Source organism: Mobula birostris, chromosome 11, assembly GCF_030028105.1.
Source record: "Mobula birostris isolate sMobBir1 chromosome 11, sMobBir1.hap1, whole genome shotgun sequence".
NCBI classification, from domain to species: Eukaryota; Metazoa; Chordata; class Chondrichthyes; order Myliobatiformes; family Myliobatidae; genus Mobula; species Mobula birostris.
This window is the reverse complement of record NC_092380.1, coordinates 6639623-6922967: the sequence shown is the minus strand read 5'-3', so window position 1 is coordinate 6922967 and position 283345 is coordinate 6639623. Positions and strand designations below refer to the sequence as shown.

General features: G+C 41.5%; 5 protein-coding genes across 17 annotated transcripts; 1 reads left to right on the top strand and 4 right to left on the bottom strand.

Moving 5' to 3' along the window:
* Positions 1-36094: 36094 nt before the first annotated feature.
* On the bottom strand, positions 36095-43025 carry mief1 (mitochondrial elongation factor 1). The gene is made up of 4 exons (XM_072271558.1): positions 42882-43025; positions 41526-41700; positions 39405-39658; positions 36095-37284 (listed from the first exon to the last, which is right to left on the bottom strand). Exons 1-4 carry the CDS (start codon positions 43023-43025, stop codon positions 36478-36480), a joined length of 1380 nt encoding a protein of 459 aa, XP_072127659.1. The 3' UTR covers positions 36095-36477.
* A 2433-nt stretch (positions 43026-45458) lies between these two features.
* On the bottom strand, positions 45459-50057 carry LOC140204777 (mitochondrial ribosome and complex I assembly factor AltMIEF1-like). Of its 2 annotated transcripts, none has more exons than XM_072271560.1 (2): positions 49957-50057; positions 45459-45740 (listed from the first exon to the last, which is right to left on the bottom strand). In XM_072271560.1, exon 2 carries the CDS (start codon positions 45669-45671, stop codon positions 45459-45461), a length of 213 nt encoding a protein of 70 aa, XP_072127661.1. In that variant the 5' UTR covers positions 45672-45740; positions 49957-50057. The 2 variants fall into 2 exon arrangements, with proteins under 2 accessions (XP_072127661.1, XP_072127660.1); XM_072271559.1 differs by having other exon boundaries at positions 49952-50052.
* Positions 50058-54996: 4939 nt separating this feature from the next.
* Positions 54997-79591, bottom strand: eif3s6ip (eukaryotic translation initiation factor 3, subunit 6 interacting protein). Its single transcript, XM_072271557.1, has 15 exons — positions 79444-79591; positions 75098-75140; positions 71780-71990; positions 71242-71321; positions 70715-70776; positions 68949-69018; positions 67979-68052; positions 66589-66760; positions 64211-64365; positions 63207-63377; positions 61015-61148; positions 59576-59749; positions 56999-57188; positions 56703-56783; positions 54997-55863 (listed from the first exon to the last, which is right to left on the bottom strand). Exons 1-15 carry the CDS (start codon positions 79474-79476, stop codon positions 55828-55830), a joined length of 1686 nt encoding a protein of 561 aa, XP_072127658.1. The 5' UTR covers positions 79477-79591; the 3' UTR covers positions 54997-55827.
* A 3050-nt stretch (positions 79592-82641) lies between these two features.
* On the top strand, positions 82642-106196 carry LOC140204774 (ankyrin repeat domain-containing protein 54-like). Its single transcript, XM_072271556.1, has 8 exons — positions 82642-82999; positions 91356-91403; positions 92498-92596; positions 95177-95248; positions 97822-97869; positions 99775-99899; positions 102477-102584; positions 105453-106196. The coding sequence occupies exons 1-8, from the start codon at positions 82759-82761 to the stop codon at positions 105525-105527; spliced, it is 816 nt and encodes a 271-aa protein (XP_072127657.1). The 5' UTR covers positions 82642-82758; the 3' UTR covers positions 105528-106196.
* A 10861-nt stretch (positions 106197-117057) lies between these two features.
* Positions 117058-262903, bottom strand: LOC140204772 (activating transcription factor 7-interacting protein 1-like). Of its 12 annotated transcripts, none has more exons than XM_072271549.1 (17): positions 262851-262903; positions 223828-223876; positions 184717-185825; positions 181541-181594; positions 179400-179545; positions 177023-177160; positions 174278-174358; positions 162245-162360; positions 158779-158867; positions 156978-157598; positions 152295-152386; positions 130496-130777; positions 126615-126693; positions 125273-125500; positions 121167-121385; positions 120079-120188; positions 117058-119009 (listed from the first exon to the last, which is right to left on the bottom strand). In XM_072271549.1, the coding sequence occupies exons 3-17, from the start codon at positions 185813-185815 to the stop codon at positions 118590-118592; spliced, it is 3774 nt and encodes a 1257-aa protein (XP_072127650.1). In that variant the 5' UTR covers positions 185816-185825; positions 223828-223876; positions 262851-262903; the 3' UTR covers positions 117058-118589. The 12 variants fall into 12 exon arrangements, with proteins under 12 accessions (XP_072127650.1, XP_072127648.1, XP_072127649.1 ...); XM_072271547.1 differs by lacking the exon at positions 262851-262903 and adding an exon at positions 261796-262050; XM_072271548.1 differs by lacking the exon at positions 262851-262903 and adding an exon at positions 261478-261782.
* Positions 262904-283345: the final 20442 nt, after the last annotated feature.

The window sequence follows — 283345 nt, the reverse complement described above, 5'->3', positions numbered from 1 at the left end:
CAGTTTCGATTTAAAACGGAGTTTTACATTCTGTTGTAAGGTACAAAAGTGCTGGACCGGCAGTTTAACCAATTTCTGCCAGGTTTGTTGGTGGATCTTGTCAGTAGTATTGGAGAGTGAAGATGGGAACCTGAAGGAGTCGTTCGACGATTGAAAGTATCGACCATTATTGAATTCGTTCAAGAAAGAGTGATCTGCATGAGATAGCCTCTGCTAAAAGTGGCAGAAAAGGCTGTGCAGGACCTAGTATCTAGAGGAAAAAGATCAGTGCCTTTAAACCGTTTCACTTCCGTCGTTGTGAGTCCTGTGGACAAGGCAGGATCTGGCTGGGACTGGCGTGACATCGTGTCTTCGAGGAATTCTTTACTAAAGGAAAGCCTCTCCTGATTGACTGTATAAATCTCTTGGACTTTCGAATTTACCATTCTAAGAACTGTGTTTGAATTTACTGCTTTAAGAACTGTTTTTGCATTTATTGCTTTAAGAACTAGTACTGAGTGGTGGTTAGTTAAATCGCCATGTAGCAGGTTACTTCCAGTTAAGATTTCGTTTGTTTATTTTTTTTATATTGAGCAGAGTTGAATAAATGTTTGATTGTTCTTATAAAACCTGACTCAATTCAATTCTATATTCATTGTTGCCCGTCACACGACATTTCGAATTCAGTTTGCCTGCTCTTCTGCTAGACCATGTTGAGTGCTTGACGTTGCATTTCCTATCTTTCGGGTTGAGCCATGGAATTAATTTCGCAACTGCTGATAATTTCCTGTGCAAAAGGGACAGAGAACCAGGAAGGTTTCATTGTCAACAATCAGCATGCTGGCAAAAGTGAGACAGAGGCTACGGTAGCGTGCTGGTTAGTACAACAATATCACAACTCAGGCCGTTGGATTTCGCAGTTCAATCCCGCCGTCCCCTGTAAGGAAGTTTATATGTTCTTCCTGTGTGTTTCCTCTGGGTGCTCTGGTTTCCTCCCACAGTCCAAAGACGTACAAGTTCGTAGGTCATTGTGAATTGTCCTGTGATTAGGCTACAGTTAAACAGGTGGGTTCCTGGATGGCACGGTTCAAGGACCTGATTCACATTGTATCTCTAGATAAAATAGAAAATAAAATCAATGATGTCAGGCAGCATCTGTAGAGGGGAATGAATAGTCAGCCTTTTGGGTCATGTCCCTTCATCAGGCAATTATTCTTATGCCCACCTGAGTTCGGCTAATATACAAAATGGTTTTATGTAACTATCTTAACCATTGAACAACTACATGAAATTGAAGACTTTTAAGACAAACATGCATTTCTCACCAGCAGGTAGTAAAATACTTTCAACTTCAGTTGTTTGCCTTCTTTTTTTGGCTTGGAGATGAAATTATCTGCGTTTTGTCAACTTGTGAACGAGGGAAAGTAAAATGTTATAAAACATTCACCAATCTCTGTGGGACTCAGCCTATGGCCTTGTATCGTCGTTGATCAACTGGACTCTAAAAACTCACACTCTTTCCTCAACCACACTTTATTTTGCTTGTGCACAAGAAGAACAGCGTGGCCCTTTCACCCCACTGTTCTGAAGTCTGAATGGAGAAATGTTATTTTTATACAGGATTGACAAGCAGTTACAGATGTTGACTGTTTGGTAAACTGTAAAGCAACATGCACAAAATGCTGGAGGAACTCAGCAGGTCAGGCAGCATCTATAGAAATGAATAAACAGTCAACATTTTGGGCTGAGTCCCTTCTTCAGGACTGAAATGGAAGGGGGAAGATGCCAGAATAAAAGGTAGTGGGGAGGGGAAGGAGGCCAGCTAGAAGGTGATAGAACTATGTATGTTTGAATTCCTTACTTGCAAGATCAATTGTTATTCACAATAGAGGCCTCCTCTACTGAAAAGATGAAGCCACGCTCAGGTTGGAGGAACAACACCTTATATTCCGTCTGGGTAGCCTCCAACCTGATGCCATGAATATTGACTTCCCAAACTTCCGCTAATGCCCCACCTCCCCCTCGTACACCATCCATTATTTATTTATATACACACATTCTTTTTCTCTCTCTCCTTTTTCTCCCTCTGTCCCTCTCACTATACCCCTTGCCCATCCTCTGGGCTTCACCCCTCCCCCTTGTCTTTCTCCCTGGGCCTCCTGTCCCATGATCCTCTCATATCCCTTTTGCCAATCACCTGTCCAGCTCTTGGCTCCATCCCTCCCCCTCCTGTCTTCTCCTATCATTTTGGATCTCCCCCTCCCCCTCACACTTTCAAATCCCTTACTCACTCTTCCTTCAGTTAGTCCTGATGAAGGGTCTCAGCCTGAAACGTCGACTGTACCTCTTCCTAGAGATGCTGCCTGGCCTGCGGCATTCACCGGCAACTTTGATGTGTGTTACTAGAAGCTACAAGCTAACAGCTTCAAGGAGCGGTCCTTCAGGTGGCATCCAGCAGTGAGGACCCCCGTCACTCAGGACCTGCCCTCTTCTCATTGCTACCATCAACAAGGAGGTACAGAAGCCTGAAGGCACACACTCAGCGATTCAGGAACAGCTTCTTCCCCTCTGCCATCTGATTTCAAAATGGACATTGAACCCATGAACACAGCCTCACTTTTTCATTACAGTATTTCTGTTTTTGGACTACTATTTTTAAATTAACCAGTTAATATACATATATATATTTACTGTAATCCATTTTTCCCTATATTTATCATGTATTGCATTGTACTGCTGCCACAAAGTTAACAAATTTCACCACTCATGCCAGTGATATTAAACCTGTTTCTGATATATTGAAGTTAGTAATTGTCCCCTTGTAAGAACATGTGTTTCATATCATTCAGTTACTGTGCTCAGTTCTGGTCGCCTCACTACAGGAAGGACGTGGAAACCATAGAAAGGGTGCAGAGGAGATTTACAAGGATGTTGCCTGGATTGGGGAGCATGCCTTATGAGAATAGGTTGAGTGAACTCGGCCTTTTCTCCTTGGAGCGACGGAGGATGAGCGGTGACTTGATAGAGATGTACAAGATGATGAGAGGCTTTTCCCCAGGGCTGAAATGGCTAGCGCGAGAGGATGTAGTTTTAAGGTGCTTGGAAGTAGGTACAGAGGAGATGTCAGGGGTAAGTTTTTTATGCAAAGAGTGGTGGGTGCATGGAATGGGCTGCCGGCGACGGTGGTGGAGTTGGAAACAATAGGGTCTTTGAAGAGACTCCTGGATGGCTACATGGAGCTTAGAAAAATAGAGGGCTGTGGGTAAAGCCTAGGTAGTTCTAAGGTAGGGACATGTTCAGCACAGTTTTGTGGGCTGAAGGGCCTGTATTGTGCTATAGGTTTTCTATGTTTCTAGTTACAATCTTATCTTGTCTCCATTACATTAATGCCTCATCTCTGTAAGTGAAATGGTTCTGAGAATCTGCTATAGAAAGGAACACTATGCTTCCCTTCCTGGGCTGTCTGCAAACCATCCTTGCCTGGACATTATGTTAACCCTTGCCTTACCACAACTCTCACACTTACAAGGAAATGGACGTGGTATCCTGAAAGATGGGGGGCGGGCAGTCTAACAGAATGAAAGACCTAATCATGTCAACAAAATCTGTCCTGTGATCTTTACAAGATTCACTCTTTGCTCACAGCTAACTTCTACATTTAGAAGGTACTTGGTATATCAAATGTACTGGGAGTAATTTAAACTCAGCCCAGAGTGAGAGGAACAGGTGAAGGGGAAGTGCAGCGTTACTGGGTTGGGAGTGATTGACCAATCCATTCTCAGGAACAGATCAAAGTTCAAAGTAGAATACGTCACCCTGAGATTCATTTTCCTGCAGGCATTCACAGTAGAACAAAGAAATACAATAGAATCAGTGGAAAACTGTACACAATGGCTGACAAAATGTGCAAAAGAGGACAAACTGTGCAAATATTTAAAAAAACAAATAATAATATTATTTGTTTTATTTAGAGACACAGAGCAGAACAGGCCCCTCTAGCCCAACATGCCACGCTGCCCAACAACTCACCCATACTGAGAACACAAGTTGTAGAGTCATTGAAAGTGAGTCCATAGGTTGTGGAATCAGTTCAGAGTTGAGGCGAGTGAAGTTATCCACGCTGGTTCAGGAGTCTAATGGTTGAAGGCTAATAACTCTTCCTGAACCTGGTGGTGTGGGATCTAAGGCTCCTGTACCTCCTTCTCGATGACAGCAGTGAGAAGAGAGCACGGTCTGGATGGTAGGGGTCCCTAATGATGAATGTTGCTTTCTTGTAACAGTGCTACTTGTAGGTGTGCCTAATGGTGGGGAGGGGGCTTCTCCTGTGATGGACTGGGCTGTGTCCACCACTCTCTGTAGGCTTTCCGTTCTTGGTCTTTGGTGTTTTCAAACCAGGCCGTGATACAACCAATCACTTGATAAGGAGGTGGGTTACCTCTATCTTATCTTCTGCATGTTTCAGATTTTTAGAATGAAGAAGATCAGGGAAGACAACACAAACTGTCACTAAAGGAGGAAGCCTGCTTAGCAGAAGACAAATTGAAGTGAATTTCACTCAACCAAACCATTGGATGGATTGTTGATGCAAATGGCCCATTTTGCTGTGTGTTTTGATGTGCGTGTGATTTCAGTTTCAGATTTCTCTGCCACGTGTACATGGAAACATTCTGTGAAATGTGTCATTCACATTAACAACCAACACAGCACAGGATGTGCTGGGGGCAGCCCCCACCACACATTCCAGTGTGACAAATACAACTAATCTTCATTAATCTCAGATGGTGACGGGAGGGCGTACAGGAGCAAGATCTACCAGCTGGTGGAGTGGTGTCATAGCAACAACCTTGCACTCAACCTCAGTAAGACCAAAGAGCTGATTGAGGACTTCAGGAAGGGTAGAATAAAAGAACACACAGCAATCCTCATAGAGGGATCAGAAGTGGAGAGAGTGAGCAATTTCAAATTCCTGGGTGTCAGGATCTCTGAGGACCTGACCTGCTCACAACATATTGATGCAGCTATAAAGAAGGCAAGACAGCAGCTATATTTCATTAGGAGTTTGAAGAGATTTGGTTTGTCACCTAAAACACTCAAAAACTTCTACAGATGTACTGTGGAGAGTAGTCAACTGACTGCATCACATCCTGGTATGGGGAGGGGTTGGCCACTGTAGAGGATCGAATTAAGTTGCAGAAAGTTGTAAAATTAGTTCCATCATGGGTACTACCCCTCCCTAGCATCCAAGACATCCTCAAGGAGTGGTGTCCATCATTGAGGACCTCCACCACCCAGGACGTGTGCTCTTCTCATTGTTACCATCAGGAAGGAGATACAGAAGCCTGAAGGCACACACTCAGTGATTCAGGAACAGTTTCTTCCCTTTGCCATCCGATTTCCGAATGGACGTTAAACCCATGAACACTAACTCACCACTTCTAAGAAATTTTTTTTTCTGTTTTTGCATTATTTATTTGAACTTAACCATTTAATATACATGTATGTACTTACTATAAATCAGGTTTTTTCCTACATTTACCATGTATTTCACTGTACTGCTGCCGCAAAGTTAACACATTTCGCGACATATGCCGGTGATATTAAACCTGATTCTGATTCGGCCCAGTGAGTTGGAACTGACTATCAGCCTCTAGTTTATTTTAATTTGACAATAATCCTACTTCTTACTCTCCCCAAACTCTCTTTAACTCCCTCCGGAGATTGTATCATGTATGCTCCGGGGCGATTTACAGTTACCAAATCATCTGAGCACAAGTCTTCAGGATGTAGGAGGAGGAAGAACATGTTAGCTCTTCGTGTTCAGCTCAAGAGGCCGGGCTGGAAGTCGGGTCATTGGAACTACGAGACAATAACTCTCTACCAGTTGTGACGAGGTGGCTGTGCGCCGCCGGTCTGAATCTGCCTGATAAACCCCAGCTGTGGTTCCCTCAGTAACAAGTAAGTCCTTTCCCTTAGGTTAAAAAAAGAATCTCATCCAAAAGACCCGGTGCTGCACAGAAACATCAGCCTAAGATGTTAATGTCCCAGAAAGAGGGATTATATGCAGGTGTTCTTGCTCAGAACGAAAAATGCTACAGCCACAGCCCTGAGCCGCAGCTGACTGAAGGAAAAGTAAAATGAAGAAGTACCAGAAAAGTAGATTCGGGAATCATGAATAAATATAGTAAATTTGCAGTGAATCTAAAATTTCTTCGGCGCTCTTCCACTTCCTGTTCCGTGGTTGACTGAGTCAACATGTCGGGAAAGCATAAGAATGTTCTGTTCTAGGGACTTCCCAGAATATTCTAAGAAATAAAACACTCTAGGGTATACAAGGATATAATGCTGAGACTTTATAAGGCGTTGGTCAGACCGCACTTGGAGTATTGCAAGCAGTTTTGGGTGCCATTTCTAAGAAAGGATGTGCTGGCATTGGAGAGGGTCCGGAGGAGGTTCATAACAATAATCTGGTAATGAAAGGGTTAATGTACGAGGACGTTTGATGGCTCCGTGCCTGTACTTGCTGGAATTTAGAAAAATGAGGGGGGAATCTCATTGAAACCTATCGAATACTGAAAGGGCTAGACAGAGTTGATGTGGAGAGGATGTTTTCTATTGTGGGGAGTCTAGGACCAGAGGGCACAGACTCAGAATAAAACAGGGATGAGGAGGGATTTCTTTAGCCAGAGGGAGGTGAATCTGTGGAATTCACTGCCACAGGTGGCTGTAGAGGATATTTAAATTGGAGTTGATAGTGTTGGGCACGTAGTTAAGGCGTTCGTCTAGTGATCTGAAGGTCACGTGTTTGTGTCCTTGAGCAAGGCACTTAACCACACATTGCTCTAGTGTCTGTGCGAGGAGTGGTGCCCCACACAGACTTCCAATCTGCGCCTTGTAAGGCATGAAAATGCCCAACGCAGGCCTCTCATGGTCTGAGTCGTTGTTCCCCTCCCTGATAGGGTCTCAATTAGTGTGCACATCGAAGACTATGGGGAGAAGGCAGGAGAATGGGATTGTGGGGAAATGAATCAGCCCTGATGGAACGATGCAGCAGATCTGATTCGCCGATTGGTCTAATTCTGCTGATGGTCTTTCTGAAATGCAGTCAGAGGCAACTGCGCTTCCACGTAAACCCGGCTCTCCACATTGTTGCGTTAAATTCTGACAAGTTGTGGCTGCTGTTATGCGATGGGTAGGTCACATCACGCGGATGCTCACGAAACAGATGCTGTCCTCCCAGTCAAAGGATGGTCAATGACCCATTGGTGAGCAAAGGAAACGCTTGAAAGATAATATCAAAATTAACCTGTAGAAATTCAACGTGACATCCTATGTGGCTTCGTATGTGGCTGCATCAGGTTGTGTGTAGAGCCCAGGTATGTGGGCACCAAGTACCACTATGTGCCCAGGTTCTACCTGTCGCCCTGGCTACGAAGGATGGGTCTGGCCCCGCTCCCGCGCAACGCCCCAGTCAGCTGGTCATTGCCGGCATACCTGTCCTACGTAGCAAAGTTCTTCCAGGAGAACGCCTTTGACCACAGGGCCAGCAGGCAGTGGTCGGCACGTAGTGTCCTGCAGGCACTGCAGGAGAAGGACGTGATGGACACAGTGGGATGGTTCCCTGAGCAGACTGTCCAGTTCATCTGGCAAAATGCCTCATCGCCAGATCTCACCAACAGGCACCAAGACCTCGCCTGGCTGGCGGTGAGAGGGGCCCTCCCAGTCAGAGCCCTCCTGTACACCCGGAATGTCGTCTCCGCACCCCACTGCCCACGGGAGGACTGCAGTGAGGAGGAGTCTGTGACCCACCTCTTCGCACACTGCCAGTTCGCAAAGAGGGTGTGGAGGAGGATGGACGGGCTGGTGTCACGTTTCATCCCCAGCAGCTGCGTAACAGAGGACTCTCTGATCTACGGGCTGTTCCCGGGGACGCACACGGAGACCAACATCCGGTGCTGCTGGCAGATCATCAACTCGGTGAAAGACGCTCTTTGGTCAGCCCGAAACTTGATGATCTACCAGCACATGGAGATGTCCGTGGGAGAATGCTGCCGACTGGCACATTCTCGGCTGCAGGAGTACGTGCTGAGGGACGCACTGAAACTCGGTGCAGCCACCGCAAGGGCCCGGTGGGGAAGGACCACAGTATAGGTTTCTCCACCCGTGGGAGTGGGAGGGGTTGGTGGGCGGGGAGTATACCCCCCAACAATGATATGCTAAGCTGAACTACTGGAGTGCCATGTGGGTGGCTATAGATACGGATATGTACTGAGTATAATGGAAACGTATGTAAAGGATGAAAAGTTATTGAATGGTTTATTGTATATATTTATTTTTGAATAAGGTATATTTTGAAATTTAAAAAAAAAAAAAATCTATGAACTGGGAGGACCATAGATACCACTGGAGGAAATCTGTTCAAGAGGGAGCTGTGGTACATGTGGGCAACCTCTCACGAGTGAGATTGAACACCCAAAAGAGCCACCCACAAACCACAGCCACCACCTACTCTTGCCCACACTGCACGAGAACACGAGGATCCCCAGATCGGCCTCTGCAGCCACACAAAGACCCGCCAATAGGCAACTCCTTAGGACATCACACTCGACTCAAGTGATAGCACTACCCTATCTATATAGCTTATCGGTTAATAAAGTTTTAAACCATTAAATCTTCCTGTGCCAGTGTGAACCTGTTCACCTCTTTCAGTGGAGTAGCATGCAGCTTGATACCTGTTACCTCCCCGGGATGATTTAAGTCATTGGAGACATTATATAAAATAGATATTATTATCCTCCAAAAACATAGATGCTCTCTGTTAGTGTTCTCTGAACGATAATATGTTTGGAGCAACAGGAAATTATTTTAATATCGGCTTTGTAAACATCATGTGCAGTAACTTCTCAAAGTCCAACCCTACACCCCCGTTACGAGAGGTGGAAATGGGTATGGCCGGCCAACAGGGCTCTGGTGAAGCTGTGTAGGGAAATCCCCTGTGCGGTGGAGGCAATGGATTGCAAAAACATTGATGAACTCCAACCATAACATCAACTTTGGAGGACAATGGAGATGGGAGGTCATGGATGGCTTATGCTCCACTGGCAGCTAGGGGCCCACTTATACTAAGATAGACGGCGTTGTGGATAATGAAGTAGGTTTTCAAAGCTTGCAGAGGGATTTAGGCCAGTTAGAAGAGTGGGCTGAAAGATGGCAGATGGAGTTTAATGCTGATAAATGTGAGGTGCTACATTTTGGTAGGACTAATCAAAATAGGACATACATGGTAAATGGTAGGGCATTGAAGAATGCAGTAGAACAGAGGGATCTAGAAATAACGGTGCATAGTTCCCTGAAGGTGGAATCTCATGTGGATAGGGTGGTGAAGAAAGCTTTTGGTATGCTGGCCTTTATAAATCAGAGCATTGAGTATAGGAGTTGGGATGTAATGTTGAAATTGTATAAGGCATTGGTAAGGCCAAATTTGGAGTATTGTGTACAGTTCTGGTCACCAAATTATAGGAAAGATGTCAACAAAATTGAGAGAGTACAGAGAAGATTTACTAGACTGTTACCTGGGTTTCATCTCCTAAGTTACAGAGAAAGGTTGAACAAGTTGGGTCTTTATTCTTTGGAGCGTAGAAGGTTGAGGGGGGACTTGATAGAGGTATTTAAAATTATGAGGGAGATAGATAGAGTTGACGTGGATAGGCTTTTTCCATTGAGAGTGGGGGAGATTCAAACAAGAGGACATGAGTTGAGAGTTAAAGGGCAAAAGTTTAGGGGTAACATGAGGGGGAACTTCTTTACTCAGAGAGTGGTAGCTGTGTGGAACAAGCTTCCAGCAGAAGTGATTGCAGCAGGTTCGATGTTGTCATTTAAAGTTAAATTGGATAGATATATGGACAGGAAAGGAATGGAGAGTTATGGGCTGAGTGCAGGTCGGTGGGACTAGGTGAGAGTAAGAGTTCGGCACGTACTAGAAGGGCCGAGATGGCCTGTTTCCATGCTGTAATTGTTATATGGTTATTAAAAATTTGTAAATGTCATGTTCACTGTGCTGGCTGCACAGTCTGGCACTGAACCAACACCAGGAAACTTGGCTCCACCTTGATCACAACTTTAGTCAAGATAGCCTATCTACATTTACAGTCTGCCCTACCTCACCTTGCACTGCAGCAATAGGGAAATATTTACCCAGGCTTTCTTATTTATTATTTCTTACACGCAGGTTACTTCTCTGAGGATCACCACCTTGTCACGACGGAGGGGCTTGTGGGTTCTTGAGATCGCAAGAGCGATGCCACCTGGTGTTAAATAACCATAAGGCACAATTAAGCCATTCATCCCATCGAGTCTGCTCTGCCATTTCATCATGGCTGATCCATATCCCTCTCAACCCCTTGCTCTCGCCTTCTCCCCGTTTTATGTCCTGACTAATCAAGAATCTATCAAGCTCCTCCTTAAATACATCCAATGACCTACCCCGCCCCCCCCCCCCCCCACAGCCACCTGTGGTAACGAATTCCACAGCTTCACCTCCCTCTGGCTTATCTCCATTCTGAATCATAGCTCCCTACAGGACCTCCTGGCTCTTCCTACCCATGTCAATATGTACCGAGACTTCCGGCTGATCACCCTCCCCCTTTAGAATGTCGTGGACCCAGTCCAAGGCGTGCCTGACCCTGGCACCTGGGAGGCCACATACCATCTGGGTGTTTCTACTGCATCCACCGAATCTCTTATCTACTCTTCTAACTACGGAATTCCCTATCGCTACTGTAGTCCTCTTCTCCCCCTCCACCCCCCCCCCACTTTCCTTCTGGCCCACAGCGCCAGAGACCCAGTCGATGAGACTTCCCTGGTAGCTTCCTTCCCCACCCCCCCAACGGTATCCAGAGTGGTACACTTATTATTGCAGGGAACAGCCACAGGGGTGCGGTACACTGGCTGCCCACCCGTTCTCTTCTCTCTCCTGACAGTCACACTTTTACTTGCCTCCTGCAACTTAGAGGTGACTGCCTCCCTGTAGCTCCCGTCTATCACCTCCTCAGTTTCTCGTATGAGCCAGAAGCCATCGAGCTGCAACTCCAGTTCCTTGACACGTTCTCCGAGGAGCTGCGGCTCAAAGCACCTGGTGCAGACGTTGTTATCCGTGAGACTGGGCGCCTCCCAGAATCGCCACCTCTTACACAAAGAACACAACATGGCTCCTGGAGCCGTATTGATGGCCAGTGTTCCCTTTAAGGTGTGCGCGTACACATCTTTTGCGACTAGCACACAAAGGAATTTAACTGCACACAAAAGGTCATCACCCTCTGTCTTAGTGGCATGTTAAGTATATTTCACGATCACACACAATCACATTTCCTTTTCCGGTTTCTGATGCAGACGGTATTGACCACGTGGAGTTTGCAATGATTTGTCTGCAGATTTTAGAACTGGCTTATTTGTACTGTTTTTATTGAAGAAATTATCGATACACTATGTCGAATTCCAAAGAAATGAAGGGCGTGAAGTGCAAGAGAATTGCTAGTTCATTTAAAGCGGACTGGCTTAATGAAACAGTAGAAACTGCTACACCGAAAGCTCATGAGGTCAGGAATGTGCAGCTACGAGAAATATTTATCTACAATACAGAAACTGGTGTTACCTATGTGTATCGTCGTGATGGAAAAGTTGCTGGAGAATTTGCAAGTGGGAAGAAATGGAGTGATATTTGGAAACTTGACATTTTTTTCAATTTAGCAAGCAAATTACATACGAGTGGAGTGCAAAAGCTCTGGTGAGAAAATCGTTCATTACCCGCTACAGGCCTGCTACGTATGCTTTGTGAGAGTGCAGATGAACGAGAGCGAAAGCAATCAAACCCAGAGGAGATCAAAGTTCTTATTGACAGTGTTTTGCTAGCTGTTAAAATGAATACCTCTCTATATAAAATTCAGTTCACACATGCTGTCACTGGGCAAAAAAATTGCGCAGCACAATTTTGCACGCACTGGTCATTACAAATTAGAGGGATCATTGTTCATGGTCTTCCACTGCTGTAGTCTGTCCACTTCAAAGTTCACCATATTGTGCGTTCAGAGATTCTCTTCTGTTTGTGGACTACAGGAGGAATGGAGACAGGCTAATCAATGTGTCTGGGGTTGAGGGTGAACAGCTTTAAATTCCTCGGCATACACATCACCGAGGGATCTCACGTGGTCTGTACACACCGGCTGTTTGGTGAAAAAAGCACAACTGCACCTCTTTCACCTCAGATGGTTGAGGAAGTTTGGCGTGGGCCCCCAAATCCGAAGAACTTTCTATAGGGGCACAATTGACAGCATCCTGACTGGCTGCATCACTGCCTGGTAGGGGAACTGTACTTCCCTCAATCGCAGGACTCTGCAGAGAGTGGTGCGGACAGCCCCGCGCATCTGTAGATGTGAACTTCCCACTATTCAGGACATTTACAAAGACAGGTGTGCAAAAAGGGCCCGAAGGATCACTGGGGACCCGAGTCACCCCAACCACCAACTGTTCCAGCTGCTACCACCCGGGAAACGGTACCACAGCATAAAAGCCAGGACCAACAGGCTCCGGGACAGCTTCTTCCACCAGGCCATCAGACTGATTAATTCATGCTGATACAATTGTATTTATATGTTATATTGACTGTCCTGTTGTACATACTATTTATTACAGATTACTATAAATTGCACACTGCACATTTAGACGGAGATGTAACGTAAAGATTTCTTACTCATGTATATGAAGGGTGTAAGTAACAAAGTCCATTCAATTCGAAAGTGATTTAGTTCATTCTGAAACCAGAGTCTTAACTCTGAAAAAAGCAATCTGAGGCATAAGTTGAACTATAATGGATTGGAACAGTAATTAAAGGATGAGAGGATAATAACAATGTTCTTTAAGAATTAATAACTAGTTTTAAATAACACATTTCCATTTAAGGCAAAAACAAGGAGAGGCAGTTCAGCTGTGTAAATCAAGGGAAGATATTAGAACAAAGGAGGTGGTGAATAATTTTGGCAGAAAAGCTGTGAGACAGAGATTTGGGAAAATTTCCAAGTTCAGGCCTAAGGATTTAATTGCTGTGAAGGAATTCTTACTCTTGTGGGATAAAGTCTTCCCTGACCCTTGGGTGGGAGATCACTCTGCTTGGCAGGTGAGACTTGTGGCCGTGAATCTCGGGTTCTGGGGCCTCCCCTGTGGTGGTTGCAGAAGTTGACTCCGGGACTGCTGGAAGCGGTTCTGATGGCTCTGGATGCCTTTCTTTTCTAACAATTAACCCTACTGTTCTCCACTGATCAATTTGTCATCTCCAGATGACATTAGATGCAATCTCCACTGTGTAGGAGAGTGGTCCAGTTCTGTCCTTAATCTCATTAAACCCATCATGGAACCGACAATGCTCAGACAATTTCTTCAATTCATCCATGTAAGTTGAAATGGACTCCCCTTCCTTTTCATTCCACTATTCACACCTAAAGCAATTCAGCAATCAGCAATGGTTTCATTTCTAAATGTTCCTGCATAATGTTCATGATATCAGCAAAGCTAATTTCAGCTGGTTTGGTTGGTTGGAGCAGTTAAACTTCTAAGCCAACTGCATTCTTTTCCACCTATTGTACTCAGTAACACTGGCACTCTCTTTTCATTGGCCATTTCATTTGCTTCAAAATACTGCTCAATTCATTCATAGAAACATAGAAAAACAGAGAAAATAGGTGCAGGAGTAGGCCATTTGGCCCTTCGAGCCTGCACCACCATTTATTATGATCATGGCTGATCATCCAACTCAGAACCCCGCCCCAGCCTTCCCTCCATACCCCCTGATCCCTGTAGCCACAAAGGCCATATCTAACTCCCTCTTAAATATAGCCAATGAACTGGCCTCAACTGTTTCCTGTGGCAGAGAATTCCACAGATTCACCACTCTCTGTGTGAAGAAGTTTTTCCTAATCTCGGTCTTAAAAGGCTTCCCCTTTATCCTCAAACTGTGACCCCTCGTTCTGGACTTCCCCAACATCGGAAACAATCTTCCTGCATCTAGCCTGTCCAATCCCTTTAGGATTTTATACGTTTCAATCAGATCCCCCCTCAATCTTCTAAATTCCAACGAGTACAAGCCCAGTTCATCCAATCTTTCTTCATATGAAAGTCCTGCCATCCCAGGAATCAATCTGGTGAACCTTCTTTGTACTCCCTCTATGGCAAGGATGTCTTTCCTCAGATTAGGGGACCAAAACTGCACACAATACTCCAGGTGTGGTCCCACCAAGGCCTTGTACAACTGCAGTAGTACCTCCCTGCTCCTGTACTCGAATCCTCTCGCTATAAATGCCAGCATACCATTCGCCTTTTTCACCACCTGCTGTACCTGCATGCCCACTTTCAATGACTGGTGTATAATGACACCTAGGTCTCGTTGCACCTCCCCTTTTCCTAATCGGCCACCATTCAGATAATAATCTGTTTTCCTATTTTTGCCACCAAAGTGGATAACTTCACATTTATCCACATTAAATTGCATCTGCCATGAATTTGCCCACTCACCCAACCTATCCAAGTCACTCTACATCCTCTTAGCATCCTCCTCACAGCTAACACTGCCACCCAGCTTCGTGTCATCCGCAAACTTGGAGATGCTGCATTTAATTCCCTCATCCAAGTCATTAATATATATTGTAAACAACTGGGGTCCCAGCACTGAGCCTTGCGGTACCCCACTAGTCACCGCCTGCCATTCTGAAAAGGTCCCGTTTATTCCCACTCTTTGCTTCCTGTCTGCTAACCAATTCTCCATCCACATCAATACCTTACCCCCAATACCGTGTGCTTTAAGTTTGCACACTAATCTCCTGTGTGGGACCTTGTCAAAAGCCTTTTGAAAATCCAAATATACAACATCCACTGGTTCTCCCCTATCCACTCTACTAGTTACATCCTCAAAAAATTCTATGAGATTCGCCAGACATGATTTTCCTTTCACAAATCCATGCTGACTTTGTCTGATGATTTCACCGCTTTCCAAATGTACTGTTATCACATCTTTGATAACTGACTCCAGCAGTTTCCCCACCACCGACGTTAGGCTAACCGGTCTATAATTCCCCGGTTTCTCTCTCCCTCCTTTTTTAAAAAGTGGGGTTACATTAGCCACCCTCCAATCCTCAGGAACTAGTCCAGAATCTAACGAGTTTTGAAAAATTATCACTAATGCATCCACTATTTCTTGGGCTACTTCCTTAAGCACTCTAGGATGCAGACCATCTGGCCCTGGGGATTTATCTGCCTTCCATCCCTTCAATTTACCTAACACCACTTCCCTACTAAAATGTATTTCGCTCAGTTCCTCCATCTCACTGGACCCTCTGTCCCCTACTATTTCTGGAAGATTATTTATGTCCTCCTTAGTGAAGACAGAACCAAAGTAATTATTCAATTGGTCCGCCATGTCCTTACTCCCCATAATCAATTCACCTGTTTCTGTCTGTAGGGGACCTACATTTGTCTTTACCAGTCTTTTCCTTTTTACATATCTATAAAAGCTTTTACAGTCAGTTTTTATGTTCCATGCCAGTTTTCTCTCATAATCTTTTTTCCCCTTCCTAATTAAGCCCTTTGTCCTCCTCTGCTGAACTCTGAATTTCTCCCAGTCCTCAGGTGAGCCACTTTCTCTGGCTAATTTGTATGCTTCTTCTTTGGAATTGATACTATCCCTAATTTCCCTTGTCAGCCACGGGTGCACTACCTTCCTTGATTTATTCTTTTGCCAAACTGGGATGAACAATTGTTGTAGTTCATCCATGCAACTTTTAAATGCTTGCCATTGCATATGCACCGTCAATCCTTTAAGTGTCATTTGCCAGTCTATCTTAGCTAATTCACATCTCATACCTTCAAATTTACCCCTCTTTAAGTTCAGAACCTTTGTTTCTGAATTAACTATGTCACTCTCCATCTTAATGAAGAATTTCACCATATTATGGTCACTCTTACCCAAGGGGCCTCTTACGACAAGATTGCTAATTAACCCTTCCTCATTGCTCAAAACCCAGTCCAGAATAGCCTGCTCTCTAGTTGGTTCCTAGACATGTTGGTTCAAAAAACCATCCCTCCTACATTCCAAGAAATCCTCTTCCTCAGCACCTTTACCAATTTGGTTCACCCAATCTACATGTAGATTGAAGTGACCCATTATAACTGCTGTATACATCATCCAGTTATCTGTTATGCAATCAAACACATCTATCTTTCCAATGTAGACAGCCATTTCAGCTGTTTTTTAAAATTTACTTTCATTATCACCTGGCACTCGCTGTTTATAAACGCTGCACTTGCCACCTGCCAGTTTCGTCCGTTTTCTGTCTTTTCTTTAATTCGAACGTCTCTCTCCTCTTCCAAAGAACGGAAGTCCGGGAAATGGAGGAGAAGCAGGTGAGGGCGGCATCAATGGTAAAGGAAGGGATACCCCATTCCGTGAAGAACGAGGACATCCCTGCTGTGGCAGAGCTCCTTGTAGACGTGCTCTACAGTGGGGAAGGCTTTGCCTGTGATGGGCCGGGGTTGGATCCACTACTTTTAGTAGGCTTTTCCATTCTTGGGCGTTGGTGTTTCCATACCAGGCCATGATGCCACCAGTCGGGATTCGCTCCACTGTGCGCCTATAGAAGGCAGTAATATATAATCTATATTAGGAAAAAAAACAAAGTGTTGGCTTCATTTGCAGGAGGATTTGAGTTCAAAGACTAGTACATCTTGCTCCAAATATACTGTAAGTGTGGTATAGCTGCATCTGGAATATCATGGAGACTTCTTGTCTTCCTACAGAAAGTAAATTAGATTAGATTAGATTATGAGGACACGCAGTCCTCTTTTATTGTCATTTAGTAATGCATGCATTAAGAAATGATACAATGTTTTTCCGGAATGATATCACGGAAACACATGACAAACCGACTGAAAAACTAACAAAAACCACATAATTATAACATATAGTTACAACAGTGCAAAGCAATATCGTAATTTGATAAGAACAGACCATGGGCACAGTAAAAGTCTCAAAGTCTCTCAAAAGTCCCATCATCTCACGCAGACGGTAAACCTCCAGCACCACCAACTTGCCGATGCAGCATCCTGGAAGCATCCGACCACAGTCCGACTCCGAGTCCGTCCGAAAACTCCGAGCCTCCGACCACCTCTCCGACACCGAGCACCATCTCTGCCGAGCACCTCGACCCCGGCCCCAGCAACAGGCAATAGGCAAAGCTGAGGATTTGGGGCCTTCCCCTCCGGAGATTCTCGATCGCACAGTAGCAGCGGCAGCGAAGCGGGCATTTCAGAAGTTTCTCCAGATGTTCCTCTGTGCTTCTCACGGCTGTCTCCATCAAATCCGGATTGTGCACGGCCCCTATTTAACACATACTATATTCATTCGGAACGGCCGCGCGTGCTGCGTCGTGCCGCCATCTTCTCCTCCCTCCCTGATGCATTTACGACCGAGGGAGTGAAGTTCACCATGTTGATTGGATTATAGATAGCAGTTTTGAGCCACTTATCTGAGAAAGGTTGAGCTAGCATTGGAGAGAATCCAGAGAAGGCTCACGAGAATGACCCCGGGAATAAGAGAGTTAACGTATGAGGAGCGTTTATTGGCTCTGGGCCTGTACTCGCTGGAATTTAGAAGAATGTGGGGGTGGGGGGGTCTCTCATCGAAACCTGTTGAATATTGAAAGGCCGGAACAGAGTGGATGTGGAGAGGGCGTTTCCTATAGTTGTGGTGTCTAGGACCAGAGGGCACAATCTCAGAATACAAGTACATCCCTTTAGAACAGAGATGAGGAAGAATTTTTTTAGCTAAAGGGAAGTGAATCTGTGGAATTCATTGCCACAAACGGCTGTAGAGACAGTTCGTTAGGTATATTTAAAGAGGAGGTTGATAGATCCTTGATTAGTAAGGACGCCAAAGGTTACGGGGAGAAGGCAGGAGAATGGGATCGAGAAGGAAAACATATCAGCATGATGGAATGGAGAGGCAGATTTAATGGGCTGAACAGCCTAATTCAACTCCAGTGTCTGATGATCACTGTAGTAGTGGGTTTGTCACATGAGGAGCAATTTGACATTCTGTGCCTATATTCTCATGTGGTTGGAAGAGTAAGAAGTGAAGTCCGTGAAATATGTGATGATATTCCCCCTTTTGGGTGGGGATCAGTGGGGCGAATCCAGAATGGAATGAGTCAGCCATTCAGAATAGCGACGAGAGAAAAGAAATTCTTCACCCAAGATCTTTGGCATTTGCTACCCACTAGGGCCCAGTCAAAGCTCAAAGCTCAAAGTACATTTATCATCAAAGTATCTATTCTGCATACAACCTTGAGATCCGTCTTCTTGCCAGCAGGATAGTCCGTAGTGGTAATCGGAACCCTCTTCTCCTTATACAAACTTTTAATCCAATTTTGAATCCTCTTTTCCACTGTCTTACAGGGGAACCACACTTGTGACTAGGGACTGCCGTCCGAGATTCATTGACTTTGAGAAGCGATAGATTTTTTTAGTCACTTTAAAACGGTGTTGCTTACTGTATTGGCCATGGCTGGCTGCAGCCGTCTAAAGCAGGAATATTCGATCATTTCCATCAGGGCTGCTTGCATGAGTCGCCTTCTTAATGGTGCCCCAGAAGGTTAGGAGCTTCAGGGAGAGCTGCCTCAAAAAGGCATCATTAAAAACCCCCATCACTCAGGATAGGCCCTCTTTTCATTGCTACCATCAGGAAGGAGGTACGGCAGCCTAAAGGTGCACACTCAATGATTCAGGAACAGCTTCTTCCCCTCTACCATCAGATTTCTGAATAAACATTGAACCCATGTAGTACCTCACTACTTTTTTTCTCTTTTTACACTATTTATCTAATTTAACTTTATATACTATATATATATATGTACTTCTTACCAGAATTTACAGTTTTTATTATTATATATTGCAATGTACTGCTGATGCACAATAGCAAAGTTCACGACATATGTCAGTGATATTAATTCTAATTTTTGCAGGCAGACACAAGACAAAGAAACACCATAGATACCATTTAAAGAAAAAACCCCACACAACAAAGACCTTCAAACGCATGAGAAAAAGAGCAAATCGCGCAAACAACCAAAGGCGAACAAGTAACACACAGAAGATTAAACCTCAAGCCACAGAGTCCCTGAAAGTGAGTCCACAGCCACAGGCCGCCGAGGTGAGGGAGGCCAGTCCAGGAGCCGTCGGCCGCTGCCACGACCACCGAGTCAGTCAGTTCAGCTGCGTGTCGAGGGCCGCGGATCCAGTTCCGCGCCAAAGCGCCCTCCGATCAAATCACGCAAATAGCAGAGCGCATTCGGCGCCGAGGAGATTGAACATCAAAGCTGGTGTGGCGATCAAACCTTGCAGCATGGGACCCAAGCATCTTCCTCTACCAGTCACTCAATATATTAAAGAATAGAGACAAATTAATGGATGTGTGGTGGTCAGTTCAGGAAAGTGGAACTGAAGTAAAAGAAAAATCATATTGAATGGCGAGGCAAAACTGAACGGCTGATAGCCTATTCCTGCTTCTGCATGTTACCTCATTGTGACCCTATTCCATTCTGTAAGGTGATGTCCTTGTTCCACATTCCCCCATCTTGTCCTCCTAGAAACTGTAATTGTCACCTACGGATGGCACAACGGCATTAATGGTAGGCGCAATGCTTTACAGTACCAGCAATCGGCAATTAGAGCTCAATTCACACCGCTGTCTGTGAAGACTTTCTGTTACCCTTGTAATTGTGTGGGTTTCCTCTGGGTGCTCCAGTTTCTGAGGGCGTACGGGTTAGGGTTAGTGAGCTGTAGGCATGCTATGTTGGCCCTGGAAACATGGCGACGTGGGGAGGATGTTTCCTATAGTGGGAGAGTCTAGGACCAGAGGGCACAGCTTCAAGACACAAGGAGGTCCCTTTAGAACAGAGGTGAGGAGGGATTTCTTTAGCCAGAGGGTAATGAATCTGCAGAATTCATTGCAACAGACGGCTGTGAAGGCCGGTCATTGGGTATATTTAAAGTCAATGTTGATAGATTCTTGTGTAGTAAGGCCATCAAAGTTTACGGGGAGAAGGCAGGAGAATGGGGTTGAGAGGGATAATAAGTCAGCCATGATGGAACGGCAGAGCAGACTCGATGGGCTGAATGACCTAATTCTGCTCCTATGTCTTATGGTTTTATGGACACTTGCAGGCTGCCCCCAATTTTTTACAATCTCAAGACCCTACTGGACATTAAGAGATAAGTATACCCTATCAGTGAGTTGCTCATTGGTGGAGAAACTGAAGGAGCTGGATTTGGTACGGACTGTGATGTTGCCTGTGACACAAAGGCGTCAGTGCTTGAAGAAGGTGTGCAATATAACAATGAGTGATTGTCCTAGTTGCTTTTCTGGTGATCACAAGACCCTGTTGGACATTGTTAATGTGGAAAGCTGCAAGTCTGATTCGCTGTTTTATTGGTGAACGGTAGGGCCGGAGAGCGAGGTTACTGCATGGCCTCAGTTGTAGTGAGGACTGGGCCTCAAGCTGCAGTATCACCTATTTGCAGCTGCCCAGGGGGAGGCGTCGGTGTTCTGAGCGCCGGATGCGGTGTAGCGTGGTGTCCATGCTGTTCTCCAGCTCGGCAGAAGACAAGCCGTATTGTGTTCGACTGTGGACTGCTGCAACATTCATGGACTCAAGGTTTTGGACTATTTATTTTTGTGTGACTGTATTTTACTGATATCTTATATGTGCTTTCTGTCTTCTATGTGTTATATGTGGTGTGAGCAGAATTATCTGCAGCTTAATGTGAAAAAGTCTAAGGAGCTGGTGGTAGACCTGAGGAGAGCTAAGGTACCGGTGACCCCTGTTTCCATCCAGGGGGTCAGTGTGGACATGGTGGAGGATTACAAATACCTGGGGATACGAATTGACAATAAACTGGACTGGTCAAAGAACACTGAGGCTGTCTACAAGAAGGGTCAGAGCCGTCTCTATTTCCTGAGGAGACTGAGGTCCTTTAACATCTGCCGGGCGATGCTGAGGATGTTCTACGAGTCTGTGGTGGCCAGTGCTATCATGTTTGCTGTTGTGTGCTGGGGCAGCAGGCTGAGGGTAGCAGACACTAACAGAATCAACAAACTCATTCGTAAGGCCAGTGATGTTGTGGGGATGGAACTGGACTCTCTGACGGTGGTGTCTGAAAAGAGGATGCTGTCCAAGTCGCATGCCATCTTGGACAATGTCTCTCATCCACTACATAATGTACTGGGTGGGCACAGGAGTACATTCAGCCAGAGACTCATTCCACCGAGATGCAACACAGAGCGTCATAGGAAGTCATTCCTGTCTGTGGCCATCAAACTTTACAACTCCTCCCTTGGAGGGTCAGACACCTTAAGCCAATAGGCTGGTCCTAGACTTATTTCCTGGCATAATTTACATATTACTATTTAATTATTTATGGTTTTATTACTATTTAATTATTTATGGCGCAACTGTGACGAAAACCAATTTCCCCCGGGATCAATAAAGTATGACTATGACTATATCGTGTATGACTGTTTGAATCATGTTTTTGCACTTTGGCCCAGGACTAACACTATTTAGTTTGCCTGTATTCATGGATATTCCGGTATGGTTGAATGACAGTTGAACTGGAACTTAATATAACCCAAGTCCCTGTGTGGGATGTCTAGATTGTTGGTAAGTTGTCCTGGTCTAGCTTGCTCTTCCACCCAGTGAACACCAGAGGGCAGCACCATCTCATTGTCTCCTCCCTTGATCAACTGCTGCTAATCTTTAGGAATGTTGTACACATGAACTAATGTTATTTCTACCATCCTGGCTTTGTGGTTTTTACAGTGGAATTCACCCAAAGCTTCCTGTTCATGCTCAGCTGGATGTCCATCTGTAGGACTACTCCACCGCCACACTTGTTACAAGCCAGTCATCAATGGCGCCAGTGGCTGCAACTAAAGCAATCCTGTAGAGAATTCTTTAGAGATGGTCTTCAGGTTTTGAGCACGGTCCCACGTCAGTGAAAGCTGATTAGTGTTGAGGAAGGAAAGGTCAGAAAGGATCTGTGATAGGATGGAAGTAGCCAGTGTCAGTGATCGCCAATCCAGGCTCGATTCCCGTAAGGAGTTTGTACCTTCTCCCCGTGACTGCGTGCGAGGCTCCGGATTCCCTCCACATTCCAAACGCATACGGATTAGGGTTCAGATTACTGAGTTGTGGGCATGCTATGTTGGTGTGGTAACAGTTGCCTGCTCCCAGCACACCCTTAGACTGTGTTGGCCACTGATGCAAATCACTGTATGTTTTGCTGTACATGTGACAAATACAGCTAATCTTTATCTTAAACCTTCAATGAATCACCCACGTCAGACAACTCTATTCTTTGCCAAGACCTTAAAAGGAATCAAACAAGAAAAAGAACAATGAAGCAAGACAAAGTGGGGGGCATGGGGGGCAATGGTTTGAGAAAGAGAAAGCATGTAGTCTCCCTCTTTGTGAACCTGCATTTCTCTAACTCTCCGTTTCCTACACAGAGACCTCGGGTGAAAAGTGTACCTGCGGTTACCAGTCAAGGGCAGCTAAAGGTCCTAATGTCTGGCCTGGCCTGCCTGTTACGCCACTGGTGTTTCGGGCAGCAATGAAGGTCCTCCATCTCTGGTGGTGTTCAGGGCTTCCTTCATCGTGTCAGTAGCCTCCTCTCAGATTTCACTACTGTCAGTCATGCAACTCCTGGGTGGAGACTCAGGAATACCGTCACACTCAGATGTAGAATGATTCTTCATTGCTGTTTTTGCTTTACCATTCAGGATTGTGAGCCCTGAGCTATGTGGCTAAGTACCACTCCAACACCATATACAAGTTTGCTGATGACACCACTGTTGTGGGCTGTATCAAAGGTGATGATGAATCCGCACACAGAAGGGAGACTGAAAATTTGGCTGAGTGGTGTCATAACAACAACCTCTCACTCAATGTCAATACGACCAAGGAACCAATTGTAGGCTTCAGGAAAGGGAAACCAGAGGTCCATGAGCCAGCAATCATAAGAGGTGGAGAGGGTCAATAACTTTAAGTTCCTGGATGTCACTATCTCAGAGGACCTGTCCTGGACCATCATATAAACGTAGATGCACAAAAAGCACCACAGCACCTCTGCTTCCTCAGGAGACTGCGGAGACTTGGCATGTCATCACAAACTTTGGCAAACCTCTATAGATTTGTGGTGGAAAGTGTGCTGACTGTCTGCATTACGGCCTGGTATGAGAACACCAAAGCCTTTGAACAGAAAATCTTACAAAAGGTAGTGGATTCAGCCTAGAGTGTCATGGGTAAAACCCTCCCAACCATTGAGCACATCTACATGGAACGCTGGTGGTGAAAGACAGCATCTTGCTGTTCTGGTTAACAACAGATGGTGCAATCCTGATCATATTACGATCGAGGAACGTGTTTGTAGACCGGATGTTGAACCTTTTGCTGTTGGACTCCGGCCATATTCCACCGAGGTACAACACTGGGTGTCACAGGAGGTTGTTCCTGCCTGTGGCCATCGAACTTTGCAGCTCCTCCTGTGGAGGGTCAGACACTCTGAGCTAATAGGCTGGTCCTGGACTTATTTCCATCTGGCACAGTTTGCATATTGTTGTTTGATCGTTTGTGGTTTTGTATTGCTATATTTATGCTCTATTCTTGGCAGCTGTAACGAAACCCAGCTTCCCTCGGGATCAATAAAGTATATCTATCTATCCATCATCAGGGTCCCCCACCACCCAAGCCATGCTCTCTTCTCACTGCTTCCATCAGGCGGTGGGTATAAGAGCAGGACTCGCACCACCAGGTTCAAGAACAGTTACTACCCCTCAACCATCAGGCACTTGAACCACTCATTCTACTTCTGGTGTCCCCACAACTGATGGTCTCACTTTAAGGACTCTTTATCTTGTTATTTCACGCTCTTGTTATTTATTGCTATTTATTTATATTTGCATTTGCACAGTTAGTTGTTCATCGATCCTGTTTACAGTTTCAGTTCTGTAGATTTGCTAAGTATACCCGCAGGAAAAAAGAATCACGGGGTTGTATGTGGTGGCATGTGTGTGTGTTGCCTTTTGAAGGTGACCTACTTTTCTAAGCAGTTTCTAAGGCAGAATCGAACAGCGTTTGAGAAGTGGCCAATCATAAATTGGCAGCGAGAGAAGAGACGGCTCATACAGGTTGGCGAATGTGCATTAAAAAGCAGTGCTTCACAGGAGTTTCAGTCTTTGAACAGTGGTCTATCAGAGATCAGGATTCATTAGCAAGGGCAAGTAAAAATATGGCAAGCGGAGCGGCCATTGTTGGAGTGAAAAGAGTTAGAGTGGGGATTTGAGGTTTTAGCTCTTCAAGGTTTTAGTTGAGCCATTTGAACTGCCTAGTCCCATCAACCTGCACCCAAACCATAGCCCTCCATACCCCTGCCATCCATGTACCTATAAAGTGTTTGCATGCACCACATGAGGAAATTAGTTATGTTGCCTACTCCAGGACTGCTTCATTGTATTTGCACTGAAATGCCTCTAAATTAAAAAAAGCAGGTCAACTGAGGCCCTCTCTAGCCTTCCGTCCGTGGCCAAGTGTTGTTGCTAGTAAAGGATTAGGGACCCTGAGGGAGTTTCACAGGCGGGGCTGTTTCTGTAACTGCTTGTAGGGCTATGGATACTGTGTGCTAATTTGCAATACATAATCCACATTATCTCTCTGTTTCTATCTCTGGAAACACCAAACCCACTGACTCTCACAGCTACCTGGACTATACCACTTCCCACCCTGTTACTTGTAAAAATGCCATCGCCTTCTCTCCATTCCTCTGCCTCTGCTGCATCTGCTCTCAGGATGAGGCATTTCATTCCAGAACAAAGGAGATGTCCTTCTTCAAAGAAAGGAGCTTCCCTTTCTCAGACATCAACGCTGCCCTCAATTACATCTCTTCTGTTTCACGCATGTCTGCCCTCACCCTAACCACACGCCATCCCAACAGGGATAGGGTTCCTCTTGTCCCTACCTACCACCCCACCAGCCTCTGTGTCCAGCACATAATTCTCTGTAACTTCTGCCATCTCCAATGGGATCCCACCACCAAGCACGTTTCCCTCCGCCCCACTTTCTGCTTTCCATAGGGATCCCTCCCCACTGATACTTATTCTTGCAAGTGGAAGAAGTGCCACAATTGCCCCTACATCTCCTCCCTCACTACCATTCAGGGCCCTAAACAATCCTTCACCTGTGAGTCTGTCGGGGTCATCTATTGTATCCGATGCTCCCGGTGTTGCCTCTTGTATATTGGTGAGACCTGGCATAGATTGGGAGACTGCTTCACTGAGCACCTATCTGCCAGAAAAAGCAGCATCTGCCAGTGGCCACTCATTTTAATTCCATTTCCCATTCCGACATATCCATCCATGGCCTGCTCTACTGTCGCGATGAGACCACACTCAGGTTGGAGAAGCAACACCTTATATTCTGTCTGGGTAGCCTCCAACCTGATGGCGTGAACATCAATTTCTCGACTTCCAGTAACGACAAACCCCCCCACCTCTTCCCTCTCTCACCTTATCTCCTTACCTGCCTATCGCCTCCCTCTGGTACACCTCCCCCTTTTTCTTTTTTCCATGGCCTTCTGTCCTGTATCAGATTCTCCCTTCTCCAGCCCTGTATCTCTTTCACCAATCAACTTCCCAACTCTTTACTTCACCCCTCCCTCTCCCAGTTTCACCTATCACTTTGCGTTTCTCCGTCCTCTCCTCCACCCCCTTACTCCTCTGACTCCTCATCTGTTTTCTCCAGTCCTGCCGAGGGGTCTTGGCCCGAAGTGTCGACTGTGCTCTTTTCCACAGATACTGCCTGGCCTGCTGAGTTCCTCCGGCATTTTGTGTGTGTTACTTGGATTTCCAGCATCTGCAGATTTTCCCTTGGTAATCCACATGCTATTGTATTTTGCGTGTTAAGCACCCAAGGATCCACTGGAGGTTAACTTATATAAACTTGTTCTTTTCCCACAAAATATCACTCACAATTCCTCTGTGGAAGTAATGGCAGTCCTGTAATTTAACACACGTCTTTAACTTTCAACTCACTTACGCTGATGGCGTTTAGGGCAGGAATGAAGGTCTGTTCAGAGATTCCTTCATCGTGTCGGTAGCTTCGTCTCGGTTTTCACTACTCTCAGTCATGCAAGTCCCGGGTGGAGGCTCAGGAATACCCAGAAGTATTCTCCATTGCTGTTTCTGTAACAGTTTTGTTTGACCGGTCAGGGTTTTGTTTTTGTTTGACTAGCCCTGAGCTGAACCCCTGGACCTGGAGGACTGGTGGACTACTGTAGGGTGACACTGTAGTGTAGACAAGGTAGAGCTCTGGCCTCTACCCTTTGACCTGTTTGGCATGGGGGACCCTATCAAGAGCCAGCCAACATCGTTCTCCAATGACTGAGGCACGCAAGGTTGTGGTCCTCTTGGAGGTTTGAAGTTCGAGTTTAATTATCATTCAACCATACATGCATAAAGCCAAACGAAACAGCGTTCCTTCAGGGCCAAGCTGCAAAACACATTACCAACAGCACATAGCATAAATAGCACATATGGTAATGACTTCAGAAAAACAGAGTCACAAAGGAGGCAAAAAATAACATAATCCAAGTTCCTGAGTGGCATGATTGTAGATTTATGGGATATTATCCTGCTCCTGCTTGTTCTTCCACTGAGTGAGCACTAGAGGGGAGCACAGAGCAAACACTGGAGTGAAGGTTTAGGTCAGTGATTCCCAGTGGGGCCAGTTATGTGTCCTAAGAGGGCATTAGGGGAAGTAGAAGTTGTCAGGGGGGGGAGGGGTGTTCAGGATTCTTGGTGGGGGGGCAGTAAGCGGTACCCTAACATGAGGCACAAGACCTGACCGACCATGTCAAGTCGCTGCTGTCGTCAATATCCGATATGCATTCCCAGTTTGTGTTCATTTTTTAATTTTAATTTAGCTCCATTAATGATGGATAAATAGGTACGGCGAGATCTCTGGGTCTGAAGGCTGCGAAGCCTTGAATTCTAACTCTGCTACGAAACAGAAACTACAGAAAGTGTTTCAGTGTTACACACCCGGAGTATGTTTTTATTCCATTCCTGTCAGATCCGCGATGCACCATGTGTCTTATTTGTAAGACTCTACCATTAAATGAAGCCATGAAACCATCAAAATTGCAGGAATACTTCCATAAAAAATACTACTTACAGTGCCTACAAGAAGTATTCACCTACCACCCCGGCCCCCTGGGCAGTTATCATGTTTCACACACAAAAAATGCTGGTGGAACACAGCAGGTCAGGCAGCATCTATAGGAAGAGGTACAGTCAACATTTCGGGCCCGGACCCTTCGTCTCTTCTTTCAGTTAGTCCTGAAGAAGGGTCCCAGCTGTGTGTGTTGCCTGAATTTCCAGCATCTGCACATTTCCTCGTGTTTGAGTTTTCATGTTAATTTGGCTTTTTTGACACTGATCAACAGAAAAACACTCTTTCGTATCAAAGCGAAAACAGATCTCTACCAAATTAACTAAATTAATCACAAATATAAAACACAAAATAATTGATTGCATAAGTATTCAGCCACTTTTAATATGACACAGCAAATCAGCATTGGTGCAGCCAACAGGATTTAGAAGTCACATAATTAACTGAGGTGTTTCAATTGATTGTAGTAAAACTACACCTGTATCTGGAAGGTCCAACTGCTGGTGAGTCAGTATCCTGGCAAAAACTACACCATGAAGACAAAAGAACACTCCAAGCAACTCCGCAAAAAGGTTATTGAAAAGCACAAGTCATTGACAGGCACAAGTCAGGAGATGAATACAAGAAAATCTCCAAGTCACTGAATATCCCTGGAAGTCGATCATCAAAAACTGGAAAGAATATGGCACAGCTGTAAATCTGCCCAGAGCAGGCTGCCCTCAAAAACTGAGTGACCGTGCAAGAAGGGACTAGTGAGAGAGGCCACCAAGAGACCTGTGACAACTCTGGAGGAGTTACAAGCTTCAGTGACTGAGATGGGAGAGACTGCGCATACAACTGTTGCCCGGGTGCTTCACCAGTCTCAGCTTTATGGGAGAGCGGCAAAGCAAAAGCGACTGTTGGAAAAAAAACATACATGAAATCTCGGCATGTGCAAGACAGACTCAGAAGTCAGGTGGTAGAAGGTTCTATGGCCTGATGAAACCAAAATTGAGCTTTTTGAACATCAGACTAAACGCTATGTTTGGTGTTAAGCCAAACACCGCACATCATCAAAAACACACCACCCCTACCGTGTAGCCTGGTGGTGTCTGCATCATGCTGTGGGGATGCTTCACTGCAGCAGGCCCTGGGAGGCTCGTGAAGTCAGAGGGTAAAATGAATGCAGCAAAATCCTGGAGGAAAACCTGATGAAATTTGCAACTCTCAAGGCTGTAATTGCTGCCAAAGGCACACCTACTAAATACTGACTTGAAGGGAGTGAGTAATTTATGCAATCAATTATTTTGTGTTTAATAATTAATAAATTTAGACCAATTTGTAGGAATTTGTTTTCACTTTGACATGAAAGAGCCTTTTTTCTGTTGATCAATGTCAAAAGAGCAAAATTAAATCCACTGTGATTCTATGTTGTCAAACAATAAAACATGAAATTTTCTGGGGGCGGGGGAAGAGTGAATACTTTTACAGACACTGTATGGTATTACCAAGTTTTGGAAGATGAAAGAAACATTTGAAAAGTGTTGCACATTTGGTGATATAAGAACACAAGAAGTAGGAGTAAGAGTAGGCCATCTGGCCCATCGAGCCTGTTCCACCATTCAATAAGATCATGTACTGTAGAGAGCAATCTAACTGGCTGCATCACTGTCTGGTATGGGGGGGGGGGGTGGTGGCTACTGCACAGGATCAAAATACTGTAAGCTGCAGAGAGATGTAACCTTAATCAGCTCCATCATGGGCCAGCCTCTGCAGTATCCAGGACATCCTCAAAGACCAGTGCCTCAAAAAGATGGCATCCATCATTAAGGACCCCAATCACCCAGGTCATGCCCTGTTCTCATTGCTATCATCAGGAAGGAGATACAGGAGCCTGAAGTCACACACTCAGTGATTCAGGAACAGCTTCTTCCCCTCTGTCACTCGATTTCTAAATAGACACTAAACCCATGAACACTACCTCACTACTTTTTTATTTCTATCTTTGCATACTTATTTAACTATTTTATTTATGTACTTACTGTAATTGTTTATTTTCATTATGCATTGCATTGTACTGCTGCTTCAAAGATTACAAGTTTCACGACATATGCCGGTGATATCAAACCTAATCCTGATTCAAGCCACACTACCCAGCAACTCCCAATTTCACCCTAGCTTAATTACAGGATAACTTACAATGACCAATTAACCTGTTACTCGGTAGATCTTTGGACTGTGGGAGGAAACTGAAGCACCCGAAGGAAACCCACACTTTCCATACAGAGGATTTCATATCGTGTCGTGCTAACTGCTACGCTCCATGGTGCGCAAACAAAACTGTAAACTTCACCAGTCAGCTCAATGGTTCAATTGCCGAAAGACAATTTTTCAATCAGAAGTTGGAACTTCATTATGTTAGGATGCAAACAAAATACATAAACCATGTACTTTTGTGTCATTTGTATGTTGGCAATCCATTGAATAAGTATCATTAATGTGCAGGAAGTATTTTCCCACATCTTTCCTCCCTTTGACTTTGATAGGAAAGAGAGCCCACAGAACCATGTTTATTGAATGTTGCTGCAACAAAGGTCTTCATTGGATGTGTGCATAAATGTACTTGCATATATGACAATAAACTCAACTTCAACTTTAATTACAATGGAGGTGGAATAGGAACCTTAGGTCCCACACCACCAGGTTCAGAAACAGATATTGCCCTACAACCATCAGGTTCCTGAACCAGCATGGATAATTTCACCAACTCAACTCTGAACTGATTCCATAACCAATGGAAACAACAGGAATTCTGCAGATGCTGGAAATTCAAGCAACACACATAAAAGTTGCTGGTGAACGCAGCAGGCCAGGCAGCATCTCTAGGAAGAGGTGCTGCCTTGCCTGCTGCGCTCACCAGCAACTTTTATGTGTGTTGCCATAACCTATGGACTCATTTTCAAGGACTCTACAACTCAAGTTCTCAATATTATCTATTACTTTTTTTTGTATTTACAGTTGATCTTTTGCACATTGCTTGTTTTCCTAGCTTTTCATTGATCTGTGTTTATTTGTACCTACTGTGAATGCTTGCAAGAAAATGAATCTCAGGGTAATATATGGTGACATATATTTGATAATAAACTTACTTTGAACGTTTTACAGTTTGTGGAGGGACAAGATCTAGTTTTAGAGCATCCATTTGGAAATTGTGTGTGGCAGGGGCTTAGTCAAGAGAGGATGGGCACCAAGTTCAACTTCAACAAACTTCAGAATACTGTATTTCCACTGAGATACCTCAGCTAACTGTAAGTTAAAAATGACAGGTATACTGAAGCCCACTCTAGGCTTCCATTCTACTTCCTCACATTGTCAATGTACACTCAGTGGTTATTTTATTAGGTACACCCGCTCATTAAGGCAACTGTCTAATCAGCCAATCATGTGACAGCAACTCATTTCCATAAAAGCATGCAAACATGGTCAAGAGGTTAAGTTGTTGTACAGACCAAACATCAGAATGGGGGAAAACATGATCTAAATGACTTTGACCACGGAAAGATTGTCGGTGCCAGATGGGGTGTTTTGAGCATCTCAGAAGCCGCTGATCTCCTGGGATTTTCATGCACAAGCCTCTATAGAGTTTGCAGAGAATGGTGCAAAAAAAAACATCCAGTGAGTGGTGGTTCTGTGGGCATAAATGCCTTGTTAATGAGAAAGTTCAGAGGACAATGGCCAGACTGAGTGGCAGTTACTCAAATAATTCAAAGGTACCTAATAAAGTGGCCACTGATTGCTCATGCAAACTTGAGGTTCATCTCTGGAACATCTCACTGATGAGAACTCAAGCTATTCTACCCTACTCCAAACAGATCAGCCTTTTTTTCCTGGCATTCTCACCCTAAATGCTCCTAGAAAGAGCAACACGTTTTAAAAAAAATAACTAAAGCATACGCTGATCAAAAAGCGAAGAACTGTAGGTACTGGAGGTCTAAAAAGACTGAGGTGGCCAGTCTCAGGTCAGGCAGCATCTGTAAAGTGATGTTTTCTCTTCAAAGATTGCCTGATCAAAAATTAATTACAGGCTCCATTGGCATAGCTGCAGAAGGCATGACAGATAGCGTAGCAGCTAGAGTAACGCTTTACAACACGCCAGCTGTAAGACCAGGGTTTAATTTCTGTAAGGAGTTTGTATGTTCTCCCTGTGACCACTTGGGTTTCCTCCGGGTGCTCCAGTTTCTTCCCACATTCCAAAGAATTTACAGAACATTGTGGGCATGACATATCGGCTTCCCCCAGCACATCGCTGCCGCATTTCAATGTACGTTTCGATGTATATATGACAAATAGAGCTAATCTTCCAAACAGCGATAAAAGTAGTATCATGTGCGCCGGAAATAGGACCAGGCAAAAAATTCCAGAAATAACAGTCATAAATTATGTTATGGTAGCCTAGCAGTTAAAAGTGGCGCTGCAACAGTTTGGGGTGTCAGAGTTTGGAGTTCAATTCTGGCCTTCTCTGTAAGGAGCCTCTGTATATTCTCCCTGTGGAATATACGAGTTTTCTCCCACAGTCCAAAGTTGTACCAGTTAGTAGGTTCATTGGTTATTGGTAAGTCACCCCACGTTTAGGTTAGGCTTAAATCAGGGTGTTGGGAGTTGCTGGGTGTCATAGCTGAAGGGCTAAAGGGGCCTATTTCGCACTGTATTTCTAAATTTAAAAAAAATGAAACAAGCCATCAAGTGTTGGTTTCTCCTGATCCTATTTTTCAGCGCTTGGCACCATGCCAAAATATTTAAATGTTACCTGAATACTTGAATATCATGACAGTACCTGCCTTCAGCTCTCATTCAGGCAAAGTTTCAGGTTCAAACACATTCTGAGTTTAAAAAAAATCTTCCCCAACACCTCTGTCTTCTACCGTCTTTCCCTCTAGTTATCAACACCTCTGTCTATCACTATCTACCCTATCCTATCTATACCCTCAGTTTTATATACCTCAATCAGCACCCCCTCCCCCAAGCATCAACTGCCCTGAGGCAAACAAACCCAGCCGATTCAGGCAACACACATCAAAGTTGCTGGTGAACACAGTGGGCCAGGCAGCATCTCTAGGAAGAGGTACCATCGATGTTTCGGGCCGAGACCCTTCGTCAGGACTAACTGAAGGAAGAGCTAGTAAGAGATATGAAAGTGGAAGGGGGAGGGGGAGATCCAAAATGATAGGAGAAGACAGGAGGGGGAGGGATAGAGCCAAGAGCTGGACAGATGATAGGCAAAAGGGATATGAGAAGATCATGGGACGGGAGGCCCAGGGAGAAGGAAAAGGGGGAGGGGGGGGAAAAGCCCAGAGGATGGGCAAGGGGTATAGTCAGAGGGACAGAGGGAGAAAAAGGAGAGAGAGAGAAAGAATGTGTGTATATAAATAAATAACGGATGGGGTACCAGGGGGAGGCGGGCATTAGCAGAAATTAGAGAAGTCAATGTTCATGCCATCAGGTTAGAGGCTACCCAGACAGAATATAAGGTGTTGTTCCTCTAACCTGAGTGTGGCTTCATCTTTACAGTAGAGGAGGCCGTGGATAGACATATTGGAATGGGATGTGGAATTAAAATGTGTGGCCACTGGGAGATCCTGCTTTCTCTGGCGAACAGAGCGTAGGTGTTCAGCAAAGCGGTCTCCCAGTCTGCGTCGGGTCTCGCCAATATATAAAAGGCCACATCGGGAGCACCGGACGCAGTATATCACCCCAGCCGACTCACAGGTGAAGTGTTGCCTCCCCTGGAAGGACTGTTTGGGGCCCTGAATGGTGGTAAGGGAGGAAGTGCAAGGGCAGATGTAGCACTTGTTCCGCTTACCAGAATAAGTGCCATGAGAGAAGATCAGTGGGGAGGGACGAATGGATAAGGGAGTCGTGTAGGGAGCGATCCCTGCGGAAAGCGGGGGGGAGGGGGATCCCGTTGGAGGTGGCGGAAGTTACGGAGAATAATATGTTGGAGCCGGAGGCTGGTGGTGTGGTAGGTGAGGACCAGGGGAACCCTATTCCTAGTGGGGTGGCGGGAGGATGGCGTGAGAGATGTGCATGAAATGGGGGAGATGCGTTTGAGAGTAGAGTTGACGGTGGAGGAAGGGAAGCCCCTTTCTTTAAAAAAGGAGGACATCTCCCTTGTCCTGGAATGAAAAGCCTCATCCTGAGAGCAGATGCTTACTAGCTCTTCTTTCAGTTAGTCTTGATGAAGGGTCTCGGCCCGAAACATCAACTGTACCTCTTCCTATAGATGCTGCCTGGCCTGCTGCATTCACCAGCAACTTTTATGTGTGTTGCTTGAAATTCCAGCATCTGCAGATTTCCTCGTGTTTACCTCTTCAGGGAAAACATTTTGACTGTGCTGCAAATACCAAGGGAAACCTTCTGATCCACAGCATCTGCATACTTGGACAAAGTGAAATTTATGTCACGTTTTCCCTGCTGTTTGAGGGAGGAACTTGAATACCGAAATGATTGCTTCTTGGTTAAGTTACTGAACTAGACAATGGAGATCTGCACTGTTGATGTAGTAACAACAGCTTGAATCTCTTCATGGTACAGGGAACTTAAATTCAAGAAATTTAATTTTAAATTTAAGTACAAGTTCTTAAGAGCCTGAAGACACACACTCAACATTTTAAGTTTCTGCCATCAGATCTTGGAATGGTCCATGAACACCATATTCCCCTCTTTTTGCACGACTTATTTATTTTTTTTATATTTCTTATTGTAACAGTAATTTTTCTATTTATTGCATGCACTGAGGCCACACAGCAGCATTTTAACAACACATCAGTGATAACAAACTTGATTCTGATTAGCCTGCAATTTAATAACAGTAACTGTGATACTGGACTCTTATGAAAACCCAGTCTGGATCACGAATATTCACCGTGCCAATATTACACAAGCTGGCCTGCATGCAAATCCTGTTGTCACTTCTGGTTCACATTGCCCACTGGGAATTGAAGTTCTTTATTATGTACACATGCAATACACATCTTCCCCCTTTAAGGAAATCTAAACACAATACTTTGTCCTCATAAGCCTGCAAGAAACAATAATGCTTTCCAACAAAGATATTTACATCAGGTTCAATTGTAATGGCCAAATACAGTCTCTTATTCACTCATCAACTCTCAATCAGTCTCTGACCCAAAATATAGGCCAGTACTGTCACATTCAATTAATGGTTAAAGTGCGGACCCATACCAGAACCACAGATACTGTACGGAAAATGCAATGCGTCAGACAGGTAGGCTCCACCATGGGTATTTAAAACTGCCCAGCGCATCACTGGCACCAGCTGACCCACCATCAAGGATATACATATAGAAAGGTGCTGGAAAAAGGCCAGTAATATCATGGAAGATTCCACACACTCTGCTCATGGACTGTTTGTCCCACTCCCATCATGGAGGAGGCTACATAACATCCACGCAGGACCTACAGACTCAAAAAGACACTTCCACAAGCAGCAAGGTTGATCAACACCTCCACTACTACTTTACTATTTCCCATCAGCCATCCTATGTACAGCCTAGTGTCACTTTATGGACATACTGCACAAACAATGAATAAGATACAAGGTATCTTATGTACTTATTTTCCTTTTTAAAATACAGCTATAGATATAACTGAAGCATTAACTGCGCTTCCCTTTCCTCTGGTGACATTTCCAACATTTATTTCAAATTTCCAGCATCCATGATATTCAAAACAAGCAGTTTACTGATGTAGACCATTGGATCGACAGGTCATTATTGGAAGGCATTTAACCCAGATATTTTCTCTTTAACCTGCTGGCTACAAACTTTACCACAACAGCTTAGGTCTCCTTTAAATTTTAAATAATTTAACTTGTATTCTGACAGGCTGTATCACCAGCTGGTATGGGGGTGACGGCAACTGCAAAAGATTGAAGTAAATTGCAGAAGCTTGTAAAATTAGTTTGCTCCACCATGGGTACTAGCCTCCATAGTCTCCAAGACATCTTCAAGGAGTGGTGCCTTAGGAAGGCGGAGTCTATCATTAAGGACCCCCACCACCCAGGACATGCTCTCCTCTCATTGTTACCATGAGAAAGGAGGTACAGAAGCCTGAAGGCACACACAGAGCAATTCGGGAACAGCTTCTTCCAGCCATCTGATTTCTAAATGGACATTGAAACACACACACACACACACAAATTGTTTTTTCTCTCTACCGTAAAGTTAACAATTTTCATGACATATGCTGGTGTCATTAAAACCTGATTCTGAGTTCTGTGACTTCACATTTTCCTTGGAATTTACTACAATGTAACAGGGTTCTGGCTCCACGGATTTTTTATATTTCACAGGGAATATAAAAATACATGCAGATGCTGGAATTCTGAAATAAAATCAGAAAATGTGCTGGGAACATTCAACAGATCAGGCAACGTCTGTATAAAGAGAAACTGTTCTAGACCGAACATAAAATATCAACGATATTTCTCTGTCAACAGATTCTGCTCGTCCCACTGAATGTTTCCAGCATTTTCTACTTATATTCATTTCAGAGTCAGAAACCCAAGAGGAATGTGTGCAAAACAAGAAGTTACAGCTTAAAATCCCACGCACATTTGTGAGGGTCCTGTTGAAGTGGAAAGGCATCTCACACAATCTTGAAGTCAAGTGGAAGGAAATTTTCACTGAACTGCTGCTTGATTTTACTTTTTAATCTTTAGTGTGTACATTCCTTTTAAGATGCAGCCCCACTGTGATAATCCTGGAAATTCATTGTTAAAAAAAAATCAGCAGAAAGTGTAACTGGACCAATCAAATTGGCTTTATTAACTGTTGCAATTTTGAAAACTTCCTTCCAAACATTTCAAACTCATTTTTATTTTACATCTTTATATTTTGTGCATTAGTGGGGAAATATAGATTTCATATTTGGCTTACTAAAGGACAATTTAGCTCTCAGCCCAAGCTTAATTCCTTCTGATACCCCAGATCCGTAAATAACATTGAAACTTTTTCCTCAGCATCATTTCCATGCAACTTCCAATAATTACAGATTTAGGAAATGCAGAACACAGTCATCGAGTCAACGGGGTTATTAAATGTTTAACAGCTGTCTAACTGTTGTCTGGAGAAGCCTGATAACTATCAAGTACGAATCTATGTGAGCTGACCTCAAACCTAATTCAAGTATTTAACAGAGTTTCTGGCTCAGATAAGGAGGAGTACAACATGTATCCCAACTCATCAATCTCCTCTTCCGTAAATTCCAAAAACAGGTTCACTTTGGTATCTAAACTGCATGGCAAAAAGCCTTGCTCCAAGTAGCTTATTAATTCTTTAAGTACCAGCAGGAATTTATCAGCCAGCATCTCTGAAGCCCAGTCCAATTCCTTTCCGCAACCATGCAGGATCACGTTGGTCAGCTGACTAGCCGTCAACTTGTTGAGGATGGCATTGGACTTGCAGATGGCCTTCAGTATCTTGAGGCAGCAGCAGCGACAGCCTCCGTCCCTCTCATCCAGGGCACGAAGCTTGGCGGTTTCGGCAGTTCTGAAGCTTTGCCGCCACATGTTGTCATACCGTCCATTGCGGTGTGGTTTGGCAATCAGCATGGTGTCCTCCATCACGATCAGTGGCAGGAAGTCAATAAATAATTTTTTACTCGTGTCGTACTGAACTTCCAAAGTCAATGTTTCTGACGGAACCACTGGCCGAATGATGAGGTCCAGGACGCTCCCTATAGCTGGCCAGTTGATGGTCCCTGACAAGACTTTATCAAAATTTTCAGTCACTACTTTAGGTGACAGGTAACCACCCACAATGCAGCGGTCCCAGTAGCTGCTGTTGCGGGGAAAGTATTCCAGGTTTTCCCTGCGGACCAGCCAGAATCCAGGGATGTTCATAATGGTCTCCTCACCTGGAACTGTAGCCCAGAGGTTCCTTTCTAGGACCAAGGGTACCATCAGCTGAACGTGATCGGCAGTGATGACCTAAAGTGTCAGATACAATTAAATTCTTCTGTTATCAATGTAAGAGCACGCTGTATCAAGACAAGCATGTACAGTAACAAAACAAGTTACAACAGAACAACACTAGTTATCTAAAAATGTAAATCCTCCAAACCAAAGTCTTTGAACGTTCTTCCCCCCTCAAGAGAATGGACATGCAGAGGAGGTTTCCGATAGTGGGAGATTCTAGGACCAGAGAGCACAACCACAGAATAGAAGGACGTCCCTTTTGAATAGAGATGAAGAGGAGCTTCTTTTGCCAGAAGGTGGAGAATCTGTAGAATTTATTGTCACAGACGGCTGTGGAGGCCAAGCCACTGGGTACATTTAAAATGGAGGTTGATAGGTTGTTGATTAGTAAGGGTGTCAAAGGTTACGAGGAGAAGGCAGGAGATTGGGGTTGAGAGAGATAATAAATCAGCCCTGATTGAATGGCGGAGCAGTCTTGATAGGCCAAATGGCCAATTTTTCTCCAAAGACTTAAGGTTTTATGCTTTATGTTTTTTTTGTGATCAGATTTGTGACAAAACCATTGAGTAAATCTGCATCTCTTTATCATCAGCAGAATGGAGTGAGAATCTGAGACCTGGGAGTTCCTAATTCACAGAATAAACAAACCTAAGGTGAGTAAGTCCATGGTAGCATAACAGTTAGCACCATGCTATTACAGCTCGGGGGGGGGGGGGGGGGGTGCAGAGTTCGGAGAGGTCAATCCTGGCGTACTCTACAAGGAGTCCCTGTGAAATGTGTGGGTTTTCCCCGGGTTCTCTGGTTTCCTCCTACATTCCAAAGACCTACCAGGTAGGTTAACTGGAAATTGTAAACCGTCCCGTGATTAGGTTAGGGTTAAATTGGGGTCGTTGGGGGATGCTGGGGCACTGTGGCTCGAAGGGCCGGAAGGGGCAATTCCACACTGTATCTCTAAATAAAATAATTTAAAAAATAGAACACCAGCACCTTTTGGACTTATGCCTGTAATATTCACATCCAATAAGTATGCACCCTTCCTCTACAGTATCCAATAATGCTCTAACGTTTCTTGGGGCTCTTTCCAGTAACATTGAATTTATCTTCAGGTGTATTATTGACACCATCTTCAAGCCCATGTTTATGAAGGAGCACAGATTCCCAGCCTCTCAGCTAGCATCACATTATTAGATTACCTTGTTATTTATCAGGTTACTGACCATAGGAGCCTGTGTATCCAATCGTTTGCCAAGACTCCATAGCACAATTCAATCTGACTGTGAAGTGTTTTTCAGCGTGCTGGTTCTGTGCAAGCAACCAGAAAACCCAGGCCAACTACTTTGGGCCCCATCTCTAAGAAAGGATGAGCTGGTGTTGGAGAGTCCAGAGGTAGTTGATGAGCATGATCAAAATCAGGTTTAATATCACAGGCATATGTCATGAAATTTGTTGAATGCTAGGAATGAAACAGTTAACATATGAGGAGCATTTGATGCCTCTGTGCTTGTACTGGCTGGAGTTTAGAAGAAAAAAGGGAGGAATCTCATTGAAACCAACTGAACATTGAAAGGTTTAAGTGGGAGTAGATGTGGACTAGATGTTTCCAATAGTGGAGGAGTCTAGGACCAGATGACACAGCTTCAGAATAGAGGATGTCTCTTCATAACAGAGATGAGGAATTTCTTTAACCACAGGATGGTGAACCAGGGAATTCATTTCCACAGATGAGCACGGGGGCCAGGTGATCAGGTATACTTGAAGCAGAGGTTGATAGGTACTTAACTATAAGGACATCAAAGGGAATGGGAGGAAGACAGGAGAATGGGGTTGAGAAGGAAAATAAATCAACCACGATTGAATGCTGGAACAAACTCAATGGGCCGAATGGCCTAATTCTGCTTTATCATCTGTTGGATCAAGCAATTACCAGTGTGATTTGATCTAAACTTGCACTGAGTGACAGGAAATTAGTAAAACCATAGATCTGTCCCTTTCCTATCCCCGTTGTAGTTTCTTTTTATTATTACACTAGATTTGTCTCTAAACAACAGAGCACTCAGCGGCAGAGAAACTGGACAAGTGGTCTATGGTCTGATCTGATGAAACGATTTAATGGAATTAAATTGAACCCAAACCTGTAGGTCATCATACAGACTGCCACTGAGGTACATATCCCGGAGAGGCATGTCAGGAAGCTTGGCATGGATGAAGTTCCTCAGCTCTGCACAGATATCCAATGCAGCCTGTTTGGCTCGGCTCACTTCTGCAACCGGGATAACGACGTGCTTACGGTAATATGCAAAGAGCTTGTCCTGCATGGACAAACGGAGCCTGGCTTTCTTCAGATCCATTTGGGTCTTCCTACTAGGACTAGCACCCTTGGAAGCATCTGTATCAAGATACAATTGGAACAAGTTCAACATATGCATGCTTGGACAAATGACAGCAATATCAAATCAATGTCCAATATGTACAGACTGCCTCAATATTTATGATTTATAGCAAATGAGAGGTATATATGAATGAAATACTCTCCTGGCCGTACCTAGGCATTATAAACAACAGCAAGGCTTGGGTCTACGTACAGCTGGACAGCAGGTCAATCAGAAAACCCAAGCCAACTACAGGGAAGGTTTATGAGTACAATCCCGGAATGAAAGGGTTCACAAATGAGCAGCACTTGAGGGCTCTGGGCCTGTACTTATTGGACTTCAGGAGAATGAAGGGAGATCTCATTGAAACCTACTGAATATATGAAATAATTACTCTATTAACACAAGAGATTCTGCAGATGCCGGAAATCCAAAGCCATACACACAAAATGCTGGAGGAGCTCAGCACGTCAGGCAGCATTTATAGAGGAGAATAAACAGTTAATATTTTGGCTCAAGACCCTTTTTCAGGACTGGAGAGGAAGGAGGAAGAAACCACAATAAGGTGGTGGGGGAGGTGATGGGTGAGGGGGGAATGTGGGGGCTGAGGTAAGAAGCTAGGCGGGGTATGTGGAAGAGATAATGGGGTGAAGGAGGAGAAATCTGACAGGACAGTGGACCATGGAAGAAAGGGAAGGAGGAGGGAACTAGAGGGAAGTAATGGGCAGGTGAGGAGAAGAGAATGGGTGAGAAGGTAAACAGAATAGAGAATACAAAAAGAGAGAATGAGGGAGAGGGGAAAGATTACCGAAAGTTGGAGAAATAAATGTTTATGCCCTGTAAGTGGAACGAACTCAGATATAACAGCTCAAAAATGCACATTCAAGAAGCATTGGGGATCAGCCACAGAAGTGTAGATCAACACTCTCTGTATAAAATAGGTGATTCAGCACGGCAACTTTAAAAGGATCCAGTGCTGAATCACCTGCATGTCATGACAGCAGAGAATAAAGCTCTTTATATATTTGCATGTCAGAGAAGTGCAAATATTAAATATTTAGTTTGTGCCTTTTGCTCCTTCAAGGTACCGTAAAGCACTTATGAAGTCTAGTTCCTGCAGCAGTGTGGAAAATACAGCAGCTAATTTGCACGTGGCAAACTCCCAAAACAATTATAAACTTGTTCCAGTGCTCTGCAGGCTCCAAGACGATTCCAGGAGACAGAGGCAACAGCAGCACGTGCAAACCTCGCCGATTAAAGCGCCAAGGGAGATTGAAGCATCGAAGTGAGTGCAGAGGGTGAGCACTGGCTGCCTGTCTTTTGATCCGATGCTCTGTACCAAAGGCAGAGCCTGCTGCTGTGCGCGGAGAGTGTTGCCCAGGTTTTTTCTGCATTTGGATGTGGACTTGGACTATAAAGTCTTTTTTTTCCAGTCTTTTAGTTTTTTTATTCCGTATTTTTTCACCCAATGTCCTCAGTAATTTTTTTGTGTGTGGAGGGAAATTTGGGGGTCGATGTGCCTGTTAAGTTTGATTTGTTTTTTTTATTCAGGAGGAGAGATTTGGAGGTTGAAGTGCCTAATCCCTGTGTGTTCGTTTGTTTTTGCAGGGAGGTGGGATTTGGGGGGGGGGCAGTTGATGATTATGCTGCCTTTCTTGGTTTCTTGGCTGCCTGGAGAATTGAAGAATTTCAGAGTTGTATTCTTTGATAATAACATGAACCTTCCGTTGGGTGCAGTCATTCAGTTACTCTATTGTGTTTCTTGGTATTTACCGTGAATGCCCGCAAGAAAATGAATCTCAGGGTTGTACATGGTGGTATATATGTACTCTGACCATAACTTTACTTTGAACTTTGAGTACACCACTACCCCTATGAACTTACCTGCTTCACAACTGGTGGGCAGTGTCTGTAGAGACCTGCTGATGTTGCCTTTCATGTCCCTGCTCAATAAACGGGGAGATGACCCAATCCAGCTGGGCTCCTCCCAGCTTTGCTTTGCTGATCTCAAGTCCATTTTGCTGGGGCTATTGGGGGCACTGATCGCTCGGTCATACATCTGTAAGATAAAGGCAAAGGCTCACAAGAACCTCCAAGTAACAGGTAATGTTTTCCAGTAGTCAAAGGAAGAGAGCAACACGAAGTAAAAATCCTATTCAAGCAAATTTTAGTTATATCGTTACTACATTTCTCAAGCCTGCTGAGATAACAACTAGCTACATTCAGTGGCCACATTATTAGGTACTGTACAGCTGCTTGTTAAGGCAAATATTTAATCAGCCAACCACGCAGCAGCAACTCGATGCACAGAAGCATGGAGACATGGTCAAGAGGGGGAATAAATATATCTAAGTGATTTTGACCGTGGAATGATTGTTGGCATCAGATAGGGAGGCTTTAAGTATCTCAGAAACTGCAGATCTACTGGGATGTTTGTGCAGGACAGTCTCTAGACTTCAGAGAGAATGGTGCACGAAACAAAAAAAACATTCAGTAAGCAGCAGTTCCGTGGGCAAAAAAGTTTTATTAATGCGAGAGGATGGTCAGAATGGTGCAAGCTGACCGGAAAATGGCAGAATCTCAAATAACCACACGTTTCAACAGCAGTGTGCAGAAAAGCATCTCTAAAGACGCAACAGGTTGGACTTTGAAGTGGATGGCCTACAGCAGCAGAAGACCACACCAGGTACTACTCCTGTACCTAATAAAGTGATCACCGAATGCACTTTGATAAAAATAGGACTTCAAAGTTGTTCATGAGGAAGTTACCAAATGAAACCCAAGTGTGGAAATAAGGACAAATGACTAAAGCTTGTGAAATTATTGGTTTTAACAAATAGGAAATAGAGGCAAGTTTACAATGAAATATGAAAACTTAAGAGCCTGGACAGCTGAAGACTCATGTGCCAAAGATAGAGGGTTTAAAACAGGATGCTCTAGAGGCAGAATTGGAAGGTCACAAATATATTGTAGACAGGAATGATAACAGAAATAGAGAAGGGCGGCGTCCAGAGCAATTTGAAAAATCTGAAGCATCGTCAGGGAAACAGTAAGCATGCACAGCCTCAAAGATGGATCTTTTCATGAATTACAATACATATTTGAGACCTCTGTTGCATACATTCATACATGGTGCAAAGTGAAAACCAATTTCTCTATTACAGTCTAAAAATAACTATTTGAAAATTGAAAGCTGGAGAAAATGGTGCAGATATGTTGAAAACTGAAGAGCATTCTTACCCTCTTTACAGCCAATGTTGCAATGCCCAACATCGCAGCACCACCAACACCTAACACCAGCCGGGCATTTGAGAGGACAAAGTCAATGGCATTCCCAACTCCATTGTCTCCTTTCTTGTTTTTCCCTTCTCCCATACCAGCCATTATGAACAAAGAACACCTAGTGAAAAAATAATAGTGTCAATATTATTCTTTACTTAAAATGTGTCAAAATGCATTCTCCTTTAGTTAAACATCGATTGGGTGGTAGCTGATGAGGAAGGAAGGTGGTCATGGAACCAAAAAATACTACCTACTAACCTTAAGCACAAAGAGATTCTGCAGATGCTGAAAATGCAGAGGAACACACACAAAATGCTGGAAGAACTCAACATGTCAGGCAACGTCTATGGAGAGTTGACATGTCAAGTCAAGTCAGGTCGCTTTTTATTGTCATTTTGACCGTAAACTGCTGGTACAGTCCACAGTAAAACCAAAACAACGTTCCTCCAGGACCATGGTGCTACATGAAACAACACAAAACTACACTAGACTAAGTGAGTCAACACAAAAACTACACTAGACTGCAGACCTACACAGGACTACATAAAGTGCACAAAACAGTACAGGGCAGTACAACAAATAATAAACAAGACAATAGGCACAGTAGAGGACAAATTACAATATAATAATAAATGATGTAGTTGTCAATCTAGACTCTGGGTATTAAGGAGTCCTATGGCTTGGGGGAAGAACCTGTTGCACAGTCTAAAAATGGTTGAGAACCCTTGATCTATGGAGGGGAGTGAGTAGCTGATGTTTCAGGCCAAGACCCTTCATCAAGACAGTTCACATAGGGTCCTGATGAAGCGTCTTGGCCTGAAACATGAGCTACTCACTCCCCTCCATAGATCACGGGCTCTCAACCATTTTTATGCCATGAACCCCTACCAATAACTGAGGAGGGTCCATGGACCCCTGCCATAGATGCTGCCTGTCCTGCTGAGTTCCTCCAGCATTTGGTGCTTGTACCTACTGATCTTAAACAGCTTCATGCACAGATGCAGCCTAATGCATTAAACGACAAGACCTGAGAATCATCCTGATATATCAGATGACCCTGGGTCAAATCCCAATGTGGGTCTCAGATGCAGTACAAGCTCAGAAGCAACACTAATAAATCATGCATTACTTCCAATACATATTATTGTCTATATGGTTGTCATAGCCAGGGGTGGTAGTGGGGATAAGTTCCAACTACCTGTTAAATGCTCCCAATGACGTGCATCTCAAATAGCCTCTGACAACCAAGTTCAGCTCCTGGTCTTAGCTACTAAGCCCAACGGAACCATTTCCCCGTACAGGAGAGGCAAAGGTGGGTTAATGATGCCTTAAAATCAGTTGGTCATCAGCCGTGGTTGGCAACTCATCTAGGAAAAGGAAAACTCTGACTTCAAACTTCTGCCGCCTTGCAGCTATACCCATTCATGGAGTAAACCCCGAGAAAAGTTCCAGAGCTGGAGTCCCTGAGGCAGCCTTACGCTGACTGGCAACCCCCGCGACCCCGCTGGTTCCAAACTGTATTGGTCTTTGCCGTTCATCAGCCGCATGGAGAGGGGGAGCCTGATATATAGACAACAGCTTACTCTCTATATCCTACTGGCCTGACTTTCACAGCGGCTTGCATATCACGCAATTTCCATAGTCGACCCTGACCGACAAAGGACCTTAAAGAAAAGGAAACACAATTTCTATAAGACCCAGAAGCAGAATTAGGCCATTCGGCCCATTAAATCTGCTCCCACCATTCAATCAGGGCTGATTTTTTCACTTTCATCCTCTTTCTCTTCATAACATTTGAATTGTGCACCCCTTTGCTTAACACATTGTGTTCCTATTTATGAAACCCAACACACTATCAAAATCAAGGTAAATCAATGGACTTCGGAGATGTCCATGATACAATCGGACAGTTAAGCATGCTTAAGATACTAAATGGAATCCTCCAGTATGAATCAGAGGAAAACTCTGGCTAAATTTCCAAACTTATTAACTGGCCGATGATTTCACTGAAATTAATAATGGAATGGTTTTGTACTGGAATGGAAATAAGCCAAAAGCTTCCTTATTGGTTAAGAACATAAGAAACAGAAACAGGAGATCCTTTGACCCTGTTCTACGACTGACAGATTATGACTGACTTTCTTCCTCAGGGACATTTTTCTAGCATTATTCCCTTATCTCTTGGTTCCTTTAATACCCTGGATGGATTGCAATTGTGAGTGGATATTGGTGCAGAAGCAGTTGGTCACTCCCAAAGACTTTCAAGCCTCTTGCTTGAATCACTGTGTTCCTCCAATCAAGGGGCTGCCATAATGGTGTCAAGGCACTCCAGGAACTAGTGGCAATGAAGAAATAGTGATATACAGTAGACTCCAGGTAATTGGGACCCATTGGGACCAATACATTTTGGCCCTATTAACGATTTGCCAACAGTGGGCTTACAAAACTCCAAATGTGAAAGGCTTAAAAGAGATGGATTATCATATTTAAATTGGAACTTAAAAACTTACCAAGATACTTCAAATCAGATGCAAATTAAACCAGGCCTCCAAGTTTGTTCTCAAGAAAATAGCGACCTTTTTCCAGTTGCTTCACTTTCTCTTCGTCCCCGGTGAGATGCTGGTTTTTCCTGAATTCCCGTTTGATGAACGAATAGTAGAACTCTCGGTCAGTGTAACGCAGACTGCGGCCCTCGCGCAGGAGAGCTCGGTAAAGGTTCAACACAGCCACACGAGACCAGGTCGCCATGACAAGTGACTCAACTGGGAAAATTGGGACCGTTCTCCAATCAGAACGAGATGATCATCTCTGCCATACCTGAGAAACAGAAAGGGAGAAAGAAAACTGACTCTCTTCAATGGAAGCAGTTACTGAAGAACTTGTAGAGAAAAAATAAGCAGCCAGCATTGTCAAACCGGAATCTTTTGCATCATTCATCATCTTGAAAGACTGCCTGCCCTTTCAGTTTAGTCACAGTTATATCGGATGAAACTCTCCAATCCACTAACCCTGGAACCTGACTGGAGCCAGATTATAGAAACTCCAGACCACAGAAATTGAAACCACAGCTTCTATTACAACCCCACTCTTCTGCCTTCTCCCGGTAACCTTTGATGTCCTGACTAATCAAGAGCCTATCAACCTCCACTTTAAATATACTCAATGACTCCACAGCTGTCTGTGGCAATGAATTCCAAAGATTCACCACCCTCCTGCTACAGAAATTCCCTCTCAACTCCATTCTAAAGCAATGCCCTTATATTCTGAGGCTGTGGCCTCTGGTCTTAGGCTCTCCCAATATAGGAAACGTCCTTTCCAAGTCCATTCTATCTATCCTGATCGGGGGGGGGAACCAAGGGTGACCTACAGGCTAGCTGAGGGAAGGAACACCTTACACCTCCTTTGGTAGAAACATATCTCCACCTGAAACCCATCAAAGTTGCTGGTGAATGCAGCAGGCCAGGCAGCATCTCTAGGAAGAGGTACAGTCGACGATTCGGGCCGAGACCCTTCCTAGAGATGCTGCCTGGCCTGCTGCGTTCACCAGCAACTTTGATGTGTGTTGCTTGAATTTCTAGCATCTGCAGAATTCCTCGTGTCCACCTGAAACCCACTACCATTAAGAATCTTAAAATGACCTCTTATATTACAGGTGAACCCTTGATCTCAATCTATCTTGTTGTGGCCTTTGCACTTTATTTGGATCATAAATTCACCTCATTATTAGTTAAATTATTTGTGGTAATGTCACTCCATGTGTTGTGTGTGAGTTATACGTACTGTGTTGTGCACTACAGTGTCCATAGGAACACTGTTTCATTTGGTGGTATACATCTATGGTTGAATGACAATAAACTGAACTTGAACTTGTTCATAAACCTGTATCCCTAATTGTCTGTAACACCACATTTTGCATTCTGTTCTGATTTATTTTGTACTAGCTCAATGTACTTGTACCTGGAACGATCTGCCCGACTGCATGCAAACAGAAGCAATTCACTATATTTCATGACATGTAACAGTAATTAACTATTTACTAGAGCAAAGAGTAGACACCCTGATGTGTGTTATGTACAGGCCTCTGAACAGTAGCCAGGGTGTGCAGTACAAATATGATTATTATTAAGGAGAAGGTGCTTGGGAAGTTGAAAGGTCACCCGAACCAGATGGACTGACTATACCCCCGGGTTCTGAAAGAGGTAGTTGAAGAGATTGCGGAGAGACACTAGTAGTGATCTTTTAAGAATTACTAGCTTCTGAAATGATTCCAGAGGACTAGAAGATCACAAGTGTCATTCCACTCTTTAAGAAGGGAGGGAGGCAAAAGACAGAAAATTATAGGCCATTTATAGTGGTTGGCAAGATGTTAAGCGTTCAATATTAAGGATGAGGTTTCAGGGTACTTGGAAGCACATGATAAAATAGTCAGAAGTCAGCATGAATTCCCTGGGGGGAGATCATGCCTAACAAATCTGCTGGAATTCCTTGAGGAAATAACAAGCAGGATAGACAAAGGGAAGTTGCTAGATGTTGTTTACTTGGATTTTCAGAAGGCCTTTGACAAGGTGCCACACATGAGGCTGCTTAATAAGAGCCCATGGTATTACAGGAAAGATACTAGCATGGATAGAAGATTGGCTGACTGGCAGAGTAGGAATAAGGGAGCCTCTTTCGATTGGCTGCAGTGGTGTTCTGCAGGGATTAGTGTTGGTTCAGTAACTTGTCACGCTAATGATCTGTATGAGGCTTTGTGGCTAAGTTTGCAGGCAATACAAAGATAGGTGGAGGGACAGGTAGTGTGGAGGAAACAGGGAGCCAGAAGGACCCGGAGAGATTAGAGAATGGGCAAAGAAGTGGCAAATGGAATGCAGTACAGGGAAGTGTATGGTAATGCACTTTGGTAGAAGCAATAAAGGCACTGACTATTTGCTAAACAGGGGGCAGATTCAGAAATTGGAGGTGCAAAGGGACTTGGGAGTCTTCGTGCTGGATTCCCTAAAGTTTACTTGCAAGTTGAGTAGATGGTATGGAAGGCAAATACAATGTTACCATTCATTTCAAGAGAACTAGAATATAAAAACAAGGATGTAATGCTGAGTCTTTACAAGACATTTGATGACATTTAGAGTATTGTGAGCAGTTTTGGGCCTCATATCTGAGAATGGATATGCTCCAAAAAAGGACAAGGAGAGAGTCCAATTTATCTGGGGAATGAAAGAGTTAAAGTAGGAGGAGAGTTTGATGGTTCTGGGCCTGTACTCACAGGAGTTTAGAAGAATGAAGTGGGTGGGGGGGGGGGAGAGAGATTTCAGAGAAGTCTCATCAACATCATCAGGTGCCATGCCCAGTTTGAGCTTTGACTGCTATGGCCCACACATTCCTGTGTCCAGTCAAGTGGATCAATTCATTGGTATTCATTTTCAGCTCTCTGGCTGCTGTCTCCATCATCATTTGTCTTTGCCTTCCTCTTGTTTTCTTCCCTTCAATCTTTCCCGTAATTACCGTGCATTCTAACTCCTCTTTCCTAGTCACATGCCCAATGAAGTCACGTTGCCTTTTCATGATCTCATACATTATTTCTCTTTTTGTGCTTGCTGTTCCTCATTAGACATTCATTTCGTCCATATTCTTTGCATCCTCAAAAACCGCATCTCTGCTGCTTTATTCGTTTCCTCATGTTACTAGATATTATCCAACATTCTGAGCCATACTGGATAAACATAACATTTCAGTGCTCTGAAGCGGGCTGTCATACCTAGTTTAGTATTGGTCAGTATACTCTTCCTTCTCTAAAGGTGTCTTTTGCCATCCCTATTCTTCTTTTGATGTCCATGTCGCACCAGCCATCTGATGTCACCCAGCTTCCTAAGTAGCAAAAGTTCTGTACTTGTTTTATGTCTTCCCTGTTTATTCTCAGCCTGCAGATAGGATTCTCCCTCTTTTTGGATATCATCATACATTGCCTTTTTGCAATTGATTGATAGACCCATTTTTGCACTTTCTTCAATGACTATATCAATTAAGTTTTGTAGTTCTTCCTCCGTACTTGCAATGAACACAGTGTCATCCACAAATCTAAAATTATTGATGTTTTCACCGCCAACTTTGATTCCCAAGATGTCTCTTATTTTTTGTAATATTCTTTCACTGTACACATTAAACCAATCAGGGAAGAAGTCTACCAAATATTTAAAGGCCTAGACAGAGTGAACATGAAGAGTACTCTTCCGATAGTGGGAGAATCCAGGATCAATGGCACAGACTCAGAATAGTAGAACGTCCCTTTAGAACAGAAAATGAGAAGGCATTTCTTTTGCCAGAGGTTGGTGATTATGTGGAATTTATTGCCACAGATGGCTGTGGAAGACAAGTCATTGGGTATATTTAGAGCGGAAATTGCTAGGCTCTTTATTAGTATGTTAAAGGGAGAAGACAGGAGAATGAAAATGTGCTTGAAAATATACCAGGTATGATCGAAAGGCGGAGCAGACTGACTGGCAGAATGGTCTGATTCTGCTCCTATGATTTAAGAAATGACAGGACTGCACCATTACATGTGACAAGCAGTTCACTGAAGTGAGGCCTGGATAAGGCGAAAAAGCAAAGGAAAAGGGAGTTTATATGTAGAGCCTCCCTCGCTTTTTCCACTGTCACATCCCAAACCCGACTGTCCCATAAACAAAACGTGAAGGGAAGCCATTTCCTTTGTGACCGAGTGAACGCGGGCCGTTAACCACTTCCTCGCCACAACGCTGGTTGTTGGTTTAACAGGTCCCACAGCCTCCCCAAAGTTCAGCAGCCCAGGGTCGACAGCCCCGCCCACGCCTCTCCCATTGGACCATTCTTCCCAGTTCGGTCACCTTATTGGTCGGGTCCCTTGTCAATCTTTCCTACCGGGGCCGTAGTCACTCGATTAAAAAATGATGATGGCAGCTCACTTCACGTTAAGTAACCGGAAGAACAGTATTAAATTACCACCTCTGAATCCTCCGCGTCAAGTATAAAGCCGCTTCATTAATATTATTTACCTTACCCTTCTGTCCGAGCTCAGCGACAGCTCCACTACCCGCTCCACAGGAGGACGAAGAACATGGCGCCCAAGAGACGCACGCAACTGAATCCGGGTCATATTCTACGTCATTACATCAAAGGATACGTGACGTCACAGGAACGGCTTGCCTCTGGTTCTCCTGCACGAGCTCAAAGTTCAAAGTAAACTTATCATCAAAGTACAGTAATAACTGTATACAACCGTAAGATTCGTTTAATTGCGGGCATACCCAGTAGATCCAATAACTATAATAGAATCAATGAAAGACTGCATCCAACAGGGCAAACAACCAGTGTTCAAAAGACAACAGACTGTGCAAATACAATAAAAGAGAAATAATAATATTAAACAAATAAGCAAAAGATATCGAGAAATTGAGATGGGGAGTCCTTGAAAGTGAGTCCATAGGTTATGGGTATAGTTCAGCGATGGGGGCGAGTGAAGTTGAGTGGTTATCCCCTCTGGTTCAAGGGCCTGATAGTTATGGGGTAATAACTTCCTGGACCTGGTGATATAACCATATAACAATTACAGAACGGAAACAGGCCATCTCGGCCCTTCTAGTCCGTGCCGAACTCTTACTTTCACCTAGTCCCACCGACCTGCACTCAGCCCATAACCCATAACTTGCATTGTAATTCTCAGCCGAGTTGGATAACGAAGAGAAGGCTTGAAGTTTTTGCTATAAAGTTCCGCCATAACTTTTTAAAACTTAGACCACTCTTCCACAACTTCTGATGAGAAATCTCCAATAATACGAATCTTCTGACCCTTGTAATCAATCATACCTTTCTGACGGGATTCACAAATCAAAAGGTCCTCTGTTTGAAATTCATGAAAGCATATAATGACCGATCTTGTCTTGATTCTGAAGCCGATCTATAAATAGGCGATCTGTGAACATGATCAATCAAAGGTAAAGACCGTATAATATCAGGGAATAATTCCATCAGAAGGTTTGCAAAGAATTCCTTAGGATTATCTCCTAAGGAATAATGTGAGTCTTGAGGTTCCTGTACCTTCTCCCTGATGGTAGCAGCAAGAAGAGAGCATGACTTTGGTGCAGGGGTCCCTGATGATGGTTAATGCTTTCCTGCGACAGCGCACCTCTGGATGTGCTCAGTGGTGGGGAGGGCTTCACCTGTGATGGACTGGGCCATATCTATTACTTTCTGTAGGATTACATTTTGACTACTTTTTCTAATCAGAATCAGAATTAATATCACTGTAATATGTTGTGAAATTTGTTGGTTTTTTTGTGCCAGCAGAAAATTACAATACCATAAGACCATAACCATAGAGGTGCAGAATTAGGCCATTTGGCCCATCGAGTCTTTTCTGCCATTTCATCATGGCTGATCCACTTACCTCTCGGCCTCCTATAATACATAATAATGAAAACTATAATTTACAATAAGTATACATAAAAAGCAAACAAAATGCAAGAAGAGAAAGAAAACAAAACAAGGTCGTGTATACGGGTTAATTGTCCATTCAGAAATCTGATAACAAGAGGCAATAATCTAAATACAATCCAGGCAAACCAATTTATTACTGACAGTACAGAAGCAATGGACAGGAGCACAAGAGACTCGGTCCCAGATGATCTGACCTGAAGAAGGGTTTTGGGCTGAAACGTTGACTGTTGATTCCCCTGCATGGATTCTGCCTGACCTGACAACAAATAAGAAACAGATTCTAGGTAAGATTATTGTCCCTGCAGGCAACAGGCTAGTTTAGAGCTGGCTTTGAAATGAGAAGGGGTTAATTACGACAAAAGAAAAAGCTGAGAGGTAGTGTTGATGGGTTCGATGTCCATTTAGAAATTGGATGGCAGAGGGGAAGAAGCTGTTCCTGAATCACTGAGTGTGTGTCTTCAGGCTCCTGTGCCTCCTCCCTGATGGTAGCAATGAGAAGGGTGCACAACCTGGGTGATAGGGATCCTTAATGATGGATGCTGCCTTTTATACTTGTCCCTCAGTGCTGGGGAGGCTAGTGCCCATGATGGAGTTGGCTGAGTTTATAACTTTCTGCAGCTTTTTCCGATTCTGTGCAGCAACCCCTCCATAGCAGACGATGATTGAACCAGTTACAGTACATCTGTAAAAATTCACAAGTGTCTTTGATGACATACCAACTCACCTCAAACTCCTAATGAAATATATACAGCTCCTGTCGTGCCTTCTTATGGTATTGTACCTGCATTGATATGTTGGGCCCAGGATAGATTGTGAGAAATGGAGGGAGGGAGAGAGGGGGAGAGGGGGGAGAGTGAGTGAGATATCTAAATGGACATTGAACCCAAGAACACTGCCTCACTTTTTCTTTTTTTCTCTCTCTTAATGCACTACTTTTTATAAAAGAATTGAAAATACACGTGGACTAAGATGTTAACTGTCCTGTGCTATCACCAGTGGGATCATCAGTTGATCTGCCACCTGTCTTCAGGAGTTTCGGCCCACTTATGATCAAGACTCCCTCGAGGTGGTGGGCCAGCAGTGCTAAAGCACCACCTCCCACCTGTGAGCTTAATAACTTGGCATCTGCCTCTATCAGAGTTGTTGGTCACTTCCATCCAACAGATAGTCTGCTCTTCAGGTGTCTATGCAACTACTGAAGGGTTTGCAAGGTATGTGTACACTGTCTGACTATCTGTCCCTCTGGACATACTTTGTCCACACCCATGCTGATCCTTTCTCTGCTGCCTCAGCTGCAGCCCTGCTGGTTGACTTGATCTCTCTTCTAGTGAAGCCAAGGTCACACAGCCACTTCTGGAGAGTGAACTCAATAAACCCATGGCAGCCTACTCGAACGGGTAGCATTATACTTATTTATAGTTTATTGTTTTATAGCATTTACAGTTTTAGTTTATTTATAGCTTTTATTATGTATTGCTTTGTACTGCTGCCACGAAACAAAAAATTTCATGATGTATGCCAGTGTTATTAAACCTGATTCTGATCTGGTAATCCCTTTCATGACAGAACTTGGAATCTGGAATGCAGATGACATGCACATAAAGAAATGACAGGAAAAATGCTCCAACCATGGATTAGGGGATACATTAACGATAGTCTAAGGAAGAGACTTGCAAAGTTACCGAAGGACTGAAGTGCTTTAGAATTCAGCAAAGGATGAAGAAACTGGAAAATAGAATATGAAACTAGTGAGAATCCTAGATAGCGACTCTAAGGGAAAGACTAGGGCAAATGTGGATCCCTGAAAGAGGGAAACAGGGAACAGAATTAAACGTAAGATCCTCTCCCATGCACCATGGTAGTGTAGCAGTTAGCATGATGATCAGAGTGTCAGAGTTCAGAGTTTAATCGCCATCTGTTACAAGATTGCATATCCTCTCTGCAACCGTGTGGGTTTCCTCCAGGTACTCCAGTTTCCTCCCATATTTCAAAGTCGTACTGGTTGGTAGGTTAATTGGTCACTCCAAATTGTCCTGTGATTGGGCTAGAGTTAAATAGGTGGGTTGCTGGACGACACGGCTTGGTGGGCTGGAAGGGCTAGTTCCTCACTGTATCACTAAATAAATAACATTTACTTTTTATTCAGAGATACAACACGATAACAAGCCCCTCTGGCCCAATGAGCCCACACTGCCCAATTACACCCATGGGACCAATTAATCTACTGATGCTGGAAATTCAAGCAACACACACAAAATGCTGGTGGAACACAGCAGGCCAGACAGCATCCATAGGAAGAAGCACAGTCAATGTTTGAGGCCGAGACCCTTCGTCAGGAATCTACTAACATGTATGTATTTAGTACAAGAGAGGACACTGGAGGATCGAGAGGAAACCCGTGTGGTTGTGGGGAGAACATAAAACTCTTTACAGACAATGCAAACATGATAGTGGGGTCCAGACCCAGAGTGTATCGATGTGACAGGGTCCAGGTCTTACAGTGACGGACAGCCCAATGTCTGGACGATTTAAATGGATTGAAATGGCAGGGTGTTGGGACCAGAGGTGAGGGTCAGGCCAATTCTGCTCACTGCTCCACGACAATTACTCTGCTCTTTGCTGCACTGAGGCAGAGGTCTGCTCTGGCTCTGTGACATTCACTCTGCTATGTGCTGAACTGAGGCAGAGGCTGTGGCCTGCTCCGGGATTCGTGTCCAAGGACCCACTTTCATTCTAAATGCTTACTTTTATTGTTTGCACAATTTGCTTCTCCCCCTCCTCCCTCTTTGCATTGGGTGTTTGACATACCTTTGGGCTTCTTTAAGGAGACGAATCTCAAGGTTGTATAATGTATACACACTTTGATAATAAACGTACTTTTAAAATCAAACCTGGGTCGCAGGCTGGAGGTGTAGAAAATTGCGAGGGCCCATAGTGGAGGTATATAAAGATTTTTATGTGTCAGACGCTGGTTGTGACGCTTCTAGTGTGGTAGGGTAGTGGGTAGTGGTTGTCACTCTCGTTTCAAGCTTCCATCCACTGGCTAGCGGTCTTGCGAAAAGGAGAGCTTAATGTGTGAGCTTCATGTAGTGCCTCCTCGCTAGTGACACACGGAAACTGAACTCTTTTCGGACTTGGGCTGAACTACAGAGGATGGAGAGTAGGTCTGGCCCCTGCACACGTAGCATGCGGGCCCACCAGCATGTGGACATGTCCTGGTGCTCGTGAACCAGATCGCCAGCTTTGGGTAAATATCCCCACTGCCTTGTGGGCAGCCTTGGGAGAGACGAAGACTCTGGGAGTAAACCCAGACAGAAAATCCAGAGTGGAGCCCCCAAGGCGGCTGGATGTCAATGAACATCCTCCTGGCAGCTCCTGCAGCCAGGCTGGTGTCTAAGGTATTGCCTTGTTTTCCTTTGGACTACACTGGTGAAGCCGAGAGGGACTGGGTGTCCCAGGATCTCCATACTTTCTGCCCAGACTTGTGGCCTGTGGAGGTCACATAATTCCATTGTCCCTCAAGACAGGCGGATGCCATCAAAATCTTCATAAAGATTTTGATGACGAGCACAAGTTGACTTAAAAAAATAAAAGACACCAAATATCCACGACAACAAGTTCATTTATTGAATGATGGGTTAACTTAAACAAATAAATCGAGATTGTCAATGTAAATAAAACCAATTGCAGATAGATCTCCATGGCAGATGTTTTATAGATGGTTAGATGGAGCCATGAACAAGTTTTTTGTCCTTATTAACCCGACAGTTATATTTCAGTGGAGTTTTCCCAAGCATCTCTTGAAAATTAGTGAAGAGATAGGCCTCAAACACAAGAAGATCTGCAGATGCAGGAAATCCAAAGCAATACACACATACAAAATGCTGGAGGAACTCGGCAGGCCAGGCAGCATCTATGGAAGAGTAAACAAAAGAGCTCTGATGAAGGGTCTCAGCCTGAAACGTCGACTGTACTCTTTTCCATGGATGCTGCTCGGCCTGCTGAGCTCCTCCAACATTTTGTGTGTGTTGCTGAAGAGAGCGATCTTCAGTGTTTGTGTATATATCATCTGCTTTTGCAAAAAGCACCAAGGCTTGGCAATACAGATATAGTGTGATGTGTTGTTTTAATCAGAACTATAGTGACAGTTAGTTATTAGAAATAGATAGTTGAATTTTATTTATGTTAACTCAATAGAGCAATCTTATGCTTCGGACAAAATTGGCCTTGGGTCTTGTTGAGTACTAATGAGCTGTATACAAACATATCAGAAGGCTTAGTTGTAACCAGGAGTCATGAGTTAATTTATCTCTGGCTGAATATATCCAAGTGACACATCCAGGTCTTCAGATATATAGGAGCAACGACTGCAGGGACTCGCTCAGAAACCATCAGTTGCTGGGAAGCAGCGCGCTTCACGTCTTCTTCACATCTATTATCGTGGGTTGATTTTCTTCAGGCTTCGATTGAGCTAGAGTGTGAAACACAAACACATGAATATCTGGGCTCATTACTGGTATTGGTTTATTACTGTCACATGTACCAGGCTCCATTGCCTGTTACGCCACTGGCGTTTAGGGCAGCAGTGAAGATGCTCCATCTCCTTCTGTCCATATCAGATATTCTTCATTGCTATTTCCTAACAATCTTTTTTTTTTGGATCAGTCAGGGTTATTAGCCCCGAGATGAATCCCTGAACCTGGAGGACCAGTGTACCACTCTTAGTCTGTCCTCTACCCTTTGACCTGTTTGACATGGATGACCCTACTAAGAGCCAAAACACAAGGCACTGACTCCCAGCCAACATCGCCCTCTGGGTCACTGAGGCATGCAAACATCCAAACCACGACAAGGCTGTGATCCTCTTGGAGGCACGTGTACCAAGATAGAGTGAAAAGCTTGTTCATACAGATCAAATCATTACATGGTGCATTGAGGTAGAACAACAACAATGCAGAATAAAGTGTAATAGCTCCAGAGAAAGTGTAGTGCAGGTAAACGACAAGGTGCAAGATCACAAGGCAGTAGACTGAGAGGTCAAGATTGCATCTTATCATACAAGAGACCCTTTCAAGAGTCTGATAACAGCAATGTAGAAGCCATCCTTGAGCCTGGTAGTACGTGCTTTCAGGCTTTTGCATCTCCCTCCCAATGGGAGTGGGGAGAAAAGAGAATGTCCAGGATGGGTATGCTGCCTGCTTTACTGAGGCAAAGAGAAGGGCTGGAAGATTTCAGGAGCACTGAGGAGGATGATCCAGGTTGCATCCCTGATGACAACAGTAAGGCAAGAGATCAAAATGTTCGGCTCACCTCCTCAAACTTGTGAATCTGCCTGATGAAGAAGTCTCCGTATCGCCTGGCCACTTTGGTATCTGCAATGTGGATCATGTCCTGAAAGAATGGAGAAAGGCAACGGTTAAACAGAAATGCAAATCCATTTGTGACCAAGAAGCAGCCCAGTCCTCCACCAAAATCCCTTACTTTGCCAGAATCTTTAAAGTTAAATCAGTCAGCAACAAGTGGATATGGTACCTTCCAGATTTCTGAGATTATGGGGATTTCAGATCTACTGGAATAATAGAGAGTCCTCACAGGTAAAAACACACCTTGTCAATATAGAAGTCCACCTCAGAAGCAGACTGAAATTCACCATCGAGGGCCGAAATCCCACTTGTCCATACCAGGTTCTTCATCTTGTGCTTGAAGACCAGGAGGTTGATGCGAAATTCCTGCTCCGTCATGTCCAGGAATCCAGCCAGCTTGATGACGGGCATTGTGGTGTATAACTTTAGGAAGCTGCAGAGGGGAAGAGAGAGCAACATTTCAACCAAACTGAAGTGCTCAAACGATGACATTAAATGGAGCACAATTCCAGGTGGTTTTCAAGTAGACTCCACCCACTGACTCTTCAGTTAAATTGATTTGCAAACATCATGTCCCATGCAGTGCTCAATAAGTCTCTCGAAGTTGCCCTAAGGAGGATTTCTGGCTCAACCCAGGAAACTTAAAGCGCAAAGTAAATTTATTATCAAAGTACATATATGTCACCACATTCAACCCTGAGATTCACAGTAAATATTAGAAACATAATAGAATCAATGAAAGGCCCCACACACAAAATGGCGGAAGAACTCAGCAGTTAGGCAATGTCCATGGAAATGAACAGTCGACGTTTCGGGCGGAGACTCTTCTTCAGGACTGGAAAGGAAGGGGGTAGATGCCAGAATAAAAAAAGGTGGGAGGAGGGGAAGGAGGTATAACTAGGTGATAGGTAAAGTCAGGTGTGTAGGAAAAGTAAAGGGCTGGAGAGAAAGGAATCTGACAAGAGAGGAGATTGGACCATAGGGGAAAGGGAAGGGGGAGGTAATTGGTAGGTGAGAAGTGGTAAAGGCCAGTGTGGGGAACAGAAGGGGGAGGGAAAGGATTTTTTCCCCCCTTTTTTAAACTGGAAGGAGAAATCGATATTCATCCTATTCAGGTCGGAGGCTACTCAGATGGAATACAAGGTGCCTAAACCAAGTGACCTGAAAATGGAGCTGGAGGTCATGTGGAACAAGACGGCGGCGAAGACAAGTTCCCACGAGGGTTAGTGAGTCTGGGCGAGTACACAGTTGGAGAGTTGGAGGGCAGCAGTGATCACAGAGGGGAAGAATGAAGTCTGCACACCACCAAGTTCAAGAACAGTTCAACCAACTGGAACCCAGCATCAGCTTTATTATCACTGACATGTGTTGTGAAATTTCTGTCTTCTGTCCCTTACTTTCCAGTCCTGATGAAGGGTCTCGGCCCAAAAAAACATTGACTATTCATTCCCCTCCATAGATGCTGCCTGACTTGCTGAGTTCCTCCAGCATACGCGTTGTTCTGGATTTCCAGCATCTGCAGAATCTTGTTGTTTATTTTGTGAAGTTTGTTATTTTACGGCATGGGTAGAGTGCAAGACATACAAATTAATGTAAGTTCCAAAAGTATACAAATAGAGAAAAACCGGAATAGTGAGATAGTGTTCATGGTCCGTTCAGAAATCTGATGGCAGAACCAACACAACCCTAATCACACATTTTAATTTTAATTCCACATCCCATTCCCATTCTGACATGTCTATCCACGGCCTCCTCTACTGTAAAGATGAAGCCACACTCAGGTTGGAGGAACAACACCTTATATTCCGTCTGGGTAGCCTCCAACCTGATGGCATGAACATCGACTTCTCTAACATCCACTAATGCCCCACCTCCCCCTCGTACCCCATCCGTTATTTATTTTTGTACACACATTCTCTCTCACTCTCCTTTTTCTCCCTCTGACTATACCCCTTGCCCATCCTCTGGGTGTCCCCCCGCTTGTCTTTCTCCCCGGACCTCCTGTCCCATGATCCTCTCATATCCCTTTTGCCAATCACCTGTCCAGCTCTTGGCTCCGTCCCTTCCCCTCCTGTCTTCTCCTATCATTTTGGATCTCCTACTTTCAAATCTCTTACTAACTCTTCCTTCAGTTAGTCCTGACGAAGGGTCTCGGCCTGAAACGTCGACTGTACCTCTTCCTAGAGATGCTGCCTGGCCTGCTGTGTTCACTAGCCACTTTGATGTGTGTTGCTTGAATTTCCAGCATCTGCAGAATTCCCGTTGTTTACAACCCTAATCACTGCAGTTTAGCACCTTTGTCACCACTTTGATCACTTTGTATTAAAATGGATTTTTTTTGGCTCTTTATCGTGTTCTTTCTTGTAAAAATAGTCTAATTAGTGTGCCACGATAGCCTAGCACTATTATATCTTGGGGCGCGGAGTTGGGAGTTCAATCCCGCTGTCCTCTGTACACCCCTCCATGTGGAATGCTTGGGTTTACTCTGGTTTCCTGCCACAGTCCAAAGACGTTTCGTATAGGTTATCTGGTCATTGCAAACTGTCCCGTGATTAGGCTAGGATCAAGTTGGGGTGGCGCGGCTCGAAGAGCTGGAAGAGCCTATTCTATGTTGTATCTCTGAATAAAATGTCTGTTTAATTTGTTTTTCCTGTGAATACCGCTTATCTGATGCCATGTGCCTATGATGCTGACTGCTGTACTTGTGTACACATGTACTTGAGCATATGACAATAAACTTGACTTTGAGACAAGACAGCAATAGTTTAAATACACGAAGGGGATCGTTCATGGTAATTTCTGCACGTTGTGCTCACGTACCTCCGGATGGTGGAAAGTACTGCCTGCTGCTGTACCTCATCCATAAACACTTTCAGTTGCTGCAGGAACGGCTCCTTGTGATAGTTGGCATGGACTGAGTCATAATTTGGTACCACTGGCGACAAGAACTTGGGACAGGCAAAACTGAATAGCTCCTCAAATATCTGCATCTCTCTGTAAGAAGATAATATTAGATTTTATTACCTGTTGGTGCTGCCCTCCAGTGTTCGCTCGGTGGAAGAATAACTTCCCATCAATCTATAGTCATGCCACTCAGGGACATGGGCTATATTATCTTATTCCTCTTTGTGTGACTTTATATTTTTCTGCTATCTTAACTATATGTGTTATTTGTGCAGTGTGCTGTTGGTAATGTGCTTTGTATCTTGGCCTCAGAGGAACACTGTTTCAGTTGGCCATACTTGTATATGGTTGAATGATAATGGGGAGAAATTAGAAGATTAATATTAAAACAAAACTTTCCAAAAGCAGAGCAGTTCAGTCAGAGCTGAGGGGAAAAATAGCAATTCCAGATCATCTGCAATAGAGGGAAGAGATGTATTATTTACACAGGGTTGTTTTGGAAAGCATATGGAAAGACAAAGTATTTGTAAGAAGCAGGAGGACACAATTTGACCTCTTTAGCTTGCTCTGCCATTTAACAAGATCTTGGGCTAATTCTTCATCCACATTATCCTCAAATACCTTTCGTAACATATTGACCTGAATATTGAGAGGCAGCAGTCCTTCCAAACCCTTCAGGGTAGAGAATGCCCAAGGGGTTACTTCCCTCTGCTCTGTAAGCCGCTCCTTAAAAACTACCTGTTCATTGGCTCCGAATCCCCTTACATGGTTTGTTATCAAATTATGAAACACTGAACATTCTGCTGTATTTACAAGTGACACGTTCAGACTCATGTACAGTACTGTGCAGAAGTCTTAGGCACATAGTGTGTATATACAGCTAGGGTGCCTGAGACGTTTGCACAGGACTGTATCCGTCGTGGACTGGAGACCGAGTTTGTAAATCTGGCAGGAGCAAAGGATGTTTGGAATGGTGAAGGAGGGGTGGGGAACAAGTGGTGGTGAAGCAGTGCCAGGGGCAGGAGGTGGTGTGGGTGCAGACACACCCAGCCCCAAGACACCAGGCAAGGTCATTTGATTCCAAACAATTGATTTATTGATCATTACAAAATGTCTCTCTGGTGCTTTCCGCTCCCTCCCCCTTTTCCCAACCATGCCCCCTTCTCACTTTGTCCATACTAGAGACCCATATCAGAATCAGTGTCATCATTACTCACGTCATGAAATTTGTATTTTTGTGACAGCAGTACAGTGCAATACATAAAATCACTACAGTATTGTGCAAAATTCTTAGGCACTCTAACTATACTAGGACAACCAAGCTATTGCTACACAAAGAAAAAACAAAGACTCACCCTTTCTGCATACGCAGCATCTTGTCCCCATACTTCTCTCGCAGCTGGGTGTGGATGCTCTCGTCAATTCTCATTGGGTATAGGGTCAAAGCGATCGCCAACAGACTGTGCATCTGTTCATTCTGCTTGTTTATCTGTAAAGACATGGCAAAAGAGAGCAACTAGAGTTAATAATAGAATATGTTTGTAATATCTGTAATGTACTGTGTTGCTACTGCAAACAAGCTAATCTTCACAGCATTTTGTAATTTGGGTAGGTACAGTATAAAATGAACTTGAGTTTTTAATTTTAAAGATTAGACTCATCATCTGTACACAGAAGCATAAAGAGAAATACATTGTTTGCATCAAGTCAAATCAGTGAGGATTATGCTGGGCAGCCCACAAGCATCGCCATGCTTTCAGCGCCAACGTAGCCTGCCCATAACTTACTAACTCTAACCATGCATCTTTGGAATGTGGGAGGAAACTGGAGCACCCAGTGGAAACCCACATGGAGAATGTACAAACTCCTTACAGACAGCACTGATCTTACAGCTGGCACTCTTCAAGAAGGCAGGGAGGCAAAAGAAAGGAAATTATAGGCCAGTTAGTCTGACCTCAAAGGTTGAGAAGATGTTGGAGTCGATCGTTAAGGATGTGGTTTCCGGGTACTTGGAGGCACATGATAAAATAGGCTGAAGTCAGCATGGTTTCCTTAAGGGAAAAATCTTGCCTGACAAATCTGTTTAACAAGCAGGCTAGACAAAGGAGAATTGGTGGATGTTGTGTATTTGAATTTTTAAAAGGCCTTTGACAAGGTGTCACACATGAAGCTGCTCAACAAGTTAAGAGCCCATGGTATTACAGGAAAGACACTAGCACGGATAGAGCAACACACATCAAAGTTGCTGGTGAACACAGCAGGCCAGGCAGCATCTCTAGGAAGGGGTACAGTCGACGTTTCAGGCCGAGATCCTTTGTCAGGACTAACTGAAGGAAGAGCTAGTAAGAGATTTGAAAGTGGGAGGGGGAGGGGGAGATCCAAAATGATAGGAGAAGACAGGAGGGGGAGGGATGGAGCCAAGAGCTGGACAGGTGATTGGCAAAGGGGATATGAGAGGATCATGGGACAGGAGGCCCAGGGAGAAGGAAAAGGGGAGGGGGGGAACCCAGAGGACGGGCAAGGGGTATAGTTAGAGGGACAGAGGGAGAAAAAGGAGAGAGAGAGAGAGAGAGAGAGAAAGAATGTGTGTATATAAATAAGTAACGGATGGGGTACGAGGGGGAGGTGAGGCATTAGCAGAAGTTAGAGAAGTCAATGTTCATGCCATCAGGTTGGAGGCTACCCAGACGGAATATAAGGTGTTGTTCCTCCAACCTGAGTGTGGCTTCATCTTTACAGTAGAGGAGGCCGTGGATGGACATATCAGAATGGGAATGGGACGTGGAATTAAAATGTGTGGCCACTGGGAGATCCTGCTTTCTCTGGCGGACAGAGCGTAGGTGTTCAGCAAAACGATCTCCCAGTCTGCGTCGGGTCTCACCAATATATAGAAGGCCACATCGGGAGCACCGGACACAGTATGTCACCCCAGCTGACTCACAGGTGAAGTGGATAGAGCATTGGCTGATTGACAGGAGGCAAAGAGTGGGGATAAAAGGAGCCTTTTCTGGTTGGCTGCTACCGGATCAGTGCTTTTCTCTTTGGAGTGAAGGGGGATGAGGGGTGACTTGATGAGAGGAGTACAGATGATGAGGCATAGATAGAGCAGACAGCTAGAGAATTTTTTCCCCCAAGAGTGGTGGGTGCATGGAACACTCTACCGGGGTGGTGATAGAGACAAATACATTAGTGGTATTTAAGAAACTCTTAGATAGGCAAACGGATGATAGGAAACTGGAAGGTTATGTAGGAGGGAAGGGTTAAATTGATCTTAAAGTAGTTTATAAGTTTGGCACACTATTGTGGGCTGAAGGGTCTGTACTGAGCTGTAATTTCTATGTGTTAAATCTGGAAGCAATTACTTTAAGTTTTTAAAGAAATTTCTAAAAAAATTTCAAGCATTTGGATTAAACATCTTTATGATCTTCAAATCATAATGACACAGTATTACACTATAAGATTGAGATGTAGAGTCATTGTTTCAGGTATGACGTTGTCCGAACTGTTGAATAATTCTAATTTTATCACACACATTTCTACGATTTACCATTTCGTATTTGTAGGTTGAGCGCTGAAACATGTTCTTGGTTCTCTGGATGTACAACAAGATATTGGCAAACACACGGATCGAATCCTGGTAACGGCGCATCATCAAATAGGCAAAGCCCACGTAGTAATAGGTCGTGACTTGACATTCTGGCACCCGTGAGTACATACTCTGCAATGGAAGCAAACACCAGACTTCAAATATCTTTATAACAATGCTTTCACAATTTTCTAAACCACGTATTTGTTGGCAAGAATCCATTTAAGTTCTTTGAGCAATCTAGTTCACTACAAATCTGCAAGTCATTGTGAATTACCGATTTGTGACATTGTCCCTTGATCAGGGTGCTGAGAGGACAACAACTGATTAATGATTGTTCTATTTCTTATCTGCTGTGATCACTACAAGCAGGAATAGTTATTACCCATCAACCATCAGGCTCTTGAACCAGAGAGGATAGCCTCACTCACCTCATCACTGAACTGTTTCCACTGATCTGGACTCACTTTCAAGGACTCTTCATCTCATGTTCTTGATATTCATTGCTTATTATTATTTTTTTCCTTTTAAACATTGGTTGTTGTCTGTCCTGTTGGATGTGATCTTTCATTGGTTCTATTGTGTTTCTTGTATTTACTGTGATTGCCCTCAAGGATGATCCTCGTCACCCAGGATATGCCCTCTTCTCGTTGTTACCATCAGGGAGGAGGTACGGGAGCCTGAAGGCACACACTCACCGTTTCGGAAATAGCTTCTTCCCCTCTGCCATCAGATTTCTGAATGGACAATGAACCCATGTACACTACTTCAAAATTTTTCTCCTTGCATTATATATACATTTCTCACTGTAATGTATAGTTTTTTTTATGTATTACACTGCACTGCTGCTGCAAAACAACAAATTTAATGACAAATGCCAGTGATATTAAACCTGATTCTGACATTTACAAGTGTAATTTCAATCAGTAGGATATCCAATATCAATGAAATGAAACATACAATACCTTTTTATTGAGTTCGATGTTCTCAAGCACTTTAATGGCCTGATAGTAATCCCCAAGAAGTGAATGGAGACGCAGCAGGCCCACTAAACTAAAATAACCCAGCATTTTATACAGGGAGTGACGACCATACTCCCCAGCAACACTCTCAGGGTCTCCTGTAAACAAACAATGGGAGACATTAACTCCAGAGTGAATGCAAATACTCAGACCATTTAGTTTTAACTAGCACAATCCTGTTATAATTACTTTGTGGGAGAATGTTGTTTGTAAAGAGGATTTCAAAAGCAGCTAATTATTAGCTAATCAAAACAGATTCTGAGAATGCTGGAAATCCAGAGCAACACAAATGCTGGAGAAACAGGTCAGGCAGCATCTATGGAAAGGAATAAACAATTGATGTTTTGGGCTGAGACCCTTCATGAGGATTTTGATGAGCTAATTAGTTAATTTGCTGGCCAGTGGTATCAGCAGCAGACTTTGAGGCGAGTGGTCCTGGGTTCGAATCCGCTTTCCATCCAAGCGTCGAGCTAGCAACTCGGCCTCGTAAAAAAGAGACAAAAATGCTAAAGAAATGGCAAAGTTGCTGCCTGATGCGCCACAAGGTGCGGAGAGGAACAACAACAAACATCAATTGGTTAATTATTAGCTAAGCTTTCTGATGTGCCCAATATCATGAAAGACGCTGCAGGAAAGTGAAAATCAAGGTCTGGGATGGCACTGCATTTGAAGTGTGACAAGTATAATTAGTGGATGAATACAAGAAAACGTTCGAACTATGAATTAGGTAGACGCACAAAGTTAACCACAAGTTTGAAAAATACAACATAAAACTCAGATTGGAGAATCCATCATTCTGCATGTTAACAAAAGCTTGGTTTACTGCCCAGAGGGAAACACCGTATCTCTTGCACTGTAATGCCGCTGCAAAGCAACAAGCTTCACAACATCGTATGTCAATGACACTAAACCTGACTCCTTTGAACTCTCCCCCTCTTATCGTACAGCAAAGCTTGACGTGTATAAAGATCCACTTTATTTGTGATATGCACATCGAAACGGAGTGAAACGTGTCATCTGCATCAATGACCAACACAGTTTGAGGACGTGCTGGGGGCAGCCTGCAGGTGTCACCATGTTTCCGGTGCCCACAACCTACTAATCTTAACCTGTACATCTTCAGACTGTGGGAGGAAACCAGAGCACCAGGGGGAAAGTCCACACGGTCACAGGGAGAATGTACAAACTCCTCACATGCAGTGGTGGTAATTGAACCCTATCGCTGGTGCTGTAAAGTGTGGGGCTAACTGCTATGCTACGGTACTTCTGCAGGGATAAGGATGAAAGACATTGCCACTTTGGGATAAAGTTTCTTAGTATCTACCATATCTATGCTTTTTTATGATTTCATATACTTCTGTTAAGTCACTCTTTACCCTCCAAGGGTCCAGAGAAAACACAAGTGTTTCCAACATCTTTTTCTACCTAATATTTAGATATACTTAAAGCTGAGGTTGATAGGCTCTTGATTAGTCAGAGCATTAAATGTTACTGGGAGAAGGCAACAGCATGGAGTTGAGGGATAATCAATCAGCTATGATAGAATGGTGGAGCAGACTTGATGGGCTGAATGGCCTAATTCTGCTTCTAGCTCTTATGGTCTCTCATCTGGATGATATCCTGGTGAAAACTACTTCTACAGTGTCTCCATGGCCTCCACATCCTTCCTGAAACGCAGGAACAGGAATTGTAGACAAAACTTCAAATGTGGCCCAACCTAAATATGCAGCTACAATGTGACCTCACAACCTCACCGATGAAGGCAAGTATACTTAAATTAGGTGAGTGCTGCTTATATGATGCTATGTGCTGGCGATGCTGTTGCACGTAAGATTTTCATTGCACCTGTGCATACAATAACTTTGAGTTGGACATATAGGTTTATAGTTTGTTATATACCCATCAAAACACTAATATGGATAACTGTTTCAGTGCAGAAAACGAAGATGATTTAAATATTTCCAAAAAGTGCATAGACCAAGCAGCAATAGAGGACAGCGGTTATCGCGACACCATTATCGCTTGGGGTGTCAGAGTTCAGAGTTCAATCCCAGCGTCGTCTGTTCAGAGTTTGTACATCCAGCCTGTGGAATGCGTGGGCGTTTCCTCCCACAGTCTAAACACATGTGGGTTAGTAGGTTAATTGGTCATTGTAAATTGCCCTGTGACTAGGTTAGGGTTAAATCGGGGGTTGCTGAATAGCTTGGCTCAAAGGGCCAGAAGGGCCGATTCCGAACTTTTTCTCTAAATGACTAAAAAGCGAATGAATTAAAGGGAAGACAAGCACCATCTTCACAGAACAAAGAACCATCAATACTTGCCTCCACTAGTGTAGACTTCTAGTTGACGGTTAATGTTAGACTTATCCACCAGGGAATGCAAGACGTTGAGGACACTGTGAACATTCCAGATTTTTGGATTCGACCGCAGGAATTCAATCTCCTCCTCTGTCTTCTTGGCTGTTTTACAGCGGTACTGACTGAAAGATTGGAACTGTGCAGAGAAACAGATAACAAGTTGGAAATGAAAGCATTCCAACCTTGGGTCAGATCAAATAGACACAGCAATAAATTTCCACAGGAAATGGCAAGAGGGACACATCAAAAGTTAGACATTTCTATCTGTAATCCAACCAAATGATTTAGTTTTGCTCTGTAAACAAACTTCCACTTGGCTCTGTTCAAAAGCAGATTTAGACCCTTGAGTTGGCAGTCAGACCAGATCAGTGTTGCAGAGGTTAGAAGCAAATACTGTTCATTAATGTAAATACTAAGAAAAATATTGGAATACTTGAAATATTGTGTTCAGTTCTGGTCAACTCATTTTAGGAAGGATGTGAAAGCTTTAGAGAGGAGATTTACCAGGATGTTGCCTGGATTAGAGAGCGTATCTTATGAGAATAGGCTGAATGAGCTACGGCTTTTCTCTTTGGAGTGAAGGAGGATGACAGATGACTTGATGGAGGTGTACAAGATGATAAGAGGCACAGATGAAATAGATAGAAACAACGTGGAATTGGCTAATCCAAGGGGCCATAATTTTAAGGTAATTAAAGGAAAGTATAGTGGGGGGGATATCAGAGTAAGTTTTTTTTTACAAACAGATTGGTCGGTGCGTGGAACATTAGAGATACATTAGAGGCCAGAAAGTCTTAGATAGACATGTGGATGATAGAAAAATAGAGGGCTATATAGAAGGAAAGAGTTAGATTAATTTTAAGAGTAGGTTACAAGAATGGCACATTTTGGGCCGGAGGCCTGTACTGTGCTGTAATGTTCTATGTTCTAAATGAAAGGCTTAACTAGCTGTCATTATGTCCACTGCTTTATAATGCAGTGTTTCATACAAATTCCTTTTTTTTTTCAAAGAAGGAAAATCCACAAGATGTACTTTGGATTAAAGCCAAAACTATTCTAGATTTTAAGCCTTTTTTAAAAAATCGGCAGTCAGATTGTGGTTCTAGAGGCACAGAACTCAGATAGCACTTTACAAAAAATAAGCCTCGTGTTCACGGCCAGCCGTGAGTTCCAGTGACAGCCAAAACAAGATGCCAGGTACGGACAGCAAACACTGCAGAACCACACGTACAGGAGCAGCCGAAAGTGAATCAACACCCAGCCTGCTCTGCAAACACGCAAGTCCTACTTGAAACAGAAAGGAGATGTGCTTATGGTCCAAGCAAGTTAACATGAAGAAAAGGTGGAAAGTCACCTGGTAAATGAACTCATCAATGATGTCCCATAGCCACTGATTGGGGAGTTCTAGGGGAACAGGACCATCGGCATCTAAAGGGATGACAAAAATATTTTAAAAATGAGTTAAAAAAATGTAGCTCTGGTTGTAAGCTATTATATGAAGTAGCAGACTCCAATGAGAAGATTGTACATGAAGGAATTATTGACTCCAAATACTCTTTGATAGCAACAAACACACAAAATGCTGTGAGCAGTTTTGGGTCCCTTATCTAAGAAAGGATGTGCTGGCATTGGAGCGAGTTCAAAGGAGGTTCATGAAAATGATCACGGGATTGAAAGGCTTGTCATATGAGGAGTGTTTGATTGCTCTGGGCCTCTTCCCACTAGAATTCAGAAGAATGAGAGGTGACCCAAATCTTGCTAACATTGCATTTGCCTTCCTTACCACTGATTAAACCGGCAAGTTAACTTTTAGGAAATCCTGCACGAGGACTCCTGAATCCCTTTGTGCTACAACTGTAAGATATACTCTTAGAATTTAAGGCATATTTCCTGTTACTCAACCCTGCTCCCAGCATGCCATATCATCCAGACTGGCAATCCCTTCGACTGTAACACAACTAGATATGACAATGTAATTATTAAATCTTTGCCAAATTCCTCCCTTTCTTTGGGAGCGGGATGGCCAGCCAGTGGTGTAGTGGCATCAGCACCAGACTTAGAGACAAGTAGTCCCGGGTTCGAATCTGGCTGGCTCCTTACACGCTTTCCATCCGTGCTGGGTTGAGCATCAAGCTACAAACTCGGTGTCATAAAAAACAGACAAAATGCTAAAGAAATGGCAAAGCTCCCACTCAATGTGCCACAAGGAGCAGAGAGGAATAACAAAAAATTTAGGAGTAGGAGGGGAAAGTGAGAGAAAGGGGTCAGATATGGGTCCTCTAGAATGAAGAGAAACTGAATAGCTATTTCACTAAAATACTTACTGAGAATGTAGTTGAACAGATTGCAGTAGTTGTAGTAAGATTCAAACCTCTGTTCCAATGTAGGTCCACCCTAGGGAGTACAAGAAATATTTAATGATAGAGAAACATCACAGATGCACTAAGTTATGCATTAAAAATATAATTTAATGAACTGTCAATGTATCTGTCTCACAGGTCCAGGGACCCATGTACATCTGATCTCAGATGCCATCTGTGCAGTTTGAACATTCCCTGCGGCCCCCAATCAGCTTCTCACGGGTGCTGCAGTTTCCTTGCACATCCCAAAAATATGTTAGTAGGTTAACTCGCTACCATAAATTATCCCTTCAGCTTAAATTTAATGGCAAAAAGGATCCAAGGGGTGTTGAAGGACATGCAGTATAGAATGAGTTGGAGGATTAGAGAAACAAGAATGGTGCCAAGATGAGGCCACTCTCAGGGTGGAGGAGCAACACCTTATATTCTGTCCCTTCAACCAAATGGCATGAATATTGATTTCTCCTTCCAGTAAACAAAATCCTTCCCCCCCCACCCCCTTCCTCTATTCCCCATCCTGACTTTTTACTGCTTCTCACGTGCCTATGCTTACCGCTGGGTCCCCTCCTCCTCCCCTTTCTCCTAAGGTCCACTCTCCTCCCCCATCAGATTCATTCCTCTCTAGCCCTTAACGTTTCCCAACCACCTGGCTTTCCCCCCAACTCCCTTCCGCTCCCCCCACCTCTTCCCCCCTTCCTTCTCAGTCCGGAAGAAGGGTCTCGGCCTGAAAGGTTGACTGTATATTCATTTTCATAGATGCTGCCTGACCTGCTAAGCTCCTGCGGCATTTTGTGTGTTATGCTTTGGATTTTCAGCATCTGCAGACTTTCTTGTGTTTACGGGGCCAATAGGATTGCTCCCATGAGCCAGATTCATTCATAGCCCCTCTCAGTACAAGAACAAGATAACATTGTCCAAAACATAAAATCTATCAATACTCAACCAAAAATGTCAAATCTTCCACAATCTAATACTAAATCATGGCCTGGTATGGAAACATCAATGCCCTTAAATAGAAAAGCCTACAAAAAGTAGTGGATACAGCCCAGTCCATCACAGTAAAAGCCCTCCCCACCATTGAGCACATCTACAAGGAGCGCTGTCGCAGGAAACCAACATCAAGGATCCCCACCATCCAGGCCATGCTCTTTTCCTGCTGCTGCCACCGGGAAGGAGGTATAGGAGCCTCAGGCCTCCTCACACCACCATGTTCAGGAATAGTTACTAACCTGCAACCATCAGGCACTTGAACTAAATAGGATAACTCAACTTCATTTGCCCCATCACTTAAATGTTACCACAACCTATGGACTTACTTTCAAGAACTCTTCATCTCATGTTCTTAATATTCACTGCTTATTTATTTTTCTTTCTTATTATATTTGCACGATTTGTTGTCTTTTGCACACCGGTTGAATGCCTGAGTTGGTACAGTCTTTCATTGGCTCTGTTATGGTTATTATTCTATACATTGACTATGTCCTCAAGATACTGAGTCTCAGGGTTGTATATGGTGACATATATGTACTTTGATAGTAAATTTACTTTGAACGTACAGTTTCATGTCTCTAAAGTAAAATGTGACTTTGTTTGTCATAACTTACAGGAACAAAAGTCGGTGCTGTTTTATTGAGCACAAATAAAAATATAAAGAAAATCCGTGTATCTACCTGAGTAATTAAAAGCTGCTTGCAATTTTGTATGTTTAAGAAACTGAAGTAACAACTTACGCTAACTTTAGCATAAATATGCCTGTAGTAGAGCTCCTTGTACAGAATAAGAAAAACGGCATCTGGAACAGAGAATTAAGCATGTGAATAAAGTTACAGGCAATTGCTGGGTTACAAATGCTTGACTTATGAACACCCCATACATAGAAATGAGCTACCACAATATTATTAAATTGAAAAGCTCAACGTATTCCCAAGAATGGCAGGTCCAGTTACCTCCTACTTCCACAGATGTACCACTCTGACTGGCTGCATTTGTCTTTTTTTTAATTTAAAAAATAGTGGCTACAGTTCAAAAACACAAATTAGCTCAAACTAAGGAAAGAATCTGGTTTAATTTGGGGGCAAATTTTTGAGATTCCCTGAAGAAATCCCACAATGGCAAACATTTGACAGATTAAAAACAAAGAAAATGTGCATACCAAGTAGTTTTTAACAATATCAGCTAGGACAAACTATGCAAGGTTAGACTACATTTTACAGGAGTATTTCATCAAGTAATATCAATTTCAAAACTGAAATCCTACCATTTCGACATATGGAGGCAATAGCTTCTGCTTCTGGCCAGGGAGAGTTTTTGAAGAATCTCTCGGTCAGTTTATTCCAGCTGAGGAAGCGTAATAGGGGAATTAATAAACATATTGAACTATTCTTCTTTAACAAAATTAATCTAAAACATTAACTGCTTCTTCTACATTACTAACATAAAGGCATCTGTTAGTCTTGCGAGACCATGGATCTGCGCCTGGAAAGTCTTCACTCTCCAGGGTGCAGGCCTCGGCAAGGTTATATGGAAGACCAGCAGTTGCCCATGCTGCAAGTCTCCCCTCTCCACAACACCAATGTTGTCCAAGGGAAGGGCATTAGGACCCATACAGCTTGGCACCAGTGTCGTCGCAGAGCACTGTGTGATTAAGTGCATTGCTCAAGGACACAACAGGAACCCTCGGCTGGGGCTCGAACTCACAACCCGCAGGTTGCTAGTCCAATGCCTTAACCACTTGGCCACGTGCCCTCACATTACTGACATACAAGCATATAAAAGCGTGCTATTAATATTTGTACCTGTTTTCATAGATATCCTGAATCTCATAAAGCTTCTGTTCGATCACATCACTGGACACGCGGTTGGACTGTAGTTCGTAGACTTTCTGGTCAATCAGGTCCGTGACAGTTTTGTGGAAATATTGGATGAAATTTTTTATTACTTCAGGGATCACGTGGTACGTTTGCTGTTCATACTGTCGCTCGTAAGCAAGGTCCTGCTTGGGATCTCCTGAGAACACATGTAGAATACTTTAAAAATACTTGAAAATGAACTATAAGACCATAAGATATAAAAGCATAATTAGGCCATTTGGCCCACTGAGTCTGCTCTCCCATTTCATCATGGCTGATCCATTTTCCCTCTCAGTCCCTATCTCCTGCTGTCTTCCTGTATCCCTTCATGTCCTGACCAATCAAGAATCTATTAACCTCAGCCTTAAATGTACAGAAAGACTTGGCCTGCACAGCTGCCTGTGGCAATGAATTCCACAGATTCATGACTCTCTGGCTAGTTGAAGATTGTTCAAATTCAACTGTGATTCGACCTTACACATGTATACAGTTAAATGAAACATCATACCTCTAGGACCAAGTTGCAAAACACAGTATATATAGTCACACACAGCAGATATCCACTACACACAGTCACAAAATAATATTAAGACTAATCCCTAAGTGGGACAGCCCGAAGATTGACAGTTTGACATAAAGTGTAGGGTGCATGTAGGGCAGTATGTTACTGGCACAATAATAAAACCGGCAGTTGTATAAAATGTGAAACAGCAGCAATACCAGAGTGTGTTGTCGTACCCCTCTTCCTCTTTAACAACCCTCTACTTGTCCAGTCCAGATGAAAGGTCTCAATCCAAAATGTTGACACTCAAATGCTGCCTGACCCCACACGCAGAACAGCACAATACAGTCACAAAATAATATCGGCACAAATCCCTGAGTAACAAGGCTGAAGATTGATGGTGCATGGGGAGTTATCCTGGAGCCATGTTTCCGTAAGAACAAGCACACAGCAGTTCCCCATCTCGCACTGGGTCAACTGCATTTGTTACCCATAGTTGTAGTAAAGAGTGTAACTGAAATCTCTTTCTTCCAACCCCTCCAGTGCTAAAACTAACTAATTAATGCAAAATACCAAATACTAAACTTTGGAAATTCACACTGGATGATATGGTTCAGTACTGAGGCAGAGGTAACCTCCAAATGGACACTGAAGATCAGTATGCCACACAAGTTACAACCTACTCAACAAAGATCTCATTTCAAGCATTTTTCAGTTCTCAAATCACAATAAATTTACTTTCCTCAAACTGAGCTCTCAGCTTTTATGTAATCTAGGATTTTTTTTTTTAATTCCCACAGGTGAGAATATCAAGATTGAAAGCTCTACTAACCAACTTCATTGTCATTTTGGTAATAAGATCATAAGGCCATAAGATAGAGGAGCAAAATTAGGTCATTCGGTCATTTGAGTCTAATTGACCATTCCATCATGGCTGATTTATTATCCCTCTCAATCCCATTCTCCTGCCGCTCCCTCTAACATTTGACACCCTCACTAACTAAGAATATATCAATTTCCGATTTAAATACTGGCCTCCACAGATTCACCTTCCGCAGGCTAAAGTAGTTCCTCCTCATATCTCTCTAAAGCGGCATCTTTCTATTCTGAGGCCGTACCCTCTGATTCTAGACGCTCCTACTATTGAAAACATCCTCTCCGCATCCGCTTTATCTAGCCCTTTCAATATTCGATAAGTTTTAATGAGACACCCCCCCCCCTCCAAACTGTTCTTCTGAACTCCAGCAAGCACAGGCCCAAAGCCATTAAACCTATTATTAACCCTTTCATTTCCAGGATCATTCTCGGGAACCTCCTCCGGACCCTCTCTGACACCAGCACATCCTTTCTATGAGTAAGGGACCCAAAATAATATTCTAGAACAGCCAGGACAAGCAACAGAAATTTGAAGAGGCTTGGAGGCCATTTATTCAACACTTTCATATGATGTAACTTGACCTTTTCCGAATCCTTTTTATTAACCTTAAATATATGGACAGAGGAGCAGAATTAATGACATTAATGATTGTATCCAATGTAATATAATAGCCCAGCTTTGTTTAGTTTTGTTTAGTTCAGTTTAGTTTTTGTTTTTTTTTCTAATTTGGGGTTTCTTTTCTTACATTTTTTCATTTTTCTTTTTATCATGTTTAATTACATTAAGAGTTTGGGGGGCTTAGTATACGTGTTATCTGTAGTTTATATTCACATATGCTAATTACCAATAATGTAATCCCAATCTCTTATGTTTATGAATTTGAAAATTAATAAAAACATTGAAAAAGAAAGGACAAGCAACAGCTTTTCTTTCAATCAGAATGCATGCACTGTTATTCATATGGGAGGTGGGGTTAGTGTTCTCTTCTCTCACCACAATCAAATGTTCAAAAATGCCTACAATCTACTTTAAATTCCATGGTGGGGTGATCACATCAGCAGTGTATGACAGATTTACCACTTTAAAAAAAATCACAGGGACAGCAGATTATGCTGATCCTGAGTAAGAGGAGCAGAGAGACCCAATGAAGACACAGATTTTTTTAAAGAGCCGTCCCAGGCCGCAAATGGCTCTTGTACCCCTTGGTCCTGGGCTCTCTGCTCCATTCCCCTAATGAGGCTTCAGTGACTGCCTCTGCCACAGGTCTCCTGCTGTCAAACTACACAGGCTACTTAGTGCGAACAGTCGGGCCAGTGGTTTCACTAATAGGCCAAGACAGAATGGACGCAGTGAGGATGTTTCCAAGAGAGGGCCAGAGGGCACAGCCTCAGAATTGAAGGATGCCCCTTTAGAACAGAGATGAGAAGGAATTTCTTTAGCCAGAAGGAGGTGAATGAATCTGTGAGATTCACTGCCACAGACGGCTTTGGAGGCAGTCACTGGGTATATTTAAAGTGGAGGTTGATAGGTTCTTGATTAGCAAGGGTATCAAAGGTTACGGAGAGGATGCAGGAGAATGAGATTGAGAGGGAAAATAATTCAGCCATGATGGAATGGGTGAGAAACTCAGTGGGCTGAATGGCCTAACATTGCTCCTCTGTCTTATGGCCTTATTGATCAGGCTCAGGCAGGCTTCCCTAAACATTCAAGGAAGGCCTGGGTTTCTGTTCTCAGATGGGCAAGCTGTCGTAGCCACGCTCTTTGGAGAACAAACTGCTGCACTCGCAGTCAAACTCAGCCACCTCACAAAGGGCTCAGTTCTGCTCAACTCTCTTCCTCAGCTTGACGGCACTTAACAGTAAAAAAAAATTCAATAAGGATTTACCAGTATGAAGGTCGTAGTCAACATTGTAGGCATACGGATCGTACTGCGAACAGAAGTGAAAACAATATAAGTGCTGTGAACTCAGAAACACGTTGAGCTTGTAGGGTACAATACAAATTCGTCCATGAACCATTCAGATTTCAGTCATTCACACAACAAAAAAACTGTACAAACAACTCATCCTACAAACAATTCCATACCTACAAAATATTAAGTGACAAATTATAGTATGCTCAGCACCAAAATATGATTAAGACAGAATTGTGCAGAGAAGCATTCTTGGGAATAAATATCATTATGCAGTGACTGGTAGTAACAGACTAGTTTGGCTAATGTTGCTTAACATTCATTATACTGAACAATTGTCAGGCTTTGGATTATAAGTAATATTTGTGTTATGTACATGTTTATCAATGATGCTTCATGACGTTCAGTGATATCACTGTCACTGAATAACCACTACCACTCATATAAAATCCAAAGGCGCTGACATGAATCACAAATGGAAAATTCCACAAGCTGCTGGGAAGGTTCCCAGTCGATGCACAGCTCTCAGTACATGACAGACAGGTCTGAGAAATAACCTCACATATGTAATGAACGGGAGTGAATGAAAAATAGAAAAACACTGCATAAAGTAAAAACTGCAGATCTTGATTGTGTACTGAAAGAACGGAATTCGTCAGTGTTGGAGTGAACCTATGCCACTTAACAGTAAGCTGATCATGAAACAAGAGAAGATACATATGACAAACTGAAAATTGAAGGTAATTGTGAAAATTCAACAGGCTAGTTTCAGAAATTTAAAAGACGGCATTAAATTTTGAAAGACTTGTGGTGATAAAGCATCTGCAGCACGAAGCAGCAGATAAATTTCCCTCGGGATCAATAAACTATGTCTATGACTAATACATTGATGAGTTTGCCAACATCATCGCTGATGTAAATTTAACACGCTGAATGGCTGCATCAGTACATATGTGTGATGAATACTGCTTACTAGTAGAACATAAATTCAGAGTCAGAGATGATGGTGAAACCAAGCTATCTCTGTCATGATTCCTGCAGGCCTGTGCACCTGTAGGTTAATTGTTTTCTTATTTATTGTTAAGCCCAAATCTCTTACTATCTCTTCTTTCAGTTAGTCCTGATGAAGGGTCTCGGCCCGAAACGTTGACTGTAGCTCTTCCTAGAGATGCTGCCTGGCCTGCTGCGTTCACCAGCAACTTTAATGTGTGTTGCTTGAAATTCCAGCATCTGCAGATTTCCTCGTGTTATTGTTAAGCCCTTGTGCTTTCTGTTTAATCTTGTCAAGTTTACTTTGACTGGCACAGTTTTCGGCGTACTATGCTTAGTTAAAGTGGTCTCCTGATTAGTGCTCTTCTTGCTGTTGCCATCAGAAAGAAGCCTCAGGACCCACACCACCAGGGTTAGGAACAGTTATTGCTCCTCAACCATCAGGCTCTTGCACCAGAGGGGATAACTTCACTCACCCCATCACTGAACTGTTCCTACAACCCATGGACTCACATTCAAGGGCTCTTCATCTCATGTTCGCAATAATTATTGCTTATTTTTATTTCTTTGTATTGGCACACTGTTGTCTTTTGCATATTGGTTGTTTGTCCATTCTGTTGGGTGCAGTCTTTTATTGATTCTACTGTGTTTCTTGGATTTACTGTGAATGGCCACAAGAAAATTAATCTCAGGGTTGTACATGGTGACATACACGTACTTTAATAATGTATTTCCTTTGCAGCTGTGTACAGTTTGTTTCAGAATTCAAAGTTCAGTGCTCTACTGAGCATGAACACAGGAAGTATAGATCGTGGTTTAGTGGTTATGTTACTGGAGTACTAATCTAGTTCAAACTATTACCTAGTAACATAATTCCAGTTCCATAACACCTACTGGCAAATACAAGCTTGGTTAATAAAGCAAACCTAGACTTGTGGTTAAAGAGCACAGAGCGGCTTTGTTTAAAAGGGGAGTAAATTTGTCACCTTCTTTGGTCTGTAGAAGACGCCAGACATAGTAATGTGACTGCCAATTATGATACAGTCCAACAAATTACCCAAAACCATAAGCCATAGGAGCAGAATTAGGCTGTTTGGCCCATCGAGTCTGGGGATGGGCAACAATTGCTGGACTTGCCAGAAATTTCTGGGGCACCACAGTTCAGGGGATTGGAGTTTGGAGTTCAATCCCGGTGCCCTCTGCAAGCAGTCTGTGTGTGTGTGTGTGTATCTATCTCAAATGATGCATCTTGCAACATGGTGTGCTCATATCATCTTGGAGCTTAGATGTTATCAACTGAGTGGAAATACGGATTGACTTCCGACAACCCCCTACCTGCCCCCTGCCCCTGGAAATTAAGGCTGTGTATGTGGTTGAGTTATTCAAATTCCTGGGGACTACCATTACCAATACATTGAAATCGCAGCTGAGGTTGTTCTTCCTACACCAGTCCAGGACATAGCCTGATGAATTTAATCCTGCCCGATGAGTGTTGTGACCATCTTTATCACCGTTTGGTTTCCACCCTCCTCCCTCTCCTAGTCTAGGTTGCAGCGTGTGGCCCACTCAGCAGAGAGGATTTTTGACTGTCAGCGACCGACAGTAAAAGACCTATTCATCATCACAGCGAAGGAAAGAGCCGGAGAAATTACCGCTGGCTCCACTCACCCTAGCAATCACCTATTCACCAAATTGCCATCAGGGAGTCACTACAAGTCTACCATCACCATGATTACATGCCATCTTTTAAGCTTCTTTCCTGTCCCTATCTTGCTTCTGAACAAAACTCACTCAGATGTAATACCCTAACTGTCCCTGCTCAACATCCGTTAAATGGTCTTTCCTGATCTCCTTGTTCTGTAGATAATTATTGGGTCCAATCAAATGCTCACACTTAAGTTTGATTGTTGACATTTGCATGTGACCATTCTGCTAATTGTTGATTAACAAATTTCACGACATATGCCAGTGATATTAAACCTGATTCTGATTGGTCATGGCTGTTTACACTAATGCCCTGTAAATTGTTGGTTACTATTGTGTTATCTGGCATAATAGGCGATAGCTGTTTAATTGGGCCAAAATGTACTGCTCCTAATGTGTCTCAATTACACTGGACATCAAAGATTTTGCTTCCTGAATACTCCTGGGTGTACCTCATGGATTTTGGGCCTCAGATCATGAAAATCATCATGAAATTTCCCTTCCACGCACCATTTTATTTGAAATTGCCTATATTTGTTATTTTAATTCATAATTCAAGTCAGAATAATTGATGCCAAGATTAAGGAAGGCCACAAATCGAATAGGTTATCAATGACAGGCAATTGGAAGAACTTCCAGTGCATCTGGAGAAAATCACATAGGAGGCATTCAAGGATGTTGAAAATTTTCTTGGCAACTATGGAGCACCAAACTATGTGCAGCTGGTTGACGACGTGCTTCAAGCATACAAATCCATGAAGTAAAACATTTCACTAAAGATTCATTTACTGCATTCCCATTTAGACTTCTTCCCTGAAAATCTTGGCACTGTCAGTGACGAGCATGGTGAAAAGTTTCACCAGGACTTTCTGGTCATGGAGAAATGGTACTAGGGCAACTGGAATCCATCAATGCTGGCTGATTATTGTCCGGCAAGAAGCCTCAGACACTGAATACAAACAAAAAATTATCCACAAGACATTTTTAGCTTGGTTGAGTTATTGCAAAGTGTCAGCACCCATTATGCAATTAAACACACTATATTCAATAAAAGTTAATTTCTTGTTTCTCCAAATTCCTACATGATACAAGTATTATATTTGTGTTCAGATACAAGCAGTCTATCATAAACAAAAAAAAATTCTGAGGAAGCAAAACTTTCGAAAAAAATGTTGTCCAGTATTATCTAAAATCCGCTATTTTGAATTGCGATGCAACATTTATTAAGCGCATATGTTCACTGTCTCAGAAGAGCGAACAATAGCTGAGTTGGACTATAAACCGGGTGAGGAAAGAAGACGCACAGTGGATGTTATTATCCCAATGGTAAAGGATTGGTACTAATGTATTTAAAATATTTGGTTGGAGGTTTTAATATTGTACTTTTCATCATTTCAGCTTCACCTGTTGAAGAACCTACACGTCTCAGGGCTTCCCTATAAATCTTCTTACAAGGAAGGATATAAATAAAGTAACATGTCAAACATAAAAGCGAAGAATTTGGTAGATTAACCGCCCCCCCCCCCCCCCCCGCCGCCTAGGCCGCAGACCTCGTGCTCTCTCTGGAGAAACACTAAATCAGAGCCGGAACTTCAGAAACAAGCCGGCATTCTCTACATACTCACATCTGCCGCGTACTCATCCACAAACCCCGACATCTATGCGCTTGTAGGTTTCCTCCGCTATTTCTTTACAGCTAAACTTTCAGTAGAAACACACGATGAATAACTGGCGAGTTGGTACTTCACGAACTGCGTCCCCCCGCGCCACTCCGACACCAACAACAGTTCCGCCGCTAAAAGGGACAACCGAAGTCCTCAATAGAGCCGACAGTCTTACTGAATAGAATTTCAGAAAAAAATATAATCTTTGCTACAATTCTACTTCTATTATACCGTCAATTGTAAAAAGTTCCAAAGACAATATTGCACTGAACTCTAAGGTTCACCTCTGTTTCTTGTTTAATGTTGATCCTTCCACCAAAATCAATATACAAAGGGCCAAGCAGCATCTCTAGGAAGAGGTACAGTCGACGTTTCGGGCCGAGACCAGGACAAAGGGTCTCAGCCTGAAACGTCGACTGTACCTCTTCCTAGAGATGCTGCCTGGCCTGCTGCGTTCACCAGCAACTTTGATGTGTGTTGCTTGAATTTCCAGCATCTGCAGAATTCCTCCTGTTTGCGTCAATACACAAAGGTCCAAATTATCCCTCAGTATTGCATTGTACATAATTTATAAATTATGACGCTGAATGTATATATTATAAATAATTATATATGTATAAATGTATTTACAAAGTATATACATAGATTTATTATATATTATAAATAGAATCAGGTTTAATATCACTGGTATACATTGTGAAATTTGTTGTTTTGTGGCAGCAGTATAGTGCAATACCTTACAAAAAATATAAATTACAGTAAGTACATAAAAAGAACCTATTCCTGAAATATTGAGCGTGTGTCTTTGGACTCCTGTAATTCCTCCAATGGCAACGAGAATAGTCATAGTCATACTTTATTGATCCTGAGGGAAATTGGTTTTCATTACAGTTGCACCATAAGGACAAGAGGACATGTACTGGGTGAAGTGGGGGGTGTTCTCAATGATGGACGCAGCCTTTTTGAGACATCACTTTTTAAAGATATCCTTGGTGCTGGAGAGGCTAGTGCCCATGATGGAGCTGGCTGAGTTCACAACTTTCTGCGACTTTTTCCGATCCTGCGTGGTGGCCCCTCCATACCAGATGGTGATGCAACCAGTTAGAATGCTCTCCGTGGTAAATCTGTAGAAATTTGTGAGAGTCCTTGGTGACATACCAGATCTCCTCAAACCCCTAATGAAATACAGACACTGCCATGCCTTTTTTAGTATGTTGGGCCCTTCAGAGGTGTCGACACCCAGGAACTTGAAACTGCTCACCATTTTCACTGCCGATTCCTCGATGATGACTCGTGAGTGTTCCCTCATCTTCCCCTTTCTGAAGTCCACAGTCAGTTCCTCGGTCTTACAGGTGTTTAGTGTAAGGCTGTTTTCTGCAACTCCACTCAATCAGCTGATCTATCTCACTCCTGAACGCCTCCTCAACACCATCAAAACAGTGTAAATCACAGTCAAACCCAGAACAGAAGTCATAATTTAAAATTGATTTTCAAAAAGTAAACCAGCTTTAAACATACACTAACACCTACAATAATCAAAAAGCCAAATAAAAACCAATACTGTAGAAGGCATTAAGGTGAAATAAAAAGAGAAAAGGCCAGCATCCAGGAAGAGAGAAATATAGTTAACTTTTCAAATCATTGACTTATCATAATACAGTGGATTCTGGTTAATTGGGACACATCGGGAGCAATACATTTTGGCCCAATACAGCAGCTGCCCTAATTAGCTTAAGTTTCATGGAAATAGTTAAAAAGATATAAAAAAGACAAACTGTTGTAAACTGAGTAACAAATTCTGTATTTAAATGAAATACAGAACACCATGAATACGACGACAGTACTATAAAACTGTGTATTAGTTCCTGATCGTTATGACAGAGGTATTCATAGTGTACTGGCATGTTCTTTTAATTGACTGCAAATGAACAAAGCCAGTGCAGACACCTACTGCAGATAACTGACTGCCTTTATGCAAAGCTATTGATGTCTGCATCCTCCAAATCTTCATTTTCAATGTAACATTCAAGATGATTGTTAATAGCTTCAGATTCTTTGTAGTTCCTAACTTGCTGAAGTAGTGAAATCAGTTCATTTTCAGTCCCGGCTGTTTCTGGCATCTCCAAGCCCGAATGCTGTGAAACCGTAGTAAACAAAAGGGTTCTAAATTGCCCTACTTCCTATTTCTTGCCAACTATCAATGACAAAAATTACTGCTTTTTGAACACAAGTTTGCATAACTGATGCTATTGAAAAACCAAAATGAGAAAATCTGCAGATGCTGGAAATCCAAGCAACACACAAAAAATGCTTGCCAGGCAGCATCTATAGAAAAGATAATAGTTGACATTTCTGGTCTGAGACCCTTCATCTGTCCTTTATAGATTCTGCCTGGCCTGCTGAGTTCCTCTAGCATTTTGTGTGTGCTAGTATTTAAAAACTCTAAGGAAGTTGTAGCATCTAACAACTACACAAGTGCACGCAACTAACACTAGTTAGGACTTGTTCAGCAAGTCTCCAGCCCCAATTAAACAGCATAGTATCCCAAATAAATGAAGGGAAATCTGGCTCTTTTCTTGATTAGTTTTTGTTCTTTCAGAGTTGTCCCAGATAAGCAGCTGTCCTGATTAACTGATGGCGCAATTAGCCGGAATCCACGTTGCTGGAAATCAAGGGAAGTTTTAAGTTAGAGACATAGGTAGGGCAGAGAGCAGAGGGGCTGTTCGTTATTGAGCTGAGACCAAATAAACTTATTGACCTTGGAATGAGTCATGCTGAGAGTGCTCAGTTCAGTTGCTTGGAAACACATAAATTATGTAAAATAATGCAAATGACAAGAAGGATCTTTGAGCTGTAGAACATAGCAACTGCTGTAAACGCAAATAAAGAGAATGTTAGGTATACCCAGCAAGTCAAGCAGCATCTGTGGAGATAGAAACTGAAAAGCTGGTTATCTGAAATTGTTGAGGCTGTAATGTGCCTAATTTAATGGACTTCCAATCTAACTGACAGTAATGGGAACCAGAAAAATATTTTCCTCGTACAAAATCTGAATCAACAGCAAATTATATCTGTCATCAGGCACTGTGTCTGAACTTCTAATCCGTCGCAGGACCAGGTTCGTTCCCGCCCACCGAACAGCAACCCACGCCGCAATTGGATAGAAATGACAAAGCCGACCCGAGGGTCGATTGTGATTGGCCAGCCATTAGGTCAGTCATCTTGACGGCGCCCTCTGCGCCGGGAGAAGCGGCGGCGGCGGCGGCCGACGCGATCATGTCGGAGCAGCCGAGCTCGGAGGCCGAGTGCGCGGTGTCGGAGCAGAGGCTGCAGATGGCGGCCGCCGCCCTGCTGCAGCACAGCGCCCAGGCGCAGGCCCGCCTGCACTTGATGTGGCAGCGGCAGGAGGATCACCATCAGCAGCAGGAGCAACTGGGCGGCAAGATGGGCGTCAGCCGCCTTAGGCGGCAGTTCAAGGCGCACCGCCGGAGCAGCCCCCTCGGCAAGGAGGCTCACGGTCAGTGCGGGCGCCGACTGCAGCGCGCGCTCTCGTGAGGGAGGGAGGCCGGGGCTCGGGGGCGAGGAATGGAGCGGGGACGCGCGGTGCCTCCGCTTGTTGAGTTGTCACTGTGCCCCTCCCCCGCTCACCAGAACTCACACTCTTACATTCACACTTACCCATACACAAAGTCACACACACACCCATACACTCACTCTTACACACACACACACCCATACACTCACTCTTACACACACACACACACACACCCAACCATACACTCACACACACACCCATACACTCACTCTTACACACACACACACACACACACCCATACACTCACACACACACACACACCCATACACTCACACACACACACACCCATACACTCACACACACACACACCCATACACTCACTCTTATACACACTCACACACACACACACACACACTTACCCATACACAAAGTCACACACACACCCATACACTCACACACACACACACACCCATACACTCACACACACACACACACCCATACACTCACACACACACACACCCATACACTCACTCTTACACACACACACCCATACACTCACACACACACCCATACACTCACTCTTACACACACTCACACACACACCCATACACTCACACACACACCCACCCATACACTCACACACACACCCATACACTCACTCTTACACACACTCACACACACACCCATACACTCACTCTTACACACACTCACACCCCCATACACTCTCTCTTACACACACACACACACACACACACACCCCCATACACTCACACTCACATACACTCACACACATGCATACACTCACTACACTTACACACATACACTCACACATACGCACACACACTCTCATACATACACACACACACACACTCACAGACAGTCAATGCTGGAGGAACTCAGCAGGCCAGGCAGCATCTATTATATTGATTATATCATTATATTGAACCTCCTCCAATGAGACACCACGCCAGGGAAATTGCAAGGTCTGATCTTGCCACCAAAGTCTCCCACTGGATCAACTCCTGAAAGCTGCTCACGGTCACCGAGCATTTTGATGTTCTTGCGTCCAGCTCGGATCATCGTACAGTCATCCTGTTGTCGTTAACACAAGATACTCCGCAGATGCTGGGGTCAAAGCAACACTCACAACACGCTGGAGGAACTCAGCAGGTCGGGCAGCATCTGTGGAAACGAACAGTCAACGTTTTGGGCCGGAACCCTTCGACAGGGCTGAAGAGGGAAGGGGCAGAGGCCCTATAAAGAAGGTGGGGGGAGGGTGGGAAGGAGAAGGCTGGAAGGTTCTGGGTGGAAAAACCAGTAAGGGGAAAGATAAAGGGGTGGGGGAGGGGAAGCAGGGAGGGGATAGGCAGGAAAGGTGAAGAAGGAAAAGGGGAAAACACAATGCGTAGTAGAAGGAGGCAGAACCATGGGGGAGGGGGCAGAGCTAGGATCATTGTACTGTCATCCTGTTGTGTGTTGTTCCGCTGAATGTGGTTGGCATGCTTTGTTGGTGCCGGAATGTGGAGTGACACGGGCTGCCCCCAGCGCATCCTTAGCTTGTCGTCTTCTCCTTGGGCCCTTGGCTCCCAGTGGAGTGTAGGCCATCGAACACCTTCCATCTCCATCATCCTTGGTTGTGAACCAGGTATTGTCGGCTGTGCAGGATCCTGGCGACTTTCCCTGTGCTGCATCGTGTGCTCAGCCAATGATAAGCCTCTTCTCACAAAGTCGATGGAGTTCATCAATATTTTTGTAATCTGTTGTATTCACTGTACAGCTTCACCAGAGCCTGGTTGGCCAGCCTTACCCATTCCATCTCTCACAACGGGGACGTAGGGTTGGATGTTCAGAGGTGTCTTTACGTTGTACTGGTTGTTAATGAAAATGTTGCGTTTCACAGTACGTTTCGATGTATACGTGATAATTAAGTGAATCTGAATCCGTGGCGGGGAATAGACAGTCGATGTTTTGGGTCTGAAATATCTGCTGTTTATAGATGCTGCCTGATTTGAGTTCCTCCAGCACTTGGTGTGTGTTGCTCAAGATTTCCAGCATTTGCAGAATCTTTTTGTATCTGTGCCCAGTGGCAGCAAATCCAAATTGAGGGAGGTGGTTAGTGGGTCTGATTCCTGCAGGAAAATTCCCCACATCCTTTCGCATCCAGGAATTGTTGTGAATGAACGGATCAATAGAACCTCCACTGCATTCCCAGTCAAGAAATCTCATTATGGACCTAAATAGCCTATCCCCGGCAAAAAAAAATACTCCACACAACAGCAAATGGGGCTTCTGTGCACTGTGGGCTTTTTACGTTGGAAATGAACATAAAGATAATGTGTGGTAGAACAGCTGTGACAGGAGAGCAAGCAGGCAAGGGAAGAGCGCTGCCAACCGGCGTCACTGCCTCAGTGACTCTACTCAGTGCTCGCAGTTCTGCTTGGATCGATGGTCGCGGCTTGGAGATGGTGGGGAGAGAACGTATGTGGAAATGCCCCATTTCCTACCTGGCAGAAGTAGCCTGAAATTCCACAGCAGCCAGCAAATCTACCAAATTCAACCTGCTGGACCCCCAAACGCTCGCTCGTATGTATGGGATGCTCATAAAATCAGGCGTTTGTAACCCAGGGAGGCCCTGTACTGAGATGCTGATGGCTTTTGGATTGAATATTTAATCTTATGAGCTGATAGGATGTGCAAAAAAAGTCTTGTGTTTTAAAGATTATCTTTTTTAAAAAAAATTGTCACATGAACTTTGAAAGATGCACAATAGACATTAGGTGCAGGAGTAGGCCATTTGGCCCTTCGAGCCAGCACCGCCATTCCCTGTGATCAGGCTGATCATCCACAATCAGTATCCAGTTCCTGCCTTATCCCTGTAACCTTTGATTCCGCTATCTTTAAGAGCTCTATCCATCTCTTTCTTGAAAGCATCCAGAGACTTGGCCTCCACAGCCTTCTGGGGCAGAGCATTCCATATATCCACCACTCTCTGGGTGAATAAGTTTTTCCTCAACTCCGTTCTAAATGGCCTACCCCTTATTCTTAAACTGTAGCCTCTGGTTCTGGACTCACCCATCAGCGTGAACATGCTTCCTGCCTCCAGCGTGTCCAATCCCTTAATAATCTTATATGTTTCAATAAGATCCCCTCTCAGCCTTCTAAATTCCAGAGTATACAAACCCAGTCGCTCCAATCTTTCGACATATGACAGTCCCGCCATCCCGGGAATTAACCTTGTGAACCTACGCTGCACTCCCTCAATAGCAAGAATGTCCTTCCTCAAATTTGGAGACCAAAACTGCACACAGTACTCCAGGTGTGGTCTCACCAGGGCCCTGTACAGCTGCAGAAGGACCTCTTTGCTCTTATACTCAATTGCCCTTGTTATGAAGGCCAGCATGCCATTAGCTTTCTTCACTGCCTGCTGTACTTGCATGCTTGCTTTCAGTGACTGATGTACAAGAACACCTAGATCTCGTTGTGCTTCCCCTTTTCCTAACTTGACTCCATTTAGATAATAATCTACCTTCCCGATCTTACCACCAAAGTGGATAACCTCACATTTATCCACATTAAACTGCATCTGCCATGCACCTGCCCACTCACCCAGCCTGTCCAAGTCACCCTGCATTCTCATAACATCCTCCTCACATTTCACACTGCCACCCAGCTTTGTGTCATCGGCAAATTTGCTAATGTTACTTTTAGTTCCCTCATCTAAATCATTAATATATATTGTAAACAGCTGCGGTCCCAACACTGAACCCTGCGGTACCCCACTGGTCACCGCCTGCCATTCCGAAAGGGACCCGTTAATCGCTACTCTTTGTTTTCTGTCAGCCAGCCAATTTTCAATCCATGTCAGTACTCTGCCCCCAATACCATATGCCCTAATTTTGCCCACTAATCTCCTACGTGGGACTTTATCAAAGGCTTCCTGAAAGTCCAGGTGCACTACATCCACTGGTTCTCCCTTGTCCATTTTCATCGTTACATCCTCAAAATATTCCAGAAGATTAGTCAAGCACGATTTCCCCTTCGTAAATCCATGCTGACTCGGACCGATCCTGTTACTGCTATCTAGTTGTGTCGCAATTTCATCTTTTATTATTGACTCCAGCATCTTTCCCACCACCGACGTCAGGCTAACCGGTCTATAATTCCCTGTTTCCTCTCTTCCTCCCTTGAAGAGAGGGACAACATTAGCCACCCTCCAATCCACAGGAACTGATCCCGAATCTGTAGAACATTGGAAAATGATTACCAATACGTCCACGATTTCTAAAGCCACCTCCTTAAGTACCCTGCACAGAAATGTGTCATCATGCAGCAACAACCAATACAGTTGGACGATTATGTTGGGGCAGCCTGGAAGTGTCGCCATGCTTCCAGTGCTGACATAGCATGTCCACTATTTTACTAACTCTAACCTGTACGTTTCTGGAATGTTCAAAGTACATTTATTATCAAAGTATGTATGCAGCATACAACGCTGAAATGATTGGAGAAAACAATATAAAACACAGAAGAGCACATTTCAGTTCAGTTCAGCTCGTGTTCATTATCTGCAGGCTGCTCCGATTCAAAAAATTGTCCAAAAGTAGCAACGAAAAGAAAGGAACCAGAACTAGAAATAGAACACATCATAAAAACTGCATAGAGTCCTAATCTACAGTCCTTGTTGATTAAACCTTGCTCCTGCCCCATCTGCTGACAGCATCGAGAGAGAGAGAGATATCATTTAAATGCAGGGAGCTTCCCTCGGGAGGAGAGAGAGAGAGAGAGAGAGACTGCCAAACGCAGACACCTCTGGCAGCAGCAAGTGAGAGGCTAGTATTCGGCGCTGAACACTCGTTCGCCTTCCGCACTTACCTTGATGATTTTAATCTTCCACGGTGCTTTAATCAGCGAGATTGATGAGAGGTGGAGTTGATCATGGGCCCGTGCCACATCTGCAGGCTTTCTGATCTTCATGCTGCACAGTTTGGTCACTCCCTCGGAGACTGCAAAGCGCCGGATCGGCCCGAAATCACACTGTCAGAATGTAGATAACAGGCTCTAACAGTAGCAGAACCATATGTGAATCAAAAAGTAATGAAAGGAATTGCTTGGTGACCCATCTTGAAGACATCACCTTTGGTAGTGTTGTTCGCTGGCGCCCTCTTCTGAGAGGAAACAGAGCATCCAGAGGAAACCCATGGGGACATGGGGAGAACGGTCTCTTTACAGACAGCGGCGGGAAGTGATTGCCTGTGCTGTACTGTGCCAGCCATTTAAAAAAAAGAAATTGCAAGATTGACTGTAAAAATAAATAAATAAATAAATAAATACATGGGACTTTTGTTCTGCATTTCTTGACAAGGGCAGCTGAGCTCTGGTTAAACTTGTGAATGGGGATGCCACAAGGAAAAAGACTTGTCAGAAGGCATAATGATTCACTGTCGACCTGAAACATTATCCTTGTTCCTCTCTTCAGCCTGAGCTGCAGATCATTTCCAGTATTTTCTGTTTTTATATCAGCCTTCCTGGCTGACAATACTAGAAGCGTCTTAAAAGAAAGTATTTCACAGTGTTAAAGCAAAAGTGTTGTCAATCACAAAACACTTGTTATTTGTTGCATGTACCTAATGCAGTGGATTCCAGTTAATTGGGACACACTGGGATCAGTATATTTTGGCCTAATAAAGTGGATGCCCCAATTAACAGAAGTTTCATAGAGGTAGTTAAAAAGGAACAAAAAAAAGACAAACCACTTTTTAACTGAGTAACAAATTATGTATTTAAATGAAATACAGAACAAGTTAAAACACTAGAGTACTGTAAAACTGCATTAGTTCTTAATAATTATCAGCAGAGGAATTCATCCAATGTCATGTTCTTTTCATTGATCATGTAAATGACCAAAATCAGCGCAGATACCTATTACAGATAATGGACTGCCTTCATATCTTCACTGCTATTGTAACATTCAAGATGATTGTTGATACCTTCAAATTCTAACTTATTGAAGTAGTGAAGTCGTTTCATTTTCACTCCCGGTCGTTTCTAGCAACTCCAAGCCTGATTGCTTGAAACCGCAGAGAGCAAAAGACTTCTGAATTGTCTTACTGCTTATTTCTCGCCGACTATCAGTGACAAAAATCACTGCTTTTTGAACACAAACACATGCGACTGTTTGCTCTAAGCATGGTGTGTCTTAACAGCCCTACAAATGCACGTAACTGATGATAGTTAGAAACTGTTTGACAACAGTCTCCGGTCCCAATTAAGTGGCACAGGGTCCCGAATGAAGAGACACTTGTCTATTTTTTCATTAGGTTTTGTTCTTTAATGGTTGTCCCAAATTTGTGCCTGCCCTGATTAGCTAATGGCCCCAATTAACCGGAATCCACTATATATGTAAATGTCCAGTACTGTGCAAAAGAGACGGGCGATTGATAAATTCGTGGCCTAAGGTAGAAGGAGATGAGTTATACAGCTCTCGTTACATGCACATGCAGGTCAACTCTTTGATTGATTATGCAGGAAGTTTGAAGTTAATAACTCATCGGGGTGATTGATAAGTTCGTGGCCTAAGGTAGAAGGGGATGAGTTATTAAGTTCAATTTTGCACAGTACTGTAAATGTATAAGGCCAATAAAGTTGATCCTTGACTTATCAAGTACTTCCAGAAGTGTAGTTTAGACCAACACAGTGACGTCTCAGGTGGTAATGTGATCATTGCGCAGATACATCACTGAAATTCAACTGGCCGGTTTTGGTTTGTCGCTAGTGATACCCAATGTTAAAGTTTAAAGTAAATGTTATTATCAGAGTACATGTATGCACTTCATACAATCCTGAGCTTCAATTTCCTGCAGGCATACTTAACAAACCTACAGAATAGTAACTATAACAGGATCAATGACAGATCAACCAGAGTGCAGAAGACAACAAACTCTGCAAATACAAATATGAATAAATAATGAGAACATGAGAAAAGATAACGAGTTCGTAAGGTGAGATGATTGGTTGTGGGAACATCTCAATGGATGGGCAAGTGAGTGTAGTTATCCCCTTTGATCAAGAGCCTGACGGTTGAGGGGTAGTACATGGTTGTATGATTCCAGATGGTTTTGTACCTTCTATCTGATTGGAACAGCAAGGAGAGACCATGGCCTGGGTGGTGGGGATTTCTGACGATGGATGCTGCTTACCTACAACAATGTTTCATGTAGATGTGCTCAATGGTCAGGATGGCTTTACCCATGATATACTGGGGTGAATCCTACCTTTTGTAGGGTTTTCCGTTCAAAGGCATTGGTGTTTCCATACCAGGCTGTGATGCAGCCAGTCAATATGCTCTCCACTACACATCTATCGAAGTTTGCCAAAGTTTTAGATGTCATGGCGAATCTCCACAAACACTTAAGGAAGTAGAGGCGGTATCGTGCTTTCTTCGCTTTGCAATTGCACTTGTGTGATCTCTATATTCACGTAGTGTCATACAGCAAATGTCAGTAGGTTAGCTACTATTTTACCAAAAGTGTTTTTCTAATGATATGATTTATTAGTTAGTGCAGGCCGGTTATTTCCCGAACAGGTAGAACATTCACTTACGATGTCTGCCATAACTATTAGAATGTGCTGTGCTATAAATCTCGTCGTTGTCCTTGACTTCTCATACTGACAGTAGTTTTATAATATAGATGAAATGATGGTAATTTCTTTGAGACACTTAGATTCACCTCAAAAAAGCAATTCCTTTCTCCGATCTATGAATATTTGTGACTTTGGATAGTGTATGTCCAGAAAGCAAAAGTCAAAATCAATGGTTTTAAAGATGAATTTCACACACAGACTTGTGTTGTCAACCTGCAGTGTATGGTTCAAAATAAATTTATTATAAAGTACATGTTTCCTTGAGATTCATTCTGTTGCAGGCTTTTTCAGGAAAAAGGAAATACAATAGAATCTTATGGAAAAATGGTACATAAACAGACAAAGCCTGAAAAAGTATTGATCTGCAAAAGCAAACAAACTATGCATATAGAAATATTACCGAGAGCATGAGTTGTAAAGAGCTGTATAGGTCATAGAATCAGTCGGGGGTAGTGGTGAATGAAAGTATCCACTCCAGTGGAAGTGACTGAAATGTTTAATAAGTTTACCAAAAGCAGATAGATGTAAGCGCTCATTGCATTTAAAACAACTAGATCGAATTTTAAATGTCATTAACAAAAAATTAAACGGGAGCAATCTGATTATTTGAGTATTCTAATACTGATGTGAACTGTTGCCTATTTGATCTATTCATCTTGATCTGTGAGTTTTACAAATGACTCTGTTTATTTTGCAGCACAGAAACGATTACGAGAAGCCGCAAATGCAAACGAGGTTGAGACTGGTACGTTTGAATTACCTTTGCATTTGTACAGTTGTTCTTTTCCACGCCTTGAGGCGCATCGGGCAGCAACCTTGCCTTTTCTTTCGCGTTTGTCTGACTTTTATGAGGCTCGACATTCAACCCAGCACAGATGGAAAACGTGCAAGGAGGTGGCCAGATTTGAACCCGGGACCACTACCCTCGAAGTCCGGTGCAGTTGTCACTACACACCTGGCCAGCTTTTGTACAGTAAATTGCCTCTAAGTTGTGATGCCGTGACTGAAATGACTATAGTCATCAAGAAACCAGCTCCTTGCTGACTTCTGGTATCTGAATTTCTGTAGTTTTCTCCTCCCACTTGTAGCCTCTGCTCCTTTCTTTATCCGTTGAACTTCTCTCTGAAATTCCTTCTTTGTTTTACTTACAAAACCAAAGCTCAAAATTCAAAGTACATTTATTATCGAAGTATGTATACATTATACAACTTTGAGATTCGTCTCCTTACAGGCAGTCACAAAACAAACCTCAAAAGAACCCCTTTTAAAAAAAGATGACTGTCAGTCAATGCTCAAAGAGAGAATAAACAAATTGTGCAGACAATAGAAGTAAGCATACACTGTAGCTTCAGAATTGAAGTTTTGAAAGAGACAAGGCCAGGCACCACTGCAGTTAGAACAGGCCACAGCTTCAGTTCAGTGCGGGGCAGCGAGCAGAACCGGTCCTCACCTCTCCTCTGGTCCCAACACCTGCACCTTTTCAATCTGGCTCGGTGCTTAAACCGTCCAAACTTCCGGTTGTTCCGTGCTCTCAAACCACTCTGGGACCTGATCCTTCCGCCACGATTCGACCGGTACCTGAACTTTCCAGTTTGGCCCGGCGTTTAAATCAATCAGGCATCGGTACTTTCCTCACTCTCATGGAGGCCGCGACTCTGCCTTGTCTCTGCTTCAACACTGACTCCCTGTTTTCTCTACACAAAATAATACTTGATTCGAGTGCTCAGTGACCTGTTTTAACCTGAATTGATTGAGATGGTGAAAATTGAGTCAGAAATGACTGCTGAATGCTTATCTCTTGAATTATTTTTTAATCATTACCTTTTCTGTTCTGTTTAGTGAGCCAGTTACTCGAAGGTGGCGCTGATCCATGTGTAGCTGATGACAAAGGCAGGACTGCCCTTCATTTTGCCTCTTGTAATGGAAATAGCTCAATTGGTGAGTGTAGCTGAAGCAAACTTTGGGGTTGAGAGTGTTACGTACCCCGTAACTGGGTTGCCAAACCAGCAGAAATGGACCACTTAGTTGGAGTCTGGATTACTGGAACGAAGAAAGTTTTATTAAAGAAATAAGTAACATAGTACTCTAATCGCAAGGATAAAAATGCAACAGGTTAGCAAGGATAAAACACACATGTACACAGAACTAGGGTAATAGGAATCAATCAAGCTCTATCGCAGTCTAGGGGTAAAATGATCAGTCTCAAGTGACTCAGAGTTCAGTTCAGCTGAGTACAGTTCGCAGCAATCGCTGTTGTGCTGTTGGAGAGAGAGAGAGGGAGGGAATATGCAAATCTGGTACAAACAGACCTTTGATGTTCCTTGCAGTTAGCTTTCGGGCGAGCCCTTTTAATGTCTTCTGAGGTCACCGACTGTGACCCCTCCGTTCCGGATACCATCGTCCTTCCGCGGTGAACCCGGCACCCAGGCAAGGGCGGACACACACACCAGATTCCCGCCGATCGTACCTTTTCACCCTGTGTGTCTATGGTCGGTTCCGCGACCAGACCTCCAAACTCCCACCAACTTGTGGGGGCACACCGCACTTCCAGGGTCTCGTGATCTCGTGGTGTCTGTCTTGCTTTAGCGAACCTGTTCTTTTTATCCCCCTGCTGGGGTATCGCCTGTCCATCAAACTTCAAACAGTTTAGGTTCAAAGCAATCGGTCTGTCAATACTCGGACTGGTGTCTCTTTCCGTTATCTCTTTCTCCTCTCTCATTAACATTTTTGAATGCTGCTCCATTGTCTCACTTATCTCCCTCATTAGCATCAATCTTCTGATAATTTGGTTTTTCGTCACAAGAGGAATAATAAATCAGCCATAATGGAATGTGGAGCAGACTTGATGGGCTGAATGGCCTAGTTCTGCTCCTGTATCTTATGGAGTATTGTATTCAGTTCTGTTCAGCATGCAGTAGGAGGGATGTAATTGCACTGAAGAAAATTCAAGAATATTCACCAGGATGCTACATAGATTGGGGGGTTTTAGTTGTGGGGAGAAGTCGGGTAGGTATGGGCGGCTGCGGGGGGTGTAACTGGATTGAGATGTAAAGATTGTGAAAGGTAGGATATCATGATGAAGAGGATATAGATTTAAAGTAACAGGAAGGAGTTTTAAAGAAGATTGGAAGGAAATTTTGATTTTACCTGGAGATTGGCTGATATCTTGACAGAGGAAATGGTGGAATCGGATACAATTCTGGTGGCGTGGTAGTGTGGTGGTTTGCGCAGTGCTTTACATTACCGGTTTGATTTCTACCACTGTCTGTAAGGAGTCTGTACATTCTCCCCGCGACAGCATGGGTTTCCTCCAGGTGCTCGGGTTTCCTCCTGCATTCCAAAGATGTACAGTTAGGGTTAGTGAGTCGGTGAGTCGTGGGCTGCTGTGTTGGTGCTGGAAGTGTGGCGACACTTGGGCTGCCCCTGCACAACGCTTGCTGATTTGATTTGACGCAAACGATGCCTTTCACTGTATATTTTGACGCACATGTGACAAATAAAGTTAATCTTTATAATCAGTCACTGCACTTAAGAAATATTTAGACAGGCCCGTGAGTAGGCAAGGCAGAGAAAGATTTCTGTATCGTGTGTGGAAAATGGGTTTGGTGTCAATGGGCAGAAGCTATAGAATGGATGAGATGGGCTGAAGGGTTCATTTTCTGTTCTGTATAACTTTATGACTATAAAGGGTAATCAAAGTTCTTTTGCCACTCTGTGGCTGCCATTACTATTAATATGTAAAACATAAAGGCACAATTGTCAGGAAAAACTACTGGATAACTTCTGTTTTCTTACTTACTTACCTACTGTCTGTTACACTGCTGGTGTTGAGGGCAGCAATGAATGTCCTCCATCTCTGGTGGTGTTCAGGGCTTCCTTCATTGTATCAGTAGCTTCCTCTCAGTTTTCACCACTGTCAGTCATGTGAGTTCTGGGTGGAGACTCAGGAAAACCGTCACACTCAGATGTCGAAGGATTCTTCATTGCTGATTCCATAACGATTTTCCCATCAACCTGCGCCCAGACAATTCCCCTGCCATCCACGTACCTCTTAAATGTTGAAGTTAAACCTGTATCCACCACTTCCCCATCAGCTTGTTCCACACTCTCACCATCCGCTGAGTGAAGATGTTCCTCCTCATGTTCCCTTTAAACCGTTCACCCTAAACCCATACCTTTACCTTAAACCTTTACCCTCAAGCTTTAGACTCCCTTCCTCTGGGGGAAAATACTGCAACCATTTATACCCCCTCATGAATTTATATACCTGGATAAGGTCACCCCTCAGTCTGGTACACTCCAGGAAGAAAGATTTCAGCCCATGCAGCCTCTCCTTATAACTTAAGCCCTACGGTCCTGTGACATCCCAGTGAATTGAAAGTGCTTTGACAAGTAGCAGAAAAGTCACACCACATAATACCACATAAATCAATCCCTCCTCCTGACTTTGCTGATTCTTTCTGGATCAAACACAGTACATCAGCTGTTCTCTAACTTTGTTTCCTCTTTGTGCTTTAGTACAGTTGTTATTGGATCACGGAGCAGACCCCAACCAGAAGGATGGATTGGGAAACACACCGTTACATCTCGGTATGAGAGAAATGAGAAATCCTGCTGCTAGTTGCTAATGAACTCAGGTCGTCAGGGAACTAAAACTGCAGAACAAGGATTTGAATATTGAAAATTATTTCTGGATTTAAAGCCATGTTTTACTATTTTTACATTGATTTTCTTTGTTGTTTTACTTATTTATTGAGATATAGTGCAGAATAGTCCCTTCCGACCCTTCGAACCACACTGCCCAACAACCCCCGATTTAACCTTAGCCTAATCAGAAAACAATTTACAATAACTAATTAACCTATCAACCAGTACATCTCTGGACAGAACATAGGAGGAAACACACACTGTCACAGCGAGAACATACAACCTCCTTACAGGCAGCAGAGGGGATTGAACCCAAGCCTCTGACACTGTAAAGCATTGTGCTAACCATTACACTAATGTTTGCAAATGTACTTGAAAGGAACTGGGTACTGATTGTGGATGATCAGCCATGATCACAGTGAATGGTGGTGCTGGCTCAAAGGGCCGAATGGCCTACTCCTGCACCTATTGTCTATTGTCTATAAATGACATTGACCCCAAGGATATCTTATAACCTGCACAAAAGATCAAATTTTACAAAAGAACTTTTTTATCCCGAGCAACGCCTACCCAGAGCAGCAAAAAAACAGACGGGTGCCAGCCAGTTCTGTCAGCGGCACATTCAGCTTTCTCATGGGTAAAACAATATAGTTTGGTTTTGAGCCACAAACCCAACAGAATCAGGTTGAATATCACTGGCATATGTCGTGAAATTTGTTGTCTTTGAGGCAGCAGTACAATGCAATACATGATAAGAGGAAAAAAACTGAATTACAATGTAAAGATATATTAAATTGTTAAATAAATAGTGTTACAATATAAATAAAGTAGTGAGGTAGTATTCAAGGGTTCATTGGGTGGCATGGTAGTGTAATGGTCAGCATGACGCTTTATAGCACCAGCGACCCAGATTCAATTCCCACCACTGTCTGTAAGGAGCTTGTATGCTCTCCCCGTGACTGTGTGGGTTTCCTCCGGGTGCTCCAGTTTCCTCCCACAGTCCAAAGGCATACTGGTATACAGGAATGAGAGGGTTACCATATGAGGAACGTCTGGCAGCTCTTGGGCTGTGTTCCCTGGAGTTCAGGAGAATGAGGGGGGATCTCATAGAAACATTCCGAATGTTAAAAGGCCTGAACAGATTAGATATGGCAAAGTTATTTCCCATGGTAGTGGAGTCTAGGGCAAGAGGGAATGACTTCAGGATTGGAGGACATTCATTTAGAACTGAGATGCGGAGAGGTTACTTTAGTCAGAGGGTGGTAAATCTGTGGAATTTGTTGCCGTGAGCGGCTGTGGAGGCCGAGTCATTGGGTGTACTTAAGGCAGAGATAGATAGATTCTTGATTAGCCAGGGCATCAAAGGGTATGAGGAGAAGATAGAGTGGGGATGACTGGGAGGATTGGATCAGCCATGATTGAATGGCGAAGCAGACTCGATGGGTCAAATGGCCCACTTCTGTTCCTATATCTTATGGCTGGTAGGTTAATTGATCATTATAAGTTGTCCTGTTACTAGGTTAGGGTTAAAAAATTTGGGGATTGCTGGGCGGCGTGGCTTACAGGGCCAAAAAAGCCTATTCCACACTGTATCGCAATAAGTAAATGTTTAAAATGCCCATTCAGAAATCGGATGGTGGAGGGGAAAATGCTGTTCCTGAATTGTTGAGTGTGTGCCATCAGGCTTCTGTACCTCCTACCTTATGGTAACAATGAGAACAGGGGTTGACTTGGGTGATGGGGCTCCTTAATGACGGACACTGCTTTTTTTGTGGTATCACTCCTTGAAAATGTCTTGGATACATTGTCTAGGCGAGTTAACTAAAGCAATAAAAGCGCAAACAAAAAAATTGCAGTTGCCCCATGCTGGAAACATTCAGCATCTGTGAAATGAGGAACCTACTTAATTCAAAGGCATTAGGCCATACGGTCTGATCCTGTGTGATACAATTGTATAATTGTATCTCACAGGATGGAGTGGGATGTGGATAGAACTATCTCTGATAGGTAACTCAATGCTAATTATCGTTATTGTAGCTTAAGAAGTTTCTTTTACTTGTCCTCCTTTACTGCCATGATGAGGCCAAACACATGTTGGAGGATTAGCATCTGATTGCCCTCTCACCCTTTCAATTCTCATCTGCCCATCATCTTCCTCTGGATCCCCTGCTCCTTCCCTGGTCCACTGTCCTCTCCTATCAGATTCCGTCTTCTTCAGCCCTTTACCAATTCCAGCTATCACCTCCCAGCTTTACTCCTCCTCCCCTTCCCCAGCCACTCATCTTCTCCCTTGCCTATCACCTGCCAGCTTGTACTCTTTCCCCTCCCCCCTCCATCTTCTTCTTCTGGCTTTTGCCCCACTCCTTTTCAGTACTCTTGAAGGGCCTTGGCCTGAAACGTTGACTGTTTCTTCCCTTCCATAGATTCTGCCTGACCTGCTGAGTTCCTCCACTGTTTTCTGTGTGTTGCCTTTATGATGTAAAATATTATCTAACATTTGATTCTGTTCTTCATAGCTGCCTGTACAAACCACGTACCAGTGATCACTACACTATTAAGAGGAGGTATGTAAGTGCTACTAATTTTAAATGTATACATAGTTTCTAATAGTTTGCATTTACAAGGGACTTTTTATAATAATGTGGTTTTATTTTTCATACATCCTTACAAATTGCAATCTACCCTTGTATAAGTGTATATAATCTGCCTACTATCAGTCCTAGGGCAAAGTGGACTAGCCTAGACTACGAGTGTGATGACTTCTGTGCTTTGATTTTCTGATTGATAAAGGTCAAAACTGGGTTAATAAAGTTGTTTGTTCTTTGTGGTGAGAACAATTGAAATGGAAATATGAGTTCTCGGATTGGGGGATAGTAGATTAACTTGTTTGGCTTGAAACAAGTTTTTGCTTTGCAATGTAAAATTATTATTTTTATTCTCCATGGGTGAAACACATCATCAATCACTTCCGAATCTTATTTGGAGAAAAATTCAATCAGCTGCATCCTATCATTAATTGCTCTTAGAATCCCAACGTGAAATGAAATAGTTTCTTCTGTAAAACTATCTCTGCAGAGGAACTGGGACCACGTTGTCCTTAAGATAAATACAAAAGATTCTGTAGATGCTGGAAATCCTGAGCAACAGAAACAAAATGCTGGAGGAACTCAGCAGGTCAGGCAGCATCTATGGAAATGAATAAACAGTAGAGAGACCCTTTGTCAGGACTGGGTAGCATTCTGTGTGTTGTCCTTAAGGTGCCTGTGGTGGGCAGTCATGGGACAATACTGTCTCACTACCTCAGCGCTGGATGGGGAAGCCTGAAACGCTGAGAAATTTTCTTGTATTAACTGGGTTTAATAATTTCCATCATCCCCTCAAAACTAATCAATAAGCTCCAAGACCTTGGTCTCAATACCTCCTTGTACAATTGGATCCTTGATTTCCTCACTTGCAGTCCCCAGTCAGTTCAGATTGGCAGCAACACCTCCTCCACGATCTCCCTCAGCACTACCACAAGGCAGTGTGCTTCGTCCCCTGCTCTGCTAGCCTTACACTTATGACTGTGTGGCTAAGCGCAGCTCCAGTGCCATATTCAAGTTTGCCAATGAAACCACTGTCACGGGGCAAATCATAGGTGGTGAGGGAGACAGAAAAACTGGCCGAGTGGTGCCTTAACAACAACCTCTTATTGAATGTCAGCAAGACCAAGGAGCTGATTATTGACTTCAGGAGGAGGAAACTGGAGGTCCATAGCTAGTCTTCATCAGAGATCAGAGGTGGAGAGAATCAGCAACTTTAAATTCCTTGGTGTTAGCAGATGGAGTTTAACCTGGTCAAATGTGAAGTGTTGCACTTTGGGAGATCAAATATAAAGGGTCAGCACCCTGTTAATGGCAAGACTCTGAAATGTTAATGTGCAGAGGGATTTTGGGGGCCAAGTCCGTAGCTCCCTGAAAGGTGACAGTTCCGGTGCTGCCACAAGCAAGCGAAGATCTGCAGATGCTGGAAATCCATGCAGCACATACAAAATGTTGGAGGAACTCAGCACCTGTGGAAAAGTGCACAGGTGATGTTTTAGGCTGAGACCCTTCAGCCGGACACTTTCTGTGCTGTACTGTACTAAGTTCTTTAACCACAAACAATTTTGTCACCTGAAATGCATTTGAGACCTTTGACTACATGATCCTCTCCCCCTGTATATTTGGTTCCGTTTAAGTTATTGGTGACCAACGATGGAGTAACCTCCCCTTTCATGTCATAGTCATAGTCATACTTTATTGATCCCGGGGGAAATTGGTTAATTTCCTCATTCTCATTCAGTTCACTGGCTTTGAGTGGTGCTGCAGCAGGTAGAGGTGATTCAGTTTCACACCAAAGCAGCAGTTCAGACTGGGCCAGCTGGAAATTCCTGGCCTCTCGTGACTGGCAGTAAGAGGCTGACGGGGAACCCCCTTTGTTGCCCTCAGGTGCTCGAGTGGATGCCCTCGACCGAGCAGGAAGGACGCCGCTCCACCTTGCTCGGTCTAAGCTGAACATCTTGCAGGATGGACATTCACACAGTTTAGAGGCGCTTCGGGCTGAGGTGAAGCAGGTAAGAGAAAGACTTTTTTCCAGCAACTAACCTGGCTCTCTGCTTAAAACTCTTGATTTCATTTTGAAACTAGTTTAACTCCCATGGTGATGCAGATGAAGTCAGCAATGGGAAACCGAGCAGCGAAATGAGCCTCCTGCAGAGTGTAATCCTAATCCCTGTTATTATCTCGTATTGCAATGCTTGGTCTCTTCCCAAGCTCCTGTTATCTTTACATCCTGTACAGAACCTCTGGATCTAAATCCCTTACCTTGTACTAATTACAATTTACTGTATCTTTCTGTCTCAAGTAATCGCTAGCTAATCTCTTTAAGAACAGTATCTCATTCGGCTTTTACAGACTGCAGTCCAATGGCATGAATGTTGAATTTTTCAGTTTGAATGTTTAAATCCAAGGTTCTTTTCAAAGTCAAAACGAGGCACAAAATGTGTTGCTCCACTATTGTTTTATTAAGAGTTGTTTTAACAGACAATGACAAAGAAAGCTAAAATTCAGAATAAGAATATGGCTCCTAGCATAAAACGTCTATTTTATATCCATAGAGAGAAGGAAAATTCCATTCTAATCTGTAGATTGAATTTAGAACATAGATTACAGCACAGGAACAGGCCATTCGGCCCACAATGTTGTGCTGAACCAGCTAAAAAGCAAATCAAAAACACCCAAACACTAATCCCTCCTACCATATCCCTCCATCTTCCTTGTATCACGTGTCTAACCTTTAAAGCCTCTTTGCCCCTAATACCATACCAGTTTTATAAAGTTGCAAAATAACTTCCTGATTTTTGAACTCATTGTCGTGACCAATAAAAGCAAGCATTCCGTAAGGGATCTTAACCACCTTATCGACTTCCGTAGCCACTTTGAAGGAGTGATGAACTTGGATCCCAAGATCTCTCTGCTCAGTGACACTCTGGAGGATCTTGCCCTTCAGAATACCGTCTCCTTGCATTTGGCTTACCGAATTGCAATATGTCACGTTTATCTGGGTTAAGCTCCATCTGCCGTTCCTGATATATATTGCACTGTATTTTTTGCCAGTCTTCCACACTATCCCCAACTCCACCAATCTCGGTATCATCTGCAAGTTTACCCATCTACATCTTTCATCCGGGTCATTTATATAAACAGCAGGGGTCACAGGACGGATCCCTGCAGAACCACTAATTACAGATCTGCAGTTCAAATCAGTCCCTTCAGTCACTACCCTCCTGGTCTTTGTGCAGGCCAGTTCTGAATCCAGACAGCTAAAAGGAAAGCACTTGGTGATACGCAATAAAAAGTTAAGCAATGGGAACAGCACATTCATTTTACGCAGAACTTTCCAGAATTATAGTCTGTATAACCACTTGAGACACATTAAACTGTTATGTGTATAAAGACTACTTAAAATACAAGCAGATAAATACTGTCAAGTTGCAAAGGAAGTGACAATAAACAGTTGGATCCAACAGTAACCCACTCCCCTCCCCCTGTGTTGCTTTCCCACTCTCAGCAATCTACCCAGGGTCACCCTTCAACTATTTATCTTGTCCATCCAACCCAACCTCTCCCTTCTCACCTGGACTCATTGCCCTCCCACAGCTGGTTCTATCATCCTTGTACCTTGGTGTCTTCTCTTCTGCTTTACCTTTCTTGTCCTCCTCCCCACCTTGTTCTGTCTGCTTTTTTTTAATATACCCTTCTATATCTTTGTCTCTCTAACTTTAATCCTGTGCCTCTGAAATGCAGAATCTGATTAATTTATTTATCACTCGAACACTGAAATAGGTCACTTGAGTTAACAGCCAACAGAACCTAAGGAAGTGCCGGGGGTAGTCCGCGTGTGTCACCACACGTAGCATGCCCACAGTGTTCAGCAGAACCAATGCAACAAGGCAACAACAGCAAAGCAAGCCCCTTTCCTCCTTCCCGTCCACATAGACAGTCATCCAATCCTAGGAGGTTCTGTGTCCGCACCTCCTGGACTCACGGACTTGCAGACTACCAACTTCCTCGGCAGGCTCACACATTCAGGGCTTTGGCAGTTGGATTTTGACTTCCTGACTTCCATTCGACCCCAGGACTTGTCAATGACATGACCCTGAAATACTCTCATTCTTCCCGTACATGTTTTTTTTTTCTTTCTTCTTCCAATAGGAAAAAAGGGAAGGGTGGGGGAAGAAATTACTGGAAGTTAGAGAATTTGATGTTCATGCCATTAGGTTGGAGGCTACCCAGGCAGAATGAGGTGTGGCTCCTCCCCTCTGAGCTCAGCCTCATCATGGTCAGGAATTTGACATTCTCTCTTTCTTGCAGACTCGTTTTCATTATTGCCTGACTTATTTAAAAAATAGAAGCGGGTCATCTGCTCTGCTGTCCAGTAAGATGATGGCTGCTCCCTAATCCATTTTCCCAGATGGACTCTAATGTTGATGGTGTGAAACTGTGCACAACTTGTGTTTGGCATTAGGTGGGATCATTTCAATAACAACAGAAGTTTAACGTCTTGGGGATGTTTACTGTCACTCAAGTACTGCATTTACTGCATTAGGAGTCTTAAGTGTGTGTCAGGTTATGCTGTTTCCCTTCTTCAGATCATTCAGATGCTGCGTGAATACTTGGAACGACTGGGTAACCGTCAAGAAACTGAGCAGTTGGATGATCTTTGTACAAAACTTCAGATGACCAACACCAAGGAAGAGGTGGGTACAAATAGGAGAAAGGGTTCCAATTAAGGATAGTCGGTTTAGTAGGGGAAAGATCTCAAACCCTAGTGAGTGAAGTGTTGGCTGCTGATTTTAATAGCCCTGATTCTAAGGATGAGAGTGAAAGCTAATGAGTGGAGGCTGAAGGTGTTAGGTGACCACCTCTTGGCTCCTGGTGTTATGGGAGAGAAAGCCTTTGATCACTCCTGCTGGTATCAGCTGCTGTTTATACTCTCCCCAACCCCCCACCCCAGCCAGCCCCAAACACTCAGTCTGTTGACTTCCTCAAAGACTGTAGCACCGTCCAGCACTGTTTCCTCTGGAGAAAATTCTACCCAATGCTTCTAATCAGACTGAGCAATTCTCCCAAGATTTTTATTTATATTCTGGTGTTGGCCATTTTAGACCATAAGACATAGGAGCATAATTAGACCATTCATGTTAGCTACAGCATTCCATCATAGCTGATTTATTATCCCTTTCAACCCCATTCTCCTGCTTCTCCCTGTAACCTTTAGCACCCTTACTAATCAAGAATCTAAAATCTTTGCTTTAAATACTGTGGATTCCAGTTAATTGGGCCATTTGTTAATCGGGATAGCTGCTTATTTGAGACAACTCTAAAAGAACAAAAACGTATTCAGAAAATTGCTGGGACTCCTTTCATTTATTTGGGACACTATGCTGCTTAATTGGGACAGGAGACTTGACGACTAGGTTGTAACTAGCATCAATCGCATGGACTTGTGTGGCTGTTAGACGCTCCACTTGCTTAGAGCGAAGTTTTTAAATAGCGTCAGTTGCATGTTGTTGGTGTTCGAAAAGCAGTGATTTTTGTCACATAGTTGGTGAGAAATAAGCAGTGAGACAATTCAGAATTGTTTTGGTCATTGTGGTTTCAAACATTCAGGTGTGGGGATGCCAGAAATGGCCAAGGGTGAAAATGAAACATTTTCACTACATCAACAAGTTAGGGACTATGAAGAATTTGAAGGTATTGACAATCATATTGAATATTACAATGAAAATGAAGATTGTAGCAACTGCAGTCCCCTGTGTCTCAGCTGATTCAATAGACAATAGGCACAGGAGTAGGCCATTCGGCCCTTCGAGCCAGCACCGCCATTCACTGTGATCAGGCTGATCATCCACAATCAGTATCTAGTTCCTGCCTTCTCCCCATAACCTTTGATTCCGCTATCTTTAAGAGCTCTATCCATCTCTTTTTTGAAAGCATCCAGAGACTTGGCCTCCACAGCCTTCTGGGGCAGAGCATTCCATATATCCACCACTCTCTGGGTGAAAAAGTTTTTCAGCATTAATTCAGCATTAAGTTCTGATTGAAGCAGTGAATTACTTTGTCCATGCAGACAGCACTTCTGCTCAGTGAACCAAATGAAGATCTCGGAACTGATCATTTCAATCCCTATACCAAAGCAAGGGTTAGAGGCAGTGACTTCAGGTCTTAGGTGGTGTTGATGAGCCTTATAAAACTATACACTCAGTGGCTATTTTATTAGTTACCTCTTATACCTAATAAAGTAGCCACTGAGTGTCTTCTGCTGCTGTAGCCCATCCACTTCAAGGTTCTACGTGTTGTGCATTCAGAGGTGCTCTTCTGCACACCACTGTTGTAACGTGTGGTTATTTTGAGTCATTATCACCCTCCTGTCAGCTTGAAACAGTGTGGCCATTCTCCTCTGAACCCTCTTATTAGCAAGGTGGTTTTGCCCACAGAAATGCTGCTCACTGGATTTTTTTGCACCATTCTCTGTACGGTTGTACGTGAAAATCCCAGGAGATCAGACCACCCCATCTGGCACCAATAGTCATTCCACAGTCAAAGTCACTTAGATTACATTTTTTTCCCGTTCTGATGTTTGGTCTGAACAACAGAACCTCTTGACCATGTCTGCATGCTTTTATGCATTGAGTTGCTGCCACGTGATTGGCTGATTAGATATTTGCATTAATGGGCAGGTGTACAGGTGGACCTAATAAAATGGCCCCCGAGTGTAGAATGGTGTAACTCAGTTACAGGCGCTTCGATTCACAATGTTGGGCTGACTTTTTAATCTTTTCCATCAACCACTTCACATCCCAGCTCTGCATACTGTCAATGTCCTGTTGTAAAGTACAGCAACTTTCTAACTATCCACAACACCACCAACCTTCATGTCATTTGCAGACTCGCTATCCCACCCTTCCACTTCCTCATCCAAGTCATTTATAGGTTTGGTTTATTATTGTCACGTGTACAGTCAGAAGGTTTCGGTTGTGTGCCTTACTGATAAATCTATTCAATGCACAAATATATTGGCGTAGTTAAAACAATAAGAATAGAGTGCAGCAATTACAGGATAAGTGCAATGCAGGTAGACAAATAATATCTGCAGATGCTGGAGAACCAGGGTAACACACACAAAATACTGGAGGAACTCAGCATGTCAGGCAGCATCTATGGAGAGGAACCAACAGTCTACATTTCAGGCCAAGACCCTTCGTCAGGACCCTAATGTGTCACAGCGTGAAACATCCACCGATCAACTTCCAGCTTCTCTCTTCACCCCTCTCCTTCACCCACCTACCCTTTCCCGTCTTCTTATCCTGGCTTTTTCCCCTTTAGTCACGCTTGACACGTCTCGGCCCAAAACATCGACTCTTTATCCCTCTCCATAGATGCTACCTGATCTGCTGAGTTCCTCCAGCGTTTTGAGTGTGTATTGTTGTTCAGGCAGGCAAATAAAGCTCATGGTAGATTGAGCACTTAAGCTCAATTATCCATCCAAGTCTGTAAACAGCTTTTGGGAGTTTTGCCAGAAGACCTTGTTTGTAACTTGCTGTTGCCTTCCTGTTGCTCCACAGGTTGATGAAGTGGCTGATCTCCTTTCGAGCTTCACAACCCTCAGCCTACAGATACACAACTTAGACAAAAGGTAACTGACTCCGTTCCCAGCACTGCCATTGTTAAAGTACGGCAGGAACCAAAGGAAGAACAAAGATTCACGTGAGACCTGTGGAAGTGATGATGTGACTTGTCTTCATCTCCGTCTTGATCTTAGGAACTTTGCAGGATTCTCATTTTCAATGCAATAAAAATGTTGATGACATTTTGGAACGAAGCTTTGAGTTTCACAGTCCACGTGTTAATTGTGCTGGATTTTGAAAATAATGTGGACAAGTGCGCCCAAAGCTGGCAGCCTTCATATTTCCAACACGACATCTGCAACACCATGCAGTAATTCATGATGAAGTACAAGGAACATTTTCCAAGTATTTTTATTTAATTATACATGTTGATAGTTTAAGTAAGAGCTAACAATCCCTTCAGGAGTTCCCAACCTGGGGCCCGTGGACCCCTTGCTTAATGGTAATGGTCCATGGCATAAACAAATTTGGAAACTCCTGAATCCCTTGAATTTATTCTTAATGGGCCTATTACTGATTTGTGTCATGAGAAGCTATCATTTTTATCTGAGATAAAAGAATGTAAAATTGTAATGATAAATGGGTTTTCAATGCAGAGTTTTAGCATGTAAAATAAAATTCAAGAAACTTTCACAAGCATGTGTCCTGATGAAGGGTCCTGATCCAAAATGTTGACTGTTTACTCTTTTCCTTAGATGCTGCCTGACCTGCTGAGTTCCTCCAGCATTTTGTGTGTGTTGCTTCAAGATACTTTGTTAATTTTTGGTGAAACTGTGATTTGATCTTCAGAATTCATTTTGCAATTTTTCTTTAAACAGTAGAGCTAAAGCTCTACACAGCATGGAGTATAGTGTGAACAGATTGAGAGTTGAGTGGTGGTGTGGTATTGAGTATCATATCTGTGCCTAATTCAGCTCCTATATCTTATGGACTTAATCAAATCGTGGGCACCAAGTGAAATTACTGTTCCCTTTGGTACTGAATGGGAAGAACAAGGTTACAGATTTGTTCATTTACACTTCCCTCGTCAAGTCTGAGGTCTTTCCCAGGTGCTGAACTGGCCTTGATGACGAACACTGCATGTATTCTCAGTACAGGCGCTCACACAATGGTCTGAACCCGCTTCCTCCCCTCTCACCGTTTAGAAAGGCATTCATCTGTTGAGTCTACTCTGATGCACAGCCACGGCATCTGTAGTAGCATTCGTTATCTGTGGTGCAGTCACTAAATAGCAAATGGGTGAATGCTAACTCCTACTCTAGCTTATGTGTCTCAATCCCATTCCGGAGATGTAACATTCTGGTGAATTTGGGGATTTCTCAATTGTTGGGGGACGTTGAACACCAGAACTAAGTATATACGATTTTGATTCTGTGCTGAAGAGCAGTTCTCCATGATCTCACTGATGTTTGTAGTACAAACTACAGAACTGAAAATGGATTGTAATCAAGTGTTAAAGGTAATTTTATTATCAAAGTAGATACAATTGGCGTTCATAGTAGGTGCAAAGATACACAAATAGAATCAATGAAAAATTACACAAAAGAACAGGCAAGCAATGTGCAAAAGAAGGCTAACTCTGCACACAGAAAAATAAATAAACAAACAAACAAATAAATAAATAATACTGAGAACATGAGTTGTTGAGTCCAGAGTTTGTGCTGTGACTAATGGCTAATATGAGCGGAGCATAAATGTTCATCCCTGTTTGGCAAAAGAATAAATCAAGGAAGGTAGTGCACCCGTGGCTGACGAGAAATTAGGGATAGTATCAATTCCAAAGAAGCAGCATACAAATTAGCCAGAGAAAGTGGCTCACCTGAGGACTGGGAGAAATTCAGAGTTCAGCAGAGGAGGACAAAGGGCTTAATTAGGAAGGGGAAAAAAGATTATGAGAGAAAACTGGCAGGCAACATAAAAACAGACTATAAAAGCTTTTATAGATATGTAAAAAGGAAAAGACTGGTAAAGACAAATGTAGGTCCCCTGCAGGCAGAAACAGGTGAGTTGATTATGGGGAGCAAGGACATGGTAGATCAATTGAATAATTACTTTGGTTCTGTCTTCACTAAGGAGGACATAAATAATCTTCCAGAAATAGTAGGGGACAGAGGGTCCAGTGAGATGGAGGAACTGAGGGAAATACATGTTAGTAGGGAAGTGGTGTTAGGTAAATTGAAGGGATTGAAGGCAGATAAATCCCCAGGGCCAGAGGGTCTGCATCCCAGGGTGCTTAAGGAAGTAGCCCAAGAAATAGTGGATGCATTAGTGATAATTTTTCAAAACTCGTTAGATTCTGGACTAGTTCCTGAGGATTGGAGGGTGGCTAATGTAACTCCACTTTTTAAAAAAGGAGGGAGAGAGAAACCGGGGAATTATAGACCGGTTAACCTAACGTCGGTGGTGGGGAAACTGCTGGAGTCAGTTATCAAGGATGTGATAACAGCACATTTGGAAAGTGGTGAAATGATCGGACAAAGTCAGCATGGATTTGTGAAAGGAAAATCATGTCTGACGAATCTCATAGAATTTTTTGAGGATGTAACTAGTAGAGTGGATAGGGGAGAACCAGTGGATGTGGTATATTTGGATTTTCAGAAGGCTTTTGACAAGGTCCCACACAGGAGATTAGTGTGCAAACTTAAAGCACACGGTATTGGGGGTAAGGTATTGGTGTGGGTGGAGAGTTGGTTAGCAGACAGGAAGCAAAGAGTGGGAATAAACGGGACCTTTTCAGAATGGCAGGCAGTGACTAGTGGGGTACCGCAAGGCTCAGTGCTGGGACCCCAGTTGTTTACAATATATATTAATGACTTGGATGAGGGAATTAAATGCAGCATCTCCAAGTTTGCGGATGACACGAAGCTGGGTGGCAGTGTTAGCTGTGAGGAGGATGCTAAGAGGATGCAGGGTGACTTGGATAGGTTGGGTGAGTGGGCAAGTTCATGGCAGATGCAATTTAATGTGGATAAATGTGAAGTTATCCACTTTGCTGGCAAAAATAGGAAAACAGATTATTATCTGAATGGTGGCTGATTAGGAAAAGGGGAGGTGCAACGTGACCTGGGTGTCATTATACACCAGTCATTGAAAGTGGGCATGCAGGTACAGCAGGCGGTGAAAAAGGCGAATGGTATGCTGGCATTTATAGCGAGAGGATTTGAGTACAGGAGCAGGGAGGTACTACTGCAGTTGTACAAGGCCTTGGTGAGACCGCACCTGGAGTATTGTGTGCAGTTTTGGTCCCCTAATCTGAGGAAAGACATCCTTGCCATAGAGGGAGTACAGAGAAGGTTCACCAGATTGATTCCTGGGATGGCAGGACTTTCATATGAAGAAAGAATGGATGAACTGGGCTTGTACTCGTTGGAATTTAGAAGATTGAGGGGGGATCTGATTGAAACGTATAAGATCCTAAAGGGATTGGACAGGCTAGATGCAGGAAGATTGTTCCCGATGTTGGGGAAGTCCAGAACGAGGGGTCACGGTTTGAGGATAGAGGGGAAGCCTTTTAGGACTGAGATTAGGAAAAACTTCTTCACACAGAGAGTGGTGAATCTGTGGAATTCTCTGCCACAGGAAACAGTTGAGGCCAGTTTATTGGCTATATTTAAGAGGGAGTTAGATATGGCCCTTGTGGCTACGGGGGTCAGGGGGTATGGAGGGAAGGCTGGGGCGGTGTTCTGAGTTGGATAATCGGCCATGATCATAATAAATGGCGGTGCAGGCTCGAAGGGCCGAATGGCCTACTCCTGCACCTATTTTCTATGTTCCTATAACTTGAAGATAATTGGAGGAAAGTATAGGGCGGATGTCAGAGGTAAGTTCTTTACACAGAGTAGTGGGTGTGTGGAATGCACTGCCTGGGGTGATGGTGGAGGCAGATACATTAGAGGACATTTAAGAGACCCTTAGATAGGCATGTGGATGATGGAAAAATGGGGGGCTGTGTGGGAGGGAGGGATAAAACGTAAAGCCAAGCAATAGGTGAACATCTGGACAGCTGCTACGTGACTTGAGTGAGGGGGTAGCTGAACTAATTGAAAACAAATTGCAGAGCATGGTTCAACATGCTATGTTAACTTTACTATATAGTGAAACTCCCTTGCCTTGCTGAACCCTGCTGTGGCAGAGTTATGGTGGCAACCTGTGGGGGAAGAAGAACTTGGTTGCACAAAGGGTGAGGTATCACTCCCCCGCTCTCTAGAAGAAGTATAGTTGGGAGCAAACACAACCACTCCACACTTATGGAGGAGCTGCACCAACAGACTGTTGCGGCAATATTGGAGACAGAAGAAGAGACGAAGGCGCTTGGCAGTAGGTAAGTATTATATTGCTTAGATTCCCTTGAGTACAGAATAAATTGATTAGTGCTTTAAAATTAATTGTGCTTCCTCTGAGTTCTCTTACCACCAGATCTGAATTGAGTGTAACAAGGGGTTGGATTGATCTTGGAGTGGGTTGAAGGGTCAATGGGAAGGTCTCGTAATTAGAATGTAAAATTAGACAGAGGTACTTTCAGGCTCACAGAATAAGAGATTAATGATTTGTACTGTTGTAGCGTGAACAAAGTCACCAGAGAGATGTAACTGGAAGATATGAAGTAGTCTTTTATTCGACAAAAGGAGACACAGCAGGCATCATATTGAAAACTTTTCGGAGAAAGAGGCCTGCTCGACCCAACACTACATGACATTTTATATGCTAAAGATGAAAGGGCAATTCTATATTTACAATGTATCTACAATGTTTTCTTTAAACCACATGTAACTCTTACCCCCTGCCCCCTTCGCCTTCACACTCTAGACAATGTTAATTAACGTCTGGCCTTTCAATCATCTGCTGTTTCCAAAGCTCTAGGATCCCATTGTCCAGAGCTGCATTTAAAATTTAATCTATGTCCATATCCAGATCTGAAGTTAGTTGCTATATGTCCTAACACCAAAACTACCGTAACAGTACAAAGGTTGACTCTGGGCAGAGAGGCTGATTAGAGATACAGAACATAGAATGGCACAGCACAGTACAGGCCCTTTGGGCCTCACCCAAATGAGGCAAATTTCCAATGTTGATTATAAAGTTGATTAAGAAAAGACCACTTAATGTATGATATTCTGAATTAACAAAACAGCTTCGCCCCTTTAATATATTCTGTCCTTGCCACATCAGCACTTGGGAGCATGTTCCATGTTGGGAATTGAGAGGTGTACTTGAGAGGTGACATGTACATACTACAGCTTTGAAAGGTGTAGCATTAAGGGGAAGCCATGGTTCAGCCACATTGGTAATGAGTGAAGGCACATAGTCTTTGAAATTCCCTCTTCGGTGAGCTCACCACTACTGCTAATGTCAGTGACATCAGGAGAGGCAGTTGCAGATTCATAGAAATTAAAACTATTTCTACAATTCATTCTTGCAGGGTGGTGAATGAAGTCTAGGTCATGATCCACTTCCATTGTTTGACTTGTGAAGATAGCAGCTTTGTTCCTCTGGCTCAGAAGTATGTTCTGTCCAGAAACATTTTGCAATTGCTGCAGCTGTTGGGTTTGGAACTTGCAAAAGTCTTAGGCATGCTCAATTTTTTAATATACATTTTGTTTCAGATGTTTAATTTGTGCCTTCTGCATTAATGTGTCAATAGAAAAGAATTTTAGATTTCTCATTCATTTTCCAAAAAATTAAATGTAAGAGAAATGTTTGTATTTAATTGAAGAAAGTAACATATTAAGTAATATGCCACTCTTCAAATAAAATCTTGATGCCTCTGTAGGTATATTGCACACTACATGATTAAACAAAGATAGAAAACAGGTGCTAATGATCAATGATGCAATGAGCTGAATGAACTAACCAATTCTTACGTCATGGCAAATGTGAGCAGAGCAACAAGACAAGGTGGTCATCCTGCATCAGCAGTCTCTCTCCCAAGCAGAAATTTCATGGGAAACAGGAATTCCAAGATGTGTTGGCCAAGTTCTTCCGAAGAAGCACAAATAAAAAGGTGAGGTTGAGGACCAGAAACACAGTGGCTGCCATGGAAACAGAGTGCAGCAGATGAAAAATACTGTACGTCAAACTGATGTCCCTTCTAAACCTGAAGTCGTCCAGCACTTATCAGTTCTAAGCTCACAGAAACTACTGGAACCCAAGTACACCCCTCTACAGTCTGGAGAAGTCTTGTCAGAAGTGGTCTTCATGGAAGAGTTGCTGCCAAAAAGCCATTCCTGCAAGTGGAAACAAAGCCAAGAGACTCACCTACACACAAAAACATCAGCTCTAGGGGGTTGAACAGTGGCAACAGGTGCTCTGGACTGACGAGTCAAAATTTTGAAATTTCTGACTTAAACAGGAGGCAACTTGTCATTGGAGGGGCTGGACAGCGTGACACGGATGAGTGTCTACAGCCAACAGTGAAGCACAGCGGAGGTTCCCTGCAGGTTTGGGTCTTAACTTTTACGAATGGGAGTTGGTGAACTGTTCAGAAATAATGGAATCCTTAATGCTGAGAGGTACAAGCAGATTCTCATCCACCATGCAATACCATCAGCGAGGCGTCTTGATCGGTCTCAATTTCATTCTGCAATAGGACAATGACACCAAATGCATGGCGAAGGTCATAAAGAACTATCTTTTTCTGAAAAGAACAAGGAGTTCTGCAACAGATGGTATGGCCACCACAGAGCCCTGATCTTACATCAGAGGCTGTCTGGGGTTACCTGGAGAGAGAGTCAAAGTCTGCAAAAAGAAGAGGCAAGTTCTCCAAGATGCTTGGAACAACCTACCAGCTGATTTTGTTATAAAACTGCACGACAGTGTACCAAAGAGAATTCATCCAGTTTTAAAGTCAAAAGGTGGTCACACCACATATTGATTTGATTTAGGTTTTTGCTGTTTACTGCTCTTAATAGTATTTTTTTGATATTTAGAAACTTTTCATTATTTTTGAAAGCATCTTCATTTTAGATCTTTTCCATGATACTAAAACTTTTGCACTGTACTGTAATAGGGAGAAGCAACAATTTGTTAATACATTCAATATTACAGACCACTAACGTTCAAAATGAATTATTACACGTCAGTAGGGTGTGGAAAACACCTAGTTGCAGATCTGCAAGATGCATCTTCCTTGACAGCATAAGAATCAATTCAGCCAGTAACAGAAGCACATTGAATATGCTGGTACTATTCCCTATCATAATTCTATTATTAGGGACAGATTACATGTTAATTTCAGCAATTCTGAAGTCAAATGAACCTTAGAGTATATAAACCCTAGAATGTAATTTTCAATTAAAACAATGAAATGTATTGAAACAAGGGGTTGGACGAACTTGGCGCAGTCTTTCATTGATTCTATTATGGTTATTTTTCTATAATGGATTTATTGAGTATGCCCACAAGGAAAAGAATCCCATGATTGTACATGATGATATTTATGCACTTTGATAATAAATTTACTTTGAACTTTGAGATCCAATAGAGGTTTATAATATTACAAGAGGCATACATAGAGTAGACGGACAATATATTTTTCTGAGGATTAAATTATCTAATACCGGAGGGCAGTATTTAAAGTGTGTGTGTGTGTGTGTGTGTGGGGGGGCATTTCAGAGGAGATATGAGGGGCAAGACTTTTTTTAAACAGAGTGATGGATCCCTAGAATTCAGGGCCTGGGGTGGTGATAGACAGATTCATGAGACTTTAAAAAAAATAGGCACATGAATGTGAGGAAACAGAAGGATATGGACATTGTTAGGCAGAAGGCATTGGTTGTCCATTTGATTATTAATTTAATTGGCTTGACACAACATTGTGGGCCGAAGGGCCTGTTCCTGTGCTGTACTGCTCTATGTTCTCTGTGTGTGTGGTGTGTGTGTGTGTGTATATATATATATATATATATATATAATCCCAGTGGATTATCGGCACCCAATTGCCCACCATTGAGAACATCTACCATAAACGCTGCCTGGGCCTTTATCAAGGATGTATTTCACCCTAACCATGGACCTTTTACTCTCCTCCCATCCGGTAGGCGCTACAGGAACACACACAGTGTCATGGCAAAAGCTTAGGCACCCCGGTCAAAGTTTCTGTTACTGTGAATAGTTAAGTGAGTAGATGAATTGATCTCCAAAGGTCATAAAGTTAAAGATGAAACATTCTTTTCAACATTTTAAGCAAGATTAGCGTATTATTTTTGTTTTGTACAATTTTAGAGTGGAAAAAAAGGAAAGCAGCATCATGCAAAAGTTTGGGCACCTCAAGAGATTTGAGCTCTCAGATAACTTTTAATTAGCTTGTTAGGGCTCTGGCTTGTTCACAGTCATCGTTAGGAAAGGCCAGGTGATGCAAACTTCAAAGCTTTATAAATACCCTGACTCCTCAAACCCTGTCGCAACAATCAGCAGCCATGGGCACCTCTAAGCAGCTGCCTGGCACTCTGAAAATTAAAATAAATGTGCCCACAAAGCAGGAGAAGGCTATAAGAAGACAGCAAAGCGTTTTCAGGTAGCCGTTTCCTCAGTTCGTAATGTAATTAAGAAATGGCAGTTAACAAGAATGGTGGAGGTCAAGTTGAGGTCTGGAAGACCAAGAAAACTGCTTGTTGGTTTGCTAGAAAGGTACATCAAAACCCCCGTTTGACTGCAAAAGACCTTCAGGAAGATTTAGCAGACTCTGGAGTGGTGGTGCACTGTTCCACTGTGCAGCGACACCTGCACAAATTTGACTTTCATGGAAGAGTCTTCAGAAGAAAACCTTTCCTGCATCCTCACCACAAAATCCAGCGTCAGAAGTTTGCAAAGGAACATCTAAACAACCCTGATGCATTTTGGAAACAAGTCCTGTGGACTGATGAAGTTAAAATAGAACATTTTGGCCGCAATGAGCAAAGGTATGTTTGGAGAAAAAAGGGTGCAGAATTTCATGAAAAGAATACCTCTCCAACTGTTAAGCATGGGGGTGGATCGATCATGCTTTGGGCTTGTGTTGCAGCCAGTGGCACGGGGAACATTTCACTGGTAGAAGGAAGAATGAATTCAATTCAATACCAGCAAATTCTGTAAGCAAACATCACAGTGTCTGTAATAAAGCTGAAGATGAAAACAGGATGGTTTCTACAACAGGATAATGAACCTTAACACACCTCAATATCCACAATGGATTACCTTGAGGTGCAAGCTGAAGGTTTTGCCATGGCCCTCACAGTCCCCTGACCTAAACATAATCGAAAATCTGTGTTAGACCTCAAAAGAGCAGTGCATGCAAGACAGCCCAAGAATCTCAAAGAACTAGAAGCCTTTTTGCAAGGAAGAATGGGTGAAAATCCCCCAAAGAAGAATTGGAAGACTCTTAGCTGGCTACAAAAGGCATTTACAAGCTGTGATACTTGCCAAAGGGGGTGTTACCAAGTACTGACCATGCAGGGTGCCCAAACTTTTGCTTCGGGCCCTTTTCCTTTTTTGTTATTTTGAAACTATAAAAGATGGAAATAAAAAAGTAATCTTGCTTAAAATATTGAGATTATAATGTACAATTTATATTTCAAGTATGCTAATACCCATTCCATATTTAATAGGCAAGGTGTAACATATTGGACTTGAAACTTGCTTGGGAAGTTCTAGTTTCAGCAGCTTAATTGGGGAAATGCTGCATCTTGTATTCATAATGTTCAAATTAGGCAACAAGTATCCAGTTAGGCAGAGACAAACACAAATAAACAGAAGAATTTAACTCTAGAAAAGATGACACATTTTACTCCAGTCCTGGGCCACCCATGTTGGAATAGCTGTGGATGAAATGCCAGATGAAGTTTGATGCAACTTCGGCTCCCAAACAGGCAGCCTCGTGTCTGCCCCTCCCGGGCTATGCCATTTGAAATTACAAACAACAATCCTTTCCAAATGTGTGGAAGATTCAAGATCCATTGTGATACTCTGAAATCGTCAGGAAGAAATCGTGCCCATGTAACGTACCAATACACACATGGACATGCGTGCACGCATGAGTGAGTGTGCACACGCACACACAAAAACCTGAGAGGATTAATGGGATATCTTCTCCACCCTGATACCTCACTAGGAATACAAAGACCAATCTCAGCACCTTTGTAACTGCTTTATTGAGATCCAGTGGAGAAGGACAATGCAAGACTCCCGTGTTTGTCAATCAATGCTGCCAAGTGAACCAGGAGGCAGATTTTCACACAACCAGCATGTGTAACTTGGGCTCCACATATGTGTATTCATTATGAAACCTCATAGTTTTTCATAAATTCTATTGTATTTCATTTTCCTGTAAATGTCTGCAAGAAAGAATCTCAAGGCAGTATATGTTGATATGTATGTACTTCGATAATAAATTTACTTTGAACTTTTGAGGGCAGTAATTAGAGATATATGAGGAACTGGGCTGGACTGTGGAAGACTAAATTGGAAGTTTCATTTTAGTTATACGCAAGAGAGAAGACCACATTGCTAGTACCTTTATTTTCACACTATAAACTTCAGATTTTTGTGAACAAAATTTCACTTAAAAGTCGCATCCAGGGCAACACAGCATGATGCCACATTTCTGAAATACAATTATCATGATCTTGCAATTGACCGTATACTAAGTGTAAACTAAAGAATAATAATATAAAAAAACCAAAAAGCAATACAATTACATTCAACCTGTTCCAGCATTTCAGTGTTTAATCCCTCCCTGGGAAAGAGATATCTCTCACTATTTATTACAAATATACTTTTCATGTTTTTATTGTTGTACCCTTTGGCTAGAAGGCTGCATAAATGAGTAAACAATGTAATAAGTTATAATTTTCTCCAAGTAAAATGATACAGTGAGGCACACTTTACTGGTGTTCAAATTGTTTAATCTATTCCCGAGACCCGCAGAGGAATATTCATTGAGTGACATCAGTTGCCCAAGCTCCACTGATAATTCTCTCTCCCCAACTGACTTCACCCGCAGACAAACAGGCGTCCATTCCCCTTGCACCAAGCAGTGCTCTTTCCCAGTAGATGCTTTACACTGCAATAGGTTGTAAATCCCTTGCCATTCCCCTTAACTGCTGGAAGACTTTTCTCCACTGACCACCTACCAATCATTGCTGGCCATCACATGGCCAACCATTATTTGCTCCGGATCTCTCTCTATTGTTACTCAATATGGCCTTGGGTCCCTCAACAGGTACTGAAGCACGCTGGAGCGTGGATGAGGGGCCTCAATCTCAATAGTACAGCCCGCAAAACAAGTAACAATTCGTGCATAATATCATTTTTAATCCTGTATGAGGTCAGTGTCATAACAGCTAATCGACTATGGCCATTTTGAAGAAGTTTAGTTGAACTATGGTGTTTTAAGGTTCTGCTCAAATTAGATTGTTTCTAAATACACAAACAGCAGCAATGATCTGGCGAGGCTGTTGGCTGGCCACTGCCGCCCTAGGGATGGGGATAGGGATAGGGGAGGGACTGTATGTGATGCAGGTTAAATTAACAGCCATAACCCAATTCAAAGGACCATTCTTTGATTAAATTAATGTAAAATTTTAAACTTTATTAATGCTTTACAACAATAACCAACTTTCAGTGCAGGAGCACAACTTTGTCAGGTGTGGTATTGAGAACTACTTGGTTCATCCTTGTGTGTACCAGATTTTGAGTCGGTATGTTTGCACCACACCAATGTCACTGTATAACATACAGATCAGACTTTCACTAACAGAATTGTGCCGACAGGTCTTAAGCAGTTCTGATTTCCATATCATAGAGCTTCAAATAGAAGGAGTTTATAATACGGTAGTAGTGGGCATCTGGTAATTTAAAACAAAACAGGTATGAACTCAACCAAAGGCAAGGGACTCGCCGAAACCGCTGCAGCGAGAAAACCGGAAGGCCATCCGGGAAGAATTTGAAAACCGCTCAGCACAAGCACCGTTTACTCACTCCTGCTAACTAATCTGCCCCTTCAAAGAGCATGGAAACACTCACCCCCAGGATGGCAGGATTTGTGCTTGCTGACTTGAGATCAAGTTCGAAACGAAAGATTTGATGCTCGCAAGGAAGAATATATACAACATAGTGGCTTTAATGGGAGAGCAGGATTGAGATTTACATATACATATATATATATATTTATATATCTTCTTAAAAAATTCATTATACCAGAAAAGTGGTACTGATGAAAAAAGGTTCTCTCAAAGACTCACTATCCAGTGAACACATAAGGTACTTCTTTCACACTGATTAAAAATATATTTGAGAATCTTATTTGTATCTTCTGAACCAACAGGTTGCTCTGATAACACTTCTAACGCAGGCATTTGGCAAAAACCATAGAATCTGTTTTTATCCGCCACCGTATTACCCAAAATCCCTTCCCATCAAAACACAGTAAAGCAACTCAGTTTGAAATCTTACATGGTTTCAATAATCTGACTGGAAAAATAAAAGAAAGGGGGTGGGAGGGGTCAGACATCTTTGCTGAGGCTCAATCAGTCACAATGCCTCTCTGAATCAAGTATGCAGTCTATTGCAAGTTGCATTCATTTCAGGAGTATTTCAGGCAATTATCCTAGTCACTGCTGATCAACTTTCACTGCTTCTCAAAGTGATAGAGGCCGCAGTGAAAACAATTGTAAAAAAAAAATTTTAAAAAACACAAAAAGTTATACATGTACGAATCACTTTAACAGTCTGCATCATTTGTCACATTTAGGAATGTTTCTCTTTAAATGTCGACCCATTGAGAACCATAGAACGAGCTGAATAATTCCACTGTAGGTGACGCCTCATTAAAGACCCTACGAGTCACACACCTCCGGTCAAATAGAGTCTGCAGCGGAAAGAAATGCAACTCAGAGGAGGAGTAAGCAGCACATCTTGGTGCAATATCCTGTATTTATTGTGCTGCCTAATTTATACCATGAACCTCTTTGTATATATACAGTGTAGTGTACACAGGTACTAATCGAGTCAGAGACATCTATAGAAAAACTACAACACGTCATGCATGATGTAAGAAAAGAAATGAAAAAATATCGTGATTCTTTTTGTTGATTTTTGATATTAATTACCCTGTGTCGACATCACATCAGTCGACTGCGGGTCACAGAAAGGTCCATATCGGCCGTAAACGTCCTTTGCTCGGACTGCAAAGTAGTACTTGCTTCCAGAGACAAACTGGGTAAGAGTGCAGGCCATGGGAAGGGGTAGTGCCTTCACTTCTCCTATCTTCTTCCACTGAGATGGTGTGGTGGTAGCTGGATCTTCGTGGTAGGCGTAGAGATGATAACTGTCCACAGAGGCACAAGAACGGTCCACCTCCAGAACACTCCAGGACAGGACAATTCCGTTTTGGCTCTGGACACGGGCCAGCTTCAGGTGGGGCTTCTGGGGCGCTGAGGTGTTGGCTGCCTCTGGTGGTAGCCTCTGTGGTGCTTGGGCTTCAGGGAGCGGTGCTGGGTGGATAGGTCGTGGAGGATCCTGCTGCAACGTGAAGGAGACAGGTCATTTCCAGAGCCCGAGAAACCCCACCCATTACTTAAGTCTGATTCTTAAATCAAATCATACGATGCAAGACTTCAGAAAACATGTAAAACTACAACACCAGAACAAGTATGATAGAATGGGTGCATTGGAATCTTTGTATTGAGGGTCACGTGAAAATTGGGAAACAAAAAGTGTAAGTGCTGGGATCTGGAAACAAAAAGTGTAAGTGTTGGGATCTGAAAACAAGAAGAAACATTCAAGAACTCAGCCACTCAAGCAGCAGCTATGGAAATAGAAACCAATTAGTGTTTTGAATCAGGCAGCTTTCAAAGTCCAAAGTTCAAAGTAAATTTATTATTAAAGAACATATGTTAAGTCACCATTCATTTTCTTGCAGGCATTCACTGTGGAACAGAGAAATACAATAGAATCAATGGAAAACTATGCAAAAAGAAAGACTGAAGAACTCCTTTCACAGATGTGACTAGTGGTGTTCTACAGGGATCAGTGCTAGGCCTGTTGTTGTCATCTATATTAATGACTTGGATGATAATGTGGGAAACGGGTTCACAAATTTGCAGATGCTACTAAGGAAGGCTGTTAGGATTTGGACCACTTGCAAAAACGAGCTGAAAAATGTCAGATGGAATTTAATGCAGACAAGTTTGAGGTGTTCCAGTTTGGGAGGACATACCAGGGAAGGACATAGGGCATAGGGCGTGGTAGAAGAGGGATCGGGGAATATAGGTTCATAATTCCTTGAAAGTGGCATTACAGGTATATAAGGTCATAGAGAGAGCTTTTGATACATTGGCCTTCATAAATCAAAGTGAGTAGAGGAATTGGGATGTAATGTTGAAATTGTGTAAGACATTGGCGAGGCAAAATTTGGAGTATTGTGTGCGGTTCTGGCCACCTACAGGAAAGATGTAAGTAAGTACAGAGAAAATTTACAAGGCAGAAAAGTAATATTTAATACGCTGTATTGGTTAATACATGACCCAATCCCTCCACCTGACTCTGATGTTTTTTTTGATTATTACAGTGCTGCCCTCCTGTGCCTTACCTGTGAAGGCCGGTGATGTACCGTGAACTGAGGCATATTCGGCATCATTGGGATAGAGATCACATTGTTGACGATATACGAGGTTTGTGGTGGCCGGACTGACATCCCTGCTGACAGAATACAAGACTTTACTTTGAGTGTACTGAAAAGAAAAAGAACAAATTGTTTACTTTTTAAAAAAATGTTTGCACAATTTGTTCCTTTTTTGTCCATTGGATGTTCATCAGTCTTGGTTATGAATCCCCCCCCCCCCCCATTGTGTTTCTTTGTTTCGTGGCTGCCTGTAAGAAGTTGAATTTCAAGGTTGTATATGGTATACATACTTCAATAATAAATGTATTTTGAACTTTAGAGCTTTGAATGATGACTGGCAGGATGACGGTGAGCTGTTGGGGTCGATGTACAATTTTTCAGATTCTGGCCACCTGACTCTGAAGTGAAGGTTTTTGAATTCTCACTCTCAAAGCATTCAACAGCCTATTTCCAAAGGAACTTTAACTATTATCTGTGAGGAAAAGGTTTAAAGATTAGCTTTTACTTGCCACATGTATACTGAAACATGCAGTGAAGTACACCGCATGTGTTGAGGATGCACTGGAGCCAGCTTCGTAGTGTCGCCGTGCTTTTGGCACCATGTCCACGACTTACACAAAGTGCTGGAGAAACCCAGCAGCCCAGGAAGCCGATGTTCCAGGCCGAGACCGTTCATCAGGACTGATGAAGGGCCTCTACCTGAACCGTGAGCTCTTTATTTCTCTCCATAGATGCTGCCTGACCCACTGAGTTCCTCTAGCATTTTGTATGCGCTACTCTGGATTCTCAGCATCTGCAGAATCTCTTGCATTTATGCCACAATTTACAATCCTAACCCATATGTCTTTGGACTGCAGGAGGAAACAGGGGCACCTGGAGGAAACCCACATGGTCACAGGGAGAACATACAAACTCCTTACAGACAACGGATGGAATGTCATAAGCTTGTTTACCTAAAAACAGAATATTTCCAAGGCAGGAGGAAAATGGAGTTAAACACTGTAGATTTTCCTTCATTTTTCTACGAGGTTAAAATGAACTAAGATGATCCTTACCACTGACAGGAGGCTGAGGACTGGGCTGGCGGACTGCCTGGCTCTGTGTCGTTACAGCACGCACTGCACTGTGACTTTGGTATGCTGGGGACGATGTGTAAACTGCAGGGTTGGTGCTTCCTCTTTGGAGAATGGCAGGGGGAGGTCTGATGGGTGCTTGTGACGTGGGCGGGGGCATTTGAGGACGCTGATGCGGCAGAATACTCGGATTTGATTGCCCTGTGAACAGAACACATTGAATATTATGCCATATCTGATCCACGTATGCCAGCATTCTTAAGAAACACTCACACATTTATTGATTTTTGTGAACCCTCCCTCTTCTCCACATTCCCCATTCTGGCATCCCTCCTCCTTCCCCTTCTTCCATGGCCCTCTGTCCTCTATGATCAGATTCCTTCTTCTTTAGCCCTTTACCTCTTCCACCTATCACCTACCAGTTCATACTCCTTCCCTTACCTCTTATTCAGGCTTCTTCTCCCCTTCATCAGGACAGGAAAGGAAGGGCTTCAGCCTGAAATGTTCTCTGTTTATTCCTCTCCATAAATGCTGCCTGACCTGCCAAATTCGTCCAGCATTTTGTGTGTGTGTGTTGCTGGAAGTGGTCTATTATTGTCACATGTATGGAGATACAGTGAAAAGCTAGTCTTACATATTGTTCATACAGATCAGATTGCAGCTAGAGCAAAGTAAAACAAAAACATTGAAGAATTAAGTGTAAAAGCTACTGAAAAGGTGCCATGCAGGCAAACAACAAAGTGCAAGATCATAAGGAGGTAGATTGTGAGGCTCAGAGCCCACCTCATCAAACAAGAGGCCTGTTCTGATTACAGTGGGATAGAAACTGTCAAGCCTAGTGGTCGCTGACTACGTGTAAACCAATGCTTCAACTGGTTCACATTTGCCCACAACAACCTTCCTTAGCTTCAGACAGTAATAACTGGTGTGATGAAACTAATCTTTACAGAAAGATCTGAACCTAAAGTCACCTCGTCCCACCCATTTAATCTGACTTTCATTAGATCACGGCTGATCTGATCTGCAAGTTCCTGCCTGTGTCCCATCATCTCAGCTCCCTCATAGATTTAAAAAAAATCTGTACATCTTTTCCTGAACATTAGGAAGAAACTTCTCTTCATCTCTTCCTTAAATGCACAATGCCTTATTCTGATTCTATGCCCCATAGTTCTGGATTCCACACCCCCCACACCAATAAAAGGCACCTTCCCAACACCCACCCTACCTAGCCCCCTCTTCAGAATGAACTACTCTCATTCAACTGTACCCCAGCAGGTGGAGGTCATCATTCCTGAGAACACACTCCCCTTACCCAACAGGAATCAAGCTCGTAAACCGTCTCAAATGCAAGTGGTAACGCAAGCTCCTTAAGTAAAGGCCAAATCTGTAAATTGTAGATTATGGGTGCAATCTCACCAGTATTCGGTGCAATCTACATTTTCCCAGTTTATTCTTTGCCTTCTGCCTTCTCCATTTTCTGTCTGAACACCAATTCTAATTCTTTTCCTTTCAACTGGACACTCTTAACCTTTCCAGTTAACTACAGATAGATTTTTTTCCACATTCTGTATCTCAATGCAATATATGTTTGCTCAGAACGATGAACCATTTCCTTCAATGTTAGCACTTGTTATCTGTCCACCTTAGCTTCAATTTCCCAAACTCTGATAGCCAACTTTGCCTTCATATCGTTCTAATTCCCTCTAGGTTTAAGATACAGGTCACTCTAAAACTGAGCATGAAATTTTAAGTTATGATCACTCTGCCCCCAGGAATTCCTCAACTATTAATAATCCCACCTCATTTCACATAACCAGATTTAAATAACTCGCTCCCTGGTTTGTTGCACAGAAATCCTGAATGGACTCCGTTCTACCTTTGCAAATTTGATTAGATTTCCTTTTGCAAAAATTAAATGTACCATTATTGCCATATTCTTTAAAAAAAATCTTGACTTATATTCTTCCTACAGTACACCTACTGCTTAGGGCTGGAAGTTTACCTATAACAGACTTTTCTTCTTCCTGCTTTTTTCTTATCTGCAACCTGGATACATTTCACCCCTTTTTAACAGGACTAAAGAAAGGAGAGGGCAAACACTTAGGGAGTCTTTCACAACACAGAAATCATTCGAGCTCGAATGAAAATGCCACAAACAGCAGCGTGACTGTAGTGTTACTCCCATGCCGGTCAATTAGCCACTCCCACATGGAAGGAGTTCACATACTGAACAAGCAGTGTGTTCAATAAAGTTCAGCTGAATATCCTGCATATTGGTGTCCTGGTTTGCTCTGCACTCTCCCTCACCGTTGAACACAATAATGACAATGGCCAAAGAACCTCTTTCAGGAATTTCTGTTTAAGGAGCAAGGATTCTCCTGCTTTTTTTTCTTCACGTTGGGATTATTTGTAGCCACACATTGGGATCGATTACCTGGAAATTCAGCTGAACACATATTTTATTATTTTAAAGATCAACATTATTTGTCACATGTACATAGAAATATACAGTGAAATGTGTTGTTTAAGTCAAATTAAATCAGCAACGATTGTACTGGGCAGCCCGTAAGTGTCACCATGCTTCCAGCAGCAACATAGCAAGCCCACAACTCATTTTCCCTAACCATATATCTTTGGAATGTGGGAGGAAACCACAGCACCTGGAGGAAACCCATGCGGCCGCGGGGACGTACAGACTCCTTACAGATGGTGGCAGGAATTGAGCCTGAATCTGACATCTGGTGCTGTAAAGTGACTGCACTAACCACTATGCTACCGTGCCGCCCTGTGGCTTTGAAAAAATGAGGCAATCAAATATTTGGAATGAAACATAATTACAAACATTTCTGCATTGCTTTGGAAAATTATCAGGATACTTCTGTGATGAGTTCACCCTTGTGCACTATAAGGTTTCTGTGTCAATAGTGCAGAGGATGGACGTCATTCCTTATGAAACACTCATATTGCAACAAGACTTGATCAACGGGGAGGCAAACTGTGAAACCAGCTGTGTTGTCAATACCTTGCATTCTTCAGGTCTTCACTTTCCTAAACCTGCATAACCAGAATCCACTCCCATTACCTCTCATCTGCACCAGACAGAACACCAGCACTCCGAGAGAACCTGATCTGTTGCACCTCACGCCTCCTGCTTCTGACTACCCACCACAACCAGAGGGTGCTAGCATCTTGACCTTTCTCTTCATCATTTGCCTGGTACTCCTCTCACTTTAACCTTCAAGAGGTTCTGACCTTGAAACTGTGGGACTGAAGTGTGTAGGGGAGTAGGGCAAGGGGAACAGGGCTATGTAAAGAAGCTATTGACACCTCACTCCTAATCCCAGTAGGATGCACTGGAGTTTTATCGTAAACTCGCACACAAAACCAGATACGTTTTTTTTAACCAGGGTAGAAATGGCTAAAATGAGGAGGCATAATTTTAAGGTAATTGGAAGCAAGTATAGGAGGATGTCAAAGGCAGGTTTTTTTTTTAAAAACACAAAATGTTTTTTCACAAGAGTGCATGGTGGTAGAGGCAGATACGTTAGGAGCATTTAAGAGACACTTAGATAGGCACGTGGATGATAGCAAAATAGAGGGCTATGTAGGAGGGAGGGGTTAGATTGGTCTTAGGGTAGGTTAAAAGATCGATAAAACAGCTATGGGTTGAAGGGCCTGTACTGCCCGTAGTGTTAGAGAGTCTGTTTCTATGTTAAAACAATGAAACAATATGGGAGCATCTCAATAACATCTTTGTAAATTTTGGAAGTGTAACTATGACCCAAGATTAAAAATTGCTTAATGCCATTTCCTGTACAGAAGTGTAAGGAGAATGAAATAATTGTTACTCCGGATCAGATGCAGCACAAAAATCCCACAAAAGATAAAGAGCACAATAATAATATTAAAAAGACACAATAAATATAAATACATAAGATAGCTTATATACATACACTGATTGTTATGTTCATAAAGTGACACTAGGACAAGTGCCAGCACTACTAAGCAGCCTCCAAACCAGCCAATTTTCTGTCCTACAAATGCCAAGACGAGATCAGAAACTGGTATTTAACATTAGGATTCAATACCTGCTAATACTCTACCTGCAGACACACTGTGCACACTGGCAGTCTGTACTGTTAACCCGATTGTGCCCGTGCTGTTCTGACTTGCTGGTAAGTGGGACTGTGTGGAGGGCTGCTGTGCAGAAATCCCCTGGGAAGCAGTAGGAGGTCGAACCTGGTTTTGGACAATGGGCAGGGATAGCGGAAGCTGGTTCGTTCCTTGGTTAATAGGCTGATTGTGTTTCCTGGCACCTAGTCAAGATAAAAAGTATGCCAACTTAATACAAGCCTATGACATATCACCACATCCACCCACAGAGAGAAGCTTAGAACACTTTGAATGGACATATTTTTTCAATAATAGCATCCAGGTGCAAGCTCATTTTCATTTCAGAGATACAGCACTGTAACAGTCCCTCTGGCCCAATCACACTCATGTGACCAATTACCCTGCTAACCGTGAGTCTTTGGAATGTGGGAGGAAACTGGAGCACCTGGAGGAAACCCACACGGTCACGGGGAGAATGGACAAACTTCTTAGGCAGTGGCAGGAATTGAATCCCAGTTGCTAATACAGTAACAGTGTTATGCTAACCACTACGGTACCATTTCACATGCAATTTCAGCCAGATTGATATCACATTTTGCGTGCTCAAGGAGTAATTTTAAGATGTGCAGGACAAGTTTCTGTTTAGACAGAGTGCTAGGTGCCTGGAATGCTCTGCCCCCGGGTGGTGGCGGCAGGAGAAGTAATAGAGGCACTTAGATAGAAACATAAACATGAAGGGAATGGAAGGATATGGATCACAAGCAGACAGACATGATTAATTTGATTTGGGATCGTGGTTGGCAAAGACATCCTGGACCAAAGACCTATTCTTATGTTGTAATCTTCTAAGTTCTGCCTACACAGCTCCTATGTACCGCTCAACGGATTAGTTTTATTTTGTTTGAGATGACTATTTAAGAAATCCTCGATGAATACTGTAAATATTTAACTTGCTTTCAATGATAGGAAATGATTTTCTACATAGTGTGTCTGCTGGGACTTATTGGACTAAGTGGCCAAAATACCTACAGTGCTAATTGATAAAAAAAAACTGCCAATTTTTATTACTGCAATACTCTTCTAATTTATATGATAAACTACTTTACCGGGACCAGGCCTAAAAAATACACTTAGCTAAAATAAACCCACCGAAGGGATGGGTATTCTTTCTGAGGGAAATTCTGTATCAGAATCAGGCATGCACCATGAGTTTGTCACAACTGCAACTGATGTTTATAGATTTCAGGGGAGAGTCATGCATCACTAAATACAGGGAGCTGCAAGAGGAAGATGGTGGAAGATTGCAAGGGTCCATACCTTGTGTCGACATTTCTTCTTCATCGTCACCCGTCAGGTCAATAACAGCTCCCACGTCACTTCCTCCTGTCTTTCCACTCTGAAAGAAAAAACTGCTGTTTTGCGATGGGATTCCTCGAGCGGCAATGGACTACACATCAACATCTGCTCACGTCACTATGCAGAGACCTCTGAGAGATGTGAACCGTGACAGGTGAACTGTCCTCTGTGGTTTCACATTTTAAGTTCTGATAAGTGACCATTTTATTCCATGAACTTACAAGTATTGTGTTGTAGATTGGAACAAACATCTAGAATGATCTACTGACAGATTTGAGTGCTGAAAATTGTATGGCTTACCTGGTTAATGTCATTAAATAAATTTGCAGAAATGTTTGGGCATGTTTGTGGCTGAAAGAAGGGAACATTTTTTTATAGAAGAGATTACAGCATGGTAACAGACCCTTTTGACCCAATGTGCCCGTGCTGCTTAATTACACCTCATATGACAAATTAACTTTCTAACCAGCACGTTCTCGGAACGTGGGAGGAAACCCACATGGTCACAGGGAGAATGTACAAGCACCTCACAGACAGCAGAACTGAACCTGGGTCACAGGCGTTGTAATAATCCAGTTTCTGCCTTATCCCCATAATCTTTGATTCTGCTATCTTTAAGAGCTCTATCCATCTCTTTCTTGAAAGCATCCAGAGACTTGGCCTCCACAGCCTTCTGGGGCAGAGCATTCCATATATCCACCACTCTCTGGGTGAAGAAGTTCTTCCTCAACTCTGTTCTAAATGGCCTACGCCTTATTCTTAAACCGTGGCCTCTGGTTCTGGACTCACCCATCAGCGGGAACATGCTTCCTGCCTCCAGTGTATCCAATCCCTTAATAATCTTATATGTTTCAATAAGATCCCCTCTCAGCCTTCTAAATTCCAGAGTATACAAGCCCAGTCGCTCCAATCTTTTGACATATGACAGTCCCGCCATCCCGGGAATTAACCTTGTGAACCTACGCTGCACTCCCTCAATAGCAAGAATGTCCTTCCTCAAATTTGGAGACCAAAACCGCACACAGTACTCCAGGTGTGGTCTCACCAGGGCCCTGTACAGCTGCAGAAGGACCTCTTTGCTCTTATACTCAATTGCCCTTGTTATGAAGGCCAGCATGCCATTAGCTTTCTTCACTGCCTGCTATACTTGCATGCTTGCTTTTAGTGACTGATATACAAGAACAGCTAGATCTCGTTGTGCTTCCCCTTTTCCTAACTTGATTCCATTTAGATAATAATCTGCCTTCTTGTTCTTACCACCAAAGTGGATAACCTCACATTTATCGACATTAAAGTGCATCTGCCCACTCACCCAGCCTGTCCAAGTCACCCTGCATTCTCGTAATATCCTCCTCACATTTCACACTGCCACCCAGCTTTGTGTCATTGGCAAATTTGCTTTAAGTGAGAGAAATCTCACCATCAAAGTCCCATGAGGTCACAGTCTTTATCTTGCCCACATCCAGGGAGAGACACCCAACCTCACTCATCAGGATCCTGCCAATACCCTAGTAGCCTTTGCCTTTCGTATACAATGCGGTGTGAAGGGAGAAACACAACTGTTAACTACCACGGCCACTGAGTGACCTCAATCTTTCCTGTGAATGGAAATTTTAGGGTTAAGTTTGCTCTTGTTTAGAATGCAGATGGAAACTTAACTGCAAATTTGCAGGCAGTACAAGTGGAAGTGGAAGACAGGCTGCGGAGAGTAGAAATAAATTACAGAGGGATATTCATAGGTTAAATGTAGAAAACAGATTGTTATTTATATGAAGAAAGGCCACAGAAAGATGCAGCACAGGCTTGTGGGTTACTGCACAGGAAACATAGAAAACTGGCATGCAAATGCAGCGGGCAAGACGGAAAGCTAATGGAATGCTGTCTTTTACTTTCAGGGAGTTAAAGACAGTAAGTTTTTCTACTACTGTATAAGACACTATTGAGAGTACATCTAGAGATCTAAAACTACTTTTTTAACATCACCATTCATATTCCTTCCCTCTATACCTGTGACTTTCAAAGACTTGCTCATACTGTCTACAACTAAACAAACATTGTATTCATACTACCAATGTCTCCTTTATAACTCCTTTATCAACTGTGCTGATACAGCTGTAATCTGGCACCCTATCAGAAGCTGCTGCAAGTCTATGCACATCACATTAACTTTATAACCATCATCACATTAAAACCGGCTGAACAAGGTTTGCCCTCACAATTCTGTGCTGGCTTGCCGTATTTCATCCATTCCCCTCAATTAATCCCGTTGTGGATCAATATTTTTTGAACCAAGTGACTTTTTTAGGTCCTAGACTCAAAGGAGAACCTAGGACTAGAGACAGCAAAGACCCTGAATAAGGGGTTGTCCAACTTAGACGGAGATGGGGTAGAAAGACTTCTCTCAAAGGGTTGAGTGTCTTTGGAATTCCTTACCTGAGAAAGTAAAGCAGGCTGGATACTTGAATCCATGATACTGCTATCTACCTCAGCTTTAAATAAGTAATGAAATTGAGGATTATAGGGACAGGCTAGAAAACTAGATGAGGGAAATTGCATCAGTCATGACCTTACTGAATATCAGAATAGGCTTGAGGAGGAAAAAGGCCTCCTCTTGTCCCTATTTATATTACATTAAACTGATAGATCTTCAAGTCTGCAGGCACATATCTCTTAAAACTCAGTGGTGTTAAACATATGTGCTCTATTTTGGGGCGTCATATTGAAAATGTTTTTTTTTGTAGGAAGAATGGAAAATCAGAATATTGATTCACTGTAGGTATTTGGAGGGATCTGGGTGTACTCAAGTACAAAACCAGAACATGGCCACAGAAAGACAGAAGTTCAGGTATCTATTGTATAGCAGAGGAGTACAAACATGGGTAAATCTTACTGCAATTCTACAGGGCACCTGCAAGAGAACTGCATATATTTTTTTGTCTTTATATCCAGGACAACACAAATTCATCTTGAAGCTGATGTAGCACATGTTCTCCAAAATGTTATCTAAAGGATTGTTTCATGAACTGTTTTTTTCCATGGAGTCAGCAAGATGGAAACAGAATAATAGATGCTGAGAGGAGTCCTCCTCTAGCCAAAGAACCTAGAACCAAGAAGCTTTTGGTAATGACTATCTGGACTCTCTTCACTTAGATGGCTTATAATCTGCAATTCTCCACTTTTCAGATTCATGGTGACTTAGTTGCCCAGTAATATACATTACTGAGAGCAACAGTTTTTTTGGGTATGTCTGGAAAATGGACCAAATTTGTCATAGTCCTACTAAATGGATCAGCAAACTTAAGAGGTCTTTGAGCTAATCTGCTCTTAATTCTTATGCTCTTAGACATTCATACCTCTGACCACCTGGGTTATTGTTTCAAATGTCGTTTGACACCAAAGATATCATATGGATGCATAGGGTTTCAAGATGGGTTAATAGTGGGTTATAAATGTGATAGCAAGGATACTCCACTGATCAAGAACATGGCTTTTTGAAGAATCAATGTCTTTTTTTAAGATTACAACAGATTGGTGGTACATATCATGGCTGGTTTCCCAAAAAGGCCAATGGATTTTCTGAATTTATTGTGCCAGTGTAATATATTTGTGATCTGTGTCACCATACACAGGAATTTCTTTGCTCCTTGTTCATTATTAAATTTTCCATCATTAATGAAGTATCCCATACTGTTTTGCTTGGATCCAAATTGAATGTAATCAAATCAAAATCACTGATATACAGGGTGAAAAAGCTTGGATCCCTGAAGAATAAATTGTGCTTTGTTCTGTCAGTGAGGAAACACTTTTAACCCTACTGCCCCAGACTCCAAACAGTTACTTACTGTAGGTCTCTTGGTGGCCTCCCTCACTAGTCCCCTTCTTGCACAGTCACCCAGTTTTAGAGGACGGCCTGTTCTAGGCAGATTTACAGCTGCGCCATATTCTTTCCATTTCTTGATGATTGACTTAACTGTACTCCAAGGGATATTCAGAGATTTGGAGATTTTCTTGTATCCATCTCCTGACTTGTGCTTTTCAATAACCTTTTCGCGGAGTTGCGTGGAGTGTTCTTTTGTCTTCATGGTGTAGTTTTTGCCAGGATACTGACTCACCAGCAGTTGGACCTTCCAGACACAGGTGTAGTTTTACTACAATCAATTGCAACACCTTGACTGCACACAGGTGATTTCCATTTAACTAATTAAATGACTTCTAAAACCAATTGGCTGCACCAGTGGTGATTTGGTGTGTCATATTAAAAGGGGGTGAATCCTTATGCAATTAGGTACTTTGTTTTACATTTGTAATTAATTTAGATCACTTTGTAGAGATCTGTTTTTACTTGGATATGAAAGAGTCTTTTTCTGTTGATCAGAAAGCCAAATTAAGTCCATTATGATTCAATGTTGTAAAACAATAAAACATGAAAACTTCCAAGTGGGGGTGAATACTTTTTACAGGCACTGTACACAGGAATGGCTTAAAAACAATGAAGTTAATGTACTGGAGTGGCTAAGTCAGAGAGTCCAGACCTCAATCCAATTGAGGATTTGTGGGGCTGTTCACTCATGATCCCAATGCAATCTAACAGAGCTTGAGCAGTTTTGTAAAGAAGAATGGGGAAAAAGTACAGTGGCCACATGTGCGAAGCTGTTAAGGTACCTAACCTCTTAGATTCAAGGCTGTAATTGCTGCCACAGTTTTGTCAGTTTTTTCAGTCTTGGTTTGTCCTGTGTTTTGTGATATCACACCAGAGGAAATAATGTATCATTTCTTAATGCATGCATTACTAAATGACAATAAAAGAGGACTACGGGTCTTCATAATCCATCATCTACTGAATACTGACTTGAAGGAGGTGAGTAATCACACAACCAATTATTTAGTGTTTCCAATAACTGTAATAAATTTAGACCAATTTGTAGAAAGTTGTTTTCACTTTGACATAGACATTGTTCTTCATCAGTGTCAAAAAACCAAATTAAATCCATTATGATTCAATGTTGTAAAACAATAAAACATGAAAACTGTCGAGTGGGGGTGAATACTTTGTATAGGCACTATAGTTTTGGCTTTATGCTTGGGGTCATTGTCTTGCTGAAAAACAAATCTTCTCCCATTTAGTTCTCTTGCACACTACATCAGGGTTGCCTTGTATTTTGCTGCATTCACTTTACTCTCTACCTTCACAAGCCTTCCAGGGCCTGCTGCAGTGAAGCATCCCCACAGTATGATGCAGCCACCACCATGCTTCATGGTAGGAATGGTGTGTTTTTGATGATGTGCGGTATTTGGCTTACAGCAAACATAACGTTTAGTCTGATGGCCAAAAAGCTCAATTTTGGTTTCATCAGGCCATAGAACCTTCTTCCAGCTGACTTCAGACTCCCACATTGCTTCTGTCAAACTCTAGCTGCGATTTCATGTGAGTTTTTCTCCCCCCCCAACAGTGGCTTTCTTTTCGCCATTTTCCCAGTGAGCTGTGACTGGCGAAGCACCTGGGCAGCAGTTGTTGTATGCACAGCCTCATCTATTTCAGCCACTGAAGCTTGTAACTCCTCCAGAGTTGTCATACAGTAAGAAGTGTTCCCTAATTTACACCACAGAAAGGCAACTTGGACTACCCCCCCCTTAGACTCCACTGTATTACAGTGCTCCCTCCAGTGGTTTCTCACTGTGGTTCTGATGAATAGACATCCTGAACTGTTAACTCTGTCTCTCTCGCTCTCCACAGTTGGTACCTGACTTGCTGAGTACGTCCAGCATTTCTGCTCTTATTTTGGACCTGCATTTTCCTTTAATGTTCTTGTAAAAAACACTGGGCTGCTACATTGGTGAGACTCGCTGTAAATTGGGGGATCACTTCATTAAGCACCTCTGCTCCATCCGCCAAATGCGGAACTTCCTGGTGGTCAAATACTTTAAATTATGATTCCCATTCTCATTCCGACATGTCAGTCCATGGCTTCCTCTTGATGTTGCCTTCAAGGTGGAGGAGCAATATGAACCTGATGGCATGAATAACAACTTCTCCTTCCAGTAAAAAAAAACCTCCCCATTTCTTCTTCTATTGCCCACTCTGGCCTCTTACTCTTCTCTTCTCACCTTCCCTGGTGCCTATCCTCCTTCCCTTTCTATGGTCCACTCTGCTCTCCTACCAGATTCCTTCTTCTCCAGCTCTTTACTGTTCCTACCAATCAGACTTCAACCATCAACTTTTAGCACTCTACCAATCAGAATCTTTTTATTCTGGCATCTCCCTGCCTTCCTTTCCAGTTCTGAAGAAGGGTCTTAGCCTGAAATGTTGACTATCTATTCATTTCCAAAGACGCTGCCTGACCTGCCGAGTTCCTCCAGCAGTTTCTGTGTGTGTTGATTTTGATTTCTAGCGTCTATGGGGTTTTTAATGTTTATGATGGGCTGCTGAGCCTGTGACTAATGCTTCACTATTAGCATCTCTTAAAAGTCATTAAAATTTTTAAAAAGTTTTAGTATTAGGTCCATTTGCACAAATCCATAATATTACAGCATTTCCTGGCAGAGTGTGATAATACTTGGTGAATTAATACACTGAGCTATCTACCCAAGAACCAGTAAAACAACTCCATCTCCATTAAAACTTATGTTTCTTTGGATATCTTGATACTTTTATTTAATTTTCTATCACTCCCAACAATTAATTTTATAAGCATATGACCAAATAGAGAAGTATTTTAATCTAGAACTGCAGGGCTGTTGTAATACTGATTGAAATATGAAGGCTATTCTATAGAGACATAACTGGTATATAATGCAAGGCGGTTTATTATTCAGGAGATTAGTGAATGAGATTAATGTAGAAGGGCAAAACGGTTGACATCGGACATGGGGACCGAAGCTTGTCCAAATTTCCACGTGGCACCATATATTGTTCGATGCTTGTAATCCACCAGCTTTCAATATGCAGTACTAAAGCCCAGAGACCAAAGCTATCCACTACATAGAGACTTGCTATTACACCAGTAACTGATGGGGTTTGCAATCTACTGGATACTGACCAGCTACAGTGCAAATTGCAGTTCACCTCATAGCAAACACAGGTGACAAATTTTTATTTGACTGAGTTGGAGAAAGTGATCAATTCTTTCTTGGAACACTTTGGAAACAGTATACAGCACACTTGGTAGCTGGATCTGAACCTGAACTAATTGATGCAGTACCAATAATCTAGCAGCTTTATTACTAAGAGCTTGGGCACTAAAAACAGGCTCACTTAATGTTTAAAAGCTCCCCATCTATCATTAAGTGTTGATGTCACTTGCAGACATACCCATTGTTAACAACTGACAAACCTGCTGGTAATATACGATTCTACCCAAAAGAATCCAGGTTATTTAATTCTCAACAATTTCCTGACCATTTGAATGGTGTCACTACATCTGCTCAATCCTCTCTCCACCTTCATTCAAGGCTGCAAACAGTCCTTCCAGGTGAGGCAACACCTCACCTGTGATCAGTAGATAGACTTAAGGCAAAGACTGATATTTGAAATATTGAGGAATTAAGGTTATTACTTATAACAACCATAATTTGCTTATTATAATCCAGTATAGATCCACTCCAATTATACTGAACAGCAGGGTAGGGGGACTGGGGAATGGAGACAGGATTAAGAATGGTTACAGCACAGAAAAATGTCATTTATGTCCAATCTCTACTAGAGCAGTGAGAAAAGTAGGCCTCTACATCTATCAGAACATAAATAAAAAAGGATTTAAAATATTTAGAACATTTTAAACCGTTTAAAAAGTGCAGAACATTTATTGGGAGTTTAGCCTTGTTAATACTTTTGATGGAGTAAAGAGAAACTAGTTCTAATGACAAATGGATAAGTATCCTAGGAGTCAGATTTAAAACAATTATCTGAAAAATCAGAGATTTTAGCTAAAAATTGGATTTCACTCAGTTTTGATTTATTAAGTGGACGATATATTTTGCCACAATATCATTAGAAAATGTCAGTAAATATGGAATTCCCACTAAGAAATTGTTATTTCATCTTCTAAACTTGTTAGAAGTGTTAAACGATGGCTAGTTCAAGAACAGCTGCAGCTAACTGGACTCTGGTCTTATGTTTCAGCACAAGCAAGGAGCCCTGACAATGCTGGCTACTCAGGCTGCCATGGAGTGAACAGAAAATAAATAGGGGAAATCATGAATTTCCTCTCTCAGCTTGTTTCATCCCTTCCTCTGAGTTACTACCTTAAAAACTCTGTCGTAATAATTTAATGTGACTCAATATAAAATTTTATTTACAGTGTTTTGGAATATTTTGCCACATTAATAAAATACTTTATCATTTTGTCAATTAAGCATCACTAAATATCTAACACCTTTAAAACAAAAAAGTTTAAAATCTGTAAAGGGTTGCAACGTCATTTATTTAGAAAATGGTGTGAGCAGAGTGATACTCAGTAATTCCATCAGTGACAGGATTTACAACACAATGTGGATTACTGAGTAGCTAAGAGCATTGCAGCACATCACTTAGAGGTACAGTAGCAGTACAAATATGTTACTGGACTAGTACAGGCAGTCCCCGGGTTACCAACGAGATCCCTTCCCAAGTCTGTCTTTAAGTCGAATTTGTAGGTGAGTCGGAACATCTTGCACTTTAATATTATGTAAATTTGCTGCCACTTTGAAACAATTGAACCAACCCCTACTCGCAACAATCACCTTCACTTGCTGCACGTGCAGCTTTTAAATCATTGAAACGGCTTTGAGCCTTTTCTTGCACTAAAGTAAGGTTAATAGGCATATTACGCTGATTTTGATTGTGTAACCAAATTATCAATAGTCTTTCCATTTCAATAAGTAAACCACTGTGTTGCTTAGTAATAACCGTAGCTTTCATCGGGGCAGGGCCTTTCACATGCTCCATTATTCTCACTTTATCCTTTAAAATTGTTCCGATCGTTGACCAACTGTAGCCTAACGCTTTTCCAACAACCGATGGCGTTTCAGCTCTTTCTGATCGCTTTATTATTTCCACTTTATTTTCAATCGTGACCGTTTTCCTTTTCTTTGATGCATCACCAGCACTTGCATCGGATTTACGCTTTGGAGGCATGGTTACGAGGGGCCACAGTTTGAGGATAGAGGGGAAGCCTTTTAGGACCGAGATTAGGAAAAACTTCTTCACACAGAGAGTGGTGAATCTGTGGAATTCTCTGCCACAGGAAACAGTTGAGGCCAGTTCATTGGCTATATTTAAGAGGGAGTTAGATATGGCCCTTGTGGTTACGGGGGTCAGGGGGTATGGAGGGAAGGCTGGTGCGGGGTTCTGAGTTGGATGATCAGCCATGATCATAATAAATGGCGGTGCAGGCTCGAAGGGCCGAATGGCCTACTCCTGCACCTATTTTCTATGTTTCTATGTTACAAGGGTAAATAAGAGAAAAATTTAAGCCAAATACAAAGTTACACACTCACAGTGTTAACGGCAACGCAATCTGACTTAACATGGCGGACGGCGTGATCCAACTTAACATGGTGGACGGCGTCCTCCTTTCTTAAGCCGACGAACCGCTGAAGCTGCACAATGTTTTCATGAGCGTCACAAAGTAGTGCGTGTGTTCGTTGTATTTAACTCAAATTTTTAATATAATAGACTTTATGGCAGTCTGTTCATAAGTACCAGTTGTCTGTAAGTCGGACGTTCTTAACCCAGGGACTTACTGTAATACTGAGGACTGGACAAATATTTCAGAGACAAGTTCAACCCTGACTCTGGTAATTTATCCACAAAAAAGTGAATCCCATTGATTTGTTGTTGAAGATCCCATCCAGTTCCCAATGTCCCAAAAGGAAGATAGTGTCCTTGATCTGTTCTGTGTGGATTCTAGACCCACTGGAATGTGGCCAACTCTTAATTAATCTCTGAAAAGGCCTGGAACTTGCTTGGTTATATCACTATCATGCACTGTAAAAGCACCACAGATAAAACACTCCAGGGATTCTAGCCAGCTCAACAAGCATCTTCTCAATGGCAATTTTGTGATACCAAAACAACACGAATAGAAAAAAAAACCCTCAGCAGTCTGGGTATGGTGGATGGGGGGCAGAGTTCAATATGGCACAGTGTAATGTATTGCACATAACGTTCAGAAAACACAACTATGAACAGTTTATGATAACAAGGAGGATAGTGATAAAGCCTGTGTGCAAGATGGGAGATAGATTAAGGAGACAGAAGATCACAGAAGGAACAATGTCAGTACAACATATAATACAACTAGTTGGGGGTAGACGAGTTGAGGAGGAACTGCAACGCCTGACTGGGTGGAACAGGGATTAAATGGAGATTCAAATGCAAGTAGTAAGACAACTATAGACACAATACAAAGACCATATCGTGCCAAGTCTACAAGAGAAATGACAAAAGCTGATTGAAGTGTGAAGAAACAGTTAGACACTATGCAGCTTTTTCCACTGGGGTCACTTACAGGAAATATTAATGCTATCCACTTCCACTGATGTGTCAATTACACAGCCGGCAGCCTGGCAGCTGCAAAACCTCATGTTAAATCTAATGTTTAGAATACACATGTAACCAAAGATTAACTCAACTATTCCTTTTTAAAGCTGGGAAGCACAGAGAAAATAATGTGCGTCAAGGCAAGATCATATTGTTCAGAAACATCTTGATAATATCATCCCATTTTTAGCAATCAATTGCATCAATGATTCAAACAAAGTCACTAACAGGTGGAAGAGATTAACTGGGATTTGAGATTATCTAATGACTTTCGAATGGCTTCACAGAAGCTTACTTTTAACATCATTTACAAAATAGCCTAATAAAGCATGAAGTGGTAGCCAATATAGTGTTCACATTAAAGCTATTGTGTGCATCACAGACCAGAGGGACAAATACCAATCAAAACTGAATCGACAGTCAACTCAATTCCCAAGATCATACTGTGAAGTTACACAATCTTCTATTGGCTATTTAGGTTTAAAAGGCTTTTGAGATGCATTCCAGCTGAAACATTTCTTTGGGACAAAATAACAGTGCCCAAGAATCAAATACCCCTGCTCAGCCAATTGAAAACCTTGTATTTTATTCTAGTTGCCTCTTAATACTGAACGTCAATGTTACTGATTGGTGAAGAGCTTTCTTCCACTCCAGGAGAAGGGAGAGTTAAAGCCGTCATACTGATGAGTTTCACATTTTGAAAAACATCCACAATGTTATTTCACTGTAAATAATTCATTGAATTATACTGTAGTTCCTATTTCAATTCCACTACAAAACACTAGCATCAATTTCTTTTTTGTTTTCATACATAATTAACTCAATTTCTCAAACTTATGATCATATTTGTAAAGAGTACAGTATTGACAACAGTATAATTATTATATAACGCCATGGTCATATGTGCAAAGACTGAATGGCTGGAACATGTGCATTGCTCAGGACAATGCATTGTTCTGCTTAGTTTTAAAAATGAGCGCCACCTGCTGGGTTCATTTCAGAATGAAAGACAGGAAAAAGAGTTCACAATGGAGCCACTCTGGTTCTAGACTGGCCTTTGCCAGCATTCCAGGTCCACAACATTCTGGGTTATCCACCGATAACCTCAAAACAGTTTAATCACAGACGATGTCATTCAAACTTAAAAACACATTAAACTGTGGTAGCTTAGCAATTACCAGGCATTACAATATAATTATCAGCAGCCTTTGCCCAGTTCACTGCCACATGCACCACAGATTGAATGAAAATTCTCAAGTATACAAACAACAAGAATAATACTACAACAGATGCTCCTCGGCGTTATATAATAGCAATAATGAACCGGAAGGTGTATATTTTTTGTACATTTTGTATAGATATTCTTCACATCCCATTCACCTAGGAATTTTTTTTAAAAAATCAGAATTGTTGTATTGACTCAAATCTTGATTTTGTAATCCTTTCCCCTTTTGGACATGGTAGACTGTTGAAGCCTAGTAATTTAGACACAGTGATCAGAATAGTCCATTACAAAATCCCTTTCAATTCTAAGTTAATATTTTGGGGTAAAAAGGAGATTAGGCTATACAAACTGTAACATACAAGATATCACTTGCTTTTTAATTTCTCTTTCTAAACAGCATCCGACCATCATATTAGCTCAAACTACACAAATATTTTGTCTCAAATATGGAATCTGTCAAGTAGGTTGGGATTCCATCCTAAATTACAAAAGTGCCATGATAAATCAATAGCAGCCCACCTGGAACACAACACAGTTGTGTTATTCCAAAGGAATATTCCTCCCCCCCTCCCTCAAGAGAACAGCTTTGTTTATAGAACTTAGTAAGCTGCATGTTAATATTATCACCTAACTGGGTGCCTCGGTAGCATTGCGGTTAGCACACCCTACTGCAGCTCAGGTTGTCGGTGTTCAGAGTTCAGTTCAGGCATTTTCTGTAAGGAGTCTCTGTACGTCTTCCCCGTAGTATGTGGGTTTCCCACAGGTGCTCATGTTTTTCCCACAGCCCAGTGATGTACCGGGTAGGTTGACTAGTCATTGTAAATTGTCCTGTGATTATGTTAAGGTTAAATCGGGGTTGTCAGAGCGGCGTGGCCCAAAAGGCCTATTCCACGCTGTGTCACTAAATAAACAAACAACTGGGACCTATTTTATTATACAAATTATATTAAAAACTGAGAATTTAGTATAATCCAGGAGTGTTTATAGTCTTAAATTTAGCTTTTCTCTTTTACATTTAGTCACATGGAAGAAGTGTCCCAGTCATTTGCAAGTTTGAGGAGTTAATGAATGGTCTTACTCGCTGATTATGGGGATTAGGGTTAGGATTACTTTTTATGACCTTAGCTTGTCTTCGATTAAAAAAATGACGTAACTTTAGGCTAAAATACAAATAGAGCTGAATCTACTTGTGCAAAATATTTCCTTTTGTAGAATTGCAAAACTTGAAGAAATTGGTCACAAAAGCCTTGCTGCTGTGATTACTCCTAAACACCACACGCTTTAAAGACGGCTTTACTCTGGGAGAGTTCCTTCACTGATACGTACAAGTTTTTTTGTTTGGCTATCAATTTTTATTTTGGATAAGACAATATTGAAATTAATTTCCTTCCAACAAATTTTAAGGCACAGATATTTTGCTCACATCATTAACCCTTGTCGTGCTCAGAATAAAAACCGGAATGTACACTACATGGGAAGACGGTGAAATGATTGGCCAGTGCATTATTGGCTAATGTACACCTTCTTGCTCATTATTGCGGGTGAAAAAGTATCACAATACATAGTACATTGTTTTAGCTCGCAATTTTAAAACTGACAACAAATAACTAAAGAACCTCAAAATTAAAAAATACAAAACAGTTTACAATATTAACTCCAAAAATGTTACTGACTTTGAGCTTTTGATGACTGAGGTAGCATTTCACAGGTTTATTTTAAAGAAACAATTCTAGACTTGCATTCAGGCCTGGAGACAAGTGAACAAATTATATGTGCTACGAGTAGTATAAATGAAGTTATAGAGCCAAAAGAACTAGCTTAACAAGCCAATACCATCTCAGTGGATATGATCTACAATATCATAATTGTATTTTACAATTCCTTCAATTCGTATTACACAATACAAAATATCCACATTCTTAAACCTCATCACACAATACAATGATATTGCAGTGTAGTGTCAACACATCTGTTGAACATTTCCAACATTTGTTCAATCTTGCTAAAAGAAAACCTTCCTGCTTTCTAAGTAAACACATGCCTGGATCAAAACTTCAACACAACTAAGTATTATGTGATTGACACAACTTGCATATTCAAATCCAATCATTGTAATCTGAAACTGATTCTTTTTTTCTTCATTATTCTACTCAGAACCAATTACTTGTATTAACCTTTTGACACAAAGAACTTTATAATAGCTTCTCTAAAAGCCCTTTTCTGTTTCTTGCGTATTTTAATTAGAACATATACTGACAGATAGTGGCAAGTCAATGGCTATTAATGTAGCACCATCTCTGCTGGAGTACAGTGAGATGTTAAATTGATAATGTAGTTAGCTGTAAATTATGAGGGATTTATTAATAGGTTCACTGAGGTGTCCAGGGAAGGGTAGGACCTCTGGTGAAGGGGCTTGTCGTGTCCATTCTGGGGCAGCTCACCCACCTTTGGCCCCCTCTGGACACTGAGCTCTCATGTGTGGCTCCAAGCACTACCTCAGAATTTTTTTTCCTTTCCTTCTCTTTTTTCACTACTTATTTAATTTAATTTCCCTTTTTATATATACTTATTGTAATTTATAGTTTTTATTATGTATTGCAATGTACCGCTGCCAAAGAATAACAAATTTCACAACAGGTCAGTGATATTAAACCTGATTCTGAAGTAGCCGTCTGCATGTGACAGCAGCCACACCCTGGCGCACCATTTTGACAGGTGGGCTAAACCAGATGAGAATGGCTGGCGGGCGTAATACTTCGGTTAGATAGGAACGTGCCTAACTTAGCATGTGAAGTCGGCTTCGGCAGCCTGGGTGAATGAGATCTACAGTGAGATCAAAGGCCACTATGATTGTTCTGCAACGCTCCGTGGAGAGCAAAGGACATGATGAGGTATAACTACTGGTCAAAGGAAGACCCCAGTTGTGATGACTATTTGTACCACTGGACCCGGACTTCCAAGGTTGAGAGAGTGAAACTGCCCCAGTGCAATGGCTTTTCCACTTTAAAAGCTCTCCAGCACAGGTTTCCTGTCGTTGTCAGATACGAGAGACAACCACCATAATAACAGCTTCGTAGAGTTACAGCTCTGCATTGGATGCTCTCAAGCCCAGCTGCAAAAGGAGGGGGTTTGGACATGGAGTTAGCAATCCCGTCCCGTTAAAAACCCAGAGTTACAAAAATGCCAACAGGACTCCAAAGACCTCAATCCTGGGAGAGGAAGGAAACACCAAGAAGATGGACTATCTGGGGACAACTTCAAAAAGTGGTCCAGGACAGAGGACTCTGACCAGTTGATGCCAGTGGCCTATATCCCATTAGGGGTGTAAGGAAAGAGTTCATTGTGATTCCTCCTTGCTGAAATAAAATGGAAGCTCGAGGACAAAATGGTGTCAAGTTGCAATGTGGTAACAGCCTGTTTTCCCTCTTACTGACCAATATTTTGTCTCTATTTTGAATGCATATCATTAAGATCCTCCTTAAAACGCTGTTGTCTTTGTTTTCCTAAATTATGTGTCTGGGCTGAAGGTTAGAGATAAAGGAGCGCAGCTGGGACAACCAAGGGACGGAAAAGTACTAGGGTGATAATTATGCAAACGCGAGGAAATCTGCAGATGCTGGAATGTGTGTTGTAGGGTGATATTTATGTTAAGTTTTGAAGGAATCTTAAAGGGTATAAAAATAGATCATGACCAGGACTAGTGCTCAGTCATAGTTAGAGAAAAAAAAGGCTGCATGAATTTTGTGGAATCTGTGGCTCCTCTCTGACATGCAAAGAATGGCAATGGGCTTAAGTCAGTCATAGAGTTACTGAAACAGGCCATTCAGCCCAATGTGCACATGCCAACTTGGGTGCCTATCCACATTAATTCCATTTTCCTGTATTTGGCTGATATCATTTTAAAATCTTTCTTATCCATGTAACCTACCAAATATATTTTAAACATTGTAGTTTTACCTGCTTCCATTACTACCTGTGGTGTGGGCACGTGGCCAAGTGGTTAAGGCATTGGACTAGCGACCTGAAGGTCGTGAGTTCAAGCCCCAGCTAAGGCAATGTGTTGTGTCTTTGAGCAAGGCACTTAATCACACATTGCTCTGTGATGACACCAGTGCCAAGCTGTATGGGTCCTAATGCCCTTCCCTTGGACAACATCGGTGTCATGGAGAGGGGAGACTTGCAGCATGGGCAACTGCTGGTCTTCCATACAACCTTGCCCAGCCCTGCGCCCTGGAGAGTGAAGACTTTCCAGGCGCAGATCCATGGTCTCGCAAGACTAACGGATTACTACCTGTCAGCTCATTCCATAAACTCACTACCCTGTATGGAAAAATTTGACACTCAGATCCCCTTTAAATATTTCCCCTCTCCTTTCGTTTTAGATGCCCTTACCCTGGGAAACATTATGACTTTCGATCATATCTATGGCCCTCATAATTTTATAAGTGTCTCAGTCCTTGGCCTCCTTCACTCCAGGGAAAACTGCCCCAGTCTTTCCAATCTCTCCTTGTAACTCAAACCCTCCTGTCCAGGCACCTTTGAATATTTTCTGCACCCTCTCTAGCTCAATTACATCTTTCAATTTACCTGTACATATACAGAAGAAATATGGAAAGCTCCTGCGTGGAGAACTACTAACAGGTAGACCCATTTGCACATACATATTAGACCTGAGCACGAAGTTTCCAAAACATTCCATGACAGGGAAACAAAAGCACACCAAGGAAGAAATTGAAGGTTTATAGTGGTCATTAAATGTGAGGATGGAGAAATGTGGATGTCTCATAAATCAACTTACACAATTTTGTTTGCACTGGACAAAGCACTTAAATCACTCGGTACAATTAGTGGAGGATATTTTTTGTGAAGGATAGAACAAGAAGCTCAATGAGGTTGTAAGGTAAACCAGACGATCATGGCATAAGGCAAGTGGGAAATGTTATTTGTGAAAAGATCTTTGAACAAAAATAGGGTCTGCTATAATTTTGGGGCTTTTGTACTATTTGGCATTCATCGGAAGAGAAATGTAGTAGTTGAGTTTAAACCAATAACAAGTTTGAACAAGTCATTTTGTGCAGGGGGAGCAAGAATGGGTACAGGCACTGATGGGAAGGTAGAAGTTAATCTTCATATGTTTACTAAAACTAACACAAGGCAGTGAAGGACGCCAAGGTGGATTTTACAGACAGGGGCTCAACAGGAGTTAAGGTACTGAATTTCTAGTGTGATACATTTGGTGATGTTTAGCTGGAATAAATTGTGTATAGGCTTCATAGCATACTGGTTAGTGCAACATGATTACAATTCAGGCCACTGGAGTTCGGTGTTCAGCTCCGGCGTCCTCTTTAAACAAGTTTGTACGTTTCTTCCAGTGTGTGCATGGGTTTCCTCCCACATTCGAAAGACATACCAGTTAAGTAGATTAACTGGTCATTAAAATTATCCCCTGATAAGGCTAGGGTTAAATAGGTGGGTGGCGCGGCTCAAAGGCGGGAAGGTCCTATCCTGCGCAACTTCTCTAAATAAACAAATAAATACATAAAATCACGAAAAACCCACAGAATCAAAGCTAATGGTAAAACAATAAAGTTGGGCTGCATTAATCTAACAGAGCCAACCCTAAAGTTTAAACTGCAAAGCAAAAACTAATGCTGCAAATACACAACCTGGAGAAGTGCAGATATGGAAACAAGTCCTCAACATCCCCCACTGATGTAGGAACAGCTCCAGGACTGGTTGCATAGTAATCAACAAATACAGGAAAAGTGGAGTTCAGGTGTGCAAAAAGGAGCTTTCTATCTGAGCACTAGCTTCTGAATACAGTTGCAATGAACACAATAAAAAAAAAGTAGCTGATGATTAATCGGCTGTGTGGCAGCCAGAGCAATGTCAAATGTCCTGTCAGGTTTTGGGAGAAAATTCTGCTGGCTAGGAAGAGATGTTGAGAACCACAGAATAAAAGCAAATTGTGAAGGAAGGTTATGTAAGTGACAATGGATTCCAACATCTTCCGAAACTACGATGTCAGGGTAACTGACCTAAAATTTCTTTTCTTCTGCCTGCCTTCCTTCTTGGAGTGGAGTGACATTTACAATTTTCCAGTCTTCCGGAACCATGCCAGAATCCACTGATTCTTAAAACATCATTACCAATGCCTCTACAATCTCTTCAGTTACTTCTTTCTGAGCCTGGGGTGTAGACCATCTGGTTCAGGTGACTTATCTACCTTCAGGTCTTTCAGTTTCCCAAGCACTTTCTCCTGAGTATTAGCAATTTCACACACTTCGGCCTCCTAACACTCTCAAACCTCTGGCATATTGCTAGTGTCTTTCACAGTGAAGACTGATGCAAAATAATTATTCAGTTCATCTGCCATTTCTTTGCCTCCCATTACTACTTCTCTAGCATCATTTCCAGCGGCCCATTATCTACTCTCACCTCTCATTTACACTTCACATACATCTGAAGAAACTTTCTATATCCTCTTTAACATCATTGGTTAGCTTACCTTCGCATTCCATCTTTATGACTTTTCTTTAAGTTGTCTAACGTTGGTTTTTAAAAGCCTCCCAATCCTGTAATTTCCCACTAATTTTTGTTCTATTATATGCCCTCTCTTTGGTTTTTATGTTGGCTTTGACTCTTCTTTGTCAGCCATGATTGTGTCATCCTGCCTTTAGAACACCACTTCTTTGGGATGTATCTATCCTGCGCCATCTAGATTGTCCCCAAAAATTCCAGTCATTGCTGCTTCGACGTCATCCTTGCTAGTGTTCCCTTCCAATCAATTTGGGCCAGCTCCTCCCTCATGCCCCTGTAACTTCCTTTACTCCACTGTAATTCTCAAACTGCAGGGTGAATCCTATCATATAGTAGATATATGATATATGTCACCTAATGGTTCCTTTACCTTAATGTATCCAATCAATTCCAGTTCATTGCACAACTCCCAATCCAGATTAGCTGATCCCCAAGTGTGCTCACCCACGAGCTGCTCCAAAAAGCCATTCTACAAATTCCCCCTCTTGGGATCCAGCACCAACCTGATTTTCCCCAATCTATCTGCATATTGAAATCCCTCATGACTATCCTATTACCCTTCTGACATGCATTTTCTATCTCCCGTTGTAATTTGCAGCCTACACCCTGGCTACTCTCCGGAGGCCTGTACATAAAACCCATCAGTGTCTTTTTACCCTTGCAATTTCTTAGCTGTACCCACAAGGATTCTACACCTTCCGATTCGATGTCACCTCTTAAGGATTTGATTTCATTTTTTAATCAACAGAGCCACACCACCGCCTCTACCTATCTGTCTGTGCTTTAGATATGTCTATCCTTAGACGTTAAGCTCCCAGCTATAATCTTCTTTCAGCCATGATTCAGTGATGCCCACAATGTCATACATGTCAATCTGTGCTACAAGTTCATCTACCTTATTCTGTATTCTGCAAAGCATTCAAAGGTAACACTTTTTAAATCCTGTATTCATCACCCTTTTCAATATTGTTCTCTTTTACATTGCAGCTAATCCTATTCACTGTAATTCTGCCCTATCATCAGCCTCTTTGCTAGCAGCCTCACTACACATTGCCCCTGTTTGTAAATCAACTACCCCATCCTCAACCCTATCACTCCAGTATGATTTAATACACAGTGGATTCCAGTTAATTGGGACACATTGGGACCCCAGTATATTTTGGCTCAAATAGCCAAAGTTTCATGGTGTTAGACTCTATAATTGTTATTTTCTCTGCAGTTTTAACAATGTTTGCCTGCTTGTATTGTATATAATTACCTATATACGTGTATATACATGTAATTGTTCAGTCTGTTTCCAAGTGGTTACAGTTCTGCCTCTTTCTGGAATTTTCTTTGGTATTGAATTATTTGATAGGGTTAAACTGATTGGTCAACTCGTCTACAAATCTGAATGAAATAAGGGCTGAGCACATTGACTCACCATCTTTCTTTCTTTGCTTCTTCTTTCCCTACCCCTACTAGCCTCTTGCTACTTCTCGTTTTCAATTCTCTTTGTTCTATTAGTGCTTAATAAAATGATTGTGAAGCAACAAGTTTTTTGCCTCTTTCTTGACCTCTGAAAGAACCTTGGATCAAAAGCATCAGAATCCAACAATGGAAATAGTTAAAATATATTTTTTTAAAAGGCAAGCTACCGTTTAACTGAATAACAAATTATCCATTTAAAAGAAATGCAGGATAAATTAGAACACTACCAATACTACCACAGTACTATAAAACTGTTATAGTTCCTAATCGGTATCGACGGAGGAATTCATCCAGTGTATGCTGTTGTGTTCTCTTGATTGGCTATAAATGATCAAAATCAACGCAGACACCCAGTGCAGGTGATGGACTGGCTTCACTGCCTTCCTGCATGTATCAATGTCATAATCTAACAATAAATTTCCTACCATCCTATATAGTCACTAGTTCAAGTTCAGATGCATCATCTTCATCATTTTCCTTGTCTTCGTATTTCCTGCCTTGGTGTTATGATACAATGCTTTCGATGACTGCATCCTCCAAACCTTCAGGGAGTTTTGTACATTTCCATGTTTCTGCACCTGCAGAATCAGCACCATCTTTCTCGCCTTGTACTTTCTTGAATTTAATGTGGTGCCTACGTTTCCACCGAAACAACCAACCATCTGTTGCTTTAAAATCTTTGTGACCCAGCTTCTTAGCTAGCTCCTCTGACACGTTTTTTAACATTGGTCCACTGACACGTACACCTCGACCAGTTACAATGGAAAACCATTGATTGAGGGCCTCTTCAACATTTGGATCCTTACTTTCACGCTTTCGTTTTTGGGATGTTCCCTGTTGACCCTCACGTAATGCCCATTCTCGCAGTTTATCTTGCTGAAGTATCAAGCGTGCAATCGTAGATTTTGGCACTCCAGTTATCTCCGCCAGCCGACGATAAGTGGTGTTAGGCAGATGACTTTTAATTTGATCCAGTAGGGTAACTTTTTCGGCTAGTGTCAAATCTTTTCGTGCCATCTTGGCAAGAGTCTGAAATTTTTTAAAGTCAAAATAAAAATCAGAATTATCAAAAATCACTGCTTTTTGAATCGGTGTCCCTCGGCCCAAATGGATAACATATCACAAGCACACGCAACTGGCACGATCTAAAAACTGTTCGCTCCATGCAAGGTGCAGTGTCTAATCGCCACAAAAGTGCACATGACTGATGCTAGTTAGAAACCGTTCAGCATTAGTCTCCTTTCCCAATTAAGTGAATAGTGTCCAAACAAATAAAGGGAATCCTGGCTATTTTCTTGATTAGAATTTTTGTTCTTTATGAGTTGCCCCAAATAAGTGGCTGCCCCAATTAACTGATGACCCAATTATCTGGAATCCACTGTATATTCAATCAGAACCCAACTGTCAACACTAATTACATTTAAAGACTGTTACATATAACAGTGCAGCTTAAATAGTTAACCCTTTAAAACAGTAAATATATTGTTACAGACTTGACAAGTTCTGCACCAGTAATTATTTTATAATTATTACAGAGCAATTATCTTAAAATAAACTAGAAAAAGGTGTCAAATAGCTAAAGAAATATAATCTCACTGGATAAAGATGGAGTATGCATCATAAGGGGAAGTTGCTACCATTCAAGATTGTTAGGCTCCATTGATTCTCAAATAAAATGTAGGGTAATATTTAATTGTTGCCAGTTCAAAAAATAATCTGTAAGGAATTAAAGCACATCATTGGTGTTGTTTAGTGAAATCTGCAGGTAGGCAATGAGAATTACTCATATCATAATTTATACGAGCCTTCACCCAAACCATAATAACCTGCTGTATTAAAAAAATACAATTTATTTGCCAAATAAGTTATATTAGTGTCTACTCGTTACTGCCCCTTAAAGGAAGCAGTTTTGTTCACCTCACTAAAACTCCTCTTAACTTTGAGCACAAATATTCACTTAACTATTTCTGCTCTAATGAGAATAGTACTAGCTTCTGCAGTATTTTATACTTGATATAATACCATATTAAGAGCTTCACATTGTCCGCAAAAGCGGATACCCAAAAACTAGATACTTTGGCCATGGCTGAACTAGTAATTTGGAAAGATTTTGCATTTTAGTACTCTACACCTCAGTTTAAAAAAACCAAGGATCCATCAACATGCTTCTGTAGCAATTATATCAATCCAACCCACTCCTTTTAAAGAGCTGAATACATAAAAGTACGTGATCTAACGCATCTCTTAATTCCCACACCCTTTCAAAAATCACCCTCCATCTTATTTTAGTTTTGATATAAATTTGTAGATAAATTAGTTACAAATTATATGGATTTTATAAAATAAAGAAAAACTGAAACTAGTTTTTTCTTCCCAATACAAACTTCATCTTGCTAGTTCAAATGAGAATACCTCTATTTCTGCAGCATTAATAGCAACTAAAGGAAACAAAAATATACAGTTGGGCAGATATATACAGTTTATTTATTCAAGAACCACTGATAGAAAGGGATTCTATCTCCCAAATCCCATTAGATGAAAGTACCTCTCAATCTATTGCAAGGACAGCTACAATAAGACTCCAAGAATGTCTCCTACAACATAGGCTACCCACGGGAGCTTAAACAACAGTATCTCATATCCAGCAAGGACGGTAGTTTAAATGCGTGTCCTAGCTAATGTGATGCAAGGTTGTGTTGGAAGTGCATACAATCCATGTGTTGTACAGATGTATACAACCATTACTGTACATTAACACTACGAAAGGACTGGTATTTGATATCAGATTCAAACCGATACTGATAGGAAACACATATTGTATTTTTTATTGACATGGGATCAGTTTCTGATTTACCTTCTCAGAAGTTTTATAATTAAAACAATTTTAATGCAGGTTAAGTAAGTACCATTTGGAATTGATATTCTGTGTTTTGATCAGTGCTGTAACAAAGGTTGTAACAATTTCAGAAGCCCTGGTGGAACAGCAGAGCCTAGGTACTGCTTTTTTAGATCTCCACCTCAAGTCTGCGGTCTCCACATCGTAAACTTTTGAACCCACAGTGCAGCCACTTTCAACACCAGTGTGGATTCCCAGCTTCGTCATCTTTGATGCCCCTTTTTTAAAAATCAGAGCTTTAAAGGACAAAATATACTTCAGGGTTAAAGCTGGGAATCATTAAAGTAACTTCCAATTATATATAAAACAGCCAACCTCTATTGATCAAAAGCTCAATTTAAAGAACTAGTCTCCTTCAGTCATATTAAATATAACAATGAAATTGCACATGATCATACTTTCCAGTTGTCCATTTCAGAACTATTATATATTCTTTTAAAACAGTACATTACTTTTTTTGTCTGTATATTTATTGAATTTCATTCACAGTACTACACAGTTCATGTTAGTGGTTCCTGCTTTATGACACAGCTTTGCAAGAAGATCCCACTATTTTTCCCAGGCATTGTGCTGCTATTTAATGCCGCTACATTCCCTGCAGAAGATGAAGGTCCTGGCTGTGATTCATGTACTACAGAGCTTGGAGTTGTGTAAATGTAGTTGAATCCTGCATCGTCTAACATGTCGGACCAGGCTCGGTACTGAAAGTCAGCAGCTCCCCAGTAGTTTCTAATACTGGATTCTGAGCGGTGCCCAGTAAGTGCCATAATCTCCCGTGCTCCAAGGCCTGCATCGCACAGGAGGCGAACAGTCGTGGTTCTGAGCGAATGGTTGGTATACCTCTGGGAGAGTCTGGCAGCAACACTGATCCTAGGCATCATGCTTCCCAGATAGTTTACCCCCATTGGCTCACGTTTATACCAGACAGGTTGCTCACGTAACTGTTCTGGTGTTAATTTTAGAGGGTGAAGGTAAAAAGCAGGAGGGTCAGGTGGCCGCTTAGATATATAAAGTTCAAGTGAAGTGACTGGACAGTTTGCATCGCCTGGCATATCATACATCCGACCCAGCTTCAGCGGGTCTCTGCTTTTCCCAGTATATTTTAGCATTGCATAGCGCCGTCCGTTGGAGTCTTGCTTAATAACAAAAGCGTTTGGAGGGAGGTCCCTAAGGATTTCCCGCCCACGCTTGGCAAAGTGCAACTGCAGGTCAAACCAGACTTTGTTCACGAGTGCCAGGGGTGTATGAAGTCCGAGGACTCCCGATGTTCTGATCTTCTGTAGGTCACCTGCATTAATGGGAGGGTGGTGATTTGTTTCATCCTTCCCTTGCTTTCTTAGTATCTTAAGCACACCCAGAAACACATTATTGGCACCGCTGAATTCTTTATCCTGCATCAGGCAGATTTGCCGGCTGTAAGGAGGCATCTTAAGGTGCCTATTTAAACCAGCTCGGATTGATTTATAACTGGAGATACTGTAAGTGTTACCATCGTGATTCCTCACTGTGCCATAAAACTCTCTCAAAATACCATTAAGTTCTTCCACTGATATAGCTTCAAATTTATCATCTTTTCCCTTTTCAATGAGCCACTGTTTTAAGATATTCACTGCCCAATCTGTCTGCTTGCGTGTGTTCTTCTCGTTGCGTTCCTCCTCGAGACCAATGAGATCATCTTCCGTCACACTACCGTGCCGTCGGGTTCCATCTAAAAGCGCGTCACTGGCAACGTGTTCATCTGCCAATTGGTCCTCAAAACTGAGCAGTGTGCTGCCATCGAAAATGCCATAGGTGTAGAGTGGGGAGTGAGGCGCTGTTTTTTCGGACAGCTGTGAATTGCGGAGTAATACGTAATTTTTTGATATGATACTTTAAATATTAAAAAAAAACAAATTATCCAGCAGGTGGTGCTTGTTATTAATGTTTCCGCAAGGGTGTGCCAATACTCAACAGCGCACATCCCAATAACCAATCACTTTAACACATTACAAACCATGGCATTACATATTGTCACTCAATAAACAGTAGAAAAACCCAAACTGGCTTTGAGTTTGGAAAAGGAAAATAACACTAAATCTCTATCATAGCTGGCAAATCTTTCAGCTACTGAGAAATCATGATTCCAAATGGGGAAGAAAACATCCATATCATGTCTGTATTCTCTAGAAGAACTGGAAAAATTTTATTGCTGTAGAGAAGAGAATCTGTAATAGAAATGGGAAAAGGCTTACAATGTTTGATAAATGAACCTTGACTGATTGAACAACTTGTGTGTCAGCACTTTGATGTGCTTCATCCGTATGCGGAGACTAAATGCTGTTCTGAGGCAAAGCAGCTAATCACATCACAATTTCCACTGTGTTGAAGCATTCGGAAATATTTTAGCCGCAAACTTTGAGGAGTGAATGGAGCCGTACTATGCTGTGCTGTTCTAGTTTCATTCAGAGAATCTTTCCAGTTTATTTAGAGAATGCACAATTGTTAACAAATTTTACCCTTCCATTTTTTTTAAAATAAACAGTGGTTTGTACAAATGTCTTCTTTGTGGCAAGGGGAAGTTATAAATGCACAACTTAAGGCTTTCTGCCCTCCCTTCACATCACACCTCTGAGTATTTGTGGAAGTTTACAACTTAACATCTCAAATTTTAAGATATGAAGACAGTGAAAAGCTGTGGCATCTCTTTCAGATCAGATCCCTTGTGGACTTAGTAAATTTATCAATGAAAGGCTTGGTTATTTTATAATTTACTGACAGTGGAGAAGTTAACCTGAAGAGCATGTCACTCCTTAGTGGGCCAGCGGAGCAAGCAGGTCCATGTCCAACTAACCTGAGAGTGGAACAATATGAAGATTTTGGGTTGACCATCTTCCTTTACAGACAACAGCCAGGAATAACTGTACTATTCCACTAGCCACACTGGTCAGCAGTCTCAACTTAATGAACTATCAATGAAGCTAAAAATCGTCCGGATAAATGTGCTACACCCACCTGGTTGCCACTAGGAGATGCCTTCTTGGTGGCTGTTGACTCTCCTGGAACCGCTGTAGAATGTCTCTGGGTAGCCTGACTGAGGCTACTTTCTGTTAATGAGTAAAAGTAGTTCATTAATATTTCAGTTTGACACAAGGATGATAGAAAGATTAAAGACATTTTCACTCAAAGTATCTTTGTCTCAACAATCGCTACAATACTTACCTTTCTTCTTGGTTGCAAGTGCAATTCCAGTTTTAAAATGAGCTCCAGCAACTTGAACAAATATTTTCCTTACAACTCCAATTAAAGCTCAACAAAAAAGGTGCCACAGAAGGCAATGACGCATCTTGAAATTGTCCCTTAAACCATAAGCACTGGCCCTTTACATTCTGCTACCTCATTTTCAATTGTCTTTGTTTTGACCGATGTAGTAAACACCACAGTTCCCGCTCTTTAAAAATCTGTGAGTCATTTGTGCTACTATTAGTATTGGCTGTCCACATTTTCATCACTTTCTGCAGTTTTTCTAATTTATATCTAGATCCAAAAAGGTGATAGCTCATATATCAATTGCTTCCTTTCATGATTTCTGGGACAAATTCAATGAAAATTTAAATGAGTTACATTGGTCGTATTTTCAAATTTAAATGAATTGATTCTGTTAATCTCACAGACATGATAATAGGAGGTGGCTATGTTTTACTTACTTTAGTCTAGTCCATTGTTAAATACATGTTGTTATGCAAAGTAGCTTTTCTACTTTTTGAATTTGTAGGAATTAAAAGCTTTAACTACAAAACTCAAAATATTGTTTTTCAGGACTAAAAGGGTACCTCATATAATAGTGCAAGGTATTATTTCACTAGGTGTAACTCACTAATCTGTAAGTATTACACTTCTTTTACCACTTCTTTCACCACTATTAACAGTTCTTTTAACCTGATGTAGTACGCAATACCACCTCAGCGCGTCTATAATCTTCCATCATATCAACACAAGCTTTTAGTAGTGATGGCCATGCGATTTCTTCACCAAAGCCATGCGGTTTTCCTCTATTGGCCAGGTGAGTGAGATTGCTTCTCTGTTTTATTCTTCTCTATCTAGCACAGCCCTGAGGTTCTCCTTGAATAGCTTGTTTCCTGCTCAGTTGTGGAAAACACCAAGGAACAGCCCATTACCTTCCTGCTTCTCACCCTAATATTACCCTCAATTTCATTATCTAAAAATAGGCCAGCCTTCAAAAATATGTCAACACGTGACTCTGCACAGCAACATCAGATAATGACACCAGTTCATCATACTTCTTGTCTGACATCCAATACTGGATGCGCAGAAATATCTTCTAATTACATATTACGGGGTGGCGATCCCTGAACTGAAATTTTCATTTAAATACGAGGAAAATCTTGGTCCTCACCAGGAATCAGTTCTGTATAAACTGGAGGTAAACCAGTAAGCTTCTTGTGACAGTGTTGGCTGCTGATTGGATTGAAAGCTGAATAACTGCATTTGATAGAACATAGAACAGTAAGCACAGCACAGGAACAGGCCCTTTGGCCCACAATGTTCTGCTGAAGCAGCTAAAAATTAAATTAAAAAACCCCCAAAACTAATCCCCCCTACCTACACAACATCCACATCCCTCCATCTTCCTCATATTCATGTGCCTATCCAAACGTCTCTTAAAAGCCTGATGTACCTCTACCACGATACAAAGCAGCTCATTCCAGGCATCCTCCACTGAATAAAAAACTTAACTCGCACATCCTCTTTAAACCTACCCTCTCTCGACTACAATGCATGCCCTCTGGTATTAGGCATTTCTACCCTGGGAAAAAGATACTCCCTGCCTACTCTATCTATGCCTCTCAATCTTTTAAACTTCTATCAGATCTCCCCTCAGCCTCCGCTGCTTCAAAGAAGCAACCCAACTTTGTCCAACCTCTGATGATAGTACATACCCCCCAAACTAGGCAGTATCCTGGCAGGCCTCTTCTGCACCATCTCCAAAGCCTCAATATCCTTCCTACAGTGGCATGACCAGAACTGTATGTAATGCTCTAGATGTGGCCTAACCAGAGTCCAATAAAATTGCAACATATCCTCTTGACTTTTAAAGTCAATGCCACGACTAATAAAAGCATTTCATAAGCCTTCTCATCGACCCTATTGACTTGTGTACCCACTTTCAAGGAGCTATGAACTTGGACCCCAAGATCTCTCAGCTCAGCAACACTGTTAAGGGTCTTGCCACATTAACGCACATTCATCTGGGTTAAATTCCATCTGCTATTTCTCTGCCCATATCTGCAACTCATCTATATCGCGCTGCATACTTTACCAGTCTTCTACACTACCCACAACTCCATCAATCTTGGTATCATCTTCAAACTTATTAACCCACATCTACATTCTCATCCAGGTCTTTTATATACATCACAACAACAGAGGTTTCAGCACAGATCTTTGTGGAACACCACACACTTCACTCCATGCTCAACTACGTCCCTTCAACCACTACTCTCTGTCTTCTATGCACAAGTCAGTTCTGAATCCAAACTGCCAATTTGTCGCGGACCCTATGCATCCTAATCTTATGGATTAGCCTCCCATGAAGGATTTTGTCAAACGTCTTACCAAAATCCATGTAGACAACATTTACTGCTCTACCTTTACCAATCTCTCGTCACCTTGTCAAAAAACGCAGTCAAGGTGGTAAGAGCCATGCTGGCTCTCCCTAATTATGTCCTGGGTTTCCAAGTGCTCCTATATCCTATCCCTAAGAATTTTCTCCAGCAATTTCTCTACAACTGACATTAGATATTTCACATTATGCTATACTACTGCTATAGTGGAATCTGTCCAACAATTTTTTTTCTCCCTTTTAAGACCAGTCTAAGTATACATACAAGCCTGAGGTTACTCAGGTTTTAATAAATATGAAAGAATTTTTACAAGTTTGCAGGCATAAAACAATCAGTTTGCTGCACCACTCCAAATATAGCAGTATATCTGATATGAGGTTGGTCACAATAATTCTGACAATATGCCACTGTACAAAGAACATTTTCTATCGTGTACCATGCAATATATTACCTCGGTAAGAACTTGCCTTTTAAGTGTTAGGAAAACATTTGCATTGGATACTCAGACCACCTTGTAGGCCAGCGAACTGGTATTTTCAAGCTCTACTCAGATCCAGCTACAAGTCCGAAATATAATAGCAAAATTGCTACCTTATTTTGCTTTGCAAGTATTTTGTTATTTGGGCATGCCAACACATTCTCACCATGGTCTCACAAGCTGTTTCAAATTTACTAACAGAAGCAATGAACAGCACATTTGCAGCATTTTCTGTTTTTTTGTTAAATCCCAGAAGTCCAATGTACACTGTAACCCAACGTTACTGACATATAGTAATAAGCCTTTATACGGCTGAAGTTCCAGAAGCACGGTTAAGGGCAAGTGGGAAACTAATTTACCTCAGTTGCAAGGTTCATTTAAGTGTTAGCTATACTTGCTTAGTCTACCCTTTAATTCCCGAACTGTCAATTAAAGGGGCCAATGAATCACTAAACAAATTCAGTAAGATGCATTTCAATAAACCAGAATTTAACCAACTTAGTTGGGAATGAGGGAATAGGGATAAAATATAAGAATAAAGTCAGCATTTTCTTATTTTAGACTCCAGACAATTCCAGCATCAGTGCTCCTTCAACTCTTCTGCAGGTTACAGATAAATTTATATGTCAGAGAATCAGCAGGTGGTCTTTCAGTCCATCATTGTTATGCTAGCACCTTGGAAGACCAACAGAGCTACCGGAGAGGTCAATATCAAAATCAGAACACCAGCAGCTCCAGTAGCTGCATAACCGAGCAGACTTACTTTCCAATTCTTTCACAGATCTCTGCAAATTTCTTCAAGTACATTACTTTTTAAAATTGATTTTACGATTACATTTCACTCTTCCTTCATGGTATGCTTGACAGAATGTAGATTTTTTTCTCTCCAATTTCCCCTCCCTACCATTCTTCATCGTTACTCTGATTACCTTTTAATCCTAGGACGTCTGGTTACTAGCCCATCTGACAATAGGATTAGTTCCTCTTTTGAGCAGCTCTATTAAGTCTCCCTTTAACCTACCCAAACAACCCTCAGTTCCTTAGACTCCACATCACTAAAGTCCCTCATCTTTAATAACCCTCCCTCAAAGTATTGTTATTCCTTCCGAAATGTTATATCCTGAAATGAATATTAAGTTCCAGCAGAGGTCTAGTCTGTGATGCCAAAGGTGCATCTACTGAATACTGACTTGAAGGGGATGAATAGTTATGCAATCAATTATTTTATGTTTTATATTTGTCATTAATTTAGATCACTTTGCAGAGATTTGTTTTCACGTTGACATGAAAAAGTCTTTTTCTGTTGATCAGTGTCAAAAAAGCCAAATTAAATCCACTATGATTCAAAGTTGTAAAACAATAAAACATGAAAACTTCCAAAGGGGGTAGTCAATACCTTTTATAGGCACTATAGGTAAAACCTTTTCACAGCTTAACAACACGGAAAAATTACAAATTTATTGACAGTAAAAGGCAGCACAATAAAACCCAGCAATATGATGCTAACTTAATGAATGCACAGAAGACATAATTTCAATATGAACATATAGCTTGCTGCACACGAATTGTGATTACCTGTTCTGGAGGTTCCTGTATTGGTTGTATCTGAACTGGTAGTTAAAGGCTGACCTGATGACACAGACATTTGCCCTTGGCTGTAAGTCTGTGAAGGCCTTGGCTGTATTGCAGGCCTAGAAGTTGTTGAAGGGCTAAAATGTCCTGGAGAGTTCAAAGATTGCTGTGACGTCCGGGAAATTTGGGGTGAAAGAACAGTCTGAGTACTAGTCACAGAAGCAGTCTGACTGGAAATTGCGCTACTGATTTGCATTGATCCCAACGTTGCAGGGGACCTCCTCTGGACTCCTGGGCTTGGCAAAGAAGTACTAGCACCATTTGTTTTTGCTACATTTGCTGGCATTTGTGATGCGAGTGACTTCGGGAGGTTGTTAAGCGAGGGTTGGGACTGAACAGGTAAAAATTCCAGTCCGGGCTGCTGGCTGGTCACCAAGGTGTTTGGTGACGCCTGCAGGAGCTGAGGTTGGGAAGACATTGCCACTGGAACGGTAAGTAATACTGGCACTGACTGTAGAGATACTGGCATAGGCTGGTTACTGCCAGAGGTTGGCAGTGACTGATTGGTTCCTACCACTGCGGCAGTTGCTGGGAGCAGAGGAGGAAGCACACGACCAGATGACCCTGCAACGGCAAAACATCCTTTAATTAGAGTCTGTAAATAGTATATACTTCCTACTCCAATTCATCCACTATAATGGCCCCCACCCATGTGGTTGGCTAGTCTGGTGGTTAAGCCTTTAATTTGACTGATGGTAGGATTGCAAAATGGGCAGGGCCAATTCAGATATGTTGTACAACCCTTTGGTGCCTAAACACATGACACAATGGGGCAGTAGGATACAGATTTAATATTGTGGTACCATATGAACCAACTGCTGATGCTTTCCCAGAAGACGTGAAGACAGCAAGTCATTAAGCCGAAAACACAGCAACACTGGCATCTCATTATATTAAAGTTAACAAGATAACTGTTTTAAATGTGAATGAAATTGATGGGTATCTACAAATTCTTATAATACCCCAAATTACTTTCTAACAAATCAGCAATTATCCTTTTCTCTTATCTGGATGGCAAATATGTTAAATCGCAAAACTTATGATTAAATCTCAAACAAAAAAAAGTTGGCAAATTGGATGCTTAAAATAATATTAACTGTTTTAAGTCCTGCTCTCTCTTCTGCTCTTCAGGGCAACACATAATCAGAAAATATAAAAGTTATAAAACTTTGCTGGAAACCAAATAGGTCCAGTAAAGAAGCCAGTGATTTGAATCCTAAGGAAAGAAGAAATCATCCAAATTCCTCTTCTGAAAAGCAGAATTTTCTTCCTCAATTAAAAATAGTAAAACATTATATTCTCACAAATGAGTTCCTTTGGAGCCACATCCTGCAGTTTACAGTAAAACTCCATTAACCTGGCATGCTCAGAATTAGGCAGTGCTGGACTGGCAGATTTTCTGTATTATTTGATGTTGATTTACTCAATGCTCCAACAGACTTAATTTATTTTTCAAAGACATCACACAGTAGTATAATAAATATGCCAGTGAAATCAGTGTGCTTCAGGGGAAAGCGAGATACAGGTGGCCCAGGCACTTCAAGGGAGCAGGGCCGACATGACAGAAGATGCTGAATGACTGGGATTTCCTATACTTGGATGGTGGATTGTCAGAATTTTACTGTAACTAGCAGGTCCGGCAGGCATGCTAGGATTCTGCTGAGAGTTAGGCGAAAGAGAGTAGAGTAAATGCAAGTGCAGTTAGAAGATACTATGCAATGGCACTGAATTGTTCTGCAAGTACCTTTATTACTGGAATTTGTAGAAGGCTGGATTGCTGCTGAAATATCTGCCATATTTCTTCTTAAATCCAGCATCTGCCTTACTGTTCCACTGAAAACAGAAAACAACAAGGAACAAAGCTTATTACAATCCTTGCCACTTGCTGCTTTTTTTCTAAGGTGAAATTTATATCACAATTAAAAAAAAGTCATTTGGTGAGGACACAAAATGACGGACCTGGAAATAACCCTAAATTCACCATGGATAAAGATTATTAGATAGGTTGGAGGGAGGGGAGAAATAGAAAGAAAAATATATCACCTAGAACACAGAATAGAGAATAGTATAGCACAGTATAGGCCCTTCAGCCCACAGTGGTGTGCTGATCTTATAACCTACTCTGAGACAAATCATTGTCTTTCCATACTGGTCTTTCATATTACTTTTCCTGACACAAAACCCTCCATTTTTCCATCATTCATTATAATTATAAAGTTAACAACACAAATGCAATCTGAGTTAGGATAATTTTAATGACAACGAGACGGACTACAGGTTAATGCTGGGGCCATTAAAGAGAAGCTAATTGCCCAGTGAAGTTATCAGCATCACATTTAGTGAGGAAATTAAACATTAAGAAAGCAAACGGTGAATTATAAATAAGTGGACATAGAGTTGTGAAAGTTCTCTCAGATATGGGGAAAAAGGAAGATAAAAGCTGATATTAAGTCAGAAATGACAAATGCTTGAGTGTTCAATTGTAGCTGAAAATTTCTAGCATTAGCAATATCCTGAGGCAGTATTTACCTCAGACCCAAACAAATTTGAGCACAGTTAATTCTTTAAAGAAAACCTCCTGGATTTACGTCACAAGTTCTGCAAAGGTAATCTTTGCTAAACTACAGCCAGAAAGAATGAAGGAAAATTCCAGTGCTCCATGGAGGTACAAAGAGTTTGAAAATTCAACTTTCTGACCATCGAGTGGATACTGGTATGTAGGAAATAAACTGTAAACACCCAAATACTTTTCTTCCATCTGCAGTAGAAACACTTCAATTGCGCTAGCTGAAGTGCAATAATCTCCAACAAGAACCCCATTTATACATGGAATTCCATTTGGGATAGACAATTCTGAATTATACTGAGTGAGACAGGATGGCATGGTAGCACAGCAGCTTGTGTAACACCGTGTAGCAGCGGTCCCCAACCATCGGGCTGCGAGAAAACGATATGATTTGGCGATATGAGTCAGCTGCACCTTTCCTCATTCCCTGTCACGCACTGTTGAACTTAAATACAGGGTTGCCAACTGTCCCGTATTAGCCAGGACATCCCTTATATTGGGCTAAATTGGTTTGTCCCATACGGGACCACCCTTGTCCCGTATTTCCCCCGCCAAGGTAGAGCGTTCTTATGAAACCGTTCGTAAGCGGAAATAGCGTAAAACAAAGAAGCAAGTACCATTAATTTATATGGGAAAAACTTTTGAGTGTTCCCAGACCCAAAAAATAACCTACCAAATCGTACCAAAAAGCAGGAATGATATGATAATTACACAGCCTATATAAAGTAGAAATAATGTATGTACAGTGTAGTTTCACTTAACAGAATTGGGAAGATTAAGCCAAAACCGATTTGTAGAAAAAAACCAGCACATACACCAGCATGCGCACACAGGTGCCCCCGCAAGGCTTCATGGTCATGGTAGTCTTTCTCAGGGTAAACACAAGTGTCCCATATTTGACTACTACTTTTGTCCCTTATTTGGGAGTGAGAAAGTTGGCAACCCTACTTGAACTCCCCCCCCACCCCCCAGTCCGCAAGAATATTGTCAATATTAAACTAGTCCGCGGTGCAAAAAAGGTTGGGGACCCCTGCTTTATAGCACCAGTTCAATTCCCACCGTTGTCTGTAAGGAGTTTTTATGCTCTGCCTGTAACCTCCTGGGTTTCCTCCCACATTTCAAGGACTTGTGGGTTAGTAGGTTAATTGCTCACATGGGTGTAATTGGGTGCCACTGGCTCGTTGGGCCAGAAGAGCCCGTTTGTGCTGTACCTCTACATTTAAGTTTCTAAATATAAATCTAATATCTTAGATTTCAAGTACAGAGGATTCCTGTTAATTGGAGCAAATGCTTATTTGGGATAACTCTTAAAAGAACAAAAACTAATCAAGAAAACAGCCAGGGTTCCCTTCGTTTATTTGGGACACTATGCTGCTTAACTGGGACAGGAGACTGTTGCCTAACAGTTGCTAACTAGCGTCGGACACAAGTACTTATGTGGCCGTTATACACTACACTGTGCTTAGATGTGGAACTGCATAGCATTTGGCTGCCTTGGCTCATGGGCCAATTCATATTACAAGAGATGTACTAAAACAGCAGCCAGAAACATTCTGCCCGCATCTGAATCTTCATGTAAAATAACTTCACAATTTTGTAATGTTTATCTCTGGGTGAATGTTTTAAAGAAGTTCTTTCCCTCCCTTTTATATTATGTATCTCAATTTTTTTTTCTTTTATCCTATTTTAATTGGCATCAAAGGAGGATTGGAATCTAGGGGAGGAGCTTAGGAGGAGACAATGGCGCCTAATGGCGGTTCCTTTGCTCGCATCTTCGGAAACAGCTATTTCCATCTTTAATAAATCCATTTTTTCCCTTTCAGGGTTCTTTTGAAGACCCTGACCTGGAGTTACAAGCTGACTTTGGTTCTATGTAGGAATGGGACCTGCTCTCGAGGTTTCACGACTGGCCGTTATTCGATATGCCAAGGATGCGGTCTAGGAGATTAGTTCGCCTTCGGAGATCCAGGATCTCATGGCTCCAGAGACGGGCAGACCAAAGGTCGGTGTCACTACAGGAATCTGGTCTGTTGTGGGAGACAGAAGATCAAAAGCAGGGGGCTGGCTGCTGGCTGTGTGCCCAGAGACCTGAGTTCTTTGGCACAGAGCTTGGAAAAAAGAGACGCAACGGACTTTTAACATTGTAACTCAGCAAGTTGTTTGTTATGTCTCTCCTCTCACTGTGAAACAAAGACACCTCTTTCTCCCTTTTAGGAAGAGAGAGAGAGAGAGCGCCTGTGGTATGTCGAATACCAAGTGAATGAGTAGTCTTCGGGATACTGCAAGTCTGTGCCTTTGCTGATGCTTAGCCGCACACTTGAGTGCTCGGTGGCGGGTGCCGATGCTTTTTTTTTCCAAGTGGGGGAGGGGTGTTTACTGCTTTGCTGTTGCTTACGTGTGGGAGGAGGGAACTGGGGGGGGGGTTTTGGGGTTCTAACATTTAACTGTCATTCATTCTTTGGGGGCACTCCTCTGTTTTCGTGGATGTTTGTAAAGAAAAAGTACTTCAGGATGTATATTGTATACATTTCATGTACCTTTGAAACTGGGATTAAATAGAAGACTCACTGGGCACCAAGCACAAGAATCAAAAAATCATATAAACTTTAAACGAAGTGGCAGAATGAATCAAGAGCTGTTTTACCTGCGACATTGCACATTGCCAGAAGAACAAACGGGGGGATTTTGGGATTTGCTGGGAGAGTTGGGTTGCGTAGTCTGAACTCCAGATGATTGCTGAGGTATCGAGATGGAAATATTCTGGGAAGAACAGAAATTAGTAAGAATACATGCTCCCAAGTCGATATTCTATTCCCTCAAAACACGAGCCAATAACAAGTTTCTGGGACATCAAATGGTTCGTTTAAATAACTTACACTGTACCAACTGCCCTTAATAGTATCCAGTTGGTTTGTGAAGAAAAGCAGTTCTAGTACTAATGGATTTGAAATGACCAGCCTCTCTGCGGCCCACCAAAAAAAACCTTCTGCTCTTTAACAAAAATTATAGAAGCATAGATTCGGTACAGTACAGGAGGAGGAAATCAACTGGTTCCTGAGTCCACACTGGCTCATTGTGCACAATTCCTTTAGTCATATTACTCCACTCTTTCGTCTTAGCCCTGAAAGTTAGGGTTTCTCTCAAATGCCACATCAATTTACCCTGGAAAGTCTTGATCAACTCTGCTTTCACCACACTTACAGACACACACTTCCCAATTATAATCACTCTGCATGAACATATTTTCCACACATTCCGAATCTTCACTCTTGGAAGTAGTGTCCAGTCCTCATACTCTAATGGGTACAGTTTTTAAAAAATTAATTTTACATATACATTTCTTACTGTAATTTTTTTGTATTTTTATGCATTACACTGTACTGCTGCCGCAAAACAACAATTTCATGACACGTACCAATGATATTAAAACCATTTCTGAGCTTGAATTCTCTAAATGCTGTAAACTGTTATATTTCTGAAACCTTTATTTTATCCACTAGTGAATTTCATTTCTCAGGTTTAATTAATGTCAAAGACTAGAATTCGTAAAGAAACAAATCCTAGTGACAAACTGGAGAGCAAGGCCAGCATACATCTACTCTATGCTAACGTAGTTTTATTCAGCAGAATGTGGGAATATTGAAGGCATTTATTAATGTGCTAATTTAAGATTTCAGTGTTGCAGATCAATAAAAAGTGGGAATCTGCAAAGATATGGAGCGTTCTGAACAGAAATGCACACAAAAAAAAATTGTTTACATACAGAGATGTTTACTGCTAATGAGGCTACCAGCCAAATGGCAAATAACTGCTGTGAACAACATCCATGAAAGATAAAAAGCTAAAGAAAGAATGTTAAAGAATATTAAATGATAGTGCATTTATCATATGGCAAAAAGGTTCACGTTAAGAGGACACAAGCAAGACAATGTATTAAAGAATATCGGTGCAGTGATTTTTTAAATTCTTTTCTCTCCCTGGTCAACTGAAGAACATGATATGCAGATAACTTCACTGCAAGTGACAAGTGTTAACTCCAAGTACAAAAGCAGTTATTAAGTTTCTTTCCAAGTATTCCACCATGTGAATGCTTGGCATTTTTCAATTCCACAGGTGCAATCTTAAGTCTCATTAGCACATCAAACCTTACCAGATGGAACAAAAATACGTCCATTCCCAAAGGAACATAATGTAGAATTAGAACTGATAGAAGCACAACCATGTGTTCTAAGAATCACAATGTCATGTAACACTTTAATAATTTCCTGTTAAGAGGAGCTACAATTGATGAGTAGGGGTGTCAAAGGTTATGGAGAGAAGGCAGGAGAATAGGTTTCAGAGGAAAAATAAACTGGCCACGACTGAATAGTGAAACAGACTCGATGGGATGAATGGCTTAAATCTAATCCCATGTCATATGATCTAAAATAAGAGTTGCACCAGGAGATGTACAGGAGTGGAACACAACTGAGAAATAATTTGTGAACAGATCTGCATAATAAAAGCAGAGTCAATTATACAGGATTTCCACTTATTATTTAATATGTGATTCAAGCCTTTAACAGAAAACAATACAATTCTGATAACAATGAAGAATTATGGAAGGTGATCAACTTTTGCGAATTTGGTTAAAGTCAGAATACAGAACAGCCTTTCTCAACCTTCTTAGCTTGGAGGAACCCTTGAAGTAATTTTCAGGTCTCAACGAACCCCTGCATAAAATTTATTGTATCTACGGCTCATGGTACGTCAACATGATCAATAAGCTGAGTAATCCAAAAATAATTGTCAATGCTCTTTTGAGTAGAGAATGGATTTTTAGCCAAACTTTCCTGGGGAAAGAAAACAGGTAGTTAAGTTTAGCTTACCTTTCTTGAAATTAATCTTTCTTTCCCCTTAATAAATTTTTAAAACTCATAAGGCAAACATAACAAGTTTCTTTTAAAGAACTGGCTTAAGCCAAAATGGGATTTAATTTTTCTAAAGGTAGGCTCAGAAGATTTAATTTAAATAAAGGTTGTAAATCGATTTTAATTTTGCTATTTACAACATGAAAATTTATTTGCAATGTTGAAGCAGTGTGTTGCGACAATATCAGGATTTTCTCTTTTTTTAAAAAAAAGATAAATGAAACCTGTCATGGAACCAACCATTGAATGGGGCACCATCAGTACAGATGCCAACACAGACCTTTTGTTTCCAGATATAAACACCAGACATTAAATATATCTTGGCCTTTAATTGTTTCGGGCTTCTCTTTGCAACAGAAAAAAGCTTTCTTGAATTTCACCATCATTTACAAATCTTACAAAAGCTACATGATATTTATTGGTGAAATATGTTGACACATCAAACTGGATAGAGAAGCTGTTGTTTTTCAGTTTATCACACTAAACCTCTTCAGCATCATGTGACAAGTCAATACGTCGACTGTTTGAGAGTGAAACGTTTTCAATTTCTCATACTGCATTTTGACCTAGTATTTTATCCACTATAATTTTACAGGCTGTCATTATTAGGTTCTCACCAACTGTGCAACTGTTCCTTTTCTGGGTAATAAGTCTGCTACTAAATAACTTGCTTCCCGCTTCCTTTTACTGACTATGACTTTATTAACAAAAGCTTTACTCTATTTGTTTTGAGATTCCAATAGCCATTTAGAATAATCAGCACTTTTACATGTCATATGGCTGTGATTTGTAGTTAAGTGTCCTTTCAATTTTGCTGGAGCCATTGCTGCATTTGTAAGTTAATTTGCACGGACTAGGCACCGTGGAATAGGACAACTTGGATCACCAGCCCATGTAAAAGCCATTGATAAGTAGCTTTCATTGTAAAGATGCACTGTATAAAAAGAAGGGCATAATGAACAATCAAATGAGAAAACTGCAAAAAATACAAAAGCTTCACAATACAATTTACTTCTAACCACCTTTTGCAATGTTTACAACAACAGCAAAGTGGCAGGCCAGCAGCTGAGTCATGGCGCATAAAAATTCCTTCTTTAGAATAAAAGTTTCCCTCCAATTTCCTACTGCACCAGTTGTTTGTTTGCTCCCATAAGTCAGTTCACGGTGCACAAGGGGAAGTTGGGGAGGTAATTCGGGAGGGAGAGGCTGACGTCACAGCCCAAGTTGGGGGAGCCCTTTCAATGCTCGGAAAACGCACCTCAAGCTCATCAGCCTACCGTCTTCCTCTCTGTGCAATACAGTGCTCACAATCAGCCTACTGTGCTCTCTTCCATGCAGTGCAGCGATCATCAATTAACCAATTATCAACGGCCTCCCCAATCTCACATCAAAACCTGAGAATAAATAATACTCTGCACTGCCATACTAGGCTGAGACCTCTGAGATTGCTAAAGGGGCTGCTTGGTCACGGCCCACCGCTGCGAGCACTAGCATTGCTCGGAGTTTTAAAAAAATGTTAATTTTGTTTAATCACGAGATCTCACAGAACCCCAGTTGAGAAACCATGCCAGGATTTACACAACTTCTTCACAAAAAACCTTCAAGCTTTCTTCACAGTTATGGTTTACAAACTAGGATTATACAGATCTGATTTTGCTAGCTGTCAGATTGTTGTTTTTACAAAATGACATATTGCTCCAATTGATGTATACTGAAGTTTCCTATCAATGAAAGTACTGTTTATGGTTGAGTTGAGTTGTTCTCCGAACTTGGCAATCTATTTGCAAACGTTTTGTCACGGTACGAGGAGACATCATCAGTGCACTGTTCCCTTTTGTAGTGTCCTCTGAACACCTGGAACTTATCAATCAGTTGATTGGTTGTCATTACAGAAACTCAGCTGTGACATAGGGAGGGGGGGGGTCTTGTCACTAATTGGTTGCATGGAGAACTCTGCACTGTCAGGAATTTTCCCTGCATTGACTTATAAATGAGATCGAGAACTACATGTCTGTTTATAGAATTGTTTATGGAAAACCACGTTTCTAGGAATTCTCTTCCACGCTGTGTGTTTGCTGCTTATCATTGGCTGGTTCAGAAACATGGTCTCACATCCATAACAATTCATAGGAATCCGAGGAAAACCTAGGCTAAAGTGTTCAGTACTAGTCACAAGCTCTACTCCTGAGCACTGCCTTCATTCCTCTCTCTGCCATATCTTTAAACAAAGTAGTTCATACATTGGTTCCGTATTTGACTGATGTGCCATTGCTCAGGCAACACAATTCCGCCTAGTGTTTCTAGATTACGTTACTTATAGTACTAATAGTAAAAGAGGCAAACTAAAAGGCTGCCAGAAAAAGATAAGCACTATCACGTCATGATTATGAGAAATGAACAGCGTAACAGCTCCGCTCCTCATTAATCCTGAATTGAGATGGCAGAGAATGCGATAAAATGTTGGTAGAGAAGAACTGTGTGACACAATAAACATTCAGAGAAAGACAGAACAGAAATTGCTTAGACATTAAATGCAATGCGATTCCCAATCCTGCAACTGCTGGTAAGGAAGTAAAACAGTATCACTAGGAAAGCAGGTAGTGCCATCAGAGCAGCCCAAATTCTGTGGTTTTGAAGATTTTACATATAGTTTTTTTTGGTGGGGGGAGGAGGATCTGGATGGCACTTGCAAGGCCATTTTTAATTGATAAAATTTGACACCGATATTATCATGAATTAATCTTGAAACTTTCATTGAGCAGCAATGAAGGGTCAACTATATGGAGTTATGAAGGTTTAAGCAAATAGTTTTGCTGTACAACAATTTCTGTTGATTTCAGCAGATATGGAATCTTTGGAATCAGATACGCTAACTGCTTAAACCTCCTTGGTCAATAAAAATACATTCAGTGGTAGCCACTTTATTAGGTACGTTCAAGGTCTTTTGCTGCTGTAGCCCATCCACTTCAAGGTTTGACACATTGTGTGTTCAGAGGTGCTCTTCTGCACACCACTGTTGTAAGATAATGTCACCTTCCTATCAGCTTGAACCAGTCTGGTCATTCTCCTCTGACTTCTCTCATTAACAAGCTGTTTCGCCTACAGAACTGCTGCTCACTGGATTTTTATTTTGTTTTTCACACCATTCTCTGTAAACTCTAAACTGTTGCGCATGGAAATCCCAGGAGATATGCAGTTTCTGAGATACTCAATCCACCCTGTCTGGCACCAACCGTCAAAGACACTTAGATCACATGTCTTCCCCAATCTGATGGCTGAACAACTGAACCTCCTGACCATGTCTGAGTGATTTTATGCATTGAGTTGCTGCCATATGATTGTTTGATTAGATCTTTGCATTAACAAGGTATACAGGTGTACCTAATAAAGTGGCCAATGAGCGTATAGTGACCTTTGATGAAAGTTTCAAGGTTGATACTACTGTGAATTAACAGTGTCAAATTTTAATTACTATTTTAATGGTATCGCCATAGTTTTTATTTGCCTTATTCAAACTGACACTGTTGAGACAGAATGCATCCATCCATAATTCTGTAGCCCTTATAAATAATGTATCACAATTCTTCACAAACACACTACTAAAGCAGGATTTAATGTTACCACATAATACTACAGTATCAATTTACAATGAGAGCATTAAGTATTCATTTTTTAAATTTCTTATGCAGCAAATTCTGTGGACACTATTCAAAACAAAAGCTAAAGTGGTTGCACGTAAGAACAGTGTGAACAGCTCATAAGCACGAGATTCCGCAGATGCTGGAAATCCAGATCAGGCAGCATCAATGGAGAAGGAGAGAGAGAACGCCAGAACTGTTCATGCCTGTTTTGCAAACAAAATGATGACATGGAATAATCCTGGCTCCACAAACTCAGCAGGGATTTTCATCCAGGATGAGCAACTTTTTGACACAATCTACCCATCTACAATTTGCTACTAAATCTGTATTAGATAGAAAAACTTGTACCTCTCAGAAACCTAAGTATTGTACAAACAAAAACAAAACCAGATCTTGTAATTAAATTTCATCTCTGAAGTACACAGCAGTTTTAAACTGTGTACTTGTTTAATATCCAACAAGGTTTTACTAAGTATTTTGTGTTTATGCCAGGACAATAACTGGACTTAGGCTTTGAGAAATGTACTGTGACTCCACTAAGTAAATTTCCATTGACCAAGCATGGATTGCTCACAAATGTGCTTCCTCACAATTAGTACCTCTTACTATGTGCTCAACAAGAATTAGGGAGGAATCACTTGAAGAACTAAATTGTTCATCTTTTGCTTTAAGTTTTATAACGTGACTATGCATCTGATGTTTCAATAAGTTCAGTTGAGGATGCTGGTTCAAACAACCATTTCTTAATCACTCAAAATTTTTACTAATAAGTTCCTCAATAGGTTCTCCAACTAATTAAATAACCAGCATGCCCTCACCAACAACCATGAAAATTGAGAAGGGTGATCAAATTGCTTTTAATAGCAAGTTTCAACATCACCTGACAACTCAATACTTGACAAGCTACTTCACATAAAAATTACAGTCTTATGGTGATCAGTCCAAATTCTGATCACTTCTGGGTTCCCCTGATGCAACAGATCAGGTGTGAGATGCTCACAAGGCCATCAACTAAAGTTAACCGCTTTCAACTGCTCCTGAATGCATGTACTGAATGTTAATTGTATCATATTCTATTGATTTGTTAGCAAGCTTCTAGAATATGGTCAACACAAAAATGAAATACCTGTATTATCAAATGATTTACCAGTTCTTGTTATTTCCTTTCTAAATCTACAATAAAAGTTCAGCAAGTTAGATGACTGCAAATGAAGTGAAGCCAGATACTCACTGATAATTGTATATTACATTGTATTCTTGAGGTAAAAAACGACAAAGGCCAGTGATTGGATAAGCAGCAAATGTAGTTATTTGATAGCTATCTATACCACTACTGAGAAGTGATGAACAAACATGCCTACACGTACACAAGAAATTCTGTAGATGCCAAAGTAACACACACTAAATGCTGGTGGTGGGTAGGAAAAGTAAAGGGCTGGAGAGGAAGCAATCTGATAGGGGAGGAAAGTGGACCATAGGAGAAAAGGAAGGAAGAGGGGACCCAGGGGAAGGTAGTATAGATAGGTGAGAAGTAGAAAGAGGCTAGAGTTAGGAATAGAAGAAGAGGGCAGAGGGAGGATTTTTTTTTAAACGGAAGGACAAGTTCTGACTGTGGGAGCAAGTCTGGGTGAGTACATGGTCGAAGAGTCGGAGGGCAGCAGAGATCATAGAGGGGGAGCAGCAAATTGTGCGTTATTTTAAAATATTAAAGTGTAGTGAGAAATACCAATCTAGATCTCAAAATTCCACCATATTTAAAAGCAAATACTAAATATTTTCAAACAGTTCATTTAGTAGATTAAATGACAAATTATTCCGCTATTATTGATTGACTGCAAACAAGTTCACTAATCAGTCATTTAAAAAAATCTTCTATTGAAACTTAGGTGTTTTAAATTTTATTCCATTTTGATCTGGAAATACTGGACCATGAAAACAACAGTTTAAAAATGCAAGAACACTCAGACCTATATAAGCCATCTGCTTCAGTACCTGGTCTTTGCCACTAGAGACCCTCCATGAGCCATGGTGACAATTAAGGGATCTGCCGCAGTGATAAGACACGTTTGAGGGATGTGATCTAATAAATCTGAGTTTTTCACTGCCTGGTCGATACCAAGCATTCAGAAAGTTTGCATGAAGCAACTGGGTGGGGGTTTTAAACCATCTATTGATAATGAATCTGGGCTGATAACTTCCAAGATCTGAGCTGCTGCTCTGAATGGTTTCACACAGTTCAATGAACCTACATTATTCTGGAAGAAAATTACACAAATCTTGGCCACACCCATACCAGCTGAATCTTCAACAAAAAAAAACAATTTTCTACCCGTTTAGAAAATAATTCACACAAATCTGCCTCATCTCAATTTCTCCTTTCCAACCAAACATCTCATTATGGAACCAAGCAACAATCATCATCATCACAGCTTGTCACACCAGCCAACCAGCCACTCTAGTATTGTTCCAGTATATTGAGGATTCATCACACTCACAGGTTTCGCTGGTCTTTAAACCCCACTTCACCATATTGTCTCCGGTCCTACAAACTCCCGCTCTCGCTCTGTTGAGAGTGCACCACTTCCGTCTGTCAAGCAGCGCCCCGTCTGGCAACATTTCTGTGGGGTCTTGTACTGTATTGTCTGGTGGGGTTCTGGCTTCTGTTTGTTGCCAGAGGTCAATCCTGTATGTCTGGGGGGATGTTCCGTGCTGTATTAAAGCTTTTCCTTGATTTTAGGCGGTTGGAAACTGGCACATGATGATGTAGTGGGTGCCGTGGATCCGGGTTCTGTTTACCTTTTATAATTTTTGTTGTAGTGTGTCTTCGGATCTCTGGGGGAACAATGCCTGCAAGTCTGTGTATGATGTTACTGGGTGTGGGGTGCAGTGTGCCTGTGATTATTCGGCAGGTTTTGTTAAGCAATGGGTCTATTTTCTTCACAGGAGCTGATCTGCCCCACACAGGTGCACAGTATTCTGCAGGTGCATAGCAGAGTGCTAGGGCAGTTGATCGAAGTGTGTGAGCATCAGCTCCCCATTTCGTGCCTGCTAATTTTTTCAAGAGAGAATTGCGAGAGCCAACTTTCCCTTGGAGTTTTTGGATGTGGGCAGCAAAGGTAAATTGGAGTCGGATGGTGTTCAAGCTCCTTCCCACACCAGAAGATCTTGAGTTTCCGAGCTGCTACTCGATTCCTCAGGTGGAATGCACGCACTTCAGTTTCTGATGGATTTGGGTTCAGAGACTATTTTTCATAATACTGCTTCATTGCTTCGAGGACTGCTGTAAGTTGTACTTCAACTTCTTGGAAGGAGTTAGCTTGTGTTGCTATGCATAGGTCATCTGCATAGATAAACCTGCGCGTGTTAGGAAAGGTTGGTCGGTCGTTTGTGTAAACATTAAATAGTAGAGGTGCCAGGACTGATCCCTGTGGTAGTCCGTTCTTTTGTGGATGCCACCTACTCTTAATTCCATTCATTTCTACATAAAATCTATGATTTTCTAGGGGGCTTCTTATTACTTTGACTGTGGTTTCGTTCTTCAACGTTTTAGATAATTTCAGTAGAAGGCCTCTGTGATTCAGTGTCCTATGCTGCTGTTAAGTCAACGAATACTGACCCTGTAATTTGTCGTGTTTCAAAGCCATCCTCAATACTGGATTAAGTTCAGGACTTGACCGCAGCAAGAGCGGCCTGGCCTGAACCCGGCTATGTCTGGTGTTAGATGATCTTCGACTAAGGGGGATATTCCTTTCAGTACGAGTCTTTTGTAGAGTTTATAGAGGGTGCAGAGCAAGGAAATCGGTCTGTAATTTTTAGGAATGCTGGGGTCTTTATTGGGTTTTAGGAGAGCAACAACTTTGGTTCTTCTCCACTTTTTAGGTATTTTTAATAATCTTAGGCAACAGTTAAAAAGGGACAGAAGCCAGTGGAGTGCTTTAGGTCAGTGGCCCCCAGGTACCGGGCCGCGAGGAAACGATATGATTTGGCGATATGAAACGATACAAGTCAGCTGCACCTTTCCTCATTCCCTGTCACGCACTGTTGAACTTGAACATAGGGTTGCCAACTGTCCCGTATTAGCTGGGACATCCCGTATATTGGGCTAAATTGGTTTGTCCCATACACGACCGCCCTTGTCCCGTATTTCCCCCGCTAAAGTAGAGCGTTCCTATGAAACCGTTCGTAAACCGAAATGGCGTAAAGCGAAGAAGCAATTACCATTAATTTATATGGGAAAAATTTTTGAGCATTCCCAGACCCAAAAAATAACCTACCAAATTATACCAAGTAACAAAAAACCTAAAATAACACTAACATATTGTAAAAGCAGGAATATGATATGATAAATACAGAGCCTATATAAAGTAGAAATAATGTATGTACAGTGTAGTTTCACTTAACAGAATCCGGAAGATTAAGCCAAAACCGATTTATAGGGGAAAAAAATTGGCACGTACACGCATGCGCACACAGATGCCTACCCAAGGTTTCATGGTCATGGTAGTCTTTCTCGGGGTAAACACAAGTGTCCCGTATTTGACTGCTGCTTTTGTCCCTTATTTGGGAGTGAGAAAGTTGGCAACCCTACTTGAACACCACCCCCATCCCCACCCTGCAAGAATATTGTCAATATTAAACCAGTCCGCAGTGCAAAAAAGGTTGGGGACCCCTGCTTTAGGTCCAAGATGTTTAAGGAATTCATTAAGAATCCCATCTGTGCCAACAGCTTTGTTGGATTTTATATGTGATACTTCATCCTTTAATTCTTCTAGGGTGAGAGGTGGGAAGTTGTTATTCCTGTTTGAGAGAGCTGACTCCATCTCCTGTGTTGCTTTTTCTTTTGCCTCCGTTCCTTGTTAGTTGGTCGACCATTTAGTATTAGTTGGTGGGCCACCTGACTGGGTGTTATGGCAGCAATTCTCTGTGGTGGTCTATTGTCTGAGTTGAGTTTCCGAACAGTTGCCCATGCCTTCTTACTGTTCTTGGTCATGTCTGTGTTTTCTATCAGTTCCTGCCAACGCTGTTGTCTCTCTTGGCTCAGTCGGGACAGAACTGACTCTCCCATTTCAATTGTGTCTTGACCAAATGGGTCTTGGTGGTATAAGTTGACATACTCACCATAACTCTGCTTGATATCACTAGTCAATCCCTGAATATATTTGGTTCTGCAGCCTCTAGGTATGTTCTGCTGTGCTACTTTCCAGATTAGTCGTACAAATTCATCATAATGATCAGGTTCTGGTGGTATGGTATCGGTAAGTTGATCAAGGGATTCTGCGAAAAATGTCCAATTTGCTTTTCTGAGGTTAGATCTTGGTATGTACTTTGATGGTACAGGTCTCAGAACTGGAAGGGATTCTACCTGGACTGGACGATGTTGGGATTTGGGTGTATGTTGGAGGACTGTTTGTGTGAAGAGGTTGGAGGTTGCTGAGGTAACAAAGGTAAACAATAATATAGGTAGGTCACCGTAATTGACCATGCCTGTTACTAAGCAAAATAGCTCCAAGTTCAAAGTTAGTTTATTATTGAAGTACATACTTAATGGACCTTATCTCCACCATCCACCTGTTGGAAACCACTGATTTTTTAAAATACTTTTTGTAAGATGAATCAATGTAAAACTAAAAGTTGTATATTAATTATTAGTACTTTTTAACAAAATAATGTATTTTTCAAATTATGTGGTGTTCATCTCCACTTACTGGTAGAAAGCAGTATAGCAGTTAAGAAACTAATGGTTTACCACCCTTCTCATTTTTCACTGGCTAAGTACTAACACATTACTTGTGTAATATAATTGTGCAACCACTGATTGGTTTATTCTTATCTAAGGAATTTCTGTTTTCTCGATTATAGAAGTGATGTATTTTTTCCAGAGATGCCATCTTTCCTTTTCTTTTTATCTTCACATTCTTTGCTGTCCATCTACCTCTCTGCTTTGTTTCTCAGCTTCTTATTTAGCTTGTTTAGTATCTGTATGTTTGTTTGTACTTTAAACTAAACGATCCTTAAGAATTTAAGACTGCTCATCGTTCTCAACTCCTGGAAGAACCCCAAGGCTCAGAAAATAGAGAGAGATCCAACACCCCACATCATTAAACAACAAACCCATTTGGTACCAACCTCTTGAGTCTTTTTCAAGATGGAATCATTGCGAGCTTGATTTGCTGACCCCAGCCTTTTCTCTATCTGCATCAGCTTTGCCTGCAGAAAATACAAGAGCACAATCATTAAGAAGTTCAAGTTTAAAAATCTTGGTCCAGAGTTCTAGTCAGCCAAAGCTCCTACCCCAACACTACTCTCAGCTGACTGTCAATTAGATTATCTTAAAGCTAAAAAATATGAATGTTCACAATTAACACTCCTACCAACACTATCAGAAATGTTCATAGATGACCGCATAACATTCAATTTCATTCTCAACTTCTTGGCAAATGTAACAACCCAAATCTGCATGAGTTTGAAAATATTCAAGCATGGGCTGATAAATCAGTAATAAGTCACTTCATTACCTAACATCTGGGGGTGGGTTAGTACCAACCATAAAGATAACTAAGCCAACCAGATAAATATTCTGGCTACTAGAGGTGGTCAGAGACTCGCTCTTGGCACCCCAAAGCCTTTTCAACAATGTCAAGAATATGAGTGTGTTTTTCCCTTCCTTGGATAAACGTAGCTCAAAAACTTTCATCTCAATACCATCCACAACAAAGCTGGGTGCTTTGTTGGTAGCCTATTCAGCATCCTATTCAATTCCTTCATATGTTCACAATAATGTATATCATTTAAAAACTGTTTAGGCTTCCCCAACATTCACTGGTACTTTCCATTTTTCATTGCTGTTATTTCACATAGTTATACTACTTCATGTTTTGTTATAATAGTGCCAGTGACACCACAGTGACATTATATTGCCCTACATAATCATGCACCTCATACTTCATGTTAACCTGTTAATCTTCAGGCCATGTCACTCAGGGAATGTGCCAATATTACTTTATATGTATGTAACATAGAAACATAGAAAATAGGTGCAGGAGTAGGCCATTCAGTCCTTCGAGCCTGCACCGCCATTCAGTATGATCATGGCTGATCATCCAACTCAGAACCCTGTACCAGCCTTCTCTCCATACCCCCTGATCCCTTTAGCCACAAGGGCCATATCTAACTCCCTCTTAAATATAGCCAATGAACTGGCCTCAACTGTTTCCTGTGGCAGAGAATTCCACAGATTCACCACTCTCTGTGTGAAGAAGTTTTTCCTCATCTCAGTCCTAAAAGGCTTCCCCTTTATCCTCAAACTGTGACCCCTCGTTCTGAACTTCCTCAACATCGGGAACAATCTTCCTACATCTAGCCTGTCCAATCCCCTTCGGATTTTATACGTTTCAATAAGATCCCCCCTCAATCTTCTAAATTCCAGAGAGTATAAGCCTAGCCGATCCAGTCTTTCATCATATGAAAGTCCTGCCATCCCAGCAATCAATCTGGTGAACCTTCTTTATACTCCCTCTATGGCAAGAATGTCTTTCCTATGTGCTGGATTGTAACAAGATGTGCTGTGTGTGACTATATGACTGTGTTTTATACCTTGGCCACAGAAGAACAATGCTAGCTGTATACATGTTGGTGTGTATGGTTGAATGACAATAAACCTGAACTGGAGATGTAGAACCTCCATCACCAACAAGCACTGGAGCACCATTACCAGCAGGTACCCCTCCAATTCACATATCATCCTGATTTGGAAATATACCGTCAATCCTTTATCATGGCTGGGTCTACCCTGGAATACGCTATCGGAACAGAACCGTGGGAGCATTTTAACCAGATGGACTGGTGTAGTTCAAGATGACAATTAAAGATGATAGCCTTGCCAATGATGCCTAGATTCCAAAGAACAAATTTGCTCTTTCAAACGTTAATAGACATACAGCCGTAGAATCAGTATTTACAATATTTCTAACAGGCTATAGGCATGCCTTTTAATTTTTAACTACATGTAACACGCTGTAAGGCTTCACTGCTAATGTAATGGCTCTCTGTAATGTTTCACTGCTAAGGTAATGGCTTCTCTGTAGCAGCAATGTTTGAGTTATGACTAGAGCTAACGGGGGTTTTGGACTGTATGCTAGCCAATGAGAGGCATGTTGTTCTTTCTTGTGGGTCTGGGAGCAGGGATTTCGTGGTCTTTTGTCAGCGAGAGATGAACAGGGGAGACGCGAGTGGAGAGAGTTGGTAGACTAGGAGTGAGGGTCCGAAGGTCAGCGACGCCCGGAGAAGGTCGATGGGGAAGAATGGTTGAATTCATGAGCTCCAACGTGCACGTTAGACTGTTTCATTAAAATGGGCCCTTTTTCTTTTCTTTACTCACCCTATAGTCAGATTAAGATTTATCAAGTTCAATTGTTTAATTGCTTATGGTGTACTGTCTGATATTTTGTGGTTCGGATCAACACATCACGCAGCATCCACACAAACGAGATTTCTCAGTTTGGCTGGGCCAGAAGCTGTCTTCCCCTAGACAAACGCATGCTGGCCGAACCTCAGGGTTACATACACATTTGGTGTTTTCAATCATTTTACTTGTATTACAGAGATTCCAATAGCAGGTTAACCTGTTTAACTGGAACCAAAATCCTAATTTCATAAAGGTGCTCTTTAAGCTTACAATGACACAAGACAAAGTTGAGTATTTGAGGGAGATTTACAGAGGTATCCACAATAACCATTTCAAACATATTATCAAGCCCTGAATCTTTATTTGCAAGCAGTGAGGAACTGGGAGCAACTCCAGTCATTTGTCAACTGTTTTTCCCAAATTACTTCCACATTTTGTACAGAGTGACTATGGATTCTCATAATTACCTGTAAGCCACTGATTAAAGATTCGTGCCTTGTATTGCATTCTATCTTTTCGACTCTGTTTTTGAGCTCTGCCAATTTCTTATCAAAAACACCACTTTGCAAGGCATTGATACGCTCTTCAATAATCTGTTGAACGATCTGTGCAAAAATAAAATTGGAGTTACACACTGTGGGTAATACTATTGCCCCCATTCCTATGCATTCGCTTCGGCTGGAAAACCTGCCTCAGTGCTTAAGCTATCACATACTTTTGTGATTTCTGCAAAAAGACACGTATGATATTTCCACATGCAGCACTCTTGCTGGCGATTTATAGGAGGCCTTGGACCATATAGCTCAAAGAATGCTTGTTGTAGGACAAACCTAAGTTGACTTGGTACTAACTTTGAAACTGCAGATCTGTCATGTGAGAGTTAAGTAAATGTAAAGCTGAAATCGACAAGTTTTTGGATGGAGAATAAACACAGCATCAAAGCAAGTTGTGGCAGGCAGGGCAGGGGTGGTAGCTGATGGAATGGATAAAGCATAGGATCAGATACTGAATGGCTGAGCAACCCTTTGACCTTCTTCTCCTTGTTCCTATATAATGTGCCTAAAAATTCTGATTAATATGTGTCCACAAATCCTAGGTACAAGTGCCAATCATCTACTATTCATCATTTCACGTTTTTCCACACCTGATTTAGGAAGTAATCAAATTTCTAGAATTGTAATAAGTAAGATAATTGGCCTGAAAACCAATAACCTAAGTGCCAGTATCAGGTTAGCAGGGTTAAGAAAGACTTCAGTCTAGAAAGCGAGATGCTGAGAAAATGAAATATATCCTGGTAGGGCTATGAAAGAATCTGCACACTTGTGCAATTGGGCCCTGGGTTTCCTCACTTGCAGACCCCAGTCAGTTTGGATTGGTAAAAACATCTCCTCTACAATCTCCATCAGCACAGGTGCACCAAAGGCTGTGTGCTTAGCCTCTGCTCTACTCACTTTATGACTGTGGGGCTAAGTACAGCTTCAACACCATATTCAAGTCTGCTGATGACATAATTGTTGTGGGCCGTATCAAAGTTGGTGATAAATTAGCATACAGGAGGGAGAATGAAAATTTGGCTCAGTGGTGTCATTAACATGATGTTGTGAGTCCTGAGGCACTTGTATCTTCTGCCTGATGACAGCAGCGAGAAAAGAGCATTGCCTGGGTGGTGAGGATCTTTGATGATAGGTGCTGTTTCTTATTTCAGCGTTTCATGTAGATGTGCTCAGTGAGTGGGAAGGCTCAATGTTAACAAGATCAAGGAACTAATTGTAGACTTCAGGAGAGGGAAACCAGAGGTTAATGAGCCAGTAATCATCAGGGGATCAGAGATGGAGAGAGTCAGATGGAGAAGGTGTCACTATCTCAGAGGACCTGCCCTGAACCCATCATATAAATGTAATTGCAAGGAAAGCACATCTACTTCCTTAGAAGGCTGCGGAGATTCGGCATGACTTCAAAAACATTGACAAATTTCTATACGTGTAGTGGGAAAGCGTGCTAACTGATTGCATTATAGCCTGGTATAGGAACACCAATGCCTTTCTGTTCAAGGTTCTATAAAAGGTAGTGGATTCAGCCCAGTACGTCATGGGTAAAACCCTCCCACTCACTGAGCACATCTACATGAAATGCAGAAACAGGAAACAGCATCTATCATCAAAGATCCTCACCACCCAGGCAATGCTCTTTTCTCCCTGCTGTCATCAGGCAGAAAATACAAGAGCCTCAGGACTCACACCATCAGGTTCAAGGACAGTTACTACCACTCAACCATTAGGCTCTTGAACAAAAAAAAGAGGGTAATTACACTCATCTATTGAGACTCACTTTAAGGATTCTTTGTCTTGTTATTTCATGCTCTTTTGTTATTTATTGCTATTTATTTATATTTACATTTCAACAGTTTGTTGTCTTCTATGCCCTTGCTCTTTTACTGATGCTGTTTACAGTTACTATTCTATAGAGTTGTTGAGTATGCCCACAGGAAAAAGAATCTCAGGGTCGTATGAGAAGACATGGATGCACACTGATAATACATCTTACTTTGAATTTTGAAAAAAATCAAAATATGGATGCCTTTCAAAAACTGTACTAAATTCAGCTAAGGAAAGAATATCACCTGTATGAAGACAACAAGAGTGTAACCAACAGACAGAATAGCTTGGACCAAACTATTACAAAGATTGGAGCTGACAACATGGGTTCCTGTCTGACATCAAGAAGTTGCAGAAAGAGAAGAGTTCCAGTTGACTAAGCAGATATCACACACTGGACCAATGATATGGTGAAAAAAAAAGAGCCATTTTCTAATGACACAGCGAAACATTAGCAAAGATTACATACCTTCTCCAATGTCTGACGGATCTCGCCTCGGGCAGTGATCTTCACTTTTAAGGCTGCTTCATATTCACCTTCAGAAAACCGACACCGTTTCGATATACTACTTTCCATGTCTTCAGACTTGGACCTTTTCCGTGGCACTACTTCATCTGCAGAGATGGACAAAGATATTTCTTTTTTAAAATACCAAGCTTCCAAAATTCATTTTCATTTGGGGATCTCTCACAATTACCGATCAAATAGATATGGTGCATATGATGAAGAATAAAAGGAACATCATTCAAAATTTCACTTTTCTAAATCTGTGAACACTATAAAACTGTGACCAAATACACAGGATAAAGGTTTTGGAAAGACTGCCAGGTTACAGCTTCAGTTTACATTGATACCCAATTCTGCAGGCAGTACCTTACACCTTTGGGATGAATGGCCTGTTCCTGTGCTGTGCTGTACTGTTCTACATATATTGTCATTGTTTAATTTTCCGTGTCTGATCCTATGGCCAACTACTGCATTTTGTGTTCCCCAATGTAAGAAAAACACTTAATTCAATTTGTAACCCACAGTTGCAACACCTTCTAAGGGTTTAGTGTTGCACTTTTTGGAACGGCTGGGAGGGTGGAGATGCATCTCTACCAAAAGAGGTGTAAGGCCCTCCTTCTCTCCACTAGCCTGCGGGTCACCCTTGGGCAAACTGTAACACTTGATTAGCCTCTCTCACCCCACTCCCCAGATCAGGGTCATGTTACAATATAGGAGCAGCTGGTGTACATCACAAATCCTGGTTCGGTGACCACTGGCGTCAGGCAGACAATCTCTGAATAGCATTGATAATGGCAGGGGTCATCCATCTTGTAAGGACAGTGCCCAGAAAAAGACAACGGCAAACCACTTCCGATTGCTCATGTCATACAGCATGGCACGTAACAAACAAAAATTAAGGAAACCAATTCAGTTTACTTGCTGATCACTGCCCCAAACCTCAGTACATTTCCCTTTCTATTCATTTTACTTAGAGAGAGATACAGCATCGAGTAGGCCCTTTGAGCCGAGCCTGATTCAACCTTAGTCAAATTATGGGATGATTTACAATGGCCATTTAATCTACCAACCAGTACATCTTTAGGCAGTGGGAGGAAACCAGAGCACTGGTGAAAACTCATGTATTCCATGGGGAGGACATATAGGTTTCCTACAGATGATTTCGGAATATACTCCGAACTTTGACGCCCCAAGTGTATTAGCGCCACGCTAACCACTACACTACTGTGCAAAGGACTACAATGGAAAAAACTTGTATTTCACACAAGTGTACACCTCAATACATCAAAACTACTGGAACTTGAGCTCAAATCTGTCACAAACAGGTGGAGGGCAAAAGTTTTTAAATGAAATAAGCTGGGCAATCACAGATAAAAAGCACCCAATAAGTGACACATGGGCACATGTTTCATTGCTTAGCAGTTTGTTGCTTGCAATGATTACAAGGAATGCTTACGTCCAATGGTAGCTTGAACTTTATGTAGTGAAGGACATTATGCAGAAACTATAAGATGCATTACTGGACAAGATGTCACTAACTATTACCTAAACTGTACCATATCTGTCCTGAAAGTACAAAATGAATTCACTGAGTGAAAAGGAAAACATTCCACTCAACAGCATTGTCATGTCACACCCTAATCAGAACCAAAATTAAAAAGTTATGCCTTCAGTTTCATGATCACCCTGTTGCCACAATTCCCATCAAAAAATGTGCTTTTGTCTACCTAACAGCACAAGTTCTGGAAAAATCTATGCCTACATTGTCCTATCCACAACTGTCCAAAACTGTACCTCTCCCAAATTGTTACCTGCCTCCGGTTATGACATTTTGGAATATCAAATGTGTGTCACGTTACAGAAGTGGAGAAGAATTGTTGCTACCGACAGCAGCAACGATACATCAACAAATGGGAACTTCAATTATAAGATTAATTTTACGTTTCAAATAGGCAACAGCTACAGAATTCAGTAGCCTAGATAGATAAAGTTTGTATCAAGCATACTTTACTGAGTGAGAATACACAAGGTGAAACATAGTTGTAGAATTGATACGATGTCAACTTTGCGCAACATTTTCCTTCAAGTTCAAATGCACTTACTTGGTTCTTGCTTTTGTTCTATCTCAGCTGTTTGCTCTTCTTTGTGGTCTGCATCTGAGAAGCAAAGTACCAGAGCAGTTAACGAATCACTTTATAATTCATCAGTGCATCATCTACCTCAATGTATGTACCCCACCTCTAGAAAAACCATCAGTTCCTGTCCAGCTTAACCGTTTGAAGCTAACTCAGAGCTAACAGCAATACGATCAGAGACAAACACCAAAATTAAAGGTTAAAAGTACTAAACCCAAGTGAACAATACAAGATTATAAAAACAACTGGAACGATAGAAAATATAGGACTGATTGGTCATTCCTTAAGTGCCACAAGAGTGTCATTGAAAACTTACTGTCTTCATCTTATGGTTTAAATCCCACTAGCCTCTTGCACATCTTCAGTGATGGATTTTCAACACCAAGTACCATAAAAGGTCAGATGGTGCATAATCGGTATTCTTTTCACTTCAGATTTTCAATAATTGCTGTAATTTTGTCCTTTAGGACCGACACAGTTAATTTCATTTTTTCCCCACCAATCTTGTTACATGCCTTCAACATTCTCTTAGTCAATAGCACCATGTCATTTAGTATTTCCTCAGTCCCCACCCCATCACAGACATTTCTTTATTCTCTCCATCTATCCCCTTTCCCTTGCAATTTAAAAATGTTTGTTTTTTTAAAAAAATCTTTTCTAGTACTAATGAATCAAAATTTCTACTTTTTTCTCTCATTCTGCAGATGCTGCCTGACCTGCTGCGGCCTGAGAATTTTATACTTTAATTCTATCTCTGAGTACTCCTTCCAAATCGCACATAATCTTGATGTGGATGTTCCTAAAATCCCTGACATTATTATGGGAGCACCTTTGTTGTACGGACCACAGCAATTCCACACACCACTCACATCTTTCTAAAGAATAAACAGGATGAATAACACATGCTCTGCTAGCAACACAAGTATTCCATGAATAAATAAATACATTTTATTGCTCGTTATGCGCATTTTACAATTGTATGCTCAACTATTAAAGCTTAGATTGTAATACACGCTTGCCAATGATAGGTCCTGTAATCCTTCCTACTTGGAGGTCACACTGCAAATGTCTGCTCTAAACTTGTAGACACAGCAAAAAGGGTCTTAAACAATCCACTTAGTTGACCCTGATGTCATGAACCAAAAACAGAAAAAAAATTATCATACAAATTTAATTAAAATGCAACTTTTCTGTCATTACTTACCCCAGCTACCTAAGCCACAACTTGCATCACCTCTTTACTTACATCCTCCCCAAAACACAGCTCTTTGGCATAGTTATTTAAAATCTATTCTCTAAAAATCTTCCAATTAAATATTGGTTAAACATTTTTTTTTCCATTTGATTACATCTTTGTGAAGCACCTTTGGTTTCCCCCCATATTATAGTGTTTATACAGATGCTTTTCATAATACCGTCACTGTTATCCGATTCCTCACACCTTACATCTCTCATGTTTACTACTGTTGTATTTTCATTTCTATTTCATTTCATTCACATTTTAGCATTAGTTTAAAAAAAATATTTTTGGACCTTTCACTTTAGAGGACTCTGCAACACATGTTCTCAATTTTTTGCTGTATTTGCATTTAAAACCATCATTCCCACAATCCTGATTGAGAAGTTGCAGAACCTGGGCCTCTGTACCTCCTCCTGCAATTGGATCCTTGACTTCCTAACCAGAAGACCATAATCTGTGTGGATTGGTGATAACATATTCTCCTCACTGACTATCAACACTGATGCACCCCTGGGGTGTGTGCTTAACCCACTGCTCTACTCTCTATATACACATAACTATGTGACTAGACGTAGCTGAAATACCATCTATAAAATTGCTGATGATACAACCATTGTTGGTAGAATCTCAGGTGACAACAAGAGAGCATACAGGAGTGAAATATGTGAACTAGTGGAGTGGTGCCACAGCAACAACCTGGCACTCAATGCCAGTAAGACGAAAGAGCTGATTGTGGATTTCAGGAAGGGTAAGATGAAGGAACACATACCAATCCTCATACAGGGATCAGAAGTGGAAGTTCCTGCGTGCATGATCTCTAAGAATCTAACCTGGTCCCAACAAATCGATGTATTTATAAAGGTGGCAAGACAGCAGCTGTACTTTATTAGGAGTTTGAAGAGATTTGGCACGTCAACAAATACACTCAAAAACTTCTATAGCTGTACCATGGACAGCATTCTGACAGGCTGCATCACTATCTGATATGGAGGAGCTACTGCAAAGGACCAAAAGCTGCAGAAAGCTGTAAATCTAGTCAGCTCCATCTTGGGTACTAGCCTACGAAGTACCCAGTACATCTTCAGGGGGCGGTGTCTCAGAAAGGCAGCGTCCATTATTAAGGACCCTCCAGCACCCAGGGCATGCCCTTTTCTCACTGTTACCATCCGGTAGGAGGTACAGAAGCCTGAAGGCGCACACTCAGCGATTCAGGAATAGCTTCTTACCCTCTGCCATCCGATTCCTAAACGGACATGGAACCTTTGGACCTTTATACATTATTTCCATTTTTGCACTTTTAAAAAATCTAGTCAATATACACAATTGATTTACTTGTTTACTTATTATTTTTATTTTATTTATATATTATTTGAAGTGCTAAGTTAACAAATTTCATGTCACATGCCGGTGATAATAAACCTGATTCTGACAGTTGTCTTTTTTTTTGCACATTGTCTGTTCAGTATTTGCTTGTGTGCAGTTTTCATTGATCCTATTTTTTTTGTATCTACTGTGAATGCCACAATAAAATGAATCTCAATGTAGTTCATGGTGACATATGTGCACTTTGATAATAAGTTTATTTTCAACTTAGAAAAGGAGGATATTTTTCATCTTTTTCTTGCACTTCACCATTGAGATCTAGGGGTAAAACCTTTTCTACTCTGTCCTAACTATGGAATACCTGTAATGTGAAATTCCCACTTTTATATTCTTAAAGACAAACTTCAATAAGTCACACCCATTAGGAAATAGTACAAAAATCAAGCAAGCTTTTTTATACATACATTCAGCATTTATGAATGTTAACACTAATTGATAAAGCAGTCACTCCTCCCTTAAAATTTCAGACTGCATCCAAAACTCTTTCAGCAAGATTGCACAAGATACCCAAACAGTGTACCTGCACTATCATTTTTTGGTACCAGCTCTTCACTTTCTGTTTGCTTCTCAGCTACCGGCTCATCCTCATCAGACAAGACAAGAAATGCTTCTTCAGGCAAGTTGCCATTACATTCCTCTTTTGAGGGAGAATTATTGAGAGAAGTGTCCATTTGTTCTTCTTGCAATGGACTGTCCTTTGGCGTTGGGGATTCCACTGCAGGATCATTTTCTTGCTTGCTGGATAATTCACCATCCTTCTCTGGAGCCAATTTCTCCAGAATAGGAATTATATCTCCAATTTCCAATTGGCCACTCCCAACTGATCTGTTCTCATTTAATGCATCTTTTGTTGCACTTTCACTTTCAGTCTCTGCACACTCCACTTTAGAGTTCTCACTGTCATTTTTCTCCTGTACAGATTCTACGCTACTTGTTATTGCCTCTTCACTAACACCCACTGAATTTTCACAGACTTCCTTTTCCCTCACAGAGGAAGATGATGATGACTGTAACAAAAGATTACTCTCATCTGGTACATCGTGAGCCCCATTTTCATCAACAGGGGGTGGTTTCCCTTCATCTGAAAGGCTCGGATCAGTACTTGAATTATCTGCTATTGAAGGCTCCTCCTTTGACGCAACAAACTCTGGTTCCACAACATCATTTGCTTTGCTATCACCGTCCGTCAAAACTTGGTTTTCTGCACTTTCAGCAGATATTTCTTCATCTTCAGCAACTGAGGGCATGGAGTCCATTTTTTCATCTTGTGGGCTTAAGTCCTTATCATCACTAAGACATTTTTCAGCAAGACTTAGTTCAGGTATTTGTGCAATGCCAAGATCGTCAACAGAGTTGCCTTGCAGTTCTTCTGGACCCAGCCTCACATCATTAATGCAGTCAATGTCTGTATCATCCATGCAGTTGGTACTTAATGACGTTTTGCCATCAGAATCGCCATTCTCGTGTTTACCATTACAGAGTTTAGTTTTGGTTTCTTCATTGGCTTTTAAAAGCTCCTCTCTGCTTTTATAGATAGCTTCTAGCTGTTGTCGGTCACTTGCGCGCATGGTTTTTCTAGCCTTGAAAACTTTTCTTGGAAGCTCTTCACTGGTATCCATCTCAGAATGCCTGAAAAGTAAGAAAGAAACATTGTGATATAACTCAACAGGTCAGGCCCTCTAAGTCATTCACTACTGAATACCTTGCATACAGGGTCACAAATTGTCAGGTCATTTTGATTTATGATGACTTTCAAAGTAATTTTTTAGCATACAATAACTGTAGTGAATTTAGTTCAACTACTTTTACAAAGATAAATTAATTGCTTATTACTTAAACATGCTTTAATAATCTAAAGAAGTCATTCAGAGCCAACTGCTTACAATGCTAATCTAAGATGTTAAGGTCATTGACATGTAATATTAACTCTTTCCCTCTGCAGATGCTGCTTGACCTGCTTAGATTTTTCTTGACATACTTTAGCCAAATTGACAAATATGGCCAACAATGCTTATTCAACGCACATATATATTGTAGGTATTTGTACTGAATCAGTGGAAATTGCTAGTAAATCAGAACATGCTCTAGTAACTGTAGCGCTACTCTTGGAGGGCCAAGTCCCCCTGGGTTTCCAAGATACAGGAACACAACGTAAAACTGCAGCAACAACTGATCTGAAGGTCATTGATAGGATTAGAGTATATCCATTACTATGTTATTTATTAAATTGTTATTTCTTATCTCTCTGCAGATGATTTCCAACTGTTGGGGCACGTTATTTCAAAATGAAGAGTCCACATAAGCGTTGACTGGTAAGAACAGCAAGATTAACCAAGCTGAAGGACAGTAATGTAATGAAATGGATATTTAAAAAAAGAATCAGAAACAGCAACAATATTGTTACACCACTGGATTATTGTATGTCTGATGACATGAGAATTTAATTCTACATAGCGGTCATCATGGAATAAGTAGTCAGTTTAGAAGTAATAGAATTTGAAGAAACCAGTGTATTAGAATTGTATGTTGTAATTTACATTAACAATGTGCTTATTTTTCCAATTTCAAGATTGGCTCAATTGCTAGTTTGTCAAACTCAAAGTCTTCCTAACTGCCTTCTCACATCTTAATGCACAGAAAATAAATAAGCTAGAATTACTGTTACGTCCTATGTACTATGACATTCTCCATATAGTGTCATGAGACTTTTTCCCCTCCATTTAATCAAAAACTAGATCCAACACTATAGACAAAAAAAAAGGACATTCCAATTATGCAATTTGTGTTCAAACCACCCGAGAACATCACTAAACGTATCCAAAATACCCCCACGTGGCATTTTTTTGGAATCCAAACACCCGAGGAAAACTGGTTCCTCTTTCTCCTTCTCATTACATTCTTAAAGTTGTAGAGTAAATTTGTTGAACACCACCTCCCTCTCATAAACTGGTTCTGTGTGAATGCATTCAGTGATACTCTACCTATGATTGCCCATTAGACAGAAATGAGCTGACAGTGTGGAGCTGTTTTGAAGAGAGCTGGTGATATGCCACTCCCACCAATGTAGTTCCTAATAAGACCCATAGAGTCCCATCACATCAAGTGACAGACGCCTTGCAACACAACCCAACAGAATCAGGATTTCCCATTGTTACATTATGGAAAATTCAAGTGCTCCTTTCATGGGGCCCTGTAACACCAAGTGGCAACTAAAGGAATATAGCTAAATTAATTTTGTTTGTTTTAAATGAACTATTTAAAACACATTTGAAAGTTTAAAAACCCTTTTTTTAAAAAAAAATAAAGCCATCAAAGCCTAACTTTGATGGAAACAAGGCTCTACAACCGGGCTTCCTGCTTGTTAAAAGCTCTCTGGAGATGTGGGGCTAGTCCTCAGCTCTGCCCTGGCTAAATGCTTGGTCTTCGTACACCTCTTGGGTTCAAGATTTAGCTTATCTGGCGTTCTGCATTCAAACCAGCTGCAGCTGGGTGGTGACTATAAGCATCAAGGTGTATTCAGGTGTGTCCACTCATATTTTCAGTTCCACTATTTAAAATTAGTTCCACCATCAGGAATCAGACCTTAATTGTTTTGAGCAATTTCTACATATTTTGCGTAATCAATGTGATATATTGTTTCCTGGTAACCAATCCAGCATGCATTTCTCTTACACGTTACCCCTGGCAAAAGTAACGTAATTTGTTTCAGAACCCCAAAATGCTAAAGTGCCTCATTTTTCAAGATCAAGGCCAAATAGGAGAAGAAAGAAAGACAGTAGAGAGACCTAGGCTTTAAGGAAGCATTAGTTCAAAGTTGATTTATTATCTAAGTACAAATACGTCACCATATACAACTCTGAGATCCATTTTCTTCTGGGCATACACGGTAAATCCAAGTAAAAAAAATAGAATCAATTAAAGACCATAGCCAACAGGACAAAAAAAAACTATGTTCAAAAGACAAACTGTGCAAATACTAAAGAAAAATAAATTTTAAAGTAAGCAACAAACATCTAGAACATGGGACAAAGAGTCCTTGAAAGTGAGTCCGTAGGGTGTGGAAACATTTCAATGACGGGGCAAGTGAAGTTCTCCCTTTCAGTTCAAGAGCCCAATGGTTAAGGGGTAATAATTGTTCTTGAACCTGGTAGTGTGGGTCCCGAGGCTCCTGTACCTTCCTCCGGATGGCAGCAGCGAGAAGCAAGCATGACCCGGATAGTGGGTTCCTTGATGATGGACACTGCTTTCCTGAGAAGTTCCATGTAGATGTGCTCAATGATGGAGGGCTTTATCCATGAGGGACTGGGTTGTATCCACGACTTTTCAGGATTTTCGATTCAAGGGCATTGGCGTTTCCATAGCAGGCCATGATGCAACCAGTCAATATACTCTCCATCACACATCTTTAGAAGTTTGTCAAAGTTTTAGATGTCATACTGAACCTTTGCAAACTTAAGTAGAGGTGCTACCATGCTTTCTTCATAATTGCATTTGTGTGCTGGGCCCTGAAATGATAACTCTGAAATGTTGACATTGATCAGCTCCCTGGTCTTGCAGACATTGAGTGAGTAGTTGTTGTGGCACCAATCGGCCATTTTTAATCTCCCTCCCTTTATCGCAACCTTTGATTCGGCAAACAACAGTGGTGTCGCCGACGAACTTAAGTATGGCATTGGAGCAGGGCTTAGCCTCGCAGTCATAAGTATTAAGCGAATAGAGCAGAGGGCTAAGCACACAACCCTGTAGTATACCTGTGCCAATGGAGATTATGAAGGAGATGTTAAAGCCAATCCAAACTCGCTGGGGTCTGCAAGTGAGGAAATCAAGGATCCAATTGCACAAAGTATTGAGGCCAAGGTCTTGAAGCTTATGGATTCATTCTGAGGGGATGATAGTATTTAATTCTGAGCTGCAGCCAGTAAAGAGCATCGTGATGTATGCATCTTTGCAGTCCAGATATTCCAGAGTTGAGTGCCCAGCCAATAAAATGATATCTGCTGTGGACCTGTTAAGCCACTAGGTAAACTGGAGAAGATCCAAGGCGCTTCTCAGGCAAGAGTTGATGTTTCATCACCACCCCTCAAAGCATTTCATTACAGTGAATGCAAGTGCTACTGGACAGTAGTCATTGAGACAAGTTAGCACGTTCTTCTAGGACACCAATATAATTGAAGCCTGCTTGAAGCATGTGGGTGGTATCTCAGACTGCCGAAGTGAGAGTCTGAAGATCTCAGTGAACTCTCCAGCCAGTTGATAAGCACAGGTCTTAAGTACTTGGCCAAGTATCACATCTGGGCTGGATACTTTCCATGGGTTCACCCCCTGAAGGTTGGTCTCACATCAGCCTCAGACTGAAATCACAGGGTTATCAGGGGTTGTGGGAGTTCATGAAGGTTTCTTCATGTTTTGATGGTCAAAGTGAGCATAGAATGAATTAAGCTCATCAAGGTGCGAATGTTGATTTTTAAACGTGATGTGTTTAAAAAGCAACTCCCAGGCTGAGAAGTTCTACTATATGCAAAGACAATCACTGCGACTGACAAATAAGAGCACCATTAAGCCACCTTGTTGACCTACATCAATCCAGACCAAAAAGGCAGCTCAGACCACTGAAATGAAGAAACAAAAGACGATGTAGACAAAGGGAGGATATGCCTGCATGTGAGGGTAACAGGAACTAATGGAGGTAGGCAGGAAATGTGGTGATAATCCAGAAGACTTTTCTGCAATACGGCATACAAGTAGTAGAATTTGACAAAAACTAGAGTTTATTGAAGTACAACTATGGGCACAGAAACGGCATTGGAGACAAAGGCTAAGGACAACAATGTCAGAATGAAATATCTGATTCAGCACAAGCAGGTATTATAGGAAACATTTTAATATATTTCCACAGATGAATTCTATTGATTTAAGCAGTCATGTCAAGATATTTAAAGTTAAGCAATTATAAGTGAATCAATAAGTTTTTCCTTTAAGTGAGATCAAGATTTTAATATATTTTTGTTTTGCTGCAAGAAATAATTGAATTGCCATTATGTACACAGAAAATAGTGTTCAAATTAATACAATGCTCTACCATGCTTCATGCTTCAGTAAAAAATCGATCAGATTATGTCAAAAATTCCCATGTGTTTATACAATTCCAATTTACAAAAAACATAAAAAGATATAGCCACAATCTTCTCTGGAACTTAGTAAGGCAGATTACATAGAAAGAACATGCATAATGGACAAAACTGACTTCACCTTCCACACCTTTATCATAAAAATTGTGCCACGGCAGTGCAGCAGTTACTGCGATGATAGTACAGCTCGGAGCGTTCCGGAATTTGCAATTCAGTTCCAGTGCTGCTCTGTAAAGGAGTCCCTATAGGACCACCAGTGGAACGCATGTGTTTTCCTTGGGTGTTCTAGTTTCCTCCAACAGTTATCAGACATACCGAGTAGGTTAATTGGTTACTGTAAATGGTCTCGTGATTAGGTTAGGGTTACACAAACAACAGGAATTCTGCAGATGCTGGAAATTCAAGCAACACACATCAAAGTTGCTGGTGAACGCAGCAGGCCAGGCAGCATCTCTAGGAAGAGGTACAGTCGACGTTTCAGGCCGAGACCCTTCATCTAGTCCTGACGAAGGGTGTCGGCCTGAAACGTCGACTGTACCTCTTCCTAGAGATGCTGCCTGGCCTGCTGCGTTCACCAGCAACTTTGATGTGTGTTGCTAGGTTAGGGTTAATCATGTTTGTCAGGGATTGCTGGAGCAGCGCGGTGCAAAGGACTGGAAAGGCCTGCTCCGTATTGTATTACTAAAAATTAAAAAAACAATTTAATTCATCCTGACTCTTTTCATTGCAGTACTATTTAAAAGTCCACCCTTTCTATTCTTGATCTGTTCTTTGAAAATTGAACAAGGGATCCAGAATTTGCTTGCCCACAGAAGGCAAAGGGTGGTTGTAGATGGTTCCTATTCTGCATGGAGGTCGGTGATCAGTTGTGTTTTGCAGGGATCTGTTCTGGGACCCCTCCCCTTTGTGATTTTTATAAATGACCTGGATTAAGTAGTAGAAGGGTGGGTTAGTAAGTTTGTTGTTGACAAAGGTTGGGGAGAGGGGTGTTATGGATAGTCTGGAGGGTTGTCAGAGGTTACAGTGGAACATCGATAGGATACAGAACTGGGCTGAGAAGTGGCAGATGGATTTCAACCCAGATAAGTGTGAAGTGGTTCCTTTTGGTAGGTTTAATTCAAAGACAGAATATAACATTAATGGTAAGACTCTTGGCAGTGTGGAGAATTTGAGAGATCATGGGGTCCATGTCCATAGAACCCTCAAAGCTGCTGCGCAGGTTGACAGTGTTGTTAAGACAACGTATGGTGTGTTGGCATTCTCAACCATGGGATTGAGTTCAAGAGCCGTGAGGTAATGGTACAGCTATACAGGACCTTGGTCAGACCCCACTTAAGAGTACTGTGCTCAGTTTTGGTCACCTCACCACAAGAAGGATGTGGCTACTATAGAGACAGCACAGAGGAGATTTCCAAGGATGTTGCCTCAATTGGAGAGCATACCTTATGAGAATAGGATGAGTGAACTTGGCCTTTTCTCCTTGGAGTGATGGAGGTCCAGAGGTGACCTGATAGAGGTGTATAAGATGATGAGGGGCACCGATTGTGTGGACAGCCAGAGACTTTTTCCCCAGGGCTGAAATGGCTAACACAAGGGGGCATAGGTACAGAGGGGATGTCAGAGGTAAGTTTTTCTACACAGAGTGGTGGGTTGTATGGAATGCACTGCTGGCAGCGGCAGTGGAAGCAGATACAATAAGGTCTTTTTAAGAGCCTTGTAGATAGGTACATAAAGCTTAGAAAAATAGAGGGCTATGTGCTAGGGAAATTCTAGGCAGTTTCTAGAATAGGTTACACGGTCCGCACAACATTGTGGGCCGAAGGGCCTGTAATGTGCTGTACGTTTTTATGTTCTATGGGATGAGAAAAGTTTCAAAGCTTACACAATTTAGGCAGTGGTATGCAATTTTAAACAAAGAGATTCATTATTTGCCAGGCTTCAAGACTTAATTTCTCAAGTTTTGTAGAATTGAATGTTAATACTGCCTACAGTGTCGGTAGACAGTACAATTTTAGCAGCAATTGAAGGGCATACTTGATTACTTAACAAGGCAGCTCAGCATAAATCCAGATGCTATGGCCACTGAAATCAAAAAGGCCATTATTCCTCAGGGTGAAAAGGAAGATGAGACAAGGGGAACGGAACTGATGGGATTTCTCTGCTGTGAACAAGCATAGACTTGATGCGTTGAATTGTTATAATGAGTTCAGTAATGGTTACTAGATTTCTTCTCATGCCAGAAGATACTTTGGCAGCTTGCATTTCTACTGTAGATGATAAGGAGAGGCAACAAAATAGTTCTTTTTCTTAAAGCTGAAGTTCAATTGCCTTACTTTACTCCTCTTGTCTGTTTTTTTTTTGTAAACCAGTTAACCACTTCTCATCACCAAAATATATTCACTAATCCTTACTCAACTTCAAGCTACATACAGATCACAACTTAGGTCAGTGATATTAATCCTGATTCTGAAATAGCTTGGAGGATTTAAGATGGCATCTGAGAATGGCAACTGTGTGCAGTTCCAAAGGAATCATTAAATATTCCCATTTAGGAATCTACCATCACAGTCAGGTACTTCAGGAAGTAAAATTGCTCCAAGATATTTTTTTAAAAATCCATTGATCTTCAAAGTTGGCAGTCTCTGGACTGCAGAACACATGGATAGTGAGTGCGGTTTTCCCTTTAAGGAAGTGAGGCTGTCAGACAGGGCTGCAGGTAAAACTGAAATATCAGGCAGTGAGGCGCCACCTCCCTACCTAGCTGATGTACCGTCCTTGGAATACATCAAGGATTGCTAACGTACAGGACACCAGAGGCATCAAGGATTTCTGTGTACTCTGCTTTCAAACGACATTGCTCTACCCCAGAACTCTAGTCTGAAGGCTTCACCTTCTATCGCATGGACCAGAGAGTAGCACCATGGAAAGACCGAGGAATCATCGTTTGCTTCATGATTCATCATGGTGCACAGATATGGCAGTTCTGTCCCAGTCCTGTTCCCACAGCCAGTTACACTTAACGGTCAAGTTCTGTTCATTCTATCTGCGAAGGGAGACTTCCGTCATCATCCTGGTTCCAGTGTACATTCCACCCTGGTCAAAGCCAGGCAGGCACTGGAGGAGCCAAGCACCATGATCAGCAATCATGCGACAGCATGCTCTATCACTGTTACACCAGCACCAGTAACGCTTACTGTGGCATCCCCAGACCCACACTTTGTCAAGTCCAAACACCTGGCTGTATTTCTACTTCCGGTGTACAGGCAGAGACTAAGGACCACAGCACCAGTGGCAAGGACCATGGAAGTATGGTCAAGGGAGGCAGAAGAGCATTTACAAGACTGCTTTGGATTGGTGGACTAGATCATATTCAGGGCTTCAGATGTGAATGAATATGCCACGGTTATCACTGACATCATCAAGGCCTGTGCGGATGAGTGTATAGCTTTGACAACATACAAGACATATCCAGATCAGAGGCTGTAGATAAACCAGATGTGTAGTCTGCTGTTGGGCTAACTATATAGTGTTCAAGACCCAGTGATCAAGAACTTTTAAGAAATCCAAGTACAACCTACAGGTGGCCATCTTAAATGGGAAAAGAAAATCCAAGTGAAGGTAGAAATGAAACTGAATGCACGTTAACTCTGGCAGGGTTTGCATACCAAACATCATAAATGATTATGATGTTTCACTCCCAAATGTGCTGAATGCCTTTTTCGACCAGGAGAATATACCAATACCTGTGCAAATCTCTGCAGCATCTGGTGATCCTGTAATATGTCTCAGAGGGCGACGTTACAACATCCTTCAAGGCACTAGGCCCCTGTGGTGTACCTGGTAGTTCGCTGAAAACCTATGCCAACCAACTGGTTGGAGTGTTAAAGGGCATCTTCAACCTCTCACTGCTGTAGTTAGAGGCTCCACCTGCTTCTAAAGGGCATACATCATAGATGGCCCAAAAAGGTGAGTGGCCTCAATGACTATTGTCCAGTTGTATTCACATTTACTGTGACCAAGCGCTTTGAGAGGTCACAGTAGATAAACCAGGAGATATGTAGGACTTGAACCCACTGCAATTTGCCGACTGCCGCAACAGGTTTACAGTGTTTGAAATCTCAATGGTTCTCCACCCTGCTTTGGACCACTAGACAACAGAAATACTCAGCATTAAACACCGTTCTCCTCTCAGGATTCATCAACAAGCTTCAAAACCTGAGCCTCGAAACTTCACACTGCAATTGGATCCTTGACTTCTTCATTGGGAGACTACAGTCAGTGTGAATTACTGGCAATTAACAGGCACCCCTCAAGGATGTGTGCTTAGCCCACTGTTATACTCTCTCTACACTCACGACTGTGTGGCCAGGGACATCTCAAACACCATCCATAAGTTCGCTGATAACACAACTGTTGTTGGCAGACTTTCAGATGATCAAGAGGAGGTGTACAGGAGTGACAGATTATCGGGTAGAGTGGTGTCACAACAAACTTACACACATCAATAAGACCAAGGAACTGATTATGGACTTCAGGAAGGGAAAAATTGGGAGAGTTCTCAGTAGTTCTCACTGAGACATCAGCAGTGGAAAGGGTGAACAGTTTCAAGTTCCGGACTGTCAGCATCTCTGAAGATCTATCCTAGGCCTATAATACTGATACAATCATGAAGGCGGCACTTCCGCAGCTACATTTCATTAGGAGCTTGAGGAGAGTTGGTACATCACCAAAGACTTGAGCAAATTTCTATGGATGTATCATGGAGAGCATTCTGACTGGTTAAATCATCATCTAGTATGGAAGCTCCAATGCACAGGATTGAAAGAGGATTTAATAATAATTTTTTTAAAATCGCTATGTATCAGAAATTTTAAACCAGATTCTGATTCACAGAGGTTTCTGTCAGTCCACTTGTGTGCTAACTTCCTGATTCGTTGCTCTCCTTTCTTCTAATGACAGCCTTAGTGAACCTGGTAAACTTATTTTTAAGTGGCCACTAGCTGTCTGTGATTTGAAATATGCAGCAAAGCGGTGGTTCAAACCCAAAATAGAAAGCAAGTAATTTTGGCTAAATGATGTGGCAACAGATTTTAAAAATGACCTTTACCAGTGTTGCAACATCTCATTTGTATGCTGGACCCAAATTTTAAAATTACAGATTAATTCAGAAACATTGCAGCAGGTATGATTACAGAAAGTATTTTGTAAAATTTTAAACTGAGTAATTTCCAAAAGCAATATAGCTGCACTGGAAAAATAGCAAATGCCTATTTTAAACTCCATCATAATTTAGAATTTAACAGTTTTCGATTATCAAATGGAAGGGGAAGATAAGGGAATATGAACTAATCCTCATAGAGGGATCAGAAGTGGAGAGAGTGAGCATTTTCAAGTTCCCCAGTGGCAAGATTTCTGAGGATCTAACCTGGTCCCAACATATCGATGGAGCTATGAAGAAGGCAAGACAGCAACTATACTTCATTAGGAGTTTGAAGAGATTTGGTTTGTCAACTAAAAAAGACTTGAAAACCTCTATACATGTACTGTGCAGAGCATTCTGACAAGCTGCACAACTACCTGGTATGTGGGGGCTACTGCACAGGACTGAAAGCTACAGCAAGTTGTAAAATTAGTCATCTCCATCATGGGCACTACCCTCCATAATATCCAAGACATCTTCAAGAAGTGGTGCCTCAGAAAGGTGACATCCATTCTTAAGGACCCCTATCACCCAGGACATGCCCTCGTCTCATTTTTACCATCAGGAAGGAGTTTCAGAAACCCAAAGACACACACACAGCGATTCAGGAACGGCTTCCTTCCCTCTGCCATACATTCCTAAATGGACATTGCACTCATGAAAACTACCTCACTTTTTAAAAAAAAAATACATTATTTTCTGTTTTTGCACTAATTTTAATCTATTCAATATACATATATATTTACTCTAGTTGTTACTCTTATTTACTCTAGTATTTACTCTTATTTTTAACTTTTTTCTTTCTATATTATCATGTATTGCATTGTACTGCTGCTGTCAACTTAACAAATTTCACGACACATGCTGGTGATAACAAACCTGATTCTGAAATGATCTATAGATCTCTCCCCTCAATTACCAGTTTCACTTTGCTAGCCATCCAATTGCTCAATATCCAGACTAGTTTCTGACCATTAATATATTATTAATTTTGTAATTCATGCCACAGATATCCTAGATGAAATAACTTCTATTTCTACAAAATTTGTACTCAAGAAAGTCTCCATATCTTGCAAAAAAAATTGCATCGCCCTCTGATTTCTATTGAGAAAAAGATTGGTTCGATGGAATTCTATCAGTTAATTTTTCATGGGCACAATGCACACACTGTTCTGCTATGGATCTATAAATATCCTTTTACAGTCACAGATACATTGTTAATACACCAAAGCAATGGTTTAAATTAAAAAGTAGTTTGAGTAACTGCACAAAATAATGCAAAACATGCTCAAAAGTGATCAGCAGACCCTTTTTGGAACTGCATTCCCACTCAACACTCAGAATCTCAATGTTATTGTATTAAAAATGTTGCTTCATAGGTACATTACTTGGCTGAAAACACAAAGATTAATGCTCGACTTCAATAACCAAATGATCCTAGACGTTGTTATAAGCTACACTTTTGGGATGAAAAAAAATTGTATTCACAGTAGAGCTCAACTGAGAAAAGGAGGCTGGAATGTAGCTAATGCTGTGCTAACTGTAGCCAAATGCTATTTTTAAAAGCAAGTGTGCAGCAAACATTGTCCAAATCTTTTAAGATCCAACCTTATATTGACAGCAGAGGGCACTCCTGCTCACTATTTACACAAAAGTTATTCAGTGAAGAATATGTGAGCAATTTATTTAGTTTTCCCAAAATAACATAACACTAAGAATATTTTAGGTAAGCAATGATCATGTTTCCATTTCAATGCTCGTATTTGACTTGTTTAATATGATAAACAAATGCATCTCCTCGCAATAACTTCTGGCACATAAACACATTTAATATGTAATATTACCTTTACTGTCAGATTATTTCAAAAACTTGGTCATGCATTTATCCTTGGCTGTCACTTCTGCTGAGAACTCATCCAATCAGCATATTAAAAGCTCCACAAAAGCACATTTTGTTGAAAGCCATATATTATTAAATGCGCTTGTGCATTCTATTTGATAAACCACAAGCATCACATCTTCTTGAGGATGTGTGGCAATGTCGCAAAACATGCACATCTCTTTTGAGACGTTTGCCACAGTATCGGTACAGGCCATCCATTATTTCAAATTTGTACCAATATTTGTACCTATGTTGTATCTTTAGAGGTGTTGGATTGTGAGGTAGACAAGATGGCCATTTTGTTCAAACAGGGTGTGCTCCATTTTGTTCCTGCAGGGATCCAGCGACTTGCAACAAGCCACTTCCATCACACAGATAGTTCTTATCAACTAGATCTCCTTCGGCGGAAAAAAATACCTAGGCTTCTGACTAACTGCCATGTGCATTCCGTCATCCTGATCGTGTGATTTGAAGGAAAGGAAATGGAAACACACAAGTGATCATCTAAGCACCCTCAAGCACAAGCACGGCCTGTCCACAAATACCTTCTGGGCTGTTTACAGTAATTATGCTGCAAGCAATAGTAGCGTATGTTAATTTCACTAAAGACAAAATATCGTCAATAGTTGAAACTAAATCTGCACCTTCTTGCGAGTTATAAAAGGGCTTTGAGGGAAAGAGAATTAATTGGCTATCAGTTCAGACTGAATTCAACTTATCTGAACAAATCTACAAACTACTTTATTTCCTCAGTTTTAGATTACAAAAGTGATTCATGAATAGCAAGTATGGATTCTTCATCCACAGGTTGTTCATTAACTAAGTGTTCAAAGTAAAAAGTTAGTCCAAATACATTTAAATTAATACCATTTCAAAAGCAGCATCATTCAGGAAACCAAATAAAGTGAAATAAATGTTAAAAAAAACACCTGTTTGCATTGTAATCATGTAAACATGTAATCCTGCTGCTAATCTACAAGATTATCAACTGTTCACATTAAGCAATATCTTGTCCTTGCAGTTTACAACCCCACCTATTCAGTGTCAGTGAAAAATGCTACCAAAATTTGAAGTCAATCCAATCTGATTTAGCTATCCCATAATGCATCAGTTGTGGACACACAGCTCAATTGGTTCAATGGAAAATAACTGCAGTACCAATCTTTTTTCACTAAACAATGAACTGTCAATTATTCATCTTGCCCAGTGTCACCAATTATATCCAAGCTTGGAAAATGTTATATCAAAAAAAAATTCTCATTGTGTTCCTAATGTTCCAATAAACTTGCAGAAGAATGTGCCATAAAATGAATTTTAAAACTATTTCGTGCATTAGAGAAAACAACTGTAAAAATGCTGGACATACCCATGAGGCAGGCCCCTGCAGCCATTTTGCAACCCAGTCAGTCTCAGCAACTCTGCAGAGAAAAAAGAGACCTCACCTTCCTTGAAGTCAGAGCACTGGGAAGGTGGGGGGAGGGGAGGGGAGGGGAAGGGAGGAGGGGAACGAGGTGGGTGGGGGAAGGGTGAGTATCTTCAATCTGATAGGTCTGAATAATCAGATCCACAGCCACCAATAGGGAGCTGCTCAGAGCTGAGCAATCAACAGCCAGCACTGTAAATTTTGCCTGGCAACAGACCGGGGCAAAGGAGGTGATTATATGGTAATGATGGGAAGGTATGGGGGGGGTTGTGGGGGGTGGGGAAGAGACATAGTTGAAATGTGAAGACAATTAACATAAGACAATGGCTTCAGCATATTATACAAATTGACTACAAAGGTGCAGTTATGAAAATCATCCAAAAACCTTCCTGTCCTAATAAATCTACTTCTGTGTGCTTTAGTTTACAAAAGCTACAGTGATCAATTAACTTTGTTAGAGAAAAAAAATCTGCATTCCTTTGCATGGAGATGTTGTACTGCATGCAAAAACTCTCACACCACATCAAGATCTTCCCACACAAAAAAAGCTTTTAGGTCTTTAAATATGATGCAAGACAGACCATATTTGCAGACTCTGCAGCTGATATCACATCAGACCAGCACAGTACCTACACTGAATGAATGCAGGATGCAATTCAAAATACGACTTCCTCAAATACATAGGCTCTCTCATGGCCTCACTGCCACCCAGTACATAGAGATTAAACTTGTGGGTCCATGGGGCATGGGAGAGGAAAACAAACATGACAATGGAAATCCTGATAATTTTACATCCACCTATCACTGAGGAGGTTCCACAAAACCATAAGTTTTTTTTACAAAATTGGATCATCCTTTATTTGGATACCCCAGGCTGCTTAATATACAAGCTGTCAAAATATGAAGAATATTCTGCCATACACTGCTCATTCTTCCTATCTAACTTTTATGGTAAATTTTACTAAATTAAGTTGTCACCATTGTGTTTCCTGTTACAAATCTCTCTTTTATATTTTTGCTGCACTGAGGAAAGGCGGGCAAGTTCTGACATCTTCATCCAATGTAATTGACCTAATGCGCAAATAAAAAAAAGAATCAGGGAGATCTGATTCTACCATTCCCATTTTCTGAAAGGCATTGAAATTACATGAAATAGTGAGTGATATTTATGGACCTATTTATTTTAATGTCCAAGGCTGTCAAAGTCCTACTATTCTACATGACTCCATTAGTTCTGTATAATCCTCTTTTATAACCATTCAGTTGGTGGCACCAGACACAAGATTAATCAGTCTAAAACTGAGCCTATTCAAAAGGTGCACTGTGAGAAGCTGCAGAGTGCAATCAGGAATTGAAATTTAAAGTTGGTGGGTTGTCAAATACATGCTTCATCACAGACTGTCTGTATCAGTTGACATGGAGGGAATAAACCAAAATGGTCATAACAGAATCTACAAAATATCATGAGTAAAGGTTTCAAAATAGGATTTAACCTGATACCAGCCTTCTTCACTAAATACTACAAATCAGTAGCTGTAATCTTTTGAATGATTTACATCACATAACGAGATAAGGACTTCGAATGGTAACCTAAGTGTTGCTTTTGTATACCGATCAACCAAAACACAATTCCCAGCCACCAACACAGAGATAAATTAAAAGCAGTACAACACTACTGGCTCCAAACAAGTGTAAGGAATATTTTTTCCAATAAAACATCACCTTAAAAAAAAGCTGACAAGATAAAATAAAGAAAGTGTCAGATAACCATGCTATCTTTTAGATTTCCACTCCCATTCCCTCCAGTAAGACAACATGAACAATTTTATGCTTTCCAATACGAACAAATATATCCACTGGGTGCCAATCTGTGCACCATAATTACTTTCCCTAACGTCGTTTACTCAAATTGCAAGTCATCATGACTGGCAACACAGGAATGCAGATTCATCTTTGGTGGACCACACCTATGTTAAAAAATGAAAATGATATGAATTTTTGTAACTTATATGAAAATTCAATAGTTAAATTATGAAAAATGCTACAGGGTAACTATTCAAAGTGCTGAGCGGTTCTGAAACAAGTGAGTTTTCATATATATATTAAATACCTTAGGGTTCTGAGAGTACAGCTGCAATTGTAGCAGAGATCACATCAGTGTTAGAGGTTAGGTAAAGAAATGGGGAAAGATGCATAGAAATATGGATGAACAGACTAAATTAGAGGAAAATAGCCTGCCGTTCCGCATTACGTTGATGTTACGTACCATGTAATTGTCAGTGCCAGAGAAAATTAATCTGCAGAGTAATTTGAGCCCATTTAGTCTTAAAAATAGCATTAGATAACTATCAAGTCACTAACAATTAATGCAGTTAATATTGCACTCCATTCATCAAACAACATAAAATCTTCGTCCAGTGGGTAGAATATTTGATGATTCCAGAAGATTCAAGTGTAATGTTGAAAATGTACTTCGGATTAGACACTTATCACCTCACAATTTCAAAATTGTTTAAAGTACACAAGTGTAAAGGAGAGTGAAATAGTTGTTACTCCTGATCTAAAGCAGCACAATAAAAAAAATAAAAAGCACAATAATAATAATCAATAAATATAAATACATAAGGTAGTTTATGTATTTATGTGATAGCTTAGTTTGAGGATAAAGGGGAAGCCTTTTAGGACCGAGATAAGGAAAAACTTCTTCACACAGAGAGTGGTGAATCTGTGGAATTCTCTGCCACAGGAAACAGTTGAGGCCAGTTCATTGGCTATATTTAAGAGGGAGTTAGATATGGCCCTTGTGGCTAAAGGGATCAGGGGGTATGGAGGGAAGGCTGGTACAGGGTTTTGAGTTGGATTATCAGCCATGATCATACTGAATGGCGGTGCAGGCTTGAAGGGCCGAATGGCCTACTCCTGCACCTATTTTCTATGTTTCTATGTTATATACATACACTGATTATATGTACATGAAGTGACACCAGGCACAGGAGTGTCTGTACATAGGCTGACAGAAAATGATCAAAGTAGCAACGATGGGGTGGGTTAGTGGGTGGAGGTGCTGATCAGCCTTGCTGCTTCAGGAAAGTAACTGTTGTTGAGTCTGGTAGTCCTGAAAAGCTGTGTAGCCTCTTCACAAAGACGGACAAACGGTCCATGAGCAGGGTGTGTGGGATCCTTCCATGATATTACTGGCCCTTTTCTTTATATACATCCTTGATGGTGGGTAGTCCGGTGCCAGTTGGACTGTTTTGTCTGCATATGGTAGAGCCTTCCTGTCTGCCACTATGCAGTTCCTGTACCATGCAGTGAAGCAGCTTGTCAGGGTGGTGTGCGCATCTGTAGAATGACGCCAGTATAGATGTGAATGGTCCAGCTCCCTTCAGCCTCCTCAGAAAGTAGAGCCATTGGTGAGCCTTCCTGCTTGTGTAGAATGCGTTATAGATCCATGAGAGGTTGTGCACTCCCAGAACCTGAACTTGAAACTAGTAAAATTGACAAAAATTTTCTGATACCCCTGTATTACCAAAGTCTCCACAATGCAGGCTTTATTAAGTAGGTGTTAGTTGATTCCAGTAGAAAAGCTTGCATTTAGCACAAGCATGTTTACTGTAAGGAATGCTGTAACTACTTTAATTTGAACATCACAATTCATTCACTCATTGCTTACAAATAATTGGCTGACAAGGTAGGAAAATCCCAACTCTTAAAATAAGAACTAGCTGCAGTAACATAATGCCCAGTAGGATGTTTAATGTCCACACACAAAATTAATCGGAAAAAATATTTGAGATCTGAAATTTGCCTCCTCAGTGAAGTCAGCAAGTAGGATTTCTTTTAATATTTAAAAGGCAGTCCATTATCTGTACTAGGTGCTTGCACTGATTTTGTTCATTTACACTCAATGAAAACATGGCAGCATACACTGGATTAATTCTTCTGTCAATAACTATTGGGAACTAATACGCAGTTTTATAGCATGTCCTGTACTTTATTTAAATGCAAAATTTGTTACTCAGTTAAAAGGTAATTTGTCTTTTTAACTATTCTCCTGAAACTTCAGCTAACTGGGTCAGCTGCTTAGTTGGACCAAAAGTACTGGTCCCGATGTGTCCCAATTAACTGAAATCCACTGTATATGAGGAAACAGGCTTCAAAAGGCCTATAGCAATACCTGTCCACAAGGATGGTCTAGTAGCCAAATAAAAATGCACGAGAAAAGAAGGAAGGCAGAGCATGAATGCAGGGAAGAAATAAGTGAAAGAAATTTCAGTAACCAAGATTAAGAGAGTATAGTTTTGGGTTCATTTCTCTTAAAATATTTATGGTTGTGCAAAATAAAAATCATTTTCCTGCTGCACATCTTGCAATCAAATGGAGGACACCCAGTTCTTAAATTATGTGGCACTTCATGAAAAGCAAATAGCTGATTGACAATGATTCATCTACATCAAGGACATCCTTCCGAAAATTGAGTTAAAATAGAATCTGAACATAATTGGCAGCTCAAACCAAGGCATCCAAGAAACACAGCATTTAATCAACATCAGCAGAAACGTATGCTGTCACAAACTGTAATCTCATGCCCTAGCATATCCCTCACACTTCCATTACCGCGAAACCCGGAATCGACACTGGATCAATGAGAAGTGTAGAAAGGCATGTAGAAATAACATCAGAGCATATATATAACAGAATAGTTACAGCATCGAACATATCCATTTACTTCCACTGTGTCTACTGACTCTCCACCAAACCAATTCATTGTTTCCACCCCTCTTCTCCCTTCAACACTGCCATCCATTTTTCCATAGCTTTGCAAATTCTTCCTCTGGGTGCTCTGGTTTTCTCCCACATTCCAAAGACATACAGGTTAGGGTCAATAAGTTATAGGCATACTAGGTTGATGCCAGAAGCACGGCGACTCTTGTAGACTTCCCCAGCACATCCTCCGACTGTGTTGGCTATTGATGCAAAAGAAGCATTTCACAATGTTTTGACATACTTGTGACAAACAAAGCTAATCTTTATAACCTTTTACTGATTTTCCTGAAGGTCTCAATAGGACCTACCTCCACTATGTATGAGGGCAGCACATTCCAGGTGCCAATCATGCTTTGCATTAAGTTTTTCCTCATGTTACTCTTAATTCACTTCCTTTTTTTTTAAAAAAAAAAACCTGTGACCTTTAGTCCTCAACCACTCCACCAACAAAAATAGCCTCCCACTATTCACTCCTTCCAGGCCCTTCTATTTTAAATACCATCTCTTTTTTCCTCCAAAGAAAACAGCTTCAGCCTCTCTAATATTTCTTTGTAATTGTTTCCTCTGGATCCTTTCCTGTGCCTTCACATGATTCCTATGAAGTGACCCAACTGCATACAGTACAGCAAATAGACTAGTACTTTGTGAAAGTTTCAAGCATGACTGCTTTTATGCTGAACAATGATGAAACCCAGAAAGGTGCACCCATTATTAACCACTTTCAATAGCGCATGCACACATTCCCTCTGGTCTCTGCCTCTGCATATTATTCTATTTTGGCTTTCTTCATTCTCCCCAGAAAAATGCATCAGCACACATCTCTCTGCATTAAACTTCAGGTACCACATGCAGTCTACTCGTATCCTGCTGCAATAGCACCAAGTGTGTCATAGACAATTTAGAAATTGTGGCTTGTACACCAGATCTAGGTTGCGTGTGTGACTATTCCCAGCAATGAATGCTAAGTTCGAACATCAAGAGAAAATGCACCTAGTTTCACCTTACATTCTTCTTGCACAATCCCTCTCAATCAAGGACCACTTGCTTCTATTATGGCCATGGTGGCTCTGAGGTTGCTGACGACGCCAATGAAGGAAACTTTGCCAAGATGGGGCAGGAGACACTTAACTGGACGGCTTTGTGGTCAGTTTGCGAACTTGTATATTCCCTCCATCGTTCATGCAAGGCTTCTGTGTGCTCCCAGTGCATTGCCACTAGGCTCTCAATGGCATTCTGAATATATATGCCAGAGGTTGTCATGAGTGGGTGTATTGCTTTTCAAGGTGGCTTTGAATACGTCCTTGAAACTTTTCCTCTGTAAACCTGGTAATCTTTTGTGACAGAACTTATATGGACCACTTCAGGAGTAACAGAAAATTTAAAAATTGCAAAGGCTATAAATCTGATAGATAGATATATATATATAAAGAAAATACTAGAAATAGTCAACAGGCCAAGTTGCTCCCCTTGGGAAGAGAAACAAACTTGGCTTCTATTTTTCTAGATGCTCCCTCCTCTGCAAAATGCTTCCCACATTTTCTGCTTTGTTTATCTTGAGAGACTGTACTTTCTGGTTGGTACACAGTGGCACTTCACAACAGCAGCGATCGGAGTCCATTTCCTGCCATTGACTATAAGGAGTTTGTATGTTCTTCCCATGACTGAATGGCTTTCCTTCGGTTTCCTCCTGCATTCCAAAGACGTACGCCTTAGGGTTAACAAGTTGTGGACATGCTATGTTGGTGCCAGAAGGTTCATGACACTTGCCCAAAGTAAACTTATTATCAAAGTACATATATCTCATCATATATAAGACAATAATTCATTTTTTGCGGGCCTCCTACTCAACAGATCAAATAACTATAATAGAATCAATGGAAGACTGCACTAACAAGTGGACATCTAGTGTGCAAAAGACAACAAAACTGTGCAAATACAAAAGGGAAAAAAAATAGAAATATCAAGAACGAGATGAAGAATTCTTGAAAGTGAGTCCATGGTTGTGGAAACAGTTCATTGATGGGACATGTGAAGTTGAATGAAATTATCCCTTCTGGTTCAGGAGCCTGATGGTTGAGGCGTAATAACTGTTCCTGAACTTGGTGGTTAAGCCCTAGGGCTCCTTGATGATGGATGATGCTTTCCTGTTACAACACTGTGTAGATGTGCTCAATCATGGGGAGGTCTTTACTCATGACTGACTGGGCTGTATGCACTTGAAGGCCGCCCTCAACACATCCTCAGACTGTGTAGGTCATTGACACAAGCAATGCATCTACCTGTATGTTTTGATGTACACGTGACAAATAAAGCTAATATAATCATTTTTAAAAGGTAGCTCACCACTGAGCATTAAGTACTAGACTTACAAATGACATCCACAACCCCTAAACAAAAATGTTATGTATTTTAATTGCAGAGATTTTCAGTGCGGCAGGTTTGGAGGTAATGAGGATGGGGGGGAAAAAAAGCTGATTTTAAAGAACTTATTTGAATCCAGCAGTTTAAAAGAAGTTCCTTTTACAATATAGAGTTATTTGATGCATCAATATATAAATGCAAATTGTTACTATTCATGATAAATTTAAGGCTGAGAAAAAAAGCTCAATTATCAATGCTTTTGCACCAGAAAGCAGTAAAATCAAGCTGACAAAAAAAAAAATCACATTGTTATACTACTTTAGCCTTGCTAGATAATGATCCACAGTGAATTCTTCAATAGTCCTTCAGGCTTGAGGATGCCTTACTTCCTCTCCAGTTGTGAGTTCTGAGGCTGCCAATTTACACCAATGTGAGAATCATTGACCCTTCCAGATGGACTGAGTGAAGGTGTATTTTCCATTGCTTGCACAACTCTTTCTACATTCCAGTTCATGATCTAGAAGTTTTCATTCCCTTCCTAAACCTACTTTCTCTAATTTAAATCTTCAGGACCAGAAGTTCCTAGAAATTCATATACTTCAAGGAAGCGCTAAGCATATCCTTGAACTTTTTTTTCCCCACTGGCCACTAGGTAATCTGCTCCCAATGAGAAAGCATGGGATTAAGAGAAAGATGCAGTTGACTCAATGTGACAAAATTACAAAGGCCTTTTTTTGTTGGGACACTGGCCCGAGGAGAAGAAGCTCAGAGCGTTTCACATCCGCAATTTGGAAATTTTGCATTACCAGCACTGGTTCTATTTTTCAAGTACCTGTTGTAGGTAGTTCAGATTTCATAAATTTATAGGAAGGCAGATATCACAATTGCTCAGTGGACCACTGAGTCTTGTGCTCATGGGTCCACAGTCTTCATCTTCAAATTCCTCTTTCCCTGAAAAACTGATACAATGAAGAGTGGAGAATTCTATCAGTGACATTAACACTTACCTACAGTTGGCTACTGCAATATGCAAAGTGGTCTATTTCCCCTTCCCCCCCCACCCATTGTTGAACCTTTACTGTAAGAGGGCAGTCTAGTATAGCAGCACTGCCTGGTAAGAAACCTCGGTCTTGGAGATGTTGAGTACATGGACATCCTCTCATATGCTTCAATGAACAAGTTTGACCATGTCTTGGAACACAATTACAGAGTTTGCAGAGACACATAATTCAGCTCAGTCACAAGTACATTGAGTGAATCCACCACAAGCTGAACAGTTTTTCCCATTGGTTCTAAAGATTCACTTCACTCCCTTTGGGAAGTTGTTGGTGGCAAAGTTCTGTGGAGGTTGTAGATGTGGCCAAGGGTGCTGGCCTATTCCACTCAAGTATCTCAGTAATATTCATATATAAAACATTGGTTCAGAGCAGACAATGGACCTCAGCTAGGTGTATGTAAGGCCAGACCTTCATTGGTTCATCTGAGTTTTGGTTTAATGAAAAGCCCAACAAGTGAAAGTCAGAAGCCAGGTGCCAGGATACAAGCCAAATGTGTAATTGGGCTTGCGAACTGGTAACCAGATGAGAAGCCAAGGAAGTGATGCTGGACAAGTGTGCGAGAATTAATTATTCACAGAAACAAGAAAAAAAAAGATGTACTGTAGTGCAACTGAGTAGACACAAGTCCTTAAACTTCATATTTCTCAATTCTTGAAGAGAATAAAAAAACATTCTTTCTCATTAACTATAGGAAAATAGAAACTGAACATAATTGAAGACACTCAGACACATTACTGAATTTCAAGTGCTTTATTAGATTAGTAATTTTCTAGCTATAGTAATTTTCTAGCTATCCTCTTTCCCTTTTCCTTTCCAGCTCCGAAGCGTCCTGGCCTGAAACGTCAACTTTATTCATTTCCATAGATGCAGAATTCCTCCAGCATTTTATGTGTGTTGCTTATCAGTACTTTGGCTGCTTGGTTTGATACCATCTTCTTCCAAATGAACTTAGAAGTAGTTTATTTATTTACTTGGAAGATTCTGGGCATCACCAAAATCATTACTGCCTACTCCTAACTGCAACAGAGCCAGTGCTGAACTGCCTTCCTCAATCGCCACAACTCTTTCGTGACAACACATCTCACATGCAGTTAAAGAAGATGATCCAGAATGGAGGAAGCTGGGTAATAAATTTTTCTGTCAGCATGGTGGTCCACTGGGGAAGCTGGAGGCCCATTGTCTGTGAGCTTGCCGGAGAACCAGAGGCCTGTTCTGGGGTTGAGGGCTGTCTATATGGGAGGGAGGAAAGAGGCTTGTTCTGTTGTTGCTTTGTTGCTTCAGCTGTTCTGTTGAGCATTGCGGACATTCTACGTTGGCGCTTGAATATTTGGCAACACTTGCAGGCTGCCTCCTTAGGATGTGCTTGTATTTCACTGTAGACTTTGATGTAGATGTGATAAATAAATGAATCTGAATCATTGATGTGAGTGAGTTCCCTGTACCTATTGTTCGTGCTTTTCTTGGTAGCAGTGGTGACTGCTTTTGGGAAGCATAGTTAAAATTATCTAGGCAGCACCGTGCTGCCCGAATTCTTCACAACTACATAAGCCGTCACTCTTCTCAGAGAAGCATATCACAAAGTCTTGGTAGAGTAATAAAGTTCAGTATCCACCACCAAGAATAAATTCTTCAACTCAAACTGATTCATCAAAATATCAATTGGTCTTCAGTACAAAAGGTTTAGGTTTTTAAGGGATTCCGCCCCCCCCCCGCCGCCATTTTAACAGTGTACAAACCAGTATCATATGAACTGAAAGCCTGCTCTACAATTGCAAACCAGAAACTAAATATTCATGGAGAGTATGGGAGGGTAATCAAACAAATTTGGAGAGATTCATCCAAGGATTTCACATAATCTGTGTTTTTGAAAATCACTGCTTCTTATTTGCAATACAGTACAACTACATTCAATATCTTTTGAGCATGTGCCATTTATTGAGCGCCATTTAAAAATTGTACAGAGGAATTGACCTTGGACCTGAAGGACAAAGCTTATGGGAAAAATAACTTGGCTGTAAAGTAAATGGAAGCATATCATGTGCAATGGAAATCAACCTTGTGAAGTAAAAGGATTTGCAGCTAGGTGCATAACCATGTGCTTCTTTCTTATAGTTCTCCTTTGTGTACCCAAATCCTTGTATTACTTCTACACTGCAGCAAGATCCAGCCTGCAAATGAAATTCAAAATAAATCCAACACATAAATCCATACAGTTGTGCTCTGCAGCTTCACTAATTCGATGAAGCCAATTCATGAAGTTTCTCCCAAGTACAAAATTACCCATTAAGAATACAAAACTTTGCATTGTTTGCACTGTATACACTAGGGACATTGATCTCTTCAAATCAGTGCTGCTTATTCATGTTTATGGTGTAAAAAAAATAGATATTTCACACTATTATTTGCTGCACACCAAGAACAAATCTATTGAGTTTCAATTTTGATTAGGTTAGTATTTCAACCAAATTAAATCTACAATAAATACATGCAATTAATTATAACTCAAACTTTCCTTTCAAAAATGGTCATATTGCTTAAAATTCAGCAAATTAAAGAATGCATCCACCGAGCTGTAATTTTCATGCATTTCAAATGAATCTTCACAACCTCATTTCAGAACTGTACACATTGGTAGTGTTGTTGATCTGCTTACTGGTGCATTTCGTATCATATTAGAATATTTAGCACAGAGTTTTTCAATTAAGTAGATTGGAAAACTTTTTTAAAAATCCATCAACCAAGATGAAATGTGTTTTGTTTTTAAACTGTAACCAGTAAAACAAGCCCAAGATAGATCGTCTGGGATGATGCTGCTGCTTATTCTTTCCACTGCTGATCCCTCAATTGGGAGGGTGATGTGTGTTCTCCCAGCTGCCCCTTACTGATATCCACAATTAATTCCTTGGTCTTGCTGATGTTGAGCGCGAGGTGGTTGTTGTTAAATCACTCAACCTTGATTCTAATTAATGTATTCACTCAGTGCTGAGCAAGGTCAAACAAAGCCATTATCACTGTAACGCGTTTCTCAAGCTTTCTCATTGCAATGCCGTAACTTGCATCCACAAATCTAAAGGTCTTCTCATCTTCCAATGTCACACTTCACCAACAGGAGAAAATATATGGATCACTTTCCGTATTCTGGGGCTCATCTCTCAAGTGAAAGTGTAGATGAAATTCATCACTTGTCTGCATTGCCCTTGTGTGCCCAAGAAAGTGGTGGCAGTTTACCTCAGTCTGGCATCAAGTTGTTCCTACATTTCAGAAACATGGGCATCCAAACACACAAGAGAAATACTTCCAAATCCATTTGCAGTGTAGATTAACTAATTTCAGGCCTTTCTCAGTACAACATCCTCATACTGAGATTCTAATTACACTCAGACATCATTTATGAGAGGGTCACATGATTTGCAGTGCCTTCATTAGAGTTTCTAACCAGGCATGCCACTGAGCCTTAATGTAGCAATAAAAATATCAGAAGTCAAAAGAAGATGCTTCCAGAATATTCAGAGCTTCCTTGGAAAATACAGCATCCTGAATGACTTGTCGAAATCCTCAGCCCACACCAATCAAAATGGAGATTATTGTGATTATGAGGACACGCAGTCTCTTTTTATTGTCATTTAGTAACGCATGCATTAAGAAATGATAAAATGTTTTTCCAGAATGATATCACGAAAACACATGACAAACTGACTTAAAAACTAACAAAAACCACATAATTATAACATATAGTTACAACAGTGCAAAGCAATACCATAATTTGATAAGAACAGACCATGGCACAGTAAAAGTCTCAAAGTCTCTTGAAAGTCCCATCATCTCACGCAGACGGTAAACCTCCAGCACCGCCAACTTGCCGGTGCAGCATACTAGAAGCACCCGACCACAGTCCAACTCAGAGTCCGTCCGAAAAACTCCGAGCCTCCGACCCACCTCTTCGACCCCGGCCCTGGCAACAGACAATATGCAAAGCTGAGGATTTGGGGCCTTCGTCTCCGGAGATTCTCAATCGCACAGTAGCAGTAGCAGTGAAGCAGGCATTTCAGAAGTTACTCCAGATGTTCCTTCGCGCTTCTCACAGCTGTCTCCATCAAATCCAGATTGTGCACGGCCCCTTAGTCAACACATATCGATATCAATTCACAACGGCCACGCGCGCGCTGCATTGCGCCGCCATCATTTCCTCCCTCCTTGAAACCTGAATCTAGAGTCTCTTTATCCAAAGCATCCGTTAGTCTTGCGAGACCATGGATCTGCGCCTGGAAAGTCTTCACTCTCCAGGGCACAGGCCTGGGCGAGGTTGTATGGAAGACCAGCAGTTGCCCATGCTGCAAGTCTCCCCTCTCCACGACACCGATGTTGTCCAAGGGAAGGGCATTAGGACCCATACAGCTTGGCACCAGTGTCATCACAGAGCACTGTGATTAAGTACCTTGCTCAAGGACACAACACATTGCCTCAGCTGGGGCTCGAACTCATGACTTTCGGGTTGCTAGTCCAATGCCTTAACCACTTGGCCACATGCCCACAGAACAATAAAGGAGCACACCATCACCACTACCATCATTCCTCACATCAAGCAGCTCCTGTCCTGCAGATCCCACACAAGACTCATCAGCCATCTCAAAAGAAAAATCAGCATTCGGAAAGGAAGCAAGCTATCCTTGAAGTAATGTGCAAGATGACAATAATTCCGCTACAGAGCCCAGAATGCAAGCAAGCAAACATTCTTAACTCCTCACTTATTCCCTTCTAAAGCTAAGGGAGGTTTGGTAACTTGGTGTTCCTGTTACTTTCAAAAGGGATGAGGTCCAGCACCTGGCCGCATGGTGTGCCGACAACAACCTGGCCCTTAACAGCCAGAAGACCAAGGAGATCATTGTGGACTTCAGGCATGCCAGGAGTCACACTCATGTCCCCATCTACATCAACGGAGCTGTAGTGGAGCATGCATCAAGCTTCAAATTCCTTGGTGTCCACATTTCTGAGGATCTCACCTGGTCCCTGAACTCCTCCATCCTGATCAAAAAGGTGCAACAGCGCCTTTATTTCCTGCGGAGCATCAAGAAAGCTCACCTCTGTCCCAGGATACTGACGGACTTTTACCGCTGTACCATTGAGAGCATACTCACCAACTGCATCTCAGTGTGGTATGGCAATTGTCCTGTATCGGACTGCAAAGCACTCCAGCATGTGGTGAAAACTACCCAGCAGATTATTGGCACCCAATTGCCCACCACTGAGAACATCTGCCATAAACGCTGCCTGGGCAAGGCAAAAAGCATTATCAGGGATGCATCTCAACCTAACCATGGACTTTTTACTCTCCTCCCATCCAGTAGGCGCTACAGGAACCTCCGCTCCCGCACCAGCAGGCACAGGAAGAGCTTCTTCCCTGAGGCTGTGACCCTGCTGAACCTCACATCACAGCGCTAAGCAGTATTGCATCCATATTGTACTGTCTCAGTACTTTCATATTTGTGTGCTGTAGCACTTACTTTTTATTCAGTTATTTTGTAAATAACACTATTCTTTGCATTTCTGGTTAGATGCTAATTGCATTTCATTGGCTTTGTATCTGTACTCGGCACAATGACAATAAAGTTGAATCTAATCTAAAAATGTAACCAGTATTTACTGAAACTGGATACATTTTGGCACTAAATCGTTTTAGAAGAAAAGACAAGGAATAACTCAATTTGGATCTTGGTGAAAATCGACTGGTTTTAATAGTCAGCTCAAGGAATATTTAAAATCTATATATAAAGAGCTTCACTTTCTCCAACATTGCCAAATGCCTTTTGTATGATTAGTCTCTCATCAGGGAGGAAAAGAATAGGTAAGCACTCTGCTTCCCAAAGTCTCTCAATCATTACAACCATTTGTTAAACCCTCTACGTTAAACTAATATCACACAGCATATCTTTTAAAATTCAGTCACTGAAAACGCTTTTATTTTATTGTCTACTCCCCTCCGATAACTGTTTAAAACAGTTGACCCTAAAGATGCATTAGTATTCAAAAATTTTTAAAAGGTATCTACATTAAAACGATTTCCTTATTAGACTGGATTTTAGAAATGAACTGTACTCTCCTTACAGTATCTTTAATTGTTTTTGTGCATTCCATAATGAAAGTTATGATATGAAGTCATTAACTTGCTCAAAATGGGCAATATTCAAAAACTATAGAATGAGCAAAAAAATGCAGTCAACTGGTCACTGAATTACTATACATATTCAAATTTGCTGAACATTCAACCAATTAGCATTCAAGTGAAACACATTAATGTATCTTACAATTATCTAATAAATCAAGAGTCAAAATTAAGTGAAGGTCATCAGACATTTAATGCATAGTAATACTGTAATAACTTCTCCATTACAAACTAATTTTGTGAAAATTTGTCTCCCTGCCTCATTTTAACCTGAATATGTAAACTGATAAGTTTACTTCAAAATAAAACTGGCAATTACTAATCTGTTTGTACAAGTAAAAATCGAGCTTCAAAACAAACCAGAAGGAAACCTGTCCATTTAGGGTCATCCTTAGTGCAAAAGTTCAGGTTCTACAAAAAGAGAAGCACTTATAACTTTATTTGATCTTTTAAAATTTATCGAAGAACTCTGCACCAAATATCCAATAATTGCATTCAAATCATGGTATAATAAACATTTGAAAACAAAATACAACCAATCCATGTTTCCATTCATCATCCCCACCCAAATCCAGTTTAAGAGACTATTGCAACTGCTATAGTGATACTCAATCGTAAGGGCCTTTCAAATGGCACTAGCAACATACAGCAACGTTTTGTGGGCAGCTCACAAAATCAGATAAACTTATTTTGAACTACAATCACTGCAATTGCCCAACAAGAAATGTACCTTTGAACCATCTAAACAAATTAACAATTTCACGATCTCCCGAAGGACTCCGTGAACTTGACTCCAGAATTGCACTTATGGGACCTTGAAGCAGACGATGGTCAGCCTTTTCTGGAAGGGAGGGTGGAAGAGCTGGTCGGAGCATGGAAAACTGTCTCTTCCATGGCAAACCCTAACCCCAGCCTCACTACTGTGCCAGCCAAGGTCCCCCCATTAGCTTGTCTGTCCCATTTGCCCGTGCTTGACCCATCTTCCTCTCCTCTCACTACTACCAACAGGCAGAAGGTGCAGGAGTCATGGGTCCCACGCCACCAGGTTCAGCAGTTGTTACCTTGCAGTCATCGGCCTCCTACAACAGTTTCATTCTCTTCAGCGCTGAATTGACTCCGCAACCTGTGGACTAACTTTCAGCGATTCTGAAGATCATACGAGTTATTTGTTTACTTTCTTTTATTATTTGCACGATTTGTTCTCTTTTGCACATGTTTGTCAGTCTTTGTTATGTGTTTTTTTTTGTGAATTCTATTGTATTTCTTTGTTTTCCTGTGTGGATGCCTGCCAAGCAAATGAATCTTAATGTTGTATATGGTACATCTACTTGAATAATAAATTTGAACTTTGAGTTGTGTTATTGAAACTCAAGTGAAATGACAGTAGAATACTATAATTATCTTAAAACTTGGTGATATTCTACCAGAAACATTACTTTTGTGTGCTGGCTGCAATGACACAGTTTTCTCCCTAAAAGATGTTATTTATTTAGAGACAGTGCAGAATAGGCTGTACCACCCAGTAAGCCCCGATTTAACCCTATTAACAGTTGACCAATTAACCTTCTAATAAGTGTGTCTTTAAACTGTGGGAGAAAACCAGAGGACTTGGAGAAAACCCACATATGTCCAGGGGAGTCACAGAGGTTCAACACCGAAAACGTTGGAAGCGAACTCTGACATGCCGAGCTGTAATAGCATTGCTCTAACTGCGACTTTACCATGGTGCCCAAATAGATGCCTGCATCTGGTTACAGGATAATGCCATTTCAGTTAAGTAGAGGATGTCAGATCCCATACACCTATAATCTATCCAGCTTTACTGGCTTTCCAAGAGAAGGTAAAACAGTAAAAGAAACTCTCCTCAATAATCCTGGTCTGCACTTTAATGCTTTGTAATAAGGCTTTCCCAACTACCACAGCAGAACAGCTAACAAAGCACATTATCAAAAAGATTTGGGCAGATATGACAGGCACGGAGCAAAAAGAGCTTCAACAATAATTTCCTAAGTGCATTAAATAACAAAAAATGAAATCTATGTGAGTACGATGATCAAAGCTAAGTTCAAAGTAAATTTTATTATCAAAGTACATATATGCCACCATATAAAACCTGAGATTCATTTGCCTGTTGGCATACTCAGCAAATCTATAAAAATGTAACTGTAACAGGATCAATGAAAGATCAACCAGAGTGCACAAAACAACAACTGCAAATATAAACAAATAGCAATGAATAACGAGAACATGAGATAAGAGTCCTTAAAGTGAGATCATTGGTTGTAGTAACATTTCACTGATGGAGCAAGTGAGTGTCATTATCCCCTTTTATTCAAGAGCCTGATGGTTGAGGGGTAGTCACTGTTGTTGAACCTGGTGGTGATAGTCCTGAGGACTTGTACCTTCTACCTAACGGCAGCAGCGAGAAGAAAGCATGACCTAGGTGGCGGGGATTTCTGATGATGGATGCTGCTTTCCTGCAATAGCGTTTCATGTAGATGTGCTCAATGGTTAGGAGGGCTTTATGCATGATGTACTAGGTCAAATCCACTCCCTTTTGTAGGATTTTTCACTGAAAGGCATTGGTGTTTCCACACCAGGCCATGATACAGCCAGTCAATATACTCTCCACTACACATTTATAGAAGTTTTAGATGTCATGTTGAATCTCTGCAGACTCCAGTGCTTTCTCTGCAATTGTACTTACGTGCTTGCATCCTGCAGGTCCTCTAAAATAGTAACACCCAGGAATTTTAAGTTGCTAACCTCTCTACCTCTGATCATCCAATAAGGACTGGCTCTTGGACCTCTGCTTTCCCTCTCCTTTCAGTCTATAATCAGTTCCTTGAACTGTTGATGTTGAGTGAGAGGCTGTTGTTATAACACCACTCAGCCAAAATTTCAATCTCTCTCCTGCATGCTGATTCATCACTTTTGATTCAGCCCACAACAGTGGTGTCATCAGCAAACTTGAATATGGTGTTGAAGCTGTACTTTGCCAGTCATAGGTGTTAAGTGAGTAGAGCAGGGGGCTAAGCACACAGCCCTGTGGTGCACCAGTGCTGATGGAGATCGTGGAGGAGGGGATTTTGATACCAGTGATGACTTTCTACAACTTCCATCAATTCTGGTTAGCATTTGATCAACTGGCCACAATACGTTGTTCTGAGCAAAGATGGAAGTCATTGAAACAAAAGTAATTTCATCAATATTATTCTGCCTATTGCTTACGAATCCAAGCAGTATGTATCTTGGGGCTTCAATAAGTAGTCTGTGACCATGTGTTTTTCTTCACCGCATACAGTAATCAGTATCAAACAATATTAAAAAGGAAAAATTGAGCACATTGAGTGCTGTCGCAGGAGAACAACATCCATCAAGGACCTCCACCATCCAGGAAGGTACAGAAGCAAGACCCACCAGATTCAAGAACAATTATTATCCCTCAACCATCAGGCTCCGGAACTAAAGGGGATAACTTCACTCACCTCAACACTGAAATGTTCCCACAACCTACGGACTCATTTTCAAGGACTCTTCATTTCATGTTCTCGATATTTATTATTTATTTATTGCTACTTATTTTTCCTTTTGTATTTGTGCAATTTGTTGTGTTTTGCAGATTAATTGTTTTCCGTCCTGTTGGGTGCGGTCTTTCATTGATTCGATTGTGTTTTTTTGAATTTACTGTGAATGCCCGCAAGAATCTCAGGGTTAGATATAGTGACATTTTCGTACCTTGATAATAAATTTACTTTGAAGTTTGAAATAATTAAGGACATCATGTAAAGTGTTAAGACAGTATCTTTGTCATGAGAATAACCTAAGGCTACCCTAAGAAGGTTTGCTATGGCTATTGGGGAGAGTTTAAACTAGTATTGCTGGGGGTGGGGGGGGGGGTGGGAACTGAAGAGATGGAGGAAGGGGCGGTTGGCTCACAAGTAGATAAAGCTTAGAGATAGTCCGACAGAGAGGACAGGCAGGTGATAGAGAAGGGATACGCTCAGACCGATGGTTTGAGATGTATCTACTTTAATGCAAGAAGCATCATGAACAAAGTGCCTGAGCTTACAGCATGGATCAGTACTTGGAGCTATGACGTTGTGGCCATTACAGAGACTTGGATGGCTCAGGGGCAGGAATGGTTACTTCGAGTGCCAGGCTTTACATGTTTCAGAAAGGACAGTGAAGGAGACAAAAGAGGTGGGGGCGTGGAACTGCTGATCAGAGATAGTGTCACGGCTGCAGAAAAGCAGGAAGTCACGGAGGGATTGTCTATGAGTCTAAGTGGATGGAAGTCAGAAAGAGGAAAGGGTCACTATCTCTACTGGGTGTTTTTTTTTAATATAGACCACCCAATAGTAACAGAGACATCGAGGAGCAGATAGGGAGACAGATTCTGAAAAGGTGTAATAAGAGTCCTCGTGGTGGAAGATTTTAATTTCCTAAATATTGATTGGCATCTCCCTAGAGCAAGTGGTTTAGATGGGGTGGAGTTTGTTAAGTGGGTTCAGGAAGGTTTCCTGACACAATATATAGATCAGCCTACAAGAGGAGAGGCTATACTTGATCTGGTATTGGGAAGTGAACCTGGTCAGGTGTCAGGTCTCTCAGTGGAAGAGCATTTTGGAGATAATGATCACAATTCTATCTCCTTTACCATAGCATTGGAGAGGGATAGGAACAGACAAGTTAGGAAAGCGGTTAATTGGAGTAAGGTGAAATATGAGGCTATCAGGCAGTAACTTGGAAGCATAAATTGGGAATAGATGTTCTCAGGGAAATGTACAACAGAAATGTGGCAAATGTTCAAGGGATATTTGAATGGCGTTCTACATAGGTATGTTCCAATGAGACAAGGAAAGGATGGTAGGGTACAGGAACCGTGGTGTACAAAGGCTGTTGAAAAGCTAGTAGAGTAAAGAAAAGCTTACAAAAGGTTCAAAAAACTAGGAAGTGATAGAGATCTAGAAGATAAGGCTAGCAGGGAAGAGCTTATGAATGAAATTAGAAGAGCCAGTACGGACTATGAGAAGGTCTTGGCAAGCAGGATTAAAGAAAACCCCAAGGCATTCTACAAGTATGTGAAGAGCAAGAGGATAAGACATGAGAGAATAGGACCAATCAAGTGTGAGTGGAAAAATGTGTACGGAACTGGAGGAAATAGCAGAGGTACTGAATGAGTACTTTGCTTCAGTATTCAGCACGGAAAAGGATCTTGGCGACTGTAGGGTTGAAAAGCTTTCAGTATATAGACATGAAGAAAGAGGATGTGCAGGAGCTTTTGGAAAGCATCAAGTTGGGTAAGTCTTCGGGATCAGACGAGATGTACCCTAGGCTACTGTGGGAGGCAAGGGAGGAGATTGCTGAGCCTCTGGCAATGATCTTTGCATCATCAATGGGGGCAGGAGAGGTTCTGGAGGATTGAAGGGTTGCAGATGTTGTTCCCTTTTTCAAGAAAGGGAGTAGAGATAGCCCAGGAAATTATAGACCAGTGAGTCTTACTTCAGTGGTTGGTAAGTTGATGGAGAAGATCCAGAGAGGCAGGATTTATGAACATTTGGAGAGGCATAATATGATTAGGAATAGTCAGCATGGCTTTGTCAAAGGCAGGTCGTGCCTTACGAGGCTGACTGAATTTTGAGGATGTGACTAAACACGTTGATAAAGGTAGAGCAGTAGATGTAGTGTATATGGATTTCAGCAAGGAATTTGATAAGGTACCCCATGCAAGGCTTACTGAGAAAGTAAGGAGGTACGGGATCCAAGGGTACCTTGTTTTATGGATCCAGAATTGGCTTGCCCATAGAAGGCAAAGAGTGGTGTGCCTCAGGGATTTGTTCTGGGACCCCCTTCTCTTCGTGATTTTTATAAATGACCTGAAAAAAGAAGTGGAGGGATGGGTTAGTAAATTTGCTGATGACACAAAGGTTGGGGGTGTGGAGAGCTGTCAGAAGTTATAGCGGGACATCAATAGGATGCAAAACTGGGCTGAGAAGTGAAAGATGGAGTTCAACCCAGATAAGTGTGAGGTGGTTTATTTTGGCAGGTCAAATATGATGGCAGAAAATAGTATCAACAGTAAGACTCTTGGCAGTGTGGAGGATCGAAGGGATTTTGGGGCCCGAGTCCATAGGACACTCAAAGCTGCAGCACAGGTTGACTCAGTGGTTAAGGTGGCATACGGTGCACTGGCCTTCATCAACCGTGGGACTGAGTTTAAGAGCTGGGAGGTAATGTTACAGCTATATGGGACCTGGTCAGACCTCACTTGGAGTACTGCACTCAGTTCTGGTCACCTCATGACAGGAAGGATGTGGAAACTATAGAAAGGGTGCAGAGGAGATTTACGAAGAGCATACCTCATGAGAATAGTTTGAGTGAACTTGGCCTTTTCTCCTTGGAGCAGTGGAGGATGAGAGGTGACCTGATAGAGGTGTATAAGGATGATGAGAGGCATTGATCTTGTGGATAATCAAGAGGCTTTTTCCCAGGGCTGAAATGGCTAAAACGAGAGGGCACAGTTTTAAGGTGCTTGGAAGTATGTACAGAGGAGACGGCAGGGGTAAGTTATTGTTGTGGTTTGTTTGTTTGTGTGTGTGTGTGTGTGTGTGTGTGTGTGTGTGTGTGTGTGTGTGTGTGTGTGTGTGTGTGTGTGTGTGTGTGTGTTTTACACAGAATGGTGAGTGCGTGGAATGGGCTGCCTGTGATGGCAGTGGAGGCAGATACAATAGGGTCTTTTAAGAGACTCCTGGAAAGATACATGGAACTTAGAAAAATAGAGGGCTACGTGTAACCCCAGGTAATTTCTAAAGTACATGCTCAGCACAGCATTGTGGGCTGAAGCGCCTGTATTATGCTGTAGGTTTTCTATGTTTCTAGTACCCAATCTAGTTTGCAGAAAAAGTCAAGAGAAATGAAATGATAGAAGAAATGTTGAGGTGAAGTAAGAAACCAACAAATGAAAAATCAGAAGGCAAAAAGGTCTTCCCTGATCTGCAAGACTCAGATTCTGCATAATCACCTGTGCTTAAATTATGAGTTATAACGAGCAGGAAACAAGGTGAAACCAAAGGACTTAATGTTACCTGCTGCATGGTGCTCACCAGAGCAACAGAATAATTCAAAACTATTTTATTTGCTGCCTTTGTTTTACTTTAGAGCCTACATTAGATGAAAACCCAAAGTGGAGTATTATCTTTGGTAATGTTTGTTCATTGTTTCGATGAATTCTGCCAAATACATCGGCAGGAAGTCCAGAAGATTGGAGCTTACAAGTAGTGATCATGTGTTTGACCTTCTCATCTGTAGCACATCATCCTCGAACCTTTCACAGCAAGATTGCAATAATCTGTGTGTATTCAAAATGCTGAGGATCAATTTTTGTAGGCGAGTTAATATTTATATTGGATCATCTTCTACCCGCCTGACCTGAGACCGGAGAATTGAAACAAACTGAGATATCCTGCACAAACCTAATAAAGAAGTCGGAAGCACTTTTTTAAAATCCCAAGTATTTTGTGGAGATCTCTACAAGGTCAGAAATAATACAATTAAATGAGAAACACAGCTGTGAAGAGAGCTCAGGAACAAGGTGAGACAAAGGATGGTTTAGTCCCAAGAGCAAATTCTGCAGATGAATCTCAAATAAAAGCAGAAAAGACCGGAAATACTCAGGTCTTGCAGCATCTGTGGAGAGAAAAACAGAGTTAATATTTCAAGTTAATGATCTTACAGCATTCTATTTCTTTCTCCACAAATGCTGCCTGACTTGCTGTGCACTTCCAACACTTGTATTTAATGATTTAGTTCTTCAAGATAAAGGGCTTTAAGACTTGTTGTCTATCTACGCCAAAACAGAGTTATTAGCAACTAATACAAAACACCAAGTTCTAGTTGAAATAAGTTTGCCACAACTTTTCTTGAATTGAATGTGTAAGCATGATTTTCCTGTGCCAGACTTCCAGCAACAGGCTGCCTTGAAACCTTTGTAATGGTCATCTTCTCATAATCAAGGTAGGTGTACTGTATGATGTACTGGTGAAGTGACTGAATAAATTAATTTGGTGTGCAATTTGCAGCAGAAGTTTAAGTGTCTGGTGTGTTTGCTACTTTTGCTAACCAGACTAAGTGAAGGCAGGCCACATTTTCAGCAGCAAAATTAATCCACGCTAAGAGTTACAGAGCACTACAGCACAGAAACAACCCTTCAGCCTTATCAAACCAGTGGCGGTCTGGTCTTATTTATCTGTAGCCCTTCATACCCATCTCATCCATGTACCTTTCCAAACATCTCTTAAATGTTAAGATCACACCTGCATCTACCACTTGCAGCTCATTCCACACTAGCATCACCCTTTGAGTGAAGAAGTTCCCCCTCCGATTTTCCTTAAATATTTCACCTTTCACCCCAAACTCATGACCTCTAGTTCTACACACACCCACCCTGAAATGAAGAAGCCTTCTTGCATTCACTCTTATCGATTTTGTACTCCTCTATAAGATCTCCCCTCATTCTAGGAATAAAGTACTAACTTATTCAATATTTCCCTATTACTCATGTCCTCAAATCTCAGCAAAATCATTGTAAAACTTCTCTCCACTCTTTCAAGCTTATTGATATCTTTTCCTCTAGGTGGGTGACTAGAAACGCACATACCCCAAATTTTGCCTCATTTTCAAGGAATTATGGATCTGTGTCCCTTTGTTCTAACACACACCTCAGTACCCCACCAATTCACTGTGGAAGTCTTACTGTTGTTCGTCACTCCAAAGTGCAACACCTCACACTTGCCTGTATTAAATTCTGCCATCTTTCGGTCTATTTTCCCAACTGGTACAGATCCTGCTTGTTTTGATAGATGTCCTCATTGTCTACTACACCTCCAATCTTGGTGGCATCTGCAAATTTGCCAATCCAATTTACCATATTACCATTTGAATCATTAACATAGATGGTAAACAATAACAGATCCAGCACTAATCCCTGCAGGGTACTACTTTTGTCACTGGCTTCCAGTCAGAAACAATCTACTACCCTCTCTGGCCTCTTAGCCAAGCCAATGTTGAATCCAACTGACCACTTCATTTTGAATGCCAAGCAACCTAACCTCTGGACTAGCATCCCATCCAAGGCCTCAATGACCAATTCACAGAAAGAAAATAGAACTGGGTGCTTAAGTGAAAATCATGTGCCCTCTTTCCCTTTGTCTGATATCAACATTTTCTTTCTCCTTTTCAGATATTCCTGGAAAAATCTAGGTAAGAATCGAGTCAGTGTTTAAAGAGAATCTTACCAAAACAGATTTAGTTCACAGTTAATTGGTGTAACTATTGTTTTTCTCCAGAGTTCAAATCTACAGAGATGAACTTCAGCTAAAATCATACGAAGTCAGAAAATATCAGGAATTAAACACAAGAAATCATTGATTTTGCTTTATATTTGTGCGCGTAACAGCATCCAGAAACTGGATTTTAAAGATGAGATATAGTTATAACCTGAAGTATATGCATGCATTGGGTATTCCATGCATCAAGCTGGCAAGCCGCTTTCATGAAAGACCAGAACCAAGATTTTTTTTTAAAAAGTATCGCACTGGTAGATTCAGAGATTTATTGCATCATGATGCAAAGCTTATTAAATATAGCACAACACACAGTGGTGCCAAGAAAAGGAAGTTTTTTTTAAAAAATGCATTCATTCCTTCTATTACTAATGTACTGTCCATTAACCACATGCATCCAATCAGGAAAGGCATTTTAAATTTGGTTCATTAAATGAGTTTAAATTATTTTGCAATTACTTCCATTGGATCTTAATTAATGATCTGAACATTTGTTATCAATTTGGCAAGGAATCCTTTTAAATGTCATGGAATACATGGAGTTTGGAAATGAAACAAAATAGAGGGAATGAATCTCAACATCTCACCCAATACTTCCATTTCAATTCAGTAAATCAAAATTATCTAATAAAAGTTTTTGTAGGATTCTTCACAACACTGCTTATACCGATACTGCAATACATCAAGATGACATTAAATTATGAGATCAAAATCGAGAGAGAAGTGCAGTTGTTGTACAATTAAACATTGGTTGTCCTAATACTGTACGATGTTAACATTTATTACAGTGCACATTCCACATGATTGGACACAATGTCTGTACATTACTCTACAAATAAACACAACTCAAGAATTCAATTTTCATCTGAGTGGTGCTTTCTCGCAATTTTGACCTCAATTTTGCAAAACACAAAAGGAATGTTACCTAAGATTGCTACTCCTAAATCAGGCCACGTGACTCATGCTGTAAACTTGTTAAGAGAGAACAGAAAGAGGCTCCAAAATGATGTTCATCATGTCTGGGTTCATACAAATCATGGCCAATAGAGTGTAATATCAAATTGGTGCAGGTATCCTGGAACCATATTAAACTATAGACAGGGAAGAAAACAAAATTCCATACACCCAAGCAGAATATATGCAACAGTATCACCTTCAATCATAAGACAATTGTCTGCATAATTTGTGAAGCTTCCTTTGTGTCACAGTGGAGTGGGAGAAAAATGTGACAAGCTTAACTTCTTGATTGAGATTCAATTGCTACAGCAAATTTAGCTTGTTAACTTAAATATCAAACAGCAACCATACCTTTTGATTTATTTCAAGCAGACCATTCAGTGTTTCACTTTGGTCCCTCCTGAAAGAAATTGGAAAATAATCTTAACAGCATTTAATGAGCAACATTTTTACAAGACATGTCTTATTAACATAGCAGTGCATTCAGAGTACGTACTTTATGAATTTCTTTCAACCCAGTAACCATTATTACGGGGTGGTTAATATCAAACTTCACTAAATAATTTAAGGTTTCCAAAATATTTTTAAAAAAGCAAAATGCAGCAGATGCTAAAAGTTTGAAATAAAAACAGAAAATACTGAAAATACTCAAGTTAGGTAGCATGTGCAGAAAGAGTAAAAGTTTCAGATATTGAAATGTTAAATCTGCTTCTCTCCTCACTTGCTCAGTTTTTATTTTCAACTTTATTAAATGTGGCATTTCAAATTGTTTTGTTCAATACTGGATAATGGCTAATAAAGGGGAAAACTTCAAATTACTAGCAACCATTTTGCCCTTTCCATTGTCAAGAATTTTCAATAAGCTTTTGGTGCTTCAGGATATCCCTCATAGTCAAATTAACTTATTATGTAGCTCATTATTATGTAGCTCACTGTCAATCATTTTTTAGTAAGTAGTATTTTAGACTAGAGGATTATTTAAAACTTGGACTACAAAAAACAATCAATTACAACTGTTACAAATATCAGAATTAATTTAAGTATTTATCACATCAATAAGAATGAAGGTTTGGGTTTGATTTTATTGAACCTTACTTCTATTTTGCTGAAGTGTGCAATGGTCAAAAAGCCCTATGCAGAGGTTTCAGGTGTGTATTTAATCACATGGTAGAAGTAGAATAAATATAACTTGCTTTAAAGTTAAGAAAACAAAAAAAGTCTAGTGTTTTTATTAAACTGCTAATTGTTAACTAATTGTCTCCTGTATGTTTCCGTATGGTCACCATTTTTCTATCATGGGCATCTTAGAAAACAGTTGTGGTTCAACAGCTTTCAATATGAACCGATAAGGCCAATTTAAAGGAACAGCGACTACTTAGCCTTGAGTAAAACTTTAATGTTTGAATATATACCCCAGCAATTAGTCAACAGAAAGAGAATCAAAACTGGACAGCATGTACAGCTAGAACCAGATCCAATTTGTCAATCATTTGTCAATCACCATCACTCTCCTATGATGTGAAATTTGTTTTGTGGCAGCAGGACAGTGCAAAGACACAAAATTACTACAGATTACCCATGAAGGATCCCACCCACCCTGCTCATAGACTGTTTGTCCCACTCCCATCAGGGAAGAGGCCATGTAGTATCAATGACAGGGCCACCAGACTCAAAAGGCACAGCTCGAAGGGTGGAAGGGCCTACTCCATGCTGTATCTCAATAAGTAAATAGTTACTTTCCCCAAGCAGCACAACTGATCAACACCTCCACCCACTAACTCCACCACTACTTTATTACTTCCTTTCAGTCACCTTATGTACAGCCTAGAGTCACTTCATGGACATACTATACATACATTTATATATATATATATATATATATATATATATATACACACACACACACACACACATATATACACACACACATACATATTTATACATAAACTATCTTATCTATTTATTTATTTTGTGCATTTATCTATTTTTCTGTTTTTCCTGTGCTGCACCGGATCTAGAGTAACAATTATTTTGTTCTCCTTACACTTGTGTAAAGGAAATGACTAAACAATCTGGAATCTTGAAATAGTGCAAAAGAAAAGGCACAAGATGGTGTTCATGGACCTTTGAGAAATCTGAAGCAGAGGTAAAGAAGCTGTTTCTGAATTGTCTCCTGTACCTCCTAGTAATGAGATTAGAGAATGACCGGTCTGCTGAGGGTTTTTAAATGATGGACGCTGGCTTCTTGAGGCACTGCCTAATGAAGATGTCTTCAATGTTCGGTAGGTTGTGCCAGCAATGGAGCTGGCTGAGTCTACAAAACCCTGCAACTCTGTGCATTGGAGCCTCTACAGCAAGCTGTGATGCATCCAGTCAGAATGCTCCCCGTGGTACATCTATAGAAATTTGTGAAACCCTCTTTATACTGGGCTGCTCATTAGCCTCTCGCTGACAGCCACCTGACTCAGTGGTGAGAAAACCACCTTTCTCTGACTCTGTACATCTAGGGTCACCAAGACTTGGATCTCACCAAGCCTGTGAGGTTGGGGTGTCTTGCCCACCCGAACCCCCGTCTGTATGAATACTGTGCAATTTACTGCCCCCATGCAATCACCCATCAGCAAGAAATAACTACATACAACTATAAATTATATTTATGAATGTTAACAACAGTTATTAAAGAAAAATTCAGACAGAAAGGGCTCATCATAATTAAAAACAGTTAAATTTGCACATAAGTTGGAGTTCATCTTGAAGTTGTTTTTAACTCATGCACTGGACCCTCGGACTGCGTGAAAGCACACACCACATTCCAAATGTCACTTAAAATCCATCTCGAACAAACTGGAGTATTGGTCCCTCCTCCTTGAAGCCATTCATCTGCACAAAGCACCTTGTGCGACAGGGATGGCATCCTCAGCCATCTTCTCTTCTGTCTTCTCCCAGCTCCCGCCAAAAAAAACCTTGACGCATGCCAGTGTCCGTCACAAAAACCTCTCCGCGCGCCGTTTTCTAGAACCTTCTCCCAATTCCACCATCCTGATTTGCTGACACAACATTCCCAAGTTGAAAAACAAAGCCCTCAGCCAACTCCATTAGTAATAAAAACTTGCCTGGCCATTTAGAACACAGGGCAAGGTGGTTGCCATTATTTCCTTCCATAACAATGTTAACTGTTATAGAGTACTTCACTGACGTAATTTGAAAAAAGTTCTAAAGTTACAGAAAATCTATATAAATAGAAGCAATAAATCAATGTTTCTTATGAATGCTCTACCTATCCTGTCCGTAACACCATCCTGGTTTCAATTATTTTGTTCTGGTCTGGGGTTAATAATTTCCTCTCACCCAAAGACAGAATCCTTACTAAAGGTTGGGAGGAATATACACAAATTGACAGGAGAATTTGTTTTATACAATGCTTTAGCTGATTAAATAGGGAAATGCTGAAGAGTTCAAAGTAAATTTATTATTAGAGTACATATATGTCACCATATATAACCCTAAGATTCATTTTCTAGTGGGCATACTCAGTAAATCCAAGAAAACAATAGAATCAACAACAGACTGCACCCAAAAGGATTAGCAAACAATGTCCAAAAGACAACAAACTACAAATACAAAAGAAAAACTGTAATAATAAATATCGAGAACATCAGATGGAGAGTCCTTGAAAGTGACTCCATATGTTGTGGGAACAGTTCAGAGATGGGCTGAGTGAAGTTATGCACTCTGGTTCAAGAGCCTGATGGTTGAGAGGTAATAACTGTTCCTGAACCTCGTTGCGCAAGTCCTGAGACTCCTGCACCTTCCTGATAGCAGCAGCGTGATCTGAATGGTGGGGCTCCTTCATAATGGATGCTGCGCTCTTTAGCAGATGTTAGGGAAACAACTCACCAAGTTAAACAAATCTGGCTTTTAAAAAAAAAAGAATAAATGTTGAAGACTTGAGTTTTACAGCACTGAGAAAACATGACCACTTGGGCAGACACAGGCATGTTTTGAAGCACAAGAATATGCACTTTTAATAGTGAAGACATTTTTGTAACTGAGCTCAAGGTATAAGACAACAGGAGTCAAAATTGTGGTTGGTTTGCATAAAATATAATGAACATTTTTATCACCATAAACTAAATTACCAAGCAATGTCAAACATCTACCAGGATAATGTAAGGCTGTGGTGTTTCAACTAATATATTGGCATCTGTTAGTCTCATGAGACCATGGATTGGCGCCTTGAAAGGTTTCCAGGGCACAGGCCTAGGCAAGGTTGTATGGAAGACCAGCAGTTGCCCATGCTGCAAGTCTCCCCTCTCCACACCACCGATGTTGTTCAAGGGAAGGGCATTAGGACCCATACAGCTTGGCATCAGTGTCGTCGCAGAGCAATGTGTGGTTAAGTGCCTTGCTCAAGGACACACATGCTGCCTCAGCCAAGGCTAGAACTAGCGACCTTCAAATCACTAGACAAACGCCTTAACCACTTATCCACGCGCCACTGATAAATGTGAGAGTATTGAAGAATTTCTTCAATGCCAATATTGTCAACACTCCACAAAAAGGGAAATGCCATTCTCAACATCAAGATATTGCAATGTACTTTACATTTAATATATATCACTTTAAAGGTAGTACATGAAATACAGTAGCTGTTTTTCCACACACATACCACATGCTCTTACAAACAGCACTGTGATAGGTGGTAATCAAGTTATATTAACTGATTAGAGCACATTGGCCAGAGATAATGAACCCACTTGTTCTTGAAAGAAGGTGAGGGGATTTTTTAAAACTGTTCCGAAGGCGTGTAATCAGATCGTTTCATTCTTAAGACATCACATCTGACAATGCAGAATCACTCAGTACTGAATTTAGAACTTCAACTTTTAAAAATTTGTTTTAACCAGATTCTCAACTGTACCGCAAGTGATAATTTTTGTAAATCAATAAATTATATTTGGAGAGTGCTTCAAAATCCTACATAGAGGAGAGGAGAAGATAGCGGCACGATGCAGTTCGCAGTGGCCACTCTGGTGGTGATGTCTGTTATTTGTCAAGTAAGGTGCCGCGCACAATCCTGATTTGATGGAGACACACGTGAGAGCATGCAGGAACATCTGGTGAAACTTCTGAAATGCCTGCTTCGCTGCTGCTGCTACTGTGTGGTCCGAAATCTCTGGAGCAGAAGGCCCCGAGTCCTTGGCTTTGCTTGTTGCTCAGCGGCCGGGGCGGGGTCAAAATGCTCGGCAGAGGACAGTGCTTGGTGTCGAAGGGCTGGTCGGAGGATTGAAGTTTTTGGACGGACTCAGAGTCCGCTGTGGTTGGGTGCTTCCAATGGTGCTGCATCGGAAAGTTTGCTGCGCTTGGAGGTTCATGGTAGGGAGCGTTCCTCCCTTCTATCGTCTGTGTGAGATGATGAGGCTATCGGAACTTTGAGACTTTTTTTTTTACCGTGCCCATGGTCTGCTCTTTATCAAATTACGGTATTGCTTTGCACTGTTGTAACTATATGTTATAATTATGCGGTTTTGTCAGTTTTAGTCTTGGTTTGTCCTGTGTTTCTTGTGATATCATTTTGGAGGAACATTGTATCATTTTTTTAATGCATGCATTTCTAAATGACAATAAACGAGGACTGAGTGTCCTCATAATCTAATCTAATAACAGAGGTTGGTCATTTGAGATTGTTACAAAGTTTACTGCACGTGGCTTACTTCTACGTCACTTACCTTCTTATGTGCATAATATCCTTTTGCAAAGACCATCAACCTCCGTCTGTAAAACTTTCAGTTAACGCGATATGGATCACCTTTGAGATCATCCCAATGTTTGCTCTGTAATCGTAATTAACCATAGAAAGGAATGGACAAAACATAACTCTTTCTGCTCTGACTTTCTTTTGATGGCTCACACTGTTGCCTCAGTCAAGATAAATTTTTCCCTGAAATAGTCAGAGCTGCAGAAACCAGTGATAAAGTAATATCATTAAGCCCAATTCTGATGTATGGCAATTTAATACAAAAATTGGAAGTGGGAGTGAATACAAGGACAACAGATATCACAAACATAGCATTGTACAAGCTGAAAGCCAATTATGTTTCCCCACATTGATAGCCTGAATAAGAAAAATGAAGGTTGTAAAATAATTACTGTAAATGTTTTCTGTGGTTATATTACAGGCTCAGGATACCCATCTTTCAAACTGTAAGAAACCTGAAGACATGGAATGTTGTGAAATAGGTTTCTCAAACATTTATCAAGTCGGCTGGTCCCAACCCATTACAATTCATGTTTAATTACTTCAAATTATCACTAATCTATTTGACTGTGAAGAATACCCGTATCAGCGATGACCTTTATTTAAATGTTTTTTAAAAGCAAAAATTTCTTACATATCAACAGCTACCTCATGGACACTGAACAAGTAATTGAAGTTCTTTTAAACTAGCTAGGTAGCTTATCCTTCTTGGATCTGCAAGTAACCAATTTTTCCAATGTCAAAATTAAATTACTAAGTGCGTATTAATCTTCAAAGCATTCAGTTCTTTGAATCTTACATAGAGCATTAGTAAACATGAGATACTACTGGCACCTTGCAAAGCCTTGGCTTAATGCAAATACACTTGCAGTCAGTCAATACGTACTCAAATTAGAAGTGCTGTGGTGGCTTTGCTAAATTAGAAAAACATTACAATTCATTTCTATATTTACATTTTCTAATGATCTGTATTTGTGTAGCACACCTCAAATCACTAGCTCAGAAAACCGACAATTCTACACTAAGATTATTTAACTACACTCTCTGAAGATTGTCACCTTGTCATGGTGGAGAGACTTTAGAGCTCCTGAGATCTCAGAAATGATGCTATCTAGGATTTTTGCTAGATCTCCTTTGTCAGAAAACTTGAGTTCCATTTCATTTTCATAAGACATTGTTATGCTTCCAATAAAGGCATTACATTTGTAGTTATTTAGTTCCTAGATGTTCTAGTGATTCTAATCACACCAGTTGCTTTCTTTGTGCTGTTTTTTTTTCTTACTACAAAAACCAGTGAATACTGCCCAGTACATCACACCACTGAGTTCATCTACATGGAGCGCTGTCACAAGAAAGCAGCATCCATCAAGGACTCCCATCATCTAGGCCATGCTCTCTTCTTGCTGTTGCCATCAGGGAGGCCGCACACCACCAGGTTCAGGAAGTTATTACTTCAACCATCAGTTTCCTGAACCAGGGAGGATAAGTTCACTCACTCCAACATTGAACTGATTCAATAATCCATGGACTCACTTTCAATGATTCTACAACAGGTTGTCAATATTAATTTCCCCCCCCCCCTTTTTTGTATTTACAGATTTGTTGTTTTCCCGTCTTTGTGTGCAGTTATTCATTGATTCTATCGTGTTTCTTTGTGCTTACTGTGAACGCCCACATGAAAGTAAATCTCAGCACAGTATATGGTGATATAATATATACACATCTCTATCTATACACACACACTTACTTTGATAATAAATTTACTTTGAGCTTTGCTGGTCTATTTAAAAGAGTCAGTTATGGCTGCCTTCAAGCCAGACCATCAGTTGTAGTTATTCTACAGCTCTATTGGCTAGTGCTAACAGGTTGCCTGTGATGTGTTCTCTTCTTTCATAACTTCAGCCCTGTTGTTTTATGGCACCATTTTGGAGTCAGTTTAATGGAGGTTAATATGACATACTGGGCAGAGGTCAGTTCAACAGTCATCAATACTTGTCACAGACAGGTGACAGATCCTTATGGTCCTTCTTTCAATGATATAATCCAACAGGTGCTAATGTCGGAGCAGAGCTAATACCTCAAGGTCCTGACAAAATAGGCTGCTGGTTGTGACAAAATCATTTTGCGGATCGCAAAATGCAAGGATTGCATTTCGAGGCTGAAGTCATCCAGGAGGATCTGTTTTTTGTCCTTCATCTTGGGGGATGGACTTTTTGCTTGTTGAAGCAGAAATCCTGTCTCATTTAACAGGAAACAAATTCAAAGTCCAAGGTTAGATCAATGTCATCAGATGAATGGCACTATACTGATAATGCTTACGTTTGCTCACATTTGAAGGCCGAGATCCATATCATTGACCAACTTGTTCATCAAGGCATACAAATTAATGGGAAGTTCAACATCTGCAAGACTAAAGCTCCTCTCTCTACCTGTTCCTTGCTGTATTACACCCTGAAAAGAAACAGAAGCAGACTTCCCATTCCACAGATGCCACATTTCCGCAGTTACACGGACGATGAAATCCGCCATCACCAGTGTACCAACACAGTATTTGGTTCACCTAGGAAAATGCACTTTAAAAAAAAATCAAGACTAGAAACATGATACAAAATTAATCTACCAGGCATCAGTATTTCAAGCCTTAAAGTACTTGCTGTTAGTTCAATTCTCAAGCATATCAAGGCACTGGAAAGATAATACTAATATTGCCGCTGCTAAAAATATTTTGCATCTTCAGTGGAAGGTCAAACAAACCATTCTTTCCCAGACAACATCCCCAATCTAATTGCACTCTGTTGGCTCTATTGAGTAGGCTATGGTTGTGTGCCTAGCATCACAAAACAAGCTATTCCCAACTGGCACAAATTAGATAACCAGGCAGACAAAATAAATTCAAGGATTTTCTCAAACGCTCCTAGCGAAAACAAGCACAGTAATCCCACTGACTCAGAAATTTATCCAAAACTGTTCAAAAGATAAAAGTCCTGACGAAGGGTCTCGGCCTGAAACGTCGACTGCACCTCTTCCTAGACATGCTGCCTGGCCTGCTGCGTTCACCAGCAACTTTTATGTGTGTTGCAAAGGATAAAAGGACCATTTTGAACCCAAAATGACCAATATGCGGAGTGTACATAGAAGTCCCATGTAAATGAACTCAAGCTATCCAACTGCCCATTTCATTGGCCACCTTATGCTCCACCAGTCAATGGGTTGTCAGCGTTTCCTACATTAATCACAGAACCCAGGGAGCTAGAAATGGGAGCAAGTCATCCATGTGCCAAGGGGTAATCTAAGAAAGAGGAGCATATTAAGGGCTCTTTATTTTGACAGTACTTACTAAAGATAGTAAAAGATGATTGGATAATCACTCGATTCCTTCAGAATCCAAACTCTGCCTTAAATAATCCCACTGACCACTCACTTGGCTGTACAGAACTCCAGAGATTCACAACAGAGACATCAAATCCTCCTCTAACTCTTCGAAACTCCTGTAGGTACAAGCCTGGACTGTCCAGCCTTGCATTATGAGACAATGAACCCTTCCAATACATTAACATCCTTCGTTATTTAAAAGTTTCAATACTGCACTGTGTACTGGAGATTCCAAATGAGGCCGGAGATTCCAAATGAGGCCTCACTTTTGTCCTGCATAACTGAAGCATAACCTTCCTGCTTTTGTATTTAATTCTCCTGCAATAAAAACATTCTGAAATAAACATGGAAAAACCTGTACAGGCTCAATAAATCAACCGGTGTTTGTGGAAAGAGAAACAGTTAATGTTTCAAGTCAGACACCCAGCCAAAACCGGGCAAGATAGAAAACAAATTAGTTTTTGGTGGCAGAAAAGATGGGAGAGATGGTGAGGATGGGAAAAGAACAAGATGTCTAAATGAGTGAATGTGACAGTCATAGGTAATTAAGCTTCTTTACCTGTATAGGCTATGAATAGTAAGGTTTGAAACAGGCTCAGCAAACCATTTTCATTTTTGAAGTGAAAATTCTTTCCCCTTTCCCAGTCACTTACAGTATCCATGTACATAGACAAAAATCTAGTATTAGGACAGACTGAGCTCTGTAACTTTCAACAATTTAAATGTACCGCTTTAAAAAAATCCTGTAAAATTTCACGTATTTTGCACTGTCCCACACAATCTTCCATTTGCTAGATGTTTGCCCACTTATTTAACCTATCCATATCTTTTTGTAGCCCCAAACATCATCTTCACAAATTTCTTACCTACCTGTGTCATTTGCAAATTTAACCATCAGATTCACCCAATAAATCATGAGTTATGTGAACGTGTTAAATATGCCTGTGACACTGCTCATTATATCTTGGCAAACAGAAAATTCTATTTATTGAATCTGCTATCAGCTTAAAAAGTTAGTGTTCCAAAATGTCTTTATATATGCAGCACTGATGCATTATGATTGCATGAAACTTGCAAGGAAAATGCTCATTTAAAAAACAGTTGGCAATACATATCAAATTAGTCAACTCTAAGAACTTAATTAGTGTAACAATTGATCAAGGAACTTAGCTCCACCTGTGGTACGCAACCATGACCTGCACAAATTATTTTTACAATTATTTTCTATCCCCACTTCCCTCCAATACTTTCCCCAACTGCAAAATTTCACAATGGAGTACAAATACACTCATTGATTGCCATCCATTAAACTGATTGGGTACATTGCCCCAATTGCATGTACTTTAGATTTTGATTATTAACTTCCACCATGGGACTTTATAGGGGTTTATAAAGTAGACATTAGCCCCCCACAATTACTGCCCACTTGTTTCATAGACTTTAATTTCATCATTTATACTACACAATACAACAATTAGGAGACCAAACCAACACTAATGTTTTCTGTTGCCTGATTTATTGCCCATTTCCAATATTTTATTCAAGATTTCCAGCTACTGCACTTGATCTCACAATTTCAACATTGACATATCATCTGCAATCAGCAAACCTTCACCCCTCAGTCAGCACCATCAGTTTGTAGCATTCAATCCTCTCAGCATTCTTCTCTGAAAATTGTTTTCTAACTTTGTCTCATTCCATTTAAAGGTCTTGGTTTGAATATTAAAATGCTGTTGTTCTAGCCACATGCTGCCTGACCCAAGTATTTGCAACATTTCGTTTTATTACCATAGAGTAACTGCAATACAGCTAATCACATATTCAACCTTTCCCTATACTGTAACTCAAGTGCCCAAGTCCAGGCAACATCTTTGCTAATTTTCTCTATTAATCATTTAATTAATTGAGCTAATTCTTCTAGCAAAATCAAATTCAGTTCTGCAGGCATACAATATCCTCAGTGGCTAAGTAAGCTGATGCAAAAAGCAGCTAAACGATGCAGTCCAAAAGAATACATACTTGACTTTCAATCCGATACAACATATTTTGGTTGTGGGAGTAGCAATAAGGTAGCAAGGCTGCATCCATTTCTAGATCACAATATGTTTCTGGTTTAGCTGGAAGGCTATCATCTTCATTTAGGAATAAAAGCTTCTTGGAATATGAGGCAAGATAAACGTGTGACCACCTTCCAGCAAGGTGAACCACAGTAAGAAGTAGACTAATGAGGCTCAAGAACTTAACGCGGTTTCACTAACATTATAATTTCAATATTAACGTTTGTGGCATTCTGAAGAGGATGACCATACAATAAAAGCCCAACTAGTTTTTCCATGTGGGAAATTAAATTTTCCAATGCAGCTCTTCTCGGATCCCTCCTCAAATATCATGTAGCCAAGAAAGCAGCACTTTCAGAGGCACTTGAGACTTATAAAAATATTTCTTGGGAGCTAAGCAGTTATGGCAGAAGATGCTAGATCATTCTTAAATACTTTATAAAAATGAAAATTTCATATAGTATTACAGGCAAGATTTTTAACTTTATTTTGTAATATAGTTAAAAGTCAAAGAGCTGGGTTCAGAAGCCACATAATCTTGAGACAATGATGAACTGCAGAAAACAATACTTTCACAATCACACTCCATTGCAAGAAGCAGCCAGATCATTGAGTAGCAGTATGTGCACTGCAACTTTCTTAAAATAAAATCAGAAGAAAAAAAATCAAATGGAATAGTAAATTAGTGACATTAAGGAATAACATGGGGGGCGGTGAGGAGAAAGTCTCTGGAATCTACAACAATGATCAATCATTAAAAGTGAAATTATATAACAATGAACATAGCTTTGAACATATGACAATAAAGAAATGGATAATAATGGTCATAAGATTTTTGATTTTAAGCATCTTATACACAAAATCTCTAGATTTATTTATACTACACATTACCTTTGAGACAAACTTCATCTTATTTTGATCATATGAATGTCTCAGGAGACCAGGACCAGTTATGCATTCATCCCATTTGTTACCTTTGTACTGATCAGTACAACATCTAACGTAGTTCAAAACTTAGACACTCAAATCTGCTATGCAGGTTGACTCTGTGGTTAAGAAGGCATACGGTGCACTGGCCTTCATCAATTGTGGAACTGAGGTTAAGAGCCAAGAGGTAATGTTGCAGCTATATAGGACCCTGGTCAGACCCCACTTGGAGTGCTCAATTCTGGTCGCCCCACTATAGGAAGGACGTGGAAATCATAGAAAGGATGCAGAGGAGATTTACAAGGATGTTGCCTGGATTGAGGAGCATGCCTTATGAGAATAGGTTGAATGAGCTCGGCCTTTTCTCCTTGGAGTGACAGAGGATGAGAGGAGACTTGATAGAGGTGTACAAGATAATGAGAGGCATCGATCATGTGGATAGTCAGAGGCTTTTCCCCATGGCTGAAATGGCTAGCACGAGAGGGCATAGTTTTAAGGTGCTTGGAAGTAGGTACCGAGGAGATGTCAGAGCTAAGTTTTATACGCAGAGAGTGGTGATTGCATGGAATGGGCTGCCGGCACTAGTGGTGGAGGCAGAAATGATAGGGTCTTCTAAGAGACTCCTGGATGGCTACATGGAGCTTAGAAAAATAGAGGGCTAGGGGTAAAGCCTAGGTAGTTCAAAGGTAGGGACATGTTCGGCACAGCTTTGTGGGCTGAAGGGCCTGTATTGTACTGTATGTTTTCTATGTTTTTAAAAATCTGATCCATTCATTATCACTCCAGGTCAATGAATTAAACACAAGTGAAAAACTACTGGTTTTCCTATACCTGGATAGAGTACCAGTATAGTCGATTACCACTGATGGCAGACATCTAATAATTAAAGACTGACCAATCTAGTAGAATTAACCTTTTGCTAATAAACATTCATCCAAATAACTTAACAAAACACTGGTTAGAATACACTGCAGAATATTATGTGCAGCTCTCTAGTCATGATAGCACTGGAAAAAGTGGAGGAAATTCACAAGGAGTTTGTATAAATTGGAGGGTTATAGTTTAAGAGAGATCCGATAGGCTGAGGCTCACTTTTTCTGGAGCACAAATCTTGACCTGACAGATATATACCAAATTATGACCACATTTGAGAGATACTTAGATAGACATGGCAGTGAAGAATACTGCCTTGAATACAGGCAAATATGTTTTCAGTAGATGTGCAAAAGGATCAGCAGGAACGTGCCCATTTCTCTTTTGTACGACTAAGCCTAAAAAAAACTTATCTAGTAGTCAAAATAGGAAAATGAAGCACAAATATCATTGAGAAAGACCAACTTTAATTTAAAAAGAAACAAAATTAAAGTTTCCAGAGATTTGGCAATTTATTATTATTCACAAATACTCGTTCAGGACACAGAAGAATGAAAAATGCTCACAGGTGTAAATGTGCAAAAGGTAGCTCACTTCTGCTTTTGTTTTGCTGGAGTTGGATGGACTTCATATTCTTCATTTCACTTTAGTAATTTAGGGATGCTGCTTGGAACAGGCCTTTCGCACCGTGCCAACCAACAACTCCCAACTTAACTCTAGCTTAATCACAGGACAATTCACAATACCAATTAGCCTACTAACCGGAACATCTTTGGACTGTGGAGGAAACTGGAGGACTCTCAGAAAACTTGTGCATTCCACGGGGAGAACCTACAGACTTCCTACAGATAACGTCAGAATTGAACTCCCAACGCCAACGCCTCAAGCTGTAATAGCATGGTGCTAACCTCTACATTACAGTTTACACTTCCCACCATCCTGTGTCAAAATGTGAACAGACTGTTTGGTTTCAAGATTGACATAAAAAACACATTTTTTTTAGCTCCTATACTTCAAAAAAGGAATAACCTCTGCGGTCTAGCAATGATTAGATTTCCTGTTAAAACTATAAATACTTTTGAAAAATAAGCAAAGAACTGCAAATGACAACTGCTTTACCTCAAAACTGAAAGATCAGTACTTTAAAAGGATAATTGTATAAAAAGAATGTTCTTTCTGAAATCACTGCAAATTTTGCTGCGCAGGGTATCTGAACATGCACACTGCACTAGTCATCCCTCCTCACTTGCTCATAGACTTGATCGGTTTCAGCACTATGTAATACGTAAAAAAGCATGACAAATACAAGAGATGCTAATCAGCATCCGATTGTTGAGCAGTGTCTAATTGATCATGTACCCACAGACTCGGCTCAGTTCCGCAGCATGTGCTGCAACTCCACTTGCCATCTCTCACGCCCAACTCAGCTGCACTTCTGCTGCCCCAGGCATTAGTTCCCTTCGTCTCCTGAGACAGCTGACAGTTGCTAAGCAACCAGGCTAATAATTAGCTCAAAGCAGGCTAAACAACTGGGCAGAACGCCAGTAGTGAACAACAGAAGAGAATAAAAACATTTCTCCAAATCTATTGGCAGGGTAAGTGAACCAACGTCAGTGCCCTCTCCCAGGCCGACATCTCCTGCATTGAGATTCTAATCGACTCCCAAGAGCAAACCATGCAGTTCATATGCCTGGCACCAGACTTGCAAAACAAATTTATTGTGAACTCCACCACAACAAAAAAAAGACTGAATGATCTTCTCTGAGAGTGTAACTAGCACAGAGATTTAAGGGAATCACAAACCTATGATAATTGAGAATGGTAAATGAGTATGGCACTGAGAATATAGTCCATTCCATAGTAATACAGAGAAGCCAAGTCTAAATGATGAAATGCACCATCTCTCCAATGATCCACTTTGAATCCCCCTGCTTGTCTTGTCTACAGTCCCACATTGGCTTGTCAGCCACCCAAGAACAAATGATTCTCAAATGATTCCCAGAGAAGCAAAAAAGAACACGCAAACTTGAAATATGAGCAATTATTGTTTAAAGAAACCTCATTGGAAATATAGGAAAGATTCACTACCCCTCAGGATAAAATGATTCCCATCTTAGGTCCTATACGGCCTATCGCTTATTTGGAGACAGATTATAGAAACATCAATCTCCATCCATCCTGATAGATGTGACAATCTTTGAAAGTACTATCACAACATCGTCACTATTGCAATCTTACTTGCTTATCTAATTTGAATATTGAGGACCAGGAAAATAACTTAAGCAAAGATACTGTATTGTTTGTGATATAATAAATCAGTAACTACTACTAGTTCTACATAACAAAAACTGGAAAACAGTTTATTGGGTTTCTGTCCAATTATCAGTGCAAGTTCCTACCATCTTCAAAACAAGAATGGATTTAAATATGTTTTTATAGGAAATATCATACAAGTGAGAATACAGATTTAGAAAAAGTGAGCAATATTAAATATTCTACAAAATTAATGATTATGTTGATTGGATTCTAGATCTCCAGATTAACCATTATCCAATGCACACTTCTTAGAATATTTCTAGTCTATATCTGATCTGCTTCAAGCAGTAAGTAGCTATATATTTTGCTACACATCACCCATGTCCAGACTGGTGCAACGTGAATCAGTCATTCAGAAAATTGGAAGATCACCAGTTCAATGTGGAGGTGCAACTAATGAGCAGGATACAAATCTGATATTTAAAACAAAAGGGGTGCTGCAAATGTTTCAAATGTAAGATTAGAATACCTTCCAACATTAGTGAAGAGAAAAAAGTAAACATTGATACAACTGAAAAATAATGAAATTTACAATCAAGCATCAGCTTTCTTGAACTCTCAGCTAATATAACTAAAATACCCAGTCTTCAAAATAAGTCATACTAAACTAAATTTTCAGGTTAATGCAAAGACTATAATTGAGCACCTGGGTTTACATTCCTTCCTGCATTATTTCCTCTGCCTCAGAAATTGTAAACATAATACTAGAAAAGTCAAAAACAGTAAAATATCATTATATCTCGTAAATAAGAAAAACCGGACAAAGCAGTCGTTGAGGTTCAAAAAGGGAGGAGAGATATTCAATTTATTTCAATAAAGCAAAAGAAATTCAATACAACTGCTCAAAATGATCTGTTTTATCTTATTATCACTTCAATTTGGTCCACACCAGAGCACAATAATCACAACCCTAAAACAGTGAAATAACCTCCTTCTAATTCAAGCTTAAGACTTTAAAACTACTTATTAATGTTTTGAACAAAATCTGATATTTAAGTAAGAAAAATAAAGGCAACATCTCACTATCAAAAGTAAACTCAGTCTAAAATTGCCTAAATATGTCTTTTTCAGGTCACTCACTAGATCACTGCACATCTTGTAAATTCCAGGTATCTCTTTGACAGCTGGTTACATAGATTGATTGGAGAAAATGGGTAAGACAGATTCTGCTCCTGATCACATACTATGATTATGACTGGAAAAATACAGATGTGGAATCAATATTTCCTATTTATTAGACTGGCTCTATTTCAAGAGCAACTTTATACCTTAGGATTTTATATAACCTTGTTATATCTCTTCTGTAATCTATCCTTGAAGCTGGAGAATGCACTTTGAAGTTCCGGATCCCAATCCCTGAAAATTGTATAAAGTTGCATTAAGAATGTAGCATCCCAAATCACCATTCCCAGCCAAATTAGTTATCTTTCAGCAGAATTAAATGATATTTGACAAATACACAAGTTCTTTCCATTAAGAATTATCAACACTACTCCCTAAATATAATCCCAGTTAAATCAGCGAAGAAGTAAGCAAAACACTAACATTGGGTCATAATTCAATGTGACCTAGTTGAAAAATGAAGTTGAATCTCTTGAGGGTGCTGATGCATACTTCTTATACCAGGACCAAAATGAATCAGAATCATGTTTAATATTACTGACGCACATTGTGAAATTTGTTGTTTGTGGCTGCAGTAACTGCAATACATAAAAACTACAATGTACAGTCATCCCTCGGTATCCGCAGGGGATTGGTTCCAGGACCCTCAAGTCCCTTATATAAAATGGCGTAGTATTTGCATATAACCTACGCACATCCTCCCGTATACTTTAAATCATCTCTAGATTACTTGTAATACCTAATACAATGTAAATGCTATGTAAATAGTTGTTATACTGTATTGTTTAGGGAATAATGACAAGAAAAAAAAAGTCTGTACATGTTCAGTACAGACGCAACCATCGTAGCTCTTCTGGGAACGCTGATGCTGCCTCAGCATCAGCTGATGCAGATTCTCCCGTGATCTTTAAGTTCTTGAGGCTGTAGCGCCTTACATAGCTAGCCAGCCATCCCTTACTAGCCTTAAACTCCTCCCTCTCACTCACAACACGAGCAGCGAACAAACGAGACGCGAGGCAAACAATGCTCAAACAATGAGTGCTGGAGAGAGGCTGAGGATCTGTGAAATGGCGGGAGGCTACAGCAGGGTATGCGTACACATCACTTCCTTCACGTGGATTCAGCGTACTGCTCGGCACGCAGCAAATTCAAGTTTTGCTTTTTGGAACTTCCTGGAATTTTTTTTCTAATATTTTCGATCTGCGGTTGGTTGAATCCGCAGATGCGGAACCTGCAGATACGGAGGGCTGACTGTAATTTACAATAAGTAGATACATAAAAAAAAATTAAGTAATGCAAAAAGAGCAAAAAAGTGCGGTAGTGCTCCAATGTCCATTCATAAATCTGATGGCAGAGGGGAAGAAGCTGTTCCTGAATCATTGACTGTGTGTCTTCAGGCTCCTGTACCTCCTCCATGATGGTAGCAATGTGAAGAGGGCATGTCCTGGGTGATGGGGTCCTTAATGATGGATGCTGCCTTTGAGTTACTGTCAGTGTCGATTGTCAGTGATCAATTCTGGTACGCACTGGCTGAGGAAACCAACAATCCAGTTGCAGGGGGAGCTACAGAGGCCTGGGTTTTGGAGCTTGTTGATTAAAAATGAGGGCATGATTATGTTGAATGCTGAGCTGTAATCAATAAATAGCAGTCTGACACAGGTATTCCTATTGTCTAAGTGACCCAAGGCCAAGCGGTGAGCAATTGTATACAATGCAGACCTATTGTGCAATAAGCAAATTACAGCAGGTCCCGGTCCTTGCTTAGACAGAACATGATTCTGGCCATAAGCAACCTCTCAAAGTACTTCATCATAGCAGATGTGAGTGCAACTGGGCGATAGTCACTGAGACAGTTCACCCTGTTCTTCCTGGGTATTGGTATGATTGTTGCCCTTTTGAAACAGGTGGGAACCCCTGACTGTAGCACTGAGAGTGAAGGTGTGTTTCAACACGAAAGTTGATTGGCACAGGTATTCAGTGCCTTACCAGGTACACCATCAGGCCTGCCATCTTGTGAGGGTTCACCCTCTTGAAAAATATTTTGTCTCCGAGGCAGAGATCACAGGGTCACCAAATGCTACAGGGATGTAGTTTTATTCTCCCTTTCAAGTGAACACATCTGGGAATGAGCATCACAGCCAGTCATGAGGTTAGGTTTTGCTTTGTAGGAAATAATGGCCTGAAAACCATCCCACAGCTGAGGTGCATCTGATTCCATGGCCAACTCCAATCAAATTGTCTTGTTGCTCTTAAGGTAGCCTTCTGTGGGTTGTACCCAGACTTCTTCTATACTTCTGGATCACCAGTCTTGAATACCACAGACCTAGCCCTCAGCAGGTTACTAATCTCCTGGTACAGCCATGGCTTTTGGTTTGGGTATATCTGGAAATACAAAATAATCTGCAGATGCTGTAAAAGATCAAAGCAACACTTTCAGTACGCTGGATGAACTCAGCAGGTCGGGTATATCTGGCATGTTCTTGAAGGCACACACTCATCCACACAGGTCTGGATGAAGTCCATGTCAACCGTTGCATATTCATTCAGATTTGAAGATTAATCCTTGAATATTGTCCAGTCCACCAACTCAAAGCCGTCCTCTAAGTGCTCCTTCGCCTCCTGACTATACCTTCTTGGTTCTCACCACTTGTGCCGCGAGCTTTAGTCTTTGCCTATACACAGGAAGTAGAAGTACTGCCAGGTGATCGGACTTTCCGAAATATGAGAGTGGGACAGCACGGTAAGCATTCTTTGTGGTGGTATAACAGTGGTCAAGTGTGTTGGCTCCTCTGGTTCCACGGGTGATACATTGGTGGTAGTTGTTCAGAGACTTCTTCAAGCTGAACTGGTTGAAAATACCAGCAATGATAGGGAAGGCATTTAGGTGCTTTGCTTCATGATTGTTGATCATAGTGCTCAGCTCCTCCACTCTCCGCATGACTTTGGCCTGAGGCTACCAAGATGGTGGCAGAAAACTCCCTCGGTAGATAAAATTTGACTGCTAGATGTTCCAGGTCGGGTGAGCAGGATTGAGACAGAACCACCATAATGAGTGAATCATAAAGCATACTTCAGCTTCTCTACCTTTAAAAGACTGAGATGTCCTGTTTTTGCAGGGAATAGTGAAGCCATCAGAATATCCCTAGTATGGTTTACTTAATTGAATCTGCATAAATAAACTAAGAATCATGCAAAAATAAACCTTACCACAATCAATTTCTCAGTGAACATTATGTGTAATGCAAGAATGATGAATATATTCAATGGTTTGTATTATTCCCTACCTGTAAACACTACTGTACCACACTGGCTAAAATAAATTTGAAATTTAAAACTTCAAAAGCATACTATTTATTCTAGTCTAATCAAATAAGTTTCCCAAGAAATGAAAAGCAAGCACGAAGTCTGAAAAAAATGTATTCCTTTTCCTCAGTTCTTAATATAACAAAATACATAAACATGCCTGTTAGCCAATTAGTGAATACACTAAGAAAAATACATATTCCATCTTAAATTTGTCTGAAGCTTGTACAGTATGGCAAGAAATGCAAAGTATGTAATCTTTTATAGCCAAAAGACCTGGCTAACAATGCAATTACAAAATTATTAACAGGAAACTCAGTTCTTTTAGGACATTATTTAGAAGTTCTTCAAAAAATGTTCTCCAAACAACCCGTTTCTTTTTTTAGAATAAAAATAATAAAATCATTACTGATAGCATTTTACTTGTCAGTCTATTTGGATCTATTCATTAAATCTATTCCCTTTTTCTAATCAGTACAGAAACCTCGTTACTCCAGTATACCCACACGTGAAATTCCAGTTATATTGTGCATGTGTCTGGCTCATAAGATGATAATCCAGACCTTTGTTTCACCTCTCTCTTATCCCTGGACACACAGAATACAAAAGGTAAAACACAATCATTTCCCCTTGCTGTACTTTATACACACCCTGAGCAAAAATTATGAAAAATAACTGTACATGAACTATACTCAATAGACAATTTATAGCATAAACATACGATTAGAGGTTTTCTCACAAGATCCGATTGTTCAACAATCTTCAAAGCTTCTGGAGTCGAACAGAGAAGTTACTGGGTGATTTGGCTTGGGAAAGTCAACTGATATTTATGAAAATTAGAGCATTTTACACTCACATGGGTATAAATCAACACTAGCAACTTTAAATCTTAATTCAAACGAGATGTTAAGTGACTAAAATCTGTGCTTATATTCATCAAGTGAGATGAGTATAAGCGAGATATTTGTTAATAAACACTCCAGCCAGAGGCAAATCAAGATGTGAAGTTCTGCCTTATGGATGACAAATGCAATTGCAAAGAATGCGATTCCAGAAAACAAGTCATTGTTAAAAATTTAGTAAAAACTACTGCAGCAGTCCAAAAATACATCTTTTAAAAAAAAAGGAGCACAAATTCCTAACCCAGGATATCATACAGCCAATCATAACTAATGAAGTACTTGTATCCCACTTGACTGGTCAAAGGTGACCTCTAGAAAATGTTACCAATTAACCAGTTTTGTGGGTTTATTTAAAATCTGATGCCAACATTGATTTTAATACTTGGAAGTGTTAACAGCTATAATATGCAATCTGCCTCTTAAGTGGATACTGGGGCTAGCTTTCAACTGTACCTGTACAAAAACCTAATTGTACATTGTCTTTTAACAATAACATCCAGTAAATGTTACAGCTTTAGATAATATCTGACAGATGGCAAAATTATATTGTTATTATGGCATTTTAAATTGAAACATTCCATTAAAGTAAAAGCCTAAAGTAGATAACAGAAAAGTTGAAGGATCCTATATCATTAATGTTGAAAAGATAATTACATTATTTTAAATTGGTATCACTAAACCAAAGTATTATTACGTACCTGTTTTTCCAAAAATCAAAAATACTATTGATTTGAAATCAATGGTGAATAAAAATAGAAATGTAATTATTACTTTGAAATTTCACTTTGCTTATTTATTACTTTGGACGGCTATCAAAATGCCAATAAATAGGAATCAAAAACACATTTGTTGTGAAAAATGACAAAAGAAATATCCAACTTTAGCTCCTGATTAGTATTATGGAATGTTGCAGGCACTACATGTGCTTTCTGCAGTAGTTATTCAAATGACCGTGGATGGTGTCAACATGCACTGGAATATGAAATTATGAGTCAACAATGAATTATCATTAAATGAGTACATTTACCGTACTGCCTTAGCCAAATTTCCCAGTTTCTAAATAAAACCAAATGTACTCAATGGTATTACAAATCATTCTAGAAGATTCTAAATACAAATTGACATTTTTAAAAATGGTTCTTAGTGTGTTTTGTTTTGGAATGGAGAATGAAGAAAAGGAAAACTCAATAGCACCAGAAGTTATTTTAAAAATTGTGTTTGGCTATACTACAAAACATTGGAAAAACAGAAGGCATGTCAAAGGATTCCCTAAAATATTCAAATATAGAGAGGAAGGTTACTAGCCAAAAAAATTGAGTCTATTCAAAAAGAATACAAAAGCAACATTGAGCATTCATGGATGACCAGGCCTTTGTATTATGGATGATTTGTGCAACACATGATGAAAGAACATCACAGAGGAAGACTCAAATGAGAAGATCCTGGAAGCTTGAGAGAGATTGCGCTTTGAAGACGGCGTTGAGGATCTGGCACCAGCATAATCATTATGCAAGATGAAAAGTGAGTGTGGTCAACTGGTAAAGTTAGTTTAAGAAAATTACTGACTAAAATATTAATCAAACATTAAAACTCTAGTATAATATTTAAATACAAGACTTTATTGGTTGCAACATATAATAAAAAGTTAAAACATAAGTCTAAACTAAAACGAGTTAACTACATTAAGAATCAAATTTATTATCACTGGCACATGGTGTGAAATTTGTTTTGCGGCAGCAGTAAACTGCATTACATAACAATAAATTACAGTAAGTATATATAAAAAATTTAATTAAATAAGTAGTGCAGAAAGAAGGGAAAAGATACGAGGTAGTGTTCATGGGTTCATTGTCCATCCTGATGGAATAAGCAATCTGATGGCGCAAGGAAAGAAGCTCTTCCTGAAACGCTGAGTGTGTCTTCAAGGCTCCTGTACCACCTCCTTGATGGTAGCCATGAGAAGAGGCATATCCTGGGTGACTTTCACCAGCCACCTTCTTCCCATCACCTATCCCACCCCTCCCTCTTCAGAATCCTATGATGGCTGCAAAACTATGGGAGAGTATCATTCATCTATCCGTCATAAAGTCAACAGTATTCTTGGTTCTGGAGCTGTCTAGATTTCAAAATTTGCAGAAAATTCCTTTTCAAAATAAACTACTACTGAACAGCCCACTTTTGCACCATTCAACACAAAGAGAATACAGCTTTACCAGAATACAGTCTGGTAATGATTGACTAAACCAGTAATTGCCGATCCCCTCACCAGCCTTCCATATGGTCACAGTTATTACTTACCAGAGAGAAATAACAAGATACTGATGTGCACCAGTTGAGAATGGGTTAAGTCCTGTGAATTCACATAAACACTCAACCACATTAAGCGGTCTTCACTTGATTTTAACAGCCATTTTCATAGTCCCAAATCCTAGAATTTTGATTAAGTAGGCGCTGAACCTCCATTTAGCAGCCATTTTGGTCCTCCTTAAGGGTTCCAGTAGACTAAATTCAAAACAGTTTTTCAAGAAACATCGCAAAAAAATTCATGATATACAATCAGCAGGACATAACTGTTTAAATTTAAGAGTTTACGCTTAAAATTAGCAGAAAAACTCGAAAATCTGAAAAAAAGAAAAAACATTGAAAGCAACAGGAGAGAAAAGCTGTCTGATGTTGGTTAGACATAAAAAGCAATAAATATTTAATATTGCTTACCTGCTTATAAAAGTTGATAAGTGATATTTGCACTTCCTTAAATAAACCACAGAAACTTGCTCAAGGCATTTTTGCATGAGGGGAAAACAGCCACAACAAATGTCAGCCATTTTGAGGTTGCCGAGACACAGCAGCTGAGGTTACTGTAGCTTCATCCTCACTTACAGTGACTTCTCTACAGAGAGTTATTAGAAAATGGTTTCCTACCCTGCATCATCTCCCTTCAATGATTCATTCACTTTAGCTTTGGTGTGGGTGTGAACGTTGGGGCATGTGTGTATATATGTTACACAATATTCTTTGCCTGCTACAGTCAGATAGCTGCAAGCACACAACCACATAACAACAACAGGACTTACCAGCAGACAGCAAGCTCTGATTGTTGGGTGTGCAACTACAGCATAGCAGATGTGTCTAGAGGCGGCCCCACACTGACGTCAACTGCCTGTCAGTCACACTAGGCAATTAGCAAACAGGATTCTACAGTGCAAGTTTACTTGCTGCTTCCTGGCAATCCAGGCCAGAGATTCCAAGATGCCAGAGAGAGCCAGACGGCTATTAGAACCACCAGGCACCAGAGGGAGGGGAAAAACAACAAAAGAAGCCCCACTTCAAGAACATACAGGAGGAAATTGCCAGAATGCAAGATCTGTCTCAGCCCTTGAACCCATTAATTGACTATATCATGCACCATAATATATGAATGACTCCCATCTTTTCCAAATTACTTTTGTCTGAACACATTTACAGTCAATTATACCAAAATAAATAGGGATCCCCTCCCCCCCTCCTGCCCCCAATATCAAATCTCAGATCTTGACATTTTAAAATCAAACAATTCTAAAAAAAAACTTAAGAATGTTACCCTGTCAAGGTAATCTGAGGGTCTATCATCAAGGCAAATGACACCCCAACCAACTTAAATCTCATCTACATCATACTCTCATCGCCGGCACAACAATCATTAACATTTTAAATCTAGAAGTTCAAACTATTACATTCCCCCTTTGTGTTGCATTTTCTTCTTACTGTATGAAGCACACAGCCAGCAGCACAATCTGCTTTTCATTTCACTGGATTTCACTGGTGAGAAAGATCACGTTCACAGCACCCCAGAGAACATCTTAACAATTGTAAAATATAGACTGTGGTCAACGTGCATTATCCTCTGTACATGCACGCATTCCCTTTATATGTGATATTCTTTGAGATAACCATGCACTTTTTTTAAAAAAGAATTCTGTTCAGGTCTCCGTTACACCTCAAAAGCAAAAAAAAATCAACTTCAGATAGCTTACTGCATCAAGGGCGATACAAGAGTTTAACGTTTCATTGCAAAATTGGAGACAAACAAATATGGAAAACTGTACTGGAAAGCTGCAAGGTCAACTGAAAGACATTGGTGAAAACACTGAAGGTCTTGGGATTTTAGTCGTCTGTGTGAGATAAATGTTGAAATATTATTGATATAATAACTAACGATCACATTTCACAACAGCAGATCACCAAGAAATACAAATCTTAAATGAATGTCAAACTGAATAGCGAGTTTTCTATTAGAATGGGGGGGGAGGGTCTGATAAAATAGATGCATGTAAAGTAAATTTACTCAAAAGTATTTTTATCCTTTCCTTTTGTAAACAAAAGAAGACATTGCAAATGATAAATTTTTGCTGCAGATTTCAGAAAACTACCAAAAACTGCACAAACCTCCCCCCCCCCGGGCATTTATCCATACCATTAGGAATTTCAAAGTAGAGACTAAAATCTATATTTATTAAACCTACCCATGAAAAATATTCAAGGTATTAGATTCACAGAAAATGAAAAAATATATATATAACGTCCCTCTCTATTATGACACACATCACATTGCACACTTTTGATTTTAACAGCTTTCCTGTGAGATAATTACAAGAATAGAGATCCTCTTGCACACTCATTTTTATGCATGAAGCAGACTAGATTAAAGTAGGTAGAGAAAGGAAGCACCTAAGGTTCTAAAGAGATTTCCAGTCACATGATTCCAGCTGTTAAACTCTTTGTATAATGGAGGAAGTCAGAGCACCAGCAGAGTGCACAAAATGGCTGCCTTGTCTGCACTGCAGAGAACTATCTCAGGGGCCCACATCATAAATGGGGAGAGGCCAAACTACCCACTTACTTTATTTTTGGTTAGTCTTGAATTTAATAAGCACTTAAAAACACTAGAATATTCAAGCTCTTCTGTTCCAAATTTTTATTTCACTCAATGCAATTCACAAACTGAATGCAAAAGGATGCATTTAACTGCAGTGTAATCACTATTTCTCCTGACCAGTGGGGAATGCCACAGCAATGAAAGATTTTCATTATTACTACAGAGTTAAACTAATACAGCCTTTTGCTCACTATTCTATAGCAGAAAGGATTATTTTGCAAAATTAATCTTCAGCAATGCCAACTATCAGCCATTTTCATTGCACAAGAAGTTTAATCAAGGTATTTTGCAAACTGCTCCGCATATTTTTTTTCCATTTCAAAATGGCACAGCTGTTATATTAGCTATAGTTTGTAAAATTTAATATTTAAATAGTTGCAGATTAATACAGTCCATTAATGCCGTCGACAGTTGTAAATATCAAATAAACTCAAACCCAAAAGGGGCCTCTAGAAATAGAAACGCTCCATGTCAACTGTTTCAATGAGACGGCGACAACTAAATGTGCATTATTGAGTAACATGATTACTATACTTCACACATATTATTTTAACGAGTGAATACTTAAAAAAAGGCATCAATCTATCATACAAATCAAAAGTTAAAAGAAACAAGTTAATTTGCAATATTTCAGAAGACGCAAGTGTCACAGACAGAGAAATTTATTGCTCATTCTTACGTGACTTGAGAGGGCAGCTAAGTCACTTTCTTGAACCAGTTCTGGTGAAGGTACTTCCTATGCTGCGGGGGGGGTGGGGGGGTGGCATGTTCCATGATTTTGACTTGAAAGAACATATTTCCAAGGCACCGCACTTCTCCCTAATTTTTCCTGATAGTGGAATCCAGAAAGAACCCTACATTTTTGCTTGAATCTTGAAATTTAATCAAATAGAAGTTAGTTTTTCAGTCACTTGGTCTAATCATACAGCATGGAAACAGATGAGCAATGTACTCATCAGGTTCTCAAATTCTGTAACTGTGTCATTCAATGGAAAGAAGGGATCTTAATGTGTAGGCACCACTTGTATAACCATCTTTAGCTTTAATGACCAATAGCAAACTTCTATTCAATCAAATAGTGTTAATCTTTTGTGTAATTTTTAATATTATTCCCAGATTGTATCATTTCCTCTAACCCATTTATTTTCTTATCCTTCCAACCAAAAAGCGAAAACTTCACTGAAATTTACTACTAATCCAGTGACCAGAAACTTATACGCAACTTATTATATAGCACAGTCTCCCACATTCTTGAGTTACTTGTTCTAAATGTTAAAATTTACAAACGTTATCAAACATGAATTAGTTGTGTAGGCTATTTAGCTTTCGTACTTGCTTCCAAAGGCCGCACAGTTCCAGGTACCTACCTGGGCTTGATCTTTACTCTGGGTGCTGTCATTTGGTGTTTACGTTCATTTTCATGGTTACATTGATTTCCTCAACGGTCTCAGGTTTCTTGCCAATTTCAAAACAAGCACTGGTTTCTTAAATGGCTACTGAAAATTACCCCTTCATGTAGTTAATGGCAAAAAGGGTCAAATGAGAATTAAAGGGAGGGAGAGAGAGAAAGTTGCGACAATACAGGGAAAGTGGTTAATGGTATTACACCCTAAATGCCAGCATGGAAACAAAGAACAAATTGACTTCCTTCTGCATTAAATATAATTCCATAAGATGATGCTTAATTATTATTTTTAAGAGATACAGCATGGAATAGGCCTTTCTGGCCCTTCGAGCTGCACCGCCCAGCAACCCCCAACAACCCTGATTTAACGCTACCCTAATCACAGGACAATTTACAATGACCAATTAACCTACCTGGTACATTCCTGGACTGTGGGAAGAAACAGGAGGACTTAGAGAAAACCTACACATTCCACGGGAGCGTCATCTTTCTGTGCAACCGTACGTCCATAGACTTTCAGTAATAAAAGGAAATCAACCAATCTGTCTTGATTATGCTCATGTGACAGAACCTCCAGAACTCTAATGAATAGAAATTTCCACTGCCTCTGGGCAAAGAAGAAGCGTCCCTGAACAGCCAGTGTCTTATTTCGAGGCAGTCGCCAACCGCCCTGAACAACTCAGCCAAAGAAAAAAGAATCAATTCCACATTTACCTTGTCAAAGCTATAAAGAATTCTGCATGTTTGAATAAGATTACTTCTCACTCTAAATTTAAGACCATACAATAGCAATTTACTTAGCATTACCTCATACAACAAACCTAACACCCCAAAAATCAATCTGATACTTTTATCATATTTTATCTCTTGTAGCATAGAAAGAGATCCCTTCAGTCCAGCAAGGCCACAACAACCAGCAGGCACCCATATACACTAATCCCAATTTCCCTTTCACATTCCCCATTAGCCTACACATCAACACATTTATTTTTGCCAAGTAAGAGGAAACAGAATCTGTAAAAACCCATCTGGGTTTTTCTTCCTTGGGTTAGAAGACCAGACTAGTACAAAATATTCCTGATGCAATCTCACCAGGTCCCTATACAATTAGAGTAAATAACCTACGCTCTTGCTCTCAAATCCTCCAACAACAAATAGCTGATACCATCTGCTTTCTTGCTTGCTGTACCTCTATGGTGACTTCCTCCCATTCACGTACAATGATACTCAGGTCCTTCTGAACACCTTCAACTTTCAATCCCTCGGCATTGAAATAAATTCTGAACTGCTGGGTTTCCACAACCTTTCACCGATGGACCCCAATAGCCACAGGCCTCCCAATCCAAATGTGGTCCTTTGACTACTCCTCTGCTGTTTGTCCACCAACCAATCTTCATCCAGGCCATTGTGATCCTCAATCTAAGGTGGTTAATATTACTTAACAATCTTGGAAACCTCCTGGAAGCACAGGTACAAACATTGGCTCAAAAAGGCATTGGTTACCTGATTTACGCTGCTTGTTACAACCTTAAAAAATAGATTTGTTTCATCTTTCATAAATTCACATAGAAACTAAAGGAATTTAACAGTCAAAGTATCTTGTTACCACTTCTTTACAATAAATTTGAGCCTTTCTCTTTTAGAGACTAGAAATAGCACAGCAGAAATTAGCTAATTTTATCTCCCAGGTCTCAGCCCATAGCCCTGCAAAAATGGGCATCTTTTAAAAACAGTTAAAAATGTTTCTGAATCTCACATGCCCGGATCACAATTTCCTTCATATCCTTCTATCCAGCTATATATTTCTATTTATTGTCCTTGGCCTGCAAAGATGTTCAACACCTCAAATAAAATCTCCCCTCAGCTCTCCTTATTCCAAAGAAAGCAACTTCAGCCTTGCAAATCCCTTCCCATAACAAAACATTTACAGCCTTGTTTAACAGCCTTTAAAAATTTCTGCAGTGTCTATTGTGACTAAAACTATTCCCTGGACAAGTTTTAATTCTGCAGCCATATTTGAATCCAATTTGCGATCCAAACCCTACAATCATATGCCCGTATCTTAATATCATCCTCCATGGAGTCTTACCGAACAGCATCTGAAAGCTTTGTATCGTACATACTACTTGTGCTTTCTTAGTGAATTCTTTGAAGAGTCAATAGACTGGATAAACAGGAGTCCTTCTGAAATACTCATTTATAGCTTGCCTTCCTGGGATTATGTTATTTTATAGTGTAACAAGGACTTTGGTGTGATAACATTGGAGGGTAAGATACTAACCGATTCACACTAAGATTAGTCATTTTGACCTTTTCTGCACCATTCCTTTTCCATTGCCCAAATGTGTTATTAAAAACAGTAGGAATGGCTAAAGTACAGTATTTTCATTATACAAATTGATTATTGAGACAGGATTATTATTCTTTGAACCAGTTTAGGCCTGAGCTCGTGAATTTATGAAGACAAGAAACTGATCTCACTAAAAGATACAAGCCTCTTAATGGAACTTATGAAGACAGATACAAGTACGTTTTCCCCGGCAGTGTGTCTAGAACCAGGGCTTAAGGTCTGGACATAACTGGCTGGCTATTCTGGATAGATGAGAAATAAGAAATTTCTCATAAGGAATGTTTGACATTCTCCACCCAAGCACACAAAGGAGGCTCAATAATTGAACATATTCAAGAGATACAGTAGATTGACATACTTTTGAATTAAGGGATGTGGTTTAGTACAGGAAAGTGACACTGTTCATTACCTGTTTACTACCAATCAACTTCAAAAAAATCCAAACGAGACATAGGTTAGTCATTCAAAGGCTATTGAATAAATCAAGTTTACTTCTGTAATCCATGACTGTGCATTCAAGACCCATAGAGAATACACCTTGGCCTCTGGTACTACATAATTTAGTAACACGTGCAAAATACTGAGAGGAACTCAGCGGGTCAGGCAGCACAGCATCTGTGGAAAGGAACAAACAGTTGACATTTCGGGCTGAGACCCTTCATCTAGATTTCCAGAACGTGCAGAATCTCTTGTGTTTACTATATCACTTGCAAGTTTGTAAAAATCAAAATTGGGACTCCACCCTACCAAGACTTTGTCATTTGCCACAAGAACGTTGAATAACATACAGTTTGTGATCTATATGCCTTAAATCAACTAAGACATCACTGAAGATTCCATTCGAAAAACACATGCAACCACCCAAGGCAGCTCCATATTTGAGAACTCATTTCTGGAGTCATAATGGACATCACTGAGACAAGCATCATGCAAAAGCAGAACTGGGATAGATCACAGGAAGGTCTCAACTCACAATCTCTCCCAAGTCTCCAACTTAACATGCCATAGCAAAATGGGAAAACCTCTCTCATCTGACCACAGAGCTAAAGCAACAGGCAGGTCACGTCTCATTACCCAATTATGCTCTTACAAAGAGCAAGATTTACCTGCATGTACTGAAATGTGTTCAAAAATGGAAAGACGTCAATGAGAGCTGAATATGAAGAATGCAATGTTGGAAAAAAAAGTAGTCAGAGTCATAGAACATTACCGTATAGAACCACTATACTACACTATACCAGGCCCTTTGGCATATCTAGTTTGTGCTGAACCATAACTCTACTGAGTTCAATTGACCAGCACCTGGACTACAACCCTCCGTATCCCTCTCATACCTTTCCAAATGTCTTAAATATTGAAATTGACCCCGCATCCACCATTTGCGCTGGCAGCCTGTTCCACACTCTCACTACCTTCTGAGTGAAGTCCCCCACTCATGTCCCCTTTAAACATTTCACCTTTCACCCTTAACCCATGACCCACAGTTGTAGACTCACCCAACCTCAGTGGAAGAAGCTTGCATGCATTTACCCTGTCTATAACCCTCATAATTTTGTATACCTCTATCAAATCTCCCCTCAATTTTCTAGGTTCTAGGAAATAAAGTCCTACTCTATTCAACCTTTATTTATAACTCATGTCCTCAAGTCCCTGTAACACCCTTATAAACATTCTCTGTACTCTTTCAATCTTGTTTACATCTTTCGAAAAGGTTGGTGACCAAATCTCCACACAAAACTCCAAATTAGGTCTCACCAACATCTTATACAATTTCAACAAAACTTCCTAACTTCCGTACTCAATATATTAATTTTTGAAAGCTAATGTGCCAAAAGCTTTCTTATGACCCCATCTACTGTTAACGACACTTTCAAGGAATTATGGATCTGTATTCCCAAAAATTGCACTCCTCAGTGCCCTACCACTCACCGTTAAAGACCTACCCTAGCTGGTCCTCCCAACGTGCAACATCTCACAATTGACTGCATTAAATTCTACCTGCCATTTTTCAATCTGGTCCAGATCCTGCTGCAAGCTTTGAAAGTCTTCCTTAGAAACTTTCCAAGGGAAGACTACCATCAGGAAACTTTCTGATCACATATGACAAGCTCTTTCCATCTAACCCTTTTAAAATATGGGAGTCCCAATCAATGTGGAAAATGAAAATCACCTACTATCATTACCTTATGTTTCCTGTAACTGTCTGCAATATCTCTATGAATCTGCTCCTCTAAATCCCACTGACTGTTGGGTGGTCTATACTGTAATCCAATTAACATGGCCATACCTTTCTTATTCCTCAATTATAACCATAAAGCCTCTGCAGTTTGTCCTGACTGAGGACTGTGGTGACATTTTCTCTGAATAGTAATGTCCCCCCTCTCACTGTAACATCTATAACAACTGAATCCTGCCAGTCCTGCCCCTCCTGCAACCAGGTCTCACTAATGACTACAATGTCATAATTCCACGTGCTGATCCATTCTACAATACTCCTTGCAATGAAATATACGCAGCTCAGAAAATTAATCCCACCTTGCTCAACCTTTTGATTCCTGACCTTGTATGTAAGCTTAACATCTTTCTCCACAACCACTCCATTATCTGTATAGTGCTCTGTACCCATCCCCCTGCAACTTTAGTTTAAACCACCCGTGCAGCACTAGTAAACCTTCCCACTCATATATCAGTCCCCCTCCCGTTCAAGTGCAAACTGTTTCCGTTGTACAGGTCCAACCTTCCCTGGAAGAGAACCCAATGATCCAAAAAACTAAAACCCTCCCTCCTGCACCAACTCCTTAGCCACATGTTAAACTAATGATCTTCCTACTTCTGGCCATATGATGTCTGATTATTTCTCAACAGTATTAGATTGTAAATGGAGTAAATGTGATGACCATCAGAAAGAGCAAGCTCACTAATATATTTATCAATGTCAGGACGTTATCAACTGGTGCTGAACCCATGATGTGTACTTTCAAATAACAATGACTCAGGCGTAACATAATTTTGCCCTGAAATAGCCTAAAAAGGATTTAAGGGTACTGATACAAATCTATCCAGTGCCAAAAATTGTAAAACAATTTTGTTTCAAACAAACTTTAATTGGTATATTACTTATGTATACATTTTCTTTAATTTTATATTACACACATTTCCATGGTAATAGGTTTCAAACAAAATACAGGACGCAAAGAAGTAGATATTCAATAAATCAAGGATCACACTACATGCATATGGCAGGCAATCGTTTGAGAATCCCAAACTCTACTTCACAATAACCAAATTCAAAACAGTGTGACAGTTGTGAAGTCAGTTTCAATAACTTAAACGCAAATGAAATTGCTAATAAAGAAAATGATATTAAAAGATTAAATCTATATAAAATTATAGCAACATTCAAATCATAGTACAGGGATTTGTTGTGGGAGATTTCATGAAAGTTAAAATATTGTTAGTCCCCATGATATCTGCTTTTAAAGCAAATTCCTTCAGCAAGTCCCAGGCACCTCTTTATATGAAAAAAAATTGACATATTTTATTCAAAAGATACATTTCAACCACTGAAATTTTTCTTTTCAGATGCAGTTCATGGAGAGCTCAGTAGAGTGATTTCACACCATTTTCAAAATATTAATACCACACTACAGCACATGAAGTGCACATAGAAAACCTGAGTTTGAAGATGGTAAGGGGGAGAAAAAAAAGTGATCAGGTGAGGACCGGGGGGAATTAGGATTAAAAAGCAAAACAGACAGCACTGTATCAGGTCGATTGTGAGAACATGGCAAGTATGTGTGCGGCATTAATCAACTGGGTCTCCTTTTCACAGACTTTCAAATGCACACTTTTTTTTGTCTTGGCAGGTGGGCTCAGGTCCATCACTCCCATTTTGCAAGTTGTCCAGCATGTACAATTACTGAGATGACTCAGTAAAAACATTTAACCAACTACTCATCATTCTTGCTCCACCCATACATAACAGTGACCATTGTGAAATCATTGAAGTTGTTTGTTTGCTGACGTTACTAGAATTTCTATTGAAAGAAAGTTCGACTCAAATCCTTGTATGCTCAACTGAAGCAAAATGTCAAATATGATTCAAGAGGTGACGGTCATGTAAGTTTGGATCAACTAGAGAAGTGCAAAACAACAATGGAATGGTGATTTCTCCAAGCATATCCAATAAATATCAGGCTTATATGCAGTTTCTGCATGTGTGCTAACATCACTGAGCAATGGTTGCCAGTAGCTGCTTGCATTGTAATGCCCTTTATAAAGAAAGAACATTAGAAAGGCAACAATATGCATCAACCAGAATAATCTACACCAAGGAAATTTTAAAAGTTCAACAGGGATTATTGTTCAAATTCATTACATCCAGTCAACTATATCATATTTACCTCCTGCATTTATAGCCAAATAATGGAATTCCCTGTGTCGGAATAAGACTGTAAGACCACAGCAAGTTGGATACCCACCTGAGGCAGCAGGCTCATTCTTTGTGAAACACTGCTGTCAACCTAGATGGAAGACATTGCAAAGAAAGCTGAGAAAAGTAACCTTATAGCTCTTCTGCAACCTCAATAGCAATATGCTGATACTTCCATCTTGCTGTAAATAAAGAGCTGGGGTTTACCTCAGCTCTTTTTTTTTGGCGTGTGCCTGCGTGTGTGTGTGTGTCTGCGTGTCCGTGCGTGTGTCCATGATGATGGATTTTTCATGGCTTTTTACAAGGCGGAGAGAGAGAGAGAGAGAGAGAGAGAGAGACTGTGTGGCGTGCCATTCCTCACACTGATTTTACAGTATTTTCCCTTTTGTTTTTTTACGAAGTCGAGTTGCAATCTCGACACTCAATCCAGCACGGATGGAAAGTGCACTCGGGAGCGGACCTGACTAGTTTCGAACTCGGGAACCTCCGCTCCCGGGTCCGGCGCCGATGTCGTTGCGCCACCAGCCGGCCCAGGTTTACCTCAGTTCTACATCTAAAATAGAGAAAGACAAATATAATGCAATGTCAATTCAGATGTAAAAAGCGAGGCCTGGAAGTATGGATGAGGCACACATATTTCAAGGGAAATTCAGAAATGAACTGTAAAGTATAACGAGTTATGGGTTCCTTTGGATTAAAAGACATATTAAAGAGGAGATCTTAAAATGCAGAAAGCAGCAAATTCTGATGACACTGGAAAACCATCCTATGCTGTATCAGATATAATACGTCTCTCACATTTGCTCACTATAAACGCGAGTTGTGAGGAGGTGCAAAGTCTGCGGAGAAGGTGATGGTAGGTGGAGTCAAAAGAAGGAAACTTGATATTAAAAAGTTTCAGAAGAATGAAGTTTCAAGAAGCTTAGCAATCAAGAGGAATTCTGCTGTCCGTGTCCATAACACTAATACGTACAGCAATTCATTAGGAAGGCAAATGGCACGTTGATCTCCACTGCAAAGAAACTGGTGGCCAGATTGATGCATTGTTACGCCCGTACAGGATTTGCACAAACCACACTTGGATAGACCCATGCATCATTTTAGCTTCCATTTCAAAGGATAATGCAATGAAAGGAGCATCCGAATGAGACAACTGCACTTTGAAGATGATGATGATGATGATGGGCATGAACTTCAAAGAATGAAAGGCCACTTCTGTGAAGCACCCACTTCTAAAAAAAAATTAACAGGATGGGTAAAGCAGCCACTCCTCTTGCCTCTAAATAGGAAGTACAATCTCAGGATAAATAGCCATTTTGGACTGAGATGAAACATTTCTTCAGAGGCACAAAAATAGTTGGAGTTCTCCTCCAAGACGGTCCTGGATATTCAGTCATCAATTATTGACTACTTCCAATTGGTTTTTGGATTCTAAAGCAATAAAATATGGAATCAGGCAGGGATGGGGACTTCAGATAAAGAAACAGCGAAGATATCGAATAGTATACAGTCTACTCCTTGTTTCTCTTATGTTAAGAGGGTACAGTGCACGAAATGCTGCACTGAAGTGACAAACAAAACCTTACACTGAGCTTTGTTGATTTTAGTTGAGCAACAAAAAGCTTGGGAAGGAAAAGGATTTCAATAGACTTTATAAATGAGAAAGTAGAGTAAAAAAAATTCCAGAACTTCCAGGCTTCAAAGAAAGTCATATTTTGCTACCTGGCAAAGTAGCCTCATCACTCAGCTACCTTTAGAAGGAATTCTTATGATTTTAGTATTTAAAAATCTTTAATATCTTGTAAATCAAATTTACAAACAGGAGGTTTTGGAAGGAGAATTAAGGGATTTTGTCCCTTATTCGATCATTTCCAGTAGCTTGATACCACACAAAAATCAGATCTTTCAGGTCTTGGATCCAGTTGCAAGTGAAACAGGCTTATGGTATTTTACCCAAACACTGCAATTAAAATAAGCAAGCTTATTGGTGTGGCTGTAGATTCCCTGCTTGTTCCAGTTTACATCTCAGGCCCTTCCCAGTCACAATTCTGGAGTTGTCTTCATATTCTCCATATAGCAGCCTCTCAGATTGAGAATTACCTCTTCTTTCTCAAGACAATGGAAAACCACGAATTCAAACTCTTAATTCAGCTGACATAAGGGATCATCAGTTTAGTCCCAGCAGACTGCAATGAAGATGTTAGAACTATGCCAGTACAGTCATCATGAACAGGGTTTACACTTATATGGCATCAATGGCAGGTACAAGAAGATTCACAGGCACACCAAAAGATTGGAACAAGTTGTCCCTTTTTTCCTTTGACAAGTACCGCTGAACATAATTATTATGCAATTTCAGATGCCTTCAAACTGGGTGCGCCGTCAGCAAACTTTATATGAATCCTTTACCTTTTTGGGAGATAATAGTAACAGAAGCAAGGCAATATTCATTACCCATCTCTGACTCTCTGCTCACTCAATTCATTGAGGTGAAGAACAAATAAATACCTTTATCACAATCATCTGCAGAGAAAACTGGAGAAAAAGGGGCCAAAGTTCAGAAAATGACTGCACTTTGAGAAAATGTTACTTGAGCTCAATGGCCTTCAAGTTCCTTCTATTCAAAAACTGTGGGCCAAACGCACAAATTTCCAGATGTAATTAATTCAATTTCACAACATTCCTTCACAGTTGGTAGATCAACACAAATTAATGTTTTAAAATGTGTAACATACATACAGAAAGGGCCACTAACATCATGAAGGATCCCATCCACCCTGTTCAATGATTGTTGTCCCACTCCCATCAGGGAGGCCACGTAGCTCCGTGCCAGGGCCACCAGGTCAAAAAGTTACTTTCCCCAAGCAGTATGTCTGATCAACAGCTCCACCCACTAACCCACCCCATCACACCCACAACTACCACTACTTTTTCATATCCTGTCAGTCACCTTATGTATAGACACTCCTGTGCCTAGCGTCACTTTATGGATATTGAGTGTATGTAAGCTATTACATGTATATGTATTTATATATTTATTGTGCTTTTTTTATTATTGCATTCTTCATCTTCTGTGGGTTTTTTTTGGTGCCACAATGGATCTGGAGTAACAATTACTTTATTCTCCAGATACTTGTCTACTGGAAATGACACTAAACAATCTTGAAACGCTATGTTACTTTATGAGTACAGTCAGGTGATAATCAACGTGAAAAATTGCTGTAAACACCAATTTCACCAGTATCTGTAAAAGTGGACCATTGTATTTAAGCAGTGAATTCACCTTAGACGTCATTCTTCAAAAACCTTTCACAGTTACCATCTCAGGTCAGTAAAAGGCATATTTTTATTTCAGATTTTTATCACATTTACGGCAATATTTGGGAAAAACAGCATAAAAATTAAAAATGGTTCAATGCTGTGATATAGTTTTAATTTCCCGAAGATTGTGGCACTGAGCAGAACCCAAACTCCTCAAAAAAATGTCAGTTGTACATCTCGGAGAGACTTCTTTTGGATGAGTGAGGGATTTTTTAAATATTTGCCACACAAGGGATTTGGATTAATCTCGAGAGATTTGCAAGATTAAAAACCAACAGCAGGAATAACTGATCAAATTTAACATTCAGTAAAAGAATCAGATTTTTTGTTTCTCTCGCCACATGCATATACTTTATTTCATAAAATATACATAAGGTTGTGCAGATCAGAGTCAATTTCTCAAATGACCCATATCAGATGTATTCCCACAAATGAGGTACTGTACAACACAGGTTTTCATGCTGTTCAGAATTTTTTTACTGGAACTAGTGAGTGAAAGATAATCAAAAATTAGGTAAGTATTCCCCCAGGACATGTATTTCATGGGCAGCAACAGGCATGCAGTCCATTCGGGTGCATATGAACATTCAAAATTGCAAAATCAATAAATTATTAACACTGATGCATCAAGTCAAATCTAACTGCACTGTGCAAACACTCTTTGTTAAAAATCACCTGCTCACAAGCACACATGGGCAGACGATGTAGAATTCTAAATATGGATTGCAGCTACAACAATGCAGCAGGAAAGGAAGTGCAGCAACAGCTGCATGCATTCATTTGTTGTCTTCTTCCCCCTAAGGAGAAGTGTGCCCACGTTGGTGGGGAGGGAAGGGAAATAAAGCTGAACTCTGCAAACTTCAGGGGGGGGGAAATCTATCTGCATGGTTCAAGAGAAAATAATTTCAATGTGTCTTTTGGATCAATATAAATCAGAGTTAGACCTACCTTGCCGTGAAGCATCTAGCGAGGTCGCCACACTTGCAGTTTGAAGGGGGGGGGGTGAAAAATCCCGCAACCACCACGGTCAGAGCGTGTGGTTTGGCTGGGAGCGCCACGCGCATGCGCAGTCGCACCGGCGGTCTCGTGCAGCAGCCATGCAGCTCCAGTGCAGCCGCGCGCGCCGGCGCGGGTCCACCCGGGCCGCCCCGCAGGGGCGGAAACACCACGCACCAACGAGAGCCAGGCAGGGAGCGCGAAGGATTACACAAAACACACACACGGGAAAAAAGGGGACTCGTTCCGCACAGCTTAACGCGGGCTTACCTGTGCGACGGGTTCAGGCGCCGTCTCATCAGTTCGCTCTTACCTAGCCCTCCCTTTCCCCCCCAAACCGACGAACCCGCCTTTTTGCCCTCTTGCAGCCCCGCCGTCTGTCCGCCAGAGCCGCCGCCGCCCGCCCCCTCATAACAAAGATGGCGGCTGCGCGTGGCGAGTATGCAAATGAGCCCTATACTCGCTCTCCAGAAATCAATAACATGTTCCCGAGTGTCCACCCCCTCCGGCTTCCCTCAATGTATTCACTGCACACCAGTGTTCATTTTTACTTTTATTATCCGTCCGACAGGAGCTCCCCCCCACCGTTAGTGCCGAAACACTTGGCCAAGCTGGACGCTGATATGCAGATAAGGCAAGCTTCGCATGCAAGTCATTAGGCATCTCACTGCCAATCAACGGCCGCCGTGTAGTGGGCTGGATCGTATGCAGATCATGGCGCGTTGATATTCAAATTCAACCGGGAGCGCTACCGCAGGACAATTGGCCGGGGGGGCGTGGTATGTAAATACATTGGGCGCTGATTTGCATAGCAGCCCGGTCAATGAGATTTTCAGCGTCGGCCGTTTTGCAGCGAAGCAGGCGCTTGGTTTTCCCGACTTTTGATAACGTTAATAATAAGGTGCATATTGCATAGGTTTTACATTACTCATTACGCATCTATGTTCAATTAATTCCCGAACTCAAAGTAATTTTAATGCCTTTTAAAATCTGTGCACGGAATACTGAGAATAAATGTAATTTAGGTCCTAAAACACTGCCTGAAGACGTTATCTTGAACACTACAGTTTACTAAATCTCCTTTATTTACATTTCCGGTCAGCACCGTTTCAGCTTCAGCCGTTTTGCAGCGAACCAGGCGCTTCGTTGTCCCGACGTTTGATAACATTAATAATAAGGTGCACATTGCATTAATTTTACTTTGCTAGTATTAATAACGCGTTTATTTTCAATTCTAACTTAAAATCATTTTTAATTCACACGGAGTGCCTCTGAGATAGTGTAGTTTGGGTCCCACAAGACTGCACGTTATTTTCAACACTTACCATTTGCTAAATATTTGCATCGGCAGCATCGGCGCTTGCATTTTTCTGCCACTCCCACGCACTTCCGCGGGCGGCCGCGGGCGTCGCTGTTGAGCTCCAGGGCGAGCCGCCGCAGAATTTACCGTGGAACTTCTGGGAGACACGTTGCAAAGAGCCACTCTCGCAACAGCGCGAAGTTGCCTGTCTTTGCACTTACTTAACACACGATTTGAGCAAATTCCTGCCCTCCCCCCCCCCAAAAAAAAAGAAGCTTTGTATCGTCATGCAAATAAGAATTTCATTTAGGCACGGGGAGGGGGTTGTTTTTGCTGCAGTAAGCGTCAAAATGTTACCATATACTACCTTGAGCTTAATTTTCATGCAAGCTTTTTGCAGGAAAATAAAATACAATAGAAATAAACAAAAACTGTTAAGCAACCAATGTGCAAAACAAAGTAAGTTGTAGAAGTAAAATAATAAGTAAAATTTTTAAAAAATAAAATTGAGTTATTCAGTCATTGAAAGTGAGTCTAGATTGTGGAGTCAATTCAGAGTTGTGATGAGTGAAGATTTTTAGGAAAATGAATTAATGAGAATGAATTATTGATTCTAAGTCTGGCATGGAAATAAAAAGGCATCCGTTAGTCTTGCAAGACCATGGATCTATGCCTGGAAAGTCTTCACTCTCCAGGGCACAGGCCTGGGCAAGGTTGTATGTAAGACCAGCAGTTGCCCATGCTGCAAGTCTCCCCTCTCCGCGACACCGATGTTGTCCAAGGGAAGGGCATTAGGACCCAGCTTGGCACCAGTGTCATCACAGAACAATGTGTGATTAAGTGCCTTGCTCAAGGACACAACACGTTCCCTCGGCTGGGGCTCGAACTCATGATCTTCAGGTTGCTAGTCCAATGCCTTAACCACTTGGCCACGTGCCCATCGCATGGAAATATAAATGCAAAATTATTATATAACGTAATTGTACTCAGATGGTGAAATTAAAGTTAATAATAATAACACGGCCAGGATTCTAAATCAATACCTAAATAAATTATTTGCATTCCTTTACTTGAAACATGCCTTGGGAGTAAAGCAAGACAACAAAAGCATTCGGAGGCCTCTGGAAAGTTACACAAAGGGAAAATAAGAGAAAGTACTCGCAAATAAAACAAACAGTAAAAGTTAAATTTTAGCCGGCAGAGTAGTGCCAGCCAGAGACAGACTTGGAGGGCATGATGCGAGCCTATAGAGATGAGGTGTAGGGGTTTTTTGCTGGCTGCTCACTCTGCAGAACCTACTCTCTCCTTGGCATTACAGGGGGATGCAAAGAATCAAAATCAGTTTTAATATCATTAGCATATGTTGTGAAATTTGTTAACTTTGCGGCAGCAGTACAATACATTATAATAGAGAAAAATGGAATTACAGTAAGTACAGAAGTATTAAACAGTTAAAATGAATAAGTAGTGCAAAAAAAGAGGAAAGATAGCAATGAGGTAGTGTTCACGGGTTCAATGTCCAGTTAGGAATCAGATGGCAGAGGGGAAGAAGCTGTTCCTCAGTTTTTGAGTGTGTGTGTGTGCATGCCTTCAGGTTCCTGTACCTCCTTCCGGATGGTAACAGGGAGAAAAGGGCATGTCCTGGGTGATGGGGGCCCTTAATGATAGACGCCACCTTTCTGAGGCATCGCTCCTTGAAGATGTCTTGGATACCACAGAGGCTGGTACCCATGATGGAGCTGAGTAATTTTACAACTTTGGTAGCTTCCTTCGAACCTGTGCAGTAGCCCCCCAACACCCACCACCCCCCCATACCAGACGGTGATGCAGCCTGTCAGAATGCTCTCCACAGCACATCTGTAGAGATTTGCAAGTGTCTTTGGCTTTAAATATAGAATTAGGATGGTAGCAATGAGAAGAGCTGACAGGACCACCACAGAGGCTGCTGAGCGAGTCTCCAGATGGCTCTGGATCAGGAGGTGTGACCCGTGGACCAATGCTGCTGGGACACAAGCCGGGGCCTGATCTACCCTGACAGGGCCACCTGGGCGAGGGTGTCTGATGTTGAAGCACCTGAGGATCCCAAGTTACATCACTGTTGATGTGTCCCAGCACATCTTCGGATGGATTTAAGCATTGCCAGTAAAACAGAGAATGGAGTCAAGGGAAATGCGAGATCCTTAAGAGAGGGAGAAGTATAATAACAGGAAGTAACTTGTGTCAGGAGATCTAGCGGATTTACCTCAAATCTTATTCAATGCAATTGGGAATTTCAATTAACATGTCAAAGAATGTCCTTTGATTCTGTCAATTGTATCCAATCGTTTGCAAATGCTTTTCATTCAAAGATGAAAGAACTCAACAAAGTGTGGCATTATATTGAACATTGTTTTTTTCCGTTGCTATCTCAATTACAATCTGCACCCTTTTATATTCTTACAAGTCCTTGTTTCAGCAACAAGCACAGTGGACATGGTTCCCTCCCCCCACCCCGGAATTTATGTCACTGAACAAACGTAGACCCATTTATTTATTTATTGAGAATAGGTTCTTTGAGCCATGCTGCCCGACTTCCCCTGGTTTAATTGTAGCCTAAATCACAGGACAATTTACAATGAGCAATTAAACTACCAACTGGTAGTAGCTCAAAGTCAAAGTACATGTATTATCAAAATAAGTATGCAGTATACAACGCTGCGATTTGTCTTCCTCACAGACAGCCACAAAACAAGGAAAGCCATCAGAATCAAGTTTAATATCATCAGCATATGACCCGGCTGGTGGCGTAGTGGCATCAGCGTCGGACTTCAGGACGAAAGGTCCCGAGTTCGAATCCAGCCGGCTCCCCTGCACACTCTCCGTCCGTGCTGGGTTACGAGCTGGTGATCTCTTTGGAAACTCACCCGGCAGAAGGCAACGGCAAACCACTGCTGTAACTTGCCTCGTACGTGGTTCCCCACAATGTCAGAGAGACGTGGAGGGAAATCGTCCACTAACCAGAGAAACTCTGGATGCGACATACCTTTCCTTTCCTTATCATCAGCATAAGTCACGAAATCTTGTTATCTTTGCGACATCAGTACAAAGCAATACATAACAATAGGAAAAAAAACTATGATTTACAGTAGATCTATATATTTAACCATAAAATAGTTAAGTAATTGTGCAAAAATAGGAATAAAAAAGTAGTGAGGCAGTGTTCATGGGTTCAATGACCATTCAGAAATCTGATGGCAAAAGGGGAGAAGCTGTTCCTGAATCACTGAGTGTGTGTCTTCAGGCTCCTGTATGTCCTCCCTGATGGTAGCAATGAGAAGAGGGGATGTCCTGGGCGATGGGGGTCCTTAATGGTGGACGCCGCCTTTTTTGAGGCATCGCTCCTCGAAGATGTCCTAGACACTATAGAGGCCAGTGCCCATGATGGAGCTGACTGATTTTACAACTCTCTGCAGCGTACTACAATCCTGTGCAGTAGCCCCCACCCCCATACCAGACAGTTAGAATGCTCTCCACGGTACATTTGTAGAAATTTGGGAGGGTTTTGGTGACGTATCGAATCTCCTCAAACTCCTAACGAGATATAGTCGCTGTCATTCCTTTGCAATGTCACCAAGAAACCATAGTACCCATTTGAAGAACCATAAACCAGAAAACACATCATAATGTGAATTGGAGTCCAATCCACAAACTGCATTGATTAAACTTTGCTCTGGCACCATCCTCTGACAGCATCGAAGAAAGAGAGATCAGTTGGGAACAGCAATCGAGAGGGAGAGAGACACCATCACGCACAGATACCTTCCCCTGGCAGCAGCGAGTGGGAGGCTGGTAGACAGCGCTGAACACTCGCTCGCCTTCCGCGCCCGCCTCGATGATTTCAATCTTCCTTGGCACTTCAGTCAGCAAGAAATGGAGCTGCACGTGGGCTCGTGCCTGGTCTCTAATCTTCTTGGCCTGGAGGCAGCTCTCCCCTCAGAGACTGCAAGGCATCGGATCACTCGATCTGCCTGATTGGTCTTTGCCAGCTTCTAAACTATACAAAGTGCCTTCGAGTTGAAACGTTTGTTCCGTTTCTCTTCCCACAAATGTGGCCCGTCCCGCAGAGTATTTCCATGCTTTCCCTTCTCGTTTTAGCATTTCAGCACATCTTTTTAGTTTTTCATTTTCCAGATTCAGTGGGCCTCTCATATTTGTCAAATTTTGAGAAAACGTCTGAAGCAAAACGTCTGCTCAGGTCAAGGCACCAAGGAGGTCAGATTTTTCTGAGGCCTGTTGTTATTGGGCTGCCTGCTACAGAGAGACAAGGGAGTTGGTATGCAGTCCAACAGCGAGAGGTTGCCTTAGTCATTCCTCTTCTGATCACAAGGCACTGTTGGAACTTTATTATTTCGCAGGACCTGACTTAGGCCCAGCATATAGTTGCAATTATGAAGAAAGTACGGCAGTGCCTCTACTTCCTTAGGAGTTTGTAAAGATTCGGCATGACATCTAAAACTTTGACAAACTTCTATGGATGAGTGCTATATTGACTGGCTGCATCACAACCTGGTATGGAAACACCAAAGTCCTTGAATGGAAAATCCTACAAACATAGAACATAGAACATAGAATAGTACAGTGCATTACAGGCCCTTCAGCCCACAATGTTGTGCTGACCCTCAAACCCTGCCTCCCATATAAACCTCCACCTTAAATTCCTCCATATACCTGTCTAGTAGTCTCTTAAACTTCACCAGTGTATCTGCCTCCACCACTGACTCAGGCAGTGCATTCCACGCACCAACCACTCTCTGAGTAAAAAACCTTCCTCTAATATCCCCCTTGAACTTCCCACCCCTTACCTTAAAGCCATGTCCTCTTGTATTGAGCAGTGGTGCCCTGGGGAAGAGGCGCTGGCTATCCACTCTATCTATTCCTCGTATTATCTTGTACACCTCTGTCATGTCTCCTCTCATCCTACTTCTCTCCAAAGAGTAAAGCCCTAGCTCCCTTAATCTCTGATCATAATGCATACTCTCTAAACCAGGAAGCATCCTGGTAAATCTCCTCTGTACCCTTTCCAATGCTTCCACATCCTTCCTATAGTGAGATGACCAGAACTGGACACAGTACTCCAAGTGTGGCCTAACCAAAAAGTAGTGGATTTGGTCCAGTCCATCACAGGTAAAGCCCTCCCCACCATTGAGCACAGCTACATGGAGCGTTGTTGCAGGAAAGCAGCATCCATCATCAAGAAACCCCATAGGACATGCTCTCTTCTTGCTGTTGTCATCAGGAAGAAGGTACAGGAGCTTCAGGACTCACACCACCAGGTTCAGGAATGGTTATTACTCCTCAACCATCAGGCTTTTGAACCAAAGGGAATAAGTTCACTCGCCCCATCACTGAATTGTTCCCACTGATCTGGACTCACTTTCAAGGACCTTTCGTCTCACTTTCTCGATGTTTATTACTTATTTATTTTTATTATTTCTTCCTTTTTGGATTTGCTTAGTTTGTTGTCTTTTGCACGCTGGTTGAATGCCCAAGTTGGTGCGGTTTTTCATTGATTCTATTATGGTTATTATTCTATGGATTCATTGAGTAGGCCCGCAAGACAATAAATCTTCATATGGTGACATATACGTACTTTGATAATGAAATCACTTCGATCCCTGAGCTTCCGACATTGGTTTCCGTAGCATGCTGCAAGTCCGGTTCACTGATATATTGGCAGAACTGATGGTGGGGGAGCTGCGTGGCCTCAGTTGTAGCGAGGTCTGAGCCTCGTTCCGCAGTACCGCATGTTCGCAGTCACCCAGGAGAGAGGCATCGGAGTCAGTGCCCGGCACCCACGCTGGCACTGGCGCTGCCCTCCAGTGTTCGCTCTGCGGACGAGAAGCTGGATTGTGTTCTGCCGCAGACTGCTGTGGGCTTGCTCTTGCTGACGCATTCAAAGTGTCAGGGATTTGGGCTATACGATATTTATTTCGTTGAGCTCTGTAACATCCTACCGATGCTCTCCACTAAAATCGAGGGGAGAAGACTGCAACTAGCGGGGCACTGTCTACGCCACCCCGAGCTACCTGCCAGCCTAGTCATCATATGGGAGCCCAAGCACGGGAGGATGAACCCTGGGCGCCCTCCCAAGACTATGGTCAACACGCTCCTAGAAGACAGCGGCGCGGCTAACGTAGATGAACTGGACACACTGATGAGGGAGAGGGAGAAGTGGAGAGTCCATCATCGTGCCCAACGCCGGCCCCCTAGGCCTGAGTCGATGTAGTAGTAGTAGTATATATATTTCTGTGATTGCGTGTTTATTGCTATCTTTTATGTGATTATATGCGCTGTATATCAGTTTTACACTTTGGCTCCGGAGTAACGCTGCTTTGTTTGGCTGTATTCATGGGTATTCACGTAGGGTTCAATGACAATTAAACCTGAACTTGACAGGAAGACAAGTTAAGGGGAAGTTCCCTGTGACAAGAATGGCATGACTGCTGGGAATAAAAGTCAATACTCAACTTTCCATCAGTTTAATTGGTAAGATTTCCTGTGGTGGCCTCCCTAAAAAATCCCTAACTCACCTCCCTTGTCAATTTCCCCCACCCACTGATAGCTTGATTTCCGCCACCTCTGTCCAGGTGCTACCAATAGGGCCATGCTCTCTTCTCAGTGCTGCCATCAGGAAGGAAGTTCACCAGCCTTCGGTCCCATACCATCAGCTTCAAGAACAGTAATTACCTTTCAACCATCTGACTTCTAAACCTGCGTGGACAACTTCACTCATCTCAACTCTGTACCGATTCTGTAACCTATCAACTCACTTCCATGTAATCTGCAGCTCATGTTCCCAGTACCATTTATTTACCTATTTATTTATTATTATTAAAAGGTTCGAAGTGCATTTGTTATCGAAGTATGTATAAAGAGTATAACTCTGAGATTCGTCTGTCTGCAGGACGTCGCCATTAGTCGCGTTGTTTGCTGGTGCTATCTCAATGTTTTTGCTATTATTTTTGTATTTACACAGTCTTCTTTTGCACATGGTTGTTGGTGTGTAGCTTTTCACTGATTCTATTGTATTTCTTTGTTCCGCTGCAAATGCCTGCAAGAAAATGAATCTCAAGGTAGTACATGGTGATGTATGCACACTTTGATAATAAGTTTACTTTAAACTTTGAACTTTCTGGAGGCCCCTGCTCCCTGAACATCTTTGCAGTCCTGATTCAAAGTTCTACTGATAGCTCTTCTTACAATTTTGAGAAAAGGCTGCTTCACTGAGAACCGATAAACGGTCTCGGCCGAAAACGTTGACTCATCTCCGTAGGTACTGCCCGACTAGCTGAGCTCCCCCAGTGTTTTTGCATCTGTTCCTTTTCGTCCACCTCAAGCCAAATCTGGAACTTAAAAACTAGTCTTGCCAAAGGAAAGTCTAAATCAGCCAGATAGTTATTAAAACTCTAACTGGTTCACTGGTGTCTTGAGGGAAGAAAACCTGCCATCTTCATCAAGCTGTGGGCTTGCCTGCTGTTGCAGTCCAAGAGAGGAGACTCCGGAGGCAGTGTAGCGTGGTGTCCGTGCTCGGTTGAGGGCTGGCCTCTCTCGTCAGTGCTGCCCCCAGTGCTCAATCCGTGGAATGACAGGCTGGATTGCGGTGGCTACGCATCGCCGAGAACTGAACCACCAGTCTGCAGGACATGTCACCTCATATATATATTTTTTAAAATTTATTTATTATTTTTTGTGTGACTATGTTTTTGTTTTTGCTTGCTATTTTGATTCATCTGCCATGCGTGCTTTGCAAGTTGGTCATATAGGAACGCTATCTCATTCGGCTGTATTCGTTTATGGTTGAATGACAATTGAACTTGAATTTGAATTTGATTTGAAAGTGGATGAGTCCAAAATGGCAAGTAATCTGCTCAGTCAAAGCAGAACAGGGAGTAAGCAAGAAAATGCCCCAACCACTGAGGTTCGTGTCATATGAATAAGCGCATTAAAAAAATATACTGTCAATACATTCCAGTGGGTAAAAACAGGAAATGCTGGAAATATTTTCAGCAACTTCACCAGGATCATAAATGCAAGAGATTCTGCAGATACTGAAAATCCAGAGCAACACACACAAAATGCTGGAGGAATTTTTCAGGCCGAGGCTCTTCATCAGTCCTGATGTGAAGAAGGATCTCAGCCGAAAATGTCAACAGTTTAGAAATATAGAAACATAGAAAACCTACAGCACAATACAGGCCCTTTGGCCTGCAAAGTTGTGCCGAACATGTCCCTACCTTAGAAATTACTAGACTTCCCCATGGCCCTCTATTTTACTAAGCTCTGTGTACCTATTCAAAAGTCTCTTAAAAGACCCTATCATATCCGCCTCCACCACTATTGCTGGCAGTCCATTCCACGCACTCCCCACTTTCTGAGTAAAACAACTTATTCCTGACATCATCTCTGTACCTACTCCCCAGCACTTTAAACCCGTGTCCTCTTGTGACAGCCATTTCAGCCCTGGGAAAAAACCTCTGACTATCCACATGATCAATGCCTCTCATCACCTTATACACCTCTATCAGGTCACCTCCCATCCTCCGTTGCTCCAAGGAGAAAAGGCCGAGTTCACTCAACCTGTTTCAATAAGGCATGCTCCCCAATCCAGGCAACATCCTTGTAAATCTCCTCTGCACCCTTTCTGTGGCTTCCACATCCTTCCTGTAGTGAGGTGACCAGAACTGAGCACAATACACCAAGTGGGGTCTGATCAGGGTCCTATATAGCTGCAACATTGCCTCTCGGCTCCTAAATTCAGTTCCACGATTAATGAAGGCCAATACACCGTACGCCTTCTTAACCACAGCGTCAACCTGCGCAGCTACTTTGAGCGTCCTATGGACTCGGACCCCAAGATCCCTCTGATTCTCCACACTGTCATGAGTCTTACCATTCATACTATATTCTGCCATCATATTTGACCTACCAAAATGAACCACCTCACACTTATCTGGGTTGAGTTCCATCTGCCACTTCTCAGCACAGTTTTGCATCCTATCAATGTCCCACTGTAACCTCGGACAGCCCTCCACACTATCCACAACACCCCCAACCTTTGTGTCATCAGCAAACTTACTAACCCATCCCTCCACTTCCTCATCCAGGTCATTTCTAAAAAAAAGTTTATTCCTTTTCATAGATGCTGCCTGACCTGCCGAGTTCCTCCAGCATTTTGTGTATGCGTGTGTGTGTGTGTGTGTGTGTGTGTGTGTGTGTGTGTGTAACTTTAGCCAGAATCTGTGGTGAAAGAAACGGAGTTAACATTTTCAGGTCAACGCAGAGAGAAAAGCCCTTTCTGACCTGTTGAATATTTTGCAGCACTTTTCCCCTTTTATTTCAGACTGTCTTTAGAGTCATTTTGGTGCAGTGTTTGCAACAGGATGGAGAGCTGGATTACCACAGCTGATTGGGTCTTCAGCGCACCAGAGCAGCCAGCAACGATTTGGTCAGTTGGAAAGATGGCTCCCAGTTCAGCACACTAAACAACAAGGTTGGACCTTTCACCTTGTGGGGAGCCCAGAGCACGGTGAGAACATCCCTTCAGAATAAGGAGTTCCCCACAGAAGGGGATCAGAGGACTTTGTTCTCTTGGGGAGGTGGGGGAAGTTCTGAATCTGGAGGATTCAAGCGCTGGGCCGAATCGGAAAGGTCAAGTAGAGGTTGAACGGTGGCAGTGGGGTCCAGGCGCCAGGTACAGAGCATGCCGAAGTGAGCGAACCCGAAGTTTGGATGACGGTTTAGGCGTCGGGCCAGATCGAAAGTTCAGGACGTCGGGACCCAAGATGAGGGGTGGGCTGGTTCAACTCGCTGCCCTGCTCTGCGCTGAAGTAAGGGTCCAGGCACAGACTCTCTCTGTGAACTTCAGTTCAGAGCACTATTTGCTTGCCTTTTATTGTTTGCATGACTAGTTTCCCCAACCCCCCCACACATTGGATGTTTGACAGTTGTTTTTAATGGATTATTTTGGGTTTCTTTGATTCATGGCTGCCTGTCAGGTGAAATCTCAAGGTTGTAAAATGCATACAGACTTTGATAATAAATGTACTTTAAACTTTGAACTTTGAGGAGGTGAATAGGTTTTTAGACGATGGGGGAGCAGGTAAGAAAGTTGATACCAGTCTGTTTTTTTTTCCCTTCTGTCTTTAGACTATCCGCCAGTATTATACACTAACTGTTCTGCCTGTTCTGTTGTCTAAACAGTGACTCGTTAAGAATGAATCACTGACACAGGGTGACTTTGAAGCCTTCTCACTCTGACCCATCACAAGAATTCCATTGTTTCTGACCGAAAAAAATACAGATAAAGGTCGACTGTTTACTCTTTCCCATAGACGCTGCCTGACCTGCTGAGTTCCTCCAGCATTTTGTGTGCGTGTTGCTCTGGATTTCTAGCACCTACAGATTTTCTTGTGTTGCAGATAGGAAGTGTTTGCACCCATGGGAGACAAAGACAATAAAGCGTAAGACCATAAGATACAGGGGCAGAATTAGATCATTTGGCCCATCGAGTCTGCTCCGCCATTTCGTGCAACACACACAAAAAACCAGAAGAACTCAGCAGGCCAGTCAGCATCTGTGAAAAAGAGTAAACAGTCGACATTTTGGGCCGAAACCCTTCATCCGCCATTTCATAATGGCTGATCCATTTTCCCCCTCAGCCCCAATCTCCTGCCTTCTCCCCATAATCTGTGGAATTCACTGCCAAATCTGTGGAATTCTCTGCCACAGGAAACAGTTGAAGCCAGTTCATTGGCTATATTTAAGAGGGAGTTAGATATGGCCCTTGTGGCTAAAGGGATCAGGGGGTATGGAGAGAAGGCAGGTACAGGGTTCTGAGTTGGATGATCAGCCATGATCACACTGAATGGCGGTGCAGGCTGGAAGGGCCGAATGGCCTATTCCTGCACCTATTTTCTAGTATCTATGTTTCTATAACCCTTCACGCCCTCACTAATCAAGAACCTATCAACCTCTGCCTTAAATATACCCAATGGCTCGGCCTCCACAGCTGCCAGTGGTAATGAATTCCACAGATTCACCACTCTCTGGCTAAAGAAATTCCTCCTCATCTCCGTTCTAAAAAGACATCCCCTCTATTCTGAGCTGTGTCCTCTGATCTTAGACTCCCCCACCGTGGGAAACCTCCGCTCCACATCCACTCAATCCTCTCTATGGAGGCCTTTCGACATTGACTGTCCTTCATCATGACCATGAGAAGTTAATAGCAAAACAAATCTTGCACCATGGGGCAAAGGGGCCAGGGTGAAGTGTAGAAAAATGGTTCAGCATTAGTTACAAGTAGATAGCAAGTCTGGAGATAACAGGAAGATTGTAAGGTACCAACCTACCAGAATTGAAGAGATTAGATAACTAACACTGTTCTCTGTGCAGGAGTTCAGTCATGCAAGAGGGACACACTTCTGTAAACATTTTAGCAAAAATAGTGCTAAGGGTGCTATAACCCTGCAACTCATGTTCTCAGTATTACTTATTTTAGTTTATTTGTACAATTTGTCTTCCTTTGCATGCATAGTTCTTCATAATTTGTGTTGTACTTTATTTTCCTGTAAATACCTGCAAGTCCTGAAGAAGGGTCTTGGCCCGACACATCGACTGTTTATTCATTTGCATAGCTGCTGCCTTTTCCTGCTGAGTTCCTCCAGCATTTTTGTGCGCTTTGCCTCAGGGTTGTGTACGGTGACATGTATGCACTTTGATAATAAAACTTACTCTGAACACTATTTCTCTGCATTTTACATGGAAAGGATACTCAGAATCGGGTTTATTCTCGTATCAATTATCAGTTATGAGTAATTGCTGGAGGAACTCTGCATCTATGGAAGCAGTTGACATTTCAGGCCAAGATCCTTCAGCATCTGCAGATTTTCTCTTGTCTGTGGCCAGTTATGAGTACTTGTTATACTCATTTATATCGGAGCCACGGTGATGTAGTGGTTAGCGCGATGCTATTACAACTCAGGGCGTGACGGAGTTTGCAATTCAATCTCGGCTCCATCCTGTAAGAGGTCTCCGTATGCTCTCCCTTGTGGAATGTGAGGGCTTTCTCCAGGTCCTTCAGTTTCCTCCCACAGTCCCAAGACGTACCGGGTAGGTGAATTGGTCATTGTAAATTGTCCCGTGATTAGTTTAGGGTTAATCGGGTTTGTCGGGGGTTGCTGGGGTGGCGTGGCTCAAAGGGCCGGAAGGGGCTACTCCACACTGTATCGGGAAATTAAAATATATATATATAGTGTGGCAATCAAGTCCTTGTCAAACGCAGCAGAAGAAAGCAGCAATTGGATTTGGATTAAAAGGAAAGACAACAATTGGGCTGCAAGATGAAGACGGGAGGGTATAGAACTGAGGGGGGTGTATCTGGGACACCAGGTAGCACCGTTGAGCCCTCTGGAGACGTTGTGGGCTTATCAACGAAACGTCAAAGAAGGAGGGTGCCCACCTGATGACCCCGATGATGTGCCTACCCTCCCTCCTTGACACCACTCCAAACCCACTGCCAACATCGAGAGTGCCAACTTACCCTAGGGATTGAAACATCAAGTCCTAGTAGCTCTACTCTACTGGTTGATATTGCTATTTTATATACTACCATGTTATAAAATGCTGTGTATATAAATGAGTATAATTACTAACAATTAATATTGATGTTCAAAGTACATTTATTATCAAAGTATGTATACTTTATACAACCTTGAAACTTGTCTCCTTACAGGCAGCCACAGAACAAAGAAACCCATTAAAACTGAAGAAGGCCATCGAACACCCCACGCGCAGAGAGAGAGGAAAAATCAAATTGTGCAAACAATAAAAGTAAGCAAATCATATTCGGAACTGAAGTTGACGAAGGCGAGTCCACAGCCAGACATCAGCTCAGCCGTTTCAGAAGCTTGTTAGTTGCAGGCCTCAGCCCCAGTTCAGTGATGTATCGTGATCGTACCACTCAGTGTCTTCTATAGTAATATACCTTAGTGGCAACCATGCTTGTCCATAATTCCAGAAAATGTTAAATTACTATGTAGTCAAACTGATCCGAAAATTGAAGTGATAACACTGGACAACAAAGATTTTCCTTCCTGAATACTTTTGGGTGAATCCTATGGATTTGGGGCTGCTGATCATGAAAATCGATTGATTTATTGATTGAGATACAATGCGTAATAGGCCCTTTTGGCCCTTCGAGTCCAGCAACCCCTGGCCTAATCATGGGACAACTTACAATGACCAAATAACCTACCAACCGGTATGTCTTTGGACTGTGGGAGGAAACCAGAGCACCCGGTGGAGACCCATGCGGTCACTGGGAGAACATACAGGCAGTGGCAGGATCACCATGAAATTTCCCTGTCACTCACCATTTTTTTTGAAGTTGCCTATATTTGCTATTACAATTCATAACTCAAGTGAATTAAGATGCTGCCCACAATGTAAGCTGAAAAGTTTTCTATCTTGTTCAAGCATGCTTAGGCATAACAGATTTTAGGAAGGATACAAATTTCCATGAAGGATTTTAATATTTGAGACAGATGTTTCCCAGAGTAACTGATGCCAAGATTAAGGAAGGAATTCTTGTGGTCCACAAATCAATCAGGTCATCAATGATAGACAATTTGAAGAACTTCTAGTAGGACTGGAGAAAATTGCATGGAAGGCATTCAAGGATGTTGCTGAAAATTTTCTTTGCAACTACAGAGCACCAAACTACATGCAGCTGGTTGACAACATGCTTCAAGCACACAAAACCATGAAGTGCAACATGTCAGTAAAGATTCACTTTCTGCATTTCCATTTAGACTTCTTCCCTGCAAATTCTGGTGCTGTCAGTGATGATCATGGTGAAAGGTTTCACCAGGACATTGCGGTCATGGAGAAACGGTATCAGGGCAACTGGAATCCATCAGTGCTGGCTGACTATTGTTGTACACTTGAGCGAGAAGCCTCAGACACTGAGTACAAATGAAAATCATCAACAAATCATTTTTAGCTTCGTTGAACTATTGCAAAGCATCAGCCCCGTTATGCAATTAAATGCATTATATTCAATAAAACAACAGGAATTCTGCAGATGCTGGAAATTCAAGTAACACACATCAAAGTTGCTGGTGAACGCAGCAGGCCAGGCAGCATCTCTAGGAAGAGGTACAGTCAACGTTTCAGGCCGAGACCCTTCGTCAGGAAGTTACTTGTTTCTCCAAATTCCTACGTGATGCAAGTAGCCTGAAATTATATTTGTGTTCAGCTTCAAGCTGTCTATCATAAACAAACAAAAAATTCTGAGGAAGCAACACTTGTAAAAAAATGTGTTGTCCAGCATAATTATTGCATGTATGTATCATAGTAAAACGTCTATTATTATGGAACAATATGCATATATTATGTAGTAATGACACTGCTTGATATATTACCAATTATTACAACTGCTCTAAGTAAAATTTAATAAAAAATGTTATTCAGTAGTAATATTGCAGTGGAATAGTGTGGTTTTGCATTGATTGATAAGAGCCGTGACACTACATATTGATAAGGTAAAAATATTCCAAGTATCGTTGGCTAATAACTTTGCTGCAACCTTGCATGATAAGCAGCAATTAAAGTCCGGGCAGAAGTGCTTGCAGCTTGCTTTTACTGCTCTGGGCAGATACACAGACTTGCAGGAACCAGAAACTGCAGCCATCATTTGACCTTCACCACTAAAGTCCAGTCGCATCTCTGACTGCCTAATTCCCTGCCACTAGCTAAGATGGCGGCTGAGGTGCCGGCGGTGAATAATGGCTGACGGGAGCTCGGCATCATTTTTTAAAAAATTTTCCTTCGTGGTTCAGGAACTAGGAGGAATGATATGGTGATGAGGCAGCCCGTTTGGTCTTGGGTCAGCACGAGTTCTTTCTGGATCCTCTCCTGCCTTATCTCTGAGGTTCGCTGAGTTGTTTGTTCCTGAGCCCTGCTCGACATATTAACCACCCTGATACAATCCTTCTTTGTTGCGATACAAAGGTGCCCTTTGTATCAGAGAGAGCTAAATATCTCTTGGCAGAGAGTCCCGGATCACTGTAGCCAACATTCTGTATATATTCTCTGTTTTTATAGCCGTTGACTGTAATATTGCATTTCACAGCAAGGCTGGTGAAGGGTGGGGCACTGTTTGTGATTAATCAGGGATATTCAAACAAAGTACAGTGGTTAAACCAGTTTACCAAAGTGCATAAACACAATACAGTCCTGCAGATAAAAGCTGTACAGTTGGCAAGACAAGCCAAACCAAAACAGAAACAGTCACTGTGACAATTCTCTTTTGTGTTTTTGTACTTGATAAAGATCTTCAGTCCACACAAGAATCCGACTCTTTATCTGGAAGATGGCCGACAGCCTGTTGTTAAAATGTATTGTGAATTTCCATAAGAGCACAGATTAAAATGGTGAACTGCACAACGGTTGCACAAGGACTCTCGGGTGTTTACGCAAGTCAGGCGCTGAGCTTGGTGCAGTGGTGGGGGATGGACGGGGAAGGGGTGGGGAGGGGAGGGGAGGGGTCTCATTTGCAGACAGATGCGTGCGTGTGTGGTGCAGCGAGGAAGCCGCTGTACTCCGGTCCGGATTTTGCACGCAGCCCTTGAGGAATTTATGTAGAGCCAGCTGGCTGAGACTGGATCAATCCGGTTCCAGCCGCCAAGGACTGCCGGTTTGTTCACTGAGTTATCAGCCCAGCCCCTGGGAGAATTAATCCAGGATAAAAAATGCTATAGCTCACATACTGGCCCCCTTATTTTGCCATATGCTATAAATAGTATCCAGATTCCATTTTTGCGCAAATAAAGCAGAATACGCCATGTGATAGAGGCATTATTACCTAAACCTGACAGATTTATCCACCCTATTTTTCTCACGTTGGCCATTTTTGTTTTTCTAACACTGTTTGTTAAGTTTAAAGCTCCCCGCTTTCACCCTTAAGAGAAGCTGGCGCTGAGATTGGCGAGGAGGGAGCTCCTGCCCCCTGGTCTCACTGCAGGCACCGATGTGTCCCAGCTGTCCGTTAGATATCCAGGGGGGCGATAGCGGGGTTGCGCCCTTGGTGCGAGCTGCGGGACTCCCGGGTTGAAGCTGCGGTGCTGCAGAGACGGTCAGGAAATTGAAGAAATTTAGTACGATGTCCCCACAGAAAGTATCGTATCCGGATGCTTAACGGCTTGGTATTGTAGCTGCTTTATCCCGTAACCCCCAATAAACTGCGTGATGTTGTGGACCGTTTAACAACCACGTGAGCCTTGCCCTTTCCCCCTCCAGTTAGAGTACCCACCGGTAATGTGAGCCGTTGGGTCACATAGAAACTGTACGAGGCTGTTCTGCCCCTGTTCTGTGTGTGTGTGGGTTGGGGGGGGGAATGCAATTTCTTTTTCAGCCCTACTTTGGATTCGAGGGCTAATTTGCCCCATTGCTGCAGCTCGCGTGGTTGTAAAATATCGCGGTGCAGAGAGGGGGAGCAGGGAAAGAGAAACAACTGTCCAAAAGATGAAGATTGTTTAACGTCATTTCCTGCACACAAGTGTAAGTGAGAACAAAATAATTGTCACTCTGGATCTGACACAGCACAAAAAAACATCAAAGATAATAAAACACAATAATACAAAAAAACACAGAATAAATACAAATACATAAACTAGTTTACAGACATAAACTGACACTGGGCTGTGCATAAAGTGACTGACGGGGAATTGGAGATAGCGGGTGGAGGTGTTAGTGCTTGGGGAAAGGAACTGATTTTGAGTCTGGAGGTCCTGCCATCTTTTATTTATTTACTGAGGTAAGTGTGGAATAGGCCCTTTCAGTCCTTCGAGTTGTGCTGCCCAGCAGTTCCTCCTGATTTAGTCCTTAGCCTAATCATGGGACTGATCACTTAGCCTCCCAACCGGTACGTCTTTGGACTGTGGGAGGAAACCGGAGCACCCAGAGGAAACCCATGCGGTCACAAGGAGAAAGGACAAACTCCTTGCAGGCAGCAGCGGGAATCGAACTGAGTTCACTGGTACTGTAAAACACCGTGCTGACCACTACACCACCCTGCCGCCCTGGACGCTACGTAGCATCCTCCCTGAAGGGAGTGGGACAAGCAGTCCACGGGCAGGGTGAGTGGGATCCTTCATGATGTTCCTGGCCCTTTTTCCAGCAGCTCTCTGTATGTGTGTCCTTGGCGGGTGGGCTGGTGTCAGTGATGGGCGTCTGTAGCTTTTGTTTATTTGCAGATCTTTGCAAGGGCGTCTGCGTTCTCCTCTGTGTGCTGCAAGGTGGGGCCGTGTCATCTGACCAGAGAGTCACAAACATAGTTAGGCGGTGATGTAATGTCTGCTGGGATTGGCCAGTGCGCCTGAAGCCTTCTCATTGGTTGTGATCTCACCAGTTGCACCTCCCAACCAGCGTGGTGAAAACCAGTTAATTCCTATTTTGGTGATTTCATCTGCACACTGATATGAGATTCTAATTTTGCACTGTTCATTACACTGCAAGGCCAGGAACCGTTGCATCTTAATTATCACCATTTTTATTGATAACTTTTATTGTTTTTTTTGCACTTTTACCAGGATGCTGCCTGGTTTAGAGGGCATGCGCTATCATGAGAAACTGGATAAACAAGGGTTGTTTTCTCTGGAGTGTCGGAGGCTGAGGGGAGATCTGATAGAGGTTTATAAGATTATGAGAGGCATAGATAGATTGGCAGAGAGTATCTGTTTCCCAGGGTTAAAATGTCTAATGCCAGAGGGCATGTATTGAAGGTGAGAGAGGTAGGTTCAAGGGGGATGTGAGGGGTAAGTTTTTTACTCAGAAAGCTGTGGATGCTGAATGCACTGCCTGATTTGGTGGTAGGGACAAATACATTAGAAGCTTTTAAGAGACGTTTGGATAGGCACATGGATGTGAGGAAGATGGAGGGATATGGATGTGGTGTAGGTAGGAGAGATTAGTGTTTGAATGTTCTTGATTTACTTTTCAGCTGGGTCAGTACAACATTGTGGGCCGAATAGCCTGTTCCTGTGCTGTACTGTTCTATGTTCCTGTTAGCCGACCCAGAAAATAGCACATTTTGTAATCCGGTTACTCACCAGGAGATCCAGTTATTTTTTTCCAACAAAACAAGAGAAGATCTGCACACGCTGGAAATCCAAGCCACATACACAAAATGCTGGAGGAACCCAGCAGGCCAGGCAGCAGCATGGGAAAAAGTACAGTCGACATCTCGGCCCAAAACATCGACTGCACTTGTTTCCATCGATGCTGCCTGGCCTGCTGAGTTCCTCCAGCATCTTGTGTGTCTTGCACAACTATTTTCTTTGCCCCCAGAACTCCTTTTTAATTCATAATTTCCGATTTAAGCTTTTAAATTTAGTCATAGTCATGGTCATAGTCATACTTTATTGATCCCTGGGGGAAATTGGTTTTCGTTACAGTTGCACCATAAATAATTAAATAGTAATAAAAACCATAAATAGTTAAATAGCAATATGTAATATTTATGTTTTCTTGTCAAAGTTATGTCTCTAATGTGCCTTGTGATGTTGCTACAGGTAAGTTTTTCATTGCACCTGTGCATATATGTACTCGTGTGTATGACAGTAAACATGGATTTTTAATAGGTACACCTGCACACCTGTTAGTATCTAATTAGCATCTGATTAAATATCTAATCAGCCAATCAGGCTTTGAGCAGTGGCCAATTAGAGATCTGAAGCGTGAAGAGACCTGGCTTGCTCAGGTTCACCAATTTGGTACACAAGGACCTGAGTTATAAGAAAAGGTTGAATAGATTCGGACTTTATTCCTTGGAATGTAGAAGATTGAGAGGAGATTTGATAGAAGTTTACAAAATTGTGAGGGGTACAGATAGGGTAAATGCAAGCAGGCTTTTTTCCACTGATGTTGGGTGGGAGTACAACTGGAGGTCATGGGTCAAGGGTGAAAAGTTTATGGGGAACATAAGGGGGAACTTCTTCACTCAGAGGGCCATGAGAGTGTGGAACGAGCTGCCAGCACAAGTGGTGCATGGGAGCTCGACTTCAACGTTTAAGAAAAATTGGGATAGGTACGCGGATGGGAGGGGTATTGGCAGTTGTGATCCTAGTGCAGGTTGATGGCGGTAGGCAGTTTAAATGATTCAGCATGGTCTAGATGGGCCAAAGGGCCTGTTTCTGTGCTGTACTTCTCTAAGGTTCTATGACTGTATTTGGCAGCAACTCAATGCATTAAAGCATGCAGACATGGTCAAGAGGTTCAGTTGTTGTTCAGACAAAGCGTCAGAATGGGGAAGAAATCTGATCTAAGTGACTTTGACTGTCTAATGATTGTTGGTGCCAGATGGGGTGGTTTGAGTACCTCAGAAACTACCGATATTCTGGGATTTTCACCCACAGCTGTCTCTGGAGTTCACAGAGAATGGTGTAAAAAAACAAAAAAAAAGTCTAGTAAGCCGTGGTTCTGTGGGTGAAAATCCTTGTTAATGTGAGAGGTCCGAGGAAAATAGCCAGACTGGTTCAAGATGACAGGTAGGCGACAGTAACTCAAGTAACCACTTGTTACAACAGTGGTGTGCAGAAGAACGTCTCTGAACGCACAACATGTTCAACCTTGAAGTAGATGGGCGACAGCAGCAGAAGACCACGAACGTTCGGAGGGACAGGAGGTACACTGAATGTAGGTACGTGTTGTCGCAGGAGACATTACTAGTGTCAGTGCAGAAATGAACTCGAGAAGAAAAGGAAATGGATGAAGGACCTGCGAGATGAAGACATCTGGCAATCATTGAACTTCCAGGAAATGAGGTAGACAAATGGGTTTCAGAGATTGTTTGGTTTTATTTTGATATTTCTTTGCCGAAGTGACTGTACTGAACAATGACTTACAGAACACTGGATATGAACGCTCCGTTCAGTTTTACCCACTGCATCCTGTGTGGGCGTAAGATCCGGAACAAACCGTACGTGATTGTTCCGCTATGTCTAATCATCGAATCTAGCACTCAGATCTGAGTCACACATGGTGCAGGGTCCGGGGGATTCTTCCCTTCCACGCAGTGTGACTGAACACAGCTTGACGTGACAACGCCAGGGAACATGGAAGGTGTGACCATATAACAATTACAACACGGAAACAGGCCATCTCGGCCCTTCTAGTCCGTGCCGAACTCCTACTCTCACCTAGTCCCACCAACCTGCACTCAGCCCATAACCCTCCATTCCCTTCCTGTCCATATATTTATCCAATTTAACTTTAAACGACAACATCGAACCTGCCTCAACCACTTCTGCTGGAAGCTCATTCCACACAGCTACCACTCTCTGAGTAAAGAAGTTCCCCCTCATATTACCCCTAAACTTTTGCCCTTTAACTCTCAACTCATGTCCTCTTGTTTGAATCTCCCCCACTCTCAATGGAAAAAGCCTATCCACATCAACTCTATCTATCCCTCTCATAATTTTAAAT

What these genes read in the sequence shown, in the direction of transcription:
- mief1 (XM_072271558.1), bottom strand. Translation starts at nt 43,025, where the DNA reads ATGGCTGGTATGGGAGAAGGGAAAAACAAGAAAGGAGACAATGGAGTT. An exon ending in CAACATTGGCTGTAAAGAGG is followed by an intron (nt 41,701 to 42,881) that starts GTAAGAATGCTC and finishes TTTATCTTACAG; the next exon opens with ATGTATGACCGAGCGATCAG. An exon ending in GTCTGTATGATGACCTACAG is followed by an intron (nt 37,285 to 39,404) that starts GTTTGGGTTCAA and finishes CTGACACTTTAG; the next exon opens with GTCATCACTGCCGATCACGT.
- LOC140204777 (XM_072271560.1), bottom strand. Translation starts at nt 45,671, where the DNA reads ATGGCGACCTGGTCTCGTGTGGCTGTGTTGAACCTTTACCGAGCTCTC.
- eif3s6ip (XM_072271557.1), bottom strand. Translation starts at nt 79,476, where the DNA reads ATGTCGGGGTTTGTGGATGAGTACGCGGCAGAT. An exon ending in TTGATGAGTTCATTTACCAG is followed by an intron (nt 66,761 to 67,978) that starts GTGACTTTCCAC and finishes TTCTCTGCACAG; the next exon opens with TTCCAATCTTTCAGTCAGTA. An exon ending in AGATTCACAAGTTTGAGGAG is followed by an intron (nt 55,864 to 56,702) that starts GTGAGCCGAACA and finishes TTCACACTCTAG; the next exon opens with CTCAATCGAAGCCTGAAGAA.
- LOC140204774 (XM_072271556.1), top strand. Translation starts at nt 82,759, where the DNA reads ATGTCGGAGCAGCCGAGCTCGGAGGCCGAGTGCGCGGTGTCGGAGCAG. An exon ending in AAACACACCGTTACATCTCG is followed by an intron (nt 95,249 to 97,821) that starts GTATGAGAGAAA and finishes TGTTCTTCATAG; the next exon opens with CTGCCTGTACAAACCACGTA. An exon ending in TGACCAACACCAAGGAAGAG is followed by an intron (nt 102,585 to 105,452) that starts GTGGGTACAAAT and finishes GTTGCTCCACAG; the next exon opens with GTTGATGAAGTGGCTGATCT.
- LOC140204772 (XM_072271542.1), bottom strand. Translation starts at nt 261,824, where the DNA reads ATGAGACGGCGCCTGAACCCGTCGCACAG. An exon ending in CGCCTGAACCCGTCGCACAG is followed by an intron (nt 185,826 to 261,795) that starts GTAAGCCCGCGT and finishes CTTACTTTTCAG; the next exon opens with GCATTCTGAGATGGATACCA. An exon ending in ACCAAAAAATGATAGTGCAG is followed by an intron (nt 181,595 to 184,716) that starts GTACACTGTTTG and finishes TTTGCTTCTCAG; the next exon opens with ATGCAGACCACAAAGAAGAG.